At 39.2% G+C, this 243793-nt stretch overlaps 9 protein-coding genes across 17 annotated transcripts in view; 7 read left to right on the forward strand and 2 right to left on the reverse strand.

Moving 5' to 3' along the window:
* atp6v0b (ATPase H+ transporting V0 subunit b) overlaps positions 1-6660 on the forward strand; it is a 7979-nt gene extending 1319 nt beyond the window's left edge. Inside the window, exons 3-8 of the mRNA XM_041055934.1 lie at positions 1221-1304; positions 2926-3003; positions 3553-3622; positions 3836-3887; positions 4050-4240; positions 4476-6660. Of these exons, the coding sequence (XP_040911868.1) occupies positions 1221-1304; positions 2926-3003; positions 3553-3622; positions 3836-3887; positions 4050-4240; positions 4476-4502 (502 nt within the window). The 3' untranslated portion in view covers positions 4503-6660. The remainder of the gene's footprint in view (positions 1-1220; positions 1305-2925; positions 3004-3552; positions 3623-3835; positions 3888-4049; positions 4241-4475) is intronic.
* A 20440-nt stretch (positions 6661-27100) lies between these two features.
* b4galt2 (UDP-Gal:betaGlcNAc beta 1,4- galactosyltransferase, polypeptide 2) lies at positions 27101-150588 on the forward strand. The gene is made up of 7 exons (XM_041055354.1): positions 27101-27449; positions 77458-77576; positions 78599-78715; positions 121602-121789; positions 126762-126884; positions 141677-141781; positions 150431-150588. Exons 1-7 carry the CDS (start codon positions 27101-27103, stop codon positions 150579-150581), a joined length of 1152 nt encoding a protein of 383 aa, XP_040911288.1. The 3' UTR covers positions 150582-150588.
* A 5252-nt stretch (positions 150589-155840) lies between these two features.
* zgc:113531 (uncharacterized protein LOC541359 homolog) lies at positions 155841-159276 on the reverse strand. Its single transcript, XM_041056198.1, has 3 exons — positions 158726-159276; positions 157612-157741; positions 155841-157355 (listed from the first exon to the last, which is right to left on the reverse strand). Exons 1-3 carry the CDS (start codon positions 159080-159082, stop codon positions 157165-157167), a joined length of 678 nt encoding a protein of 225 aa, XP_040912132.1. The 5' UTR covers positions 159083-159276; the 3' UTR covers positions 155841-157164.
* A 282-nt stretch (positions 159277-159558) lies between these two features.
* ccdc24 (coiled-coil domain containing 24) lies at positions 159559-177878 on the forward strand. Of its 2 annotated transcripts, XM_041055608.1 has the most exons (9): positions 159559-159672; positions 160232-160393; positions 164773-164954; positions 168407-168523; positions 168651-168755; positions 170391-170445; positions 175254-175317; positions 175681-175795; positions 176664-177878. In XM_041055608.1, exons 2-9 carry the CDS (start codon positions 160244-160246, stop codon positions 177715-177717), a joined length of 1842 nt encoding a protein of 613 aa, XP_040911542.1. In that variant the 5' UTR covers positions 159559-159672; positions 160232-160243; the 3' UTR covers positions 177718-177878. The 2 variants fall into 2 exon arrangements, with proteins under 2 accessions (XP_040911542.1, XP_040911543.1); XM_041055609.1 differs by lacking the exons at positions 159559-159672; positions 160232-160393 and adding an exon at positions 162756-162865.
* A 782-nt stretch (positions 177879-178660) lies between these two features.
* LOC121192597 (protein THEM6-like) lies at positions 178661-180749 on the forward strand. Its single transcript, XM_041054338.1, has 3 exons — positions 178661-178746; positions 179584-180089; positions 180195-180749. Exons 2-3 carry the CDS (start codon positions 179586-179588, stop codon positions 180300-180302), a joined length of 612 nt encoding a protein of 203 aa, XP_040910272.1. The 5' UTR covers positions 178661-178746; positions 179584-179585; the 3' UTR covers positions 180303-180749.
* A 583-nt stretch (positions 180750-181332) lies between these two features.
* LOC121192700 (protein THEM6-like) lies at positions 181333-185105 on the forward strand. 2 transcript variants are annotated; one of them, XM_041054504.1, is made up of 3 exons: positions 181333-181391; positions 182861-183365; positions 183762-185105. In XM_041054504.1, exons 2-3 carry the CDS (start codon positions 182865-182867, stop codon positions 183867-183869), a joined length of 609 nt encoding a protein of 202 aa, XP_040910438.1. In that variant the 5' UTR covers positions 181333-181391; positions 182861-182864; the 3' UTR covers positions 183870-185105. The 2 variants fall into 2 exon arrangements, with proteins under 2 accessions (XP_040910438.1, XP_040910437.1); XM_041054503.1 differs by lacking the exon at positions 181333-181391 and having other exon boundaries at positions 181402-183365.
* Positions 185106-185557: 452 nt separating this feature from the next.
* Positions 185558-196667, forward strand: LOC121192697 (E3 ubiquitin/ISG15 ligase TRIM25-like). 3 transcript variants are annotated; one of them, XM_041054495.1, is made up of 7 exons: positions 185558-186234; positions 186977-187072; positions 192882-193115; positions 194556-194715; positions 194814-194864; positions 194952-195011; positions 195801-196667. In XM_041054495.1, the coding sequence occupies exons 1-7, from the start codon at positions 185644-185646 to the stop codon at positions 196325-196327; spliced, it is 1719 nt and encodes a 572-aa protein (XP_040910429.1). In that variant the 5' UTR covers positions 185558-185643; the 3' UTR covers positions 196328-196667. The 3 variants fall into 3 exon arrangements, with proteins under 3 accessions (XP_040910429.1, XP_040910428.1, XP_040910427.1); XM_041054494.1 differs by lacking the exons at positions 192882-193115; positions 194556-194715; positions 194814-194864; positions 194952-195011; positions 195801-196667 and adding exons at positions 187275-187508; positions 187624-187783; positions 187867-187971; positions 188503-188601; positions 189570-190119; XM_041054493.1 differs by lacking the exons at positions 185558-186234; positions 186977-187072 and adding exons at positions 190416-191004; positions 192679-192765.
* Positions 196430-206416, reverse strand: LOC121192698 (elongation factor 1-delta-like). 5 transcript variants are annotated; one of them, XM_041054496.1, is made up of 10 exons: positions 206316-206408; positions 205846-205867; positions 203657-204280; positions 202411-202534; positions 200052-200108; positions 198842-198923; positions 198644-198738; positions 197948-198151; positions 197521-197715; positions 196430-196557 (listed from the first exon to the last, which is right to left on the reverse strand). In XM_041054496.1, exons 3-10 carry the CDS (start codon positions 204247-204249, stop codon positions 196519-196521), a joined length of 1389 nt encoding a protein of 462 aa, XP_040910430.1. In that variant the 5' UTR covers positions 204250-204280; positions 205846-205867; positions 206316-206408; the 3' UTR covers positions 196430-196518. The 5 variants fall into 5 exon arrangements, with proteins under 5 accessions (XP_040910430.1, XP_040910432.1, XP_040910431.1 ...); XM_041054498.1 differs by lacking the exon at positions 203657-204280 and adding an exon at positions 205021-205056 and having other exon boundaries at positions 206316-206398; XM_041054497.1 differs by lacking the exon at positions 200052-200108.
* A 6770-nt stretch (positions 206417-213186) lies between these two features.
* On the forward strand, positions 213187-238373 carry LOC121192699 (pituitary adenylate cyclase-activating polypeptide type I receptor-like). The gene is made up of 13 exons (XM_041054502.1): positions 213187-213267; positions 214091-214199; positions 225741-225848; positions 228749-228849; positions 229380-229477; positions 230767-230899; positions 231826-231979; positions 234572-234632; positions 234807-234876; positions 235153-235247; positions 237486-237615; positions 237886-237927; positions 238227-238373. The coding sequence occupies exons 1-13, from the start codon at positions 213187-213189 to the stop codon at positions 238371-238373; spliced, it is 1329 nt and encodes a 442-aa protein (XP_040910436.1).
* The last annotated feature ends 5420 nt before the right edge of the window (positions 238374-243793 follow it).

Here is a 243793-nt window from a genome sequence, read left to right on the forward strand (position 1 = left end):
GTTAGATGGTCTACCAGGAGTGCCCACACTGAAACAAACAACTAAATTTACTTTTTGTCAGTGTGCAGACTTTTGATTTTGGCCACATGCACGTGACAGCATCATTTGAAAAGCCTAGGCTCAGGAGTGCAAACCCTGTAACAAACTTTTACAAAGCTACTATCTGCAGGTTAACAACAAGTAGTAGCTTTTTGGACAAAATAATACAAAATTCTGGACTCAAACACTGGCTGAAACAAGACTACTCATGCTAAAAGAAATTTTACTTTGTTACTGTGCAGCCTAAAAGTGTGAGTTTGTGTTGGAATTTTTGTTTTATTTCATAGGCAGGCCACCTTTTCATCAGAATGGTATCAACCATCCTGATTTGTCCCTACAAGAGAAGAAAAAACATATATGCTCGGGCAGTTTAGAAATTGTAGTAACTATTAAACACACATTGTGGCAGTGGCAAAACAGCACAGACTTTTCCCAGATTGCACAATTGCAAGACAACAGTGTAAGGCAGCTCAGCAGTAGTGCTATCAGCAAATAGTAGTTTATGTTCAAGTAATGCCTTTGCATTGCTGTGACAGATTCAGGGCCCTATTTGGTAGTTTGGTAGGGTGGCACTAAACTGTTTTCATATGACAGTTCAAAGTCAGCTTTTTTTTTTATTGTACTGGAAGTATAAAAAGATTAGGAAAGTGTAGCTTTGCTTTCAGAGACTCATCTCAACTTTGGGTTCTTAACATGGTTTCTATGATCATAACTAATGACTACATTTTTGAGGCCAAATGTAAATTTATACTACATTTACATATATTTATGTACTCATTACAGTTAATACCGATACAGTATAACCATTTTAGGGTGAATCTAGTAACCTGATGTTGCCCTGGTTTCCACTACAGAAAGCATACCAGTGGCTTGCCCATTACTAGAATGTCTGGCATTCAGTTTTCTATTAACAACATTGCGATTGCTTTTTAAGATAAAGGGTTGTACTGTACTTGAAAATAAACGTGCAGAATTGTTTCTTAAACTGTCAGTCAAAGCAAATATGGCTTATATAATGTTATCCATAGCTTGACTTTCTGCTGCTTGAGCTGTAGTTATTTAACACTGGTAAACAGTCTTCCTAAAAAGTTTGAAGTTGAGATAAATGCTACAGTAATAATACATTGATAGTGTTTCTTCATAAAGTAGAGTCTTTATCAGCTGTGCTTCTTTACTCATAGGTTCCTGACAGAGACTTCTCCTTTCATGTGGGCCAATCTGGGGATTGGCTTGGCCATCTCTCTGTCCGTGGTGGGAGCTGCCTGGTGAGTACCTAACAAGGAGCACAGTTTAAGTGTACAGCCTTCTGTCAGATATCCTGTGTAAGGTAGTGGTGGTGGTACTTGAAAGACTGAAATGCACCACTAATTCATCTAATAATTTCCTCTTTCTTGAAACACTTGGGAAACAACATTTATGTGTAAATGTGGAACTGGAAAATCTTAAACCTAGTAATACAGGAAGACTCTTGAGTGCCCTTTGGAATGAGCTGTGTTCCCTTTAAGTTCCAAATTTAATTTGTGAATCATACGCCATAATGTCAGTGACCCTCATATTACATTATACAAAAACATACAATATTGATGAGCTTAGCAGGCATTATTTTATTTGAAATGTGCTGGAGCACAGAGCCTGAAGAACAGACCTCTGTGAACAGAACAGACAAGAAATGTGTGTAACTGTCCGAATACTTATGGAATGACAATCACAGGACGCTTTGCATCTTCTGTGGTGAGCTTCACTGCACCCATGTTCAGCTTTTGCTTGTTGGGGGGGTCTCTCTGACTTTAGTCTGATCTTCAGCAAGTGGAATGTAGCTCAGTCGGACTGAGATCAGGAGATTGACTTGGCCAGTGAAGGATATTCTTCCTCTTTTAGAACGTAGTCATCTGTTGATTTTGGTAAATGACCCTATCTTTGGTATATGTCTGTTAGATTTGTGCATTTTTTTTGCCTCCTAATTATCTGCTTCACCCGCATGTTCACCTCTTTACTTCTCTTGTTGGGAGGCAACTCCACCTCAATCTGAACGGCAGCTCTCAACTCTCAGTCAGCCCTGAGTCACATGTCAGCTCTTACATTCATGAGCTAGCCTGCAGACAGCTGAGATACATATACGCTACTCCAAAGAACATTTCAGAGAGACGAACAAAAACTATCCAACATTTTTCACACCGTTGTGAATCTGATTAAGCAGTCTCATTATATGGTATACTTGGGAAAAAGTTTTGCCTCGTTTTGGACTGCTGTCAGCCCGTTCCTGCTGCCTGTGGAGGGAGATAAGTCAGAAATGAAAAAAAAAATGGAAAAACTGCACTAAATAAGTGAAATCATTGATTTGCTTGATTGAACAGCCAAAGAGCTCTTTCACAGACTTCCTCTGATGCAGATTCAACAAGCAGAAAGGGCTGAACAGCAGCTGATAAGGGCCAACGGGAGCCAGTGGTGCGGGACACGCATCAACAGCGACAGGCAGCTGTTGGCCACACATGGTTCACAGTGCCGTTCCAGATGTTGTGGGCTGGTGTGCCAGGGCTTGAACATATTGTATCCATACTTGAGTTGAATGTGATCTGGTTGGATCACAGATTTACTCCAGACATTAATTTTGTTTCTCTGATTGACACATTCAGTCACTAATCTCTTTTAATTCTTGGTTTTATATTACCTTCTGAGCTTCTTGCTTGTTTTGCCTCCTGTTTGAATCTGCATTTGGAATTTTATGTTCATTAACTTTCAGTTCTTTTTAGGGTTGCTGCTCCTCCTGATAATTTGTGTTAAAATGATGTGTAAATGGGGTCTTTTATAGTTAAGTTTCAATTTCCTGGTTTTTTTCCAGAGCAGTAGCGGAAGAATAAATGATTTCTGCTTCTTGTTGTTTTTCAGGGGAATCTACATCACTGGCTCAAGCATCATTGGTGGTGGTGTCAAGGCTCCACGAATCAAGACCAAGAATTTGGTCAGGTAGGTTCACTGATCAACAAATCAGTTCAGTCCCATTCTGTCTACTTCTCATGCAGTTTGTTGTGTTTTATATGTTATTGTCTTTATTTTAGTGACATACATACATGCTCAGCTGCACATTATTATTTACTTGAATGTAAGAAGGGGTCTGCTCTTTACTGAAATAAAAAATTGTTGGTATTTGCATTCTTCATGGGGAAATGTATTAGCCATTTAATACCAGAACATTTGTAAGTACTTTTCAAATTATGACTGCAGCTTTAATGTTCCCTAATCTGTTAAGTGCATCCCAAACAACAGCATTTTCACTCAGATTTACAAAAATAAAATCCAAATCAGCAAAAATCCTGAGTCCTGCTTTCATCAGCAAAACCAACACTTTGCATCCATGAGTGCCTGTCAGGGCAGCCAGTGAATTACAGTTCCACCAATTATCCATGATCACAGTTTGTTACTGTTAGTCCACAGCAGTGTATTGTATAGACGTGGAAGAACCAGCTGGATGTTAAAAGCCTAATAATTTTCACTTTTTCTAATGTCTCTCTCCAGCATCATCTTTTGTGAAGCTGTTGCGATCTATGGGATCATCATGGCCATTGTAATAAGCAACATGGCTGAGGTAAGCAATGAGCATTTTCATTGCTAATGTTCCAATAACACAGTGTAGCTATCCATTTTGTTTTTAGAGGGACTTTCAGACAGCTGTACCGTACAGGAGAAAGCACCAGCCATAGATTAAAGTGTTATACATAAGGGACATGAATGAAGCTTAATATGATTTTGACACCAGAACAATGATGGTTGGTTCTAAAAATAATCTTTCATCTTACAGAGCTTCAGTGGAACAACCCCGGAGACCATCGGAGCAAGGAACTACCAAGCTGGTAAAAAAAAAAAAAAAAAAAAAAGCAGATATAAAGCTACTGAATCCAAATAAAAGAAATATTCACTCACAATTTTAACATAATTTTTGTTATATTTGCACTTGGCATTTAACTTTGGGATTAGTCATAAATATCTGACTCATTTGATATCTGTCCTACTAGGTTACTCCATGTTTGGAGCCGGTCTGACTGTGGGCTTTTCCAACCTCTTCTGTGGCATCTGTGTTGGCATCGTGGGCAGCGGAGCAGCTTTGGCAGACGCCCAGAACGCCAGCCTCTTCGTGAAGATTCTCATTGTGGAAATCTTTGGCAGCGCAATTGGCCTGTTTGGTGTTATTGTAGCCATTCTGCAGGTGAGTGATACAGGCTGCCTTTTTTTTTTTTTAATGTCTTCACAGTCGTTCTGTTTTCCTTAGAGGGAGGAATCTATCCATGGTGTGTTGACAGATTTTTGAAAGGTGTCAGTGCAAAGACAGTAATTATTTCCACAAAGGTTTAGATAGACGTATTTTTCCAGACACATTGATTCTAGAACTGTTTGCATTTAAAATTCTGTAATAATGGGCTTCTTTTTTTACCCTCCCACAGACGTCGAAAGTAAAGATGGGTGACTAGAAGATGCGTTCACTCTGGGAAGATAAAAAGATATTGCTGGAAAATAAGATGGATTATTGTGTAAATACATCGTAAATTATTTAAATGTCTCTATTTGCCTGGTATTGTTTTTAACCATCATTCATGCAAGAGTTGTTGGTCTGTCCTTTTGTCTCATAAGAACCATGAAGGTTGAGTAAGAAATCGCCATGTGACACATGATGCAGCTGTTATCGCTTGAATCGAATTGTTTACCGGTTGGCAATTCATGGCAATGTTTTTTTTTTTTTTCTGACCACTCTTGGATGAATGATGAGTTAAAAATTACGCTAGAGTGTTTGAAAATATTTGTGTGTGCGTGCGTGTGTGTGTGTGTATACTCTGAATACGTGATCTTTTTTCTTTCTTTCTTTTTTCCTGTGAAGCATGAGGGTGTTTACCATTGTGTTTGTAGCCTGGTCTGTCAGTTTTTGTTTTCGCGTCTGTTCTTTGCTGATAAGCAAGTGGTCCTTAATCCACACAGTGGCCCAAATACGGTGTTTGTCAAGCCTCCCGCAGTAGAAGTCACAGAGAATCTATGTAGTTTTGAAATGGAGTACAGAGCTGCAATCATTAGTAATGTAACAGGACAGTTGGACATACTTTTGGGACGCCAAACAGTCAGACACACAACACAGCATCATTTGATTAGTTCCTGAAAATCTTATGGCACTAGGATTTTTATATTTGAAACCCATGATCCTCAAGAACATAACTGTCAGCCAGAACTCCCAGCTTTTCCCCAGAGTCTCCTCTGATTTTTGAGTTTAGTTTAAACCACATTATGAACCTTTTCAGTAGTTTTTACAAGGATAAATTGGATATAGGAAGAGAGGGAAGCTAAGTGATTCTGGGTAACAGAAATACTACCAGAAAAAGATTTTGTCCAAAGTGTTACGCACAGAGACCTTTAACAATCTTGCAAGGAAACAACAGTGACCTTAGCTCGAAGCTGGTTTTAGGAAACTCAATGTGTCAGCTTACATATGAATGAAGTCAAAACTGCAATACATTGTTCAGCCTTATATGTGGTTGGACAGGAAAGGGGGTTTATTTTAAAGGGCATCACCCTAGTATTACCTTGCACTGGATAGTAACTGATATTATTTCCTGTAACATCACCATTGTTGAACTGTGCAGATGCAGTGGTCAACTGTCTTGTATTTTAAGCAGTCTCAGGTGGTCTGGTGCCAAAAACTGTGGACTCCATTACATAATCAACTTCATGGATACAGATTTTAAATATCCGTATTTTGCATAAAAAAATAATTCTACAAATCTTCATATGACTTTTTTTTATTCGAATGTCTTGTTTTGAATGTTAACATGTTAACAGATGTTTGACAATATTGTATCAAATGTTAACTGTTCATGTCTGTGTTCCCAAATTATTTTCTAACATTCCTGAAGAGTCATGTATGTAAGGTAGCAGCAGACAATAGTAGACTCCTGCTACATCACAACAAAGCCACCATGAAAGCTTTATAATCTTAGTTTGTACAGATTTTCTCATCAGCCAGTTGCTATACAGTGAGCTGTATCCCATTTAAGTTAGAAATCTGGGTAAACTGATTATTTTTATTTTCTTTTTTAACTTGAGTTTTCTGAACCTTTGGCTGCCAGGGCACAGAGTGCAAAATGCTGCGATACTATAGAGTGTAACGTTTGCTGGTGATATGTATGGAAACACATTTTGTTCTTGATGCATCATTCCACAGAGATGACAGACCACGGCTTACTGTAAATTGTCTGAATTTTTTTCCTTGTAATTTTTCCTTGACCCTTCTTGTGATGTTCTGAAAGAGAGTATAAACATTGAATCTTATATGGGGAAACTGAATAGTCTTAAGTATATGTAGACCTGGCCCTCCCAAAGGTGTCTTAGCTGCAAGATCATCTTTACCGTTATGATGGTTTTATAATTAAACCTAGATTGAACTACAAGATGCCTTTGGTAAACCAGGCTCTGTACCAAACCCCTGGCTTTCAGTGACTGTAGATGGTACTGTGTGTGCTTTATGTTGATGTGATGGTGATCAGAAAATAACTCATTGTTTTTGACATTGTGTATAATAAGAAAAACAGATCTTCCTTCTGGCTTCATAAATGTCCTTGAGAAAATAAAATGGTCCAATCAATATCTTCTGAGTTTCTGACTGCATCCATCTTCATTTCCTGTTTGTTTTTTTTTCTTTTCTTCTCTTTTTGTTTTAATTATATCCAAGGGTCCAGTTGTCTTCAGCCGTGGTTTGCACTTCTCTTTGAACTGAACCACTAAACTGACCCAGGCCACAGACACTGATCCATTTACTACTGAGTCGCTTTTATGTGATCAACCTGCAGTTTTTTCTCTTTTCCACTAGATGGAGCAGAAAACCACGACATATATACAGTGTTTCTGACCAAACTGGTACTGTACATACAAATCACTCATGTCTTCTATTACTTCTCAAAACAAAAGATTTACTTAAACATTTCCCTTCAATGTGTATAATCTAAAGTGTGATAAATATAAAAACATAGTTTAAAAGAAGTTTTTTACGTTCTTTATTTAGCCTTTCTTGTTTTTACTCCCTTCTGAAACACATCGTCACATCCGTTTTTAAAAAGGTGCTACATAAACTCGTGTTCACCCTATTTTGTCTAAATATACTTCGATATTGTTTAGATACTTTAAGGTAAAGACCACGGCATACCTCTAAGACGATATTACTGTGATGCCAAAATAAACAAATAGAGTTAAAATGTTTAAGCCGACCAAGCCCATGATTATTAACTGTTCGACTGAGTATTCATACAAAAGTAAAGCTACAAAAGTAAAGAAAAAACAAAACAAAAACAAAACTAATATAGAAATGTTACTCCTTTCACTGCCTTTCTAAGATCTGTTACGAAGCCCAGTGTAAACAAGTAAAAAAGTGGGTTATCAAATCACCAGCTCCTCTTGTATCAGACGAGCAGAATAAAAAGCAAACGAATTTCTGCACCATCCGGGCTTCCGTAGGCAGCAGGAGCGGAGGGACCTGCTCGCTTCCACAGCCTGTGAGCATCCTTGTCTTTGCTTTCTTATCAGCCTCACCAAAACACAGCGGGATGATGGAAAATCGTGAGGATAGCGTCTCTTTACTCCCCGGTTTGCGGTAGATTATCGTTACGCGTTATGTTAGCCGCTTGGCTAGCGTAACACGAGGCTTTTTTCATGATGAAGAGCAGACATAATAGCCTGCCTCTGGGAACGAAAAGAATATAGTTATCATGAGCAGAGTCGAGCTTGACTGACCCCCCCCTCCCCACCCCTAGCTTTTAGTGTTTTTATTTTCGTTTTTGACACATTTGATACAACATTTTTGGCAATTAAATGCCTTTGGCAGTTTTTCTCTGACACGTTTTTTCTCGGCTCGTGAATAAAATCAGTGGTGCTCCAGTAAAGAAGATGCACAGATAGAAGTGTCCGCCTGACAACATCAAGGTATGTGCTCTCTCTGCTTCTCTGGTAATGCATTGTTTCATTCAGCATCGCATCCACGCTTTTCTTTGTTTCCATCCAGCCTTCATACATTTGTCTTGCCATCCGGCACCCTTCTGCTCCCGCTGAAGCTTAGAGTATTATGAAAATGCGATCGCGTTCACTGCCCCCTGCCCCTCTTTTGTTATCATGCACATTACCACCAACTAGCAGCATCTTTACAAACGCCATACTAGGCTTCGCTCAGCCTCCCTGCACTGTTCTTCTACAGTAAACGTACCATCTCAGTATACAGGCTGCTGAGTGGACTGTTCAAGCAGTGGGGTTTTACTTAAAGCGCTTAAAATCCACTTTCACTACATCTGTCTACATTTGCCGACACTATTTTTTTCCCCCATTTTTAAGAAAGAGTGCAAAGTCTGAGAACTACAGCATCTCAGGTCTAATGATTCAGTAAGAGTACAGTAAGAGCACACTAAGAGCAAAGAGTACCAGAATGCACAGCCAGCGTTACACTGGGGAAATGAGAGAGAAAAAGAAGGAGAGGAGGAGGAGGAGGGGGCTTTTTTTTTTTTTTTTATCATGAAGCTTAACCTAACCAGGCGTTTACACAGAAGCTCTGTACCTAGACCGTAATCCAATTTGACATCTCTCTCATTTATGACACAGTATCTCTTTAGGGCTACAGCTATAGAGGCTACAGTAGCAAGTGGACTGGAACTACCTCGCTCTGAGCACAAAGTAAGTTGTCCTCTTGCAGAGCGGGCTTCAGTGGAGTGGGTTTTTCTTTTCTTTTTTTTTATTTTGCCTTTGATGCTGTATTGTAGAAAGGATTTTCTTGTCATGTGTAGGCCATAATTTTATATTGGAGCGCTATTTGGACAGTTCTTAACTGGAATTCGTTGTAAGCACCGTGTCTGTATTCATATTTTTGGTTGAAGAGTAGAAGGAGCAAAGCTGCAACTAATCATTTTTTCATTAGTGATTAATCTGCTGATTATTTTTTTCTATTAATCATTCTATGAAGAGAACAGTGAGGAATGTCTGTTAGAGTTTCTTCAAGCCCAAGATGATGTTATGATGAGTGATGCTCATCATTCACAAATATCTGCTGCCTTACGTGAATACAGCCCAAAAGAAAGTTTCTCGGCAGGCAGAAGATCCAATTGCTTAATTTTTGTGGTGTGTTTGACTGTATCACACAGTCCTCATCCACAGATTTGGTCAATGGATTGATAGGGCTTTTTTTTCACAGATGAAACCAGGTATAAATGATAAAAATAATGATTACTGCTGAATTCGATTCCATTTAACTGCTTTAGTTTCAGTGTTCACTGGTATTGTTCATGCTGCTCCACTGTAACTCAGTCTTACAGGGTCACTTGAAATGAACATAGTCATCATTAATGTTATTAGTAAGTGGACCCTGAGTTGAGATTCTCTCATCAGCTGTTGTTTAGAGCTGTAGCTTCTCCTTGCTGTTTGGAGAAACCGTTTCAGCACGTCGAAGCACACACATCTCAGTCCAGTTAAGTTCACTCATGTGCAGCGATAATGCAGAGGCATCTTTTGACCATCTGCTGTGAAAACCTGTGTTATCTGTGACTTAACTCGAGGCTTATCAGATAGCAGAAAGATGGTTATGGCATAAGGCTGTGAAATTACAGGTGGCAGTGTGGTGTCTGTGGTTAATCAGGCTGATCTGGAACCAGAAGGTCATAGTTTCACTCACGGGGAAGGCTGAATTGGGTTGCATGAGTTTATCATGTTTATCTCATATATGCAACAGTCACATTTAGCAGTTACAGGGTGTAAATATTTAACAAAAACTAACCGCTAAGTGACCACTCACATTTTAACTCATCTAAATTTGAAGTTACAAACATCCAGTGTGAACGGCTCCTTGCAGAAATGTCTTCAGGACTTTTATTTGACTGTGTCTCTGTTTCAGTGGTACACAGTGAAAACAGCTTCTAAGCAGAAATTTGTCCGAGTGTTCCTTTTTTTTTTTTTTTTTCATAAACCTCAATCTACTCTACTGTGCTGAACTGTGAGTTCTGGCTGAGGGTTTATATCTAGAGATATAAGAAGGAATAACTGTGGGCACCCTGTAAAAATGTTGTCAGAGCTTTCTTTTCAGCCTCTTGTGAGCTGCAGCTTGGTTGACCAGTGCATGTTATGCCACTGTTGTCACTGAGTGTTTGGATCAGCTTTGTGTAAATACTGTGATCAGGTTCTCCACTGTGAACATGTGTCATGAGGAGGGTAACACTGTAGATAAACTGCTCTCCGTCTTTCATGAAGCTCGTACACCAGCAAAGAGCATGTTTGACATTGGTTTCTGCAGGTTCACTCACTTTCCTCACCGTGCCGAGCCTGACTGTCAGAGCAGCAGCAGTTGCAACAGATACTTCTGATCGCTGTTTCATGTTGGGATATGTCGTCATGGGAACTAAGCAGGACTTCCTTGAGTAACCAAGGGGGCGAGTTCAGAGAAGGACACCTTTGTGTGTTCTGTACATGTCTTTCTATGGTTGTGTGGAAAATGTTTTGTTCGATACCATTGTTGTGAGGACAGTTTGGCCTGGCCTTCACGACTTCAGAGGGTTGTTTGAGGGTTAAGCTTGAGTATTTAACTGTTGGGCAAACAAACAAAAAAAAAAAAAAGACTTTTTAAAGACTTAACTTGGGGCTCTGTGAAATTATGATATTCATTTTTCACTATTTTACAGAATAAACAACTAATCATTTAATCGAGAAAATAATCACGAGGTTAATTGGTCGTGAAAATAAGCATTTGTTGCATTCCTAAACTCAGGGTCTTCTCTTTAGTTTTTTTCCTTGGAGCCTTCAATCACATCTCTGGGTCTTCCTCAGCATTTGAGACTTGTAAGATCAAAGATAAAGATTTAACCCACTTTTGTGGAGTAGGAACTTTTCTTTACCCTCATAAGAAAAATACACATACTGCCCACATTTTGTATTCTTCATTGAGATAACACACACAGGCTGACAGGGACTACCCAAATGGCTTCTTGCCAGTGGCTGTGTTATTAGATACTTTGCAATCAGCCCTTTTGTCTTTTGGGTTAATCAAACTGTAAAACCTCTGAATGACCACCAACTTTACTGGGTTTTAAACACACTGTATGTCAGAGGTTAAAATGCACAGGGGATGCATTATAATTGCAATAATATTAGTTTGGCCAGACCACTTTGGAAGCAATATGGTAGTTATCTTTTTGGACATTTTGGCCTTTATTATGACAGTGAGAAAGGAAAGAGGAAAGTTGGGGGGAGAAATAGTCAGGCACATAACATGAGATATAACGTGTTAAGTTAGTGAGCTTTAGAGGTGCTGGACAAAGTCAGACCAGCTGTTTCCACTTCTTTTCAGAGTCTGTGCCAACTTAAGCTAACCTGCTGCTGGCTGGAGCTTCGTCCTCGGTAAGAAAGTGAATAAGCCCAAAATGTCAAAATCGGTATTGCAGGTTGTCTTATTGCAGACAGTTGTCAAAGACAGTGCCTCCCCTGGCAAAGTAGCAATAAGTAAAGCCCATGTAACAGGGTGTACCAGGTGTAAAAGGGGAAATAGAGTGCAGCTGACCAGCCCACTAGTCAGTAATAAGAAATTTCTTTTCTCTGTTTTCATTATAGGCCAGTTAAAATCCTCGGTATTAAAATTGGAAGGAGGGGAGCTGCCCTTCAGTCTCATCATTTTAGGTTTATCTTCAGTTTACCCAAAAGTCTACTTTTCTTTTCAACATGACTACAGATACCGGGCCACGTGTCATTTTCTTTTAAACTTAAAAGGAATAAACGGTGCTTTTCAGACCACATTCATTTAGCTGACAACCATTGAAAGCGTAATTGGACAGTAGTGGCCTTAAGCCTAATGTCCCTCAAGCCAAAAAAGAAGTCACTCATTTAAATAAACTATCTTTAAAGCCCCTCACCAAATCCTCATCGCACTCCCTCTACCCACAATCCCTCTTCCAGTGAAGCCTTCCTTCCGCTGAAGCACTTCATTTATTTCTTTGCTCCTTTGCCAAATGAGCAGCTGGATCAGAGAGAGAGGGAGAGAGACAGAGAGAAAGAGGACAGAGATGATGATGATGATGATGTTTCCACTGTAGTCTATGGATTGTGGCTCCAGACGGGACTTTGTTGTATTTGCATAACTCGGTGCGCAGTCTGCATTCTGAGAAACAGCAGATGTAACAGCGGAGAGGAATTCCTTGAATGGCTTTCAGCTTCTGACTTAGCATGATAATGCTTTTCCAGTGTCGGGCGTTCCATCAAATACCTTTACACGCTGCGACATCTCATTGATTTCTCTGTGTCATGTCGATTTCATATGAAAAACAAATTTACAAAACCGTGAGAAAGTGTGGACCTTAGAAACAAAGCAGGGCACTTGCTCTTCAATAAGAGAAAGTAGAGAGAAGAGCAGAGAGGCAATGCGATATCAGACTTTTAAACAGACCAACCTCCTTCAGATCAGAGACAGCTGAGAGGCAATTTAAACTCTGCATGGGCAGAGCTGAGTAGAGAAGGGCTGAGCACAGAGAACACTGGAGTTTTGTTCTGATTTGGTCGGCTTTTACTCTCTTCTCTTCTGTTCTGCCTCCCTCCACTCAGCTCTTTTCATCTCAGCTCTTTCCCTTTTCTGCTCGGTTCTGATTTTATCTTGTTGTCTTTGTTGTTCTAGTGGCACGTGCAAGGATACTGTAGAGAGATAGTTATATACAATTGACTGAACTTTTTGAGTTAAGAATTATCACTATTTTTTCCTGATTAATGTTGAGGTTGCAGCTTAAATTTCTATTATTTTCTATAAACTGGGGCTGTATTAATAAGCACTCCCTCATTCCCTGTTCATTACATAATACACACTATAAAACAAAACAAAAAAAAAACAAAAAAAAACAAACAAACCTGCTGATAGAGCGCCATCTTGACTTCAAATGAGGCATGGCAAAGCAGCCATCTTGTCTGAAGTCAAGATGGCTGCTTTGCCTTGTCTCTGAGAATCTGGCCTGTCTGAATTTCACAAGAATCTATATTTCACAAGAATCTATATAATCTATATAATCTATTTCATAAGAATCTATATGGACCTGTATTTTCTCTCAACACTGCGGACAATATTGCGTCAACGTTTGAGTTTGTGCCTGTAGTCCAGCTTGGTGAACTTCTGGCTCCAGTCCTGACACATGGATATCAACTGGACATCTCCTACAACTCCTAGTAAGACAGATCAACACACTAAAACATCCCCTTGCTGCGATGATTCAGTGGTTACCGTGAGTTTTCTCTCCCAGTTACTGGAACAGCAGAGAGAGTTTTACAAAGAGGTGCAGGAAAAAACAGTTTAAATGCTTAATTCAGCTGATCATCAGTGGAACTAACAAAAGCCTGGATGGCATTATTAGAGGTGTAGAGGAGCGGAGGACCAGCTTGGAATTCTCCCAAGATAAGTTTAAAGAGACAAGAAGAGGATACAAGGAGATTGAAACAAAGCTAAAGGCATTTGAAAACAACATATTAAACTCTGAACAGGAAATTGTTGGAATATTTACCAACACGTACTACACTGAAAATCAGTGCAGGAGGACAAATATTTTAACTGATGGGATTGCAAACACGAAATGAGAGAGCTGGAGTGAATCAGAGAAGTAGATTTGACAAATGGTGACCTGGGACTAGATGCATAAATATGGATATTGTGCGTGCCCAGAGAATTGGCCTGTAAAATTGTAGTGAAACTTTTACACTTTAAAGACAGAGTTATCCTTTCTTCTGCCAAGACATTCAAGGGCACAAAAATCTGTATAAATAAAGACTTCTGAGAAGCTGTGCAACTGAGGAGGAAAGAGCTGCTGCACAAGTTGAAAGCCCCCTGAGAAAGAGGTGATAAAGCCAGCCTGATGTATGATAAGTTGGTCATTATGCCCAAGGGTGGACAAACTCAGTCATCGGCTTAAGGTTATATTTGGCTACAGATTCGCCTTCCATACTGTAAGTCTATTCTAGTTGGCTGTTGTTAGCAGCTGCCAAGTTCTAATGTGAAGTATTTGGATAGAATATGTGAGAATACAGATATAGTGATAGATGAAAGTAAGGATATCTTTCTTCTTGGTGACCTGAATATTGACCGGTTTTCTAAATATTGTCCATTATGTAAGAAGTTGATTTCAATGGCGGATGCTTGCAGTCTTACACAGGTTGTGACTCATCCTACAAGACTTTCTACAACCATTAGTGGTGTTAATAATTCAACCTGTATTAATCATATTTTCAGAAACATACAAGAGCTGTGTTCACAGGCAGGATCAGTGGCAGTGACCATGGTTGGATTGCTTTAACAAGAAAGATTAAACAGCCAAAGTCTGGGGCCATTGTTTACCGCAGCTCATTTAAAAGATTGAATTCTGACTCATTTGTTAATGATGTTAATGATTTATGGTGGTCTGATGCTTGTCAGGGAAATTATGTAAACATTGCTTTGAAAAATTTCATGGACAGATTAGTGAGGTTGGCGTTTGAGCATGCTCCACTCAGAGGAAAGTCTGCAAGGAGTGGCTATGCTTCATGGACTGATGATGAGTTGAGATCTTTAATGTTTTAAAGCCAAGGCAGAATAAGAATATTTTAAACAAAAGTTCCAGCTCTGTCTAATGACAGGAAAAAGTTATGGAAAACTCTAAATTTAATTATATGCAAGACTCTCAAAAGTATGTGGAACTTGCCGGTCGGCTCATCATCAGGTCATATAATGCAGCTAATCACTTTAACAATTCCTTTATCGACAGAATAAAACAGTTTAAGATCTTGCATGCAATTAGGTATCAGTTTAACATGTAGTGTTGTTAACACTATTATGAGGGATAAAACATGTTGTTTCACATTTAATGAGGTTAACCAAGATGCACTTGAAGAGATGTTGCTATCTGCTGCAGTTAGGCAGCTTTCCAAACCAGTATGTCATATTTTTAATAGATGTCTGCTCAGTTGGAGCTATGGAAAGTCTAAAATTATACCCTAACCCAAAGATAGTAAAGCAGGTTTTACTGGCTCAAATTGTATACCCATTAGTATACTTCCTGTGCTGAGTAAAATACTCAAAAAGATAATTGTAAATTAAATGTTAAATTTGTACACTTATAGATCAGGGCACTCTACTTGAACTGCATTAGTACAAATGACTGATCAATGGTTAAAATATATGGACGACAGGAAGCTATTTGGAGCTGTGCTCTTGGATTTTACTGCAGCTTTTGTTGTTAGTTGACCACAGTATTAGTAATGCTGAGCTCATTATGGTTTTCCACTTTAAGCTCTCATTTCAATGAAGAGTTACATCTTACAACACACACGCACACACAAATATTTTTCAATGGCAGTTTTCCTCATAACAAAATAACATCTTGTGGTGTTCCATTGGGGACATTGGGTCCACTTTTATTTTCAAGTCTCATAAATGATCAGATGATGTTATAAATGCCAATGTAGTTATCTATGCTGATGACTCAGCTTTGTTCTGTGCGTCACCTACTTCAGTTGAGCTGAGAGAGAATCCACATGTTGAGTTGTATAGCACAACTAAATGACTGAGAATCAAAGGTCAGAGTTGCTCATTTACCTCTTCTCTCCTGGACTCATTTCTCTTCTTATCCACAATCATCCACAGTTCTTCTCTTCACCCTCTTTCTCTCAGCTGCAAACTCTGCTCTTTGCTTGTCTCTCTCTCTTATTTTATATTCAAATATAAAAATATGGGCCTATATATCACATCTTGGAACAATAAAGATTTATCAGAATCGCATGCACATTGCAAATCTTGTGGAAATGTCACTGTAAGCCTGGGTCAGTGTAGACATAGTGTCGTCTCCGTCGCACCTTCAGGCAAGTTAGCAGCATGGGTTAGGTGTTCACCTCTGACAGTAGGGATACTTGTTATCGATCATGTAATCTACACTTTGGCCTTGAGTTATCATTTATCTGGTGGGACAAATCAAAGGTTATCATGGGACAACTTTCTGCTGCAGGCTCCACTGTGGGATTCCTCGGTCTAAGATTTTCTGCAGATAAACGTTTAGCAAATGAAGCAGCATGGCTAAGGTTTTACATGGTCTCACACTGTATAGAGCTACAGCCAATTATTATTTCAGTGTCATTTCATCTATTGGTAAACGTATCAGTAAAATAAATAGTGAAAAATGTCCCACAGCACAAAGTAACATCTTCAGATGTCTCTTTTTGTCTGACCAGTACCCAAAGATATTTATATCTTTACAATAGAATATATTTACAGTAAAACGGCTTTTCCTTTCTCACTGTATATGTTCTTATCACTCTGGCCATGTCTATATCATTTATTTCCTTTTGTTTGATTACATGAGGGGTGAACTCTGTAACCTGTTAAAGAACACTGAAAGGTCAGTGTTGTTGTGGAGAGGACTGGTGTGACGTGGGTGATTCATTCATGACGTGCCATCATGTGCCTCCAGCACAGCAAGGCCGAAGGTCTCTCAGTTGAGGTGATAGTGGGTAATTTTCACTTACTGCGTCGGTGAGAACTCTAAGATTTCTTGCTTAGAGTTAGATGGCTGGTGGACCACTGGTTACCTGGCCTCTGGAACTTATTTCATTTAAGTAAGTAGTTGATATCCTGAAGTCTCCAAAAATGGTAATTAATGTTGTGCTTAGCTTCATGGAAATGTGAAAATGAAACACAGGATCATTCTTATGATTATATTTATATGTATGGTATTTGGGCCTGAGTACAGTGTTATTTATTCTGGGTTCAAGCTGAAATATATAAAAGACCTTTCACTGTGTACATTGTGTACATATTTCATGATCAGACAACGGTAGCGTATGACAGTAGGTCATTTTCTTAGCTCTGGCACAGTACGTTGTATCGTTACCATCAGTGCCCTGCTTCTTAGTGACGTGACCCAGATCCTTCATAATGACAGTGTGTAGTGTGCTCTGTCTCTGTCTCTCTCTATTTCCATCCTTTCTCCCCCACTACCCTCCCTCTTCATTTTTATGATATCACTCACTGGTTCGTGCATTCAGCAGGAGAATATAATCTTTAACGGAGACCCAGCTAGACCATAGCTTTCTTTGAAAATGTATTTGTAGTGTTGAAAAATGAATTTTTGTAGACTTTAGGTAGACTGCTCCTAATTAAATTAGAAAATTATAGAGATAAATCAGTCCAAAACAAAGTGTGTTTTTATAAGACAGACTCTTTTTAACTTACCACTTTTTGTGTATAGTGAATGTACATTTTGCTGCTTTTCCTAATACATTGGACTCGCAGTTGAGGCTGGCTGTGCCAAGCCAAAGATAACTTCTGTCTGTCCCACTGTGCACCGGTTGGTTTGTGGGAGATGAACTTGCCTACAGCAAGATTTGCTGGAGCCATGAGAAAGCTCTGAGGCTCCATATGATCAAGTGTAGCATGGCTAATGCATTTTTGATAAGACTTGGAGGGCTGGCTTGTAGGTTAAAATACAAGAGACCCGGGGGGGGAGAGAGTGAAGGAGGGACAAGAGAGAAAGAGACAGTTGCTCTGGCTGTGATCTCCATCCAGCTAGATTTTGTATTCATACTCAGACTCATATTTACACAGAAAATGCATCTCTTATTTACTGTTTAGCAAGTCTGGCTACACCATGGAGTCAAAATATGAAGAAATATTATTTTAACATTGTTTAGTCCCACAGTGGCTGATTTTTTTGGCCACTTGGGGGCAACACAAACAAGCTGTGCATGCAGCACTTAATTATTGACATGGCAAACTCGTTAGTAAACCTATATTGCCTTATTTACACATCCAGCAGATACAGAGCAACATTACCATACATTTATTGACTCTCTTTTAGCTTTTGGTCTCTAACAACCTCTGAGAGAAAATCAGTATCTGTCTCAATGGAAGGTAAGGTCCGGCTATATGCTCACGAGCTAGTCGCTAACTTTGTCTTTCTGCTGTTTGCTACAGGGGGTTTTTAGAGCTTTTTTTTTTTTTTTTTCAACTGAAAGCAGCTGCCTGCTCTGGCCATAAACGCTGTTATGACAGCAGTGAGAGCAAACCAATGCTGTAAAGTTATGGCCTGGAAAGCCAAAACAATACGCTGAAAGTCACCAAGCTGAAGCTGACAGAAAGCAGAGCAGAAAGAAAACAGAGAATCAGGTGGTCATTTCCTGTTGGTTAATCAGCACAAGTGACATTCATGTCGTTCATATATTCACATACAAGCTGCAAGACAAAACAAACTTTCACATAAGGCTGAAAGTGGGAGTCAGATATCTGCTGTCTTCCACATCAATTGGTAAAGATGAGTATATAAAATAAACAAAACAAGGCTTGTAGCCTGAGGGCTCTGTGGAGAACATCTGCTAAAGAAACACATAGAGCTAGAAACTCAGGGTGTAGCAGGGAGTGTATGTATATGTGTGTGTGTGTAGTGCTGAAGCATCTCTCGTTGCTGCTGGGAAAGGACGGCCTTCTGCTCTGTTGCATTAAACCTTATTATAAATGATCAATGATGATGTTACTGACAGGAAAATCAAGGCAGTGTACAGTCTCATATTCTCAATTTGACATGCTCTGGTCTCTGATGCCAACTGGATAGAAGTGTAGTATGTGGAAGAGTGGGCCCCAGTCAATACAATGCAATGCAACTGTCTTACTTTACATTCAAACAACCAATATGCAGTTCGTCTCTTTGTAGTTACAGGTTCATGTTTTCAGTTTTTGCATCTGCACCCGATTCACTGTAACATATCCGGTTTTCACTCATCTTAATGATCCACTCCCCCTCCCTTCATCCCTCTTTGATCTTCTGCCATGTGCTTCAGAACGATGACCTGAGTGAAAGCCACATGCGTCCTTGAGTGTTCGCCCTGCCGAGGTGCCTGTAAGCACAACACCGATCTCCTAACAGCTCCACGGGTGCTATTCTGTACCTGAAGCAAAACTAGAACTTAATTTCAGAAATTGTCACACAAAAAAGTGTCACATTTTTTTTAGCACATAACCTGATTGTGAAAGTAGTTCTGAGTTAAAATGGTGTAGTGTGGGATAGTGTGCTGCTGTGGTATCTGTGAAGTGTTGTGTTACCTGGTAGGAAGGCAGCCTGAGGCGATTAATGGTGTGAGAAAGACTTGGTGAGTAGAAGCTGTAGGAAAAGAAACAGTGGTGAAATGAATATGAAGATGAGAACAGCAGAGGCGTTTTTGCTGTGCTTATGCAAATATCAGAATGTGGTAATGTATAAGCCCATAATTGGAGTAGATAGCAGTCACAGTGGCACTGTGGCTCGCTCTGCACTGGCTTTAAAAGTTTACATCAATATAGTGAGGAAGTTTTGGTTAAAGAAAAGAAAAATAAAAGCCCCAGGTGGTTGCTGTTAATTTAGCTGGCCCATAGACCAAGCGTACTGATGCGTTTCCTTTTACATAACTAATCTAATGCGTCTCTGGTGCACTGCAGGCAGCAGAGTTGCAGCATTGCCAGCAGCAATAGATCTAGTAATGTCACTGTATGCCTGCAATAGATAATGTCCCTAATTCTCTTTTCTAGAGCTGAAATGATAAATTGATTTGTCGTCCAACAGAAAATTAATCAGCAAAAACTGATTAATCGTTTGTCACTTTTGTTTTTCAGCAAAAATACCAAGAATTCTCTGGTTCCAGCTTCTCATTTGTGAATATGTGCTAATTTTCTTTCTCTTCTGTGACAATAAACTTAGTATTTGGGTGTTTCAGACTTCAAGTTGGTGAAAACAAGCCATCTGAATACATCATCTTCAGTTTTAGGAAATCTGGATGAGCATTCAGCATTCAGCAGCTGCATGTGGGGATCACATATTTGGACAGCAGTCATACATTTGTTCTGTACATCTGTGATACTTGTCAAAATTTTGGTCTGTTCTTGTTGATAAGAATGTCATGATTATACACAAACATTTTTTAGTTTCAGAATACATCATCAGTGGCTGTTTTTCCAGACGCACATACGCACTGTAAAGATGCACAGTTGTTGATGATGATGATGCTTCAGAACCAAACAAAGTTCAAACTGCACAGACATGCAACTCGCATCTCTGGTTGAAGTGATTGATGTCAGAAAATGTGTTCTGGTGATTCCCTTTGTGTTCCTGTCTTTGTGGAGAATGTGAAGCATGGCTGCGTTTTTGAATATTTGACAAGTCAGGTAGCTTAGTTGGAATGAAAAGTGAAGTGGAACTGCACAGCGAAAGGAGAGGACGAATACAGAAATCTTTTCCTTTGCATTTAGAGATTCCTGGACCTCACACGCAGACATTTACTGAATCTGAGCAGTGCCGAAGACTGGCTGGACTGAACTCGAGAACTTGCTAAAAGGTCCAGAGACTCATTTTTGACCCTGTGACCCTGCATATACAGCAGCTAAAACTGAACTCGCCGCAAAAATGTTCCATTGGAGTTGATTAGTGTTTAACAGTGGAGGATAAAAAGTGTCCAGAGCAGCTCTGCACTTAATGCAGTCGACTTTGAATAAAATCGCAGGGAAATTGTGAATATTGGGATTTCTAACACAAAGCCCAACTTTTCTAATTTTTGGATGAAATCATTAATATGGCATGGTTTGTTTTGGGTTGTCCTTTCACATTAAAAGCCCTCAGCTCAGTCACAGACCATCTCTCCTTCCGGCATATGCTTGGCCTTGCCTCGATGAATTATGTACCCTCACAAATTAGCAGTCTGGCCACCCGTCTGGCATCCAATTAAAATTTTAAGATACAGATGTTGTAGACATTCGGGGAGGTTTAGCTGGCGCTTCATCTGAACATACTTTTTGATATGTGTGTGTAAGTGTGTGTGTTCCATCTGAGAGTGAGGCATCCATTACATTTATGTGACAAGTCCAGACATTATTAAACAAGTGCAGTGTCTCACAGAGTTCCTTTAAGGCCTGCAAGTGTTCATGTAGCCACACAGAAATGTTTACTCTTGTTTTATATACTGCAATTTAATGTCTTGATTTAACTGGCTACACTTTGTGACTGATTGGCTTAGTGCTGGGCGGTATACCCAGCGGGCGGTTCACCGAAAACCGTTTTTTATTTTTGTTATGATATTAATTTTTCATATACCTGCAACACCGGTTTAAATGGCCTAAACATGTCCAGAACGGTACGTGGTGGTAAATTGTTTCACGGGGGACATTTTTCATTGCTGCGCCGCTAAACACACATGGAACAGAGTATTAGTGGAGTTGTTGAGCGTGGTAAATATGGACAGGGGAAGTTCTGAACCAGAAGTTGTTCCAGACAAACTTTTGCCGAAAAAAGGAGCCGCGTCTGTTGTCTGGAGGTACTTCGGCTTTTAAAAGGTCGGACGTGGACCAGACAACCACGTACTGCAAATGCTGTCGGGCTAAAGTTGTCGCCGGAGGTGGTAACAAGCAATTTGCTTCACCACCTTAGCCGTCTTATCCTCTGTAGTCTTATCCTCTGTAGTGTTTCCATGCTAAAATGACATACAATTCCATTCAGTTTAAGAATTCATATACTGTATTTTATTACTCTGGTCTTTAAGAGTCACATCTGTAATTGTGTACATGAACAACTCTCTATCAAAGGCAGAAACCACGGCACTACGACTAAGCCCTGCAGTGTTATTAAAATGTAAATTTCAGAGCTGCATCTTTAAAGAATGAACTTGTGTAAAAGAAATAAAAGTTTAATTCTCAGGAGAACATCCTTATTCTTAAATAAAAACTTATCACTCACATATTTGTTTTTTTTTAATTTCATGCAGAAGTAAACAAAAGCAGCTTCTTATTTCTAGGTGATGACTGTCTTTCTTTTTTTTTTTTCTTGGCTGAAATGACAGCTGATACCAGCAGAGTTTGTTTCTTCCTTGCCCCTTTGGAAATAATGTGGGGTTGCTACTGTAAGTAATAAGCTAATTTAGTTAGCAGGTCATGTTAAAGAGCATAACTTAAATTAGGTCAGGTAGAGGTAGTTTGTTCATCAAGTGGAATGTGCAGTCTGCTGTCCTTATGCCCACTGTTTTGCACTAATAGCTACAGTATGTCCCTCCACTGACTGATGCTTCCTTAGCATTTTTTTTTTTATCTGGTGACAAATATAGTACAGTACGAGGAGAATGTTTTGGGAAATGTACATTCATTCTGCCTGCTGTCACAGATAATGTCAACAAACCTGAAACGGTATTTAAACAGTTTCCACTGACAGCACATTTCAAAATAAAAATCCAAAATCGCACAAAGAGGCGTCAGTACCCAGGTGAAAGAGGAAAAAAACATCCCCAAAATGCTTGCTACATCTCTCACTTACAGATGCATCTGTCAAGGCGTCTCTCATCTTCCTCTCTGTGTGTTAGCATGAGTGTTTATACTGTGTATTGTGATAAATGCAGCACTGAACCAACAGAAAGCCAAAGTGCTGCATTTGTATGTACGTGTGCGCAGTGTATGTGTTTGTGTTTGAAAATGTTTCTTGAGGGAAATCAGTTCTTCTTTGAATATCAAGTTGAAGGAGCTCATTTGGCTTGTTGCCTGTCAAGTACTAAGACATTAGACGATCAAAACAACACAGGAAATAAGAAAGTGACATTAACATTAAAATATATTCACCCTACCTTTGCAAAAATGAAAACAAAATGACAGTGTTAAGTTACATGGTTTTCTCTGCCAGTCTTGTCTGGCTCTGTTTTTTTGCTTCCTCTCTTTCTGGGGTCAGTTAGTCTCATATATTTTAATATTCTATTAAAGGCTTTAGTTTTGGTGAGCTAGCATCTGAAATTCTGGTTGAAGTAATGCTTGAAACATCTTCTCTTTTTCCCTTTTATTTTGTACCCGGCGCTTAAATTGAAACTTTGCACTAACTCAAGATTTACAGTTTTTTTCACTTGTATGTGTATGTGAAAACTGGAATTTGAGGAATCACAGCATTTAAGACAAGTATGACAAGATTAATTTCTGTATTAATTTATTTATGATAGCGTTTTAAAAATGGGTAATTTTTATCAATTGATTTTATATTAACCAAATGCCCATATTGACATCCAAGCACAATGTGAGTGGTTTTCCATGTAGCGTGAATGGCATTGTAAAAGGTGTTGCTTACCTTAGTGAGGTGTCCCCCGTCACTGTGGCTACACCCCCTTTCACAGTTTCTCCCTTTATGTATTATAATTAATCCACTACCCACTGAACAATGCGTTAGCATGGTTGTTAACCTCTGTGACTAAAGCTGCACCTTCTGTAGCTTTGCATAGAGATTATGAGCCCACTAATCTCTGTGGAAGGAGACACGCTGGAATGTGCTACACAAATCCCCACAAATTACAAAGATTGGCCACACTGGGACATACCTCCAGTCTAATGTTTATGAAAGTAGGAGTCGGCATACAGTATTATGTTCTTCATTGGTTTAGAGACAGTGATTAAGACCAATTCGCTTGTGCCTTGCAAGGACGTACATGTTCACCTGTCCATATGTACAGTATATGGCGCGTTATTTTATTATCCATCATTAGTTGTGACCCATCCCCTCTGCCCTTTGCCTATAACTTGCTATTTCTCAGTGGTGATGATGCTGATGGCCATCTCTTCCTCTGGACATCTGGACTGACCAGTCTGTGGTCTCTTTGTTTAGAATTCAACCTTGAGACTGAGAGATGAAAACAAGCAGTAATATTCCACTTCATATATTTCCATAGCCTTTCTCTGTTGGATCCTTGGCAGACGCAGTATGATCAGGGACCATTACAAAATTTATTGCTGTTGTTATAAAGGGATTTACAGGGATCCTTGAATAAACTGGTTACATAAAGGGTATATTTCTCTGTGTCGCTGTGACCATCTTTGTCTTTTCACTCCTCAGTCTTTCTCTGACTTGCAATCTTCTAAGTTTTCAGACTATTCAGTCTTTAGACTCGTTCCGGGCTTTGTTGTCTCTCCCACGGTGACATTTACATATAAAGTTGAAAGTGAACACCCTGCACTGTCATGTAAACAATCCCTGTGAGATGTCGCAGAGAGAGTAAGAAAATAAAGGGTGGAGGGGAAGAGACGGGGACAAGAGAGCAACCAGAAGACAGATTTCCCCTGCACCATTTTATCGTCTTTTGTTTCGGTCTGCTGACCTTTTTCAAGCCAAAAAAATAAAATAAAAACCCAAGATAGTACTTGTTGTCTGGAGAAAAGTCAGTTGAGCAAAATGTCAGCAAATAAAGAGGCAGAGCTGCAGATGGATTTAGTCCTCATGGGCTTTGTTTTCGTACGCCCCATGAGAGAAAAAGCATTGATGTGTGTTGTATCTACATTGATATCTGATAAGTCCTGTGAGGCTGGTCGTCCATGGGCAAAATAAGCTCTCAATCCTGTCTGTGGATTTGTTTCTTCTGTTTTCTTGCTGCTGATTTTCAGCACTTCCACACTTCACTCTCACACGATTCAACACCTGTTGGACACAGAGTGCAACCCACTTGCCCCTAAGCTCTGAAATCTGAAGCAGAAAATGGGGCGAGACTCCACTGTCTGTCTGACTGATCATCTGTCTGACTGCATGTTTGAAAAATTTTGACCTGATGCATCACATGCCAGCCTGTTTAGTCGCTGAAGAGCAGCATAGCTGGAAAATAAATCCTGACCTGCACAATCATGATGGTGTGATTGGCGTGTGACTGGGTCCGTTCGGTCAGCAGAAACCCATCTCATTAGCTGACAAGTTGCACACACATTCACGTACACACACGCATGCACACACCCCCCTCGAGGTTCAGTCTTGGCAGTCTCGACTTTGCTGCCTGCAGACAAAAGACAGACGCAGCGAGAGGCAGCCAACTATCTGGACAGGCAGCAGCCATCAGCTCAGTCACCCAGCATATGTTTCAATTTGCTGCATTTTGCCTCTACCTGCCTCAAGAAACAGCACAGATGCCAGTTTATGTTGTATTTCCCCTAAATGAATTATGCCATTATTCAACAGTTGGGCTAAATGTAATTTAATTGTTTTATACCTGTTGCAGTACAACTGGGATTTTGGTACAGATATCAAATTAAAACATTTGGAGCAGCAACGATTAGTCGACGAATCATTTAACTATTTTAATAACCGCACAGTTGTTTTAGTCATTTTATTCATGCCAAACGTTCGCTGGTTCTAGCTTCTCAAATGTGAAGGTTTGATGCTTTTCTTATCATATATGATGGCAAACTGAATATCTCTGTTTTGGCTTGTTGGTCAAATAAAATATTTGAATACATCTCCTTGGGCCGTGGTAAACTATAACGAGCATTTTTCACTATTTTCTCACATTTTATAGACAAAAGGAGTAATCGAGAAGAAAACTGCTAAATCACTCAACAGTAAAAATAATTGTTAGTTGCAGCCCTAGACAGCTTTTTCGGTACCATACTTTGAAAAATTGAGAAACATAAACTTGTTTTTCTACAAAATCCATTTTTCTTTTAATTTTTCAACAATTGCTAACGTTCTGAAATAATAAATGCCGTCTAAACACGAGCAGCCGGAGGCTTAAGATTCAAGATAGACCTAAAACAATTTGTCAATTTATTGATTAGTCACTTGACAGAAAATGAATCAATAATTGATTCGTTCATCAGAATTTCAACATCTATCACTCCTTCTCTCTCTTCCTCTGTAACTCGGTTGGTCTTTTTTGTCAGGAAATCTGATGTCATTCAGGGTTTTTATCATCTACTTCAACCTCATCTTCCTCTTTTCTCTCACTGATTGGAAAAACCATAAAGCTACAGTAAGCACTGCCTGTGGGGAAAGCTCTAAGTGCCCCCTCTTTCTCTCCTTTGCTCATATGTTCACTGCATTGTGTATTCCCACTTGCCGTCTCATTCCATCATAAATGCTTTTTAAACCACTTGGCTGGAAAATTGACTTGGCATGTCAATTCGACTGAACAGCCCCAGTCAAGGCTCCTTATTTGTTTGCGTCTGTAGATGCTTTTGTTGTCAATTTTGTTTCTGTCAAATTCTCAAACGCGTGCTTCTTTTTCTGCTGAGAGTAAACTTCTGCATTTATTTCACTGCTGTTCAACCATGCATATCAAATAAGAACAAGGTCACTGAATACTCTTAAAATGCCAGAAGAAGATCGATGATGTTTGGTGGGATTTTATACAGCGAATAATGCAACAAGTCACCGCACTGAGAGAAAATTCACAGCTGTAATTAATAGCACTTCACCTGCACCGGTTTAAGTAAGCGGTCAAAACATTAACAGTATTTAACAGCACAGAGCCATCCTTATAGTTAAACATTTGATAAATTAGTGTAATTAAATAGCATTTAACATTGATTAGGCTTCATCCTAAATAATTTTTCTCTTATCTTTGTCTTTTATTTTCCTTCAGGTGCCTGAGACTTTCCTGGTTTAAGCCCACCAACAAAGAGGCCAACATTTTGGAGATCACCAGTCAACAAACTTCGTATCTGACTGATCTGATGCCATAAGAAGAGGACATCGCACCTGACATATCAGTGGACCCTCTACTCAGCAAACTTGTGAATGTTTCTCAGCAGCAGCCGGTTGTGTGCCGCCACTGGGATCAGTTATTGCTTGGAAGTTTTGAGCGCTAGTTCTTGGAGTCATTGGACTGTCTTTTAACTTTGGGACACCATATGGCTGCAGCAGCAACGTGACACTTGGATAGTGTCTAACTCAGTGTACGATCAAATGTCCATATCAGCTTAATGCTATCTGCCCGGGGCCTTAGATTACACTGAACTTGTTAGCAGTACACATTTGCCATATTTATATTAAAGGAATATACGAAGGAACTTCTGGGATCAAGCCTGATGAAGACATATTAGTACTTTTGTCATGCAGGGAAGCTGATGACGGTGTGGCCTCTCTGTCTTAATTAATGAGCCCATGACCCCCTGTAGTCAGATAGTTGGGTATCAGCTAACCACATGTTCTTAACAGGCGTCTAACAGCAGCTCATACTACCCATATGACCGCTGGTATGAGCGCATGCCCGTAGCCGCGCCACGCCTGCGTTGTCGTGGCTGGCCGTCGCAGGACGGTCACTTCCCTCGGCCATGACCCGGCTGATGTTGGGTCGGACTCTGGAGCGCATCTGTAAAGGCGTCCTGCTGCTCTGCCTGCTCCACTTCCTCATCATGATGATCCTGTACTTCGATGTCTACTCCCAGCGCTTCGACCTCTTCAGCCGCTTCAACAACGGGCGCAACGGATCCAGGAATAACGTCAGCGGAGCAGCGGGGAGCGGACATCATTATTACTATTACAACCTCTCCAGGCCAAATGCAACGTTAGCCAGCTACCTGGCCGCGGGCGAGCAGCTGATGCCGAGCGTGCAGCCTGAGACCAATCAGACGCCTTCCCCCAAGCCGCTGCCGCCTTGCCCGGAGAACCCACCCGGCCTCGGTGAGTACTAATCTTACAGAGTACTCCATTTACAAGTGTTATTAAGACCGAGTTGTGTATAAAATTCATTTGATTAATTTGAATTTTTGTTTTTGCGTGATGCGTAAAATGTCTACACCATGAGATTTGTGTTATTACAACACAACACAGTTATTTATTTAAGTCAGAAAGCAATGTAGGTGACAGCTGGCCACATTAGTGACACTATATGAGCACCTGCTGCAGTTAACAGAACAGTCGCTATGTCAGACGTCTCCCACTTTAAGGTTAGCTGGCTGTGGCTATCTGGCAGTGAATTTAAACAGTCTCATCCATAAGAGTGACGAGATAGAGAGAGAGAGAGAAGCTCTATCTGTGCTGAAACTGATTATTAAAGTAGACATGTGTGCTCTGCTTGAAGCATGTAGCACTGACAGTCCGCAGGCATGCAGGCGTTTCAGGTCTTTTAGTATTCTTGCTCAGGTGTCATAAAAAATATGATGTTTCAATCATGATTTAGCTTTTCTTTTTAGAATTGTGAATCATCTCAGACCCTGAAAAAAAAAAATCATTTTTTGGCCGTATTGCCCAGACCTAATACATTCTTCCATTCACAAACAAAGAGGGCTTTCCTTTGTGTTTCATGCTTTGAGTACAGCATGTTTGGGCTAGAGTGTCATTTTAAACAGATACCGCAGTTATCCTGCTTCCATTCTGTGCTGTAAACTCCTATTATAGTTCATTACAGCTCATAAAGTCATGTTTAAGTTTTTAATGTGCATGAATGAGCTTGGATGGGATTTTTCTCTTTTAATCACTTTCTGTCTTGCTGAATCACCTTATCCAATGTCCTATTTGCTTTATTTGTTTATCCTCTTGGCTTGTTATATCCAGAACATACTGTACGCCCGATAACGTAAACCAGGAGGATTTGCACATCATTGATTAGTGTAATGAATGGGGGAGATGAGACCTTGATCGGAGCTCGATGCTAGAGGGTATTATTTTATATTCAGTAAATAAATGCATCTCCAGTCTTTTTCCAATTAGTGGGAGAGCAAATGTAGCCGTAACTTTGTTTTTCCGGATCAGCCCGCAACATAAAACGGATTTAATGTCAACGATTTACACGGTGGTATTTCAACCTTATAGATTCACAGTGGAGCTATTAGCAGAGATTCATGCAGCCGGACAAGTAAGCACACATTTACAAAAAATACACAGAGCAGCACAGGTACACACCAAAGCTTTAGGGAGATTACTTTTGTATTTTCATCTCTTGAAAGAACATAGAAGTTGGAAAGCAGAGTTGACCCGTTTTTTTTTGTTTTGTTTGTTTTTTTGTTGTTGTTGTTGTTGTGGTGACGCCATGGCTGGCAGTTTTTCTTCCAGTGTTTTACGGCTTTTAACAATGTGCATTGCCTGCGTGAGCCAGCACTGTGCTTGATAAAGTACATCATACAAAAAGTAAGAATTTAAGTAAAGAAAGAAAAAGGAGGCAATGTTGGGCAGTTGTGAAAATGTTGCACACTTTTGCAGCACATTTTCAAACAAATTCCATGATCCTCTTTGTGTATTCATTGAAAAAAAGTCTATAAATCATCGCTCTAAATGCACCACAGGACTGTACAGCATCTGGACTTGCTATGAATTGCCTTCATTAGTGAAAAGGTTTTTAATGAACTAGCAGCAACGTGGAACAGATGCAGTAACAGTCACCTACACTGGTTGTACGTACCTTTGGGAAAAAAGTATAGGGCGCGCCGTGTACATATATGTGTGTTACACTCATGAGCACACACACCTCATTATCTTCAGGATCCATCCACCCAACAAATCAGAGGTTGATTGAGTCACACTAAGCCTGGGGTTTACTAAATCTATAATTACACAGTGGACACACACTCTCTTTCCCTCTCTCTCGCTCTGCTCTCTGTCATGAATACTCACTGATAATAGAGCTCAGAAAGGAGGAACTAACTACTGTCATTATTTCACATTAGCTAAAGTAGGCCGGACCTGCGTCCTCTTTATCCCAGCATCGTTATGCTCATCAGCTGATCCTGATCAGGCCCAAAAAAAAAAGCCTCTAAACTGAATAAACTCTGCTTTAACATTAAGATATGTCCTTATTCATAAAGGGAGAACGAGTAGATGAGCTTTTAGAAATATTTTAACTAGTCATCTACACCTTTTTTTTTTTTTTCAATTGCAGTGGCAGAAGTCTGTCTTTGTCAATGAAAGTCAAGCAGCACATTAGGACTCACTTAATATATAGATGACCATGCAAATACATGAACATCTTTTTCTCAGATGATTTCAGGCTTACTTAGTAAACTCAAATAAATGTACATCATGCTACATTTTTGTAATAGCTTTTTTTGTGATGACTAATTTCTTCATAATTTCCAAGATGTTTCCTTGGAACAGAACTATGTAATTTGGCATTGATCATAGGGAAAATAGATCATTTTCAATCGAGACATTTCCAATTAATTGCTATTGTAACACAGCAAGTCTTTTAGTCAGTATCCAACAGCTGAAAATATGTGTCTACAAATCAAATTTGTTTAACTTTAGAAATCTAAGTATGAAAAATAGAGTTTCCAAAAATAATTGAACAATGAAAGAATATTTATAAGGCAGTTCTTTCAAGGAAATTCCCCTGTAATTACCAGATCACAAAGTTCTTTCTTGGAAACGTCCCAGGAAATTATTCAGCAGAAAGCATTCCCACCATCCAGGAATTTCACATTCTTGGGATTCTTTGGGAATTTGTTCCCTTTATTCAGGGTGAGACTATACTTGTCCTTGGTTGGCAGCTGCTGATATTAAAATTCTGCATGTGACATGCTTATTTCATAATACATGGATTAATATCCACCTGACAGAGTCTTTCACTCTCTTCTTCTTTCAGCCATTAATTGAGAATGTTTGCTTTGTTATTCAAATATATTCACGTAGATTAATACTGTGTGCTTGTTAATATAACCGATTTATATTTATTTTGTCAAATAACACTCACCAGCACTTTGCCGATGAAATGAAAACATGTTTCTTATTTTCTTCCACCTGCTCTGTCTGTAAATGAGCTTCGTAAACTTAATCCCTTGCGAGCGGCATTGTGGCAGTGTCAACGTTTCGCTCTCTCTCTCTCTCTCTTTCTTTTTTTCTTTACTGATTGCTTTTCTCATTTGATAATGAGATTTGTAACGTGCTTTGAAATTGGGAGTGGGAGATAAAGCTGTCAGGTTGATTTGTCTGAAGCTCAGGTTCGCTGATTCCATTATTTGGCCTGGAATTGGCTGTCACCGACTCTGGATTTGGCATTCATACCAGGCACAGGTGTACTCTTGTAGCTTATCTCTGCCTTTTCTCTGTGATGGAGTGGCTGCCTGGGGCCTGTAATGAGCAGGAAGACAGAGGAAGACTGAGCGAGCCTGCTTTTCAGTCACAGGTGCAGAGAAAGAGAGGGAGAGAGAGAGGGAGATCTAATGGATGGTGGTATGATGTTTTGGTATGAAGTGAGACAGACAGAGAGGCGGGATGGAGTGAAGGAAGGAACAGCAGGTGGAGAGGTGAGGGGGTGTTGAGGGAAAAAGAGAGAGACCTTGAACGGAGGTACACACACATAGAAAGAGAGAGAGAGAGCGAGAGAGATGGAGGGAGACACAAACAAACAAGCCCTTGGCTGTCCCAGAACACCAGCTGACAGGTGCTGCCTGTATGAGTGGCTAGCATCCACAGTTTATATCCCGGCTGCATGTGTGTGTCTGTGTGTGTGTGTGTGTGTGTGTGTGTGTGTGTGTGTGTGTGTATTTGTATTTGTGTGTTTGCATGTGTTAGTGTGAGCTGGCATGTGGGTTATGCAAACTGGCTGTTCATCCAAAAAAAAAACTAACCTAGGTATCGACAAATATTGCCAAAAGAAATTATCTTCTTTGTTGCTGAAAAGTTTTACGGTTTTACAACGACATTAATTCTGTTTTTACCTGTTTTTTTTATGGGTCACTTCAACTCTGTGTCTTAGGAATTATGGTTAAATGCCTCTGATCTGTTTTCCCGACCTCCCATCTGCGGTAAGGTTTAGGTAACAAAAGGTTTTTCAGCATGTAGCCCATGTGCCCTCAGCGTGTGCCCTCTCTGAAAATCCTTTTTCCAGTTTTTCGGACCAGTCTCAGATTAAAATCAGGTGTTGCTTCTGGTCTGCACTGGATGGTTACACAAGCTTTAATGTGTTTGGTTTTGATCTGTGAGTTTTTAATAAGCAATTTTCCACTGGTAGCCAGTGGATGCTCAGACGTTTGTGTGTGCGTGAGTGTGTGATGTCTTCTGAAGCCATTATTTATTCTTGCTATTAATCACTTCCTCCTACACAAATGACATGTGGACGCTTGAACGCACGCACACACACACACGCTACTCAGTGGGAGGTTAAAAGCTATTTTCCAGGCCTTGTTTTAATTGGATTCTCTACAGGGTTTTCCCATTCAAATGTAATTAGCGAGAATTAACTGTCTTCTTATATTGTATAAAACTGTGGAGGCTGGATGCAGAACAGGATGCACCTGAGTCACCCTTATCAAGGCAGACACGAATATAATAGGTGAACAGAGAAAAACTTCATCCTTTTATAACAACAAGTATACTCAGAAATATTTCACAGTGCTTCTCTGCATTATCTGTATGGCATGCCATGTCGTAGTGCACTTCACCTCCTCTGAGTTCTTAAATTCTCTCCTCTATGTTCTATCTTGACATCTTACTCACTGTATGTCTTCTGCTCTATTATGCTCTCATGAGTTTTATTGTCAAAGGATGGAACTCAGAAGCTGCACATTTTTCATCCTTTTTTAATTACTTTCTTTGTCTTGACATTGTAATTTTCTTTTCCCTCCTTTTCCACTACTGTACCTCAGCCTCTGCCACCTCCCTGTCCCTGCAGGATTTTAATTTCATAGCCTGCTCTCACCCAACCTGTTCACTTTTCAAATAATCCAAAATAATATTCTGTTTTTGAGTTTCTTATCCTCGTCGCGGTGGCTACAGTGCGGACAGAGCAGCCCCAAACCCCCACCCCCACCCCCAAGGGTTTACCAGTTGGAAAGTGTAATTCCTTCCCTGTAACGTCCACAGTGAGAAGCCTCTGTAGCCTCTGTCCCATATGTAAGAGATATTGCGAGGAAACAGTGACTCAATACTGAAATCCTGCTGTATCTCAGAGCTGCTATCTATCATCTATCATGTAGTGTGAGACCACTCAGTCTCAGACCTCACTCCAGAGATCTCATCTTTGCTGTTAGTGTCTCATTCATTCAATCACTGTCAAACGAATGCAGCATCCCGGAGCATTGGAACAAAGGCTGGCCACTTAATTCAGAGCTTTGCTTCATGCTGTAGCTATTGATTTATACCTTCTCTTATAATTTCTTTCATAAATATCTCTCCATGTGTTCAGTTGAGAGACGGGTCTGGGATGTGTTAGCTTGGTATTGAGGCGAGAGATAGAGATGAAGCGGCTAGCTTCTGCCAAAAGTGGAGCAATGCACCTTCTGGTAACTCCAGAGTTGTCTTATTTACACGTTGTGTTTTCTAAATTAGCTATAGTAAATACCACTAGTAAGCCCAGCTGGGTTTATTTCGGAGTTTGGAGGGTGTGTGATCCTTTACTGAAGCTTTACCACAGCATGGGAGTGCTTACTGGGTAATATATGTATGGTATTAGTGTGGCTTTGGTACTTTAGAGTTGTTGGATGATGCACTGGATGGAGCTGGGCTGAATAACAGAAAGTAATATAACAAATAATGTTTTTTTTTAATGAATAATGGGTAATTGATTAAAATGTTTAAGTAAATTGACTAACAATGATATGCTCTTGCACACACTTACAAAACATGCACAAATACACATTCTAGTAAATTTATAATTGCTCACATTCACACACAGTTTGTGGACACAGAAGACATTTGTACATTTTGCAAACCACTTTTTCACCTCTGGACCACAGAGGTGGACTCTTGATTTATTCATAGCCGGAGAGCCATTTGAATGAAATGACACGTCCCCTGTAACACTGAACCTTACATGTGTGTCCCCCGTGGGGAAAACCATTAAGACAGCCTGAATCATTTGCACCTTCTCTCCTGGCAAAAATAAAACCCCTTTTAAATCCGGGTTGGGTCCAGGAAGGTGCAGGCCCTCTTCCCCGTGTTATACCCTCACATTCCCAGTGCTCAGCGAATGAGTTTGTGGCACAGCATGTTTTATGACCTTTCTCTTACATATTTAATGAAGGGTTTGAATAGGACTGCTAAGGTTTAGAACAATGCCCTTTGTTAGCTCAGTCAGTGGAGCTCCAGACACATACATTAAAATGTAGACTGGGAACATTTCTACAAATCTGAATGTAACTGTAGAGACTTGGGATTTGCAATCGGTACTTTTTTGTTTTGGCCTTCTTGTTTGCTGTAGTAAGGTTCAGCGTGTATTTGAATAAAGTTTGACTTCCACACTCTCCTAATGACAGCCACCTGTTGCTAGTCGGACAACAGCTTTTATGCTTTTATGCTGTCAGAGTTAATTACAGACACTATTCCAGGTGTATTTATAAACTACAAACAGGGAATCAGTGAAAAATTAGTATGAAGGTTGATGTTGTGTTAGAACATCAATAGAACATCAACCTCAGAATGTTGTATTGATTGCTTGCCTCTGAATCATATTTGTTACATAGAAAGAGTGTTTTTTTTCAGCAGTGTAGACAAGTCGGTGTTGTGATGTAAAGGATACAGTGCATGTTTTTTTGTTTTGTGTGTTTTTTTTCTTCCAGATGGGGAAAAATGTGATGTTGTTGCCTTTTAGTTTAGCCTTGTTTCGTATTCACACTGACTAATGAAGAGGTTTAAACATTATGTCATACAGACTGACAGCGAACTGATTCGTTGGACAGTGTTGGTGATGTCGTCATTGTGGATAATCAGCAGTGACTGACAGCGAGTAATGCAGCACTTTACTGAATCTTGTGTGTTTATCTTCTCTGGTGTCCCAAGGAGCTCACAAAGAAATAATAGATTTTAATCATTATTTGAGACTAGAGCTGGACCATAACAAGTAGAAAAAGGATAATTAGGAGTTAACGTTCTATCGCATTATCTGTCTTTCCGAGTGTTTTTGTTGCCTAATCTTCCATAACCATGCTTTATTTGCCGCAACCATGGTCTTTCCTTAGATAAAACAAGGTGGTTCAAAGGTTTCATCAGGTTCCCCTACCTTTGTATGGAATAACCATGAACTATTCATGTATTGTCTTTAAACTTTATTTCCAGAAACTGCTGTTAGTTCAGTATATTCACACATTACTGTGCAGCATACAATCTGCAAGTGCTCAAAATAAAATGGTAAAACATGCTGGGAATTAATTAAGTCATGTAAACTATGTAAATAAGATTAGAAAAACCACCTCAAGATAAACTGAAGTAAAATAGCCCAGGATTCATCTCTTGCTCCAGCGTTTTTGTTTTTTTTTCACCTATCACTGTGTTTATTAGGCAAGGAAATAACATCAGTCCGGTGAGAAAGGAAAACAGCCTATTTTCCTCACAGCTTTCAATCAAGCCAATAAACAAGGCCGTTCCCTTCAGAAACACATTGCCTTGCACTCCCACACAAAGAGGAAACCGACACAGCCATGGCCATGGAGGCAAAGGGCTCTTGACAACATAATGGCTGCCATAACTTCATTAAAATGGCCCTGCTTCCTTTCTTCGGTGTCATTCACTTGTTTCTACAGGACCTCTTTGTTGTATATGTGAGTTCCCATCCATATGTGGATGCCTAATTTATTTATTTATTTAATTTATTTATTTATTTTTTTGCCTTGCTTTGATTGCTGTCTCTTTTTGAATGCGTGCTCTCTCCTCCTCTGAAAACTCTTTGCAAATCATTACCTTCTCCACAAAGTATTTCTTGTCTTCAAACTGAATATAAACGAGCTATTGTGCAACATTAGCAATGTCTGTGCTTTCATCCAGCGAAATACGAGCTGGAACTCGCCCGCTCCAGAAGATAGAACAGTGCGTCCCAGGTTGTCTCAGTGTGTCTCGTCTCTGCCTCTGTGTTGTTGCACAGTGATACTGTATCATCTGTCCCAGCAGCTTCATCACCCCTACTGATCTGTTTGGCACAAGGCAGAATTGCTCCTTCACAAACACTGTGTGGATTCACGAAATGTGATGCGATGCTCGAAAGGACACCTTCAGGGCTTGCTCAGGAACGGTCACCTGATGCTTGAATTGGATTGAATGTTGGTGTTTCAAGTATGTGTGTGTGTCTATGGACAGTGACGAATGGCTGAAGATTGACACAATCAGCACAGAACAAAAATTATTAAAATTGTTTGTTTGTTGATTGTTTGTTTTTTACCTTCAACCTTAGCTGAGTTTTATTTTTTAATTGTAAGCATGACAGCAACAACACTCCATTAACCTCAAGTAATCATTTTAAACCCAAACCAGGGTGTTCACTGAACAATGCTTTGGTGTGTTGCTTGGAGAATTACTCAAACGATTAAGATCGATTTTCCAAAAAGTTGCTGATTCATTTTCTGTAAATCGATGAATTGAATAATTGTTTCAGCTCCTAATACAGTGCTACAGTATAGTGCAGCATATTCATATTGCTGTTTATTGTTTATGTGTTTGTGTTTGCCCTCTGGAGGATGTGTTCACATCTGTTCCTGCGTGCCTGTGTATGTATCCTAAATGTGTTGCTGGCACTGTATGTCTGGCTGTCACATTACACAGTTGCACTGCATGCTGTGTGTGTGTGTTTGTAGTCTTGACGGGGTAATAAAATGCCTCCTCTCATCTCGGTTCTCCTGGTTCAGAGTGACTATTAAGATGTGTGTGCTCTAACAAGCAAGCTCTTGAAATGATAAATGACAAAACACACTGCCCGACACTGCTGTCATCTGGCAAAACACTGCCCATTTCTTTCTCATGCACAAACACACACACACACACACACATGCTGCTCCCTCTTTCACTCACTTATTTCAAGTTCATTTCCTCTCTCAGATCTTGGATTGTTTCTGTCTCACACACATCCAATCAATGCAGACAGTAAGAAAATAGGATGGGAAAAAAAAACCTAAAAACACAACAACACTGGAGGAAACAAATAAATAAAACATTTCACTAAACAAATAAACAGAACAGAAAACGCAGCGGCAGTGAATACAGGAGGAGAATGTTTTTCCAACTATAGCAACTGTATGGCGGCTTAAGGCTCTAACAGACAACATATACACTGTTTATGTATATACAGCTTTTCCAAGCTAAAGTTGCACTTTAAAATTATTTAAAAATATTGTCTAAATCAAAGTAATTATAAACATACAACCTACACCGTCACGCCCCTGCCGCAGGTTCTGTGTCAGCCACACAAATTCAGGTGTCGACTCATCAGCCCAGTTTACTTAATGTTTTCTTCCCCCTCATTTTTATTGACCTTCGTTGCGTTTTCTTTTTTGTAACGCTCTTAATGCATAAATGTTTGAAGAAGAAAAGTTGTGGCTTCAGGAGCTGTGAAAAATTAGGTGTCCTGCTTCACAGCAACGTGTCATAAAGGGTTAGTGTAGGTGGTCTGTCAGTGTGTAGGGAACTGGGCAAGTCTGCATGAATAAATAAAAAAAAAACAAGGTTTAGCATTTTTTTGTATAAATCCCTGAGGGTTTGTGAGTGGAACCAAGTTAGCGCCTATAAACACACGTCAGTATGGGGTTCACACAAGAAAAATGAACACTCCCTATTTTCTGTTTCTACTGAAACAGCTAGTTATCTTTGAGTAACATCTGTTATATGCAGTCAGGTATCTTGTTAAATGCGTTTTCTAATCATTTTTTACATTTTTATTTGCATAATTTGCTTTAATGTGTCTTGTGTTTTTTTGTTTGTTTGCTTTAGTTGGGTCTGAAATTTTTTTTCTATCATTTCTGTTTTCTTAACTGGTTTTCTGGTTTTCTTTGTTGTTTTCTCACCTCAGGGCCACCGTGAAACACAAACTGCTTTGCGCATTTCTTCACCTGAAGAAATGTTTGAGTTTGTTTTCCTGCAAGGATTTGTAAATGTGTGGCTTTATTTGCAAATATATCTGTGTAATTGTGTGTCTGTGTAATACGGTACTGTATGTGTGTGTTTATGTCCAGCTTAGAATGGATGGCTTGAAAAGATCAGAGGGATTTGCTGACATCTAGATGGGATAATCCTTCAACCTGTTAAAACAGTAGGTTTATCTGATTAGCCATGAAGAGAGAAGAATGGGACCAGTATCTGATGGCGTGATCATGACCTGCAGTACAGCACTGCGGCGCTACAGCAGTAGTCCAGGTGTGTTTGACTCGATGTCTTGAAAAGGAAAAGTGGCAGGAAAGCAACCTGAACCTGGTGAATTAACAATAGGCAGGTGAGCAAGGTCAGCTGTCTTTCAGTACAAGTACTAAGTAATAAGTTTTATGTTGTGTTGTCTTCTCTTAATCATACAAAACCATGACTCCAAACTTGGTTCATATCAAGCCATTGATTTTGTATACACCTAGGCTTGTTTCTTAGTTTCCGTAGGTGAATTGTGTATGATATACTGATTTCCATAGTGGAACGACTGTCTTTTTAAAGTGTCAACACTGTTTTCCAGTGTCTGCCTGTGTCTGTTTAAGAGTATTATCCATAGTATTTTCTGCAGTGTTCCCCAGCTCTAAAAAGAGAACAGTGTTCCCCAGCTCTAAAAAGAGAACAGAGTCACACTGTTCTCTTTTTAGAGCTGGGGAACACTGCAGAAAAGAGAACAGAGTCACACTGTTCTCTTTTCTGCAGTGTTCCCCAGCTCTAAAAAGAGAACAGTGTGACTCTGGGGGGTGTGCCTAACATTATTCCCTGTTTGCTAACTGGTGCACTATATTTACTCTCAACCTTTTTCTTTGAGTGTCCTAAATATGCCCTATATTGTGTAGTGCCCTCAATATTGAATTTTATTACAGTTTGCAGGAGATAGTGAGTGAGTGAAAAAGAGAGTGATTTTGGACAGTTTGAAATTGGTGTGGTTGGAAAGTCTGGACCGATTATGGGGTGTTTGCCTGAGTACATAGTGGAAATAACCACTGTTTACTTGGTGTTTTATTGAGTTTCAGTTCATCCAAATGTGACGAGAGAGGAGAGGCAAAAGCTGCACTAGAATATTTTTTAATGTAGTCGTGTTGTCACAGACATTAAACTTTTATTATGTTTGTGGCTACAATTGCTGCATTTTCCAGTATTGTAATGGTTTGCATTATGATTACAAAAAGTAAATTAGCTGACCTTTAGCTGCCGTGATTAGTCCACAAAGTTGGTGTTGATGTTTAAGAGCTTTTTGAGTTGATGTTGGAGCTGGCTGTTTCTGACTTCATTAATTAGACTACTACTTAGGGATGAGCATAATCACTGGTACCAGGCAAAGCGTCCTCTGGAAGTTATGTGATGGACACATATGGGCAATTAACTATGAAGCTGTGAAGGTTTTCAACACAAATTTTATCTTTAACACTTAAATGTCACTGATATACTGCAGTATTCAAAGTCATATTGTTAACTATTAACCATGAAGCTCATTTCCTTTTTTGGACAATTGTGTTTACAGGCTGTAATCAGAAATTTATCATAGAAATGAAACCATGTAAATATTCTGTTATCGGTCCTCCTACTGTCTGTCATGTTCTGATGAAGCTTCCCCAAATCCATAACAACACTTTTGTTACTATGAGTGGGTGGTGGGAGAGGATTAGTATATTAGGTTTGTTATTAACAGCCGATGAGTCTATTCAGAAAAAAGAAAAAAAATAATAGATGACATAACTTGTTAGTCACCCAACAGCTGCAACACGCACACCATGAAATTTCAGCAAGCTTTATACGTAGATAATGTCATATTCACTTTCTTCTGAGTCAACTAATAAAAGAAAAAGAAGTGTATTTTATGTCTGCTTATTTCTATGTGCTTAGAAAATTCTCATGGATAATAAAATATTGTGGGTGAAACATATAACTAATTGATTTTTAGCCACGCTAGTGGTAGAGCTCTGTGGGTGGCAGTGTCAGTTCACCACTTTGGTCCAGACTTAAATATCTCAGCGTTTATTGGATCGATTGTCATGACATTTTTAAATTTTTTGAACTTGCTTACCCTTGGTATGTTACTTCTGTCATTGTTAGCATATTAGCATTGCCATACCTAAATACAGCCTCACAGGGCAGCTCCCATGGCTCCAGAGTCTTAGCCTTGTTAAATTAATTATTGCTGGCTAAAGCCTTTATAATATGAGGTTTGTTTAATGCTTTGACATGGAAATATGAAGTACAAACCCATCACGTCAAAGTATAGCTGCAGGCATTGTGTGATGACTGGTAATCGGCATAAAACATGAAAAACATGCCACTACTCTGTGGAACATTTTGCAGAACACACCTACACATAAATGCACTGACCTCTACCTGGTTTCATTAGCTTGATCTTAAAGCGCAGGTGCACTATCAGAGCACCTGCAGGGGAGGAGCAACAGTTACAAAAGTCAAAACTTGTGTTCAGATCAATCATATCACGTTGCAGAGTCCCCCGTGCTTTCCTGTAGTTACTGGAGTTTAGAGAGACAATGAAGGCACGAGTGGGCTGACGTTTTGTCATATTCACGGCCCTGCGAGGCTAGTTTTTACTGTGTCTAAGTAGGTGGATCTCTGTGTTTTCAACGAGGGAATTGCTGTGCCTCGATACAAGCGTTCAAGGTATGCTTTGTGCATATATTCATAGAACACAGTAACATCTGCCTGGTTGTGTTTCGTGCAAAAAATGTCTATCTATGGTAAGAAAAACTGCAGTGCATTAGTTATGGAACCTTGAATAGGCAAACGGGATTTATCAATATTTCTATCTGTAGGTCTGTAACATGATATAGACCTAAGCCTGTGAGACGGTTACATCACCACATTAAAGGTCTCACGACCTTTTATTGGAGGAATGAGGTCAGACAGAGCGGAGCAGCATCAGCTGATATGGGTGTCAGGGCAGACACACATCGTTTTGTGTTTATTTCAAGCTTGACAAAATGCATTGTTTAATTTAATGTGATTCACTGGAGTCATGATTTAATACATTTTCATTACCCTTTTCGGCTTAATAGGATGTTTAGTTATTTTCAATCAATATTCAGCTTTGCTTATTTGAGACTCCAAAATAAAACAGTGAAGCCTGCATGAGCCATTCAGAGTGGTGTCTTACAGAAGAACAGAAAACAAGCTGTGCTTAACAATATGACAAAAACAAAACATTCACATATGAGCTGACCTTTAGCTGTCTTCATTAGTCGACAAACTCTGTGTTGACGTTGGAGAGCTTTTTAAGATGATGTTGCTGCTGGCCTTTGTTGACATGCATTTTCATTAATAAGGCCACACGATGAGAAATCAGAGAGCTGCTGGTTCACCAGATGAAGACCGTTGGCACCAAGCTACAAATTAAAGGAAATGTGAACATAAGCTAGGTAGATAAGGTGTTGTGCCACTGCGAGCCTCCAGTACAGCTTCAGTGCTCTTTGATGTACTGTATATTCTCCAGTCTCTGAAGTCTACTGGGGTGTATGAACACCATTCTTCTAAAAAGATATGCCATCTTTGGTATACTGATAATGTTTGGGAAGAGTGCTGTCCAATACTTCAATCCAAAATCTAATTCGTTTAACTGGGTTGATGAATTGAGTGATGCAACAGAATGTGTCAAGAAAAGAAAATAAGTTGGAGGCAGAGCATGTGCTGAACTATGTCTTGGGTGGGACAACTAAGTTCAGTAAGCCTCTGCTGCAGGTAGCAACTAGCAACTAGCCCTGGTCCCTAACCATCTAAGTAGCATCTATTGTATCTGTTTAGGTTAATGTATGTTTCATTCAAGTGTTTTGCACACTGAAAGAGACTTCTTTAATTTGGCACGCTATGATTTTATATGTCCCTCATTCACGTCATACTTGTCTTCTACATAATGCACAACTGCACCATGTCCCACCCCATTATGTAAAAGTGTGAACCCCCAATGCATAAATAGTTAAGCTGTTGGCAAACCCAGCAATACAACAAATTGCCATCACAATTTAATTATGCATGCAAGAGCACAGTTAGAAGTGTTTACAGATGAATGGCTGCCGTGGACCTTCATGCCTAACGGATTAGCATTGTGAGAGATTTGATGTGGATTAGTTAAAAGGATTATTACTAGTTGTGGTGCACCAGTGGACTACAAATAAGGGGGCTGGATATATTTGGAATTTGAATGAATGGGATGAGCACTTGCTGCTGTATCACAGAGAAAAGGATCAACTAAAGAATTCAGATTTGAATAGAAATGTCACTTCGCCCTACTTACTCTATTTCTGTCAGATGTGATGTGGTGTTTCATTGTGTTATTGCCACCTACTGCAAACACTGTAGCTCTCCAGACATTTATTATTTTCTCGATCAGCTTTTTCAAAACTGACTAGCATACCTGTAGACTCTTAGTCTCGTTAAAGGATCATGATGGTTTGCTGTCTCCTGCTGTCTGGTTTACCTGTTTGATTGTCTTACTACTTGTTTTTTGGCCCCTTAAAATTTGTTATAGCGGTGTCACGGTGCTCAGAAACAATTTTGATGAGGATTCAACCATAGCCTCTATGAACTACCGCATGACAAAAAAAAAGTAATAAGTGGGGATATTTCCAAATACTTTTCATGAGACCAAGACTCCCAAAAACTGACTGAGACTGTAACAGATACAAAAAAGTCATAACATGAGAAAACAAAGACTGTAGTTGTGACTTTTTTGCACTTTAGTGACCATGTTGTGTGTGATGAGCATGATGTGGTGTAGCTGTCTTTAGTGTGTGCGCAGTTCTGAGCTTTCTGTGCTGATTTTCCACAATAACTGGACCTGATGTATGCGATCAGATAATATATTGTATCTTTTGGTGGTGCTTCATGTTTCATGTTAGATGGAAGGTAGACCTCCAGGTTAATAATTCACCGTAGAGGAATAGGTGATAGAGGAGGAAGAGACAAAACAAATGAGAGCGGGGAGCACAAAATGAGCGGGAAAAGGAAAAGATAAGTAGAGGGGGGCTGGAGGAGAGAGATGAGCTGATGATGAACAGATTAAAGATAAATAGAGGAGGTGGGGTGGAGGAAGAGGGGAGGGGGCATCGTGAGAAGAAGGTGGAAAAATGAAGGAGGGTGGATTGAAGAGGATTTTAGTATGCCAGAGGCAGCATCACTGAGGTGTCTGCGGGGAGAAGCCACATCCTCTACGGGATGAATAGATGCATTTAGAGGGTCAGGAGGACACACGCGCTCACATGCACACACCCACAGAAATAGCTAAGTGAATATTTGTTTTAATTGATAACTTCTATGCCTTAATATTCACAGGCAGCTTCTTTCTGCTGTAATGAGAAGCTGTAATACATACCAAAATTAGCATGCTCTGGAGTCCTCCAGTGTCAAGAAAAGTTTTAATTGGACCTTTGTCGCAGTAATATCTACAACATTAGAGTAAAGATAACATTCTGAGGGTTTAGAATTGATTTTGCGGAACGCCTAATCTGCTTCTGCATCGGTTTTTAGATTTAAAGTTATGGTTACTTCTTTCCCAATTCGGAATAGTTGAATGTTTTACTTTCCCTCCTGTGATGCTATCTGGTGATTCATCTTAATGGAGCAGGCTAATGCATCAGCTAAAACCTCTATTCACACTATTAGGTGACTCACACAAACGCCCAGGTTTAGCTCTGCAAATATTTGGACAGACAGGCCATCCTTTGATGTGTCATCTCCACACGCTTTGAAGATTTGAGATTTACTCAACAAGTCAAGAGACGTCTGGCAAATTAGTTGGATATCAGTCAAAGTTGTCGTATGAGTGAAAGATGGTGCAAAAAGCAAGGAGGACGCTGATAACTGAGTTTAGTCACTAGCAAGACAGTGGGCACATGGAACAGGAAGAGGAGGATGATGGTTAGAAACTAGAGATGGAACTTGTTCTAGTTGTATTCATGTCAGGTTTAGGTATCATTTAGACTTCATCGGTTCTGATTCTTCTTATCAGTTGCAGTTCTTTGAGAAATGTTTGATTAAGAAGGGAAACCAAAATATATCAGAGTGAAAATCAGTTTATTTTTTAATATTTGCTCCTTTACACCTGAATTTACTTCAACCTGAGCACAGGTATTACCTGATTCTAGGGATTTGTACTGCATCTGTAACTGGTGACATACAAGGAAGAAAAAAACCCTTCCAGTCTCATTAGAGGTCTTCACAAGTCTGAAGACTCAAGCTGGGACCTGAATCAGGCAGACTATCCAAATAATACTCAGTCTAATCAGATTGAGCATGCACCGTAAAGTGCAGTTTTTTGACTGTCTCTGCTTGTAATTTAAGGGTGTTATTTAGTGTCAATACGCCTAATAACCAAGTTGATACTAGAGGGTATGTTATCAGCTCTGATCTTGTGCTGTACCAGTCATCACAAGAAGAAGAATGTGATCTTTGAGGTTAAATCTATGAAGTGCATTACAGTAATTCTTAAGTTATTGCTTCTCATTTTGTCTGTGGCTGCTCATTAACTGGGGTGCATCCTGCTGCTTTGTAACGTCAGATCCCCTTTCTTACTGCATAGACCTTCTTTTTTATGTCAAGTGAGTCAATTCTCATATTTCTCTTCTGTCTTTTGAGATTCTTAGTTAGCACCTGTCCACCAGGCTGACACCAGCTTGGTAGACGGAAGTGCAATGTTTTTAATGAATCCCCTGTTCTTATTAATTTGGAAATGCTTCTCATCAGACTCAAATTCTGGTACATATACAAATATATGTACAGCAACACGTATTTGTGAAGATCAGTGCTGCAATGGATGATTATTTTCCAGTATTGATTAATCTGCAGATTATTTTCTCGATTAACTGATGAATTATTTTGTGAATAAAATGTCAGAACAGAGAAAAATGCCTTTGCTAATTTCTCAGACCCAAAATGACAGATTCAAATGCCAGAAAATCTTCAAATAATTGCATTTGAGAAGCTGCACCCAGCAGATTTTTATATTAAAAATGCTGAAAATTTTTATTCGATTTTAAAAATAGTTTCTGACTAATTTTCTGACCTTTTAAGAGGTTTGCATACTTACCAGACATCCACATTAAATACAGTATTTCTGTTATCAGTTACATTCTTAAAGGCTGCCGGCTCAGTTTTTAGTGTCGCAGTGATCCCTGGCCTCATGTTACCTTACTTAAAAAGAAGATCAGCTGTGAAGTATACATTTTTAAATAAGAAGAATTAGAGAGAAAAGGTTGGATCTGTACATTCGTAATCAGAAGCAGTTCTAGCATTTTCACTCTACTGGAAGTACATTCAGTTTTAGCATGGTGTATACGGTATGGATTTATGTGTTACTGTCAGTGTAAAAACAAATGACACATTGGCAGGAAGTAGGCAATACCACAGATTGATAATAAATAGTTATGCAGTGATGATAAAACTGACAAACAGTGAGTTGTGTAAAGTTAATGACACATTTTATTCCTCATTTGAAATGATACAGCACTGTTGAAGTACACGTTTTCAGTTAAAGGATGGTATTTTAATGCTGTATAACCCTTTTTACTCATAGGCCTTCAGTCAGTGACAGCCAAATGTGTTTAGATGAGACGGAAATTCCACTCAGATATAAATTATTAAAATGTAGTAAAAATTCTTGCTCTGCAGTGACTTGTACACAAGCGATAAACACCACTTCCCTCTTGATACCTCCGCTTATCTATCAAGTTCTTTTCCCAGCCTTTTTATGTCGGAGTATATCTTTATGAGGATTTAGCTGTGACTCCCTGGGGTGCTAAATTACTGTTAGGCAGAGCGGTGTACATGATTAGCTGTAGGAATGTAAGTACATGAGGGTGTGATTCATCAAACCTGCTTCCAGTCTCCGTGCTGCTGCCCGAGAGCCTAAAGGAAGACATGTAACGGTTCATCTGCTGTGGGTGAAATTACCATTCATCTCAGAAACAGCAGACTTTAACACTGTCTGCAATTTATTGTTTAACATTTACAACAATCAAACATGAGGACACCTGCTTCTGTTTTTAAATTGGTCAAAAATGTAATCAGAAATGGATTAGTGCTGAAATGATTAGCACATTAGTCTGTCAACAGAAAATCCATCATTTTAATAATTTGTAAAAACAAAACAAAACAAAAAACTCTCTCAAACTCTCAAACTTGGTTGGTTTAAACTTCTGAATTTGAGGACTTGCAATATTTTTTCTTCTCATATCATTATGCACTGAATATTTTTGGGTATTTTAACTGTTCTGAGACGAGAAATAGGAAAATGACACCTTGTGTTGAACATTTATTCTTAATTTGTGACATTTTATTGACACAGTTCCAAATTTTAAAAAAAGGTTTATAGATGACAATGGCATTAATTGTTTTCCAGCAAATAATCAGTCAAAAAATGTCCACATTTTCCCACAGTGGAGGGACTCTGCATGTCAGAACACATTTTATAAAATTTTAAATTAAGCTTATTTAATGTCTTCTGAGTGAGGCGACTGTTTAAACCATCATCTAGTAACTATGCCATTTTTCCAAATATCTCTCTTCCTCTCTCTCTGCACTTCTTTGCCTCTGGTGTGTTTGTTTGTGTCAGTGTGTGTGAGCCGCCGCTCCCGTACTTGCTTGCTCGCACAGAAAGAAATGTCAGGCTGCCGTGTACAACGCTGCATTTGCAGTCCTCTGAAAATGCAGTGTATCATTAAATATGCTGATGGAACCAAAAGCTTCACTACTCATATAAGAAAGTAATGTCAGCACATGGTATTAACAGCAGCAATCAACACAAGGCAAGCTATGCTAGCTTTGGCAGCTAATGCTACTTCTAACTAGCCTCAATTCCTCCGGGCTACTGAGGCCGTGTGCTGTGTGCCTCCTGTTAACCAGTTTTCACTCAGTTACTTGCCAGGTTTAAGTCACATGGTTCATGTACGTCAGGATTTATTCACTAAGTCTCCGTTCCACTTTGTTGTATTTTGTTTTTTTTTCAATGCACCAATTTTTCCACCTCAGCCAAGTGTAAAACTTTATTGTGCATGACTGCTACTTCAGTTTTCTGCGGCGTACTTTAAGCGTCCATGATCAGAGAATGTGATGCAGGTGCAGCTCAAATGGGTTTTCGATCCAACAGAAACAGCAATGTAAAAAATGCCACTCACCTTGATGATCTGTTAAAGGTTTGATGTGACTGAAACTGAAGTGAGCACCTGTCACCTGCAGTTGTTCACGTAACAAGTTCATTGTGGCTGCCACTTTTTACACCTTTGCCCCCTTTAAATATTTAAAACGCTTGTGTACTTAACTGATCTGATGCGATCTTTATTGCATATCAAGCATTTCATAGTCAACAGCAATCACTGTCAGTGAAAGACTAATGCACAGAAAGGCTACTGCACACTTTCCACAAAGCAGCACTTTATATAAGAGCACAGTCTCTGCTTCCTCTAGAGACAGGCTCATTGACCGCACTGTCAGTCACGCAAAGGTACACACACACACACACACACACACACTCTCACACACTCACAAAGATGAGGATGTACTGTAGCTGCAGATACCCTGACATACTGTATTTTGTTGCATAGAGGCACAAAAATCACATGCATGCAGACACACTGATATTTACACACGCACTGTATGCATGCACAGATGTGGTTGATCACACTGACACACACACACACAGACTTATGTCAGTTCACTTAAATTTAGAGGAGACATATTTGGAGCTGTTCAATTTCCATAAAAAAGCAATAGCTCTGAGCATAGACCCTGAGACTGTTACCCTCTCACCTCACTGGTCCCAGTATGTGTGTGTGTGTGTGTATGTGCGTGTGTGTATGTGCGTGTGTGTAAGCTTCAGACACTAAGTTCCAATTACAACTCCTCAATCTCTCTTCAATTACCTGTGAGGAGTTCATGTTATCCGTTAGTGAGACACAGCCTTCTTTGTCTCCCCAGACACACACACACACACACACACATTGACTCACTCACTCACAGTGAGAAATCAATGCACTGAACAATCCATGTAGTTCCCTTGAGTTACTGTAGGCTGTCAGTTCGGGTAGATGTTATTTAAAAGTTTGGCCTCTTGATCATAAAACTCATCATGTTTTCCTTTTCGCTCATTCATTCATTCATTCAGTCATTCATTTAGTTTCCTTCAGCTATGGTTATTTTGGGTCTTTTCTCTGGTTCTTCTCATATTTACAGGTCAAGGTGTGCTCCATTGATTCATGCTGCCTAAACGTGTGTAAGAATTTTTCTACACTCATGAGACTCTCACTTGTCTCATTTTCCTAATAACTGAGTATTTGCGTCAAAGATTGAACCCCCCCCCCCCCCCCGGCATCAAATGCCACACAAACATAAACAGTCCGTTGTCAAACTTAGTAATTTTCTTTCTTTTAGCTGCTGGCATCCTGGCGAGTGGCACTGCTGCCCGCTGGTGTTTATTATCACTGCCAGTGGGTGGCGGCTCCGACTATATCGTCCCCGTTATTGATGTTGTTTTATGTTGCCCGAGCCTTTGCTTCAGCTCTGGCTCGTACCAGTGTGCTTTGATCGTGGCGTAGTGATGAGTTATAACATACTGTACATTTCAACATTTCTGTAACCATTTTTCAAGAATGAGAATTGAAATTATTGAAGCCTACAAATTGTGACATTGACAGTGATTTTCTTCGTCTGATGTGACTGTGTCTTTGGTGTTTGGGCTGTTTATTTTGATTTCGTCAGGATACGTTCTCAACAGCATTTTTCAGGATGTTCTGATATTTTATTAAACAATTAAAGGTTCCCTGTGTGGTTTTCTTGTAAACAAACAAAAACTGCTTTTCCATTTAGTATTTTCTAACTAAAACACATTGTATCTCCATCAAGCCTTTCTTAATGAAGCATCTGAAAAGCTAATTTAAAAAAAATAAAATTTAAATCCTGCAGTGCACTTTTTCTTTTTTAGATAATCCAGTGGACTTTATTTTATATGTGATTTTATTAAGTGTAAAAGACACAAATGCACCTTTTCCATCAGGTATATTTGACAGCATTTCTGCATGTGTTACAAAAATTGGAATTAAATAATTAGCCCAGCGGCACTGCAACAACACATGCTCTCATTTCTTCTCACCTTATCACGTCTTATGATCTCCTAACAGAGGAAATTAAAACTGCCTTTGCCCTTCACGCCTCGGTTTGGAAAGACGATTTGCATTAGGTGCATTTCATCATAATGGCATCATCTGACCAAGCTTTGTATCAGTGTGTCAGAGTCAATTAAAGCTCGCATAACCAACCACTGATCTCAGATATACAATCAGGAGTAAAGACAGTTTAGTGTGGCACATACTAGTCCTGAAATCTTTGATCACCGCCCTGTCAGAGCTTGTAGCCATCATGTGGACATGTTTTGCCATGAAATTTAATGTTTCATCTAATCTCTTTACATTCATGATACCATTGCTGTGCATGCAAATTACCTCAGTTGTACCTCATGCTTTAGAATTTTCCATTGTTGTGACTGTACTGTAGTCTGGCTGCCAGCTTCCAGTCCTCTGCCAGCTGTCAGAAAATGACTAGCTAGAGAGATTTTATCCCAACTGTCTCCTAAACCTCGTATGCCTTCTGTCCCCCAGCCGTTAAAATTCAGTTTCTCTCCCGCTGTGCCTCATTTTTTTATTTTTTATTTTTGGTAAAGCCTTCATGTTTCCTGTGGATGATTAGCCAGTGTTGCTTGACAGTTGCCTCTGACATGTGCAGCATAGTTTAATCTGAAATTAGCAGGTCCTGTGTTTGACAGCCGGGGGTTGTTGTTGTGGTTTTAAAATGTACATCATCAGGAGCAACGCAGGCTGGTGTACGAGGCAGCAGGTCTGGTCAGTCTGCCATTGAGCTGATTGGAACTGATGAAGCTTAAAGTATGCAACGTTGAAATAACTTCCTGAAACAGTGGATGACAGAAAAGATTTTACTTATTTTGGATTTGATTTATTAAGTACGCAAAAAATTATTAATGGACAAATAGTTGTTGACTGATCAGACACAGAGCAATCCACGTTTATGTTTCGATTTTATGATAGAATCTTTCCGATCTTGGGTTTAGTCTACAGGTTTGGTGAAAGAAAATCACAAGAATGGGCTCAGTGAAAAGCCAATGAATTAGATAAAAACTCATTCACAGGAGTGCTACTGTGTCAGTGACTGCACTCTGACCTTCCAAGAAAGAAGGCGTGAAAGATACTTTCCATTAAGGCAGCAAATAATCAATTTTCCTTGATTAAAATGTCAGAAAAAAAGTGAAAAATGGCCACCTCAACTTGCCAGATTATTTGTTTTGTCCGACCAGCATCTGGAAATGCAAAGACTTAAACAAAATATGATGAATTGAATATCAAAATAGTTGTTGATTCATATTCTGTGTAACAACAAATTGCTTTGCTTAATGCAACACAAATGAATTGACATCAATATGATGTAAATGTGACAGATTTAGCCTAAAGGCTCATTTTCATCTGCAGCCCTTGGACAATTTGATGTTTTACATGAAAAGAAACAAACAAGACATGCAAAAGGCAGAAAAAACAACAGAAAAACACATTGAATATTAATAAATTGTTTTGTTTGTTTATTTATTTGTAGGGACAGTGTCGATTAATTAAATTCAACTGGGCATAGCATTTTATTTGCATGATGAAAGTCAACAGCTTGATCTATCTGTTACCGCAGCTGAAACCTATGGACTGTATTTCTGAAGTGTGTCTGCTGAGGCACTGACCCTAATTCAGTTTTGATAAGGTTGCGATGCCACAGTGGAAATCAGTGGTTATCCCCATAAGCAGATTAACCTCCTAAGGTGCCTCCACCATACATTACAGTTTTCATTTTTGCCTTAGTTGCCGAGAAACCAACTTGTACCGGCAACAATGGCAACAATTTTGATAATTAATTTTTTAAGACTTCTTCTAGGCAAAAACTTCACTGGTACCACCCTCTCAAATGTGAATATTTGCCACTTTTCTTCTTTCTTTTATGATAGTGAACTTCATAAAGGAAAGAAACATTTTGGGGGTTTTGGTCACGCTAAACAAAGCAATTTTAATACTTTAACTTGGGTTTCAGGGAATTATGATGAATACTTTTCATTATTTTCTGACATTTTCTACACTGAACAGTCAGTCCATTAGTAAAGAAAATAACGAAATAATAAAGATGATGGAATAATACAATCTTGCCTGAGGTTTTCTGTGTGTTGATTAGTTGACACACAGAAGCATGAAAGCAATTTGATATAACACTTTACAGCAAACAGCCACAATATAAACTAAAACAAGTTGAAGTTGACAGAGCTACAAGATGGAGGCTGGAACACCTGACATCACTGATACTGTATTTCAGTGGTGCAAATTTCTAACAAACGTATGATAAATTACTTAGACAGAATAAGAGAAGTAAACCCGGGGCTTTTGGGGCCCACAAGGGCCGGGGGCTCCAGGGCTGTGGCCCACTTTGCCTGTTTGGTAATCACTCCTCGGTTATCTCACGTCATGTTTAGATCATTGCAAGGATTACAAATCTCTCTCTTCACATCATCCCTCCACAGTCGGCAGAACCCATTGATTAAGACCTTTATTATATATTAAGGCTGCAGATTCAGTAGGCATCTGTTAAACTAAGCACATTTAAAAGGATTTGTTGGCACCCTCCAGGCATCCTGTTAGGGCCGTCTCTTTTCATGAGCCCTTTAAAATTCAGCTGACTTGTGGTTGAGATGAGTGTGTGTCAGTGTGGGTCAGAGGACTAAAGTGGTGAGGAAACTGCTCTCTACACGATCCATCAGAGATTTGGTGGAGAAATCGTACAATCATTCAGATTTTATATTCTCATCCTGATATCTTTGGTGTTTATTTATGGGGTTTCGTTCTTACTGAACAACCACTTTTAGCTTACTTCTTTTTAAAGGACACCAAAACATCCAAAAACTGTAGACTGGTCGTATTATCATAAAAGTGGCATGGAATTCACAAACAAAAAAATATGAGAACTGTCATTTTCAGACGTCTCGTTTAGATTTTTTTGTTTTTCATTCCTTCTGTTTGTTTTATGCAAACGCTCCTCACAAAGTCCAGGAGTGTTTGTGTTTTTGGGGTTTTTTTTCCCACATTTGTTTGAGAGCTGAATGCTACAAAACAATGTTTGGGGTAAACATTTCTTTTCCCATTACTTTCATCCAATTCAAAGTGGAGAAGGGATTTAAAAAGACACACACACACACACACACACACGGATGATGTGCTGTGCCTGGTAGCAGTGTATTGCCAGAGCTTGTTAGTTTCATCTACAGCTCAGCAGTCATGAGGTAATTATATTTAAAGGGCTCTACTTGTGAGAATAATTTTTTTTGAGCAGTCTTTTATTTTTTACTATACTCTTGCTACTAGTTATTCTTCTGCTTCTACTTAAATAAAAGTTTAGTTTTTAAAAGTTAATCGCCCTTCTACTTGTGTGAGTGTGTGTCTGTTCAATGTGTATGTGCTGTTGTACTGCTTCACAAAAGAGGCTGAGGTAATTATTTGACTGGAAAACATCCGTAGAAAGTATTTCAATAACCTGTTGTCTTCTTTTCAAGTAAGCGATTGCTTTTAGTGACTAAATAAATCGTCTTTGCAGTTTCTTTTCTTTGATATTTTGGATTGGAATGCTGTTACTGTAATCCCAGTGGCAAAGTTTGTAAGTTTGTAGTTGTCAGCGTAGCTGCCATTTGTCAGGATTTTAAATTCTTCCCATGAGTAAATTTTAATAAGTACCTAAAAAGAAACGGCTCCCAGCATGGCAATTATTGAGGTCAGTCATTGTGGTAATGCTGTCCTGCAGCAGTGTTATAAAAACACTGAATGTTCCACTCACACATGAAATTCAAACATTCTCAACAATCAGATATTTTAATGTGAGCTGTTCTCTACACTTTGTTGTTTATCACAACACAACTCTGTACAAGTTTTTTTTTTTTTTTTTGGAGAAACTTGTAAAATGAAGTAAATCACTGTTGGAAAAATATTATGATAACACTGCTGTGGTTAAGATTTGACTGAATTTAGATGCAAAAATGGCTTGGTTGGGGTTAAGGAAACATGATCATGGTGCAGAGTTTGATTTTTTGTTAACCCATCTGTCCACCTTGAAATTCTCTCTTTGCAGACATTGTGGCTCTAGGAAATATTCTACATTAGAACATTTCCTCTGGTGATAAATTCTGTGTCTGCTATTTGTCGCATAAACGTGTTGTTTTTGGGAATTAAAATGACTGTTCTTGGGAAGACAGGCTCAGCAAATTTGCTTAATGGTCAAAATTGGAAAATGGTTTAGATACGCTTTGCTTTCCTTTAATATCTTGCAGGAATGAGTGAATGAATTCACTGTCTCCGTGAGATATTCTTAATTTATATTTAATATGCTTGGCAGCAGTTTTAAAGGCACTGTATTTTCCCACTGTTGTCATGGTGTTCAGTGATTTTTCACATATGGCCTGGTCTGCATTGTTCTGCAGTGTAGGCAGGCAGAAGAAGCTTAAGTGGTGGTTTGTCACCTCGTCCTACGTCTCTCATTGTGCTCTATATCTCTGTCTATCGACACAGGGGCTGGCAGATGTAGCTTCACACATAATTCAGGCCTGATAAACAACATGTTGTAATTCTTCTGTATTTAATTCTTGGCTATAGTTTTTACCTACAGACATGTTTTGTTTGTTTTTTTTTTTTAATCATTTGCATGCACACATCTTGTGGCATTGTATTTATGTGGTATTTCTCTGCTCTCATCTCTAAATAGAAATTGCTGCAAAGTCTAAAACATTGCACACTAAAGTGTTTGGCGAACAGGCTGCCACTGCAAAATACACTGAACACTGAAGAGGGCTGGATGGAAAGGAAATGGCTCCAAATTTGGTTTATTTCAATAGCTGTTTTTCAGGCTATTGAGAGAAGATCCAGTGTGGTACATTACCATGGTACCTGAATTTAGGTCACTGCTTTGAACTGTAGAATGCCTTTATCGTTTTCTCTCTCTCTCTCTCTCTCTCTCTCTCTCTCTCTCTCTCTCTCTCTCTCTCTCTCTCTCTCTCTCTCTCTCTCTCTCTCTCACACACACACACACACACACACACACACACACATACACTCATGCACACATATGCTGCACAAATGCAAAGTATCCATACACTTCCACATGTATTGGGTCCATGCCACAGGGGAAAAAACTCCCATGAAACTGTCCTGAACAATCAGCATTTACTGCAATCAGTAATGGCAGAGTTGAAGGGGAAGGCTGTATGAAACTGTAGAAGTGTCTCAATCACAGTTCACAACCTGCAGCAGCATCCAGCTACGACTTCCTCTTTAGCGTTCTGCTGTTAGTCCCTGTCAAACTACTATAGTTTTACTATTAAAAACAACTATGTACTATAGTTGATCTTAAAGGGTGAGTATATAGTTTTCTTATCGTCCACAAATTCCAGACTAAAAGACTAAAACTATCAATGACATGATCCAACTAACAAGTAGCTCCATTGTTATCCAGAAAGTATTAAAACCACAGTAATAAGCCACGTTGCTGCGCTGGGTGACATGTTCTTTTGTTATGGTGAGCATGGTCACTGTAGTTTGTCTAGTGTCAATCTCCTTATACCATTCTGCTGCTGTAAATACCAGTTAGAAAACACAGTGCGTATTAATCTGCATCTGAAAACAGTCTCCAAAAAATGCAGTTTACTCCTGCTTGAATAATGTTTGCTAAAACTACAGTGTCCGGCTGTTTTAGGAAATAACAGCTTCAGTAGGATAGGAAAGTCAGAGAACACAGACAGACAGGATAACCCATTTATAGTGTATATAGTTTTTGTTGACAGTAAGACATACAGAATAATACCAGTCTTGTTTTTTAAGATCACCAGCCTTTCTGTCATTTCTTTGCCTCTCCATCAAACCGAAAAACTCTGCACAAGCGGTCCAATGAACCTATTTGAAGAAGAGATTAACACAAGGAGCAATTCAGTTCTAACTCAATTTAATTTATTTTAATTTATGATATTTAACTGATGATGCAAAGAGACCGAGGACCCAGACCTTTGCGTTTGGGACTTGTCCACACTCGGGCAAAAATCGTCTGGTTTGGAAGTGATCCTTCTTTCCTCTGCCCCAATTAGGCAGAGATACTGGATCAGCCTCACAGCATTTGGACTGGGACTTAGCCATCTGTGTGTTCAGCTCTGTTGTTCCTGTGCCACGACTTTTCTATCCGAGGCTGCATATTGTCAGCTCTGCTGTATTGTGTTCTGGTGTTTTGTGTTTCCTTGTGTTCTCTTGCAATCCAGCACATACAGAGCTTTAATTCTTAAGTTCTTACTAGTTTTCTTCTTCCATCACTTACCATATTTAGTCATATTATTAAGATCAAATTTCCTGCACCAGTACTTTGTTTGCATAGACTTCATTTAAGTAAGTGCTACAACATTCTGAAGTAATGAAGTAGAGCTGCAAGAATTAGTCGATCAAAAGAAAATTAGTCAGCATTTATTTTGATTTCTGTCATTTTGCAAGTTCTTTGTCATAAATGACAGTAAACTGAATATCTTAAGATTTTGGACTGTTGGTTGGACAAAATGAACCTAGTGAAGACATCACCTTGGGCTCTGGGAAATTGTGCAAATAACTGTCAGTTGTAGAGCTGCAACATTTAATCTTTTTAATTTTAAGCAAAAATATTTCTGGTTTTCTTTGTCTACTGAGTTTTGGACCGCTGGTAAGACAAATATGTGTTTTTCAAAACTATATCAAATCTATATTTTCTGTAGCAAGTGGCTTTATGGAGCAATGTTTTTAAGTCCCTGTTTCATTTGTTTTGTTTGCACTAAGCCTATGTATGCGTGTCAGCCCATTCTGCTGATTGACAGTTGGTGACAGTAATGCACAAGTTTGCCTTCAAAGGCAGTGAAGAAGAAGAAGATCGTTATCTAGTAAACATGGATGGGAACAATACAGGCCATAAAATATTTTAAAAATCGGCCTTGCAAATGTTTTATGAAAACAGAAATGCATTCAACAGGTTTTGTAGACCTCGAGGACACGCACAGTGTGTTTTAGTGAGAAACACTGAATGTAAACAGTAAGTTTTGTTTGTTTGTAAGAAAAGTCCACAGGGCAGCTTTAAGTTGTAGTTGCACGTAAAACATAGAAATCAAACTGTGAAAGTTTCCAGCGATTTTGGTTTACATTCCAGAAGCAAACGGGCTTTGCCTTCCTCTGCTTTCCTTTTCTGTTTTTAAAGCAGGGCAGCCAACGAGTCTGACTCATGTTTATTTATTAATTAATTTGATCCGAGAAAACAGGAATCTATTTTAAACTTTTCGAACTTTGCTAAGATATCTCACTAATTATTAATCAGGTTTGGCCTCTTGCTCCCAGGCTTGAGTGGTCTTGAAATGCCTTGCTAGTGAGGGAGGAAGGAATGAATGGGTGAAGATACAAGGAAAGACGGACAGTAGACAAAGATGGAAGAATGGAAAAAGGGATTAAGTAGTAGTGCTAACCAGGGAGGGGTGAGTATAAGGAAAGGAAGGAAAGTGAGGTTGGAGGATAAGAAAGGGAGGGTGAAAGAACAAATGGGAGAAAAATGAGAATACAGGGATACATAAATTAAGGAAGGAACAAAGGACTGAACCAAGTACAATGGAAGACAGAAACTGTGCTTTATTGTGACTTTCGTATTTCTGTCTCACCTTTGAATCTTTTACTTAATTTACACTGTCTCTGCCCTTTTGTGTCCTGTTACAGATATGTGCGTTTGTGTTGAGTTTATTTTATTTGTGGTCATAATGCTGTTGTTATGCTGCCTTGTTGCCATTTCTCTTTTGAGAAAGAGATGTGCAATGTCTGTGAGACGTTTATTAGTCACATAAAGGAAGAAGACAGAAAATCTCAGTAAGCCTAAAATGTACTCAGAATACATTTGGGTTTACTTACTTTTCCACAGATTTTTACATCTTTTTAACATTTGAGAAATATTTAATTTGATCGATGTAACTGGTGGTTACACAATCTTTAAGTGCTGGTCTTTACTGACGAAAACAAATCTGTGAGTTGAAATAAAGGTTTGTCTCTTGGTGAAGAAACGTCAGGGGATTTTATATATATATATATACACACACACACACACACACACACACACACACATCGGCACAATTTCACACTTTGTTTCAACAAGAAGTCAATTTGACATCAGACAGAGAAACAGACGAACCCCTGTTGGTCTCGAAGACAGCTCTTTTTTTTTCCATCAACGCCCCTGTGTAATCTTGTCTGACTTCCACATCACAGGCACAGTCAGGATTGTTATTAAGCAGTATATTTTAACAGCAATAGCTACTGTAGCTCACTTTACTCACTTATTCCTATAGTATCCATGACAGCTGTGTATGTGTGAGATGTGAGATATGTTGTCACAAAGCAACTACAAAGCATTTTACTCTTAATTAAATTTTAATCCAAATGCATGAAAATAAGGCTGAAGTAAAATATGCTTAAAAGATTGAAAGTGATGCACAATTGTAACCTCATATTATCATTCTGTTTCTCCAGCTTTACCATTCTTGTTTCTCTCTACTCTGTAAACACAACAATCAAACAAAGAGTCCAGAGGGTGTTTGGTGCTGTATAGACTGTAAATCTCCTTGTGGCAAATTTGTGATTTGTGATGAGCTAAATAGAGAAGAATTACTTGACTTGACCCAGAAATAACAATCTGACAGACTGTCAGATTGCTGCACCTGAAAATGATGCCATGAGGGCACCGACAGTGCAAACGGTAAAGTTGTGGTGATGTTGTGCTTGGTAGGTGACTGAAATGAACAGAAGTCTGAAAAAGTTTGCAAAAGAAAGTCATTCTTTCTTTATCAGCGGCTGACTATTTCAATACAGTACCACACATCCTGCTGAAGAATTATGCATGAATGAACGAATTACAGTAAGGGCTGAAGCACTGTGGCTTTCCATTCCTGTCAAGAAAAGGAATTTATTTATGACCTCGTAATAATTAAAGTTTAAATAAGCTCAAAAACTGAATCCATCCAGGATATTGTCTTACATTTCTGTTCATTTCCCTGTGAGGTAAAAAAAGAAAAAAAAAGTAGCCGTGCTCATGGTGAATTCTCCTCCTGGGCTCTCTGCGTGTTGACATCCTGCTATTGTACAAGGATGGGTATCTGCCATGTGATCTTGGCTTTATGCAAAATTATTATCTTCTCAAAACGATCCATCTCCATGGAAAACTCTTCAGCGTGTACACCACTGAGAGGACATGGTGTGTTAACTCGAGCATGGAAAGCAGAGAACAAAAAAGATGCAACCAGCGAGTTCAACTGTATTTATTCTCAAAACTGCAGGAATTTTTACCCAAGTCAATTTGAAAACCATGAGGCACAGACTGAGCTTTTATTCATGGACAGTGTTTATTTAAAATATCACAAGCCCAGATTTTCATTCATGCCAGCTTACAATCCAAATGCAACAGAAAGCTAGACAGAAATGTCTTTCTCAGTGGAATGGTTTTGATATTGAAATAAAACTTGACCTCTGGAGAACAGCTCTGCCATCAGTGATCTGCAGAAAGAGAGAAAAAATAAAGCAGCAGAACATATAAATACTTGAACATTGTTTTTTTTCTGTTTTTGACTGAAGTAGCATAACAAATAGAAATGATCTTCACTATGACGAAACCGTCACTTCTGTCGGCATCTTTGGCAGAAAAGTAGCCGGTTGAATGCAGTTCTGAAATGTGATTTAGTTACTTGCAAAAAAGTTGTTAAAATGTTGAGTTAAGAAGCCACAAGGGGCTGTCGACGCAAAATATATATATATATATATACATATTTTTTAAACTGCTGTAATTGCTTGCCCATCATAATGACAGTACATGATAATAATAGCTGTATTATCATGTCAACAATGTGCCGCTGTAGGATGTTTTTTAACCACCACTGAAAGAAATGATGTTGCCTATACTTCACTGTGCTGTTTTCTCACAAAAAATGTTTGTTTTTTATCTTGTTAGGCCTTTGAATCACCTTGAAATGAAACAGCCCTTTGGTTAAACTATTTGTGTCCACGTTAAGTCCATGACCTGAGACGATGGGAATCTGTTGATTGATCTGCCTGTTATTTTCTTGAATAATCACTTGTTTCGTTTGCAAAATGGTGAAAAAAGAACACGAATATTATAATTTCCCAGAGCCCAAAGTGCTCTTTGAACATTGTGAGTTATTTTATCATAGTTTACTATAGTGGCAAATGTAGTTGACTTTGGTGTAACTGGTCAGCTTAAAAAAAATAGCTGCCTCATAGTGGGCTGTGCAAAGCCATGACCACAGCCACCCTGAGTAGGAGTAGAGGAAATATCGATCTACATAAGGAGACATGAGAGGATTACTAAAGTGAGAAATAAGATAAAGGATAAATTCTGCTGCAGAAAATGATGTGTATTTCTCAGGCTTCTCTGAATACCTCGTCATGCCTTCAGTTATTCATATAAAATTATGAAATCTTTCTTTGAACTGCTCACAACCCAGACATACTTGGGTCACTAGTTCTGTTTTGTAAAATGAGTTTTTAAAAGAAAAACTTGGGGACCACAGACATAGTTGGTGATTTAGAAGTTTTCATGTATTGTTCTCAGCTGACAGTTTCTGTCGCTGTGTTCATTTTGTTTTCAGTCTGTCTCTTTTTCTGTGTTCCTACATTTTCTTTTCCTTTCTAATCACCTTTTGCCTTTATTTCCATGCCTGTCAGTCTCATTTTTCATCCATCCATTCATCCATCCATCATTTGTGATGCAGCCAGCGTCTGCCACATAGCTTATCAAGTGTCACAGAGCTCGAGCTATGCTAATGTGGTGCTTGTGCTGACATAAACAGTCTGTGTTCCCTGTTTGCATGGCTTAGCAGACAAAGAGTGATGCCCCTTTACCAAGCCCTGCACATGTCTGGCATCTGTTTTCCTCAAACCTCCAGCTCTGGTTTTGTAGTTTGTTTTCGCATCTGTGGTTACATTTCCAACCCATATGCAGATGTTTCACTGCTGATTGTTTCTGAAGTGATGAAATCCTCTGTGGTGTTTTTGTTGTGCTTTTCCAGCAGCCACATAAATTTCGTATCTGTGTCCAAATCAATTGTCTTGCAACAATCAAGATCTCAATGTGTTTTTGAAGTATTCTGCTTTAACCGTCAGTGGCGCAAAACCACACTGTTTCAAAAATCTGTCTCTACAAGATTTTGTAGCATGATGTATTCCAGCAGCAGCAGGTTGTGGCTGGCTTGCTGGCATTTGAATATCAGCCCCAAAACACCTGCATCAGCAAAGGTCTGGCAATGCATCACATTCAAATTTTCCTTCTTACTCAAATTGCGTTGATGTAGCTGCCTGACATATTTCATACAATAGATTTTTTTTTTCTTTCAAACTTCAGCTGATCACTCCTGAGCCAGCATAATGAACATAAAATGCTTCAACACAAAAAATATAATCCTTTCAGAATTACACTTGCTTCTGTTTTTAGTTTTGATATTCTTCAGTCAGTGGTGTGTTGTTGGTCGTCCATAGATTAATGACTCTCTCAGAAATCAGGCCTGAGTTTAATCTGAAAGTTTCACGTGAAATTTTGCAGCAGTGTTTTCAGCAGCAAATACTGCATTATATTGCCTCAAACTGCTGTACGCATTTCCTGAGAAAAAAAAAAAAGTATTACATAGAAGAAAGTACAAGAAACAATATTAATAATTCATCAAAATCATGAGAGGAGAAAAGAAGAAACAAGAGGAGTAAAGTCCCAGATAAACAAACCCTCACGCTGTGTATCAGAATGCAGTTTTTGTGCAAACAAGAGAAGCCCGAGACCTGCAGGCTTTTGTAGTCGATGAGAGGAGCAACTGTAGCTCGCAGCATAGGGTGCAGAAAGATCAGTTTACCCCAAGATGTGCTGGTAGTTGGATCGCCCTCCTCTCCTCTCCTCTCTTAACTATTTCTCACTTTCTCTCATCTCTTCTCTTTGCCCTGCCTTCCTTCTCACTTTTACATATGTGTAGATTCTCAGTGATTTCTTGCTTGGTACAGTTTTGGTCATTTTATTTTTGTACATTGCTGAAAGCCACGAGGGGCAGGATTCCTTATGCAGAAATAAACCCCATTTATCAGCCTGAATCACAAAGTCAGCGCAGAAGAGCTAATTAAGACCCCACAGGTTTAGTGATTTGTGGACATGAATATCTGGCATTGTCTGCATACAACAAAGGCCAATGAATATACTGTATGTCCATGACCGTGACTACATAATGTTAGCAAGCGTCTGCATGGCAAGCTAATCTATCGCCTTTACTGGCCAATTAATGCTACATTCTAATAGCATTATCATGTTTACTTGATACTGGGAGTCTAAGTTTCAATAGTTACTAAAAAAGCTGGAGAAAAAAACATAAAGACTTTACAAACCTAAATGAATTAAACATGCTTTCGTTAGAAAGCATCAAGCAACTACTACTTCACCTACTCAGTATGTTCCTTCAAATTCGATGATGAATTTTTAAAAGCCTGCATCACAAAGGGACACAAAGACGGAATCAGAATCTCCATGAATCATTTTAGACACAGTTGTGTCAAGTAGCTCTTCTAAATAGGGCCTTTGGTGGCTCCAGCTCGGTGGTGGCCCCTCCCAAATCTGTTTTGGGTGTGTTATCACCAACCGGCTAGTGCTGCTTCTCCATCCATCCTGTGTCTGCATGTGCATTTTCTAACCACCAAATGTTCCAACATAGCATGTGCGAATACAAAGAATACAGGAAGACTGGGTACATGTGCTTTACTTACATGTTGAGTATGTTTGATGGGTTTATTAGATTAGTTACATCTTACCATCATGGTAGCTGTAGCAAAACATGCCCAGGTTTCCACAGGAAAGAGAGAATAAAGGCGGCAGAGAGAAAGGAGAAAGATCAAATTACTTTGAGAGATGCTGATGATGAGAGCATGGTCCTCCTCTCCTCTCCTCTCCTCTCTCCTCTGTTTCCCTCTCTCTTTATCTCTGCATGGCTGGAGATGAAAGAGCATGTTGAACAGGGAGGAAAGGACAGCTGCTGATGAAGAGGAAACAAAAGAAGCCTTCTGTCCTTCCTCTGTCCTTCCTCTCTCCTCCTCCATGCATTCTCTGTCTCCCTCTATCACTTTCTCCCCATCCTCCCTTTTTCCTGTCCATTCATTTTTCTCTCTCTCTCTCTCTCTTTCTCTCTGCCCCCCTGTACTTTACTTTGTCCCTCTCATTCACTTGATATCTTTCCCCCAGTTCATTATTCTCTCCCACTTTCTGCAGCTCTCTGTTTCTCCTCCTTTCACCTATTCCTCCTCCTCCCTGCAGCCTTCTCCTCATCCCTCTCTTCTTTCAGGTCTTTCAGAGCACACTGTTGAAATCAGATCTGTCACTGTGTCTTTGGAGACAGATAGAGTTGGGTTGCCAGGGGTTTCAGCCCAGCAGAAAAGCAAAACTGCGGTTACATCAGTTAAATCGGCGCCCATTTGAGCCACAGCCAAAGCCTGAACATTGTGTGTGTGTGTGTGTGTGTGTGTGTGTGTGTGTGTGTGTGTGTTGTGTGTGTGTGTGTGTGTGTGTGTGTGTGTGTGTGTGTGGCCAGTGGGTGATTTTGTGAATGTGCTTCTGAGAGACTTTCTGCCTGTCCGTAGATGGGTTTACATCCAAGTATTATACTTTTTTTTTTTTTTTTTAGATCTACAGTTGAGGTCAGTCTCATGGTGGCACTAGGGGGAAAGTCAGGGAATCACCAAAAGTCAGTAGGATTCATCCACTGAGGACCAAGAATATCTGGTGAAAATTACATAAATTTTTGTCCAAAATCATTGCAGGAATCTAACACTCAAAAATGTTCCATTAGTTTTAATTTTCAAAGGAACTGGCTGGCAGTCATAGGGTTTATCTTGAGATATAAAAATAGCATGAAATGTGGCCAATATTAGTTGACACAGTACAACAGTTTGCCTACTAATAATCAGTCACTCGGTATCATAATGGCTAAATAATTAGTTCTTGAAAGACTTTATATTTTCCATTAATTGAGGAAGACAATTTATTCACTTCGGAGCTGTGAATAATTTTGTGAAATTAATGAAATGTGGCTTTCGCATTTTAAATTTTGTGATACTCCAAATGTTGGTGCACAATTATACTTGTCTCTTGGTGAACATAAAACACTCTCCTGCCTTCATTTGCATTTATACCTTCTTGTACATTCATTATCTCTTTATTGCAGTATTTTTCTCTTATGTTGCTTGAGAAACAATGTACAGTGCAGTCCTTTTAGATCACGCTGCCATGTTTTCATTACTGTATTTTGTTCTTGAAGCAGTGATTGCTGTTGTTTGGGGCACAACATACAAGAACGAGAGGTGAAAAGAGCTGATTTGTTATGAAGGCTGTGATTTATTGTTATTGAGCGATTCGCTGTGTTTGTATGTGTGTGTGTGTGAGTGTGTGTGTGTGTATTTGTGATTCAATTGGCTAAGGTGTGTGTTTTGCCAAAACTGAAAGGAATCACAGCTCGCTGTCTGTTCTCATTCCTACAGATAGATATCATTGTCAGCTGCAGACGTGTACACCCAAACACACACACACACGCACACACTCACCCACACACATATCACGGTTGGTGTGTGTGTACTTGTATTACTCATGTTGTGGGGACATAAGTCTGTTTACACAGTCACGCTATGGGGACTCAACCTCCTTTTGGGGACCAAAAAAAAAAAAAAAAACAAGCCCCTGTGATGTAAATCATTCATTTTTGGCTGTTAATGTTGGTACTTATGTATTATTGTTCTGTGACCATCATATCTCTCTGTACCAGAGTAAACAAAACTCTAAAGTCCACCTTCTCTCCTCCTTGGTGTGTTTATGTGTGTGTATACACTGTATTGGTTATTAGATTCTGGTTAGACTCATTTTTCATTGTTCATTTGCAGGACACAGAGGCAGCTGCTAAAGCCATGAAGATTGTGATTTCCAGAATTCCAAAAATGTTTTGGAGGAGAAAAGGTTTTAGAAATATATTCACTTTATTTCCTTTTTTCTTTATTTACATTTCAACCACACAGCAGAAGATTTTACAGTAACATTTGAATATGAATGCAGAGCCACTGCAACAAACAAAGACTGCAAATGTGCTGTCAGGCTGAATGCAAACAGCTTTTAACAGCAGCTGCTGAGTGCTGATTTAAGCTGCTGCTCAAAGCATAAATTATTAAAGTATGCAGGTATGCTGCAGCTGAGCTTACTGAATAAGAGAAATGTATTTTTTGTATTTTTTTTCTGGACTTCAGACTATGTTTTATCTTAGAAGTCAGGTTTATAAAAGGAGAGAGAAGAGCAAGAGAGACCCCAGGTGTGGGGAAAGTCTGTACCAGCCTGTCAAGGCTTCTGGCTGCGCAAACACCACCAGCTGGAGAGATTGAAAGCATTACCTCCTCTGTTTCGCTCTGTCTCTGTCTCTCGAACAGTTTGCCTTTTCCTCCGTACCTGAGGGTGTTTTCAGCCTGTAGATCTCTCTCTGGCCCCTTTCACACCTGGCATTAACATGCGTCTCAGGTGATCCAATCACAAGTGGACAGCTCCAAGTACAGGTGTGAATGCATCGGGGACTCATTGAGATCTGAACGCTCAGAGCACATTCTGAAGAGGTCTGGGTCACATATGGCCACATTCTTTTGGCAGTGTGTACTTGACCTTGTCCTGGATCACGCTGAAGGACCCCCTGTTCAACTGACATGGTCTGCGTAAGAGGAAGCACGTACTCATTCGTGTTCTCAAATCGTATAAGCTGACTCTGTCTACAACTTCTGAAAATTTTGAAAAGCCCATAGAGATTTTGTTCGGTTTGGTTTGGAAAAGACCAGGTGCACTGCTGCTACTCGCCGGTTAAAAACAACAACAACGTATTTGGTCTTTTCTAGGGAGTGAGATCCGATCACAAGTGGTCACTCGAGACGCGTGTGGAGACGCATACTTAGACATACTGTCCACTTGCAGTCGGATCACCCAAGACATGTTTTAATGCCAGGTCTGAACAGGACCTCTGTGTCTTCCTCTGTGTCTCACCTGCAAGAAACGTCAGTGTAGACAACTTGTTGGCCTACAATACACATTGCTCTATAGACACTTTAGCTTTTTGTAGGTTACTAGCACAAAACCAGCATTTGGAAAGAGAGGGAGACATGGCATTAATTTCTTATTTCTTCTTCTCAGGGTTTTTTTTCCCACTGGGGCTGTTGCTAAACCACTAGTGCCTGTTCTACACCTTTAAACCAGTTTTTCCATAACCACGGAGCCTTTACTGTGGTGTAGGAAATGCTGTCATCATCACAAGATACATTAATATGTTCCCCTGGCAACCTGAGCGTTTAGAAGAGAACACGAGCATGAACAATAGAGAAATTCAAGAGGGTCCAAATAAAAAAGGCACCTTGACAGTTCCTGATTCCTTAAGACATCATACTGCGTATGTGATTTTTTAAAACTACTTTTCTTGTGCAGAAATAATGGACCTGGCGTGACAAGACCCTGACACAGTTTGTACCAAAACACTGAAATCAGCTGACATCAAATTACACTTGCAGTGTTATAGAAACTGATTCTCAGTTGCTACTTTAACGCTTTTAAGCTTCAGTTTCTACTACTAACCATGTAATAATAGTAATAACAATAATAATGTGAAACTTGCACAGCACATTTTAAATCATATGTTTTCAGAAACTATTTTTTCCATTTTTGCTATTTTCTGTGAGGATTCATCCGTGACTCTGTGTGACTCCTAATTATGCTGATGCACAGTGGAGTAAACGAGGGTCTGACTTATCAGGCTGCTTTTGATTCATTGTGCTGCTGTTGCTACAGTTGCTACGAGTTTCAAGACAGGCATGGATGACTTCAGTTGTAGTTTTTCTTTGCTTGTTTCGCTAATTGAGCAAAGTAAGAAAAAGAAAGGGAAGAAGCCATATGGTGCAGAGTTAAAAAAAAAAAACAAAAAAAGAAAACACAGTAGTTGTTCTGCTCATATATTGTAGCTGCAAGGCGCTCAAATTGAAACATATAGCCTGCACTTTATCCTCACAGTCATTAAGTCATTTTTACACCCAATGTAATTACAATAGACTATAAAATCATTAAACAATGAGCCACAGTGCAAACACTGTTAGAGGTCAAATTAAGCTATTTGCTACAGTGAAAAAGAATTAAGGAGACTTTTTTTGTGTTTCAGTGACAATTTAATGGAGGATTACTCTCAATTTAGCTGCATTTTTAATGAGGATCTAATCGGTTTTCGAGACAAACTTTTTAATTTCTTCCACAATTCATGTTCTTTCAAAGTACAGTACAGCTGAGACAGTCATCCATGCCTTTCTCCTTGATTGCTGTAGCTCCTTGTGTTTTTGTATCACTCATCCTGCTCTGTCTTGTCTCCAGCTTGTTCAGAAAGCTGTTGCAAGGCTTTTAATAAGATCAAAATGAGAAACCATATTAGTCTGGTTCTTGCTTGCCTCCACTGGCACCCTGTGGGCTCTTTAATTTTTTGTTTCCTGTCCACAAATCACTAAATGTGCTCCTCGCATTTCTGAACTCCTGCCCTCACCATTAAAAACTTGAAATCCTCTGACCAAAAGCTCTTCTCTGTTTCCAGATCTTAGACTTTCTCAGTAGCTGCTGGAAATTACCGAAGCCTCATCCTCATATGAATTCAATCCTCTCACTCTTTTGACACTTACGATTCAAAAAAATTAGTTTTTGTGTTTTTTCCCACTGTGTCTGTCTGCCGCCTTCTTTGCACGCTGGAAAAACTGCTTTGAATTAATTTCTGAGCAAGCTTTTTTCCAAGACGTCAGGTTCACCAGGGTGTGTGTTTTATGTCCATGTGTGCGCGCAGTTGGACGCATGTAGATGGCCTTTAATGGTGACGAACAGAAGAAAGAAATTCCAGGGAGAAAAGGAGGAAAGGAGATTAAAGCAGAGGAAGATCAAGACAGACGCGAACAGAGGGACACTGATACACTCAGATGGATTTATGTGCGTCTGTGCATAAGTGTCTATGTGTTTGCAGACACATGCAAATACACACATGCATGCAAGATGTGTCAAAGTACAGCCTTCAGAAATGTCAAATGTCAGATTCCGTTCAGCTAGGAGCCTGTGCTCGACATGAACTGCTCTCTGAAAGAGTATTTTTCTTTCTGCATTTGAACCACTGCTGAATAATATCCTTGTGGGTCAGGCAAAGATGATACACTCGCCGGTGAATTCATGTTTGCAGTATATTAAATTCATCCAGTCGTCCAGATTGACATTCAAGCAGCCACGTGTAAGTCTTGTTAGGATTTCGAATCCTGATCCTGAGGTTTTATAAGATTAAATCACTGTTTGTGTGACTGAAAAGAGCTTGTGTGTATTGAACATGAGTGGACCATTTTTTCTGTAGCCATTCTCCTACAGATGTGCAGTGAATATGGGTTGAAGGTGTATTTTCGTCTTGGAACTTGAGAGTGTTGAATGTCAAAGGATTTCTTGTGCATTCATACTATTGTTGCAGTGGTTTTTCACCACAAACAGCTTCTATGAGCAACAAACTAAAACTAAGCTTAATAGTTGCCTTTATGGCAACAAAGCAGCTAACATTGACATTGTCTTATATTATCCTAGCATTAGCCTTTCTAAGCATCAAAGTTCTTTCTTTCTTTCTGTTGGACTGGCTTGCAGATTTACAAAACAATGATCTATTATATTTTAATTTCGCTCAAGCTTATTGACTTTGTTTACTCTTCGAATGGGACTTTAACTCAGTACTGGAGCAACGATGACTTTATTTTTGCAGTGTTATTCTTGGCTGAAGTGTCCTGGTAGCATGAAAAGTTGTAATCTTCTGGCAGCGTGAAACCAGCTTTCTGCACCATTTCATGTCTGACCACAACAAGCCGCGGCGTGCTCTGACAGCATCATGACCTTGGAGTCTTCATGCGCTTGGCTACGGTTATTTCAGGATACTGATTCTTCTGAGAATAGTGTTTGTAGCATGTGTGTATGTATGTGTGTGTGTGTCTGCATCAGCATATGTGCCAGCTACTACATCAGTATGCCAGCTGGACAGTGGCAGTGAGACCTGTAGCTGTACTGCCAAACACACGCGCACACACACACACACACGCTTGCACACACACTGACATGCGCACACAGACACATCCTGGCATGCTAGTGTCCTTTCATCTGCCAGTCATGCAGATTTGATATCATGTAATGGGGAGAACAGTCCAAATCATGCCAAAAACAGCATCTAGGGAAATGCACACAAAAACACACAACTTTGTATGGTTGGTAGAGCCAGTACAAAACTCAGCTTCACTGTGGCTGCTGTCCCTAGATTACTTGGAATAGGTTAATTCCAGATTAATAGGATGATGATAATCAAGGATTACGTCCACATAATTGTCTGTTTGTTTTTTTAAGAGGCAACTGAATAACAGTCTGTGTGATTAAAAACAATACAGGATTTTCTTCTTTTCCTTTGATTGAGGAGGATTTCTGCTCAGTTTGTGACAGGTTATGGAAACCCCCATTATTTTTATTGTTGCTATAAGGTAAATCATAAAAGCTGCCTGTATTTATGGAACAAAAATCTTTCAGATACACCCAGTGTTGCCGCACATAATCATATTTCTTCATACTCCATACTAAAAACATACTCTATGTACTATTTATACTAATAATTTTTATGGTGTACAGCATTTATATTAAGTTTGCAAAAAGCTTGATCATTCGTCTTGCATTGTCTGACCAACAGTCCAAATTCCAAAGAAATTAGGTTTTGGATGCTGCGTGTGACAGAGAAAACATAAAACTCTTGCATTTGAAAAGGTGGAAACAGCAAATATTTAACAAAAGAATTAATGTGATGATTTGGTCATAAAATTCCTACTAAGTAATTTTCTGTCAATCAGGTCATCAATTAATGGACTAATCATTGCAGCTCTAATCAAAGCCTGGCTTTGGAACTGCATTAGCTATTGCTAATAGCCTGAATAGACTGAAAAATAGAATGTTGTCCTAACACATAGACTGCTGCACTTTTCTCAATGCACATGCACTTTTAAGTTTTAAAAGCTCTTGAGTCCAGTTTCCACAACGTAAGGCCTCAGAAAATATTAAAAAGTCCAAATTAAATTTAGAGAAGTCATATACAAATATTTTCTCTTTGCCTGCTGTAGGCAGTAATGTAAGTTGTAAAATGTTTTTGTATGTGATTGTTGGCTATTGGGCAAAGTTGCACACTTGCAAACCAAAAGTGGGATTATTTTGACAGTGGATGTGTGTGTAAAAGGCTGTTTAGTCCTTATCTGTGGAGTTTCAGTCAGCACCATCAGATTTGTAGTTATACACAGCTAAAGAACAGAAAAAGCTGAATTTAATAATAAATCATATTGCGTCTTATTGTCCCTGCAGGTTTTCCATCATACTTTTGCACTTTGGCCCGTGTGACTGTGATACAGGTATTAAATTGCATTCTATGTGCAGTTAAAGAAGTCTAATACTTAAAACTAATAAGTAGTTTGATGACACAGTAAATTAAGGGCTGATGAGAACGTGTTAAATTCGTGCAGTAATTGAGCCTTTATCATTTGCTCTGCACTGGTTTATGTGCTATCTGTAACCTCAACATAACTTCTGTGGATATTTACATGGATCACAGCCTATAATACAAAGAAAATTCGAAAACAGTGACAACCCTGCAGTGTAGTGAAACCGCTACTTTCATTTCAGTGGTGTTATGTTGCCATGGAATTTGGCTCACAACCTCACACTAGCTGTCACAGCCCCCTTCACTTTGTGTTTCCATTGTTACCTTCCTGTGTGTCTTCAGCTTTTTCATTCTCTCTTTTTGTGTTTTTGTTTGTATTTACTCTCCCGCTGCCGTCTGTCTATATCTCCAATCTATAACTCACTCTCCTTCCTTTCTTTAATGCTCTTTGCTTTATTCTCTCTGATGTTGTCTTTGTCCACCTCTCTTGCTCTGGTTTCCTGTGCCAGGATACATTGTTGTGTTACATGCATTCTCCATCTGTTTCATGCCCCCTACTTCCAGTCTCTTCTGTCTCAGAACAAAAACACATCAGTGAACATACTGTGCACATGGATTGGAGCCATTAAGTGCTTTTTGCCTTGCTTGTTTGGGTAATGATCCACAACACTGGTATTGAATAGACCATTGGTAGTACTTCAACAAATGCTGATAAAACTACTGTTACTTGATGCGAGAAACAGCACTATCAAAGACTTTTTCCAGAATATCTGAAGCTTTTCACACTATAATTACTTTTCATGAGGCTGCTTAAAATTCACACTCATTAATGCAATTTCTTGTTAAGGCTTGTTTGTGTACGCATGCATTGTTTGTCGTACATTATGCCAGAAAATAAAAAAAATATTTTTTTAATGAAACAATGGGCCCCTGGGCACAGACATAGAGAAGTACCCCCCCCCCCCCTCGCTCCCCTTTTACTGGAGCAAGACATCCACACTGAAGGAGACACAAAATAACACAAAAGAGTAACAACTGTTTTTTTGTCTTTTGTGTTCTACATCTCTTTGTGGTTTCTCTCTGTAGTTGTTTTGAGTCTTTGTTGTTGTTTTGTGTCTCTTTGAAGTTGTTTTGAGTCTTTGTTGTTTTGTGTCTCTTTGAAGTTGTTTTGAGTCTTTGTTGTTTTGTGCCTCTTTGTAGTTGTCTTACATCTCTTTGTAGTTGTGTTGCATCTCTTTGTAGTTGTTTTGTGTCTCTTTGTAGTTATTTTGCATCTCTTTGTGGTCATTTTACATCTCCTTTTTAGCCCCTTTTCATATATTTCTGGTCTCTTTGTAGTCATTTGATTGACTTTCCAACAAGAAATGTTAACTTTGAAGTAGCTTCAAACAGAGGTCCATGCCCAGGGTGTGAGGGGCCCCTGGACCCAGTAGGCATGAGCATTAATCCGTCCATGACTGCGATTAAAAGACTGTATGAAGCATTTCTTGCAGAGCACTAAAGTTATCAACAAGTCAGCTGATCAGTGTCAGTCTAGTCTTCACCAGTCCCATTCAAACAAGACATAGAGTTGGTCTAAATAATCTGACAAGCTCTCACTCATAAACTGCTGCTGCTTGTTGTACTTTTGCTTCCTGTTAAAGGCCATTGTCACTGGCTGTGTTATTAAGAGGGATTAAAAGTAGCCCCTGGTTCTAGAAGTGACACCCTTGACGTTTCTTGACGCCAAATTACCTCAGTCTTTTGTGTGATATAACAATATTTGTTACTCATATTTTGTCCATCAATTGTAGAATAAGTATTTCATCTTATTTTTTGTAAGTTTGGTATGGCGAATGGCTGTAAACACTACAATACCCGTGAGCCTTAATCTCCATATCTGTGGAGAGGAAGGCAGAAATCAGAGCAGATTTCAAAAGTGAATTGATTTAAACTGCTGCATATATTATCAAGTACAAACTGATAGTTGTGAAAGTTGTAGCTTAGCTGCTCAGCATTAGTGGAACATTTCATGCTCTTTGATTGCATGGTGCTTACAGAAATGCACCTTGGGAGTCGTAGTTGATTTTTCTCCTTTCATATGTATATACACAAGTTTGTGTCTTTGACTTTTTATCAAAGAACCAGATATTTTCAGATGTAGTCGCTGTTCTTTTATACTAATGATTCAGCTGAGGAGAGTTTCATGCCCATCCAAGTTCTCCAACTGCTCTTCACCTAACGCCATCCATTTAGAAAATTAAAGCAAGTGTCTCTGATAAAACCTTGTATTTGCCTGTTAAAGCTCTTTAACTTCAAACTGTGTGCATTTTCCATTGTATCCAACCATTTTTGTCAAAGTTGTGTCGCTATCGCTTAAAAATTCAATCAACATGGGACTATTTTCGAATGTTTGCTCTGTTGTACTCTCAAGGAAACACACAGGGCACATGGTGTTTGAAAGATGGCTGCAGACCAGTAACTGAGAACAGACCAGTTTCACATTATCCTTTTCCTAAAATTCATGTTTCCTTTTTGTTGTCTGGATTTTATTTTCCAGTAACATGGCTTGCAACAACAAAGCTATCAGTCTGCGGATGTCGCCTCATTCTCTGCAACCTTTTGTGCTTGCTGTGGATACACCACTGTTAACCCTTCATCTCTTCTTTTCTGGCACACACACACGCACACACACACGCACACAGAGTTACACACTGGGTGTTGTGCATAAATACACACCCACATGAACAGATGACTGGATGTTTTGCATGTCAAGGAGATTCTTAGATTCCAATAATCCTCTGATCCAGTAAATTCACACAAACTCACACACTTACATGCAGACACAGAAACACACAGACACACACAAAAAGGGTTTCGTAGTCTAACACAGTTGTTGTTACTAGTGGTTTTTAGAGGATAGATTCACACTGAGGACTCTTGGAAAGACATGACAAGAGAAGAGAAGAATAACAACATAAGGAGAAAAAGAGAAGGAGATAAAATGTGAAGATACTGTAGAAGGAGAAGTTTTCAAATAGTTTTCTACAAGTCGTTGCTTCTCATGAAGTCTTTGTTCTTCCGTTCTTTCCATTTCTCCCTGTCTGTCACGCTCATTTCTCCCCCTCTTGTTCCCTCATGCCATCACATCTCTTTTTCTCCCCACTCTTCTCTTATTTTTCTACCTCCATCTCTTTTTCTCTCTTTCTCCCCATCTCTGGAAGAATAGCAATTACGGCCTGCAGTTGGTAGAGGCACTTGTAAATGATTGAAAGAGAGAGAAAGAGAAGAGGAGAGAGTAGACAGGCTAATAAGATTCAGAGAGCTGAAAGTCTGTGGGAGGCAGGAGAAGAGGAACAATCTCTCCCTCCCTCTTTCGCCGTCCTTTCACTCGCCAGTCTCTTACTTTTTTCTTTCCATTTATTCACTTTCTCTGACTCTCATTTCTGCCCTCATCCTGAGGCTAAAGAACCAAACTCAATTATGAGCTCAGAAGTTCTCCCTGAAATCTGACCCTGGCACTGCTTCACTTGTCACTTAAGTAACATGAAGGCACAGAATGTCTCAGAACAGGACTGCTGATTAACAACCAGCCTGTCGTGTAGTTTGCGTGGTCAGATGGCCTGACCAGTGACTCTGCAAGGACACAGCAAGTCATGGTGTTATGTGCCTGGACCTAGACTTCAATGGAATTAGAAAGTTATTATTCCATAGACGGACAAAAAAAAGAAAAGAAAAGAAAAGACAAAAAGTAAATTAAACAACGTGTTATTTATTTTTATTCAGATTTGATCCCTAGATCTTGTGCAGGAAGATGTTTTGTTGGTGTTAATTTGGCATTCGGTTATATAACTGTGCACTGAGCGTGGCGATGTGATAGTGGTGAGAAATCATACATTTGATTGCAATCACTGAACAAAGACATCATTTTAAAGTTTGCCCTTTTTGTTTTACATAGACCAGTATCAGACGAAGCAGTAAATATCTTACAGACCTTCACAGTTCACACTCTCGATCGCTCGTCAAAACAAGTAATTCTCCTGAAGTGATTGACACACAAAGCTGATAGACGTATTGGCACTCATACCCCATATGACCCTATTTACGTCTTGGGTCAAGTCTTAGTTACAAGGAGCCAGGTTAAAACCGTTAAAACCTCTACCCACGGATCCCATGTTCAGAACCACTGGCTTAGGGGAGAGAGTGATAGTGACAGGGAGGGCAGGAGAGGTGTGAAGCTGTCTTTCAGCTCTGATATATGAGTTATGTGGTGAGAAGGGCAACAACATGAGACAGGAAAAGAGAGAAACAGAAGCAAAGAGCGCCCACGATCTGTGAATGGATGCCGCGTCACACAAAACCCTCAGAACCAACAAAACACTCGAGTGCTCCAATTTTTATCCTATTTCTGTTTCCTTGTTATCAAGTCTGACCCGGGCTGAATCACAGCCTCAAATAGGCCGACTTGCTCTGTGTGTGTGTGTGTGTGTGTGTGTGTGTGTGTGTGTGTGTGTGTGTGTTTAGAGTGCTTACAGCCTCGGGTCTGCTCTCAGTGTATTGTGTCTGTACATGTGCTGCTAACCTAATAGCTTAGAGATTTGGTTCATTATTGTGGGGGGAAATTTGGTGTGTATATCGTGTGTGTGTGTGTGTGTGTGTGTGTGTGTGTGTGTGTGTGTGTGTGTGTATCGTGTGTGTATCGTGTGTATGTGTGTGTGTGGACAACTGTGTACAGTGTATTTGCAGACAAAGCAGTCATGTATCCCCCATAGTGCAGTGGGTGTCCCAGATAGAACAATCCAGCAGCGTGATTATAATATATAACTCTGATATCACCACATAGATAAGCATGAGATATTACATGTATGTGTGTGTGTGTGTGTATAAATGTCTCTCTGTGGTTATATGGACACATTTTGGTTTGGTCTCTATGGTTTGGGACACTTTTTATTGTGTGTGTGTTGTTTTATTCTTGTCCTGGGTGTCTGCTCACATCACTGGACTATTTGGACCTGACCTGACCTCTACCTGTCAGCATCTTTTCTAATCAAAACAACAACATGTGTAAAATGAGTTATTCTCCACCAATGAAACAACAGCAGTGAAGTGCATCACTTCCCGTACATGGTTATGTAAGCTGGTATCAACCAAATCTAGCTCCTAGTTTCTATTCCTTGAGACAGAGGATTTCTGAGTCTGCTGCCAAACAGCAGTCTATTGACGAGGTGGACGTGGACATCACTGAAAGGACAAAATGAATGCGTTAGCTTTTTGACATATTGGGAAATGCTTATTTGGCTTGTTGCCTAGAGTTAGATGAGAAGATCAATACCACTCCCATGTCTGTGTGATTAGCAGCCTTTGGAGCTACAGCCAGGAGGTGGTAAGCTTAGACTAACACAAAGACTGGAAACAGGGAGAAACAGTAAGTGAACAGTCAGATCTCATAGTTAATATGTTGGATGTGGGAGAAATGGGCAGGTGTAAAGACCTGATAACAATCATTGGGCCAGATGACCGGGTTGACCGGTCCTGGTCAACAGTGCTGTGTACCTCCAGTCTGTGTCAAAACACTGTGGAGGAATGTGTCACAACGCTGCCATGCCATGATTCATCAGTTTGAAATGAAATTTTACCATGTTAGATTTTAATGCACTTCTGCTGCTGTATAAATTTTTTTTGGATAGATGTTTCCCTGCAAGCTAACTATTAAAACCTGAATGCAGGCCTTTGTGATTCCAGAAAACCTAGTGCATACTACACTGCTACCAAGAGAACACATAGCAACATTATAGTACAGATAGGGATCCTTATCTGTTTCAGAGACACAGTGCACTAAAAGCACTCAATGCTCTCATTTCATTGTGCTAGATTTAAGACTTGCCCTAAATAAAGCATACAGGTCTCTGAAGTGGGTTTATGTTTTTAAATTTTGCAGAGATGGTGGGTGGAAATGTGTATTTAATGTGTGGCTTTAATAGGACATCGCTGCATCATCTACCTGGTGCTCAAAGGTTCCTGCGCCAATCGATTGCAGAAATTTTAATGTCGTAAAACAACGCAACCTGTGCTGTAAAAATAACATATTTTTTCCTGCTTTTTGTGCCTTTCATTTGTTGCCTGAGAGCTAACTAACAGCTCACTGAAACGAAATGAAAACACCATGTTCCACTCATTGTCTCATTAGTGCGAGACCCGAAGGAGAGTGAAGAAAGAGAGATATGAGTGTGGAGAGGATGGACGATGATGGGCAGAAGTGGTCAAGGATATAGCTGTTGGGACTATTTCATTCAGCCCTTGTGGTATGATAAAGAGGTGTGTTATGAACATGTAACCTTGTTGGCATTGATCACGCTACTTGCCTGCGCATTGTTGATTGGAGGAGACCTCTCAACACAAAAATAATGTCAATACTAAGTGGATTATCAGTTCATATACCTGTGTGCCCCTCATCTCTATCTTTCTTTCTCCCCTCTGCTCTTCAGTGCAGTGAATACTGAGCATTCATATTCACCACAAGGCCTGTAAAGTATTTGCAATTTTGATCAGTGGAAACAGAATCATTGCTCTTGTAGTTGTGACAATCTAATGTCTTTGAGGCTAAGGCAGATGTTATTATACATTTTTTCTTATTGTCAGCAATATTGTGTGGAGCTGAGAAAGTCAGCAGGGTTTGAACATCTATTTTAAGCTCTGTTTCATTCTTCACACAGCTACTTGAGTCGCTTTTCGTGCTTGAAAACACCATGAATGTCTTGCTCCTTTCTGTATTGGCAGGCTTTTCATTTTGCAGTTGTATCTGGTCATTTGAACTCTTTTACCTTTTTTATTACCTTCATTCTTTAAATCTTTTTTCCGAGCACATTGTATTGTCCTTATGTTGAAAGGTGCTATACAGACACGCTTGCCTTGGCGTACCTTGCCATTAGACAATGTCAGAAGAAACTTTGTGCAAACTGGAGCCTTTAGTGCTCAGCCCATTCATTTCTTCTGAGGATGTACATCTTTGAAGTCAGGCCAGAAATACAACATACAGTTTCTTTTATGTAAAAAAAAAAAAAAAAAAGCTGAATAATTTCTCACCACAGCTGGGTGATGTAGTATTTAGCAAATATTACTGAAACAAGATTAAATTGTGCATTTTTGGGGACTGTTTTCAGTCACAGATTGATACACATTTGATGCCCTTGTGAGTATTTCCAGCATCAGGATGGTGATTGAGAGATTTTTACTGAAGATAAATCACAGTGTCCATGTTCATTATAATGAAGGAACATTATAACTCACTGATGTGTTTTTGACCTTGGAGCTGTACAACAATGAGGATTAAGCTGTGTTAGGCTTTGGAAACACAGGCAGTACTTGTTAGTCAGATCAATTCCTTGCTGGTTTTGGACTTTTCATGAAATATAGAATATCAGCAGTGTTATGCTTTAAAAATATATGTACACTTTCACAGACATGATCCTCTATACTTCAATGAGTTTTGAATTATAAATTTCATGTTGTATGTTTTTTTTTCTTTGAAAACTAACTAATGAGTTCTCAGTCTGACACTGACATTGCAGAAGAACATGCACTAATGAGTGGCATTTTGCATTTTTCTACAGCATTAACACACTAAGTCTGGTTTGTTTAAATAAGTGTTATGGTTGCAGGGCTTTGGTTGGAGCCCAAACAGCAAAGCTTGCTCTTATATTTCAATGATCCTGACTCCCAGGGCGACAGGGGCTGTAGTTATCGTCTGGGCCAGCGATTTAAAACCAGCCCTTCTTTTAAATTAGTCTGAACCCACAATCTCATGCACACAAACACACACGCGTTTAGATAGCATTTGATCCGTTGGTACTCAAAGGAGTGATTGATAGATTTGAGTTGATATAACATATGGCGTGGCTTCATCACTGAGCAGCATAATTACCTTTCATGTTGTGTTTACGCCGACTGACTTCAAAGTCTTTGTTTATTTTTTTCAGGAATATATGTTTTCCAGAGCCCGTGCATCTTATTAAATGCTGCATTATGCAGAGCATATCCCTTGAAACCATTATTTCTGCACACATTACTTTGATACATGTACAGTATTGCTTTGAAGCTAAAAACTCTTTCTCTCTCTCCCTCACGCCCAACATCCCTTGTTCCCAATCATCTGCTTTTTTCTTCAACTTCTTTTTTAATCCCCTGTTTGCTCTGTTATCCTCTTCATCTTTCTAACTCTTCCCTCGTTACTTCTTTCCTCAGTGGGGCGTTTGTTGATCGAATTCAGCTCCCAGATGACGATGGAGCGAGTGCAGAAAGAAAACCCCAATGTGACGGAGGGAGGGCGCTACACCCCTCCCGACTGTCGGCCTAGATGGAAGGTCTGTCACTGTCTTTCTAACTGCATCACACATCATACATATTCTTTTGCAAGCCAGTTTCAACCTGCATAACCAAAAAAGAGCTGAAATTATGAAACGCTAAGTCAAAATTTTAACTTGCATAATTTTAGACTAGGTAATTTTCTGTCACATCTAATTTTTCATCTATTTGTTCCATTTCCTGGCAGCAATTGACTTCCATATTTCCTCTCAGTATCTGGCAAAGTGTCTATATAAGATAGCCGTGTGGACGTTAGCTTTCCACACAATATGGGGCGTCATATTTGGTTCTTTAAAAGAAGGTTGCTGTACTTAAGTGTTTCACTTTCTCCTCTATGACACTTCACTGAGGTCAGGGTGCTTTCATCAGCGTTGAAGATTACACCAAAGTAGGTGCACTCATTGCAATGCTTAACTATACAGAAACAAAGGTCAGTATGAGGCCGGTCTTCATCAGAGCACAAAATCACCATGAACTTACAATTACAGACTCGCTCAAAACACTGAGAGACAGAACAGCCTGGAATCTGTATCAGATCTGTGATGCCACTGAGAGTTGCTTCCTTGGGCTGCCTCATTCATAATGAATGAAACCAACTTTATGCACACAGTGACATTAACCAGGTGGATTTTCTACGATCTCAGTGATTTTTCCGGTGCAGATCAGTTCACCGCATGAAGAAACGAAGCCCATTTAAGCATAATTAGTCGAACAAACACTTTTTGGCGCTCTGACAGAGAAACGCTCTCATTCTCTTTGTCCACATCAATGGAGAAGTTTCAGATACAGTATCTTTGATAAATCAGTTAATCAGTTAATGTATGTAACTTCTTAGATAAAATGAAAAATACTTGTGAATGCCAAAATAGTGGCCAATTATTTTGTTGCCAATATAGTTGCCAGTTATTAGATCAGCAAATTAATTCACTGCCTGATCCTTGCAGCTCTTAGGTCCTGCAACTTATAGAACAGAGGTATACTGTGTTTTATCATAAATGTTCCATGTATTTCTGTTGTTTAGGTGGCCATCATCATCCCGTTCCGTCACAGAGAAAACCACCTGAAGTACTGGCTCCACTACCTCCACCCCATCCTCAGACGGCAGAGGATTGACTATGGAATCTACATCATCAACCAGGTAGGTCAGCTGAGAGCCAGACTGCTGATATGCAGCTGATAAACCTGGGGAATATTTTTCCAGTCTTTATTCTTTATTAGCGACTAGGATATGGTAACTCTTAGCGTGTACGTGTGTGAAAGAAAAAAAAATACTAATAAGAAGAAATTGAAGGCTGAGCCTTCAATTTCATCGAAGATGAATACCACTGAGCTAGCCCTGTGTGACACTCGTGTTCATTTTACAATAAAAAAAACTCAGAAAAGCAGCAACTATTAACACTTGAAAATCTGGAATTGCTTTAGTTTGACAAATTACATCACCGATTTATCAGTTATCAAAACTGATGGCATTTTTAATCTTCTGTGAACTGACTAATCAATTAACTGACTAATCCAATCAGCACTACTGGGATCTTCTCCCCAGTTCAGATAGAATTTAAGTAATCACATCGCCTCCATCAAAAGTAAAAACCCTCAAGAAATCAAGAATCTCAAACTCCAGTATGAGTTGGGATGCTAAGTGGGTAAAGAATATTCATATTTGTTACTGGCACAGACCTCAGTTTTACGATGAACTGTATCACAGGCCAAGTAACAAGCTGTAGGAATATCTTGTTCCAACCTCAAAATGTGACAAGACTCAGACATGAACTGGATCTGACAGCTTTTGTTACATTATGAGCTTCGTGAGGGAATAATTAGGACACTGAGGCGATCATCATGTATTCATTAATATGGTGGAAAAAGTCTATTACTACATGCTGTAATTGAGAACAAGTCCATTTACAGGTATTTAATGCGCTGACAGCTGCTGTCCCTCCCCTCCCGTCCCTTGCTGGCCTTCTTCGTTGACTGTGTTTTTGGGTCTCTTTTTCTGACAATGAACCATCTGCAGTATAAATCAACAAAATATTTACTGCTCTTAGTTCAGCAGAAACACAAGGAGCTTGATTTTCTAAACATTGTTGTGAGAAAGTGTGAGTCTTCCATGCTGCGCCGGGTGAGAGTTTGTCTTCTTCTACATTATGGGTAATGAGCTCTCCTCTCTGCCCTTTCTCTCCCCTGTGGGCCTTGAGCAACACCTTAATCACTCCCCCTGTGGAACGGACCTTCGGTTCCGCCTGCCCTGCTGTGCTCTGCTCTTGAAATGGCGATGTTCCAGTGTCTTACTCTCGCGCTCTCTCCCTCACACTTAAACACAGTTACACACACACATAAACACATATTCTCTCTGTGCATCTCTGAATCTTTCTTATCTCAAATGTAAAGCTGTTAGTGAGGGTAAGGCTGTAGAGCTATTAGAGCGGGCACAACATTCAGAGCGCTTTTTAACCTAACCATCCCTCTTCTTTTCATTTATTTTAAGAATGGGTAATGTAGCTTGCTAAGAGGTCTTGGCACAAGTAGTTTTAATATCGTAGACTTATGACTAGAGCTACACTCGTCTCCCTTTCTGTTTTCCACTTTTCCACAGACTTTACAATCAACAATGCTCCCAACAGACCACTCACACCAAAACTGACATGTTCTCTCATGTGCGGTATCAATGAATACTAAACTCTGCAATATCAATATTTCCTAGGTGCAGTCATATAAACTCAGCCACTGAGACTATTTACTTATTTATTATACTTGTTTATTGCATTTTGCTTTTTTCCCGATGCTTCTTGCTATTGTGCAATCCCCTTTGCTGCTGTAACACTGCAGTTTCCCTGCTGTGAGATAAATAAAGGATTATCTTGTCTTAAATTGGAGAAATACAACTTTGGACTGACATGGACTTGTTAAATAAAATTGTTTTGTGAATTGATTCGAAAGATGCCACTTTCTGAAGACTAAAAGTCTTCATGTACCAAAAGATCGGGTTTAGCAAGAAAGCATAAACCATGAAGCAAAAACGGATTTAGTGCCTTGCACAGTGCAGACTGTTGGCACAGGAAGTTAAACCGTCAGTCCTCTAGCTGAAGGACAAGTTATCTACCCCACACTGTGAGTCCTGTGTCATATTTCTACCACTAAAAGGCCACATGTAACATCACACTACAACATAATATGATTTCACAGTTGACAGCGTCGTCAGTAGAGCTCCAGTTGCATCTTCATCTCTTTCACCTGCACTTCAAACAGACACTCACCGACTGCCTGGATTGTAATTATCTGCAAAACCATCAAATTTTGCAGCACCCTGTGATTTAGAGGTTCAGGGAGGGCTTTGTTTGAAGTGGAAATCACTCTCATGTATTTTTAAAAATGAATTTGAACTTTTTGAGAGACTGTATAGAACTTGTGCAGCCAGCTGTGCGGATGCATTGTGTTGTGGGGTTAGTTCCTGCCTCTTGTTTTTGAATTTGCTTTAAAGTCGTTAAAAGATCACCAGTGTTTTGATGGCTGGGAAGTGAATGTCACCTCCACTACAAGTAATGATGGCTGCTGAGTTAGCCCCTCTTTAAAACTTTCTCTTTCCAGAAAGGACTGACTCATCCCCAGCTGCTTAGGGGTAAAACACTTTTGGTTTTTCTTCTTCTTTCTTTTTTTTTTAAAATTTAAATTGTACATAATTGGTAAGGGAGGGTATCTTGAGGTTGTACATTTTTTATTCAGCAGTTGCTCATTTCAAGGCTGTACTTTTGAAATTATCTCCAAGTTTTCAGCATCATCAATGGTTCCCCAAAGAACTTAAAAATAGGTACTACGTAAATAACCATTTTCAAGAGAGTTCCTTCTGGAGCCAGCTTATTCAGTAAAGAACTTTTTTTTTTTTTTTAATGGTTCTACAACAAAGTTTCAAATATAAATGGTTATTTGGAAATGTCAGATTAAAATACTACATGCAGTGTGTAAAACAAGTGCATGTACGTAGCTGTTTTTCCATTTTTATTAAATGATCTTTGCATTTTGTTAAGACTTTGTTCACTTTTAATTTGTTTCAAATCCTCAAACCTCTCTGGATTTCCTTAACAGAGGTCAGTCAGGACATGTGAACGTTTGGCTTGCCAGACAAGCCAAGTCAAGTCCCAAAAACAGACAGTGAAGCAGGTGGACACACAAGCAGAACAGACAGGCAGGCAGTTTGGGAGAAACCGAATCAAAGCGACAGAGGTGGGATTTTGACGACAAGAAGTCCTGATGTATCCGACACGATGGGCGATTAAACCTTTACACCCGGCACCGCTTTCTGAGAGGATGGTGGAGAGCACTTTTTTTTTTTTTTTTGTGCTCGCTCGAGTGTTAAATGAGTGGAAGTCTGGAACCTTTTAACACAGAGCCACTGGAGGGAGATGGAGGTGGGGGGGGGGGGGGGGGGGAGCTGTGATAATTTTCCCCCTACAGTCTCATCCTTGCTAACAGATAATGGCTGTCGTGTCCTTAAAGTCAAAACAGGCGTTTTGTGGAAAGAAGGGCCCCTTGGAGATTCGAAAAAAAAAATGGCCTTAGTACACCTGCACTTCAGACATATGCACGTAAGGACACGCATATGTGTGAACACTCACAAAAATATGCAAGTGAACGTCAGTGTTTCCCACTCATAGACTTCTGTATTCATGGATATAGAGGTAGTGGTATATTGACTAGAAGTGTAGTCAATATAACACTAAAATTACAGCTAAACGATATGTGTTGGATACCCGATACAATAAGAATCAGAGATACAGCCACATCCATACACAACCAAAGATTGATCTAAACCCTTTAAACCCAACTCCTCTCACTGACAACCAAGTATACGTAAAATCTGAGAGACACACCAAATGTTGTGGTGTTTGTTTCCCTAAAGAACTTGAGCATGAAATAGAGCCCGACCAGTACATTTACATTTCAGTCACGAGCTGTGAGTGTGACTGAAATTAAATCTGACCTTCTTGACCTTAATCTATTCTTTAACTGAAACAGGGTCTATGTATCTTATTTCTTACTTTGTCTCATAATTTTTCTAGAGTTCTTGACCTAACTTATTTTTTAGTGAACAACCAAAACAAAAATTATTGAAAAATATCTCAAAAACACATCACAAAGCTTTATCCTCCAAATTATAATCTAGCCATCCTATTGTTGCCAGGTTATGGTAGTGGTAAGATAGCAATAATTTGCTTGTCATTTACAGTTAAAACTGGCTGAGGGCATTACTTCAGGTTGAAGTCTGGTTTATCTGCTCGCTGCAGCATCCTGCTGCCCTTGTTTTGCCTCAGCCGGACATTTTTAAGCAGCTATCATCTCGCTCTGAAAAGTGGTGTTGCTGCTGATGAGGTACGGTGAGTAGGCGTTGCAGAGGCATCATGCGGAAAGTGATATAGCAACCTTGCTGTTCTGCCCTGCTGCTCTGTGTCCTCTCTGCCTGCCGAGGACTGGGGCCAATGTTTGTTTGTTGGCCATCAGCTCATCGTGTAAACTGGAGAAAAGCCCAGAGAGAGAGGGGGAAAGAGAGGGGGAGAGAGAGGGGGAGAGAGAGAGACAGAACAAAAAGAAAAGCAGGTGAGAGAGAGAAAGAGAGACGGAGTGGGGGAGGTAGGTAAGTGACAGAAGTGATGAAGGAAGAAGAGCCATCTGCTGTTATGATTTTAATGGGAGCTTTAGGTCGATCCAAGCTGGATATCAATATTAATTTATACCATCTAACACTGTGCAGCCATAAGGGAAGTTTATAAGGCAAAAGTCACATAACGTTCTGCCATTTCTGCCCAGATATCTGCAGTGGAGGAGCGAAGATTATGATTCTTTACCCAACTATAAGTACCAGTGCAACAGTGTAAAAATACTTATTTACAGCATCAATACTTATTTACAACTTATCTACAAGTCTATAATTCAAAAATGAAAAATACAGCAAATGAAATTAGATACTGTTAATACTGATGCAGCAGAGTGTAAACAGCATTTTACTGCTGCAGTTGTTCAAGTACAGTTAATGGGGCAAAAAAATAAAATAAGCAAAACCAATTTGTTTTCACTTTTTTGGATTTTTCTCTGATCTTAACCCCTTTTTGTGAAATATTAGATAATTACCTCTTTAGACCTTGAATAGTGAGTTAAATGAAAAAACTCAGAGAAGCTTTGAGGGGAAAGGTCTCCTTAATGGAGCTGCTAACAACTCATTAACATGTACAACATGGCAAGTGGCACCAACACTGAAAGAGATCAAAAGTCAAAAAGGTTTAGAGCAACTGGTTCAATCTTGAACAACACTTTGTATTTTATATGTTTATAAAAAAATTTTTTTTTTCCTTGTGCAAATTCTGTCTAGTAACTGCACTTCTCATATAAATGTAGTGGAATATGAAGTACAGTATTTTCCTCATGTTGCAGAGTAGGAGTATAAAGTAATGATGAAAAATAAAACTACTATGCAAAGTGGATATCTCAGAATTTTACAGTACTTGAGTAAATACACTTAAACTTTCGACCAGTGGATATCTGGTGGTCTCGGGTATATTTGATGTTTTTTTTAGAAGCGCCCAAACCCCCTTTCCTCTTGTGTTTTTCTAAGTTGCTTAAGAAAAATATACTCCTTAGGCTGTAACTCAAATGTTCTGAGGTACTTTTGCGTCTAGAGAAGTCTTAATCTGTATTTTCGTGGCATTTTAGCACCAGTAGAAAATCGAGAGGACAAAAAGGAAAGCAGGATAAAATGCAACATGCTGACATCTGGTTTCAACACACACAACACTATCCTAAGCTTCTGCCGGGTGCCTTGCTCCACTAATCCACCAAGATATGTCCCGCTGCCTCCTTCCTCCTTCTGCCACCCCCACAAACACGCACTCCCCGAGACTTTCCAGTGACTCCTCTGCATCTGTCCAGAGTCTCAGGTTGTTTTGTAGAGGAAGGGGAATTCAGTCAGCCTTCACACTGTTTGCACCTCTTATTCATGTCAGCACTTCTGCTCCAGCAGTGTCCGGCACTGAGTGGACACCAAAGGATCAGGAGGGATTAAGCTCTGTGTGTTTCTGTCTGTATTTGTTTGGGCTTTGTGGTGAAGGTCACATTAAGGGGGACCAGGCAGTTCATTGGTCTACAAATGTCCAGGCAGGCCGCCACACAATGTCTGTGAGTGTGTGTGTGTGAGTGAGAGAGAGAGAGAGAGAGAGAGAGAGAGAGAGAGAAAACACTTCTAGAAATGCCGGCTCCCACCTCTGCACTTCACTGGTTGACCTTTCTTTTTGTGATGTGTTTGTAGTGTTGCTGATGTGTGTCCCTGAAAATTTCAAGAGATGAGGCAACAAACCAAAACACTAAAAATACTACAGACTTTATTTTATTCTTTATCCAGACTGTGAACAGGGGCCTATCTTCACAAGCAAAATCAGTTGTCATCCTCATCTAATTCCAAAGATTGCTTTTAAAAACATTTATTAAAATATTCAGAATGACAAAGTAGCCACAAAAGTTTTTGTTATTATTAGAATTTGTTTAAAATATGGCTGAGTTATATAATTAAAATCAATATCATATTATGTCATAATTTTTGAGGAAAATTGGTACAGTTGATCAGTTGTGAAATTCTGAAACATACAAACATATCTAGACTATGTGGATCTGTTTAGCAGCACTAGTTAGAGTGAAGAAGCCTCTGGAGATTAATTGAAGAGCATAAGGACGTCCCACTGCTGTGGGTCATAAAATGAATGACTCTATAGGAAAAGCACTGTATGTCTTTGTAAATATGATAATGAGTTACAGGCTGATTTATAGAAATCGAGGCACCAGTATAGAATATTCAATCCATTCTTCTCTTTATCTATCGTTAGAATTAGCAATTTTTATGCGGGTGATAGACACAACAAATCCTATTTAATTATAGCTTTCATTATTTTCTTATGTACTTAGAAAAGGCCTGGGTAAGATATTTAGACATAAAGCTCTTAGAATGAAGTAAAGGCTATGCCAGACCTTCAGGGTTTTTTTTCTTCTCTCTCTTTCACTTTTACCGCCACTCCACCTCATGCATGGTTAATGTACTTTCTATCTTCCTCTACTAGAAACCGAAAATTGTTCAAAAAGAAAAAGAAATTGAGGGACTTCTTGTGCAGTTGACCATGGAATAGGATATTGATCTGATGAGCAACAATTCTGTTTCCTTCCTCCTCCTTCTCCTCCTCTGCAACCCTGTGTTTTAGCTTAGTTTGCTGGAGCATTGTTACTGTTTTGTCGAGGAAATGTGCAGTAAAATAATGTTCTCATTCGTTCCATACCCTTGGACCCCATTGAGTCCCAGGTGCAGAGTGCTTGATGTGATTGCACTGGCCTGTGCTGTGATGAATTATAGATTTAGCTGCAAACTCCTCCTCTCCTTTCCTCTCCTATCCTTTCCTCTCCTCTCCTCTCCTCTCCTCTCCTCTCCTCTCCCAATAAGACAGACCTCTGCTCCTTAAGGTTACTGCATGCTTCTTCAAATTACATGGTACTAAATTCAGTAACTGTTAGGAGAGATTATTGTCAAAGGTAAAAGTTGTCACATGACTTAAGGTCTTCATATCCATTTACACCACCCACAGTGGATCGTAGTGAGATAAATAACAGTGTGACCTTTTCAGTCCAAAAAACTTTTTTTTTCTATTCTCTCTCTCTCTCTCTTTTTTTTTATAAATTAGCTGGGCAGGCACTGCACAGATTAATCCCAATTTTAACCAACCATTTCAGGCCCCAAAGAATTCAGTTTAAAGAAGGTCATGTTGCCTGAGCAATCAAAAATCTGCCATTAAGATTATCAGATGGATTTCTAACATGTCTGAAAAGATCTGTTACAAAAATGATAATGCACTTGTTTTAATAATACTGGAGCAGCAGTTTACATTTTATGGATAAAACTGTAATCTAGGCTTAACTGAGACTTTTGTAATAGTATAAAACTGAATTTAACGAACCATTATTGTCTGCATCTTCAAAGGCAGATTAAAAAGTGTAGTGTGAATTAACATTAGCCAGTTTCTACTTCTTTTCCAGGCTTTTGAGTCAAACTTCACATCAAAATTAAGAGACATATCTATACACCAGAATATTTCAGGTTTTTTTTTTTTTTAGCTTTTTTTCATGGAAAATGAAAACTACCTGTTCTCCTTCTGAATATTTTTGTATCTTCCAACCTCAACAGCCAAAGGAAGAATACCTGTTAATATTTAGCAAGTGTTCCTTCCTCTCATTATTCATTATTTTTAATTTAAAATTAAAAACAATAGCTTAAACTCAGCCAATTTAGCAGCTGATCAACAACAATAATGATTAGTGAACCAGAGAGGACCTGTCAGACACAGTACACACATGCATCATTTTAAAGAGCTGCAGTTCCTTGCATTAAAAATACAGAACATAAGCTGCCTGTTTAGTGCGGATAAAGTACACCAATACAATCTGGAGCGTGGTGCAGCAGTGAATTGACATTTCAGCATTTTAGTGATGCATAATTTAACGTGCCTTTCTTCCCTCAGCTTCCTTTTCAATCAAGCGTCCATTAAGACCGAGCTGTTGAGACAGCAGAAGACAGCGAGAGAAAAGACAAACATGGTCCCTGTTCACATACTAGACTACTCCACAATGCTGTGCGCCTGTTATTTTACTTTTGTCTCACTTCTATACGCTTCTATACGCAGTTCAAGTTCTAGTCAACTTTATTGTCCAGCATGGGACACAGGAGCTGCAGCATGCATAAAAAAATATGCAACTTATGCATTTTCATGTTCTTTTTTGCTGTAAAGATTCTCTGTCAAGTCCCAGCTGAATCATTTTAAATTAGCATAAAATTTTTGAAAAATAAAAATAGTGATCAGTGAACATGTTATTACAGACTTTTGTCTCAATATTGTGTTTGACTTTTTCCTGAGGTTTTAAGTTTTTAGGGGTGACTTAACTACAGTCTGTGAAATTACCCATCATCATGTTTGTGTCTATAAGTCTATCTGGGGGTATGTGTAATACCTCATGTTATCTGTAATAATATGTTGTTGGGGGTTTTTAGTCCTTCCTACTCTGTAATTATCCCCTTTTTTCTTTCCTTTTCACCTCCACTCGGGGCCACAGTGCTGTGATATTTGGACAGTGGCCCTTCACTGTTCACACTTTCTTCTTGTGCTTTCAGCCAAACATCCAAACCTGACGACCTTGCTATTCAGAGAGCTGAGAACAACTGTATGAGACCTTCTAAACACCTTGACAACCTCTCATTAAAACGGCCTGGAAATGTCACTCTGATTCAAACCCATTTGTTCCTTGACTACCCCCCCCAACCCTCACCCCACCCACCACCACCCAGCTTCACCTCCAGTCTAGCACTGAAGCTGTTTGGCTGTAGCTCTGCTCTGTTTCCCTCCTGCACACTTATTTGGCAGAAAAGGCCAGACAAATAAATCTTTTCTTTCCGTCTTGCTCATAAAGATTACAAGAGAAGATTAATTGTGAGTGTACTCTCCTGCTTTATTGGTCATTGAATAGATTTTATTTTGCCTGTAGGTGGCTTCAGTGGCTGGCTGGGTATTGCTGATGATCAGCAGAAAATATTGTTTGCACAATTGCTGGTAATTGGAGATATTGCAAATATTTTTAAAAAATATTTTCTCTTTCATATTTGAACCATTGTATTGTTGACAGGTTCAAGGATGTTGGATTTTCTCACAATATGCACCTTATTTTGAAGTTGTAGTGGTTTGATAGGATGTTGCAGTGGTTCAGTGCAGAAAGATGGTTGTTGGTTCGAACCCAGAAGCCAGCAGGGCCCTCTCTGTTTTTGCATGTTGTCCAAGGACATGCAGGTTGTGTTAATTAGCTCTAACTTGCCTGTAGTAGTGAATGTCTGTATGTGTCAACCCTGCAATAGACTGGGAAACCATGGTGAATCCCTCCTTTTGCCCAGTGTGTGCTGGGATGGGCCTCCAATCACACATAAGCAGATATAGATGAGGAATGGAGACATGGATGAATGAATGATGGGTGGAGTCCTTGATATCGTCATATGTTAATTTTATACTTGGTGTTACAAAAATGTGATGCAAGATTAAAACAACATATTTTTTATATTGTAAATGAAACTCTAATTATGTTATTTTTCCAACCTGTGGTTTTATTTTAAAAACATGAGAATATGAAATATGTTGAAATTCAGTCAGTGGCTTCTGGGGTGATTTGGCTACTAATTAGATGTTTAAACTAAATACTAGCCCTGCAATGAAAAAGTGTCTTCAGCTATTGGTGGGACAATGAAATGCGATCCAAGGAGGCAGCTTTGAAAAACAGATCCACTGAAACACACATAATCATTTTTTTAATACTCTTTCAGGAGGGTTGCAAGGTAAGCAGAAGACTTACCCCATTCAGACAAAGTTGCTAATCTCTCAAAAATATGCACTTGCATGTATTTGATCTGCCCTGCTAGATTTTGTTGCAACAAAAGTCAGGATTAACCTTTTTGCTGATGATCTTCTGCTTTTTTTGTCCAATCCATTTGCACTGGCACCTCCACTGCTTCAGCACAGTGGCCTCATTGAATGAGTGAATGAGGTTGTGTCAGTGTCTGTCTGAACACAGCCTGAATTTTAAAAGCTATTGTTTGTTTCATTGTGCCTTTAACAATAACATCCTGCATTAATCTGCTTTGTCACTGACTATGTTTTATGTTCTGTATATAACAGCTCCATTTCCTGAGTGCAGCCCATCTCTGTAAAGGATTTAAACGATACTTTTATTGTTGAGGAGACACGAGTAGCAATCTGATTTGAGCCTGGACACAGGAAGTCAATATTAATGTGGAGTATAAATGTAATAATAGCTTGACGTACTGTGGATATGCCACACGTGCTAAACTAGGTAGGCGTCTTTTGATGGAGAGATAGAACTGAACAGATGGAAAAAGAGAAAACCTTTCAGTGAGGGTCATGCTTTACATGTCTAAAGAGAGACACATAACAGACAAACCACGTTTTTAATATTCTGCAACCTGCATGCCTCCCAATACGTTTTGTTATAAAGGCAAGCGTCCCTTCTTTTAGTTATCTCTCTGTCTACGTGTTTTGTTTCATTCTGTCCTGCTTCCACATTTCATCCTTTGAGCCTACTACTGGCAAGACAAAAAGAGCCTGCACTGACAATAGGTTATAATAATGTCAGCAGTATTAGAGATTACCAGCGGGGACAAGATCATTGTGCAGAACATACTGCGGTGAGCTTTAAAGTGCAAAATTGGAATAGGAAAAAAATACTGTTAGTCGTAATTGTTGAGAAAATTGCCCCAAATTGCTTCCCATTTATTGTCGTTTCCTCCTAATGGCTGCGGAGTGTGATTCCAAAGCAAGATAGGAATAAGTGAGACATCCTGTAACTTTCAATTCTCTCTGTTATTAGACAAGCGCTTTGTTTTTTCTCATGTTTCTAGACAAACTTTTGTCAGCACTGTCTCTCTTTTTGAGAGGCTATACTATGTGTGTGTATGTGTGTGTGTGTGTGTGTGTGTGTGTGTGTGTGTGTTCTGCTGCACATTAAGTTCTGCAAATCACAGCATCTCATCTGTGCGATAGTGTTGTGCTTCAGCATGCCAGATGAGGCTTTTAAGAACAACAGAATAATGAGGAAGTGCAGTTTTTCCCATGATTCATTTGTACTGATAACATATGTGGCTATTTATCATAAATATATTTACATTACTTGATGGAAATCTGCCTCCTCTACTAAGAAGCATAGTTCATGATGTATTACATAAACACATTAAAGCAATGTGTATTTATGCAGTGTGTTTTACTATGTAATGTTTGTTTGATTGTGTGATACTGAGATAAACTCCAATAACAATCTGATATTAATCACTATACTCTCATTTATAGTGTTTACACAGTAAAAACCCATTGGTTTAGAGTAATCAAAAACAAAACAGTATTATGTCTCATATAACTGAGTGTAAGACAGATCTGCTGTTTTAGTTCTGGCAACAACAAGATGTGGCATGAATAATGTGTGGAAACATCATTACATATTAACATCACTTTTTTAGTTGAACTTTTTCTGTTTTCTGAGGAAAAACCGAAACTGAAAGACAGCTTTAGTCACCAGGTGAGTGTCAAAATGAGCACAACCACGATGCGGTCATCATAAATGACTTGCATTTTCATTTGTCAGAGAGCTTTAAATTTCCTGAAGTCATGGTCATCCCTCCTTCACCTCAGTGACCTGCTGCTGCATGGGGAAGAAGAAAGTTAGAAGTTTCATTATCAAGGACAGGGCTGTTTCCACTGTTGATGATGGATGTCTAAGTGGTCAGTAGTGTAGCGTCTGCATGATGGGCCATGGGATGTAGCGCGATAGCGGGTGTTATGCTGGGATATGTAGAACCATTCGGCTGAGAAGACTGACCTTCAGCTTGTTTATCTTTGCCTGCGTGTCGGCCGCCCAGCAGTCAGTGAGTCTCTATGAAATGAGAAAAGGTATTCAATGTCTTGATGAGGAAACCCAGGAGGGTATGAGCAGGGATAAAGCACCATATTAAATCTGTGAGGATTGTCAGTAACAGCGAACACATCTTTGAAAATAATGCATATTGATTTGGCAAAATGGATCTGATATTGTTCTTCTCAAGGTCTCAGTGGGAGAAGCCTATTGTACTCTGAGCTGTGGCACAGCGAATGCTTCCTTTTGAAAAATTAAACAAAGAGAGGGATTGTACAGTGTGTTGGGAGAGGAGAGCGTGCTGTCAAGATATCTGACATGACCTTCGCTCTGTGAAAGACGCCATTCTGTTTTTTTAAATGCTATTCTGCATCCTTCTGCATCTCATTGGTATGGTTTTGAATACACACAGTTGAAATAGAAGAGTTAGAAAGAAAGACTGACTTTGACTTGCACTAGGCATGGAAAGCAGAGAAAGAGGAATCAAGGAATGCCAAGTAAAGATAAAAAACGTGTTTATTCAAGATGGATGTTTTTCTGCTTAAGTTGGTGTGTGAAGAAATATGTTGTGTAACTGCATTTCTAGTTGTGGTTTAATCACCTTAGAGTGCAAACAGGGACGTGGTTCATCTGAGGTTTTAAAGAATAACTCTGACAAGAAACAGATGTTATGATGACACCGATTTCACAATATTGGAGAATAAAGAAGTATATTTTATGTTTCTTTGACCGACTAAATGTAACACTACTCTCCAATCCTACCAGGACTTGGCAGATAATGGAGAGCATGGGGGCAACAAGTTAGAAAATTGATATTGTGCTCATTTACTTTTAATGTAGTCCGCAGAATCCGAGTTAGCAGCTTTGTAGGATTGGAATGCTTTAAATAATGCTCTTCATCCTAACCTCTGCCTCACACAAACCTTTCAGACTTACACAATCGGTGTGAACCAAATGGGTAATGCGGCAAACGTATGAAAACAGAGAGTGTGTGTTGTGATGTCTTAGGATAGAAAATCACACTTCAGTTTAAGAGTCATAAATCTATATTAAAATCTTTCACACCAAAGTCACTATGCCATTACTACTGTGTGTGTGTGTGTGTAGGTGCAGAAGTGAAGTAAACACATTTAGTTGCTCTGTCCTTAATGCCAAGAGGAAGTACCGCCTCTGAAATTCAATATGAAATCAACAAAGTTAGTACAACACAATAATGAATCTAGTAAACATACCAGCAGAGTCCAAAAGAGTGAGCAGTTACAACAGATAGAAAACAGATTACCTACAGATAATGCTCCAACAAGGACATATGGGGAGAAGATAAAAGGATGTTTGTCAATATTTGCTTGGTCACAGATCAGACAAAATGGTGGACTTGCTGTGGAACTGTACCAGTAGTGGTTGCTGTAGCAACAGACGGTTCAACTGAAACCAGCGGCTGGTGACCGAGCAGCGTCCAAACTGACTTTATCAGAAAAAGGCACAACAAGACTGAAAAGCAGAGCAAAGAGGCAAAGATAATCGTCTTATCACTGGGTGAGAATTAGGAAGACCAGGAACTTTTTTGGGAACAGGCCCAACTGGGCCTCAGACTAATCGACTGGTTAGCCTTTTACTGAACCCACCGGCTGTTGAATAATCCTGATTGTCGGCCGCTGCGATGAGATATTGTTTTAGGATAGGCTGACTAATGATTCAGATTTTTATTTTCTTTTACCTTGGGGAGTTTACCACTTACCTTTGTTTTATGTCCGGTTCAACGGATCCGGACATTTGCAAAGGAAAGTACAGAGTTGCAGTGTATGTGAGAAAGCAGCTTCTTTCAGACCTTGCATTCTACTCTTCCTCCTGCCTTTCATCTTTGTTTTTATATCCCCATTGCCTGTTTCTGACTTTCTGTACATTACTTTCCGTACACACTCTCCCTGTTTTCCACCCCTCATTTTTCGTCTCACTCTCCACCACCTGGCATCTCCCAGAGAGAGTGTGGTTGCTGCTGATGACTCAGGGGAGTGTGTGCGTGTGTGTGTGTGTGTGTGTGTGTGTGTGTGTGTGTGTGTGTGTGTGTGTGTGTGTGTGTGTGTGTGTGTGTGTGTGTGTGTGTATGTGCTGGAGGGGAGGTAATTCAGGGAATCATGGCTGTTCTGCCTTGTCCTCCTGTGTGATGGTGAATTACCAGGCTGGGAGGAGACCTCACAAAGCCTGAAGAGCCACCTTACACCTCAACGTCGTGTGTAAAGCTCTGTATAAGCCTGTGTATATACAGTATGTATATATCCGACTGCATGCCTTGGATCGTTCATTTGTTAACTAGTGACTAGTGTATGAGCTCAGTATATTATGTGATTTAACTGTTGCATTATCCCACAGAAATAAGAACACTGATACAAATCATCCTGTTCTCTGGACTACTGTCGTGTTAGCAGAATTTTTAAGTAGCTGTCAAGCAAAAATAATAGATTTATTTTTCATGCATGGGCTTTTTTCTGGTTGTAACACTGTGGTCAGCATAACCCTGGGTCACATAGGTCCTTTGTAGTGATTACCACTGGGACAACCTGTACTTACAGTAACTGTAACAGACTTCGCTTTCACTAGCATTAATGAGAAAACACCTACCAGTCTCCTGGGTTATATTATTTATTCCATCCATCATATAAGAATTATACAAACATTGAGGGTGCTGAAATAGATTTATTATTTTCTGTAGTTTAGGAAGACACAATTTTTGTAGGCAAGGAAGAGGGGAGAAATTTTTGAAAAGTTTTTAATGATTTTATTGGTTGGACTTCTCAGTTAAACTCACTATTGCCACTGAAGGTGCCCTGTTTAGTTATCTGTATCAATTTATGGTATCTTAAAGGCCCTGATATACTGATTTACTGACACATGAATCCATGTGACTAGAAGGAGATGAGAAGGATCATTTGGGTCATACTTCTGAAATCTGGAGTATCACGAGCTGTCGAAATCCACAGTTTATCAAGGAAGGGTGCTTGTGTGTATTTCCTGGGGACTTTCAGAGAGGTCACTTCTGGTGCTGTTTTCACCAGATGTCTTTCAGAAAATTACTCAATAATTCATAGTCATATGTTGCTAGCCTTTTTGTCACCACTGAAAATACAGTATTACATCCTGCAGCACACTATTGTCCTGTTTTTTCTAATACAGCCTCTTTTTTTTTTTAACTTGGGCAGTTTACCTCTGACCTTTGTACCATTTAGGTTATTCACTGAACTTGAGCTGCTTAAATTTCAATAAAAAAACTGGAAAAATAGGGACGTTCTCAAACTTTTGACCGGTAGTGTAGATCTCGGTGACATACTGTTGTCTAGACATATACATGAATGATTTAGCTCTTGGGAGGAAAATTTTATACTGCACATGATTTCAGTGGTTGCATAAAAGAAAAACAGCGCTCAAGGTGAAGCTCAAATGGAACTTTAATAATTAATTGGTCATATAAAGCAGCTTAAGAAAAACCTTATATAAAAACTTTAAAAAGCTAACGTTACATCCAAACTGCTCTGCATACTTCTTTAGCCATTTCAAGCAAGGTTTTAATTTCTTAGCTTGTAATATTTTCAATAATGTATTTCATCAATCTTTTGAAAAATATTATGTGAGGATTAAAAAATTCAAACTGCAGTCAAAATTGAGATCGGTAACAAACATTAATTTACGGAAAAAAAAACTGCATCATGTTGCCTTACAGTACTCCCGCTTCCCTGAGTTATCACTGCCACGTGCTGTAAATTCCTCTGAAAGATCTTAATTCATGGTAAATATGCACTGGAGAGAAGGAGGTCACAGGCTGTGTGAGCCTGCTCAGTGGGATATTGCCATTTTTTTCCACCATCTTTCCTTTTTTTTTTTTTTACCCACCCCCCTACCCCCCCAAATCATATGTATGACCTTTAAAACGCTGCAGAATGGAGGGCAGCTTCTGTTGGGGTTAATTATAAACTGACCCGAGGTCATTTCATATCACAGAGGACCCTTGCATATTATTCAAGGATTTTTAGACCAATGACGCCCTGTTGCCCGGTTACTGTGAACGGACAGATGATGAAGCAGAGCAGCACAACAAAGAGGAAAAAGAGGAGTAACATACAATTTATCAAAAGTGCTTCAATTCAGGCCAGTATAAAAAATGTGATATTGTGTGTTGGTCTCAAACCGGTGCCCAATATTAAAATCCATAGACATTCTCGGCATGTGGCTAAAAGAAGGTTCTACTACAAAGATGAACTAATTCACTCTAATCCTCTTATGATCAAACCAATTCTGATCCTCTAAATCCAAAACAAAGATATTAAATCAAATCCATTATAATCCACTGTAGCAAACTTTCTGCAACCGAAACATCAGCGTCAGGTTTAAAAGGGGTTTTAACTCAGTTTTTGATTAAATTTCTTCTGGAGATTGGGTTTCATTATAATTCCATGGTTAAAGCTAATTGGATTTTTAATTAGAAGTTTCAGAAGTGTCTGCAGCTATAAAACACCTTGTACCCTTAACTCCTCTGTTTTTTACGATGCTCTTTAATTTAGAAGTAGTCATTTGTGCACAGTTTAGACAGTACTTAGCATAAATGAAATTAATCTCTTTGAATATCATCACCTGAGTCTGCAACAGATGGCAAGTATATTTGACCAATGTGAGTCAATTCTCTATTTGAAAGATAATCTTGAAAATGTTTGTGGTGTTCTTAATATACCACTCTCTCTACTACTATTACTCCCTGCATGCAGCAGCGTTCTAGCTGCTGCATTCAGATCTCCAGAGTAGAGCTCTTCACAGCTTGACAAAAAAAACTAATTACTTGTGTTTCTCGGTTTCCAGAACTGTACAATAACAATTTGGCTTCATGTCAAGGTGATATTCACCTTGGTTAAATATTACCATGCTGATGCTGCTACCAGATTTGTTCCAAAACACAGTTTGAATCTCCAAAATGTAGTGATATCCTGCAAGAAACACCAGCATAAGTTGGAGATCTTTAGTACAGTGTAAATACTGCACCAACCAATGTGGAACATTGTCAGCTAAAGTGGCGGTTGTCAAGAGGGAATTTTAGTTCCCTCTTGACAACACTAGCTGATATTAATCACTGGCTGAATATTAATCACTGGTTGAAAACTCTGTCTACAGCAGACTTCTTAAGGTTTCTAGCTTATTCACTTTAAAAATGTGATCATAATGACTTCACACACAATATCATGTTCCAAGACCAAGGCTAAAGCTAAATGCCTTAGGCAAAAACTCTGCGTTCTCTTGAATAGATGATCTGTGAAAACATGGAAAGGAGCACCTTTTCTGTCTTGTAAGGTAGAGGTAGTTATAGCCTTATAACATAGTGTTACTTAGAAAAATTAAGATTAATAAATAAGATGTTATTTTTCAAACAGCATGTCAAACTTACATGTTCAAACTGAGGTTTTTGGCAAATTTAACACTAGAACTAAAGTTCAGCTGGGGTTGCCGAAGCAAAAACTGCTCGTTACTCTAAACTCTGATATAGAGGCACGTTGTTTTACCCAGAGTGGATGTTCCGGTCTCAGATGAGAGTTTCGTAATGTAACCCATTAGCTAATGATATGGCCCCTGGTTTTTAAAGTAATCCTCAGTGACTATTGTAAGTCCTAAGCTAGTTAGCTCAGCACACCAATTCTAGGAGCTTACGTTAGAGCAGATAAATGTTAGAGCTCCTCTGTTTTTGATTTTGATAAGGCTAGAAAAAAAAGACTCCATCCTCCAAACCCTTTATGTATTTTCTGTTCTTTTAATTTTCTTACAAACTATGAAATGTCTGAGACTGAGTGATATTCTGCTATTGAGTTTATAATTCTCACTTTGAGATGTTAGAGCCATCAGTGTGTTAATGTTTGGAATTTCTTTGGCCATGAACGAGTATAATTTCCTCTTTGCACATTTTTGAACATGTTGAGACGGGAGCGGGCAGATGGTTGCAAACTAATTTCTCATGGTGTCCTGATCATATTCCAAGACTTCAACCCTACTGGGACCAGTGCTCTAATTTCCTACATCGAGCTTAATAACACGAGCTTCCTCATCAACCACTTACCAGGTGTAAAACTGCTTGGAAAACATAGGGTTGATTGACCTTAATGACATGCTTGTGAATTATTAATTGAATCACATTTGGTGCATTTACATATCAAACTGCAAAGCACAGGAATGTATAGCTGATTGTGGGCCAACGAGGAGAAAGAAGCGAAGTTCATATTTTTCAATTAGAGCCTGTTTTCTTTGTATTGATTAGCTTCAAAATTAAATTCTAAACCAGTTATCTCATTTGTGTTCCAATTAATGCTTCTCTGCTGGATACTAACAACAAAATATTAAAGCTCTGTTAGTACTGAATATTTGTGATGCACTATGAGAACTGCCTGCCTTTCTCTTTTTAGTGCTATAAGACAGGAAATTTGAACCAGAAGTCTACTACCGACAGGGAGTAGTGACATTTATTTTAAAATAACCTTTAGTCAAATGGCCTTCAGTATCTCACAGCGGTGGCTCAGCCCTATTTGGCTTATCATATAGAGAGGGTATAATGAGGACAGCAGATAGGTGGAGGCTTAAAGAGGCACCTTAAAAAAACCACAAAGCACCAGTGGCGCTGAAGCAGCCGCTCTCTATTTATAACAAAGGGAAAGCAGGGTGGGTTACTAAAAATAACAAAATTAAATAACGTTTTGGTATAAATGTGAGCTTATATTATATTATATTATATTATATTATATTATATTATATTATATTATATTATATTATTATATTGTTATATTTCAGTGCCAGTGTTTGGGTTTGAAAGGTGTTCATTTGATTCACTCACTCAGAGAACTGCTGTTGTCTCTGAGGCACCTATTCAAACTAGACACTAACAAAGCTAAAACTAACATTTTAGCTTTGTCATTATTCCAGGGAGGGTACTGTTTGTCTTAGTTGACAAGATATCCCTAAACCATTATTCCATATTTGAAGTTAAATAATGTGGTTTAAAATATGGTTTAAAAATAAATAATTGTCCAAGGTTGTTCAATTGGACCACCACGCTGCTCCAAGCTTTCAAATGGATAACCATGAAATTTGGTACAGACATTCATGGTCCATAGAAGATGAATCCTACTGACTTGATGGTGGTAGTTCCCTGACCCTTTAGTTCTCTTTTCAGCTGTTTTGTTTGTCTGTTAGTTGGAAAAATGTCTAAAAAATGGTGGCTGGCGAAAAGTTTCATAATTGACCAAGGAACAGGTTATAGATTTTGGCGTGTATTCAAATCCAGGAGTTAAAGCTTTTGTTTTTTCTACTCAAATCTTTATTGGCAAGAGATTTGCTGCATTAAATAACAGCAACAACACAACAAAACACTCCTGGATTTCAGAAACCCCTTGACATTATTTATTTAAATAATTGTCCAAGGTTGTTCAATTGGACCACCACGCTGCTCCAAGCTTTCAAATGGATAACCATGAAATTTGGTACAGACATTCATGGTCCATAGAAGATGAATCCTACTGACTTGATGGTGGTAGTTCCCTGACCCTTTAGTTCTCTTTTCAGCTGTTTTGTTTGTCTGTTAGTTGGAAAAATGTCTAAAAAATGGTGGCTGGCGAAAAGTTTCATAATTGACCAAGGAACAGGTTATAGATTTTGGCGTGTATTCAAATCCAGGAGTTAAAGCTTTTGTTTTTTCTACTCAAATCTTTATTGGCAAGAGATTTGCTGCATTAAATAACAGCAACAACACAACAAAACACTCCTGGATTTCAGAAACCCCTTGACATTATTTCTATTATTCATCCATTGCTGTTGGTGGATTTATTTATTGCTCCATCCTAATATCACCATTTTGAGTCTCTAATGTTAATTTTTCCCATTTTCCTTGACTTGTGATTACTTTTGTCTCAGGATTAATGGCTTTGCCATTAAGGAGATTTCTTCAAAAATTTCCAGCCATTGGTCCTGAGACAGAGGAGGCATTTTCTCCAGTTCCTTGCATTTCTATTTTTATTGGCTATTCAAAGAATTTTAACCAGTACTTTCTAATCCAACTTCTTTATAGAAAATACAGAAATAAAGACCAATACAAATGTATATGTAATATATTCTAGTATTTGTTGTAGTATCTTATAAACCATTTCTCAAACACAATTAATTTTTGATATCAGCTAATTTGGAACATTTTTGCTTTTTTCCATGAACTTCTCATACCTTTCATTTTTTTTATATCCCTGTTTGCCTTTAACTATTCAGAGGAATATCCTCAATTAAAAACTGTAAAATAACTCTAAACGTTTGTTATTTTATGAATAATCAGCTGTGCTCTCTTAATGCTTTCCACCTCATTCATTAATTTCTCCTTCCCTGCCTCCTTTGGTCATGCTTTCTTTTCATCCTAAATCCCCTCCTACCTTCAGCTAAGATTTTTGTTCTTCCCTGCATGGATAACATTTGCTTCCACCACAGTTTCCTCCACTGGGTTGGTAAACTGGTGCTGACAGCTGGAGTTCAAACTCCAACCGAGGCACTTGACTGAACAATCCTCCAGGAGTGTTTCAGCAGCCAGCCGAAACAATTCCATCATCTCATGAGCAGTTGTAGCTGAAATACAAAACATTACAGTACAGTAAGCTCCTCATATGAATCGGATCAGAAGGGGGCACTCCCTTTAGAGCAGCAGCACGTCAATCCAAGACAGAGGAGATGTGCTCACCTGTCAGGGACTGAAATACGTCCGGCCCTGCCTGTGTGCAGTATGGACAGGGTGTACGAAGTGGTTTATGGTTCAGAGGACATATTTGAGATTAAACACTCCAGTGGGTTGATTATCTTTCCATGAGTGAAGGTGAAGCTCGAACAGCAGCCCACGCTGCTGCCAACATGCTGGATGACTTTCCCTGTGCTTTATTCCATCTGCGGGGGGTGGACACAACGACACAAACACCTGCACAATAACACAGTCCGAGACAGTAACCCCGCAATAGTTACGTGTTGAGACAGTGGCAGAGAGATGTTGATTGATCGAATACATTTGTTCCTTCTTCCTGATTCTCTCTTTGTTTTCTTGTCTCTCACAGAAATGATCAAACAAAGACACAGTTTGCTCAGTTCTTTCTTGATATATTTTCATCATACACCAGAAGTAAAGTAGATAATGTTGTTGCTGTTCTTTAATCTGGACAGACCTCATGGGGTGCAAATTGATTTCGTCTGTAAAATAAAAATGATGGTATCCTTTTTTCTTTCTTTTTTCGATTAATCTGCAAACACACTAGCAGACTAACATTTAGTCTTAAAATACCCAGTGAAAGCTGTGGTTGTCATAATAGCATTTGCTATTGTGCTGTATAGCTCCTGTGAGTGTCTTTCTTTTAGAACATAATGTTGTGTCTCTGCTGCATTTTAGGCATAAATTATCAGTCTATCATTATAGACTTTGTAATCAAGTCTTAGCGCTCCAGTGTTGAAGCAAATGCGACTGACGAGCAATTTGTTCCTATGTAATTATGTTCCATAGAATGTGTGTTTACCCTCAAAACCCAAGGAATTTAAGAAACAAAAGACTTTATCTGACAATAGTTCTCACATACGAAATGTGCAGTGTGAGAACATGAAGAACATGATGAGATAAGGTGATAAATAATGTGCGAATGCGGTAGCTGTATCAACCGCATTGGAAAGATAAAGTGGGAAAAATATACTGTGGCCAATTTCTTTGCTTTTTCTCAGGAAACAGAGAGGGAAAAAAATGGCTTGAAACTGTTTGGTAAGATTTACGGGGAAGTAAGTTGTGGAACAGTTTGAAGGTAAGGTTTTATAGAGTAAAAAAGGTTTATAGTTGAAAATAAATGTGGGTCTGAGTACAGAGTTAAAGCATAAAGAAAGCTGGTTCAGCAGACCTGAGGTGCACAGAGGTAACATAATTTTCCTCGAGAGCAAGACATCATCTTAGAAACTCTTCATTTTAGACCGCTCACACCTTTCTCAGATTTTTCTCCTCAGCTGTCACTTGTTCTGCCTTTTCATAACTTACTACATCTTGATCTTGTACCTCATGGGTCAGTATGATGATCTGACAGAACTGACACAACCAGCCTTAATGAAAGAACTTGTTAAATCGGTTAAATCTGTAAATTGCTGTTGAAACTTGCCTCCTTGTTTTAGGTGTACAGAATCATAATTATAAGGTCAGAATCCTACTGATAAACCCTCTAAATATGGGCCATTTACTCTAAAGAAAACAAGCCAAGTTTAACTAGAAACGGATTTCAGTTTGGTATCTTGATTAAAACTATGTAGATCAGAAATACAGCCCAACGTTTAATTTATAGAAAAAAAATATCATAGTTAAAATGACAATTGCATTTAGATATTTTCTTCAAATTATTCAGCTAACCAGACGTGTCACTGTGAGCTGATCACCTAAGTGTAATATTATACAGTAACAGTGGGGATAGGCAGCTGTTCCTGCGTAGACTTAATAACATAAGGTCCTCTTGGAAGTACTGGCTTGTGACAACAGCTACCAGCACATATGGAAGATCTGCATAATGTATAATACCAAAAACGTAATAAAAACATAACATTATATGCAACACATTTCGAACCATCTGATTGACATGGTTCCTCATCACAGATATTGTTGTCCCAGAACAAACTCTCCTCTGTCAATCTTTGCATCACTACCCTGTCAGCTCTGAGTCGAGTATATTTGCCTTCAATCGTGTTTTCTAGTCTCTGCTGGAGTGTGTTTTAACTTCACTGATGTCTTTAAACCATCAAAACATCTTTGAAGAATTGCATTCGTCCCTCTGCTTCCTTGAACATCTGCCGTCCCGCATAAAAACATCTTTAGGAAAATGTGGTCAATATTCTGTGATCAGTAGGGCTAAATGATCTTAAGAACATACCAATTAATTTAACATCCACCAGTTATTTGCATTTCACAGCATGTGAAGTCTAATCTTCTCTCTCTCTCTCTCTCTCTCTCTCTCTCTCTCTCTCTCTCTCTCTCTCTCTCTCTCTCTCTCATCTTTACTTGCTTGATCACGTGCCAATCGTAAAAGCTGATTTCCATCATCTCCATCATTAAATCACCGCTGTTTAAATTGGCTGATGATATGAGCTGATTATATAAGGTGCAAAAGAAAAAAATGTGTTGCACCGACAGCTTAGCAAGTGTATAAACTGTAGTGGGTGTTTTGACGTGAGAAGTGAGAGTCTGCGTACTTATTAAGTGCATTAAGGTACTTCAAAGGGAGCTGAGTGGAATTCAGTTTCTTCATGTGTCTGTACAAGATGTGAAGAGAGAGAGAGGATTATGGAACAGTTAGTCCACCGTACAAATAAGATTCTTGCTGACAGAAACCGATGTAGTTCTAAGACTGATGCACGAATGATACTTATGTTGTTGCCGTGATATTGCATATTGCATGAGTGGATTGCTGTGGTTACATATTCTGCAGAAAATATTCCGCAAGGCAGCTGTAATTTGAAATGTCTGCTCGGTTCTGCAGAAGAAAAGGAAAGTATTACCTGTTAGTATCACCAGAGACACACTGCGTTACAATGTGCTTTGATATTTCTGTATTTACTCTCAGGTTGCGTCAGTAGAGACTTCATATTTGCCAAAGTTATTCCTCCAGCATAAGTTCCAAGCATTATGCCAGGTATAAAAAATAAGGAGGCTCAGGGGAAAGTATTATGAATTAAACGGCTTAATGAAAGTTTTTAGTGCTGCCAGCGACATTTATCTCAGTCACACTTTCTCTCTACTCTCTTTGTTTCATTGTTGGAGCAAGTGTTTGTATTTCTTGTAGTGGTGGTATTCCTAAAAGCAGAGCTAATTTCTAAACTAGAAAGCACCTTGTACCTGTGTTCAGAGAGCAGACGCTGAAAATGTTTATTTTGCATGTGGATCTGGAAATTACACAGAAACTTTGTCCTGGTTGAGTTTAAGGCTGTGACTGCTGATATCAGACGTTTGTTGCATGTCATTCCCTATCTCCTTCTCCCCTCAAACAAAAGCAGATGATGCCCAAAAGTACAATGTAAAAGAACATGGCCTGATGGCTGCCATAGGATCGGGGCAGTGGTTTGCACTGTCTCGTCACACATATCCTACAAGAAGCAACTTAAGTTTAATTGCAAAAGCTATTAATGTGACCAGCTTCCTGTTCATTTGGCTTTTTTTCCCCTGATGTTTCTGGTTTAGGTTTTGTGGTTTCTGATGTGCTGTTACTCTGTGATGATGGAAGCCCCTCTTCTTATTTTCACTGCATCATTACACCAAATACACATACACACACCCACATTCAACCACAAACACACCCCACTCCTGCTGTGCAGTAAGCTGACTGGCCACATTCTGGGCTTATGTGCCCCATGGGGCACTATATCCTTGCAGTGTTCAGTCTGAAAACTCCTTATCTCCACTCTGTTTCCTATCTCAGCCTTGTGCTCACCTATGGCAAGGGAAAATTGTGGGCATATTATTTAATTGGATGACAGAACAGTGTGCCTCCATCCAGTTATGAGTCAAAGGTTATGGCCTGTGATTCACTACAGAACACATCAAAACAGATTATTCTTCTCCCTCTGATCGCCTTCTTTTCACTTCAAATCCAACAACAAATGAAACCCTCTTAGTGTTTTCTGCAAAAGTGAACAGCGGGTTATTTGTTAACCTCACTGTTAATAAAGAAGCAGCTTTGTGCAGTGCAAAGCCACATGCATGGCCCCAAAGTATCTGTAATCACTGGAGAGACATCAGTGTCATCAGTGAGATTTTATACACCCAGAGCTGGGTGTTGAACCTCAAAACCTTATGAGTGCTGAGAATTTTGTACCACCAAGAAGGTTTAAGATTGAAAAGCTAAAAAAGCTTTTTTAGCCACAACAGCAGCATGGCTCTATGGCAGTATTCACCACTTTAGTCCAGACTGAAATAACAAGGTTTTGGTACTGGTTGCAAAACCCAGCGATTGGGATACTGAAACAATTTCAAGCAGCTTTCCCAGTGGAGAATTACTCTGTGGACAGTACATTAAAGAATAAAATGTAAGAGAAGGACAAAGATCTCATTGTACAGTAGCTTCTTCATACCCTCAAGAGTTAGCAAAGCAGTCAAGAAAGTACAGTTTTCTGGTGGAAAGCAACTTTGACCAATCAGATTATTCAGTCAAACCCATTTTGTTTATAAAATTTTATCATCCAGCTTGCATGCTCCATATCATACACAGTATTCAGCTAAGCTGTGTCCTCCGGCTAGGGTAAGAGATCCATACCAAAGAGTTACGTTATGACTGAAGGCTATAAAATTTATCTTGAATGATCTGGTGCTTATAGACCTCTCACTCTCAGAGTGGCCATGTTGTTGACCCCAGATATACATGATTATGAATGATATGGAGCAGCTTTAACATCTCAATAGATCACACTGCTGATCTCTTCTGAGTACATCCACTGCACATTTGTTTTAAAAGTCTGATTTATGTTTCTTCATTTCTTGAGGAGCTTATCTCCATCCAATGACATGCTGATAGTAAGGGAAGTAAATGGATTTCTAATCAGTGGAAAGAGAGAGAGAGAAAGAAAGAAGAAAAAAGACATATGAGGAAGCTCCTGATGACTTAAATTATTTTAATTAGAGCTGATTGGTATTCATAAGGTATTACAGTGCCGTCGTGTTACCAAAAACCTTGACAACTCCCAGGCTCTCCATGCATCACTCCTTTCACACCAACATACTAATTAATAACTCCTCCTTGGACAGCCATCGGCTCTGATTAGATCCTCATACTTGTCCTTACACCCTCATGATGGCAAGAGCAGCCGATGTAAGCTTAATTTAATTGTCTATAAGTGCTGCAGCTTGCACCATATTAAAGTTAAAAAAAAACAAAAAAACCCTAAACTTAATTGTTTTTGAAAGATGTCACAGGTTGGATGTCAAATGTTAGCTGGGAAACCGACGGGAATGACAAACAGTTTTACTCTTTCTAAGACTGAAAACTGCAGCAAGGGACAATGCCTGTTAATGACTGCAAGTTAAAAAAAAATGATATGCAAATATGTGCCATCTAACTAATGAAGCAGAGGACAAAATCTAATTGTCTGATGAAGCATCCCCATCATTAAAGATTCAGTGGCATGAATTGTTTTCACCCAGGACAGTGTTAGCCTGAAGTTAGGAAAGGCAGGCTTTAGAGAGAAAGAAGCAAATAAAGAAAAAGTAAGAAAGAAAGAAAAGCAAATGTTAAGTAGATTTCACTTGGCCCTATCCTCATCTTTATGAGATAATATAATTTTCATTCACTGTGTCTCTGCCTGTAGATCATCTGTTTTTGTTGTTTATGTGTCAGAGTTTCTTCACAGTGGGGGCTCTCAATGGAAAATGGGATTTCTCAGTGTTGGGTCACCCTCCTCTCTGACAACAGTAAATTTTCATGGAACAGAATCCCACAGGCTCACAACCAAAAGAGCTCCAAAGCTCAAGTCTTGGGGCAAGACTACATTTCTAATGTTGGGTCCCCTGACTGACAAAAATGAGGAGGTCCCTGCTTCACAGGGTTTCGTCTCACTGGATGGGTTTTCATTATGTGGCTTTGTTAAAAAAAAAAAAAAATGACAACAGACATTTGAGAAGCATGTGGAGAAAAGCCCCAAGGTAAACATTTTTTTTCTGAAGTCAGATGAGAAATGTAGTCTCGCTGTGTAGGCTCAGGCTCAAGAAATGTGGTCTCCCTTCATGACACAAGTTCAATCAATAAATAAAACATCTAATTACAAAGCACCATGTTGGGATACATTTAGAAGCACTCCACATGGCCACTGTTAGGTCCCCAACTAAGCTCAAAGCTGAAACCAATTAATATTTTTACAGCAACAGTAGTTCAGATGACAATGTGTAATGTGAAAAGGTTCATTTGCAGTGACAAACCCACGGCTCTGTATGAGCATGAGCATTTTAGCATCTTTCAGCTCGTTGTCTTGGTTTTACAGCTCTAAATTTTGTTGTTTCGTCCTCTCTGCTCTCATCAGCCTCGTTTCCAAGGGTTTTCATTATGTGACAAAGTGAGCAACTAGCTTGTGAAGATAATGGAGCATTTAGCAGCTAAAGAGCCGGATGTTTTTCTCAGGATTTGGGTGAGAGAGAAACACATATTGTGACTCTGTAGGTGGTGAGGCCAAAGCAGTGAGGTAATAGAGGCTAAAATGCTCCATCGAGTTGAGGGGAGCAGCGGGGTCTGGTGATAATTCTTTAACATTACACACAGTCATTTAATTGTTCATAATATAGAAATATTGATGGAGAAGCAGTCTTCTTACAGTGGCTTTCTCTCACAGAAAAAAGTGTCAGGGAAAGAATCATGATATCATTAATAGCTTGTCATATTTCTCTCTTTTAGTTCATACACACCATACATGAGGAATGCTTCCAGATTCTTCCAGCGAGATTGGAGTATAACTCATTCTTCATTTGCTTAAGCTCAGACTTACACACACTCTTTAACACACACATACACAGGCTGAGCAATATCTCAAAGTGATGGGGAAATTGGAGAAGACTCTGTCATTATTAGGGCGAGGCAGATGGTGTCCCATATTGGTCCTGATGGGAAATGGGGAAGGATGAATCATCTGACTGTATCGAGCTGTAGGTTTGAGGGGCGTACAGCATGTAACCCAGCCTTTTGTTTTTGTTCTTTGTGCATCTTGCCTGACACAAAGAAGAGGTGGAAACAGCAGAGGGAAAGACTCCACAGCAGGAGAACAGAGGCATGATGTGAGAGTAAAAAGGTTTCTGCATCACTCAAGTTTTAAGCAAACTTCAGTTCAGGTTTCAGAGAAATGAAAAATGAATCGGTGCATATTTCTATCAGCTACCTTCAAACAAATATCACATAATCAGTTAAGTAGGAGGTACTCATCATGTCATGGCCTTTCATTTGGTGTCACATTTTTGTCAACCATATAGAAGACCAAGGCCCACATCTAGGCTCAGGACGTTGATGTTACATACACACCTGACAACCACTGAACGTGACACGATGCAACATGTTGCAAGCTGCCGCCATTTTTATTGTCTATGAGATGAATTTTTGGGACCTCAGGCACCGTAGCACTGACTAGCACAACAAAAAAAAGGGAGAGGTTGAATATTTAAAACATTTATGCAACTGAGGCGGTTCACAGTGACAAAAAACTGAAGTAGTGGTGGAACATAAAGTTTTGTCTATTTGTAATGGATATATGTCTGTTGAGAAAAAGACCATTGTTGTTGTTTTTCTTTCATATCCTTTGCCTTAAAGATTATAGATGCAAGCAAAGATTTTTATTTGAAGTCGTGCTGCTTGGCACAAAGTTACATAAATTGTTGGAGGACCTCATAGGTTGCTTATTTGCCAACAAGCAAGCTACTGTATTGAAATTCACACAGCGAGAAGTGATGGAGGCACGTTGCATTTGTTTGCTTGCAGTGAGTTTTCAGCAGCAGTCGGTCAGTTGTTTAGAAGAACAACAGTAATTTAACCACCAGCAATTTTGATGAATCACTTTAGCCATTCAACAAGCAAAAAGGCTAAATATATTCTGGTTCTAACTTCATAAATTCAAAAATCATGAATGTCCCTAGCTGCTGCCTGATGCCCAACACTGCAACAGAGGTGGTTTGCCATGAATATAGTTTCCAGCTGAAAGTGTTCGAGTTTTTGTGTATTGTGTGCCCTTGATGCAGGAGAGGTTAGATGAGGCACGCTATGGCTGTGATGTCTGAGAGAGAGAGAGAGAGAGAGAGAGAGAGAGAGAGAGAGAGAGAGAGAGAGAGAGAGAGAGAGAGAGAGAGAGATTCCTGTCCCTCTTGAGAGCACCACCCTTTTGGTTTTTACAGCATCACAGTTGTTTTTGTCACATCCAGAGCCGCATATGTCTGTGAGAGCAGGTCAGGTCAAAGCAACAAGCCTCAACAACCATCTGGTCCCAAAATGTCAGGTGGGTTTGATTCTCTGCCCTTCACCTCCCTGCCGAGCCGTCAGGTGCCAGCTCCTAAGTACAATCTGTGTGTGTGTGTGTTTTCTGTATGAGTCTGCTTTTTCTCTGAGTGACACATGTCGACCAGTTCCTACAGGCCAGCTCTAACCTTTGCTGTCATTTCATTTCTGGCAGCGACTCTGTCATTATCATCATCATCAGTTTTTTTTTTCTTTCTCCATCTCCCTTTATTTTTGTCCATCAGTCTTTTGTTCGGCCTGTCTGTTTTTCTTCCTCTCTCTGACCCTCTTCCTCTTTGGCTAATGCTGTCGTGTTGATATATGCAGTTCAGTCTTTTCTTTTCTCTTGCTCTCTCTGACTTATCCTGTCATGTCAGGGTGCTGCTAACTGTACTCTGGTTTGTCACTCTCTGGTCCATCACCACACAGTAGTCTCTCTGTGTCTCTCTGTCTGTTTCATACATCAGTTATATCCAGCTCTGGTGATCCACATGCTGTCGGACTTTGCAGCTTATTGTCTTGGCTTTGTCGCAGCAAAATAAATCCAGCCTTTGAGGCCAAAGTATATTGAATTTTTGAATATAGTGGGACCTTGGAGGCTAATGTTAACGTAACAGAGACACTGTTATCATGAAAAGATAGCAGTGTTTCAGCAGAAACCGTAAACATCAATGGGTGAGTCATAACCTTCATTTATCAAACCCACATAACTGTATTTTAATTTCTTTTGAGGCCCCAAAAAATTCTAAATATGTGAATCTGAACTGTGGTGAAATGTACATAAAAGGATTTGTGTAGTATAATGCAGCTATAAAAAAAAAAAAAAAAAACTAAAAAAACATAGCCTTGGATGTGACTATTTTACACAGTGTAAACACTGAATGAATTAGTGTTTACACTGAGTAAACATCCTGTAGCCTGAATGAAGAGCTGGAACACACTGATGCAGTGAATGTGATGCCTTCAGACAAGGGTGAATAAGATGATTTTGGTGGTGCAAAATATAATTTGTGCAATTGTTCAAACATTGTAGGAATGAGATCGTAACACATGGAATAAAATGTATTCAAAAAGCATTTAATTTTTTTTCTGCTGGTTTAGTCCATGTAAATTAAGGCTGCACAATGAATCATACTGTACGCTGAAAGTTTAATTTCCAGTGTTATTTCAGCTTTGGCCTGGAGAATATTGGAGAGTATTTGGCCTTTTCAGCCAACCTTTTGGATCATTATAACCTTTATAATTAGGAATAAAACTATTACATTTACTGTGCTTGTCAGTGTATCATATAGGAGGGCAGAATAATTGTGATTTCCCCATCTCCCTTTGCACATAGCATTGAAAAAACAGAAGCGCACCATATATTCTTTTCTAACATTTTAATTCAGTGCTGAATCCTCCACATGATATGCCAGAGATAGAGAACATAGTGAACTGGTCTGCAGTTTTACTTGTTATTTCCATACGGACGTCTTGGCTCAGATTCCTGCAATAAAACAAAAGTTTCTGTACAGTTTATATTGTTGTGCTATCCTGTGCTTATTTACTCACAACAAATTACTTGCCTCATTGTTGCAGCGGAGCAGACTAGGTGATCATCACAGGTTGTTGTGTTGATGTTGCCCTGATCTGCGGCTAGCAACTACAGTGAGGCGGAATAGTAATTGAATTGCCCGTCGTGGCCTGGCCTTTCGCTTTATGTGGGAGCTCCTCTGTGTCCGGACTGCCAGAAAGTCATTACAGCAAATTAGTTATTCTGGCCCCACGCCAGCTCTGTCACGCTCTTCTCTCCTCACTCTTTGTGTTCGGTGCCAAGCTCTCATAAAGCAGGATACAAGCTGCTGCGGATATGATTGAAGAGTATAAGGTTATGAATTACATATACATAGCCCGGTGTGTGTTTGTGTTTGTGTGTGCATGGTTGACTGCAGTATCTAATCAAGCTTTGATGAGCCTCCTGTTTCCCAGGTGGTGAGGGAATGAAGGGATCATCATCTTTTATTAAGAACGCATGGCCGAGTACATTTAGTCACAAATGTTCATACGGACTCTAATGAACTCAGTACGTCTCTTTCTCCTTTTCTGTCTTACTTTTCTTACTCCTCCTTTAGTTACCGTTGCTGATCTTGTCAAGCTTTCTTTCAACATATTCAGTTTACAGTAATAATGATGGCAGATCTACCACTCTAAATTCACAGAGGGTCCCTGATTTCAGAGAGAGGTTGACAAAAGCAGGCTTCTTATTTCTAACAAAAACACTGTCAACAGCTGACTTTTTAGCATTTTGTGACTTGTTTTAAAACAAAAATGTTGAAAATAAACAAACATTGCAGTGTAGAGTGAGTCAGTCCTTGTATTGATGGATGGATTAACTTCCTAGGGAGTCTTGGGGCAGACATTTATTGTTGGGTCCTTATTGACTGCCACTGTACATGGCTGTTTCATTATTTCCCTTGGCACACAGAAACCAACCAGAACACTGCAACTCAAATGATTAGTTCATCAGAATCAGAAGATTTGCCAGTTTTCCCAGTCTTCTAATGAAAATAATTGTTAGTTGCAGCCGTACTTCTGTGATGGGATAATACAGCCTTGTCTGATGTGTTCTGTGTGTTAATTACCTGACACACTGAAAACATGGTTGCACTGTGATAAAACAACCAAACAACAAATGATTTCAGTATAAACTAAAACAATAAAGATTAACTACTACGTCACTCTACAAAACCAGGGCCGCGAGGTGGAGGATGGAGGTCCAGTCAGAGTGGGAGTAAACATGGGGTTTTGTTGGTAATCCAGCCTTCCTTGTATTATAAGTATGATAAGGAAAACCGAAAGATAAGATTGTCCCAACATGATCCTGTTTAGCTGCTAAGCTTACATACTTGTTTTTCTGGTGCAAATTTCCCCATATACATGAAAAAATACTACACACTGGAGGTGTTAGTCACAAATAGGGCCTTTTTTTCACGTTACCTGTGACACTACAAACTCCACAACATGTAATTGGTTACAGATATGCCCCCTTACCTTTAAAGTAATTCGTACTCAATCACTATTGTAGGTAGTTAGATAGCTTGCTGGACATTTGCAGCTAAATGTTAGAGCAGATAAACACAGTTTATTCAGTTCCGTCCACTTTTTGGTCTTGGTTTCAAAGGACTAAGACAAAAGACGCCCTCTTCCAAACTCTTTAAACCACAGAGCATCGCTCTGACCACAGCCTCATGCACGCTGCTTCAGCACGTAGAGAAAGGCAAAGGTTGATAGACCGGCCATGTCTAGTTACAGTTTCTAAGCTATGACAAGACAGTCACTGTTTGGGGGGTGTCAGTTCATTTTTCTTCCTAACACATATGCTCATACGCACACACACAGGAAACCATGCACACGCTCGCACACACTCGACTCAATCTCCTTTGAGTGAGATAAGGTGGAATCTCTCGACGTCTCCTGTGGTCTCTCTTTCCCTGCACTGACAGACTGGCCAAATGACAGGATGAGAACCCCCACCTCCTCCTATCTGCAGGAGACTGATAAATCCTGTCACACACACATGGACACTCAAAACTTGCGCACGGACATACACACATTGCATTCAAATGGACACACTGACTCGCTGTCTGGTGACAATCATTCAGGCACAGCACTGGCTGGGCCTTAATCCGTCTCCATGGCAACAGTCCAGGTATGTTGTGAGGGTGTCTGTACGTTGGCCAGACCTGGGAGAAAGTTATATACTGGGGTTCATCACACAAACACACACACATGCTCACACACACTCACAGAGGGAGCAGCAATGGATTTATCTGGTGATACTCAGATATGGCTGATAGGGTTAATTGGTTTTCAGAGGGCATGTAGAGGGAGAGAGACTGACACTGACCAGATTACTGCAGAGACGCCAGGGAAGAACTGCCAGACATAGAAAGAGCAAGAGGCATGAGAGGAGCAGAGGGAAAATATATGTAGGTGATGACAGGAAGTGCAGGTAGGAGGGGAGGTGGAAGAAGATTTACCTTTCACCTTAGGAGCTGAGCAGAAGTCATAGAGTGAAAAGAAAAGGCAATGAAAGACACGAAGAGAGCAGGAAGTTTGAGGGTGAAGAGAAGGTACATTAAATTGGACATAGCAAATGTTTACTTCCCTAATTTCTTTCTTTGCTTTTGTGTTACTGTTCTATATTGTAGATTTTTTTTTTTAAATGAAGTGCCTGAAGGTCTATCAAACTAATTTTCCTTCCACTTAATCTGACACAATGCGTTGAATCGAGTTTGGATGAAAAGGGTTTGAATTTGAGCCCTCAAGCCAGAATATTTTCATTTTGTTTAACTTTTTCTTTGTTTGTATGGTTGTTCTAAGTCGTATTTTTTAACAAATGTTTAACAAATGTGAGAGGCAGTCATGTGAGATATCACTGATAATACACAGGATGATATTGTAGCCTATACAGTAAGCAATGCTAAGAGGCAGCTGAATTTTCTTAACAATTACTGAACTATTTAAGTTGTTGTGCCAAACTGCTTTATGGCAATAACTAAATTGCTAAGCTATGATGATATGCAGAACAGAATGTTAATTTTGTATTAAGTTTCTCTTAGTTATACATTTTATTTTAGTTCATTCTGTTATAATATTTAACCTTGTAAAATACACTGTCCCACCAATAGGATGCCTTGGCCTTGGCAAATTATACATGGTTTGAAAGCTCGAGATCTCCTGATTATATCTGTGAAAATGATTTTAGGATTCCCACATTACTGCAAAAGCTGTTTTTCAGTTTGCAGCAGGTCAACACACACAATGGAAAAGTCAGTCCTTACCTTTTCGGTCATATGTGAACCTAAGACCCACGTCCAAGTGCTAAAAACGCCAAATCATTTTTACTATAAGATTCCAATCAACAAAATGAAATACCCAGGCTTTTGTTCAGTAAACATGTTGTTGTGGAGAAAAAAAATCCCAAAACTTGAGTTTTGTTTTGCGATTGCTTGATTGCTTGATTGATTAAGACCAGCATCACGACTGTAATCAAAAGGGTTGAAACCGTTTTGTTTTGGGTACATTATTTTCAGGCTTGTGCACAAAATTGTGAATATCTGGTAACAGATTAAACTCAGACTGTCTTGTATATGACTCAGGCGATGTATGCTCTGCTTTCCCACTCTTCAAAAAAAAAAAACAAAAAACTATTATATCCAACATTTAGAATGAAGCTTGTAACGCTTGTTTGTGAGAATTTAAAAACAGTACCACCAATACATATTTTGTCCTCACAGAGTACTGAGAAGTTTATTTTTTATTCAAGAATAAAATGTTAAAAGTACATTTCTTGGTCACAGTTCTTTACAAATCTAGTTTAGGGTAAGAAAAAATATTTGTTTATACCCAATAACAGTCACAGTAACAGGTGTGAAATAGCAGAGTTTAAAGAAGCACTAAGCTGCAGGAGTTATCCTTTTACTTCCTCATTGTCTCATCACATACTAACAGCTCCATATCTAAATGCCAGTGGCCAGAGGGGTTACAGACAGAGGGGTTTGCAAAGGATTTAAAACAAATAAATAAAATAACAAAGTTTCTTTGTTCAAGAAAACTACATTGCCCCAGTGTTATTGTTGTTTACTTACGTATACTGTATATAACTTGTGATCCAGCAAGGTACAAAGATCCTGATGCGTAAAGATGCACTGCTTCAATCGATCATTCAATCATCTTTACTGACTTGAAAAGTCTTTTGAAGCTTCAACTTCACAAACTTTACTTGAATTTTTAAAGTAACAAAATGGCACTTTGGATGGCAGTGGAGATTCCCCCAAGGGTGGGCAACAAGGGCAGGTCAATGAGGGGCATGTACAATGGAATGCTGAATAAAAGTGTAAAAAATTTCCCTTGTGTCTTTCATCCACCCAGATAAAAGTGGTTAAGTGTGCACGGGTTTGAAAATCAATGTTACCTCCCACAGAACACCCTTACTCTTTCTAACAGAACATTAAATTCTGATGGTACCTTCCTTTAAAAAATGGAATGGCACAAACATGACCCATATTGTGTTTTAAGCTCACCAACAATGTCACTTTTTCTAGATTGTGTCTGTCTTCTCCCATGGGAATCCCCAGCTTCCTTCGAAATAGCAGTGAGAACGTTGGGAGGTGATGTTTCAGATCTGTGCCTCTATTTCCATGTGCATAAATGAGCAACAGGTTTTCCCAACAATGTCACCAAAATTTGCACATCTTTCCTTTGCTGTGAAAATGCAGGAAGTAGACACTTTCCATCACAGCTGACAGGTGTTTGCACAGGGATTTCTAAGGCTGTTTGAAAAAGTTTCAAGAGCACATTGAGCTTTCAAGACTGCTGAAATACTGATGGTATGAATATTTCAGAAGAACTGTCAAAGTCTGATGGCAGTTTTTTTTTTGTCTTTTTCCTAGTTTTATCTGAGATTGTTAATTATCAATTTCACAGTTTCATCTGGAGATATTAACCATCTCCAGCTGGTTCAGATCTCATCACTAAAGGGTTTGATACACAGAAACTTTAAGCAGCAGTTTTACATATCCTTGGAATATTTATCACTGTTTGTGTCATTTCACATTTTTCCTTGTGGCCTATTTTTCCCGTCAGGATTGACTAAACACACATTTCTTTCCATGGTGCCCTCCCTCACACACACTGTTGCACACATTACAGGGAGCTGCCAACAACCACAACAGGGAGCATTACAACCACAGTTTCCTGCTGTCAGTCACTGAGCTGCTGCAGTAGAGCAACTGGACACCTTGATGGCAGATGATGAGTGTTTTCCATTCAATTACCCCACCCATATTTTCCCAGGCAGCCAGTCATTTACCCCAGCGGTTTTCCAGTCAGAGGTCAGCTTTCCCGGCTGGGAACTGTATCTGAGTTATCAACCATCCATGATGTATTCAGCATCTGTGCTGATGCAAAATCTTTTATCTTGTGTATCAGCACATCTTTTTTAAAGCAGCTCTGATCCACGTTTTTATATCAGCAGTGGCAAGGGTTTGCACATGATGAAACACAGAATTATCTGCTCTGTGGAGCCCTTTCGGTGTCTTTCAGCTCATTGTTTTGGCTTAATGGCCTGCAACCTTACTGTTTTGGTTCACTGCTCTCATAGCAACCTTTTGTGGCTGAAGTAGTCAGCCTTTTTTTAGCAAAAAAATATGGACACTGACAGAAATACAAAGTTAGCTGGTGACCATAGTGGAGCATTTAGCAGTGAAAAAGCCAGATATTTCAGTAAACAGTTGGATGAGACCAAAACCGAGCTAAAACAGAGTAAATATTGGACTTACATTTGTCTAGAGCAAGAAATGTAACACCAACACGTCAGTGATGTTTGCAGTTGTAGATGAGGGACACACTTAAAGTTTTTGAACATTTTTATATTGATATAATTTATTTTCCAATTAATGATTGCACTTATCATAAGTCACTTTGGACAAAAATGTCAGCACTATTATTTGTAAATGCCAGTCACAGCACAATGAACTAATGAAGGCCTGCACTTTGTAGACTGTTGTCTGAATCAAATCAGTCGTGGCCTACATTAAATTTAAAGAGAATCCCTGCAGGGAGAGGCAGCTCGGAGACCAAAATCTGTCATTGTGATGGGTACCTGTTCAGCTTTTAAGTGAATTATGAGACAAATGCAGGGAAGTTTCAGAAAGGAAGAACTCATACTACACACTTATATGACAGCTGATGGATGTTTTCAAACACATAGTGTCAGTGCAGGTTAAATGTCTGTCAGGATCTTAGTTTTTTTTTTTTTTTTTTTTGGATGATAGTTTCTCTTGATACCTGTGAGCTTGAAGAGGCAGAGGTCTTGGCTGACTGAAGAAGGCCATGTTTGTGGCACACACATACTTGTCACACTTGTCAATACACTCATTTACACAAGGCTGAGGCCGCATGCTCACATGCATATGCACACTGCATTAAGTGCAGCCCGATCAAAAATTAATGGAGCAGAAATGTCCTTGAAAGCTAAAAGAGGCCTGTGAAATTGCAAATGAGGAGACAAAAACTGCCTGCTGCAAAACTGAAGTACTCTTTCTGCATTTCACCCTGTCAACATGTAATTTGTTGATTTGTCAAGTATTTACACTTGAGCGGTTTTACTGTCCCCTGTGGGCCACTGTAGGCAAATTGTGCCTGAGCAGTTTGTTCCAGTGCATTCCGGGTGAGAAAAAACTGAGACAGGTTTTTGGTCAGGAAACATCAGCCTGAAGTGGTTGAAAAAAAAAAAGGAAAATGCAGCTGGCAGCAAGGGAAAATGAAGAGTCCACAGAAAACACTGTGCCAACAAAATAACATAACCAATATTGAGAAAAAAAAAAACCCAGATCAATAGATTTGAAATGAACTGGAGGAAGAATGCATTGTCCTCTTCTTTTGGTTCTTATTGTTAGATAAAACGTTTTTGACAGTTTGTATATTTAAATTTGAAATACAGAACCTCACAAAATGAACATACCTATGTCAATATTCAGTTAAATAAGAAAATTACTCACTAAAACATCAATGTGGCATCACAATTAGGGAGTTCACCCTCCCACAAGCACCTAAAAGCCTGAAAACCACTGTATCTAATCAATCCCTATTGCCTCTGTATATCTACACCACGTAAATGGCCTGTCCAAGATAATGGGTGTCAGTTTACCTTCATGTCTTGAAAGTGATGTGAACTCGTTTGTGGCAGGAAATGATTAGGAAAGATGTAGAGTGCCATAAAGCCGAGATGCTGTGAGGTTCACACACAGATGTCTTCTTAAAATAATAAACAATCACCCCAGTGATGCTTGATGGGGTTCGTAGCACAAAAAGAGGACTTGGTTTTTGTGAAGATACATGATCTCATCTGCAGCAAGCTGGCAGCACAGAAGAGAATCTCTTTTCTTTCTATCTCCTGCACTCTCTCACTCTTTGGTTCTCAGTCTGTCTCAAGCACAGACACACAAATGTAATTATTGTAAAGAAAAGCATCTGTGTACATAATGATTGTAGACTGCATCACAGGAAAATACTTTTGGGAGCAAACTTTTTGCAAAAAAATGAGGTAGTTATAGTGGAAGGTAGGAAAACTTCACACTTACAAATTAAATAAATAATGTGAGAGCCATAATAAAAGAGACTGCTGAAGTACACTGAACTCATTGTCATGTTCATGAAATCAGTTTGAATTTTGCTTTGTAACATGGTGCATTAATATGCTGGAAGTAGCCATTAGAAGATGGTAAGCTGTGGCCATAAAGGGACGCACATGGTCAGCAACAATACTGAGATAGGCTGTGGCATTAAAACCATGATTGACTGGCATTAAGGGGCCAAGAAAGCATTCCCCACACCATTACACCATCACCACCAGCCTGGACTGTTGACATAAGGCAGGTTGGATCCATGTATTCATGCTATTGATGCCAAATTCTGACCCTACCATCTGTGCGCCTCATCAGAGATCCAGATTCATCAGACCAGGCTACTTTTTTGCCCATTGCAGTCTCCGATTACTGCTCTTGGCTGACAGGAGTGGAACCCAATGTCATCTTTTGCTGTTGTAGCCCATCCACCTCAAGGTTCCGACAAGACTGGCCATCTGAGTTACTGTAGCCTTTCTGTCAGCCAGTCTGGCTGTTCTCTCCTGACCTCTCTCATCAACAAGGTGTTTCCATCTGTAGAACTGCCGCTCACTGGGTGGTTTTTGTTTTTCACACCACTCTGAGTAAAATCGAGAGACAGTTGTGCATGAAAATCCCAGGAGATCAGCAGTTTCAGAAACACTCAGAACAGCCCGTCTGGCACCAACAATCATGCCACGGTCAAAGTCACTGAGATCACATTTTATCCACATTCTGATTTTACACATTGCACTCCTGCCGCATGACTGGATGATTGGATAATTGCATGATAAGCAGGTGTGCAGGTGTTCCTGTAGATTGAAATGTGTTTTGAATAGTCTTACCCCTCCTGTTTGTGAATGGGGTGGGGAAACATTAGGAACACCTCTGAAGACCTTAAGTGTGTCTGATTGAACTGTTGTATTGCATTATGCTTTGTATGTGGTGATACAGTATAATATGTAAATGTAACTTTATTATTAGGTGATGAGATTATGCATTTGGAAAATTGAGTATTCAATCGTTTTTGTTAACGTTAGTTGTTTTAGTTGTTGAAATATTCGTTTTTGAAATATTTCTTTACTTCTATTGTCATCATGACTGGTAGCTGTCATTTGGAGTTAATTAGTATGTGGAGCAAAGCAAAAATTTGACAGAGTGAAGTCAAAACATAACGAATGGATCTTATAACGTTTCATTTTTCCCATTAAAACTTTGAAACTGAGTTAGCAGCTTCTGAAGACAAATTTTAACTCACTACTGGTGCAATAATTTGGAAAACAGGGGAGAGAGCAGCTACAAACCATGTTAAATCTCAGTACACAACGTTGTAATATTTGTTATAAAATGCTCTTGTTTTTGAAGATTTATTTCACTGACATCAGTCGTGATTTGCTCTCCTAACCTCACATGATGTTGTTCCAACCTACTGAACCGAATGTTGTTTAAAAACAGGCAGACGACCACTTTAGCTGATATTTGGAGGCCCAGTGGATTTGTGACAATAGATTTTTTTGTTACCTGTACAGGGGATTATACTCTCAAATCTCAGGTTTTAGTGGGTTTACCAGAGGGATTACACATTCTACTTGATTCACGGTCAGTCCGAACAGATAATGCACCAGTATGGAATCAAATGTACCTCCAATAAAAGACCCCCCCTAAAAAAAGGAAAAAGAAATTGTATCCTGAACAGAAGTAAGGACAAGCAGCAAATGCATTAATCATCTTGGAGGTTCTCTGTGCTGTCAAGAGTGGGTGGTTTTCCCTAATGGCCTAAGAATATGTGACTGCGGCAAATTTGTAACTCTGGTTCATTGTTCTGCTACATGCTGTAGATACTGAGGTATTCTCCCAACTGTGGAGTCCTTTTTTATGATGTGAGACATGAAGCTTCACACTGGGACCCAGTGCCATTAACATAAACATGTAATCTTGTCATGTGGGGCCCCTCCACATCTTGCAGTCCTTGCATGAGGACTTAACAGTGCTACACTAGTCATATTTGCATGAAACTATTATAGCCATGATAACTCAAAGAGCTCATTATCCAGAGTAAACATGGTAGGTTTCTTTGTAGAGAACCAAGTGTTACTGTAACTGTACACCAGGAACAGTAAATTGCACATATTACAAGGAATGACTGTTATGTTGATCTACTGCAAATATTCATCAGCTGCTGTATAATAATATATACTTCTGTTATTTATTGGCTGAATTTCAACCCCTGCTGGATATTTCATCAAATATCCTGAAATAACGGAATTAAAACATAGCAGTCTTTGGCCGCAAGTATTAATTAACTGTGTTTTTGTTTCCTCTAAATGACGCAATTCTTGTGTTTACATGTGACAAAGGATGCAACTCACAAATACACTTATTCAATTAAATCTCAGAAGATGGTGACAAATATCAATCACAGTTTGCCTTCACATTTTAGAACTAGGAAAAGTCAATGTTTGACATTTTTGCTCATTAAGTGTCTTAAGTGATTAACTCATTATCAAAATGCTTGCTGACAAATTTTCTGCTTATCAACTACTGGATTAATCAACGAATCATTTTTGCTCTAATGTGAAGGTTCATACCTGGTTGTGTTGGCTCTCGCTGTAACTTAGTTGAGTTTTCGGTGGTTTCCTGTCCTTTTCCTGCTGAAGATCCTGTTTGTACCTGCTAAGGGACTTGAGGCGAGCTGTAGTAAAATAAATGAACTAGTTGTAACATAAGTGAGTTAAAGGATTTTCTGAGCAGACATCGTCTCGATGACTGTCTGTTAATGCATGTACCAGGTACTGACAGTACAAAGGGTTTGAATTTTTATCTCCGCCCTGGACAGCATATCACTTTCTTTCTTTCCACTTCCAGGCCTACTTTAGTGTGCGTCTCATGAGAAGTAGAATAAATTCAGAAGATGTTCAAGGAGAATGAACTGTCAACGTGCTACAGAAAAGTGTCTGCCAAAGAGTGTCGGGTTGCACTGTAGCTTCACGTCTTGCTTGCTGACCTCTCTATGGCTTGACAAGGACTTGGACTTTAACCAAGCCAAGCTGTTGCTCAAGGGCTCCACAAAAAGAGATACACAGTACCCTGTACATTATTGAATTTCTATTTGTCAAATATATTAACCTCAACTATTTTATGCCGCTGTGATACCTGGCAAGAAGACATTTATTTCAGGCAAAGTGTTGAACTTGGGCCATGCAGAGACCGAAAAAAAAGACACAATTAACTGCAGCAGTAGCCCCTCCTGAGGCCAATACATACATCAGTTCATACTGCGTGCAGAAATAAATACAGACCAGCACTGCAGACACTAAATACTGATGTTCAGTGATGCTCTGAACAGCATTAATTAAGCTGGTGACTACACGTTAGGCTGGAAGGAAAATTCAGATTTTTTTTTCAAACTGGACCTGGTTACAACAGCTGTTTAGAAATTAAAATTTAGCCTAGATGTAATTTAAGTGTTTGCTAAGTGGAAGTTTACACATCACTAAATAAAAGCACGTTGCACCACACAAACTATTTCTTACAGGGATTAGTTGTTACTAAATATTTACACGCATTAACACTGACAGATGTAACTGCTGCGTAGCAACTGAAGCAACTGACAAAGCTAACATTTACTCAGTATGATTTGGCAGTTGAGTAAAAGAGGAAATACAAAATATGGTCTTTGTACTTGACCTGACAGTGCTGAAAATGCTGTTTATAAGGAGTTTATAAATTACATTTAGCAGAATAAGTGTCCAAAGCAGATGTGTTTCACTTTTTTGTGAATCTGATCTTTTTTGGGGGTCAGTAAACTCATCAGTTCACATTGAATTGATACAGAATAAACAGCTTTAATTTGAGTGTGACCTTATTTAGCATGGTCTGACTCATTTTCTCTTTGTTTATGGTAACAGTGCCTGTGGCAGTTGAGCACCCGGCTGTTCTTTAATAAACATGTGAAAAGTCCTGATTCATAATTGCGGTTGACTTATACAACACTCTAACCCTCTTTGATTGCATTTTTACTGTTACAATATAATGAAAGCAGAATGTTTCATAGATTTTGACACTTACCATTCTCTGTTTTTTATTTAGTGCCCTTTCACCTCCCTATTTCACTCTTGTGTTATGCATTTAACTTTACAGCATGGCAAGCTATTGAATGTTGTACATGCTGTACAGTATAGAAACAGAGCAAGAACATTTAGTCTATTTAATTGGACATGCTACTAGCATCACACATTCTGATTTGTCTGTCAGCTGAGGACATGTTCCAAGCTATTAAATATTTTTTCACTCAAGAAGATGACAAACATTAATGAAGCTGTTATATCTGCCCTCCTCATCTGAATGTAAACTGAATTAATGATCTTTCTTGTCTTTTTTCTTGCAGTTGGGTGAGGACACTTTCAACCGTGCCAAGCTGTTGAACGTTGGCTACACAGAGGCTCTGAAGGACGCAGAGTACGACTGCTTCATCTTCAGCGACGTGGACCTGATCCCAATGGACGACCGCAACCTCTACCACTGCTATGACCAGCCAAGACACTTCGCCATTGCTATGGACAAGTTTGGCTTCAGGTAGAGTAATGATGTTTGAAGAAGTGTCCAATCTAGTTTTATTTGAACTCATTTTGATGCATTGATGATCTCAGTTGGCCAAATAAATGAAGCCACAAACACACACATGCACACTGATGACACCTTAAGAGGTAATTATACTTTGAAGGCTAGTTTTCAGGTTGGCTCTGTATCTGCCTCTCTCTTCAAATTAGTACTTTAGATCACTTTCACAGTTTGTTATGCTTACTTTGTAAAATGTCTAACAAAAAATGTAAGAAATTGGCCGAGAGCCTGTGTGACAGACAATTGACAGAGCAGTTTTAATTTAACTAAGTCTTATTTTTCGAGTTCTTTGCCACAAGCAGGTCTCAAAGGACTTAACAGAGAAAGAAAAAAATACAAGTTAAAGAGGAACAAAATACATTTTTAACTAGGTCTAACTAATCAATAATCAGAGTGGCAGGGCATGTTTACAGACCCCAAAGTCTTCACCTTCTAATAAAGCCTTACCCAGCATTGTGAACTTTAGACTGTGATCACAGGAGGAAAAACTGCCAAGAAAACCTGAATAGTAAATGCTGTAAATAGCATTTATTTTCACTGTCTATTGATCTGTCTGCTGTATCTTTTTTCCATTAATCAATTAGTAATTTAATCTATAAACGTCAAAACATAGTGAAAAGTGAAAAGGAAGTTCCCAGAGCCCAAGGTGTTTTTTTTTTTTTTTTTTGACTCACAGTCCAAAGCCCAAAGGTGTTGAATTAATAATTATATAAAACAGAGAAAAGCAGAAAAACCCCACATTTTAGATGCTGGACCCAAAAAATGTTGAATATTTCTGCTTTACAAATCACTTCTGTGGTTACTCAAATATCAAAATGTTATGATTTACTAAATAATTAATTGACCAATCATCTCAGTTCCATATGGAAGAAGCCTTGGTCAGGACAGATCAGAGTTGGACAATCCATCTTGATGGTATCTGAGTGGGAAAAACAAGCCAAGTTTCCTTCCAAATGTACAATTTCCTGAAAATTTGTAAAAGAAAATGCTTCTTAATACAAGTTTGCATCCACCACTGTTATGTGAATATTGGGAGTGGGTTCATCTGGATTTGCTGGTGGTGGCACAAATTCTTAAACCGCTGTGGAAGAAGAGGACATAACGAGAGGTGTAATGTGTATGTAAAACAGGTTGATAGAGACACACATACAGTGCCTATAAGAATACAGGCCTTTATTTAGGTATCATTATTTTTATTTTTTATGTATTTTATATAGCAATGAATTAGTAACGTCACTGAATCTACTTTAATTCAATGCTGTGAAACAAAACTTGTGTAGAATGTTTTTTATGGGCACAGTAGATGTGCATTACAAAACTAAGTATTAGCCGGCATCTACAGGATATAATGGCCTTTGGTCAAATGTCCAGCCTGTTATCAGGAGAGCCTCTTAGTTTACTGTTTCCCCGCAGCTGACTCTGAATGGTTGGGTCCTGTTTTAGTTCTGTCTTTTGCATAATGACACCACACCTGCCCTCAATTACCTAAAAGCACTGGAAGCATTGATTAATGGCCTAAACATGGCCAGTGAATGTGACCTGCCCATCCAGGAGCTGTCAGTCCACAAGAGTTATCCTGCCGAAAACCCACAGGGGCCACAACAACTCCCTGATATAGTGTTCAATAAGCTAATGCTATCTGGCAACAAATACGATACCAGGTGGTAAGCAGGCTTGTTGTTCTTATTTGCAATGAATCAGTTAGGATTTAAAAAAATTTCACCAGACTTTTTTTTTTTGCTCCCAGAAAATCGAGAAAAGGGGATAAAAGTAAAAGCTTGATGGTTAGAGTGAGTAGAAGGTCACAGAATTGATTGTAGTTAATTGCTTATGTAAAAATCAGATCATTGTAGAGAATTGGTTCCCAAGGTTAAAGTGGTCTGAGTCAGCCTGCCAAACTTTTACCCAGCTTTTTTTTTTATTGTCAGCCTTTCCAGTTTCCAGCTTTTAGGAAGCTTCCACAGTAAAAGGAAAAAGTCAGCAACCACGCTAAAAACAAATAAACAAAAACCTAATATAATATTTGGTTGAGACATCATGCATCTGTCTCTACGGAGTAAATGTTTTGTATTTTGGCTCTGTCATTCCAGGAAGCCACAGCTGCTTCCAAATGTAAAAGCATGAAGTGTTTTGATAAATGGTGAAAACGTTGGCAGTGAAAGTCAGGTCACATTAAGTGCTACTCCATTACCTTAGCACCTCACAACACCTAACAGCTCTCTGAGCAGAAAGGGTCACCTTGAAGTCTATTTCACAACACAGCTCTTTCACACATATTCCACAAAAGATAGCCCCTCATGCAATGTGTTAAATTATGCTTCCATTATACTGCACATAATGATGGTGTTGCTGTTTAAGTACTTGTTGCCTGGGTATGAATGTGTGCAGCCCATTTTAGTCTCTGACGGAGAGCACATTTATGCTAGGTCATGACCTAAACCTTGCACTGTTACCAAACTATTCAGTGATTTACATGCATCAACATGGACTGTCAATTTGAAATAAATAAGATATGCAAAATATAACTATTCACCATTTAAAGAAGAGAAGAAGACCACAAGTTGATGCAGTAAATGTGTTCAGCTTGTTTGATGGAGTTAAAGGGCAGATGTTAATGTAAGAAAAAAAAGTTTCTTCACAGTGAAGCTTCACAGGTTAAAGTGTGAAATCTTTCACACCTCGAGTATTTCTTTGTAGAATCAAATATTCATGACTAGGTAAGGGACAATCAATGTTAAAGTTTGAAAAACAAAAACTTGACTATTAAACACAATTTAATGGTCAGAAATTCACCTAAAAAATGATGTGCAAACAAAATTAAAAAAAAAAAACATTTAAAGGGAACCATTTTACAGAATAAATCAGCTTTTATAGGTATTCTTCCGAAACTCATCACACCATTGTCAAATTTCTGTCAGGCCTACATTGTATCAGAGTAGTGTTTGAGAGTTAAATCACACACATTTCCCAGGAAATAATCAGACCAGTATGAAGTTTATGGAGCCACAACTGTTGGAGATATTATATAAGAGTTGTTTATCTTCTTCGTAGCAAGACTTAATAAAAAATTTAAACTCACTCCTCAAAGTTGATCAAATTTCCCGTCTCCCTCTCACTCTTCTTGTTCTTCTCCTCCTCCTTCTCCCCTAGCATGTGTCCTTTTTAAGCACTCGATCTCTCTCTCTCTCTTTCTCTATCTCTGTCACATGCACACACACACACGCACACGCACACACACACACACACATACGTTCTTCACCACATTGTTGCTGGGAGAACTTGTGCAGAAACATACGGTCTCATTAATTTCTGCTTGTCATCTTTCAACAGGGAGCTGTCACACATTTGACAACTCATACTGTACAGAATATCCACACATGCACGCACCGACATGCACATACGCATCACCCTCTGGTGAGTCTCCAGGCGGCTGTCATGACACTCCCAGCTGACGTCCGTCCCACTCCACTAGTCTCACAAGTTTTGTGAAAAAAAAAAAACCCTTTGTCTGCCTTATTTTGTCCAGTGTCTAGACACACACACACAGACACACACTTCTCTTTGTTTCCTCTGTTCTAATCTTCTCTTGTCCTCTCTTTTCCTCTTTCATTCCCTCTAATCGTTACTCTAATGTTTTTTCAACTCTTCCATCAAGGGATCGTACAGTAGGATTCCTGTTGGGGTACTTATATTTATTTGTGGTTCATGTAACATGTGTTTGTCACCATTTTTGTGACTTATTTATCTCCATACTGGTAAAGCAGAACATGGATGGAGCATGTTGCTGCATTACTGTACAACCATAAGAGGTATTTTGCATAAATACTATAGCCCCTATTTATACCCGGTCATTTCATGTGTTTTCAGGGGATTATGTATGGATATAGTTTATCCACTTACTGTGAAAAGGCACCCATAAATTATCCTCTTAAAAACACATCAGAGACAAGGCATATTGGGAAAAGATCTGATTGTCGAAAAAAGATTTCAAGAGGTTATTCAAATGCAAATAGCGATCCATCTCTTCAAGCTGCATATGAAAACCAAAACTCCTGTTAATGTGTCACATCATGTGATGCTGCTGTCCAGGAATCTTAATAACCTCAGATTAACAAGGACTGGACACATCAATATGTACAAGCAATCCCAGCTTCCTTTGTTGTTGTACTGGATGTATGATAGGTCATTTTCAAACCTATAGTTAAATTATTGGATGAGTTGCTCGTCCAGGTCAGACCTTGATTCATTCTCCCACCTAAACAGCTAGAATCCATTAATTTTGTTCATCAGTATCCCAGTATGCAAAGTGCACCCAGCTATGGGAGCCTTTTAGCTCCAACTTGCTATGTACATCTTGTCATTGGGTGAGATGGAGGTCAGATCACTTTCCCACCACAGACGAACTGCTGCAAATTTCATTTGTGACTGAACCAAGACCACCACTTCCCCTAAGGGGTGTCAGTGCGGTTGTTTTCGTTCATACCCGAGTACGATAGCTGTGTTCAGATCTGCCTAAGGAAATGGTACCAACAGGGAACCGATGTCCAAATGAGCTAGACTAAACAACACAGGTTTTAAAAAGCTTTTAAATGTATGGTAAATTTGCTCAATCTAGTATTTTGCAGTACTTTTTTTAAACCAAAAAGCAAATATCCCTATGTGTTAAAAAAAACAACACAGCAAAACGTTTGTAGAATATTTGTAGTTTGTAGCAAATAGTTGAGGCTGCAAATGAAACCTGTTGTTTGTTTTTGCAATTATAATTTCTTTTGTAATAATATACTCATAGGAAATGCTGCATGTAGTTCCTTTGAAATGTAATTTCTTCTTCTCGCCTGTCTTCAACTGCTCCCTTATAACATCTCTTCCCTCTCACCTTCTTTCCCTCCCGCAACTATCCCATCTCGTCCTTTCCCCTCCCCTGCAGGCTGCCCTATGCAGGATACTTTGGAGGAGTTTCAGGCCTCAGTAAAAAACAGTTTCTGAAGATCAATGGCTTCCCCAATGAGTACTGGGGCTGGGGAGGGGAGGATGACGACATCTACAACAGGTAAGTGTGGAAACAAATTCCATGAGCTTTTTAAATTTTTTATAAAGGCAATAAAGTTTGAATAAAAAAACTAAAACTAAATTACTTGTCAAGAGGAGCAGTTTACAACCAATACAGCACACAGAACATACCATCTGTCAGGGTTATGTTCGGTAGTCTGTTTGGAATTAAGTCCTTGTCAGGCCACCAGCTGCAGCACATCCACACATACACACAGTCACACACATTCATACAAATATGCACATTATTTCACCCTCTACTGGAGGCTATAGCAGTGAAATCAAGTCTCTGAACTGAAAGTGACACTGAAGTTCTTCATGGAGTGGGTGATTTATTATAATTGTTCAGAGAAGGAGAATAACTAGCAAATAAATTAACCTTTTGAAGCTCTTCAGTCAGCTTTAAATGACTTGCTCAAGTTCACTAATGATTTTACTGTGGAAGTGTGCTGAAATCAAACCTGGGAGCAGACTCATCCGTTTGACAGAAAGATGACTTAAGACTGTTTAGATGTGTTGGACCACTTACAGGGCCATTAGGTCAATTCATCATCTACTAGGAGAGTTGTTTGGACTGAATATTGTTTAATTTTCTTGTGAACTGATGATCTGAGTATTAAACAAATGATGACTGCACACAACACACACTCATGCATCTGTACTACAGGAACACAGTACATAAGGGTTTACTTTGATTGCATGTAAATACCTTAATGAAACTTTTAATGGAGTTTTCTGTGTATTCCCTGCTCAGTTACACCTATTAGCTCCACCGCTCACATCAACAAAGAGGAAATGTCAGCTTCGTATCCCTGTAATAAACTGAAATAAACATTTAAGGTTGCGTAAAGATTTTCACAATTGAAGAAATTGTCAGTTGTCATGTCAGATTAGCTTCAAAAGAAAATGTATTTCAGTCACATGAACAGATGCATTTGTATTCAGAGATTGAGGCTTGAGTGCACTAATTATAAACACACGCACGCACAGCTACACACTCTCACACAGCAGGGCAGTTCTCCACAGACAAAATGCGACCTACAACTTTATTATATCTCTATTCTTCACTATCTGTTTTTCTTTCTCTCTGTCGGTGTCCTGCTGTCACTCTCACACTGTGAAGCTTATCTTTCTCCTCTCAGTGTTATAGCATTATAAGAAAAAGTGAAACTATAGAATATAAAAATAACATTTGAAAATTGGTGTTTTTGAGAATGGACTGTGTCTGTCAACACAGTATTCAGGAGATTACAGAAGTTTGTCAACATCTGGGAAGATATAATAAAAGAGATCTATGTGTGGTTCACTGAATAGCCATGTTGTGCGTGCATGAGTGTGCGCGTGCAATTATGTGCCTAAGGATGACAGATAAAGATAAACCTCTAACTTTTTATTGGATGATGGCTGCACTAGGTCATTAGATGCTGTAGATTTCCCTCAAGATATTTTCTGCTCTCCAACTGAGCAGCTTCAGCTGCTATGAAATGTGAAGTGACATGCAGGAACATCATTAAAATCCCAGTCAAAAAAAAAAGGAAGTTCAGAGTTCTGCTATTCAAATTTACCTCAATTTTCAAATTTCATCCTCAGATAGAAATTGTAGATCTCAGAGGAGACACTTTAACCATGTAAACACTGATTTGGTTTTTCTATATTTCTTTGGATAAGGTATAAACTGTACACAAAATGACATCTGGCATGAGACATGAAGAAGAGAGCAAGTTTTTTTGTGGTGTTTCCATCCTTTGCCATCTTATGTAATTATAGTGAGACTATATAATGTAACTTTTGCAGAACAGTGGCCACAAGTGGCAGTTCAGTTACAGGATAATGGCTAATTCAATTACCTTCATTTTCCAAGATTGTCTGGGGTCAGTCGCTTTAATGATATCATATCCCAGTGGCGTAGAGGTTTAAGACGCCATCCACATAATCACCACATAGTATGTCCCTAGATTGAGTCCATCCAGGGACCTCTGTTGGATGTCATCCCCCATTACTCTCTCTCCCTCATGTTCTGTCAGCTCCTCACTGAGTACCAGAGGTCTTCAAACTGTAATACACATTTTTTCTTCGATTCAGCATCATTTACACGCTAAACAGATGTTCCTTATAGCTGAAAAACTTGCTTGAGTATCATCATATTTTTATATCAAAGTATCAAAGTGATCCAGTAATAGTTGTCTGTACATCCATGAGTATTCTGCAAACTGCTAATAGTTGTTTTGGTATACTTTTTATAAAATCTAAACAATTATAGGCTAAAGAATAGGTCTCAAGTCTCAAGTTTGAATGCAAGATCACACACCATGGCATAACACTTATGTTGTGTCATGCTGGGAAGGGGCAGAAAATCATTAATCAAAGATACTTTGGTGCAACAAAGGTGAACAGCTGACTGTGCTGGAGAATGTTCAACATATTGCAAATACAAATGGACAGTGGAGAAGAGGGTTACGCTGCAGGAGTTGTTTGAGAAGTTTCTTTGGATATTTTGACACTTTTTTTTCCAGCATGTATCTGGACTCAGTTGAGGTTGTGAATCCAAGCAGACTACATTATAACTGCTGTCTGTCTCTAGCTAGAAACTTTTAAAGCCCACAGGCAGAGAGTGTTTGAACATAAAAGTTTCAATCTGCATTATATTGGAATCACATCCAATAATTTGGTAACATTTGAAAGGATTGAGTGGTAGCACTTAGCCTTAAGATGATTAACATTAAAACTTTTGGTACAATGTTTCCCAGCCCAAACATATGAATGACCCATACAGCTATGATCAACCCTTCTCCATGGAACTGTAGACGGCTGCCCACAAGCTCAGGTGAGCCACGTGTACAGTACCTGCCCTGCATGAAACCCCTGAGAGCTGAAATAAACAAATATCTGGAGATTTTTTTTCCAAGACTCGGTGGAGACCAATCTGGAGCTAAAAGTCCCATAAATATTGGACATACATTCATCAGGTGGCTGTAAACATACCCAATGGGATGTTATACGTTGCTCTTTGTCAGGTGGAGGTTGTTTGCTCACATTTGCTCACTTGAGGTCAAAAATTGCTGGCGGCAGAAATTAAGTTTCTGTTGGCAGTGACATTTTTATAACAAGAAGAGAAAAGTGATTCCTATACAGAGCTTATACAGTATTGCACAGGGATTTGTCAGAAATATATTGACAGGTATAATATCTCAGTGTCACGCTCTATATGGTGTGCTCTTTATCTTATTTCTTCATTTGTTTTTATACAGCTCCAGTGGTGCAATCAAAGACATATCTTGAGATACACTGACTTATACAGGGTTCCAAAGTCAATCTTGTAGTAACTTCAAGGGGAAAAAATTGGCAGAAACAAACAACTGCCCTTGAAAACATACTGGGACAAGCTGTTGGAAGAAGACACTGTGTGGACAGGGTTGTGTGTGATTGTAGCTGAGGTTATGAAAGCACTCAAAAAAGTCTCCTACTTAGTTTTCTCATGTAAAATCTTGAGATTTAAATTTCTGTCTGTCAGTCCAGGCTGTTATATTTAAACAACTATTGAATGGATTGCCATGAAATTTTACTACAGACATTCATGGTACCCAGAGGATGAATCCTAATGACTTGTGATCCCCTGATTTTTTCCTCTAGCACCATGAGATTTGAATCTGTGGTTAAGAGTGGAATGCCTTAATGACCGTTGGATGGATTGCCATAAAATTTGATACAGACATTCATGTCCCCCTCAGGATGAATTGTAATGACTTCGATTATATCTTCAGTTCCCGTACAGATCCATTATCGGGTCCAGTACTTTGGATTTTGACCAAATACTTGCAGAACTATGATATAACAGTCCCATCAGGCTTTTTGCAGAAGGGAGAATGGAGTCCTGTGTAGCTGAGTGAACTAACAGGCAAGCTGTCTCTGTCTCTCAGGACCCAGTAAACCAGAAGAGAAGGGTAGAGGGATGGAGAGGTAAAAGAGCAGCGGTATAGAAGTGAGTGTTTGGCGCTCATGAAATCTGCCCCTTGTTTTTCCTCTGTTGTTAAAAGGTTGCAGGGTTCAGGGGTGTGAACCCTGCAAGCAGCCAATGTGCCCGTCAGCCTGGTGTCCAGTCGAAGTGTCCTTGAATGTGACACTGAACCTCCATCTGCTCATTTTTTGATAGCAGCTCTGGAAAAAGGGGGCATCAACTAAATGACAAAAATTGCTGTTTCACACTCTACTTCAGCACCCCTCTTCACGCCTCTCTAACCTTCCAACTCTCTGTGCCTCTTTGCCTGTCTCCCTCTCTTCCTTCCCTCCAGCAGTTTCCTTTTTATGCCTCCACGCTGGTGACAGCCATGGCCGGAGGCATTATGTTTTCGGGTTGTCCGTCTGTCCCATCCTCATGAACATGGTATCTCAGGAACACCCTGAGGGAATTTCTTCAAATTTGGTACAAACATTCACTTGGACTCAACAATGTACTGATTAAAGTTTGGTAGTCAAAGGTGGAAGGTCAGTGTTACTGTGACCTCACAAAACAAAGGCTTGGCTATTTTTTTTTGTATATCTGTAAATTCCTTCAAATTTTTTTACTGCATATATTATATGAGTCTGGACAAACATGGCTTTAAACTGCAACGTGAGTGGTTGCTGGAGGCATACAACTGCAAGGCACTCTAGTTTATTCTGGTTTTGATGCCACAGACCATGGCGTGGCCACTGCCTGAAATGGGTCCTGCTAGCTTTATGCCAGCCTGGGGGAACTAGCTGTTCCTGCTGCTCAGTGCAGCCAGAGCCTGTAGGACACATGCCACTTACACAGCTACCAATGCCACTTGCCCACCTCCCACCCTGTCTACAGAGTTAGTGGATATTACAGAGAGAGAAGAAGAGAGAGGAAGGGTTTTCTTCCTCACCATCCTCTCACCCTCTCTGAACATGCAATTGTAGCTTCGGGTAAAGACTGTACCTCTCCCCAGGGCTTCCCTGGCAGGCAAGCCTTCAACACACACACTCACTTCTTTGCTTGCCCTTTCCCCTTCCTCCCTCCCAGCAGTGGCTTTCAGCAGAGCCTGAGCCTGAGCCAGCATCATGTACACATGCAGCCACAGCAGCACAAGGACTGCACGTGTTTCTGTGAAGCCTTGACAGTGGCCTTTTGGGCCTTTGATAAGTTCAACCACACTTTGGGTTTTTTGAAGTCTCCACCCTCAGGTCAGGTCAGCAAATACGTCAAGTGCTTTAAATCTCAACTTTTGACCTATTTTTTTCTCTCTTGCATTTTATCACTAGTGCTTGAACCCTCAGATCTGGGTGTCAAAATGTCTAAAATCTGAATGGATCTAAATGGATCAGCACATGCTCGCTATCAGCTCAGATCACAAGGGATATCATAATGTCTGTAGGATTATTTTAGGAAGTCAGTAGCCTATGTAAAAAGAGGATGCTATAAATTGTCAGTTTTTAAAGATTTAATCCGCAGATATCAAATTGGTTTGAAAATGTTCTTTTTTTCTATATATCCCTATTTTTTTATTTTTGATGCAGGAGGTGTTGGTGCTGCCGGTGTTGGTGTTAGATTGTGTTAGGGTCTGTTCCGGTCAACCGCTTTTGTATCAGGTGTAATTATCCTTGGGTATATTTGGACCAGGTGTGACTGTGCTCAGGTCCCCTTTGCATCAGGTCTTTTTTTTTTTTTTTTTTTTTGAAAACTAATTTATGCATAAGCCTTTGGGTTGGTTTGGTTTTCTGAGAGTGAGTCACCTGCGTTATAGCAGCGCTCAGAGACCAATACACAATCATTGTAGTTCCATACGAAAAACAGAATTTAAAAATATGATCTGGAATGTGTTTACACAGGTTTAGCATGAGTAAAACGTAAAGCCATTACACTGGTTTTATTAACAGGATTGGTAGGAGTGCATCTGTTCTTTCACATGCAGGACTGAAAAACACAGCAGAAATATACTGAAGTTCTATCAGTAGTATTCTTTCTTTCTTTGAATCAAAAGAATTTGCAATTGATTTAATCTGCTTGAAATAACAAAGGGGCAAGGTCTGCCACACCAGGGAATTCCAGTTCAGTCACTCATGCTGCTCTGATTCAGTCATTTAATTGAATTAAGTGGTAATTTAGTCATATCTGTTGTTAAATTTTTTTCGAACGTGCTCCCTGGACAAATACAAGCAAGCACCCACAAAGTTTGGCATAGAGAACAAACAAGTCCCCCGGGGCAAACAGAGCAAGCAGGCATGTTTTCTTCATGATATGAAACTTTCAATATGACAGTAACAGAAAAGAAGTCAGGCTAACACAGTAGAGAGCACCTACTTCACATCGGAGTAGAATCAATGTGAGGTGAAGACGAGGTGATGGAGGGAAGCAGCAGCAGCGAACACAAACAGCAGCGCAAATGTGCAGAACGTGGAAATTCACTGCTCTCTATCCCATTTAGGTTCAGAAACACTTGAAGCCAAAAAAGCATCTCCTCTGGTTATCTGGTGATTGTAGAATTGATTTTAAGAGTTTGCTCCTGGTCTATAAAGCACTTAAACATCTGGCCCCAGAATATATTTCTGACATGGTTCCAGTTTATCAACCCAGCAGGTCCCTCAAGGTCACGACTGTTTTTTTCAACAACTCAACTACTCAACAACAACTCAAGACATTTTTGTTTTGTTGTCTGTATGTTCGTATGTATGCATGCACTCTTCCGGCTGAGAAACAGGAATGGGTTGCAACAAAGGTCCCCCAGCTGGAATCCAATGGGTTCTTTGATAAAAAGTCAAAGGTACAAGCCGAAAAATGTGAGGCAAGAAGTTAAGTATGGCTCCCAACGTGAATTTCAGCAATAAAGATCCAATTACAGAGTCTATAATTCTGTTAAGTGCACCGTTAACGGTGGGCTGAAGCAAGAAATTACACTGCTGAGAAAACTGACAATACAATCTGCAGCTTAAATCAATTTACTTCTGGAATCCAGGTCAATTTGGGAATCAGTTTGGGAATTCATGACCTGTGGTGCCATACTTTGTTCACAAATTCAACGACGAAGCATTTTTCAATTTGCTACAGCTCTGATTCGTGGCCTCGGTTCTTCTCCAACACAACAGCAGCTGAAGCTCAGGGGTATGTTAGTATTTAGAGCTGTGCACCATGCCAATATGACAGCTATAAACTGATTTCTTAATTAGCACTGGTTGTCATATCAAAAACCTCCTCACACTGATATTCTGTATAAATTCTGGGTCAAAATCAGGTTTGTGTAATGTTGGATATCGTCTTTAGAAATGGCATGTCAAGCGAGTGATGGAGTCTGCAATGCTGCCTGCTAAATAATGTAGTGGACTGTGAATAATGCTACTGTTTTGTTAATGAACCCCAACCAGCCTGTTTCATGAAGGCAAGGTGTGGAGCTGTGGAGTCTCAATGACTTTTGTAGGACAAATGTCAGCCCCTAAATCAGTGGCAGTGGCATATGCCAGATGTTGAGTGGATTAACAATTATATATTTTCCTACATGACACAAACAGCTCTTATGTATTTACGTATATGTGATGCCAATTTCGTATATTTAAAAATTAGTTTCTGAGAACACTGTACATGTGTTACTAAGAAATAAGAACAGATTTAAGCCTCTGTGAGATCCTTAAATTTGTATTGCAACTGCATGTAATCAAACCAGTGATCCGAGATGTGTACTGTTACAGTATGTGACCCTCCAAGTGAAGTGAAGTTTTAAAACTGGATACGTCCCATATCCCCCACCCACCCATATTGGAGAACTATTGAATACAGGGTTAGTGAATGCTAAAAAAAAAATGGGAACATGCACAAAAAAATGTGAAGCAAGAGTAGGGAGTGGAGTTGTGGAAGGAGGAGAAGAAAGGAGCGGAGGGTAAAGGAGGAGGGAGAGAAATGAAGCATTGAGTGGAAGGTATGGTCCGACAGAACAGGCACAGTCAGCAGCTGCTGGTACAGGAAATCTACATGCAATGAAGCGCTGGAGCACAAACTGACCAAAACTCAGCTCTGCCCCCTTTTTATTAGCAGAAAAACAAGCCTACCTTTGTATTCAGACATAAACCTTTCTTTCTAGTAATTTTATATGATTAATTTCCTAGTTTTTTTTTTTTTTTTTTTAAAACATGAATATAATAAGATGACCTTCATTATTCCGGGGAGGGGGGGGGGGGGGCGATTTGAGCTATTTTGCTAGTACAGAGTAGCTGTAGCACCTAACACATCCTCCATTTCCCTTACAATTAGTTCTAAATTGCGTAGATTTTTCTTGGAAATATCCTTGTAATTTACAGCTGAATACCAGCAATTTTTTTTTTGAAATCATGAGGAAAATTTCCAGGAAATTTGCTGGAATTACTAGAACCATAAAATGGAAGCATTAACCTTTATTCTTGCAAGAGAAAATAAGATTAGGTCTTAGGTTTTTTCTGATGGTACAATTTTTTAAAACATTTACTTTATTTTTATTTTATTTTTATTGGCTGATTCGGAGGTCATAGTTTATACACCCCTATTCACATCCCACACATACTAATATTTTTTTGGTTCAAACATTTTGATTGGCTACATTCTCATTAAGCAGCCCCATTTTAAAAAGTGTACAATTTTTTTAGTTTATGTATGAAAAGGACAACAAGCTGAAGGCTGAAGGTTTTTCGCTCTCTCGCTCTCTCTTTCGCTCTCTCTTTCGCTCTCTCTCTCGGTCTTTCGATCCCTCCATATATACCAGATGTGTTCCCACTGAGAGAAAAATCCTTCCTCCTATTCACACCCACACACCTCATTTTTCTATTACTTCCTCTCTCTCTGTGCTGTGCATCTTCCAACCCACCACCACAATCACCACCGCCACCACCTACTTGGCCTCCTCCTCCTCGGCCTCCTCCTCCTCTCCCATCTCATTTCTGAAGGAGGAGGGAACTGAGGCAGGACATCGGACTTAGCTCCCAATTCTCCTCCACTCCATTGCGCTAATGCAATTAACTCCACTGGTGGGAATAAGAGAGGAGAGCTGGAGAAATTCATGATTAATCCAATCAAATAGGTCCACGGTCTGTCAGTGTGTGTGTGTGTGTGTGTGTGTGTGTGTGTGTGTGTGTGTGTGTGTGTGTGTGTGTGTGTGTGTGTGTGTGTGTGTTGAGACCACTGTCCAGACTTCTGTGATAATGTCCTCAAATGCACACACATACACACACACATGCACAGTCCTCCTCCTCCTCCTCTGCCTTAGGCTGCAAATGAAACTTTTCACGGTAGATCATATTAGCAGGCAGATATTTTTCTAAGGCGAGAGAAGTGCTGGACAGTCCACTCTGCTTCACAAAATGAGGAGCTTTTTAAATGGACAAGGTGCCTCTGTTGGTTAAGCAGACTTATACAATTTAATGGATTCACTCGGGGAGTCCAACTGTAGCTGCATTTATATGGAAAATTTTATTCCACTAATAACCAACAGTAACAGTTCAAACCGAATAAATCTGCCTTATTTAAAAATTTAACTCTCAAGATTTCAGCCCTGACAAATACACAGCGTTCTCTGTGACTGCTTCATAATAAAAGGCATCCTATGTTGCGAATGTGAAGAGACAGAAGTAACACTAGCTTACATGCTGCACTGTTCCCTGTAAATCTCTTGTGTATTGTGTAGATAATTTGAATCTAGAACTAAAAAAAGTACCATATAGAGAGATACAGTCAGTTGCAAGTTTAATCAGTACATCTAGCTCAAGTTGTTGCAGTGTAAAGCAACAGTCATGCTATAAATCCTTTTGTTTAAACTGTCTTAGAGAGGTGCTGACAGGAGTTTCAATTATTTTGTCCACCCTATATGTATTAACGAGGATAGACTGAGTAATGTTCACAACTGAACGATATTCTTCGACACAACAGATTTCATCAGTTTTTCTTCATATCATCCAGTTTTCCTACTTTCTAATGTGTCATACTGCGATACATCGAATGCCGGTGTCCATCGTAATAAAGGTTTCTGGACTGTGTAAACACCAGGGACAACAATTGAAATTGTATTTTTTTTTGTTTCACAAATATATTACAGTCAGAGGCTGTTGCTTTACTCATATCATGGTACAACTTTGCGATACCGTCCCAGTCTTTGAGAAACAGTGGTGTCCTTCTGTCTCCATTTTACTGTCTCCTTCACAGCTCCCAGTCATTTTCACTTGACTCCCTATAAAAGTGCTTAAAGGACCCCCACCGTGGGGAATTTTACAGCAGCCACCCACCTGCTGTGTTTCGGTGGAGAGGCGTCAGTTCTGGATTATATACATCACACAGGGGACACTGACAAATTCTATCCTGCAACTCCACTGTGTCCTCAGTGTCCTGTCCGTTACATAATATTCACACTACACTGTCACGCTATGTTACTGCCTACCACTGTCAGAGCAGTGAAAACTAATGACTGTACCGATGTGTTGTTGGAGTGTGTGTGAATGTGTGCGCACATTAGTGCTCCAGCCGAAGTTTTGTTTTTGTGAAGGACACAAATCTCTGCTGTCTACAAGAATGAAGAGGAACTAGTTGATTAGTTACAATGCAGCACATTACAACATACACATAAACATCCACACATGAACACACAACCCTACAAGGTCACAGCTGGAGTGGATGTTTCTTTCAGATATTTTTTGCACCAGCTGCACACTGTTCCTCTGAAGCCACATGAAGCCGAACACTGAGCGACATATTTGTTTTGTGCCTGTGTGTGTGTGTGTGTGTGCGTGTGTGTGTGTGTGTCTTTTCTCATCAAGCATCTTTGACCAGCACTTAATCATCATGCAAAGATTTGCTATTGGCAGATAATGTGACAGAGAGTCGACCCACTCTCAGGGAGCTCTTCATGAGACTCGAGGGTTTTGAGCAGAAAGCAGGCAGAGAAGTTAACAGGTAGAGATACAAGGATGCGGCAAAAGATAAAGATCTCGAGGAACACTGATTATATTTGCATGATTACCAACGTTTGACAACAATGGGAATAGTCGAAGATGCAACAGTCCAGTCGACTGTTGCCTCCAAAGCTTTAACATTTCCCACAGCAAAGAGGTGAAGCTGCTTCTAATCATTTCAGCACACAAACAGATGATTGATTTGGGGCATTCCTTCTGTTCCTTCCTCTGCATGTTTGTATTAGTAGTCCGATGCTCATCTATGCTTTGACCAAACTTACAGCTCAAGTAGATCCAGTGCTATTTGACTTTTATGTATTAAGCAACAGACTAATTCTTCTCAGTGAAACCTGCTTAGCCAGTGAATGTGCGAAAATGTTGGGGTTCATATGACTTTGGTTTGCTTTTAAATTTGTGTTGGGCCTACTGGCTAAAACCTGCATTACTGTATTTGTATTTGAGGGACATTGTCAATCATTTGAAGTAATTTTTTTCTCTACCTGATGAAAGCTGCCTGCTGCTGCTCCAAGGAGAGGTGGATGAGAGCTGTGAGATTAAATCAAAACATTAAAGATGTGGACCAAAAAAATTTGTATTCACAATGGAGAACAAACCAACCAAATGTTCATCTGCTCTAAAGTATCTTTCATGAATTAAATCTCAGAATATAAAAATCATATTTAGGAATTTAGACTGAATTAGGTGAAGAAAGAAGGAGTCATTTCTAGCTGATATCACCAAGGCTCAGTCAAGCCTCACACACTCTGCAGGGCAACGGGCACAAAGAAGATTATTTTAAAGATGCAGAACTGTGCATAATGTATAACTAAGCTCACTGAGAAGCTGAGGAGGCGAAGGAGAGGGGCTGTCTCACGCACGTTCTTTCACTCTCACATTATTTGCACCATAATAAATCTTTAAATTATGCAAATTCATGCATTTTCACACGTGCATGCACAGACACACCAACAAAGGCAGTCATCCGTGCATGTGTGCCACATCAGCAAAGTCACTGAGACTTTGAAAGAGACAGAGAGAGGGAAAAAGAAAAAAAGATTTGTTATTTAGTTTTTCAGTGAATTTATTTATGGGTTGTTTTGATGGAGTTTGGGTTTTGCCTCTTCTGGGTTGCTGTTCTTTTGATGGCACAGGGCTGCATTCTGGGTTATTTACATTTTGCTGGTCTGTAAAGAAGATGAGAGGAGAGACAAGTGGGGAGATAAGAGAAGGAGAGGAGGAGAAGGAAGGTGAAACAAGCAAGTTGTGAAGGGAAAAGGATGTAGCGGAGTGAGGAGGTGAAAAGAACAGAAAAGAGGATGGCAGGAAGGGGAAAACAGGAAGATGCTCAGAGATGAAAAGCGATAGAGGGGAAGAGCAGATTAGAAAGGACAGTGCAGCGGAAGAGTTGGACCAATAAACCAATAGAGCCCAGTTTAATATAAATACTAGAGGCAGGAGGAAACAGCTAGCATTGGTGGCTCTGCCAAAAGTTAAATAGTATTAAAAAATTAAAAGTTACATGTGGGTGCTATTTCTTAAAGCAAAGAATGGGGCATTGCTTTCATTATCGCTAGATCTGCCCCCCTTTTTCCAGTCTTTATGCCAAGCTAAGCTAAACACGTACATCCTGACTTCAGCTCCATATAACACACAAACATTAAACTGACATCAATCTTCTCATCTGATTCTCAGTAAGAAAACAAGCAAGTTAAATACAGAGGCTCTTCACCATGCCAGAAAAAAAACTGTTGGAAAAGACGAATACTTGTCATGTTATGCCAGCACATAGAACTGGATATTAACCTTCAATATTCTGTACAAACGTGCTATCAGTCTTCACAAACCCATAGCTGGAAAAGAGAGATGAGACAAAAGTGGGAGAAAGGGGAAAAAGATGGGGAATAAAAGGGGAAATAGATAAGGAAATGAAGAGACATGGGCAAATGGGCAAGAAGGGGAAAGGATGATGTGAAAAGAAGAGAGGAGGGAAAAGAAAGCAGAAGAGGTTGAGGAGTTACGAGACAAGAGGAGGAATTTGAAGCGTAGAGTAGACTGAGAGGTTGTTGAGGAGCAATATCAGGCATGAATGCTTTTTAAGACGGAGAGACTGCACGAATCAGAGCGTTGCAGCAAATAAGAATTGCTCATTCAGTACACATATACACAATCCTTTATATGATCGCAGGTATGAATATCAATGTTTCCGTCAACCTCTGGGTTTAAGCTGGGCTTTATGTGGAACAGATCTGTTGTTTGTGTTGCCTACACTCCATTTGTTGTTGCATTAGATAGAAATCTCTGTGCAGATTTGCCCTTGTATTGCATCTTAGTGGTAATACAATGTAACTACTGTCTCAAAGTCCTGATCCTATGCTTTGTTTTAACTGAAACACACTGTAAATCCTTGTCTTTTTTTCCCAGCTGGTGTAAAGTAAAGTTCACAGCTCCCAGAGTCAAGCAATTTGTTTTCTCAGTGTTATAAAAGTGTCTGGCCAGAGTTTTGTCCTCTCTTTTTAGGTTTTTCAGGAGATCTCTGCTTGGTAGTTTTTTTATGTGTGTCTGTGCGCGTGTGTGTGTGTGACACTATTTGCAGTGTGCTGTGTTTAGGGCAGATATGATATGCACTCTTTGGGCTAAACACAGCCCCAAGAGCCCTGTATGTAAGACTGCAGACTGATGCTCGTACACCAAGTCAGCAATAGAAGTCAAATGAGCATCTTTTTGATGTGAACTGAGGGATTGGTTTGGATTTATCTCACTGTAATATGTCTGTGTTCAAACTATATTCACATATGCACATTGGAAGAGTTATTGTTTGCTGTAATCATTCCTCCAGGCCTGTATTAGCGGTTAAGTGATTCTCTCCCACTGCAAATACGCTGCAAAAGGGTGGTTTCAGAACAAAAGCGCAAGAGCGAATAGTTTCTGCAAGATAGAGCACAAAATGAAGAGCAGAATGTAATCCTACAAAGCAGCTAATTAGGATGCTACAGACTTCGACAGAGAGTAAACAATCACATTAATTTTCTAACCTCGTATCCTTGTCCTTTCTTATTTATTCTGCAGTGCTTCACTCAAATCCCAGTAGGACTGGAGAGTAGAATTACATAACTTTGGGACATTAGAGAAACAAAATTAATTTTTTTGAGCGACTGCAGCCACTCTGTTCTGGGGGGCAATAATGGCTTTGGTCTGCACAGAGTTGAACTTTTGGTGTGAAAGCACTGGAAAGTAGATGGCGAACTTCTTGTTCCAAGCAAAAATATGTTCCAAAGTTCAGCTAAGAAAAGCCTTCACAGTCTTGGTTAAACAAATCAAATGGATGTCTGTCCTGGGTGTCATCCGTAGTTTTATTGCCCGTGTCCTGTGACTTCCATGAAGTTTCCGTCCACTGCCACAAGCAAAATCTGTCTGCACTAAAAGTCGGTAACTTCCCACTTAAAACTAAGTGCACTTTGTTTAGACATTGAGCAAGTGAATATTCATCTCATCTTCTTTGTGCCTTGATATTCTTAATAATCTGATATTCAGATTTTCAGTTACGGCTGACGAGCATTTTATAGACCAAACACTTATTTAATTTATTTAAAAAAACATAATTTAAAACTTGTCAAACCTGGGAACTTGTCATGACATCTGATACACTCAAAGATTAAGCAGTTGATTTTATAAAACAACTGAGAAACAGTGGAATAAATAAAATAAATTGTTGCAGCATTTCTACTGCATTTCTCCATGAAACCTCAACGTGTACTCCCTCTCCTCTTCTTTCTCAGTTTGTATTTTTTTTCTCTTATAATCCGCCTCTCTGTCTTCCACCTCTTTGTCTTTGTGTTTGTTTCCCTCTCTCTCTCTCTCTCTCTCTAATAGATATTGTTTCTGTATGTGTTACAGGATCACTCTGAATGGGATGAAGGTGTCCAGGCCAGACGTTCGCATCGGCCGCTACAGAATGATTAAACACGAGCGAGACAAACACAACGAGCCCAACCCACAGAGGTACTGCATCATTGTCCAAACTCATTCTCTGGCTTTACATTTGGATCGATCGCACTCCTTTTGTTTCACAGCTACATACTCCAGATGTTTCTTTCCAACATTTTCATCTCCATTTGAGAAAATTATGATTATGTGGTGCAAAGGGCACACTATCAGTAACATGTCCCTGTAATTGGTGTTAGCTACAGAGCAATATACTGCTTTTGAACATCCAATATAAGTGCAGCAGTGAGACACAACAACTATCATGATACTTCTATTCACTGTCATCCACATTATCTGTTTTCATTCTGTCCACTTTTGATTTAATTGCATGCTAAAGATAGTAGTTAACCTTTAACCAGACATGGTTAAATAGAAGGTCTTTGCCTTTTTTGCCCTTTTTCTTCTTTCACATTCACATTTATGTCTGAGAGCTGCCGACTGTTTGTACAGCTCTCCTGCTGTTGCCCACTGAGCAGCTCCTCATAAAACACTGCAAGTGAAAGGGAAATCCTCCCTATAATACATCTTAAAAGTGTTGAAGTAAATTATTATAGACTTATTTTGCAAACTGCTTCATTAGCTGACAGATTCATATGCTTAAATGCCCACTTTTTGGTCAAAGCAACATGTCGACACTGAATGTGAGGAGTGGATGGTGCAGATGTGACTTACTGAGAGAATTTTTTAATTTGCAAGAGATAATTAGAGTGCTTTTCAGTTAATTTTGGTTTCTGTAAATTTTATTTCCCCAAAGGAAAATGGTATTTCTCCACACTGCCAGGAATTTCAGTTTGATCTGGTGGAAAAAAAAAATACTGAATTGTTTTATATTTAATTTTTGGCCTCTAAACTTCACATACAAACATACAAACACTATCATTTGTAAGTTGTTTCTTTTTTTTTTTTACTAAAAAAATATAAATTCCACAAAAGGTTGCTTAAACCACAAAACTGCCCACCAAAAATACAGAGGCCTTAGGATCCTCAGTTGTTGCTTTACCTCTGAATGCTCGTCACCTCAATAACACTCCTGCTGCTACTGCTATATATTTCTATAACCTGTACAAATAAGATGGGAGCTTGATGCTGGAAAAAAGCAATAAAACTGGGCTTCAGTCAGACACTTTTTAATGCTTGAGGAGTTGCAGACCATCCTGCAGAGAGACAGACACATTCTTCCTGTAACTGATAAAACATTTCATTCATAACAGGATGTTAAAAGATTCATGCAAGAAGCCACTGAAATGCATGGAGACATTAGGACATGCTGAATAAATAACATACATGGATTTCAAAGATTTCTGGTCCTTTAAATTCAGTTTCTGCTAATAGATGCAAGTTGCATGAATTCAAATAATCTTATTTGGCTGTAAAGTCAGTGCAGAGTTGCCGGATACAGTTGCAACACTGGATGGGGCCTTCATGTATACAAGTATCAAATGACTAAGCAAAATAAAAATAAAAACAGTCCTCTGAGGACTACAGTTTGGCCTCTCTGGTCACTGAGAGCCTGGAAGATTTTAAAATGCAGACTACAAAACATTTTCAATATAACAAAATTTGCTTCTCAGAGATACAGCCCAGGGGTTTAAATGTTGCTCTTTTGGCTACACCCATATAAACTGCTTTTCAGACAAATGTGTAAAAATGCTTCCTGTATAAATGTGTTATTTTATGGTTTGATGAATGAGACCCAGTATGCAGAGATGAGCCCTTCTAGACACATTAATCACCAGGAGTATAGCACCTCACATTAAGCTGCTTAAATGTGGATTATCACTGTTTATTCTCCTCTAAGAGCGCCCGTTTTCATGCCTGGATAGGCTGGGCAGTGATGCCGCTCAACACAAAATCGATAGCTGCTGTAGCTGGGGTAGAATGAAGATATAGTGAATGTTGTTCCCTCTTCCAATATTATTTTAGTTTGATGTCTTATGACATTATTATGTCACAGCATTTTGACAGGACTATGCTGCCTCGTGGTTCACAGTGGGGTCTAGTTTAGTTGTAGCTCCTAAATTGGTTTATAAGAAGATTACAAATTGCTGGCAAAGAGAGTTGTGTGAAGAGGAGTGACATTTTTTTGCTGCACTTAATGTGCGTCCGGCCAAACAAATTGTGACATGTTTGATTTGAATTTTATATATAGCCTCCAAACCTTGCATCATTAGAATCATCTTTATTTAATCAGGTAGTGTCATTTATATATCTCTTTTGCAAGAGAGACTTGAGTTCAGCAGTTCAGCATCCTGTAGTAAGTAGTTAGTGACATATTTATCTGAAAATGTGTTTGGAACAAAAGATGTGTACTAGCTTAATGAGAGAAAACCTTACCTTACTCACTCACCTTCTCTTAATTGGTATTTTATAGTTTCAGCATGGCCCCTTATTTGGTCAAGTCTGTATGTATCATCCCATTCTCCATGCTAACAGTTACAGATAAAACCCACCCATGATAAATGTCAGGGAGGACTTGAAATTAGCCAAAAGGTGAGGTTGTGACATCAACTCAAGAACTCAAGAAAAGACAGAGACATTATTTTCACCTGCAACAAGCACCTGCTGAAACAATTGAGATGTCAGACTTCCATCTAGAAGTGGTTTAACTTTAACACTCTATACTGTAAAATGGCAGCAATAACTTAAATGTGAAGATGTCTAAAATAACCAAGCCTACATAATATGTCATCCATCATTGTTTTGTAACTGTGTGAGTGGGTGTGTGTGTGTGTGTCAGAGAGAGAGAGAAAGATTCAACGATCCCTCAGTAATTGCTTGCTGAAATGACACCAATAGAGATGGGAGCCAGCTAGGTCAGACTAGTCTAGTTGCCTTCATCAAAGTCAATAAATCAGCCACTAGACTGAAGTGTGTGTGTGTGTGTGTGTGTCTGTGTGTGTGTGTGTGTGTGTGTGTGTGTGTGTGCGTGTGCGTGTGTGTGTATGTGTGTGTGTGTGTGTCCCTGCTTGATACTCAGTTCCCGTTTTCCTTCTCCTCTTGCTTGTCGCTCTGCACCCCTTTTCTGGTCCATGGACCAGACTTCCTCAATAAGAGGTGACACCAACAGGGACGCTATTTATTTGGAGCCAATACATTATTCATAACTGTAGCGAGGGGCAGAAAATAGCGAGCCTATTAGTCGGCGCAAACTTCATTTTTACAGCCCTTCTGGACACTCATTATAATGTCTCGGAAATTTCGGCTTAAAGGGTATTTTAAAAAGAAGTGGGATTTAGACTTAAATAAAGCGTGGTGGCTCAGAATAATCAGGAGGTTGTGAAAGGAGGAATGACCACCTTGTGGCAGTATTCAGGCAGTGTGGATGGAGGGGAGAGGGTTTTTTTTCATTACTCTTCCTGCATCTCTCTTTGGACCTGAAATTTAATCTATCCGTTTTCATCTTCATAAGGAATTTTTTTTTTCATTTATTTCAGTGCTGTTTTTAGGGCTTTTTGATTTATCTGCAAGTGTTAAACCCGCAGTCTATCACGTGCTGTCACAGTATTTTCTGTGGTTGACAGAGTTGTTGGGAAATGGGGGAAACTGGGTGACAAGACTTAGACTTGGTTACCAGAGGAAACTTGGTTACCAGAGGAAACTTGGTTTAGTAAGAACTGAGTGAGCTATCCCAAAATGGGCGGCAATAATCAGTCTAACATCTGCATTCTAACATTTTCACAATGACAGTGCTATCATGCTAATGCTTAGCAGGTGTGATGTACAAAGCATAGCTAAGGCTGGTGGGAGTGCCATCGGTTTTGCAGGTATTTGGTTATATCCCAAATTCTGCCTGATGACAGCATTAGATTAAAGTTAGAAGTTCATCAAAGTTATTACAGTTAATCCTCTGGGGGACAAGAATGTCTGTACCAGCTTTCATAGCAATCCACCTAAGAGTTGTTGAGACATTTTGCTTCAACCCACAAAACTGAATCTCATGGTGGCACTTGAGAAAAAAGTCAGGGAATCACTAAAGTCAGTAGGATTCATCCTCTGGCAACCATGAACATCTGTACAAAATTTCAAATAGTTGAATTGCTACTTACTGGTAAGTGTGAAAGAGTAAGGTTGTTTATATCTCTTTCAGGACTTTTTGAGCTTTTATTAGAATTCCAAGATTTCTGACAAGTTGGATTTACAACAAGAAAACATTGACTCACACAACTACAGCAACAACCAACAACATCAATTTGTCTTTCCGAAATGCCTTAACAACCCTGTTTTACTTCTCAGGCTGTACACGCAGAGGCTGTCACTCAGTTATACAGATAAACTAAGCTTCTGTTTCTGCTCCTTGTCTTGAGGTGCAGGCTTGCTTTTCTGTTTAGATTCAGATTAATGATTAAGCCTTTTGGGAGAGTTTTTCCAGAGTACCAGCGTAATGTCCAGCATTTACCAAGGGAAGCAATGTCTCGACTGTGTGATTAATGTTTGCCATCTCCCCTGCATTCACACCTGCACACACACTCACACACAGACAGACATACACATATTCACACACACATGCACACACAAATACTGTACATATGTATACACATTCACTCAAACATACACGCTCTCTCACACAGGAGTCCGTTCTCTCAGCTCTTTTAGAGATGCTGGTTAGGCATAGCAATGAGATACTGGGCCAGCGGAAGTAAGAAAGAGACACATTCATCACCAGCCACGAGTCTCAGTTAGCAGCACACACACACACACACACACACACACACATTCTGTCTAGCAAACACAGCTTCGTGCATTGCAGATGAATGAGTTGCACAGTTACACTGTTCAATATTCCATTCATATGTTATCATCTTGGGGCAGTACGGAAACAGGGTGTGTTTGTGTGGATATGTGTGTGTGTGTGGAAGTGTGTGATACTGGCTTCTGTAAAATTGCATTTAGCATGCAGATGACTTAAAGTGTGCTGTCCCATTTAGAATGCCTTAAAGGAATAGTTTGACATTTGGGGAAATGTGCTTATTCACCCGCAGATGACAAGATTGATACCGCTCCCGTGTCTATATGCTAATAAATATGAAGCTACAGCCAGGAGACTATTAGCTTAGCTTAGCATCAAGAATGGAAACAAGGGGAAACAGCTAGCCTGGCTCTGTCCACCTGTCTACCCTATATATTTTTGCTTACAGTTAATACTCACCTATAATATGCTAGAACTGAACAACAGTTTAAAAGTAAGATTGAAGTTTTTAGTAAACATTATCCATCATAAAGTATCAGGTGTTGAATGGAAAAAGTAATTTTGAATAGGGATACAGTACAGAGGTTTACATTCATTCAGTCAGTCATTTTTTTGTTATGCTACCATTATTATGAAAAACACAAGAACCACATTCCACCCATATCCCACCCACAAACAAATTTTAATTTTTGTTAATTAACAAGCTGTATGCACTGGTAGGTGGATTTTATCACCTTTGGACAAAGCCAGGGTAGCTGTTTCTACACACCATAGCTTCCTTTCTGGCATACGGATATATCGACCTTCTCATCTAACTCTTGGTAAGAAAGCCAATAAGCATATTTCCTAAAATTCTGAACAAATCCCCTCACACATTTTTCTGCAACAGTGTCAAGTGGGCCAACTCAAAATATATGACACTAGAGCAAAATACTCCTCTATTGCTGGCATGACCAGTTATTGTTGAGACCCTAAAACAGAAATGTTTTCCTGTGAGACCCTCAGTAGTATTAAAATAGTGCTTTGCATAACCTGGTTAGGACTTAAACTGGAAATCAGACTAATGAATATGTATGGAGGCCTGTCTTTGTCATACCCTCTAACTCTATAAAATAAAAGTAAGATAAGTGGGACTAATAGATTTTAAATGATAGTGCACATACAGTAGTTTACATATTGAGTGCACATGCATTTGATATTCCCTATATGTATGTGGGGATTAGTTTATTCCATATAATCTCCCCTGTTTGATAGATTCATCCAAAGATTTCTATTTTTTCCCTCAGATTCTCATTCACTTTATTTTTAATATCACTATATCTTGCTCCCTCCATCTGTCACTCTCTTTCTCAGATATATATTTATCTCTCTGCCCATCTATCCTCTGTTTTTTTCCCCTGTCATCCAGCCCTCGTTTCAGTTTAAACCGCCTGCTTTTTCTCATCTCCTTCCCTTCTTCTCTTTGCACTCTCGCTCTTAAACTAATTCCCTCTCCTTTTGAGATAGAGGTACCAATCCTTGGTAGACATCAGAACACGTAATTCTATTTATATTTTATTGTATTATATTGTTCAAGGGAAGGATGCTTGACAACATTTTTCCAACTTCCATTCATGCCGGTAAAGCTTTTTTTGATTTGATTTGAGAATGACAGAAGGAAAAGGCGATGCAGAAAGAGGAGAGAGATGTTCACTAGTCAGTTCTGACAAGGATCTGTAGACTCAGTGGTCTATGTTGGACTGAAGTGTCAACTCCAGTTGTAAATCCAAGCATGTCATTACGAAGACGTCTTATGTTGGAGACAGTCACTGCTGTCCTCTGAAAAGTGAATGCACACGGCTGTGTGTTCACACACATCAGCTCTTTCTCTGTTCACAGACAACAGAAAGACACTTTTAGACAAGAGTGTTGTAAACACGCTGTTAGACACTTGCACACTGTGGCCTCATTTCCATTCTGACTGCTACTACTACGAGGGTAACAGGAGGGTTTGCCTTATGAATCAGGTTCAGTGCCAGAAGTTGCATCACACACTGAACTGAAGCGCAGCAGCATTTCGGTGTGTGTTTCTGTCTGACACATTGTGTGAATTATTTCCCCATCTTTAACACTAAAATCAGAGCAGATTCCAACGTAAGAGCAGATTCTGATGTAACTGCTGAAGCACAGCCAATCGGGAAGGATACAACAGCATAATTCAAACAAACCAAGGCGGATATAATAGATAATACCGTTCACAGTGCAATGCCATAGCACCACCTGTTGGTCAAGATCAGCACTGTAAAGGATAATCGATATACAGTATACCGGTAGTTCATTTTAAACAATCCAGCTGAACAGTCTGTAAATGGAGTTGTAGGTACAGCTTTGTCATGATTTTCCCCATGTTTGTGCACTTATTTCCTCTCTCTCTTATTATTTCCAATATGTATTTGCATTATTTCAATTCCCCGACTGCGTTCTGTATCAGTTTATTCTCAGGTATCTTTATGTTTTGTGTTTTTGTCCTGTGAGAGTCTCTTTAGTACAGTGACTCCATGATGTTGAGACCAGGGCTCCATGGGGGGCAGACCATCTGTTGCTGGACTCCTTGTTCCTCTTGTTGTTGAAAATAGTTGTTTATTTCTCTGGCAGATAAGAATCTAAATGTCTAAAGTGCTTAAACCTTTTACACTGGGTTGATTTCTGTATTGATTTATTATCACGTTTTGTGATGCGTTGTGTTTGTTTTATACAAAAGTCTCTTCTGTAGTTAAACCTTGGGACCTACAACCGTTAATTCAATTTCCCATGTGTAACCGCATGAATAAGCAAGTGTGCTCTAATTTAGTTGTTGAGAAGTTGGTGTGTTCATCAGTCTATACACAAGGCAAACTCACTATTCCTTGCTCTATGGCTGTTTGCAAGTCTAATGTCTTCAGGAGTAAAACCAAATCTCCTTCCATTTGTTGTACATGCAAGCAACTGAAAACACATTCCTGATGATTCAAAGCAGTCAGAGAAGACATGTGTGGGGTTGTCGATAATCTTAAATGCCTTTTTGAGGACTTGTATTAAGCTGTGGTGGGGATCTGTGTTTTACCAATAATTTTAGAACTGAGATTAAGAAAGACTTTGCAACTGATTCTTGTGCTTTTAAGAAAGGGAAACCAGCAAATTGATGAAAAGGTTAAAATGCTTTGGATAAATGAGGAATAAAATGTTTTATTCATCGAAAGTTTTTGCGGGGGTCACAAAATGATTAACAAAAGAAGGAAACAGAAAAGCAAGGGAAAAATATTTATAGGCTGCGTAAAGTTGGGTTTTTTTCTTTAATCTTTTTTTTCTAAATTATTGAATACTTTTACTTCTTTGGGATGTCTTATTGTTGTAAAACAAGGTAAAAAAAAATCTTTAGTTGAACAGGTCACAACTGGTAGACAAACGCAACAGATGTCAAAAAATTTGTAGACAATGTTTTGTTTTAAGGCATTTAAGGCAAGTTTAACAGGTTGGGAACCACTATTCTATTTGATGTTGTTATATGTCAAAGGATGTCAAAGACTTGCCCCAGTGGAAGCTGAGTGACAGAAAACTCAGCTTTGTCATAAAATAATTTGTACCTAAAAATGAAAAGCCCTCCTTTTCTCCATATTTCATTATTTTTACTGTTCTTTCATCTTGGCATTGTGGTTTTGTCTCTGAAGTAAAAGAAAAAAAAGCATGGTTAATGATGAATTTTTTTTTTTTTTTTTTTTTGGTTCCCAGTCCACAGTGCAGTCCTATACTTATCTGCATTTCCAGAAGCATAATGTGCATACATAACAACCAAAACCGTGTTCTAGCAATCTAACAAAATTTCATGTAAATACACTGAAATTATACCTTGAAGTTCTGGCACTATTGTTTCTTTTCACTTGTACTGAATTATCTAATTTTCTTCATTGTCTCCCCATTTCCCTTTTTGTCTCGCTCTTTTTCTGTCTTCCTCTCGTTAGATTCAATAAAATACAGAACACAAAGAACACGATGAAGAAGGATGGCATCAGCTCTCTGACCTACAGACTGGTTCAGGTCAAGAGATATCCTCTGTACACAAATATCTCTGTGGAGATCGGCAAGCCACCACCCCGGCCCATTAAGGGCTAGAGAGAGACAGAGAGGAAGATGAGTGGGTTGATGCACATTAACTGGAGGGAAAAGATGGAAAGAGGAGAGTTTAAATGAAAGGACATAAGGAGAAAACATATCTGGTGAGATAATGGAGGGGTGAGGGGAGAAGTAGTCACAAGCACATCATGGTCTCTTTCTCTCTCTCTCATTACCCCTCTCTGTGTTTTTTGAGATTTCAGTTTGCCATTTCTGTATCCGGGACTCAGGCTCTTTCCACCTACAACTTTTTTTCAAGCAGCCAATGGCTTCACACCTCCTACTTTCACCAATCAGTGACTTCAGAATTAGAGTGTGGACCAAAGCTCGAGTATCGGTGGCAAGTTTGGCATCAAACTTGGGGCTAAAGCTTGGAGTCTTTCCGTTAACTATCCTTTGTATACTGGTGGGCATCCAATGGCATATCAGCGGAGGACACTGACAGGAAAGTTTTCATGGCATATTCTGGAAATGATGGACATCATCCTGAGGGATTTCTTGGAATATTTTGATCGAGATGATATAATGAAAATGACCCTAGCCATGAGAAACATGGGCTGTTTACACAGATACTAAGACAGTGTGAGAGAATGATAGATACAAGATGTGGTACCTGCTGGTTGGGAATTTAAGTATCAGGAAAATAACAAGCCTTGTGGATAACAGACTTTACAAGGGCCATCAAAGAATTCACTTCCCAAGCATTTATGGTGATGGTCAGTAGAGCGAGGATTGCCATTGGAGGCAAGCATGATATAAAGAAGTGCAGTGTTGATCCATGGAACTTAACCAGATGATTTGCATATCAGAGATATCAGCTGGCGCTTATCTTGACATACGAATATTGACATTTTTTCGTCAGGGAGTCACCTGTTTGGATCTAATTACTCAATCAATTCCTCCGCTATCAATTAATGAATGTGTATTGTGCCTGCATCTACAGCAGAAGACTCAGAACAGTGCTGGGACACGCTGATAAAACATGTTCGTCAGCAGCAACAGACACCCGGGAACTCTCTTTTTGTTCTCTTTTTTTAATATATATATATAAAATCAAAGTTTGGAATCAGACACTTGACTTATTGGAAGTTTTGCAACAAAAGTCAACGCACTGAAGATGTGGAAAGTTTTCTTTTGTGCTGAATGCAACGTGGTGGAACTACTGTGGGAATGCATTTTGAAATCTAATCAAGGAACTGAAGACAACAGGGCAGATATATATACTGACAGCTCAGTTATGATTTTAACCCCTTGTGGCACATATTGGAGATTAGGCTTTTAGAACCTTTGTTCTTTTTTTCAATCAACGTGAAAAAAAGATGGAGGTTTATTTTGGTAATTTGCGATTTAAAGGTACATTTTTGTCTCTATAAGTAGTCACTGGTTTGAGGCACATCAACATTCCTTAAATTTCTACTGATTCAATATGCATTTCTTTTAATATATTTTCTGAGCATACTGTTTACAGGTTGCAAACATCAGAAATGAGTTGTCAGGACAGAGTCATGACTCATGTTCTGCAACTTTTACTCTGGCTCCACAGACAAGAAGAATTGCAATTCATTAAAACTCTGCCAATATTATTACTATTCCATTTTCTCTCTCTGTTATCTTTTTCTTTCGGTCTTTAAGAAAAAGAGTATCATATCCGGAAAGAGGAAATTATAAGGTGATAGTCTTCTGCTGGTGGAAATTGTGAATTTTAAAGCAGTAATGAGAAGTTATCGTTTGAGCAGTTTGACTGACATCTCTAATGCTACTTCAGATTTTATCATCGTCAGCTGTCAGTTCTGTATTGCAATCTGTTTTATCACACTTTCAGGTTTCATAAGTGATGGGCTAAATTAATCAAACTTTTAGACATAAAAATTTTCTATTGAAACTGTTTTAATTTAATTTTTTTTGTCTTATTGGAGTCTTTGGGTTTCTTTCCCTTTGTGAGAGATGAACAAAAATCTGGCACAAACATCTACTTTGATGCATCGTTCCTCATCTCTACTCTTGATGCTGTTACTGTTGACGCCTAAACACCAAACTGATGCCTTCAGAAGTTACACAAAGGGGCAAGGAAGGTTTTTTTTATTTCAAAGGTTACTCTTTTTTGGGGAAATATCACTTAAAGAAAATGTGTTGATAATGCTGAAGTGAACACATACTTGTGTTACTTAAAAAAGCAGGAAAAACATATATATATGGAAGGTAAAATTGAGTGTCTCTTCGACACACCACGGTCCCAAACACAACAAGCATTCACAGTCTACCCTTTTTCTCTGTGCATTAGCTCCTCTGTCATTGCCGTGTCTTTCTTCCTCTGCCAGTCCAGGCTGTATGTGTCAATGGCACACTGTTGTGCTTTGTGATGGGCCCACTCCGAGCACAGCTGTGTCTCACAAGAGTTCTTCTTCTTTCAATAGATATCGACAGGGCCTCTCTTTGTGTCTCTGAATCTGTGCCACTTACTGTATCTTTATTTTTCTATCTATTCTATCCCTCTCTTTGTGAATCCCTCTGTCTCCCGCCTTTTCTGATTCTTTCCCCGAATTTAACAAACTGTCCTTTGCCTTTTCATTCTCCCTCTTTTCTGTGTTTTGCTCTTTTTTTTGTCTGAGTGCAGTACTCTCCTGGTGAGTTTTAGTGTCCTCAGTAGACAAGCTACACATGGAGAGGTCAATACAGTCCCTTCTGTATACTGTTTACAGCTTACCCTGTGCAATATTAGGAATTAATTCACCACTACCCCATATCCTGCTTTGAAGTCATTGGTTTTATGTGGGATATGATTTTTATGGTTTTGGTTTCTCCATCTTTTGCCTCTAATTTACCTATTGATTTGAAATCCTTTTAATCTGTACACAACAGATAGAGTCACAGCTATTTGCTTTAATGATTTTCAGGTTCTTACAGTGTCAGAGGGGCACTCCAACGATTTAATGTTTTCCTTCATAAAGTTGGGATATTTTTGAGAGACATGAGGCATGAGAGACAAAAATATGTGGTCAGAATTGAAGCAACAGAGGCCAAGATATCTTGAATTTTAGTCCCTTGGATTGGTCAAGTTCCAAAGACGCCGGATACTACATTTCCCATAATGTGTCTCTCTTTGAGGCACAGAGCAGGAGGAAGTATTCCGGGCAACCCTGGTTCTGTTCTTTCATCTTTCCCATAAACAACATTACATGATTCACAGTTGGAGAACTTTTACAGATCGATGTGAAACTCTGTTTTAGTAGAAAATATCTGGTCTGACACGACCATTTTGGCATCATCAGTGCTATTTTTTTCAGACTTTGGAACGCTCCACTAGAGCCAAAGACGACATTATCCAGCTTTTTTTCACAAGCTAAGCAGTGACAAATAAACTGAACTTCATGTATAAAATTGGTGGGGTGTACCAAGCTTCATCAAGGCTACTCAGATAAATTACTGGAAACTCTTTATGAGGTCAGTTGCACAAAGAAAGTATAAGCTGAGGAGTGACAGTTGATGGAAAAAATGAAGGATGTAATGAAGGATGTAGCAAGAGAGACATGGCCCCAGTGTGTATAAACAGTAACATGGGTTATAGATGTAAGGATCAGCAACAGAAACTTCAGCAAAAATAGTATTTGAAATGTTTCCCTTGCTTGAGAATAAGAACAACCATGAGGAGTGCTTGATGTTTCTTAATGGACTTTTGACTTGTTCCAGTTGTCAAGCACACCTCAGGTGTTTAAGTATTCGAAGTGCTTTTTCAAATACATTTTTTGCACGTCTGCTGCTGAGAGCAGACAGGACTTTCAGGCCTGTTGGCGTTTTTAAAAATTTACTGTATCTCTAGCTATGTTTTTTTTTGTACATTGAATGTTGAAAATGTTATATCTTATATAGAATGCATTATGTCATATCAAACCTACTTTTTCTATACAATCAATAAATCTGATGTTAAAGATTGTATGATGGTCTTTTTAATGTGTGGGCATGCGTGTGTGTGTATGCATGTGTTACTATGCTTGTTTTTCTCATGTTACTGAAGAAGGTTACATTCAGACTCAGACTGGTGGATTGATATTAGTCTCCACCTGCAGACTAAGGTGATCCCAGACCTGCGATATCAGCAGTTTTTCAGCAACCGTGTTTCCAGTTGCTATGACAACCTACATAAACCTGTTATTGTTATTTGTGTGTGGTCCCGCTGACTCTTTGGGCTAAAATTCTGTACCACTTTGTGAATTACATCTGGCTTGACTTTTGTAGTCTTTCTCTTTTCTCTTCCATCCAAATTGTATAAACATGTCTTCAATGCTACAAAGTAGCATGCTACTGTCTTTCTCTCTTCTACTTTCTACTGCTTTTCACATTCTTCCATTGTTTTCAGGGAGCACTGGTCTCCAACTAAGCTCTGCAGGGAAATCATCATTGTATCCTCTCAAACAGAAGCCAAACTGTTCACAAAACTGCTAATTGTTCTTGTAAAATAGAAATAACCATCTGAAGAAAAAACACAAAATGGGACATAATTAATGGGCTTGAAAAGGTGTTTTAATTAGGAATATTACCAGCATGACACAGGTGTGATTTACATCAGTTCCCTTTGGTTTCAGGCAGCAAAACTGCACTTAAAGGAAAGAGTCGACATGATGGGAAATACACTTTCTAACTAACTTTCAGTTAGATGAGAAGGTTGATACCACTCTAATGTCTGTACACTAAATTATGTAACTAGAGCCTTTTAGCTTAGCCTAGCATAAAGCTAAGCGGCGTGTCTAACCCTCGGCAAGAAAGCAGATAAGTGAATTTTCCAAGATGTCAGACTATTCCTTTAACCACGGTCCTCTCTGATAATTCATGAATTAACATGATAGCTATGGAAGAACAGCTCTCAGATCTTATTCTCATTCTTACCCTGTTTAGACTCAGTGTCTTCCTTCATGAAACTATGATTTACAAGGTGTTCATAACCCTAAAAATCTACACTTAATCCCAAACCTTGAGTAAGAAAAAGCTTTTCAGGAAGATTTAACACTGTGAAACGTGTCAGTTGTATCAGTATACGTCAAGCAGAAGCAGCTTGGGCATCTTAAATGTAAAGTAAAAGTTATAGTAGGCTTCAACACTGCACATAAACATATAACAAGATTATTTTTGGTTTTCATTCAAAGGTCCCTCATGATTAAAGTAATAGATGATAACAAATTACGGAAAAAAGATCTGCTGCATATAAACCTATATAAAATGACAATATACTTCATGCTACATTTCATCATACACTTTGATTCTGAACACAGTAAATGATAATTTTATACTTTGGCAGTGGAAATAACAGGGAAAGGTGTTTCTATGAAACAATACACATAATTTCTTGTGAAAAAAATAATAAAGCAGTAAATTACATATTGTTTTTTTTCAGCTCTACAGTGTACATGCACAAATGACAGTCCATTAAATGAAACCCTGTTTTCAAATTTGCCCGTGTCTAGAACTACTGTACAGTCATATGTTAGACCACAGTCTTATTCATTATATTTCAATTAGCATGGAAATTGAACTTCAAAATTTATAGAACAGTTACAAATTGTTTATTGCTTTGGCAAGCCATTTCCTAGGCTAAATTGCATCACAGCTGTGCATATATTTTGGTACTGCATCAACCCGTGACAGGTCAATTACAGTTTCTTATCATCCAATAATCTCATTGGCTTTGTTATATGGCTTGTTGTCTCCCAAAGCAGATGTCTGGAAAAAAAATATATCTTCTGGGTTTTTAAGGTGTATAAATGCCCACTACTCTCTAAAATCATGCTGATCTGCTAACTATTCAACCTTTTTAAAGTAACTGTCTATGGGCAGATGAAATATAAAAAGGAAAATACCTAGAGCAGGATCGCCTATTAAGGATAAACTTTGATTTCTAGTTCCTATCAGATTTGTTTAATTATGGATTTTACAGATGCAGTTACAGAAGCAAAAGGGGTTGCTGGTGTTTGAAATTTCATCAAAACAAACATTATTTTCACAACACTGCACCATGTCTTTAAACGAGAAGATAGCATTGCATTTACTTTGGTTTTCAAGAAACAATACACCTTCTTGGCTAGCAAGAGGAAGTCTTATCTGTTTTTCTTTACATAAGCTTGTCATGGCGGGATGAACCTGTTATAGGGCCATGGAGTGAAATAATTTGCTGCTGGGCCCCTATTGATCTTCCACCAACCACCCTCTGTGCATGTACCAACCAGTATTTCTCTGATGGCCCCAAGGTTTCTGTGTGTCGCTTAGTTTGTGGTAATGAAATGTTTGTGATATACAGAACAGATAAGGCAAGATGATGGTCCAGCATTGCCTACCAAAAGTGATAATTTCAGTGGGTCTTATCAATGTTATAAAAATGTTGGATGGATTATCCTTGTGGAATGGCAGCTCAGCTTAAAGTCTTTGGCTGCTATTCCTAGACATTTTTGTAGTTGCAGATGATCCGGTAAGTTTGGCATTTAAGCTGACATTTTCAGCTGCAGAGAAGGGTTCAGCATGTTCTTAGATGTAGAAGGTGTACAGATGATCAGCCATCAAGCAATGAAGACAGCTGGTGCTCTGCTGACAGGGTGAGTCAGTTTTGCTGGGTGGACGGTTGTTCAGGAGTACAGTTTTTGAGGCGGGAACAGGTGGCGAGACGGTTTCCCTCCCAGTAGCCAGCATCCTGGCCATCGTGACAGCGACACTTGGTGCAGGAGTCGACCCAGATGGGCTCTCCTGCAGGAATCACCTGACTGCGTGAGGCATCAACGTAGCAGTTGGGACCTTGACGGAGACGAGCGACAGTGGTAAGTGTAACTGCAGCTGAACAGATACTACAAACATATGTGCCCACCTCTGCATGCAAAAGATAAAATATGCTACAAGCTACAAAGATCATTAACAAAGCAAGATCACAGGCCTAAATTACTACATTTGCAAAATCTACATTTGGGAAGATAAATGTTCTGTTCCACCTATGAGAGTGTTTTTCAGCTTAGTAATACTTTCTATTTGCTGTCACTTTTATTTTTCAACTCACCCTCCTTGCATTCAGGGCAGCATTTTCCCGGCTCGTAGACAGGGTTGACACATGGTGGAGGGGCACAATCTGCAACTAGACAGCGGGCGATGCCATCACTGTCACAAGTGCACTGCTCACATTCTGAAGGCTGAAAAAGACACAGTGAGACTCAGCATGGATCATTTTATAATCTCTTCATGATGTAAATGGGAGTTAATCACTGAAAGTAAGAAGACAAAAAGCATTTTACTGCATCATATTTCTAACTAGAACAGTTCACCAAGCCCACCTCCTGCCACCTCAAAAGGGGGCGCCATTTACCTCTGCTTCCCTGCTCTATACTCAAATTACATAACATACAATCATGTGGTTGTAAGTTTTGCAAGGAAATACACCTACCTATCATTTATGCTGTCTTATCCTCATTTATATATATTCATATATTGTATCCTCATATATTTGTCATAAATATAAGTTTAATTTTAAAAACATTCTTGTACATAGTTAGAATGACAAGGAGCAGTGGCTGCAGAACAGGGTGGAATCTGCATGAAACAGACCAAGAAATCCATTGTAAGCATCAAGAAGACTGAGTTTGTGCTCACCTTTGATTTTGTGATGTTTGTGTGATACAGTATTTCTTCACAATTAGTGACTAATACAGAACGACTGAAGCTCTGTTTTGAAAAGAAAAAAAAAAACTAATATTGATTCCTCTGAAAAATTCAACATAGCTATAACGGCCATGTTGTTCTTACTAATAATTCGTGATATTTCTTTGGCTTTCCTGTTGGACATTTTTCCCATACTGCACATATAATCTGTCCAACTATAGTTTATAGCTTTGCAGTGACATTTAAAATATTTCTGAAGGTCATTACTGACAGAAGTACCTTAAAATGCTGCGGTTTTTAAAATCTGAGGTAGTGCAGATGGACGGTTTGAGGCTTGGTGGCAGTGCAGGGTATTAGGCCATGTCTAAATTCTGGTTCCATGTGAGAAGAGACAAGTAGTCTCAGCACATTTTACGGCCCCTTTGACACAATATCTGCAGTCCCCACCTATCTCTGGAGGCCATCACTGGCCACTCCAATATTTGCAGGCAATCATGTGTCATCATTTTCAGTCTTACCTGGAAGTTCTGCCCCAGCTCGTACACCACTCCCCGGTACTCACACCCGATCTTCTCGCACCTGGGACAACAGTCGGTGGGGTAGTGGCTGACATGGATGCATGCAGCCGGGAGAGAGGTGCACTCAGTGCGGGCACACGCGGATCCCTCAGCGGTACACTCACACTGGGTGCAGTGATCAGAGTCCAGAAAATACCATTCCCCGACGTAGTATATGCTGCCGTTGGCCTCGCAGGTGCTCTCCTGCTGTCCGGCGACTGAGAGGCCAAATCCGGCCTGTGCGCAAAGCAGGAGCGCCAAAACGGCCGTGCGTATCCTGCGCTCCAAGGAGAGGCGCTCACTGGAATTATTTGCCATGATATATCTGATGATTCACCTCGTCCAAAACAAAAAAAGTTAACAGTGAAACGAAGTGAAACATCCACTCTAGTCCAGTTGTGATTTGTTTAACAAAAGTTTTTAGTTTCTTACATTGTTACTGAGCCCAAAATCCTTAACATTACCTCCGTACTCCTTCCGCAGGGGTCTGCTGGGGCTGCGAACACTTCTGCGAAAAGCCCGGAAGGGGGTGGAGGTTGGGGTAATAAAGAAAGAGAGTTATATTCACTGCCTCTCTGAGACTTCACTCTCCAGTTTCAGATGGAGTCTGACCCTCCCCTAGTTTAACATCTTTAAGAATATTTGACTTTTACGAGAGCACAGGTGTGTTCGTAATGACTTGGTAAAAAGGTTTAAAAATATATTCGGCTTAATTTGCTGCATTTTATACATTTGTGTTAGTTTTAATAAAACTCACGCTTAAACCATTAATCACTGAGAAAAATATACTTTGAAATAGACTTTAAAAAAAACCTTCCGATCTCGCGATATCTCCCCTTAGCAACTGGAATGTTTTCCTCGGATACCACTGCCTTCCTCACAGACCGTAGAACAAGACACCCATTAAGGTGAGCGTTTTTGTTTGTTTGTTTGTTTTTTGTCTGTAGCACCAACTCAAGCAGTTTTATAGTTTCAAGAGTTAAAACACTTGAACACTTCTCGTTAGTTGAATAGCATACTAGCTTTCCTGAGAAGACGTTGTTAACCTCTCAATTAGCCAAAGTTAGCTACCAGCAGACAGTTGTGGACAGAGCAGATTAAGTTAGAAAAAAGAATGCGGTATATTACAGTATATTAACGGTCACAAGTGCTGGAGGAAGCATTCAGATCCGTTACTTGTGTGTAAAAAACATAGGTATACTCCCACTACAACTAAAATCCTGTATTACAAGATTTGTGCTGTAATTTAAATATAGTTGTTTCAAGTGCTTATATGGTCCTGGGTAGTTTTATGCATGGCGAGGAATAATATTTTACAGGCTGACAACATGATTTGTAAGTAAAATCTTAATCTGCTAGCACTTACAACTGTCAGTAAAGTTCCTCTAAACTGTACTTAAATACAGTACAGTTTCAGTAACTGCACTACATTTTACCATATGTTACTTTCCATTCCTTCATGCTTAGATTGCCATTCAGATGCATTCTCCTGAAGAAAGTCAGCTTTGGTGCCGTGGCCCGTCCTTGTGGTGCGTGATCACTGAACATGTTCCTGGGTCAGAGGTGTCAAAGATCCGTACAGCACTGGGCCACTTTCTGGTTGACATGTACACAGAGCTGCACACCGAGGTGAGAGATTTCTTCTGCCTGAATGTAGCTCCGTACAGCACTTGGCTTTTTATCTCAAACATTTCTCTTCAGCTGTTTCATCATTTTTCACACTTATTGTTTAATTCCTTAAAAGAATCCAGACGCTGGGTCTGTTTCTAATAGAATTCCACAAGAATACCACCACAACATCTACAAGAATTTCCTTTTGAGCAGGGTGAATCAAAGAATTTGCTCAGCTAAGCATTCCTGGCCAAAAAATTTAAGAACAGTGGTTTAAGGATTTGTAAGTGGGTTAGTTTGGCTGCATACATTTATTAATTACAATTCCCAGACTGCCTTATAAAAGTGAAATGTGGGTTAACTGGCACTGTGCCGCAGTTAAGTCCAAATGTGAGCCAGGCAGACATCAATATTTACTCAGGGCCAACTAAACTCTCAGCCCCAAAGCCCTTAGCACTCACTTCTGGCAAAGTGACCGCACTGAAGACAGGCTTACAGAGTCAATGAGAAAAAATTCCCAGCTAAGGTGGAATGGTACAGAACTCACTAAATAGGCCAAGTCAAGGTCAAGTCTAAGGTGTTAAATTGAATTTGGAGAGAAAAGCATTTTTAGGGATAGCTCATTGATGTAAATAAAAAAAAGAAAAGTCTGAAAGTGTCACAAATTATGAAAGAACACAAAACAGGACTTCAGTAAGTGCTGCAACTTGCCTAATTCAATGCTATACTAACACATAACCAACTGTGTTAACTGCAACTAGGGCTGCAGCTAATGTTTATTTTCCTTCTAGAGTAATTTTAAATTATTTTTCTTGATTAAATTCTATAAAGGTATGTTTTTTTTTTACCATAAAAGAAGTGAAAAATACCCAAGTTCCAAGAGCCAAAAGTCATGTCATCAAATGTCTTGTTTTTCTCACACAGCGCATACATCCCACATCCGGACTTCTAACACCAATCTCTTTTTCACTTCTGCCACCCTCTCTCTTTTTCTCCTGTTGTGCGTTTGTTTGGAATTTAAATCTCTCCATCTGTAGATGCTATCAGCTCTCTCCCTGCAGTGCACCAACCGACCAGAAAACACTTGCACATAGTCTGTCTCAGCTCTCAAGCCATTCCATGTATACAATGACCACATAGTATTTTTGTAACAATTAACATGTGAAAACCACATGTGACAGCTACACAACATGTTAAGACTATTTTTCACATGCAAACATGCAAGACTCACACTGACATGCACATACTCCCTACAACTGAGACATTTAATTCACAACTGAATAATTGTGTCTTTTTACATAACAAAAACTGAGTTTAAAGCAAAGTTCAAAGAAGCATTTAATGCAAATGTAAACCTGAGATCAACTCACACACTCCTTTTTGCACACACATACACACACACACACACATACACACACAGAAAGAGGCCCGGTAAGCTTAGTGAGTCAGGGGGTCGGAATAACAGGGTTAAAGAGGCTAACCCTCGACTGTTGATAAGACCATTAGCAACACATATTCTCTGACTTGATTGCGTGTGTGTATCAGTTAGTGGGAGAAAATGTGTATGTACATGTGTGCATGTGTTTGTGTATTTGTTTTTGTATGTAATATGTATGTGTATGTGTGTGTGTGTGTTTGACTTTGAGTACTGCTCTGATATTTATTCACCTACAGTTGAGTGTATGCACTGGCTGAGTGTAAAGCCCCCAGACGGAAAGAAAGACTTAGGCTGAGAGCTTTGAGAAATTTCCAGGGGTAAAAAACAAAGCACAGAGCACCTTATTCAACTCTTAGACTAGTGCATGCAGGTTTCCTTCAGTTCATACACTCACCGAGCACTTTATTAGGAACACCATACCAATACTGGGTTGTTCCTCCCTCCCTTTGCTTCACTTCTTCGTGGCATGGATTCCACAAGATGTCGGAAACTTTCCTTTGAGATTCTGGTTCATGTTGAAATGATTGCATTGTATAATGCAGATTTGTCAGCTGCACATTTATGCTGCGAATCTCCCGTTCTCACATCCCAAATGTGTTTTATTGGATTCAGATCTGGTGACTGTGGAAGCCACTGAAGTACACTGATCTCATTGTCATGTTCATGAAACCAGTTTGAGTTTTACTTTATGACATGGTGCATTATCATGCTGGAAGTAGGCATTAAAATGTCATAAATTGTGGTCACAAAAGGGTGCATACATTTCTGCCACTCACTGGATGTTTTTGTCTTTCACACCATTCTGAGTAAACTCTAGAGACTGAAAATCCCAGGAAATCAGCAGTTTAGAAACAAACCAGCCCATCTGGCTCCAGCAATCATGCCACAGTCAAAGTCAATGAGACCATAATTTTTCCCCTCACTCTGATGTTTTCTGTGAATGTTAACTGAAGCTCCTGTGCATTGTATGTGTTGCACTGCTGCCGTATGATTGGCTGTTTGGATTATTGCAGGAATAAGCAGGTGTACGGGTGTTCCTAATACTGTGGCGGGTGAGTGTACCTTCACTGTGCAGTGCATTACTTGCTCTTTTCTTTTTTTTCTCTCTGTGTCTGCTTATCTCCACGTCTTTCTTGTTCTTTTTTTTCCTCTCCTCTGTCCCAAGTAATGAATTCCATCCCTCAATAAGCCACTGTGAAAAGTAATAGATCTGCAGGCAACTCCTCCATTCCTCAGTACCGCCATTCCTCCCTCCATCAAGGTCACCATTGTCTACGGCTGTTAGATCAGAGGGAATATTAGCCTCTCTTTTCAAGCCTCCCTACAAGGCCAATCTCTCTGTACCTCCCTCTAAACTCTCACTCGTTCTGTGTATGCTGAATGAAAATGAGCTGTTCAGGTTAAATGTATTCTAAAATCCAGCTTAAATAATGCTGCGTAATAGCTCCTAGTAGGTTTTTAACTGACAGGTTTCAACAGCGCTCCCTTAAAATAGCTGCTGGATGAGGTCAACAGTCTCACAGCAGAGGGAGGGGGGCTGGGACCAGGAACAACTCGTTAGCTAGTGGGCCTTGAATCCTGTAACATAAACACCTCAACACCCAAATACAGGCAGAGGAAGCCGTGTGAGTGAAAAGAGCTGTGCATGTGTGTGTGTGTGTGTGTACAATATGCATTGTAAATGGTATGGTAGTATGGGATGTGAGTGGACACACACACACACACACACATTAAGACATATGGAAAGACCAGAAGCGGTGTGCAGTATCCTCAAGTGTGTTCCTTTGAAGTGAAGTTGACTTGACAGAAATGACTGGCAGGCAACAGGTGTGGGGATGTTAATGGTATCCAGACTTGTAGATGCCCACAAGCCTTCTCACATAGTTTTTCACTTTTTTTCGTTTTTTTTTTTTTTTTTTATCCATAATTTCCTTTTTTTTTATTTCCCTTTGACTGTTACATTATGGTTAAATTATGATGATTCAGTCAAAAATTGACTGAATCCCTAGTGCCCTATCTCTGCCTAATATTACCATTAATGTTCCTCAGCTGCAGCCATAATATAGTGTGAAAGTTTCACCAAGATTTTATGTCCCTGTGCATCCAAAGGTTCTATTCCTTCCTGTTCCAAGAGGACAATGTTGACAGGAGTTTACAGTAAACAAGGTCTTCTTCCAACAAGGACAGCCCTGAAAATGTTCTCACTAATAATATATAAAGTGAAGAGATACAGCACAGTACCTGAACTGACTGAAAACCAAAAGGTTAAATTACAGTGGGTGTTATTAACATTTCCTTTTTTTTTTTTTTTTTTGCTATTGATACATTGGTCTCATTTTTTAACATACATTTTTAAAAGATACATTTCTGGATTTTTTTGATAAAAGCATAAAATATATACTCTCTATATATATCACATTTTGATAGTACAAGTACTAGTACAATAAGTGCAAACAGTGTGGTGTTGCTCTGATATGAATCCTGCACCTACATTTCTTGCGCTACTGAGTATGCATTGTTACACTGCCAGTATAATTGCTTTTTCACAGATTATAGTCATATTTTGGACTCACGGAGACCAGAAAGAAATAAGGTAATCCTCCACCGGCTTCCCTGAGACATGAAAAGACCTGATACCATCCTCAGTCACGGGGGCTGTCAGTGGTGTCACTGGATGATGGATGTCTGGATCACTGTTTGCAGCATATTGCAAGTGGACTGTCCACTCCGCTTCAAAAGAGTAGTTCACTAAATCAATTTGTGCCATGAAAATGTTTTCTTTTATCGATAAAATCATACGGTGCAGCATCATGAGCTGCCAGCTGTGGATATATCGCCTGGACTGTGTATACAACATCAGCATTCAGGCAAAAAATCTCCTGAGTCTGTAAAATACATGTTGGAAAGCTGTTTGTGTATAACCTCTGGTTGTCTTCACTAACTGTGGTAACTTTTGCAGGCGGAGATGTGGCAAAAGATGTGGCAGGAGAGCCAGCTAGGTAGAAACCATGGCAGCAGGGCAGGGACCCCACATCAACAGAACTCCCCCCTGGCTGACCCCCCTGCAGTCAAAGAGCTGGTGAGAGCTGAGGTCAAGATGTTACTACAGACTCTCAGAGAGAGAATCAGCAAGGGGGCAAGGTAGGTGTAAGATCAGTCACACACTAAAATCCACTCTACTGTACATTCTCAGTGAATTACTGAGAGGTTTTTCTTTGAACAGATTAGCCAAAAACATAAAGGTTTGATTTATTTCTACTTGTAAAGCAGTGCTACTAATGCCAGTAATAATAATAGGATTTTTATATAAATCAGAAGAAACACAACACAAACATAGACAGACATTACAGTTTGATGGCTATTGACAAGGAATATTGTTTTGATAATGTTAGCCATCTTAGAAGTACACCAGAGAGTGTATAGTATCCTGCATCTATCCCTGTTTTAGTGCACGGTATATACTTTCGCAAAAACTTCACATTGTCAGATGTTAAAGCTGTTTATATATCTATTTACATGATTATTCTCTGTTGATCTAATTTGTTAGTGTGAGGGAATTTTCAGTTCTCTAAACTGAGCACAACACTACTCTATGACTTTTTCACAAGCCAAGAGATGGGATGGGCAAGTGGGTTAAGACCCTGCTCTCACACTCTGTCATTTTTGCCCTAACAAAGAGTGTCGTAAAATGCTGTATTGTGTTCCCATGTCATTTACAAATGGGCTGGGAAAGCAGTACAACAAAGCTTTTTAGCGTTTAGCGTTAAACTGATTTGGAAACTGTGGAACAATAGAACAAATATAGGAGGCAGACATTCATGCATTCCACACCAAATGCCAATAAACTCTAGTGGAGATTTTAAAGCCATTGCCAGCTTCTTTGGATTAAAGATGTTTTAACCTTAAATGGGCAGCTTAATGCTCATCTTAAAATTGTAAAGAGTTTGTGTTCAAAAATATAGAGAAAAAGTTTGTCAATGAAGAGCTCACAGTGCGAAAACAATGAAGCTTGGTACTCTGTATCTGTTTTTTATGAAGCCCAGTCATCAGGGAGTTATAAGCCCCTGAAGAAGTGGTAATAAAACTTTCTAATTGCTGTTTGGCTTTTAATTTCTGCAGCTAATCATACAGCTCAGGTCAGAGATGAGCTTGTAGCAATTTGCAATTTAATGACGTATTAAAATATTCTGAAGAATGTCATAAAAAACTGTTGTTGGCATAATATCGGTTAGTAACACTGCCCATTCTTACAAATACTTACATTGCAGTTTAATAGCCTAATTTGTGTATCAAAATGTGTATGTGTGAGAGTCTGCATATGTATGAGCTAGTAACTATCCCAGCAACTAGCTCGCTGCTGCCAGGAATGTTGCCCCATGTCACCTCTCTGGTTTCTCTGAGGCCTTTTAGGAGAAGCACAACATAAGATGGATTGTTCTCTGTTTTTGTGACAAACCATTTATTGCCTGTCAATTTGTCGACTTCCTTTTTATTGCAATTTTCTTTTTTTCTGTGTCCATTTATGTTGTGTTGTTAAGCAAAAGACTGCATCAGTGGCTTGGTTTTTGTTGTGTGTGTATGTGTGCACTTGTTATTCCCTGTCCTCTATTTGTAACCACTGGTCTTAACAGATTTGTGCCTTATTGACCTATTGTGTTGCATCTACATGTGTCTTTCCAAAATTACTAATTTTTTCCATTGTCAGTAATTCTGCAGGTATTTGGTCATAAACCAAAGTATTGAACAAGTTTATCCTGAGGGTAACTTAAATGTCTGTAAAAAATTTCATGGCAATCAATCTGATAATTGTTGAAACATTTCCTTCAAAACTACAAACATGGACCTTATGGTGGTGCTGTGGGAAAAGTCAGGGGATCCCCAGAGTTTTTATAATACACCCTCTGGGGACCATGAATGCCTGTACAAAATGTTATGGCGGTCTCTCTAATAGCTGCCAAAGTGTTGGACTGACAGACCTACACTTTGAGCCACATGGCAAAAAAAACTGTCAGCACCAATGGCACTAATAGTTGCCATATTCGTTTTTTTTTTTTTTTAGATAACTTCAAAATTGAAGCAGAATCAACAGAAATCTAGAATTTATACTTTAACACTGGTGCTTTTTATGACAGCTCAGTTGACAGGGATTTTTGAAGACAGGACAGCAGCAAGGCCTGATCTTTAAGCTGACAGTCCAATATCCATATGGCCATAGGCCTGAAGCCCACAACAGCACTGTATCTTATTAAAGCGCCACTGAGCAAGACACGAACTGAAGCCTTACTTGCACGCACATCCTAAGTCACTCTTGCAGAGTGCTCCAGCTCGGATGCAAATGGATTACAGAAAGTCCCATTCAGAGGGAGAAATGTAGCCCTTTGTTATTGGCTGCATGGGAACAATGCCAAAAAAGTATTGGTGCCACACAAGCTGTGCCAGCACAAATCGCTTTTTCTCTTTGAAGTTGGCTTCAGTATACTTGTTGATCTAGATGCATGGTATTGTGTGTGTATGTGTGTGTGTGTGTGTGAGAGAGAGAGAGAGAGAATTTCAGGCCTTTGATCTTTCAATTAGGCTAAGTCCCAAGTGTATATCAGCTAAATGGCTTTTAGGACTAAAACCGAACACACTTCCCTGTAATAGAGCTTTCACTTAATAATGCTCCTCAACCCACTGTTTGTGAATTTAGATCAATTTAATATGCATTGTTGGCATGGAAATTGAGAAAATATTGCCAAAGCATCAACAGAGACGGGAATCTTTCTCTCTCTCTCATGCCCTCCGCCGGAAATTAGGATTTGTGTGTGTGCTCGATTTGTGTGCGTATACGTGTGTGTGTGCGCTATTTATTATATTGTAACCTAATTTACCAGACCTGTTAGCCAAGAGCACTTTCCCGTATTTGCAGCAACGGCCTAATGCAACTGATTTGCGTAAAGCCACATCAACAGGAGTAGCTGAGTGCTGAGGAGGACACCAATACTTCTCATCCCCAAACCAGATTTTCCCTATGATTTGTACCATTTGTATGAGGGTGTGGGGTGGGTGTGTACCTTGTAAAAGTCAGCTGATTTATCTTATTGGCCTCCTCCTGTGTGGTCCTGATGTCCCAGCTATCCACCCACACCCACCCACACATGCACACGCCTCCATGCCATTGTCTGAGTTGCCAGAAATTGCGCATTTCCCCTCATGCAAAGATTGTAAAATTAAGCAAGAAGTGCCCAGGCTGTCACCCCTCCTGCAGCTGCATACACCAGAAGATGGTTTCTCTTTCTCCCAGAAATCATTCAGAAAATTCATGTCTTTTATTATAAGACAAATATACAGTAAAATCTACAATATGCAAATATGCAATGAAAATGAACAATAAAAATGATTAAAGTGAAATAATAAAATTGATGAAAGGTAAGAAAAACAAAATTAAAAAATGCAAATAAAATGTAAAGTTTTAAGTCACCAGAACACCTCAGCTGCTCTCAGGTTATGCATCACAGCAGAAAATTCATTCCTATGAATACTGAAAGAGCTGCAGATACAGTAAACTGACTTGTGTAAAGATTCGATCTTTGTCTGTGCCGTTGTTGCTATAGAGATGGTGAGGAGCTCCTGTTTCGGTACAAACCTGAGATTGTAAACTACGCCCTCTGTCACCTTGACAGCTGCTACAGTAACTGTACCAACCTTGGAGAGATTGACAATGGAAGCAGGTTAGTAATACTGGTAAAACAGAAACTGAATATTTCACTGACATGATACAGTGCTTTTCAACATGCATAACATTTTGTGTAAACTTCAGTTTTCTACTCTTTTCTTATATTTGTCGTCTCCTCTCAGACCGAGCTCTCACTGTTCAGTCCAGTCCAGTGCTGAAGATGAGATTGAGGCAGTGAGAGACAAGTTGAATGTCACTGACATTGACCAAGTGGTGGACCGCCTCAGGTAAGTTGCATACAGCAATGGTTTCCCAAACTATTTGGCTTGTGACCCTTTAAAACCTTGTCACTGGTTATGTGACACAAGTTGTGAGCAATTCAGTCAGCAGGCAGCTGTTGTCTGTGAAAAATCTTTAAAAACCCACTGTACTACCTGGTCAGCACCTACTGTTTACTACCTGCTGGTAAGAGCTAAAAACATGACCAAATGGAAGGGTGGAAGGGTCTCTGGTTTGAATCCCTGGACCTGCAGAAAGAAAGATGGGAGGGGGAGTGAATGAACAGTGCTGTCCCCTCCCCTTGAGCGAGGCCCTTTGTGTTGTGTTTGTATGCTCACTTTTCCTAGTGTGTATGTGAGATGTCAAAATTCTTGTGTGTATAAAAAATATCCTTTGGCAATGAAGAATTCTTTTTATACTTGAATGAAAATGCTGCTCGCTGCTTGTATGTGTAAATGAGCAACAAATTTGCCATGCCACATTTAAAAGGTGATATGTCAGTGTTGTGTTCTTTAGACCCCTCGCGGGGATCCCGTCCCATAGGTTGCAAACCATGGGCATAGAGGGTCCATCCATGACAAATTGTAAACATCACATATCACACTGGCATCTTAGACTTGTGATTCTAACCAGTAGAGACACATGATGCGTATTGTGTTTGTGTTTTTTTCTTTGTGGTGTAGTTGAATTTGTTGTAAATGGCATTCACATGTGCTTTCTAAGTGAGTTCTTCTGAGCCCTCTCCTTTTCCCCATTTATTCCCTTAATTCCCCCTCAGCTCTCCTCTTTGGCGCTGCCCAGCCTCCTTAACACTCCATCCCTCCTTTCCTTCCTCTACATCCCTTGCATTGAGGCCCACAGGGCAAAGCAGTCACTGGGGCTACCTTGGACGGGAGCTTCCCTCCCTCCCTCCCTCCCTCCCTCCCTCTTTCTTTCTCTCCTCCCCTGCCTCTCCCTCTTTTTCTCTTCCTCTTTCTCCCATTTCCTGACTCAACCAGAACAAAAGGCCCCATTGTCAGAAAATGGATCTGAGACAGGACCAGAGCGGGCAGAAGAATCCTTTTGAAAGAAGTGAATAAAGTCTCCTATGGTTATGTAACCAGAGAAGGAGAAAGTGTGGGGGATAGAGAAAGGGAAAAGAAAAATAGGACACTGTTTCCTTAGCACCTTATGAAAACTACCGAGGATAAACTCTGAGCAGATGCAAAATCCACCTTGTTGTCACTGCCTCAGTTGTGTGATTGTATGCTTTTACTAATAAAAACGACCACTGTCTTTACAGCATTTTGAAAATGCTACAGTATTATGTAGTGTAGTGTACACTTACCACTGATTTAACCACTGCATGCAACCTATAACATATAACTTTTTAAAGTTTCACATGCTACTGTTCGAATTACTCATATTCATAAAATTAGGATATGAAATGTGAAATATGTGGATGCAATGTTACTGCATTTAGCAGCTTTTAACTAAGGTGTTAGGCTGTCCATGCATGTTGTAACAGTTAAAAGCATAGTTTCCACTTTGACCTAGATTTGAGTTTTGGGCTGTGTTTTTTTAATGAAAGACAACTGGAGTTCTAATGATAAACATCAAGGCTGTTTCTATCTATCTATCTATCTATCTATCTATCTATCTAGGTCTGTCCTAATGGAGGAATGTGAAGTGTTGAAGAGACTGGTAAAGCACTTAAAGGTAAGAAGAACAGGATGGAAAACAGCCAGATACCAAATGAATTTTTAATCTCCTTTGTTTTTCAGCTGCCAGCGTGATAATGATCTGATTCCTAAAATTATTTATGGGAAACCAGGCCAAAATCAGTATCAGTAACCAAAAGTACTGATTTGGTGTATTGATGTGCAGCTCTTAGATGATTCTACAATCAGAATCCATACAACCTTGTAAGGATACTGTGTTCTGAAGCTATGCTTGTAATTGTAGCTTGTAGCTGTAAAGGTACACCAAATGGAATGTAAAATTACATTTTCATTATTTGAACCATGGGTTCCACTCGCAGGTTTTTCAATGATTAGTTTATACATCAATTAAAAATTGTTAAGAGATGGTGATTATTTCAGTTAAAATGATACTGGCTTCCTCAACCAGGGGCACTCTTTTTCCCAACCAACAGCCATTTTCTTTTCTTCTAACTCCCACAGGTAGATCTGCTAACTTTCTATTGGCACTGAAACCCTGCCAAGGCATCCATTTACACACATTCATGCACGCACAAGCACAAATGTGCGCGCACACACACAGGAAGCATGCAAGGGCTCAGTATAAGCTTGTTTTTCCATCTGTCTGGCCAAGGGCTTTGCAGTGCTGAGTAAGATCAATCTCCTTCCAATCACTCAAATGGCTTACTACATTCATACACATACATTTAGACACACACACTCACACATAGACAAAGAAACACACATGCATGCCTACAATCTGGTTACACTGTCATGCTTGTCTGGCATTATGAGCGAAACAGAGAGTGAGTTAGTTAGAGGCCAGATGTAGGACTTTTCTGCAGACCAGATGTGGGAGTTATCTCTCTGTACCCTGTGTGTGTGTGTGTATGTGTGTAACTGTCTGGAAGTGTTACATTGCCAGTTGGTCTGGAAACAAAAAAAAGCTGAAAAATGCAAATTTGTGGTCTTTCTCTCTTAGATATTTATGTATCTCAGATATTTATGTATAAAAACCTACTTATACTACTTAAAAAACTAGTAGTAGTGACTTAAAGACCCCATTGGAAAGATAAACCAGGCAGCACAGGTACTGTCTGTGGAAAACCTCTTCAGGTATTTTTACCATAAGCTAAATAAAACTGGGTGTAGGTGAGGAAGAGTCGCTATTTGTTTCCAGAACCAAGGGTGTGTTATTCCAACATTTAAGACCAGAGGGTGTGAAGCTAATTGCAGAGACACCTTTCTTAGTCGTCATGAGGCATTTACTGTAAAGCCAGTTAGTGTCTTTCTGAAAAGGATCCTGCAGTAAAGCAGAAATGTGGCACTTCCCCTATAAAGAAATTTTCTCCTCAAGCAAGTGGTTGCTGTCTGGTGTGTGAGCAGGTGGAATGAAGCCGTGTCTCAGGGGCTGATGCCAACCTGTGCTCTTATGTCTTGAGCTTATTGTGCACAACCTTTAGTCGCTGCAGTGGTGGATGATGTTGATGCTATGCAGTGTGAGGCATCACTGCTGCACTGACTGTCATAACTCATCAGTCCTTATAGGGGAGGACAGTGGAAACAGCCCTGAGGATCCTCTGATCTGATTTTTTGTTTTTAACACAAATCTTAAGAAAGTCCACAGATACGTTCATTTATGTTATGGTTGCAGTTCACAGCTTCATCTAGCTACATCTGTAAAGACAATTATACTATACTATATATATTTATATACTATAGAGGAGGCTTAATAGAGGTGGTGGTTTGCATTTCCCACCTTTTTCTATTTAATGACCAATGCTTTACCTCTTTTTCTCCTGCCAAACACAAGGCAAAGAAGAAGCAAATGAGACACATATACACTGAACATAAATGTCAAGGATATGCCTTTAGTCACACATCCACTGCTTCAAATTCCCAGTACTCAAATGTGTTTTAAGCAGAAAAGGAACTTGGATCCAAATTTGAAGATTTTAGTGTGAAGAGTGAAGAGCTACACAGGAACATTTTTGAACTTTCCAACTCTAATCACATTTTTAAACCATGATCGCTAACATCTGTTTTGTATTTTTCAAGGCCTGTCATAATTATCTAAATCTTTTGCAGTTTTTATTGCCTGTGCTGGTAATTAACAGGAAAATTAGAAGAAAATGTGTTAAATGTCAAGCATTACTGCGTCAGTGTTGGCCCGTAAGCTGCAAACAAAGCACTTGTTTAAAGAAAAGATAGATGCCCTGCCTGAGCTTCGCATACACCATCATGAGCTTCTCATCCACCATCATGCTTGACGCAGCTGAGATTGCTATTGATTTAGTGTTATTCCATGCAGTTAAATTATCTAGTTTTTAAACCACTATTAACCGGAGCCAAATTAGGCTTTTAGAGGTTGATACAGTTATGATTAAATTGCCTTTTTAGTGCATCACGTAGCAGCCAATCAATTGCTCCTAAACACAACTGTAATGACTCATTGTCTCTTAGCAGGAGGGAGGTTGAGCGCCGTGAAAAATGGTGGTACTTAAGAGCAGCTCACACGGACTGTTGTTTGTGTTTGTAGTGTTTGTTGAGCATAAAGTCAGTAAATTGAGAAAATTTAAGTCTCCCATCACCCACAAGCTACGGAAACTATGCAAATGCCCTTTTTTGAATGTCCTGGCCTCTAAAGTATGGGCTGCACTCTTACAGCAGCTTCACGGTACAGTAACTGTTAATAAGTAAATACTCTCCAAACCAGTTGACTGGACGCTGCTGGGTGGGTTAGAACCTTGGGGGCTGTCATCTCTGTTTAGTGACTTGATCCTAAGGCCACACATTAAGCTCTCTCCATCGTTCTCTGTCCTTGCCAACATGCCGAGCCTATTCCCAAGTTAAGGTAATTTTGGCTAGCTTGTCCCTCAGGCCCTTTTTCATCTTCCAGATTTTTTTTGCCTGCAGGAGTCAGTGTTAGTGCAACCTTTGAGATGCTACCTGCCTCCATTCAGAGCACATAGCACAGTCACCCCTGATTTATTTCAGTGATGATGCTCTTGCTTTTTTTTTCTGTATAATTCCAAGGTTGTGATCTTGTTGAACAGGAGGACTTATCTCTGCGGGCGAGTGTTATCCTGTGTATGCTCTGTAACTGAATGTGTTGCTGCAGGTTCTCATTCTGTATTTTCCATTTAAGGTTACTTCAGTACGCTTACTGCCAATATCCAGATGGACTTCTGGAATTGTTTTACATGAATGCATAAGAAGTTGCTTTCTCGGTTGCTTTTCTTAAAAATAGCACAGATGATGTCAATCCATGGGTTTGTCCCTTGGAAGCTTCCTGTGTGCTTTCCTTAACACTTCATTTAGAGCTATAGACACTGTCTATGCTGGGAAAGAAGGTGTCTAGTTAGCGATAATCTTGCTAGCTGGGCTTTGTCTATCTACAAGTGAACATCACAGCTTTCCTCATGCTGTGATGTTCACTGTAGGTGAGGATTTTACTGGACTAATGCTTGCCAAGGCCATGTGGCAAAAGGGCGGCAGGAGGGTGCAACCCCAAAGCTGTGACACCCAGATACCCCTGGTCCTACCAACCTGCACACCAGAAGCTGCAGCTGATGACCCAGTAAACTCATCATGCACCCAAACAGACTGGTGTTGTAGTTGAAAGTCACAGTGAAACAGCAGTTAGAGCATTGTTTGCTTCTGTATTGTGATACATTTCTATCATTTAACACGTTCACCATTAAGCCCGTCTTAATAGTCACAGATCTGCAGAAGCTGGCCCGACAGAACAAAATGTCTGAACAATCATATTCCGGTCAAGCTGGTAAAGCTTGTTTGACCAGCTGATGAAACCAGCTTATAGAAGGTTTTCAGCTTGTTTACAGTATACAGCAGAGCCTACGTCACCTAAGATGACAAAAAGATGGCAGCCATCAGTAGCTGGCATCAGCTGGGTTTTGTAGCAGAAGTGGTGATCCTTGTGCTTCTGTTTCTGGTTTTGCACCAGTTGAGGGAGATGTTTTGTATGTACGCTATGTCGTGGGTGGATTTGAGTTCTAGAGACTCACGTATAAGAATAATGGCAATAACATATAAGCTTTCCTAAAATATCAGCAAGTTTGCGCCATGGTAATGGGTTCAAACCCTACATAGACCACAAAGCCTATTTTCAGAGTGTGTGTGCTTTACAGTTGTTTAGGATTTCAGTCACTTCGCTGTCAGAGACACCACACTTACTTCATCTGCAGCTCTGAAAGACAACACCGGGAGGTTTGGGTTTGAATCCCACTGGGAAAATATACCAAAAATATATGTTTTAACTGTCAGTCTCCAGGCCCATGGGTATGTTTGGTGGTATGTGTGTGTGTGTGCTTGCGTACTTGTGTGTTAGTGTAATGTACTATATAGTCTCCCTAAGACTCTCTATTAGCATTTGTGCTGGTGTAAAATGAGTAAAGGAGGCTGCCAGTCATTCATAACAAACACACACACGGAGACACACTTTTCAGTCAGGTCTTTGGTTTTGTGAGCTATGGACACACACACACGCACGCACTCACACACACACACACAATCACACAGAGTGCTATGGTTTTCATTGCCCTGGATGTAGATGTTTGAGGCCAAATTATGATGGAACACTGCTGCTCAATCGTTTAGTGGTCTCACGCACACACACTCATGCACACACATTCCTTTCCTCTTTCTCTCTCTCTGTTATTTTTATCCTTTTTTCCTTGTTCCTTTGGTATTTCCAAAGGCTAGTGCTTTCTTGAACATGTTTAGTACATTTACATTGTACACTAGAACTGCTAGAACTAACACAAGCGCTTTCTCTCTCTCTTCTGTAATTTGTATTTCTTGCAGAGTAATATTAAAGAAAGGTGCAGAAGTCAATGTGAATTTGTTAAATCGGAACCTACACTTGCAGGTGAGTCCATATGCTGACATTTTGGCATTTGGTGCCATCTGGTGGCACAGTATTATTATTTATGTGGTGTGTGAGGAGATTTCTCTACTTTATCGCTCACGTCTCATTTAATCTTTAGCCCAGTCAATAAATTTGCTAATGAAATACAAATGCTGACAATTTTACTCACCCTCCATTAGCTGGTAAAACCCATTCTCAAACATTTGAGTAATCTGAGAACATGAGGGAGCAGTCTGGGTGAAACAGCAACTGAGTTCACTTTCAGTACTGAACAAGTAGTTCTTTTTAACTTGTTTGTTTCAATCAAACTTGGATAATAGATAATTTCAGTATTTCTGTTATGTTGTGTTTGTGTATGTGTAGAGTTGAAAGAGCTTAGAGGAGCTATACAAATGGACTTAGAACTTTACCCCTCTTCGTTTGATGCTTCACCCCAGGCCTCGTCCCTTCTCCTGAAGGAACTGAAAAGCGGGTTCAGGTTTGTATGTTTGGTTGGTACTTATTGCTGCCCCCTCCTTTATTAACCATAACATTTAGCACTTTTCTTATCATGTATTTACAAATTTGACATAGGACATGAGAATACAGTGACGCAATTTTAATAAATAAATAAATTAATAAAATCACACTAATGACATGAAGATAATAAATATAATATTGTCCAAGAGACAGAAAAACCATAAAACTCCTTAAAAATCCAGTTTAAAAATATTCTCCTTTAACTGATTAAAAAAAAAGCAGGACTGAATAAGTTCTTGTACTTACTTTTCAAACTTCAGATCTTTTACAAGGGCAATAACATTATTCACAGACAGCAGAAAAACAATTGAAAATGAAATAAAAAGGCAATTATAGGCCGGCCAAACCTAACAAAAGAAAGGCAAGCCACCCAGGCCAACCACACAATGGGTCGTAACCTAAACCAAAATTAGAACAGAAACAAAGCCACAAAAACACCAGATCCATCACCCCAAACAAACAAATAACTATAAAAGTCAGAAACTCAGGTGGCTACTATGGCTGAGGACAGAGAGAACCTGACCAGATACACCTGAAGGAAAACACACATTAGAAATAAAAGAGATGGATTATGATTTTTTGACCAGCAGGGGAAGTGCACTTACATTTACACTGCACAGTTGATGCCTCAAATAGATGCTTCACATTTGCTTGTGATTTGTGCCTTTTCCTTCCATTCAAGCTTTCTGAGTTTAAGCACAATGTTGCTGTTGATGAATAAAACACTATCTCAGTAAATAAATCCAGTGCATTTTCCTATTCTTCTTTTTCTGTCTTCATGAAAAAAGAAAGATTCCTGATTCCTGATTCTGATTCCTCTCCTCCAGGTTGTCAGCAGGACAAAAGGACTCTGATGAGACTCTACAAGCTTTGAACGCTACATCAGTCCTAAAACCACATCCACCTCTTCCTCCTTTCGGCAGTCTTAAACCTAGGCCACCAGTTGGACATCCACTCACTAAGACCATTCGTTCTTCCTCATTGTCCAGGACTCATGGTCAGCATAGAAGTACATCAGCCTCCAATAAATCAAGCAAAACGCCTATCTGCAGCAATATTACCACTTCAGGGCGTGTAAACAGTCAGTTCACTACTGACCAGATCATGGTTCAGAGCGAATACCACTGCAGTCCAGAGCAAGATAGAGCTGGTCTCCACTGCAGGACCCTGACTTCTGGTCCTAGTTTCCGAAAAAAAACTCAAAGAAACTCACCTGTCCATGAAGCCCATCTATCATCCCATCGCAGTATTCACAGCTTGAGCAGGGAGTATGATTTGTCACCACAGAGGGAGAGAAAAAATAGCTCTACCTGGAGGTCAAGAAACAGTAATTTTACACCGTCACCCATTCCAGCTCTCAGTCCTCTCAGCGATGCAGGCACATACAGCAACAGTAGTACTGACCATTCTGGGTCCACAATAGGGAAATCAGAGACACAAAATGGGCAAAGAATAAGTACCTATGGAAGTGGTTTAGAGTCAGCAACAGTGGAGACAGATAACAACAGAAGGAAGAGCACTCCTGAGAGCTTTAATTCTTCTGTCCTGTCTGAAACTGGGAGACCTGTAAAAAAGGGTGGCAGCAGAATTGATAGGAAGGAAAATGGTCACCTTGAGAAGGATGTCACCCAACAGCAAAGCTTTACTGGTCATTGTTTTACAGATAACTCCTCACATCATTCAGAAAGCAGTGGTGAACAGGGACAGTCCAAATGCATTCAGCCAGCATCTATACAGTTAAATGGACAATTTTTTACTTCCCGCAGAAGACCACTTGGGGGCACCACAAGCCAGTCAAAAAGTGTCCATGAGGCACAGACAGAGCCTCAGTTTGTCAACAAGTTTTACCAGCCAGTACCTCCTACAAGAGTGTCAACATGAAGTCATCCCCAGATAAAACAAAGTGCTTGGCGTTGTCTTTTCTAATATATATGTTTGAGAGCACGATTAATTGGTGTTGAACTGCCTAAATGTTTTCATTCAGTGTATGTGGAGAAAAAGAAATGGAATAATTTCACAGCTATGCCTGGAGAACCTGGAACCTTGCAACAATTAGATTGTGATTATTTGATTAACTCAGCAGAACTAATATGAAGTGAAATAAATGCGGCCTCAGGGTGCCTTTCTCATTTATATTTTATCTTTTTGTTTAATATCTTACCGTGTCAAAATGTAGTTTTAATCTGTTTAATGTTCCAGATGATTTAAGGCTTACATGGTGTTTATTTTTGAATATTTTTTTCAGTAGGAGCCTACTTGTGGGGTTATCCGGCCCTGCTACTATAAACTGACCTTGGATGATGAACTGAAATAATTAAAAAACTTTTGATTTTTATAATGGTAATACATTTGGGCTACGATCAAATTTGAGGCAGAGAAACGTGCACTTGTAAAATATACAATACAATACACACTAGCATTAAAGTTAACTCCAGTAACTCTGGTATATAGACTGTTAAATGTCAAGACGGAGATATCACTGACATGACTTTATTAGTAGTTTACAATGGGTAACTGAACAACCAATAATCCCTGCCCATTCTGCCTACGCCACGTTCGGATGACAGGAAGTATATCATTCACCTTCAAATTAAATTCCCTTATAGTTGAAAAAACCTGAAATGAGCTCAGACCTACCCGTGATCTTAAATGATAATTTTAAGATGAAAGAAAACCCTGAATGCTTAAAGATTAATCCTTCCATTTCAAGTTTGTACACTTTTAATCGTGATTCAATGTTGAACATCAAAAACGCCCGCTCCGTCGATGCTTTTATTTTGACGGCCGTTGCCGGAAGTAATTTAATGTACTTAGTTACATTTTGTGCTTTACTCGCGTTGAACGGACGGCATGGAGTGAGACCTGTCGACTCTGCAGATTTGAGTAGGAACGTCAGGACTCAGACAACAGGTGTGTGTTTCTGGATTCCCCTTAAGACGTTTTAGAAGTATTTTACGTTTCCCAGTTTGTTTACATTCGCCGTAAAGTCAGACTGGAAACTATGGTTAACTACTTCAACAGGTAGTCTGATTTCAGACCTGCCAGTGTTAACGCTAACTTACATGTTACATTACTCTAAACTCCAGTGAATGACATTTCTGACACAGCATTGTTTTATTCTGAAATAACCATGTACGCTGAAGAAATGCGATTTTTGCAGAGAGGTTTAACCAGTACCTGCCTTTCCTGCAAAACCTGTTTACACCTTCACGTTTCGTTAAATCAGTTCACAGGTATTCTGAAAAGTGGAGACGCTGAGCGACACTGGGTCTTTTATCCGTAGTTTAACACACACAAAGAGGAACAGGTTTCATCCTGCATCTTCACTTTTATAATAAACATTAAATTAAATACACGAGAAAGATATACCTGCATAAAAATGTTTGGTATGACTGGCATTTGTGAAACAGCTAAACTAGAAGCACAAATCACTGTTGTTACTGTCACCGTCCCATAGGTTTTCAGGTGAGTTACGGATAGATACAGATCAGAACTTGCCTTGGTGTACTACACCATTTAGAAGAATGTGTGTAAATGTGCCACATATGTGTTTGAGGCAGTAATTATTTTGGGTTGATTTGATTTCTTTCCAACTCTTGAAGTGTACCAAATTACCTCAGGCTACACCACCAATATTAAGCTAACAAAAATAAGAGAATATCACAAGAATTCTCCTTTTAATGATTTTGCATTTACACATCATTGTAACCCCACTGCTTCTTCTGCTTTTGTATCCTTTTCCTATAGAGATGTGGTGGGTGCTGTGGGGGCTTGGCGCTTTGCTGGCTCTCTTCTGCAGTCTGGATGTGTGGTACTTCCTGCGGGCAGCAGTGGTGATCCTCCGGGCCTGGTTCCAGCCTCCCATCTGGGATGTTACAGCAGAGCAGGTCTTAACAGGCCGGGTCACTCCCCATGACATCGATATGTGTCACATGAACAATGCTCGTTACCTCCGGGAGTGTGACTTTGCCCGCTTCTCTCTCTACACGCGTAACGGTGTGTTCAAGGCCTTGCGAGCCCTCGGAGCTTCAATGGTAGTGGGGGCCACCACCATTCGTTACCGAAGAGCTCTGTGTATAGGTGAGGGGTACGAGCTGCGGAGTCGGATTGTCACTTGGGATGACAAAGCCTTTTTCCTGGAGCAGAGATTTGTGTCAACAAAAGACGGGTTGGTGTGTGCTGTCATGTACTGTAAGCAGAGTGTCATACGAAGTAGCCCAGACAAGATCATGCAGCACCTGTGTAAAAGGAAGGTAGGAAAGGAAATCTCAATACAAATACAAATTGCATATTGGCAAGATCTCAATAAATCCTTTGTTCACTGTAGGACACTGACACTGAAGGTTTGCTTCTTTCAGGTGGAGTGCCCTGAGTTTCCAGAGGACCTTCAGCACTGGCTCAACTTCATTTCTGCCAGCAGCCAGGCCCTCAGGGCAGAGAGTGGACTAGAGGAGAAGAACAAATAAGGCATTGCATGGGCAGCTATTAAGACTGGCTTTTTGTGAGCCAGCTAATATACCAGCCCAAGTTTCAAAGTATCCTTAGAAATATGGTTGTCTTCTGTTGGCTGTTGACATCCAATCCGTTTGACTTGAACTTGCTTGTGCCTACTTTATTCTTTTGGTACTGAGAGCTTAGACCTCAATACTTCAGTGAAACAGCAGAAAAAAAAACAACATACGTCATTGTTTTTAGAGGCTGCAAATAGCAATGAATAATCCTTTCTTACATACTAATAGAAAAGTGTATACAAAGTGTATGTTCACATATCACAGAAGCACTAAAACAAACAAATTTTTGAACTCCTATTGATGTACTTTTATGTCTTCACTATGCATTTAGGTGCACGTGTGCAGAGAGCCTCACATATTTTCAATGAAAGTCAAGACAGGAGATCAATGATAGTGGTTACAATTCAGAAAAAATATGCCACAACAAATGAGAATTTGACCGAAAGTACTGTAAAACAACAATAAAATTGCTGTGTCAAATCAGTCGTATTGTCTTTCTGCATTGGAATAGTTTATCCAGTAAACAGATTCCACATTAACAGTGGCCCACAAGTAAATTAACAGTGAGCTATAATGCTCTATTTGCAACTCATTAGACAATAGATGTCTGTTAATGTTTTCTTGGTCACAGGTAAGAAAAAAGGCTGGATGTAATTCCGTCAGTAGCGGTTGCTATAGCAACAGGATGTTCAATTGACACCAACAGCTGCTGGCAGGACGTGCAGACTGTTAGCTGAGCTCATATGTTACAGGACACGTATTATGTTTAACTCTATTTTCTCAAACCTTAATAAAAGTTAAACATCCCCTGATGGGCCGTGGAGATGTAATGCGCACGGGCAATATTTATTTATTTTCTTTTTACGTTTTCTTGAGGTTTATTAATCATAATTGAATATGAAAACATAACCGCGTAACCATGCCGACAAGGCGGCGAATGGAATTACGCGTCGTCACAGGCCACCCGGAAGTCATGTTCATTCATTCTACCGGTATCTTCAAGTTGCATCGCATCCCATGGTAGCACTGTGTTCAGGACGCACGGTAAGTTTTACAGTCAGAAAAGGACACATCTTCCGTCTGTATTTCTAATGCTTGAATTTCGACATTAAGAAAACTTTAGAATAGCGGCTTTGCTCGTACGAGTACGGTCTCCATTCTGCCAAGGCCACCAGCTGCTGGTAGCTAGCAGCTAAGCTAACAGATTTGGCTGTCACAGCAGGTTGGATGGAGCAGCGTTAGCCCCACAGTCCTCTCAAGGTTGAAGTGGGTGATTACAGGAGTATGCTGCTTTTTTATTTTTAGCCGTAATATTATGCCAAGGAGTGAAAAAGCACTGACCTCTTGTTTTCCTACACGTCTGCGCTGTCATTGATGAGGTCAAAGGTGGATTCAGTTTAATATTTAATTGTGAGCGTGGTCATGAAGTAAGAAAACACTAACTCCCCTAAGTATAGAGTTTTTGTGGCAAGGCAAGGTGAACTGGATAACAACAAAGGCAATACATGCTTAAGTGCTTCACATAACACATAAAAGACAGTAAAACTATAGATGGATTACTGAACAGGCCGCCTGGGCACAGGCCCAGAGACTGGAGGGGCAAGGGGGGCCCAGAGCTAGAGATTCTGTTTTTAGAGACACAAAATGACCACAAACATACTGAATACAGCTATAGAGAGACACAAAATGATTACAGAGTGATGCAAATTGACCACAAAGAGATGTAAAACAGCTACAGAAAGATGCAAAATTACTACAGAGAGGCAACCCATAAAGAGATACAAAACTTCTGCAGAACAATTATGAAGAGATTTAATCCAACAAAAACCCCAGTGAGACACAAAACAGCTACAAACTACATAACATGGCTGCCTGATGTCTGATAGGTCTGGATGTTTCATAATATAGCAGCAGATCAGAAATGTATTTCGACACTAAAGCATTCAGTGCAGAAAGCCAGTGCAAAGATCTGGGAGCTTGACTGATGTGATCCACCTTCTTCATCTTAGTGAGGACTGTAGCAACAGTGTTTTGAATCAGCAGCAGCTGCCTCGTCGACTATTTAGAGAAATCTGTAAAGCCAGCGTTACAGTAATCGAGCCTACTCAAGAGAAATGCATTTACAAAAACGCTGTTTTTTTCTAAATCCTGCTGAGACATGTCCTTTAATTCTTGACTTATTCTTAATGCTGATTGTGTATTTGTCTTAATGTGTATGTTAAGATGTAGGACCAATGGTAGCAGCTGAAGCTGAGCACTGATTTTTACTCGTTCTTGTCTGACTCCAAAAACAATTATTGGACTAACCTGGAGAAATTTTAGCACATTTAGTAATTGATGTGTTCTCAGTGCTGGTGTGGCACCTGTATAATTATGGTACGATAATCTGTTGTTTTCCATAATCTGAGTTAATGGGAGATGTTAAAGGAAAACTTAAGTCACAAGGAGATGTTTTAAATAAGTGTATAATTCAAGTTAAGTGCTGTTTTATAAATTATGTACTGTTGTTCCAGAGAGATGTTGCTGCTGGTGTTGGGAGTTCTCCTCCTTCTCTTCTGCAGTCTGGATGTGTGGTACTTCTTACGTGGTGCCCAGGTGTTTATCGAGGCGTGGTTCCAACCCAGAATATGGGACATTCTAGCTGAGCAAAGTATTGATGGCATGGTCCTCCCCCATGATTTGGACTACATGGGCCACATGAACAACTCTCGATACCTGAGGGAGTGTGACTTTGCTCGCTTCCACCATTACATGCGAAATGGCCTGTTCTTGGCCTCACGCAAACTGGGGGCCAAAATGGTGGTAGGGGCTTCCACAATTCGGTACCGGCGCTCCTTAGCCTTCCGTGAGGCTTTTGAGATTCGGACCAAAATAGTAGGATGGGATGAGAAGGCATTTTACTTGGAGCAGCGCTTTGTATCCAAGAAAGATGGCTTCGTATCGGCAGTCATGCTCTGCAGGCAGAATGTGGTACACTGCAGCCCAGAGAGGATTATCGAATTTGTCTGCAAAAGGAAGGTATGTAAAAGTAGAAGTAAAGGTGGAAAGAATGGGTACAACTGTTGGAGGCCTGCAGCTAACAATTATTTTCCTTATCAGTTAGTCTACTGATTATTTTGTAGATTGATTGTTTCATTTGGTCTGTAACATTTCAGAAAACAAAAAAATACCCATTACAATTTCTTAAAGCCCAAGGTGATGATATCAACTCATTGGGTTTCCCCAAACAACACTCCCAAAACATAAAACTATGCTGTTTACTACTAAATAAAACAATGAAAAAAATAATTCCAAAAAGTTTAGAAGCTGGATCACAAGGTGATGCCATTGATTGACTGACCAGTTTGTTTGCTATTCAGACTGTGGCTTTATTCCACCACAGCATTCTGCTAACATTTCTGTTTGTGTGCGCAGATCGAATGCCCTGAGTTTCCTGAGGACCTCAAACACTGGATCAGCTTCATTTCAGCCAGCAGTCAGGCCCTGAGAGCGGAGAGTGGACTGGAAGAGAAGAACAAGTGAAACCACACCATGACACTCATGAGTGTAGATACATATCATTTACATTGCACGCACACATACAGTATACAGTCATACATACACGCACACAAACAGCTAAACATCATAGAGAGTTTTAGTTGACTTACAAGATTCCACTTATCTGTTTTGGGTCAATCCTACCTGCAGTGTATTTTTGTATGATGTGAACTGAAGTACTGAACTTACAGCAGCTGAATATTAAAACTTGAACTGTAAGGTATTCCATATTTTAAAATGCACTTGTGCACTGGGATCATAATGAAAGTTGTTCTCTCAGAAGAAAGGGAAACAAAAACGTAGCTTTATCCTTGCAACTTATTCAGTAGTTAACTGTGAATAAACATTTTCATTCTCATTTAGCAAAATCCTCTAACTTCAGATACGCATGTAGAGCAAACGTTAATCTTCCACTGACATCAGTGCATGTTTTGAAACACGGAATATTTTTTGTGCCTGTTTCTCTTGATTAGCCGTAGTTTACAGTTAGATTTCAGAGAATTATAACTTTTTATGAAAAAAGAACAAACAGTAGGTGTGATGAAATGCTTGAGTGGACATTATGGACATGTAATGACAATTAGTTTTAATGTTCCCATCAGCATTTTGCACAAGGTAACCCAAATGAGTTAACAAATTGTTAAAAATCTGATCGGGAATATTTCTTTTTGAGGGATCCTTTTATCAGTATAGTATTGTTCTTTTACCAAATTTATTATTCTTGCATTCAAAGGGTGGGCTTCTTGATTGCAGTTGCATGTGATTTTAGGAGAATGTGCTCAAATCCAAATTGACAGGCATGATAAGCAAATGCTAATACTGTATGAGGTTGCTGGCAACTTTTCAAAACTTGCAATGCACGATAAACACTGAATGTTTGGATGATGCTTGGTTTTTATCGAGACAGCCTTTTGAAATCTGGAACCTTCCCTTTGATGCACCAAAGCTTTAGTTTGTGACCAAAGTAATGTATTGTTGTGTATGAAGAGGAAACAAAGTCAGTTTTTAAAGAAGATGTATGTCTAACCTGTTGTTTATGTTGTTAATGCACAAAATCCTTTAAGTTTAAAGATATGTGTTGTCCTTTTTATTTTCCACTTATATTATTTAAGATTTATTGAAATGGATTCCTGTAACACACTTCATGTATTGTGTTTGTTAATTATTTAATGGCATTTTAAATTAAAAATGCACTGGACTCTATGTGTGGTATATGTTCTTGTTATTCAATAATAACCTGAGCCTCTGATGTACTGTGGCTTGTGGTCCTGTATTGAATATAGATCTGCAACTAAATAACTATTTTGACAACCAGTTAAGTCATTTGTAAAGCAGGAATGCCAATCAATGTTGTTTTTCTCTCAAATATAAAGATATCCCACACAGCCCCGTTTAATATTATTATAAATTAAATATTTTGTCAGATAAAACAAGACATTTGAAGACGTAACCCTGGACTCTGACAATTTTGAATGGATAATTTTTTTTTACCATTTTCTGATATTTTATAGACTAAACGATTAATCGAGAAAATAATCGCAACCATCATTAGATACAGACCAGAATTTGTGCGTCGATTAAATATCAAAATTACATTTAAATTACATTATTTTTGAAATTTGGTGTCTTTTAAAAATTAAAGCACCCTGCTTCCGTTTCCGGTGACGCCCCCTTCTATTCACTTCCTGTAAACAAAGCAGCAGCTGTCATTTTGTTGTGTTTTCGCTCATTTTCTGCCTTCACACTAGCGTTTTCGACGATGGCCCAGGCCGGAGTGGTCCTGGACAAGGACCAGTTCAACTGCTCGATATGTCTGGACGTGCTGAAGGACCCGGTGACCATTCCCTGCGGACACAGCTACTGCTCTGTCTGTATCCAGAACTACTGGGACCAGGACGACTACCTGGGGATCTTCGTCTGCCCGCAGTGTCGGCAGAACTTCAACCCGAGGCCGGTGCTCGCCAGAAACACCATGCTGGCAGACGTGGTGGAGAAATTCAAAAAGACGGGACTCCAGGAGGTCACGACGCCCGCCCGTTTTGCCGAGGCCGACGACGTGGAGTGCGACGTCTGCACCGGGAGGAAAAACAAGGCAGTAAAGTCCTGTCTGGTGTGTTTGGCCTCCTACTGCGACGTCCACGTCCAGCCTCACTACGAGTCCGCGGCCTTCAAGAAACACAAGCTGGTTTCGGCCTCCAAAAAGCTCCAGGAGACGATTTGTCCCCGACACGACAAGCTGCTGGAGGTGTACTGCCGCACCGACAAACTATGCATCTGTTACCTGTGTCTGACAGATGAACACAAAGGGCACGACACGGTGCTGGCTGAGGCGGAGGTACAGCAGAAGCAGGTAAGCGCATCAGCTGATTGAATCAATACAAGGTGATCAGCTGCAGCACTGTAACATGATAAAGGAGATATTTGCTTTTATATCACCCTGGGCCCATATTATGACTATTAAAACCTTGAGGATAAAACTGCTGATACCACTTTATGATAAGGCACAGTTTGTAAAGCTTTTATAAGCTCCAATTAATGACTTTATTAATGGTTTATACATCATTTAGTAATATTTTATAGATCAGTAACGAGAACAACTTTTGGGTTGCTAGATTATGGAAAGCCCTTCTTCAGCATGACACTTACATTGTGAGTTTAACTCTTTATTTCTGTAGGGACACCCCCTCAAAGGACTGTTTGACAACCCACCTCATGAACTGCTAAGTGCTAAGTACATATTAGTGGTGTACTGACATTCATAACCTCATTATTACTGACAAGAAACACACAGCCAGGTTATTACCAAAATAGTTGGTTTAAACAAGGCACACTCATACAAAAGAGACATAAAGCAGGGCATTTGCATTTATGGTATGGTAGATAAGTCACATACAAGGAACATTTAGTAAATTAGGAACTTCAAATATAATCACATACACATGGACAAAATATCATGAACAGGTTCATAATATAATGCAAGCAGAAGTCTTTGTATGTGGTAATCCTGTACAGAGTGATATAATCACTAAGATACTTAAATATCTATTAAGTTAAAGTGACTCATTTTTTATTTTCGCAACCTTTTTCCTCAGAGGCAGCTCGATGATATGAAGCAGAGCTCTCAGATGAGAATTCAGCTCAGAGAAAAGGAGACCCAGGAGCTGAGACAAGCCATTTTCTCTCTCACGGTAAGTGTAAACATTCAGTTTGGTCTAATAAGTAGATGGTAAACTTCACTTCTACTATATTGCTGTAAACAGTTCATAATTTAACATCTTATTGATATTACCACTGCCATACTCTGTCAATTACAATCGTTCTCTTGGAGCACTGAGATGTTTTGTGACAGCGAAACGTGAGAATCTGTGTTTGCTTTGTGTCTCTGTCCAGCGCTCTGCTCGGGCAGCAGCTGAAGAAAGCGACACTGTCTTCACCGAAATGATTCGGTCGATCGAGCTGAAGCGTTTTGAAGTGAGAGAGCTAATCAAAGCCCAGGAAAAGACGGCCATCAGTCAGGCCGAGCATCTGCTGGACAAGATCCAGAAGGAGATCACTGAGCTGAAGAAGAGCGAGGCTGAACTAGAGAAACTTTCCCACACTGAGGACCACGTCAATTTCCTTCATGTAATACCACTCTGATTTTTTTTTTTTTTTTTTCTGATCTCAGGACAGAAAGTCAGCTACTTCAATACACATGTCAAATTTCATTCCCACTTAGTATCTGTGTTTGTTATTCCAGAGCTGCCAGTCTCTCCATGCTCCACCTGTGCCGTCAGCTTTGCCTTCAGTCATCGTTGACCCCAACATCACCTTTGCCCCAGTGATGACAGCTGTGCTAGATTTTAAAGAACTTTTTCAGGAGGTCTGCCAGGGAGGATTTGTCAGCATCTACGAGAAAGGTAGGCACAAAGGGTTGTGTTTTTATCCAAAAGAAGTTATTCTGTTATCACTGTTTACGTGATTTTTGTTTCTTTCTTTGTAGTGAGAAACATAGTGATTGTAAGTTCTTCAGATCCTGTTGCACAAATAGACACAACACAGTCTGGTGATACTGGGTCAACAAATGTACAAATGGAAGCAACACCAGGTGAGTCTGTAAACCTGTTCATGCTCATCTTTAAAACACATTTTGGACAAAAAGATGTTTTTTTTTATCTGTTGTTATAAAACATTTTTATATGTGATTTTAGCAAAAAGTGTCTGGAAAATCCCCAGTACTGTTGTTCCAGATCTCTGGTGTATAAGTAAAATCTGTATTCGGACCTTAAATTAGTAATATTTATCCATCCATTTTCTGCTGTTTTGTGTTTAATGATTAATTACTGATATTGTTGCAATATACAGCTGGGAAGTACTGACAAAAATGTGATAGAAATATCAATAAAATCATGCACTAGGTAAACATCCTTATGAGTTTTTATTAATATTTTTCATACTCTGACTGATATGACAGTGAAACAGTATGAACCTGCATCCTATGGGGTGTTGAAAAGGTCTTCAGTTTAACTTTGTGAACCCTATAGAAACCTTGTTTGTGTAGTCCTGCTAGCAGCTCTCTGACACTTTGGACAGCTGAGACTCTGCAGTAACAGTGTTTATTCTTTTTTTGTGCTTTCAGTGATCCCTCCACTTGGCCTAGACCAAAGTCCTGTGAGTCCTCTCAACCCCTTCCTCACTCTGGGACCTGCTGCACCCACGTTTAGCTTCTCACCATTTGGTAATAACAGAAATTATCAAAAATAACTATTTCAAAGTGCTAGTGTGCAGAGTTTATTTTATACAACAAAACCCAATGCAAATCATATCACAGATGTTATCATTTTAGAGGCAGAAAGAAGTAAACAAATTTAGTATATAACATAACATACCACACTAGTCTAAAAGTAGTACTGTATCAAAAGTAAAAGTACTCATGAGGCCACAGAACGAGTCCTGTCATAGTGTTTTATATTATACAGCTGAAATATATTCACTGATGAATTAATGAAAAAGAAGCATTTTAATCTTGTACCTGGTTTATGTAATGCAGGGTAGTTTAATCTATAACAAGGAATCGCATAGGTTGTTCTGTATCTGCAAAGAAATTAGTTACTATATCAGAAAAATTACAAGATTTGCATCTAAAATATTGTGAAGAAAAGGATAAAGTACAAGTACCTCAGAATTGTACTGTAAGCTGGTAAATGCACTTAGTTATTATTTTACACTTATTTTATGGAAATGACAGTTTTTTCTATCAGTCATCTTAGAAAGTCACATTTACCTTTAGACTTTTATTCTGGCTCTAGAGAACTCTCAATGACTTCCTGAAGATCTTCAAATTTTCGGATTTATATTTTCAAACTATGGCCGTGTGTGTGTAATAAATCAGAAGATCTGAGATGATACTAAACTCAAGTTGAGGATACTGTACATGTTACATGCATATGTTACGTTACTAAAACACCTGCACAGAGTGACTGTCTTACCTTGTCAAAACATTATATAAACAATGAAACTGAAATGCAACTTATCACATTACTAGAAAAGTGGTTGCGTATACCATCTGTCTTTACCGTCCAGTACTGTCCAGTTCATGTACAGGAACGTATTTTTGTGAGCTCTCCTCTAACGTGTCGTCTTAGTCCTAACGTTTCCGTTGCCTCAGCATGCTGTAGACTAATAATTCGTCTTCTGTCTGCTCAGGCGGCAAACTCTCCACAGGATCCAGACAAAGGCACCTTCAGCGACGCGCCCACCCCAGAAGGAAATAGACTTCCAACGGGCATCAAAATCAGCATTTCACATGCACCTACACGGCCTGAATGTCATTGTACTTGACTGCTTTCCTCTCCTTTTCCTCTCACAGAAATGTACTCGTACGCATGAATTGTACATTTCATTATTCATCTTTTGGCAGCAGTTTGTTTTGTTTTCACCTATCGGCTATACTTGAATCTTGCATTATAATGCAGGGTGGAAAGAGATGAGGAAAGCATGTGTAAGTGCCACTGAAGACCACACTGACAGTGTATTTACTTTAAGTACTAACCAGCACAAAGCAGGACTGGACTCATTACATATTGTGTCAGTATTTGCAAGGACATTGCCTTGACATTTAGTATGGTTTTAGTTTTTATTAAGCTATGATTTTATAAGTATTTTTCTTTTTGTATTTTAACCAAAACTCTGTTAATCATATTGCTTTACAGACGTGTGTAATAATATATTGTGACATTAAAAAGCAAACACACTTGTAAAATTGGGATGTTTTTTGTTTATTTGCTTGGGGGCTGGATTACATTTCACTGTTTTCTGAGCATATACGGGCGTCAGGTGTTTGGTGTAGAAGTGGAAGTGGGATAACAGGTTGATAGCACACACACAAAAATACTGCAGCTCTGTTTGCCTTATCTGGGACAGCCTATGTCCTGGTTTGCAGGCTGTGATTGGAGCCTTCAGGGTGCAGTGGGTGAAACCTGAGAAGCTGTTACCAACATACCTGTGAGCCACGCCCATCTTTGTCCCTTCCAGTTTCTGTTGGAGTGTGTTGGAAATGGCAGCAGCAACTATTTCTATTGAGCAAGACCAGTTTTGTTGCCCGGTGTGTTTGGAGGTTTTGAGAGACCCGGTGACAATCCCCTGTGGACACAGTTATTGTTTGGACTGTATTGAAGACTACTGGAACAGAGCCAAGCAGAAAGGCCAGTACAGCTGCCCTCAGTGCAGGCAGGTGTTTAATCCGAGACCTCTGCTGAGTAGGAACACGGTTCTGGGTGAAGTGGTGGAAAAGTTTCAGCGAACCGGATTTCAAGCTGCAGCTCAGCCCTTTGCCAAACCTGAGGAAGTGAAATGCAGTGTTTGCACAGGGAGAAAGAGCAAAGCTGCTAAATCCTGCCTTGTGTGCTTGGAGTCTTACTGTGTGCCTCACCTGAGAGTCCACGAAGAGCGCTTTCGTGGAAGGGCCCATAAACTGATCCCAGCTTTAGATCAGCTGAGAGAGAAGCTGTGTCCACAGCACGACAAATTAATGAGGCTGTACTGTCGCACCGACCAGCAGTGTGTGTGCACTCAGTGTGTTAAAGAAAGACACAAGGGCCATGATGCAGTCTCAGTGGTGGATGAGAGAACAACACAACAGGTGCGTTTGAACATCTCTTAAGATGCAGAAATGATTACTTAATTGTATTCATTTAAATTCTGGGGAGAACACATATGCTTATGAACAGCTAAGAATAATAAAGTGACAACAAATCAGATTAGAATTTACTTTTTAATTCTAGTACTTTAAAATAACATTAAGTAAATTTGTGCAGCAAAATTGAGACAGAGTCATGGTTGGTGCCCCTCAGCTTGTGAAAACAGTTGTATAATTTTCTTAAACTTGTTATAAAGCTTCGTCAAGTTTGGGAAAATAACCCATCAGAGTTATCTCAGCCTGAGCTTTGCTGCCATATGTGTTTTGGTAGAAATGGGAAGTGGCCGCTGACAGTAGCTTCATATTTACAGACACTGAGAGCGATATTGATCCTCTAACTCTCTGACAGAAAGCGAAGCAACAAGATGGATATATATCAGAGCGTTCAGGGGGATAAAACAAGTTTTCAGGTCATTATTGTGGCTCAGATGTTGACATTATCTATTAGTCAGAAACTCATATTTACAATAACTTCCAAATGGCATCAACACAACTTTGGATGCTGCACATTCCTAACGGAAAACCTGCCACAGAAACTGAGTTACACAGACTGAGAGGTGATGTCCAGGTACGGAAGGTTTAAGTAAACACAATGCTGCATTGTGGGAAATGTAGTTTTTTTCCTCTTAGATCTTAAGCGTTTAGAACTACCTTTCCCTTGATGCTTTGGTGATTTAAACTGGAAATGTGTACGCGTTAGTTAGCTGTTAGCTAAGACGTGAGCCGCGTTTATTTGTCTTTATATGTTTAAAAAAAAAATGGCGCCATTAAAAACAGGCCGGATGCGACATTAGCAGGCACGTACAAGGTGCAGATTTCTGAGCGGATTTGTGGACGTTCATTCACGATGGACATCGGACCTTATGACATCCTCAGAAAGCGTAAGTAACGCTGAATCTAAAAATTTGAGGATCATTTCTATTTGCTCTGGTTTGATTGAGTTATGTAGCTCTCACAGAGTGTTCGGCATTAGGCCGCTAAAGGGGTTTTAAAGAGCCTAAACATTTGTGTCGCAGTCGCTGCTGCTGCTCCAACTGTTGAGCATGTTGATAAACGGATCAAATCCATAACCATATCTAACTTCCTGTTATGTTTCATAGTAAAGCCGTGAACGTTTCCTTTGCACCTCATGCAATAACTCTGCCTCACATCTCTCCCCTCCTTCGTGTCCGTAATGTGCTAAAAGGCGGGATATCTTTACCAAAACTGCGCCAAGCACTTTTAGCACCAAAAATCTCTCTTGAAATTCAAGCAGCCATTTGGAAGTGAAATTGGAAATAAAACTCGCTGTGTAGAAAAGACAGCAGGGTGACTCAGTAGACTCTTAATTTGTAAATCTGGTGTCTAAAAATGAAGCACATGTCTTTTATAGCCTGATGTAAAGGTTTCAGCTTTTAAAATATTCAGCACAGGGAGTGTAAAATGTGCCCTGGTCCTGCAGCCATATCTTGTGTGTCAAAAGTGTAGGTTGATAGACCAAAGGCTTTGCAGTGCAATCCAATCCTTTGATTGTAAAATCAAAACTTTCCATCTTGAAAGTCAACCGTGGAAAATGTATTCGACTGAGAAGCCTAAGGGACCGCGCTGTGGTGATATTCATCTTTTGTATTCTCTTAGAAAAAACTCCAGGAAACCTCTTTGAAGTCTGCGCAGAAATTGAAGGACACGGAGAAGGAACTTAGATATACAATCAGATACATCAAGGTGAGTGTATTTCTAATACGGGAGCTTTAAATATGTTGTTGACATACTGTGTAGAATCAAAAGTGGGGTGTGCATGATTCCTGGAGACCAAAAAGAGAAAACTTTGTCCCCCACAGCACTCCACAGAGGCAGCCGTGGAGGAGAGTGAGAGGATTTTCTCCAAGCTGATCCGCTCCATAGAGAAACAAAGCTGTGAGGTGAGGGAGCTGATCCGAGTCCAGGAGAGAGCAGCTGTCAGTCAGGCTGAGGAGCTGCTGGAGAAGATGCAGAGGGAGATAGCCGAGCTGAGGAGGACGGATGCTGAGCTGGAGAAGCTCTGTCACACTGAGGATCACATCCACTTCCTCCAGGTATGGAACAAACGCCAACTCGGGCATAGGCTTGTCCGACCTGGTCTTTATCACCTTTTAGAAATAATTCAGAAATAAGGTTTAGTCTGACTTTTTAGAGACACATGGACAGTCTTGCATGCTTCAACACAACTCCCGGTATGTTTTACATTTGATTTTTAAATTCTTTTTGATTACCTTTAAGGCCCTTTGGTGTATTTCTGAGCCCATATTTGTCAAACTTTTAAGGTTTACTCTTAGCAGTGCACTTCAGAGTCAGCTTAGGGTGAGTGTGAAGAATAGGATGCATCTATCAAGCGACTTATTCCTACGTATGGCAAAGCCTAAGAGTAACCTTCAGGGAAAACTCTCCACTGACCACACGATACATTACATGTATGGTCAGAGCGGGAATTGTCAGTCAGTAACAGTGATTTATACCTTACAACCAACATTTTAAAAAAAGTTAATTTTATTTGTTTGTAATATTTAAATCTCTGGGAATAATTAACACAGGAATTTAACAACAATCTAATCTATTTATGATGTATAAGTCTATAAATAGGAGTTTAGCACTACACTAACAAGTGCAGACAATGAAGATGCTTAGACAGTGACTGCAAGTAAAATTCACATTTATTCTTGTTTTGTTTGCACCCCTGGTAAGTGCATTAAAAAGTGGTGTAACATCCTATCAAATGTTATTAGACCAAACATATTGGGGTGCTCGGCTCTGTCTGTACTCCAGTCATGTATGATCTGCTGTTAATCAACTTAGGAGACCTCTGAGCTCTCTTACTTTTAAGAGCAATTTTAAGTTAACAGGAGTTTGACTGTTCAGTCTAACTGTTCTCAGTAGGCATAAAATTGGACAATTTTTACTTTTATCTTTCATTTATGTCCAAGATTTCACCTTTTAGAAGTTTGATAAATACGGGCCCAGGTCTCTGGAAGGGCTTGCCAAGGGAAATAAGGCTGCCTGAATCAGTATCATCATCAGAATTAAAATAACCAATAAGTCAAAATAATTGACATCCCAGTTTTGTGAAAGTGTAAGAGCTCAGACATATTTATCAAATACCTTATCCCAGTCATTCAGAACTCTGGAGCTAAACATGCTATTATTCTGCTGTAGTTAGTCTTTTATTTTACTGTTGAGCTTTTACATTGCTTTTTAATTTGTTGCCTTTTGAAGCAACAAATTAACGTGGTTTGTAAAAAGTGCTCTAAAAATATGATCATTATTCTTCACTTGCTTTTACTGTGCCAATTTTATTAAGGTTAAAAATAAGTAGTGAAATCAAACACAAGCGTAATTTAATCTGATATCCACCACACTTCTTGATAGATCCAGTTAATATGATTTTATCAAGAACTTTAGCGGGAAATGATTCCTCCCTGGTTTGTCAGGCTTGTTGGGTTTGCATTCCTCTAATTTGGTTGTGTTGTGTGTCACTGCAGAAGTGCAAGTCTCTTCATTTCCCTACGAAGATTGTGGAGATGCCCAGCGTGGACACACTCCCATATTTAATGTACAAAACTGTGAGAGGAGCCCTGGCTGATCTGAAGGACAGTATGGACGAAACACTCAAAAGAGAATTCAACAGAATCTCCGAAAAGGGTAGGTCTCTCTTTCATCTGATTACCTTAAGGATGATTATTTTTAGATATTATGAAGGGTAAATTGTCACCACATTATCTTTTTTTCTACATTTGTAGTGATTTCACTGAAGGAAACCAGCGATCAGAGTACCTCTGAGAAGACTAAAGGTATGTAAACTTTTTTTTAGCAATAAAAATAAGTTTAACAATAGTTCTTCCATTAATTTAATGTCGGTCAACTCTGATATCCAACAGCAAAAGATGCCGAAATACCATACAACTCAGAACCGAAGACAAGAGCTGATTTTCTACACTGTGAGTAGAACTATTAAACCTATAAACCGTATAACAAGACCAACATGTCCCAGATTGATACTTACTGATTCTCAGCAGGTGTTTAGTTTTCAGAGTGAAATAGAAAGTGACACAAAATATGCTCAGAATTCATACTATTGATTCATTCATTACTATTGACTGATTATTTGAGCTCGCTGTTTGATGCACACTATCCTCCCACAATGCAGTGCACAAGGTAAACCAATTAACTCCAAAAACATCTTGGAAAACCTAAGTGTTAAATCTTATGAAAAACATTTTGATGTGTCTTTGTAAACTGCTGCCAATTAAACTTCACACAGTATTACTATGTAGCACATACTGTGTATAATTGGTATGTTTTATGGATTTGGGACATGTCTTAGTTTAGCACAGTAGTATGCTAACATTTGATCACAGATGTGTAAGACTGCATTAGTTCTAGCTCCGGCTCACGAGATGCGTCTCTGTGCCTCAAGAGTTCTGAACCGTTCAAATAGTCAAAATGACTTTTGAGCCTTTTGAATGTTTTCATAAAAGAAAGCCAAAACCATGTTACAGGTTTTACTGTTACTAATGTGTTGAATTCATATTTTCCAAGAAGTAATAGTTCTTTAGGCTGTAAAAGAACCTTGCTGTTAGGCAAGTAAAATGATAGAAACCAATTAGGAAAATTAAGTTTTCCATTTTATTCATATTATAGTAATATTACTGTTATCTACAAAGTTAGCCCTTCTTCTTTATGGCGACATAATTTAGCGTCTGACAATGTCCATCTTCTCTGTCCAGATTACAATGATATAACCCTGGATCTAAACACAGCCAATCCCTATTTATGCTTCACTGATGGTCGGAGAGGTGTGACCACAGGATTGGAGCCGCAGCCCTACCCAGACCACCCGGATCGCTTCACCAGTTGGGCCCAGGTACTGTGCAAAGCCGGGATGGCCGGGCGATGCTACTGGGAGGTAGAGTGGGCTGGAAACGGAGGGGTTTCTATCGGCATCTGCTACAAAGGCATGAGCAGAAGTGGGGGAGGGAGCGACAGCAAACTGGGACACAACTCCAAATCCTGGAGCCTGGACTGTTCCCACTCGGTGTGTTCATTTCAGCACAATAAGGAGAGCGTGACCATCGCAGCTCCCCTCTGCAGCAGAATAGGAGTGTATCTGGACCTCAGGGGTGGGACTTTGTCTTTCTACAGTGTTTCTGATACAATGGCTTTACTTCATAAAGTTAAGACTACGTTCACCCAGCCTGTATACCCTGGATTCTGGGTGGGATTAGGTTCTACTTTGAAGCTGTGTTCTCTTTAAACTGTCTGCACTCCATCATCAGCAGTTCTCAAGTAACCTTGTAAATTTGGGGTTCAAAATATTAATTATTCACTGAGAATAATAATGAAACTGAGACAGATGTTTGTGCTCAAAGCTTAGCTTTTTAATAACCGTGAAAGCCGGGAGCAGCAGCAACACTTTGGTGGAGCAGGCTAAAGAGCTGGTGGAGCTTAGATCTTATTGAAGGCAGCAACATCTACACTCTGGACCTGTATGGGAGGAAAAAAGTAAATAAGTCAATGTGTGTATTTATTTGAACATATTTATTGTACATCAAAGCTATTTTCTTTAAAATCATATATAAAGCTTTTATGTCGGATACAGTGTGACAGACTGAAAATTTTTATAATTCAATTCTCATATCTACACATGTAATACAGCCAACAGCAGCTTAGCTTAGCACAATAGCTGGAAAAGGTGAAACAGCCCATCTGGCAGATTAAACAATCCCAGGATATTAATTGTTAATTAATGAGCTTTAGAGGTTCTTGCTGTTCCCTGTTTCCAGGTTTTGTGTTAAGCTAACTAGCCGCTGGCTTTAGCCTTAAATTTACCATTTTTTTTTCTCAGAGGATAGTTTTGGTTTTTGGTCATTTAATGGTTTGTTCACCCAAATACAAAAAACTTACTCTAGTGGCTCCTTACAATACAGATATAGTTTTGTTTTTATTTGGCCAAGTTTCATCTGTGGTGCACAATGCATTGGAAAATTACTTTTTTAAAAATTCAGCAACACTCTGTTAACATTAATAAGTGGGTTTCTAATCAGCTTTTTATATGTACACGACAGGAAGCAGCGTCTTCTCAGACCACTACAGTTACAAATCAGTAAGATGCGCTTCCAAAATAAGGTCTGGGTGTAGAGGAGAAATCTTATACTGCCCTGCTGTGTATATTACTACAGTGCATGTAAACAAACCCTGATTACCTACATAACCTTTCTGTTTCTTGTGTGCATGTTAACATGCTGACTGACACTGATTCTGGACAGAGATGTTGCTGTTGAATTGAATAAATGTAAAATTTCAATGCAGTGACCACCACAAATGGAATTCCAAGTCAAAACAATCTACTTGGATTAAAGCGGGAAACATGTCTGTGTTTAGAGTAGCCAGGCCTTTGACATCAGCACTTAAAAGGTAGACACACAAATGAAAGGGACTGTTACTTACAAAGTCCTCAAACTTGGTGATCTCCTCCTCCAGGATGTCAGTGCCGACTTTGTCGTCCTCGACCACACAGCTGATCTGCAGCTTCTTGATGCCGTAGCCCACTGGCACCAGTTTGGATGCTCCCCACAGGAGCCCATCCATCTGCACGGAGCGTACGCACTCCTCCAGTTTCACCATATCTGTCTCGTCGTCCCACTAAGGGAAAATTGAGGAGAGGGAGAGACAGGAACAATAATTTGACACAGGCTCCATCAGTAACAACAAAACAGCTTCTTCAGATGTTTGCAGTCAGATGAATAACAGCATAGATTTACCTAACTTTCACTACATGCAAGTTGAACTTTTATCTTTTTTTGGTTTGGGTTTACTTAAATGCACTGGGTTTTATTTTAGCTGAATGATGTAAAAGCTTAGGTGGTATACATACAGGCTTAACGTCCAACAGGATTGATGACTTGGCAATGATGGCAGGTTTCTTGGCCTTCTTGGCTGCATAGGCATCAAGGCGCTCCTGCTTGAGGCGTTCTGCCTCCTCATCTTCTTCATCACTGCCGAACAAGTCGATGTCGTCATCGTCATCGCCATTTTCCACCTTCACCTGTTTGACAGGGGCAGCCTGGACAGGTGCAGCCTGTATAATATAATAGTTGTAAAAGTGAGCTGTTGAGAGGGCAGGTTCATTTTTCCAATAAGGTTATTTCTTCTTTTTATTCTCTTTTTGTTTTAAATAGTCATCAGGGTAAAAACATACAGTAATAGAACATCAATAGATATGTGCAGGTGAGGAAGGAAGCTTCCTTGCTTTTCAATCCAAGTTTAATCATAAACATGAAACAAGAAAACAAATAAAAGCAGGAAAATATAAAATTAGGAACATCACAAATAAGAAAAGATTATTTGGCAGTGTAAATAAGATGGTTTTTTTTCAATTGGCTTTTTTTTTTTTTAATAATTGACTTTATATTCAGTTTCAAATTGTTCCAGAAGAAACCAGACTGTGTTGTGTCTTTAGGCATTAGTTTTAGCTGTGTGTACCTAACAGACTGTCCACTGAGTGTATGTCTAATCAGTACAGTGGACATGCGTATATAACATATGTACTATGTAATTCTTAGACATCTACCTTAGCACATGGGATAGCTGCTGGTGCAGGCGTCTTTTCCAGCACAGCCACTCTGGTCTCCAGCTTCAGCAGGGCTGCTCTCATCTCCTCCACCACTAACAAGAAAAACACAACAGGAAAGTTAAGCATTAATACTGTAACACCATAACAACTGAGCAAAATCTCAGACGTGGAGCAACTCAACGCACAGACACATACCTTTGTGCAGAGTCTGGTTCTCCAGTTCCAGGCTCTTCATGCGTGAAACCAGCTCCTGGTCTCCTCCTGCATGTGAGGATGACTGTGGAAAGATGAACACAAGTTAATTTTAAGTGTCATGATGCAGATCAGGGTTGAAATTGAAATGGTAGCAAAGCCATAGCACAATCATCCAGGCTGAGATCCAATCCAAGTCTGAAGTGAAGGAGCAAGCAACAATAACTAAAAAAAAAAAAAAAAGTCAAAGTGGTGAGGTTTAAAAAAAAAAAAAAAAAAAAGCCATGCAAGACCAAAATCTATTAAACCATGATTTGAATACACGCACAAAATTCAATCCCTCTATCCCCAAATACAATGAGAGGATTTAAAGTTTACAATGCCAGCATGCAGGTAAACTCCGCACAACAAGATATTTTAACAAACCTTCAAAGAGGCAACCATTCAGTGAGAACTTCTCATTTTTTGCCTCACACAATTTATTATTATGAAATATAATAGTAATAGTTCAACATTTGGGAAAATTTCCTTGCAGAGAATTAGATCAGAAGACTGATACCAATCTCATATTTGTCTTTTCAATATAACTACAGCCAGCCTTGCATAAAGACTGAAAGCTGGGGGACCAGCTTGCCTGGCTCTGCCCAAATGGAAAAACATTGAAAAGTATTGTAAAGCTGTTTCCCCATCTCCAGCCTTTGTGCTAAGCTAAGCAAGGACAGTTAAGACACTGATACTGATCTTCTGATGGCAACAGTGTGAATAATTATTTCCCATATGTAAAACTATTCCTTTAAGTTTTGTCAATTAATGAGAAGTTACATGAAATGACCTCTGTAAATGAATATTTGAGCTTTCAAGATGGAAACTTGGTGAGGAAATGTTTCACTTCTGAAAATGTTTAGCATTTTCTTTGTATTTGATAATCATGATCACAGTATCTCGCAAAATAATCAAGACTGTCATTTTCACCCCAAAACAATGCATGACAAGATTAGTTAATGGCAGTGTGGAGGAAAAAAAAAAAAAAGATGCAGGGTGATGGGTGAGATGGTGCTACAGGATGAGACATCTTAGTGGTAATAGTAACACTTAGAGGTAATAGTAACACACTCCACATTAGGCAGAAGATGCAGCGCCAACACACTCAGCTGTCTCAGCATTGCAGCGTTCCCAGGTCGGGCCACAACAAAGCTGAATGTGGACGACTTACATTTCTGTGCTGCCTTTTCTGCTGGCGCCCTTTGGCCTGCTGCAGGGTCGCTTTCACCTGCACCCGGTGACGTACAACAACATTTAAGGTGAGGGAGGAAACGCACAAAGACAAGAAGGAAAGTAAACCTAGTGGCTGTAGGTAGAAAGTCAGATGCTACCCAGGGATCACCAGAGTTGTCAGAAACATGATAGAAACCCTTGTGAACGAGTCTAGAGAAATGGGATGAATTATTATTTTAAAACTGTATTTACCCTATATACCCTGAAGCCTCAAATTAGCTTTGGCCGAGTGCATTTTTACACAACACGAGGACTGGATTTTGACTTTTAGTGACATCGCTTTAAGAAGGGATCTCACTGTGACCTGTGACCTGTACAGAGAGGAGGAACAATCACAGCTACCAATTCTTTTAATGTGCATATGTGCCTTTGAGTATTGTTTTAAGACAGACTCAAGGTAAAAATGACCACATTCATACTGCAAACAAAACAGTAAATGCCATTGAGGTAATAAACACAAGCATCTTACTGACAGTGAAAGTTTATGGGAGTAAGCAAGCAGAGGTAACAGGGATGAGAATCAAGTAACAGAACACAGCTGACATATAGCACTTTTCTTGTCACATGCAGGGTAAACGCCTTCTCAACTAGGGCTAAAATGTCCCCAAGAACTTGCTGTGTATACTTGAATCACCATTTCTCACTTTAACGACTATTCCCCCAAAATAGGGCTGGTATACAGACATTAGTTAGTACAGTCCAGCCACTACAGGGGGTAGGTCTGCAGCTAATTTGTAGTACAGTACTCACTCCAATTAGGGATTGCTGGATATTCTTTCGGGAATTAGCAATGTCCTGCAGGATGGCATTAGCATCTTCCATCTACAGGCATGTGTGGGTGAAGCAGTGATGAGAAGGGAGCAGTGAGAAAGGTAGAAAGCAGTGTGCAAAACAGACAAAAGCAGGATGGCCCATACACCGAACATGTAGGATGAAGCAGTTATTAAAAGATTTCAATAATTTGAAAATAAATGATGATATTAAAAAATCTGTATAGTTTTTTTTCCAAGAGAAAAAAAACTGAATTAATGCATCTGGGGACAAGCAGTCAATCAAAAGTAAATATCAGCCCTAGATTTATCTAGAGTTATCTAGTTTTTTGTGATATAAAAGTATTACACATTCTGGCAGCAGACCTGAGGGTATGTGACCCAACCTCAGCTTGCCATTCAGCTGCCATTTTCCCACTGCAGTACACTGACTCAAAGCTTGTGAATAATTCTGAGTAACTAGGACATTGTTTCTATGAAGACATATTTCATTCATCTCCATTGGCTTTTGGGCAGCAGCTACAGGTCAATCAATTAGTTGATTAATCGATTAGTCCACAGAAAATTGAGGTCTTCTCTGCTCACTCTACTATTTCTCATGCAAAAAATAGATTTTCTCTGTCATTTGGTTTTTTTGGTCAAACAAAACATTTGAAAACAACTTCAGCTCAGCAAAATTTTGACGAGATTCTGATGTTTCACAGACTAAATGATTAATCAACAAATCATTGGCAGATTAATCTATAACAAATGGATGCAGCAGATATTTCAGAGGCACTTTATCTCAAAAACTGGACTGTGTGTTTAATATTTTTGTATTTGTCTACTATAATCATAGTTTGCTCTTATTTTATAAAACATGGTGCTCTGGTGCCAGTAGAATTGTTTGGAATTGGCAATACGCTGCAAACGCTGCCCCTTTTGTGTGAACACGCTCGGGAAAGCCTGGGTTGACTTATCGAGTTCATAACCAACGTTGCGTGACCGTGGTTGTTAGGCTTAGTGAAGCCAGATAATTAAAAGATATCCTGGATATGTTGAACTTGCTTCGTAGTACAGGCCCCCGGACTGAGAAGCAGGGACAGCTGCCAAATCACCTGACCCCTCTCCCTAGGACGAGCCACTTCTAAATCGAGTGGCTTAACTCACATGCACGCAGCTGCTCTGTGCTGCCGAGCGCTGTGACTGACGATGATGTAACTATTGCTTAAACCAACAGGCTGGTGACTGATAGTGAGCTGTGCAGTCCTTGAGAAGGGAGCATAAGCTGAGGAGGTGTCAGGCAGGAGGAGGACAGGAGGATCTGACAGACACAGCAAATGCCACAGGTACAAAACTGAAAACAAAGGCTGGCTAAAACAAAAAGACCCAAATGTCCTTATTTCGACAATTTAGAGAATTAGGTTGAAACATAAAACTTTGACGATATAAAAACAAAGATCTTTTGCTCTGGGGCTGCAAATAAAAAGTCATCTTATCAGACAAAGGTGAAAATACACATTTTGGATTAAATTTTTTTTTCTTTACCTGTTGCTGCTGTGGGGAGGGGCCATTGATGCCCTCGTAGAAGCGCTTCTCCGCCTCATCGTAGCTGTGTTTGTCGAACCAGATGTTCTCTGAGGCGAGGCACTGCAGTCCACTCATGTTGGTACTGAGGAGGGAAAGTGAGGAATTCAGGATAAATTAGATAATGCAAAAACACTGTTCAGTGTTTGACAGTTTATCTACTAACGGTCATGACCAGGTGTTAAATTGCCAACACAATCAGTGACAGGAGATGAGTGACAGAACATGGCTTAATTAGATGCTTGACCATGACGCTGCTATGTTACATGTTACAACAGCATGCAGAGTGGGTGGAATTGGGGGGGGGGGGGGCAAATCAAAGCAAAACATTTTCCAATATTTAAAACCAGCAAGCTCACATAAGAATAACTGAAGCATCTTATTCTGTAAAACAACAGGTAACAAAAAAAAAAAAAAAGGGTTAAAACAACTTTGCATCTATGTTTCACCTCCCCTTCTAATTTTGCTGATGCGTTACTGCAGCAGACAGGAATCTACACATTCCTCAGTCAGTGAAACAGAGTTGCCTGGTCTGCAAAGTGTGGATTATAGAACAAAACATTGCTCACTGTCCAACCAATAACCCCTCCCCCTTAGTGATAGCAGAGGTCTACTTAACTGTTTAAACACAGACTCAGTTTACTGTACACAAGTGTACATAGCTGTAAGTTGTACAGTAATACTTGTGTAACATTGACACAAGGTCAGACTTGGTGCTTACAAAAAGAAATTGAAAGGGAATGCATCGGTGAGGTGTGTTATTTCCGTAATCTGTACAATTAAATCTGATACAGAAAGTCCAGTTTGAGTAGTATATCCACGTGTTTAAAGGAACAGTGCATAGCAATTAACAAAACTCAGGATTTTACAACTCCTCAAAGATATACTTTTTGTCTGTCCTCGTGATGATAGAGAGGTAAAGCAGCAGAAATACAGCAAATACAGTAGCTGGATGATGTTGCTGAAGCCACCTGCACTGAATGAGGGTGCTAGATTTTCTTTAAGTGCTTAAGTTGGTATGAATGCAGCTTTAACAAGAACCAAAGTTTCTATAAACCTGCATATCAAAAATACCATACACAACACATACAATAGCATTACTGAAAAAGGCCAAACAAAAATGCAGACAGACAACACACAAAAAAAATCATTATGGTTAAATAAACTGACAACACACATCATGTCTCTCCCATTCCCTGTGTCATACTTGTCCCATCTGGGCCTTTCCGTCTCAGAGGGGCCCCTCTTCCTCTGGTTTGGCCCCCTGCTGCCTTTGCCCCCGTGCTCAGTCTCAGAGGAGGTGCGATTGCGGCCTCTACTGTACTGACGGTGAGGGGTACCAGAGGCCTTCACTGTGGTGACAGGGTGTCCCTGATCCTGCTGCTGTTTGTTGGTGCGTCTTGAGTGGAAGGTCAAGGAACCTCTGTTTGAGCTCCGCGGAGAAGATGACAGTGGCCCGTTGTTATTAGAGGTCAGCCGGCGTTGGTAGTTGCTCTCGGCCTGCTCATAGGCATTGCGGTTGTACCAGATTCCCTCTGCCTGCATGCCCTGGAGGATGGGGCTTTGACCATAGGAGCCGCTTGCCTCAATGGAGGAGCTCAACCTCTCATCTTCAGCCCCAGAGCTTTGGCTCTCTGACTGGGACAAACTGGTGCGATGCCGCAGCCTCCCAAACTGGAGGTTGTCACCGCTGATGATGCCTCTCTCCAAAGGAGGAACATTACCCTGCCCAAAGGTCCCAACTGGTACGGCATCCTGAGGGGCTCCTCTTTGCTGATGGCTTGGTAAAGACTGATCCATTTCCCTATTAAAGTAGAGTCCTCTCTACTCACTTATGTGCCAGGTTTTTAAGGAGAGAAAAGAAGCAACAGGTGGAAGCTGGAGCCATTAGTTCAGTGGAACGTTAGCATCACAAAGGAACTCGTGGGTTAGAAAAAGCTCATAAACAGCTGGTGTCATGCCAATGTGGTCTTGGAGGCAAAGAGACACAGGATTGATCAAAAAGATTTTTCCCCCCTACAAAGAAATTTCAATCATCATATATTTCCCTTTGCCGGAGGAGTTCAGAGTGAATTTATCTTGTCCAAGAACAGACAAAAACTTTCCTGAGAATGGAAAGGGCTCCATTTATATGCTTTTAATATGTGGAATAATGCCACGAAAAGCTACAACAGTTCATTGATCAATCTCACATTGGACTTTAACAAAGCAAAGCCAAAACAAACAAGGCAGAAGGTAATGTGGGTAACACAAATGACAAAATGGTGAAAATGGCCATATTTAGTTTTAAGATGTGTTTGCAGTGTTTCCTCAATATGCTCTTCAAATCTAAAACCAGTGCAGTTCAATTTTTTTTTTTAAATAATGCCTCTATGATTATGAAACTGTTTTAGCAGAGCAATCTCAACTTGAAACACATCACCAATAATGATGGATGTGATGCAAAACTGGACAAAGGCTATTCCTTTGTGACACGCTAATGAGGAAACACTGTGTTTATGCATTAAATATGACAAGATGTTTCTTCTGAGACATCCAAAAACCCAACCTGTGCAGCCGCGTCTGGCTCACCTTTGTTTTGGCATGCTGGATGATAATGTACGCTACCTATTGTGGAATGGAATATTTAAATAATTCAAGGTATTTACTGTGTAAAATAAAACCAAACAAGTTTAATTATACTGAAAATCATATATGTTTCATCAAAGACAGTCCAAATGTCTAACAACAGCACTGCCTTTTACCAAGCAGGCAAACATCAACCCAGAGGCACTAATTTCATGCATGAAATAACACACAACTTCATAATTTGAATGTAAAAAAAGAAAAAAAATGTACACAATGAGCAACACACTGCTGAGAGCACTATTAATGCAGAAATACAAATCTCAGTTTACTAGGTTGATTCAATTTCATGGTCGTTGTGGAAGACAGGAGTTTGTGTTGCAGTTTAACTGCACTGTTTTAATCTGAGCAGTATTGGTCCTCCCAAGCAGAGCTAGGCCAATTATTCGACAACTAGGCAGATTAATCAATAATGAAAATAATTGTAAGTTGCAGTCCCAACTCTTTGCATAAGTTCTCAAGCATTTACTAACACAGAATTCTTAAACATAATGAGTATTTTCTGCACCTCTCTTTTATAACGTTGTGAAAAGAAACATTATTTAATTTTTGGCTTTTTTAAAATATATTTGTTTTATACATTTTAACCTTCATATTTATAAGGGTAGGATTTATTGCAGAGCTGTTGTATTAGACTGCATTAGTTTTAGCCAGGTGTACCTGTCATATAAACTGGTAGTGTAAAATACTTCCACTACACCATAAAACTGCAATAAACCAGGGCATGTGTTAGAGCATCAGCTTAAAAGCAGATTCACCATCAGCACTCACCTTTGATAACTGGAATGGGAAGCTAATGCCCAACACAGAAATAAGACAATGCACAATAATTCTCACAAACAGAATATACACTTACAGTCCTTTATGGAGGAAAAAATAACCACCGGACTGTAAATTATGTTACAGGAATGTACACCACAGTTCACTTAATGAAATGTCATAAATGTCAGACTGTACAATTTGAAGAATTTGCAACTAGAGGTTCACTGAAAAAAGCCTGCAATTAATGTATAATACCAGTCACAAAACAGTTAAAGTGATGGTAATGAAAGTACATATTCGTGTTGTATTCATCTGTTGCTTTCACACCCTGTAAAGTTTTTTGACAGCCCCCACCAACTTGTAGTTTAGTTGACCACGTGGCGCTTAAAAACTCTAACTTCAAAATAGTTTGTGGGTTTTACAAACAGGTACACTTTTTGTAATGTGTCAAATCGTTAATAAAACGTTAGTCTACCTACTCTTGGTTTTATTCGACGTTTTATTGCTCGGTAACCGTCCTGTGGCGTGCTGCCTCGGCTGTAATCCGACGGTGGAAGAGAACTTGCATTAGCCGGCCGCCTGTATTCTTCAGTGACAGAGGGGAGACCGATGTTAGCTTTTCGACGGCTTTATCGAGGACTTCCGCGTTTGTTTACCGTCTGTGAAAACTGTAGTAAAATAATAATACAGAGAAAAACAAGTTATCGCATATAAATCCTTAAGATAGAAAAAGGAACCCGTGTTTTCGTTACTTTTTGCGTCGTACCTCAAGATTGGTATGATCCGGTTCAGCAAAGACTTCATTTCCCATGATTCTAGGAGAACAGCAGTAAACGGACAGCTGTAAGCGGTGATAATCATGATGTTTTGACAGGCTACGGGGCCTGTCCTCAGACATTGACTGTGATTTTACATGTTCAGCTTGAATGGCTATGCAATGATGCTTTTGTTTTTTGTGTTTCCAGTTTGACAAATTAACCTCTGTCAAGACAGTTCTTAAAATAATAGCCTGGATAAATGTTAGTAAATTTAGGTTTGGCTCGGGTTTTAAGTTGTGGAGCCAAATTATCATTGGTTTCTTTTACCGCCCTTTTCCTGCAGGGGGCAGACTAGTCGAAACTATACGAGGCTACTGAGTATTTTGTAGAGACTAGAGGACACTAGAGGACACAGACTACTAAAACCCACAAAGACAACAGTCCATTGAAACCTAAGTCCAGCACCTTCACCATTTTGTCATACACAGAGAATCAGTGCTGTCAGCAGGCCTCACTTCACACTGGTTTACACTCAGATTTAGGACTCAACTCTTGTACATACTATTTGACCTCTTTCCTCAGAAATTTCAGTTCAAGAAGGAATCAAAACTGAAAAAAAAAATCTTTGAGTTAATGATCTTTTACAACTATTTCTACAATGTGAAAACTTTCAAAGGGACACTAATAGACAGTGCTTTCATGATCTCTCAAATCTTTCCTGTGGAATAGAGATTGTTCAGTTACTTCTGACTTCTGACAGCTTCAGAAATCTGAAATATATATGAAAGCTGTCAGACGTCAGACAGCTGGCCTCATCTAACCTTCTGTTAAAAGGAAAGGACAAAGTTTTATCATCTGTGAACTGAAGTGTAAATTATGAGTTTTTTGAAGCCATGAGGACATTACACATCCATTAAATCTCTAGCCCAACATCTTACTCAAAGTCAGCCTGTGTAACCAAACTTTTATCCAATCTTTTCAGAATTCAAATTGGGGAACCAGGAAAAACAGAAAAAAATTATATTGAGAAAGAGTTATTCTTTATTAGGTGCTCTTAAAAATCAAACCTAGGGCTTGTGCTTTTCAAGACATGCAGTTCATGATTTATCCTACATCATTAAAATCTGTACAACATCCTTCTTTGACCTTAGGTGTTCTTGGAAGGAGTTCAGCAACACTGATTGGTTGATTTATTCCTCTGTCATCCAGCCATTTCCTGCCTTCATTTCTTATTAGTCACATTACTTGTGATTGCATTTCTTGCTTGTTGCATTATGTACTGGGGTTGGGTTCTGCTCTGTAGTGTAGATTGCTTCAGGGGTTTTAATGTCCATATTATACTTACTACTTACTACTCTATAATTCATCTGGGGAGTCCTTTGAGTGAAGAGCCATCTCCACAAGTATTAGTGCACATCTGTCCATGATTCAGATTCAGAGAACTTTATTGTCGTTCACTTTTACGTTCAGGTCACAGATCACAGTAGTTTAGCAGTATGGAAAGAAAAACACAATAAGGTACAAAAAAATAAAGTAACATAGAACAAAATAAAATAAACTGCTGTAAAAATAAGGATAAAATAAATAAATAATAAAAGTACAAATTATTTAAAACGTAAGTTATTTAGAACGTAAGTAAGTCTTATTGCAGCAAAACTGTGCATACCTGGTAGGTTGGTAGTGAACATAGCTAGTGAAGTGTAGTAATATATATATATATATATATATATATATATATATATATATATATATATATATATATATATATATATATATATATATATATATATATACTATTACTATTACTATTTTCTATGGCATTATAATATAATCTACATAAATCTACATAAACAATTTTATATGATTTATATATTTATGTAATTATTATTTTAGTATAAAAGTATAGTTATTGTTACAATAACAATGAATGGTCTAAAATGCTTTGGTGTAAGTTTCTCTGATTTAACATCAAAGGTGAATGTACTATTATTGTAAGTATGCACATCACAGTTCAGTCAGTCTGTGCATTTTCAAAAGGGAGAAAACCTTGAAGTCTTTTGGCTCTAAAATTTGCTCCATTGCCTGTGGATGGGGCGCTCACTTTGTGAAACCATAACAAGCTTAGCCAAGTTGTCAAACCAAATAAACTCCATATTCTAGCATCGCTAACAGGTATGAACCAGGGTAAACACAATTTGACTTCAAGAACTGACACACAACACATATATAGGTCAGTGAAGTGAGTTCCTTCTTCATTTTTACATACAGTAGAGCAGAGCCAAATGTTATACCCCACTGACATACAAATTTAATGGCTGACGTTTTAGCTTTGGGGTTTTAGGAAAAGAGGGCACACACTTACAAGTATTGCCTGACCTGTGTCTCTGCATTAGGAATAATACATGCAGATTTTAAAACTGGGTGATGTTCCGCTTTAAGCAGAATCCTCGCTATGTCTTCATCCTGTAGCACTGATAAGGCATGTACTGAGCTTTTAGAGTGTGGAAAAGGCAAAGCCAGATTGACCAGCTATAACAGGCTCATAGTTATGAGCCACCAGTGGTTCCCAGCTTAGTTAAGAATATATAACCCTAACCCTTATTAGCACACAGTGCTGGGGCATGAAGGGCCATTGAAGTTATCCTAGTTGATAAGCCAGTTGTGGCATGAGGAAAGAAAAAAACAACAACCTGTGTCAAGCCAAAAATCTATTAGGGAAAATAATATGAATGTGAATACATGGTGACTCTATGAATCTCCCTGTGTAAATTGTAACAGATCACAGTTTGCGTCCAAACTAGTTTTAATGTTATAAAATCACAAGTTCATACACACACCTGTTCCACGCAGACTTGAGCCCCTGAGAAACTTTCCTCGGTCAGTAGATAAATGTGAAAAAAAGTCTTTTAAAGTCAAACTCTGCACATACATCATTCTGTACAGTGAAGATCAAACATCCAGGTGAAGTAACACGAAGCAGAAGACTTTAAGAATTACTAAAATAGTTTACAGTGAGCTTCATAAGTCATTCGTCTTTTCAGTTTAAATCACAACAGGTACTTCAAAAAAAAAAGAGGACTGTTCCATTCTACTAATTTGAGACCAAAAAGAAAATCTTATGTTCCATGTTTTCTCCTTTCTTTTGTGCTGTTTTTCTTTCTTTATGTTGTGTGTTAAGTGCTATATACACTAAATAAGGCTGAGGTGAATTGAGTTGGGAGGCCATGGCCACTGCAGCAGAGGAAGTGTTTTTTTTTTTTTAACACAGGGGAAATCATGAATGAAAACCTATCAACACCACCTATCTCTCTCCCCTTTTGTTTGCCTTTAATCGTGTAAAGCAATCACAGACCAGTGTGGGTTTGTAAACAAGAGCATCCTTGTGGCGTTTACTAATGTCATGCTATAAAACTTGGTATTGACATTCATAGTTAAAAAAAAGATGTCATTTTGCTTCCATTTAAGGCTCCCAAAAGGTAAAGATGCTGTGTGCAGATGTTGGAGAATCAAATCTCAAAAGTAACAAATGTAGGTATTTTTGTCTGTGGTCAAGAAATGAGTTCATCAGTTAACAATAACAATTGACCAGTTAACAGAAAATAGATCAAATAGATCAGTCGGTCAACAGAAAATTAATCTGCAATATTTTGATAATATTAATCTTTGAGTAATTTTTAAGCAACAATGGCAAAAAGCCAATAATGTCAGCATCTCAAATGTGAATATTTTTTGGTTTTCTGAGTTTTCTGTGATGATGAAACTGAATGTGTTTCCGTTCTAGACTGTGAATTAATTAACGTGGTGTTGCTGAACTTCTTGAAAGAACACCTAAGGTCAAAAAGGATTTCACAGATTTCAGTGATGAAGGGCAAATCATAAATTGTCTGTCTTGTGAAGCGCAAGCTTTAGTTTTTATATTAAAGCGTGCCCAACACAGAATAACTCTTTGAGAATTTGTCACACACTTGCCCTACTTGCCTTTTAAGAGAAAAGATAAGGTAAAGTTCATTCTATAAACAAAACCATTAATTGATTAATCAAGAAAATAAGAGTAGATATAGATTAATTGATAATGGTATGATATATATGATAATAATCAGTTGTAGAAGCTTATGAAAATACATGCTTGCATTTAATACATTGGCTATTCTGGTGATCAAACACTCAGTTGTTTTCAGCATTCTTACAACTGATAGATGGCCCTGCTTGCTCTGCAAAATTGAAACCAGTGATCAAACAGGCAATGCAAAGCCTTGTTTAAATGCAAACAACCAATATGTTTGAAAAAAATAAGCCATTAGCCAACAGGAGTCAGTCGTATCCCGAAAACCTTTTGTTAGCTCGTGTTTGTGAACAGGTAACGTGTTTTACAGTTAGCTTTATGGGAAGCCCCTACTGCAGTGACAACCTGATAACATGCCACCATTTACTAAGAGGTTTGTTTTTAATTATTTTCAAGACACAGGGACACAGATAAACACCCGGTGAATGACCAGCTCAATTGTAGTCTCCTGCTGTTTGCACCTGAACTGAAATGTTCCCGCAAATGAATCACTAATTAGCTTCAGAAAGGCAGTTGAAGGTTAAATCCTGTGTTCTTGTTCTCAGGAACTGATTCTGTAGGGAGCTGTTCGCCTTTTTTAGGACTGCCCTGCTCCACATTCACACCTGGAAACAGTCTGACATGACCCCATTTGTAAATGGCTAACTGCAAACCACCACCAGCGAAGCAACATAGAAATATATTCGCAGTCAGAGATGCCAAAATGGTAAGGTTTTTTTCAGTCAATTAAATCCTCCAATTAATTCTGGAGATTTTATCAGCTGTCCTTCAAGTCACAACCCCATCTGGTAACCTTCAGGCTGTTGTGTCCTCAGTGTACTCAGCTCATTGCAGACTACCCAGACTGCCTCTCTGGGATATTAAAAGAAAACTTTTAAAGCATCTGAACTGACCAGGCAGTGATGGTTACAGATATTTGGCAGCCACTCCTGAATGATGGCTAATTTCTGATTAAATAAATATCCATTACCAATTTGTAGTGTTTATTGTTATTATTCTCTCAAAAATGTGGATTTCTTTTTTCTTATCATGTTGCTATTTTAGTCGTGTGTGCAGCTGGAAGCATCCTCATCTGTTCCTGCAGTTTGTCATATTTATACTCTTAATTGCATATCATTATGTCCTTTTGAAAAAGGATGGTCAACAGTCACCTCTCTTTGCCTCTAATTCTTCACAATCACCGAACAGCTGGGCCCACTGAAGGATCACATCATGTCAATGAATATTTGCCAGACAAAATCATAGTTAATTAAAATACAACAAACCAATTGAGACACAATTAAACTGTGACTTTAGGGGTGTCTGCGGGCAGTTTCTCTCTATGCCTAGTTGGTAAGCCGAGTATAACAGACTTACAGTATTTTTACTGTGGCATCATGTAGGAGTTCATTTATATCTTAAAATAGAAATATAAACTTAATGTACTGGATGTGACTAAATATAAACCATCGACAGCTCTGACTTGGTTGCACTAATTAGACTGAAATAACACTGACAATATTAAATTAACAAGCACTCAAACTCTAAGGGATTGGCCATGGTGGAAAGCAAGTACATTTACTGAAGTACTGTACTTAAGTACAGTTTTGAGGCACTTGAGTATTTCCATGCTATGCTCATTTATATTTCTACCTTTCTACATTCTAGAGGCAAATGTACTTTTTACTACCCTTTATTTATCTGACAACTTTACTACCAGCTATGTTGCAGATTCAGACTATTAATGTAAAATATAATCAACAAATAAACTGTGATGTTTTATCATATATGAAGTTACCCAACAGTATGCAAAGTAGTTGAAATTGGCCCCGCCTTCACCCGCTGAAACATTAAACTGATGCTTTCACATTGATTCCTCAATAATTATATGGCCCATCTTTCATGATGAGTGCTTTTACTTTTAGTACTTAAAATGTATTTTTGATATTTTTGATGCTGATGAAAAATGTATTAATGATAATACAGTGTGGTATTAGTAGATTCACTAATACATGGTAATCCATCCTAGCTATGAACACTATATTGCACTATGTCCTCTGTTAAATATTAAATAATTTGCCTGCCAGCCAGTGTACTACCACAGGTTTTGTTTGAGGCACATACAGTAGGCGCCTGCCAGTCATTAACATTTGCAAAACAGCCTACATTTTGACTTCAAATTGGGCCACCGACTCTTTGTTTGTCTGCCATTTCTCTGAATGGAGCTATTCATTCACCTGATTTTGCTCTGCCCTGAGAGACGGAGGGAGAGAGAGAGAGAGAGAGGGGGAGAGAGAGGGGGGGGGGGAGAGAGAGAGAGGCAGATGTACGACAGCAGCAGCCATCCACTCCCGCAAGTTTACAGCTCGCAGGGAGGAATGGGGATTCATCTATTTTAGGTTGACAGAGTACATTTTCATACCGAGGCTGTAAAGAAGAAGAAGAAGAAGAAGAAGTCAGTCTAGGGGAAGCAGAGGAACGAATAACCTGGATTTGCACTCATATCACCATCCGATGGGGGATACAGCGAAGACAGATAAGAAAATGGAAATGTATTGTAAGAGACTGCCAGGTCGACAGGAGAAATTCATACTCCTCATCTTTTATCTTCATCTGTGGTACAGGCCTATGGTGAGTGGCATGTTGAATCCTTTGACATTCATACAGTCTCACTGCAAAAATATTCATATCTGGGCCAAAAGACTCTCATCCATGAAGTGACTAAAAGCAGCTCAAAGTGCATCAAAAGTTGCTCCTTTAACTGCTGCATTATACACGCGTAAAAAAAACCCCTCTAATTAGGAAACGGTCTACTTAATTATGCCCTAATGACATCTTTATTGCAACGCTATTACCGTTATTATCCAGTGCTTTTTGGAGCACACACCACACTTGGACAGCAAGCGTCTTCATTAAGCTGCAGGCGCTAATTTGCGGTTATCAAGACTGGAGAGCTGCATCCATCACCGCCATCCGTCTGCTATCAATCAGTGCTGTCATTGATTCATCAGGAGGGAAAATATGAATGGGAAATTAAAAAAAAATAAAATAAAAATTGGGTATGACTGGTCCAGATGTTGTCCTACACTCTGCAAGGGTTGAGCATGAATTTGCTAAAAGCACAACATTACTGTAATTTTAGCCACAAAATATCAACTTGAGTCATTTTAAATAGCTTCAGCTTCCAGGGAAAAAAACAACTTTATTTATTTTCGACTTTCGACTTTTTGGGTTTTTTTTTTTTTTTTTTTAATCTCTAAAGGGGACAGTTCTTGAAAAATACACCTGAAGGAGTGACCAAAAAGAAGGGCATCTATCTTAAGAGGTGTGTCTGTGGATGTTTGTTTAATAGACTGTTTGCTGCTGATAATTTTCACCATCGCTGCACACACTCGGCTTATGGTGTATATGTATCTGCGTTACTGTAGATAACTTGGTTGCCTCTTATTTTCAGGCTGAAGCAATTCATCCGGACTGCGCCATCATCTCCCAGCACCTGAGGGCTCGGGAGATTTGTAGGCAGACGAGGAGGAGCGAGGCGCAAAACCAGACCGACCACAGCGGTGGGTTCATGTGTGGTGCAGCAGCTGCTTCTGCTGCTGCTGCTGCTTTTACTTCTTCTTTGTGTTTCTGCGCACAAACACATACTTTTAAAGAGATAACTGAGAAATCTTGGCGCACTGCGATATGTTTTTAATAGACAGGAATGTGGGCTAAGCTTAAAAAAAAGAGAAAAAGAAAAAGCTGGGGAGTAAAAGACATAATACACAGGCGAAAATCAAGAGATGGAACTAAAAACAGCACATTATAAAAACCCATGGAGGCAAACGGTGTAGCTTAAACTCTCTATTTGACCTCTCAGGATGTTGTGCCTTCTTTCTATCTATTCACACAATCACAAGAAGTAGTTTTCAGCTCAGTTCATGTGACCCTCTGACCCTCTGATGACCCCTCTCATTATTGCGTGAGCACATGCAAGAAACATTAAGGCCAGACATGACCATAGAAACTCTCTTGTGACCTCAATCTATGAATGGATGACACGGGTAAAAATGTAGTCAAATGTTTAAGAGTCTTGAACAAAAAGTCCAATTGTCTTTGATTCACTAGACTGCGCTTCAGTTACAATGGTCCACTTGTATAATCTTCTGTATTATAAGCTGCAATAATTTATTGTATAATCTCTTTGTAAGAATTGTACAGGATGCAACTAAGGACATTTATTCAAGTACTGTTATTAAGTACAGTTTTGAGGTATTACAAGTTTAGTGTTTAAGCTTTGATTACTAGAAAGTTTTCAGATTAAAATTCAACATCTGTTAACATATGTTAAATATTTGACATTCTTATTTGAAAATTTTCTGAAAGTTATTGGATTATCAACGTAGCTGCAGATTAATTTTCTGTCCACAGACATATTGACTGATTGACTAATACTTTTAGCTCTGAAGAGGGCTTTCTGATTTCAATATGCTCACCAAGACAAGAGTCTGAATCTATAAATACACATAATAAATGTTTTTTTCATAATAGTAGCAGACAGTGCAGGTGTACTGGGGATAGAATGGTGAGTGGTAAAAGGTTAACTGTGTTCAACAGCAATAGAAGTAGCAGCAGAAAAGACCTGATGCATATAAAGAGACAATAATATACAGCACTTTACAGTACGGCCACAGTACAATACACATTTCTTAATATATGGCCAAGTTTTTTTTTAATCTCATCTTATCTTATTTTGAAAATGCAGAGAGAAGTCTGTGGTGTGCACCGACACAGTGACAGTACACCATGTTTTTTTCATCATACTGATCTTATACCCACACTGACACCTGTTCTTCCTCCTGGTGGTGGCCTCACCTGCCTGTCCTTCCAATCTGATTCATTGACCTCATTATATACTAATGAACCTGGCATCTCACAGAGGGCCTCCGTACCGGGCTGCATCACTGAAGCCGAGCTCTTTGCCACTTCATCAGAAACTGCCCCAGAATATCAACAATCTGGCAACTCCCCTGCGTGAGAGTGATGAACTTTAACATTTCCAGACTAATTTGATCTTAATTACCCCTGATGACTCTGAAAGCCAGAGCGACACAACACTTTGGTGCAAAGCTGTCATCCGGTGCTCATTACGCAGATAAATGTCTGCTGATGAATTTCACTGTCGAAGTAGGTGTGTTTGTGCGTCCATCAGTGTGATGCTAACCTTGCAGGTGACATGTAATCATGCAGAGTTGGAGAGTCATGCAGAGCTGAAATTTGGCCTTTGTGAAATAATAAGAGCCATCAGTGACTGATCCCTGGGGGTAAATGTCTCAAGTAGACCTCACATGCTGTATACTGATGCTAAAAGTGTTGCCATTGGCCAAAAACCAGTAAACAAGACTAGGTCTCTGTGTTCACATCAGCAGTAATTTAATACAACCAAATTCCCCCAGAGCTGTTCTCATTTGAGTCTTTCCCCATTCCTTTTGTCAGACAATGGAACGAGTATGAAACAGTGACTGAAATGCAGCACCATTAAGATGACATGTTAAGCAGCAGTCACTTCCAAGCCATTTCCAAGCTACGTTTTCCTCTAGTGCCATCATGAGGCTCACATTTTCATATTTTCAGTGGCCCAGTTGCCAAAAAATGTTTTTCTCCCTATAAAATAGTATTTTAATAGTTTAGGATAACATCTCAGTGGATAGGGATGGATATAACAGTGAGAGAAAGGCCATAGCGGCATTTGTTTGTGTGCACATGTTCACTCCAAGCTCCTTCTGTCTGCTTCCTCAAGCCACCTGTCCACTACAGGCATGGTGTTGAACTGCTCCATGTCTGGACCCTCCAGGCTAATGAAGAGCAGCCTTGTCAGTGTGTTTACACTGAGGTTGCTCCTCTAGTCTGTCTTAATATACTTCATGGCACTGATGCCCCACCCGACAGATGCTGTGGACAGAGGCAAGACCAGGATGATCTCCACTATGAGGGGGAGGGTTTTGTTTTTGTTTTTTCGATCAACATCCACAAAAAACAGTCACACAGACTCTCACACACACTCACACAACTTAATAAGCTTCTCCATCTGCTGGTGTCTCTCAGTATTTGCCTTTCTTGCCCAGATGTTAAGCGGGCATGATGATGGGCTGGACGCCATCTGCTTCGCAGCCCCTTTTTCTTTTGGTAACCTCCTGCATTTTTTTTTTTTGGTAGACATCTTTTTTTAGTAAGTGAAAGTGTGACTATGAACAGCATGTAACATATGATGGATGAATGATGATAGGGCAGGGAATACTGTGTATGACTCTGATTGGACAGGTCAATGACTGGTCAATGAACTTGCCCTGCATGAACCTTTACTGACCCTTGCCATTAGGCCATTGGTTATGTTAGACCACGTCATCACTGGTGTGATTATGTGGTTTTTAAGGTAAATGCTGCTATTTGAATGTTGAAGGTTTGAATGGATTTTGTGCAGCTAAACTGTTGAAAAGACTCTTCAAGTGCTTTTCCATCCAAGAAAAGCAAATTCCTCACAAATTCTCTCAAAGCACTGAGCAATTGTAAGTCATTGTCAGAGAAAAATTGATATAAAATAAAAATCATATCTAGCCAAAAAACATTTTTTTGTGAAAAAAAAAAGAAAAAAAAACCCACCCAGTACCTTAAACATCAAAAATTTTATCCCCTTAAAACATATGATCCCACTTAGAAAACTGAACGCATGCTGCTTAATAGATGAAAGCGTCCTCCAGCTCCTCCCTCAGTGTTGTTCTGGAAGCACTCACTTTGTGTCAAAAGCAATTTCAAACGTCACTCTTAATCCTAAATGAGGTGACATTCAGGTGGCTAAGGGTATAGCTTCCTCTTGAGCTGCCTTCTAATAAAGGCCTAAGAATAGAGCCCTGCTCAATGGGTGACTTTTCGTTGATCCGAAAGGAAATGTTTGAAATTAACCATCAACCTCTTGACATGACTGTTAATTGTGAACTCTGACAGTTAGACGCACCAGGGAATACAACATCATGGTTTTCCCCACGTGATAATTCAGACCTCTCCCTGTGAAGGGGGATGTCAGTCCCAGTGAAACAGCATAAGTTTCCATAATTCATGGTTTTCTCTGCACTCATTTTTTGTTTTATGGATGAATGAGGACAAATGTTTAACACAGATCATATAATTGTGCCTCTTTCTTTGGTGCCTTTAATCTCATACCAAGAGTGAAATCTTTTCATAATCAGCACATTACGGTTGTCACATCACTCTCACAGTGGTCTGTATGACTCAAATCTAGAGATCTGAATTTAAGCATCTAGAAGTATGAACTCCCTTATGGGAATATTATTCTACCACTTGACAGACAGTAACTTTCATTTGTACTTGGAAGCAATCTAATCTGTAAGAGCAATCTGACAAACAGCTTGAAGTAAACAACCTAGATAACTTATACCTTTGGTTCAGATGCAGTGCAAAGGACAGGACCTGAACACAAAACGAATTTTCAGAAAGTTCCGCCCATGACACACCAAAACAAATGGAAACAGGACGGAAAGTGTACAGTCATGCTAGCAGCTTTGTGAGGCTAAGTGTTGGGTTTTGCTGGAAAAGAAGTATTTCATAGGATAGTGTTGTTTGACCACGTCAGAAATCAAAAATGTTTATAGCAGAACAACCACAGGTAATTGTGGTGAAGTGAAAAGATGGCCGCTGTAGAGGCAACAGTGCACATTGTACAGTCTCTAATAAGACATTTGTAGTGTTGCACTGAAAAGTGACAGAAGTACTTGAGTGATGAACACAAATGCTACTGTATATATATACTGTACTGTATATATACATATATATATTTGTGAGTCTATGTATTTCTTGTTCTGCTTTGAAGTATCTATTTGACAAGGCCTGTCAACAATAAGTCAGATCAAAATGCAGCTCTGCAAACGAAATTCAGTGGGAGCTCTCAGTGTAGTGCAGCTGGTCTTTTGCCTTTTGTTTGTTTTTTGATCCAGCACCAGTGGAAGTTTTCTGGATGTGCCAGCTGTACACCCTATTTATAAAGTAATCTTTTTTAATATCTTTTCTAATAGCATCTAATGTGTGCTGTGGGTGTCAGCTAATAGCAAATAATGCGCCTTAACATTAAGTGTTTCTGTTGACGGTACATCCTCCTAACTTCTAATGAATTTATCTGTTTTATTGTTGCCCTCTTCTCCAACATGACTTAAATTCACCTCGACAACCTGCCAGATAAATTTTATAGAGAAACATCTGAACTTCAGTAATTAAATCAGGTGTACCTTCAGCTCTCCTGTTCGTTAGTGCCATTAATGCCGCAGCAGAGCCTGAGCAAATAAGACAGCTGTTTGGTTTTGTTTGTTCCTCCCACCAAAGTGCCCATAAACGTGCCACTGTCTCTGCTGTGAAAACTGAAATACTATTTGGAAGCTAATTCCTCCTTGAATAGATGCCTGTGTTTTTCTGTTAGGATTTTATTAGGATTAGAGCCATCTGTGAACCTCCCACATACAATATGCTGAGAAGATGTTTCCCCTCTCACCAAATCTAAAATTTAGAGACCAACATCCGATTCTGGCATTAACCACAGTGAAATAACCACAATATCGGAGAACAAAATCCCTTAATCCCTGATACCAATTACCTCAGCACAGCTATGTAATCCCTGTATAAAGATACTGTAAATTTTCCCTTCCCTCTATCTTTCCCAGCCAAACCCCATCAAATAGTTAACTGCAAGCTTGTAACTGCATCCTTTATTTCACTGCCAGTTTTAATTGTCTTACCCAGAATGGATTTCCTCCCCTCACAACAAGATGCACTTGACAGAGGGTGGTTTGAAAAGCATAATTTTTTGGGGTGTGATTATTCTGACTTAGTGTGAACTGAAGCCCACAACACACAGAGAAGACACATTTTTATAATTAGAAGGCTTATTGTGGACATGCAGGGTTTCAAGTTAGCTTTCAGGTGTCCCAGTAAGTCAGTGAGCATTGTCCTGGAACTGATTCACCTATACGTAATTCCGCCATTATTTATGTTACTCATTACATGTGTGCATGTCCTGATATAACATGCCTAAATGTCAGTTGTGAAAATTGTATCTAAGGATACAACTTTTCAGGGCCCCAGACTTGTTTTTGCTAAAATGTCTTGCGGTCTGCAAATATGAATCTGTAAATATTTTATACTTTAATTTCACACTGCTTTGGGTCCCCAAAGAAAAATTATTTATTTTTCTATATATGATGTAGTATCTGTGTTTTTTCTGCAACAAATCGGAAAAAGCAGAAAAACTAATTTTCAAGTTATTGTCTTGTGCAGACTGAAGCCAAGTTGTTCTCCCTTGATAGGTTTTGGACTACTGGTGATAGCACTACTATGGTTATCGAACAAAACCAAGAATTTAGATGAAAGATGAGTCCAATAACATAACATCCAGCTTTCACTTTATGGCCCCAAGGACAAATTTGTCTTGCAGCCAGTTAAACACACAAGACATGCAGACCTAAACAGAAGGCACATAAAATATAATAAAATAAAAAAGGTCTAAAATGAACTATGCAAGATCACATTACACAATTCACATCAAGTGATGGAATAACACAACATTCAGCCACCATCACCCAATCTTAAAACTACACTACCATGATCACCCACAATTTTTTTTCTTTTTTTAAAAAACTGTATACATAAAACTATATATATATATATATATATATGAATGTATACACAACAGTCACCGTTATGTACAGTCACTGAGCACTTTGTGAGGAATATCTGTACACTTGCCTATTTGTGCAATCAGCCAATCATATGGCAGCAGTGTGATGCATAAAATCATGGAGATACAGGTCAGGAACTCCAGTTAATGTTTACACCAAACACACTGCTTTAATTTGTGTTTAATTTAATTGTAATAATAATTTTATTAATTTAATTGTATTTCTGAAACTGTTGATCTCCAGGAAACATTCATTAGGATTCATCCTTTTTCTTTTTTTTTTTTTTTTTTTTGAGTTATTACAGTCTGGACTGAGGTGGTGGACAAAGACCACAATAACTCCTGTTGCCTATATGAGGGCGTGTAACTTAAAACCTGTGGTGGTAGCATGTTTGGTTGTGTGCTGGAGTCAACTGCTGTGTAAACCCCACAATTCATAGTGCCACCCCTGAGACAACACCTCCACCTCAGTGAGCAAACAGTCAGTAAAATGACAGACAATGTGAGAATGTATTTCAACACCATCCCTCTGCCCCTCCACAGTCCGCAGCTTCAGGAACATCAGTCTGAGTCAGCCTGACAGAAACAGAGGAGACGCTGACGTCAGTCATGCAACTCCCAGGTCCTTCTTGAATAATTGCACAGCACTGCCCCATTATCCTTTCCCAGGGTTACGTTAAACGTGACATCATTTCGGTCAGACCACCTGATTGGATGCACGTGCTTGGTTTTGTGAGATAGGGAAACACAGGAGAAGGAGAGGATAATGGATTAGATACACTGGCTTTGTATAAATGAAGTAAGGCAGTGAGAGAAAATGGATATTTCATCCAGACAGATTGCTGCCTGTAAGTTACTGCTCTGTCTCAGAAAAATGTCAGCAGCCACAGAGGATGGCTTACATTACCTGGAGTGCATGCCAAGGGGGGAGACTGTTTTTGTTTTGAGTTTTGATTTTAATTAATTTTTAAGGATAGGGTATTAAACAGGTACAATTTGAAATTACATGCATTTGACAAGTAAAACCTTTTAATATTATGTTTAGTTGAATTAAAAGATAACTGTAGAAAACGAGTCTTAGAAACCAAAACGTCTTCTTACATCTCACGACTTTTTGATTTTTAGCCACACTAATGATATGGCTGTAGGGATTGGAAAATTGGTTGTTCAGCGGGTCCATCACTTTGTCCTAGACTGAAATATTATAACAATTATTTGATTTGTTTCCACCAGCAGGTGCCACCAGCAGGTTCACACTGCTGGTTTTACAGACATTCAAGGTCTTTGTGAACTTAGGTGATCAATGACTAATGTATAGAGAAAACTTCTACAGCCATGCTGGCAGCTTGGTAGGAATGTCAATAGTTTAGGTATTTAGTGATAAATCAAAGTACTGGACAAACTGAAATTTGGACCTGATGATGGCTTTAGATGAAAAGAGAAGGGCGACAACAATTTCATCACAATTCATCCTGCAGGGAACATGAATGTGTGTGCCAAATCACATGACAATCCGAATAGTTGTTGAGACATTTCACTAAAAATCACAAATGTCAAGCTCATGGTGGTGCTACAGGAAATTTCAGGGGATCACAAATGTTGTTAGGATTCATTCTCAAGCCACCATGAATGTCTGAACATAATTTCGTGACAATCCATCCAGCAGTTATTGAGATATTTCATATTGGACCAACTGACCAACACTGCCATCCACATATCCAGCTAGTGTGGCTAAAAGTAGAGACTACGTGTCCAGTAGTTGAACCAAAATATCTCAATTAACTTTAAATGAAAATGGATTTAAATATCATAGTAAGGGACTTTATTTATTTTCTATCCCTAACGTGCCTTGATTACATCAGTATCTTCTTCTGAATCACACAGATTAAGAAAATGCTAAATATTAAATGTATGGCTTGATAAATGTGACAAAATGAATGTCAGCCTCAGCACAAAACGTCCGCTGAGATCGTGCTGAGTGAAGAGTAGGAGTCCTAATTTTCACATGCAGACAGGCTGTGCTGACGGTTTACTCAGACATCACTCCTGGCCTTTTGAAACATCTTCATGTTTCCTGGAAACTTACAGAGCCGAGGGACTTTCAACTTTTTTCATCGAAGAGATTTCCTGCCGAAAATGTATTTGACATTTATTTTGGTCTCACTTCAGCCTTGGGGATAAATGGGGGGAAAAAAACTCCTTGCATTGCTTTTTTCTTTTATTCGTCACTGCTGTTGACATTTACCCAACGTGGATGGAGACGGCTTCAGATATTTGCAGCACCCCACACCATGTTTATCACTATGAGTAATATGCACCAGAGGTTGCTCCTCTGAGGGAGTTACTCTGTTTGTTCATTTGTTTAGTGTCAAACCTGTCACCTTATCTCCTGAGACCTTGTCAGGGACAGAAAAGAACAACACTGATAAGTAAATTCACTAAATACTTGTAAATAATCCCAGGTTTATCCAGAATCTGGAAAATGTGGGACAGTAGATGTAAATATCTGGTGTGTGACATTAGGCAAAAGCTTTTACCGTAATCCTTTTACAGAAACAAGAGAAGGCGAGTGCAGTTCTGCTGGACTAGGGATAAAACCTGTCAGCTGATTTTAGGCACTCATATAGATTTATTAGGTCAGGATTAATAGAAATGTCCTCTTTTGGTCACACGAGAAGAACTATGTGATTAGGTAATGAGGTCACCTGTATGTACTGTAGCTTCTGTGGTTAGTGTGGATGGTATTTGAAGGCCTGCGGTTGGCAGAAATGCTCCTACCTCGTACTCAATAAATATAACAGCAGGAAGTGCGGGATGCTGTGAGAAATTCATCATTCTTTTGCTGGAGTTCCAGACATTTTGAAATTCATAGAGTCTGTCACAGATGTTGTCAGATGCTGAGGCATTTGATTGATGAATAAATAGCACTGGATCCTCTTTTCCTTAGAAACACATTTACAGGCACACGATAATGTTGCTACTATTCAGATACTGTAAGAAAAGCAATTGTCTGCTTAAGCTGCTTATGTTAATACATAAACTGGCTGTTCCCCTTTATGAGCAGAAAAGATTCCTTTGATCATCCAGGGGTTGTCCTGATGCGCAAAACACATTTCAACAAAAACACTTGCATTTCAGAAAACACATTTGCGGCCATGCTAGTGGCTCTGTGACGCTGCACTGAGGCACATCAGTACTTTCTCACTGCTAATTTCAGCAATGCTAACACGATCACAATGACAATGCAACATGTTCATGTTTATGATTTATTATTATTTGTTAGTTTAGTGTGTTACTTATTTGTATGTCCATTGCAATATTTGCTAAATAGCATGAAACAGATGAGACAGTCAGTGTGTTAGTTTTGAAAGTATTTGATAAATATTATTGGTGGCTTTGAAAAGTTAAGGGGTCACCAAAGCTATTACAAATCATCCTGAAGGGAACATGACTGTTCCAGTGTTCATGTATGTGCATCCAATGGTTGTTGAGACGTTTCACTCAAACCCACAAATGTGAACCTCATTTGTGGGTCTAAAGGAAAAGTCAGGAGATTGCCAAAATCATTAGGACTTAAGGCTGGTTCATGGTCTGTCAGAACTAATTCATAAGACATCAAAAGTGTTTAAACCTGATCCAAACAGCCACTCTCGAAGGTGAGTGAAAAGATGGAACACACAGTTTGGATGGAGTTTATCAGCTTTATCCTCTGGGTACATAAAATGTACAAAGTTTAAACTAATAGCAGTCAAGAGATCTGTGTCAGGGACCAAAGCAACAGACAGACTGACATTGCTAACCACAGAGCCATGCTGCTAACACAACATCATTTCAGAAATCAAGAAAGCATTTCAGAATCCAGAGCAGAGTACTTCCCTTTAAGTTTCACAATCTGGGCCCTGAAGAACCAACAGACTCAGATGATGTCTCACATTTCATGATGGCGTGCTGCCTTCTGAATTAATGTGTGTGACAGCTTCAGTCCAGCAGACAGAACTAATCAGCTGATGGCTCAGGACTGACAGAAAGCATGAATTCAGATTAAATATGAAATGAAGCCAAACACAAAAAAATATACAAACAGTAAACACAGTATGTACATAAACGTAATTTTTAATGCAACAAAACCCCCCTCTCTACCACTGAGGGGCAAAACAAACTTGCCATGGCTGTTATGAAAGGACAGAGCTGTCTAGAGGAAAACAGAAATATCTTCAAAAAGTAAAGGCCATCAGAATAACAAATGAGCTGAATGAGGACAGTGAGTGATATGGACACTGAAATGTGGTCAGAAATGGAGTTTCCTGATACTGTGGAAGTAATGATTTCTAAGATTATTTTCTGGACATTTTGCCCTTCAGTTTAAGGGCACACAGAAAATAAGGGAAGAAAGATATGGGGTATGACGTGCAACAGAAGTCCCAGCCTCCTGTAATGGGAGTAATGTCATACTAAGCAAATATAGATGATCTGGGTTCAACTTTCAAGGAAGATTTCTTTTTTCTTTTTATCGTTGCAATATAACAAAAGACATAAGAAAGACTTAAACAATGGTGGATGTGTGAGAATGTGTAGACATCAAGGCAAAACAACAAAGCAGCAAAACAGTTTGTGACATTGAATGACATAGTTACACTGATCATGTTCTTATTATCAGAATAATAAGAACAACTACTTATATTGTTATTATGTGGAGATGAGCTGGATCTTCTGAGGCTGCAATTTGTAAGGCAGGCTCAGGGGAAAGCAGGACAGCAGAGTCCCTCTAGAAGTATAATTAAAATTTAAATATTGTTTTTGTTGTTGCTGTTTTCCATAGCAGTATTGCCACTCTGTCTCCTAGAAATTATGTATATGTACAACAAAAGCGCAAATACGTTTTCTAGGAAATATAATTGTGACTGGATTAACATAAGATAATGAGGAAAATGATTTCTGTCAGATTAACCGATCTTGCAGCACAAAATTCACTTGTAGTGACTACAACATTATTCAGGCACTCACAGCACAGAGAGGTAGTTTGTTGTTGTGGTTTTGATCCAACCAGCCCAGTCTTTGTCCAGTCTTTAATTCCTTTTCCAACACTTTTCCCAGTATTCAGCCCCCCTCCATTTTCCGTCCTCTTCTGGATGGGGAAGCACTGTCAGCCCTGAAGCTGGATTTGCTTGCCTGGGCAGATCAAAATCAAGAGGAGTTCAAAGAATATATCTGTATTCTGTGGTAACAGATGCTGACTCTTGTGTGTTTGCCACCTCAGGGTTTGGAGGGGGGGGGGCAGCAACAACTTCTTATTACTGTGAAATTGTTCAAATATGGATGACAAGGAGATTGAGACATTTAATTGACTGATACTCCCTGCTCTTCCCTTTGTCTGTGATTGTAGGATGTAAAACAGAGTGGGACGAGATCAGATGTTGGCTGAGAGCTGAAGTCGGGCAGGTGGTCAACGTATCCTGTGCTGAAGTCTTTCAACATTTTTCCAGCAATCAAGGTTTGTCTGTTGGAACACACGTTGACATGCAAATGCAGAAAAGAACCTCTAATTTCCAACCATCTAATCAATGTGACTGAAAATACAGAAGGTAATGTACAAGTCCCGTTATGTAGTGGTGCACTGTCACTCCACTACCAAGTATGATAATCTGCACTGTAAAATCTGCAGCACTAATGCAGGCTGGAGTCACTCTGATGAAAGAGCACAGTATGAATTATTCATGTATGTTTGTTGGCAAGACTATATATATATATATATGATTACACCAAGTTCTCCAGTTTTAATGTAGACAAGAGGGTAAAAGGGTTTAAAACAGTTGCTTAGGGCAAACATGAACATTTTCATGTTTATTTACTCCATAACAAGTAATTTCCTTGTTTAAAATATAGTTTAAACTGTTATGAATTATGAATAATTTGTATGTGCAAACTAGTGTTTATAGGACATTAGTAAATTTTTAAAATATGGAAACCTTTCAGTCTTTCAGTTTTAAGGCATACAGACATTGTAAATAAAACAAAGTAAATGTTGGTCTATTTGTGCTGTATTGCCTTGATAGATTTGTCATTATGATGGATCATTAAGGGAGGTAAGGTCAGGATCATTAAGGAGTAATGTTCTTTCCTCCTTTACGTTGATAGAAATTATGGCTCATCATGATCTGAATTGCAGATCACCAGTGTCTTTGCTTTCATCGGTGCAATTGGCAGCATTTGAACTCTGCTGGTTCCTGTTTGCTCAGCTCAAAGGGAATAGAGAAAACACACTGCTGTGCATTTCTGTGATTCTTTGTTCAAACAGACGCACAACAGTCCTGCTAATGCCTGTGTGTGTGTTATCTGTGGCATTCACATTTCGATGTACAATCCCATAAACACAGCGGTGCAGGGAACGATCCAGCTGACAACCTTTTCCTGACACCTGCGGTTTCCAAATGGACGTTAACCAGGAGTGAATGTCAGCAGACGTGAACAAGGACATGAGCGCTTCAAATGTTTTCTGACTGAAAACACTAATGGAGTGAAATGGTCCAAGAGAGGAAATGTCAGTCTAGCGGTCCAAATGTGTTAACATTCAAGTGCAAGAATGACAAATTTCCATAACAATGTAGCCACAGTATGTTTTTTAGAAGAGGAGAGTGAAGTAAAAGTAGAAAAATCTGAGGCTACAGGGTTTCATGACAATATACATTTCAAGGTTTTGATGTGGTAAATTCAGTTAGTAAGACTCAGAATAAATGGAATTGTTAACTGGCGAATAAAGATTGTGAGCTTTAAGCTATAAGCATATCATATTTTTGCATAAGGCTGCAATACCAAAACAATAGTGATGGAGCAAATATTCATATCCTTCACATAAAGCAGCCATAATCAAGATGTGTATAATAACAATGCATCAAATGACAATGTGAAAATAATGTGACAGTGTGAAAGGAGTTGCTTGTAGTGGTGAACCTACAGAGAATTATCACCTTTAATCTGCTGCTCCCCTCGGCTTTATGAAGCTTTATAATGAGTTTCAGTTCATTGTTTAGCTGTCTGGCCCACAGCTGTACTGATTTGGTTCATTCTTATCGCTCACTTAGTGTCATTTTCGGCTGCAATAGGCAGCTGTTTTCAGGGAAAAAGCTCTATAAAAACCCACTGTACAAGAACCAAACAACAGACACAGTTAGCAACTAGATGGTGAACACAGTGGAGCATCTAGCAGCTAAAGAGCCAGATATTTCCCTCAGGAGCTGGTAGAGACCAAAGGCAGAACTAAGAGTGTCTTTTGGACTTACATATATCAGGCGACCAGAAATATAACTCAAAATGAATTTTAATGTTGCTGTGGATCTGCTGAATGTGGAAATAAACAACTGTTTGCTAATGAGGTCCCCATATCAATTTAAATGATGATGATGATGTCACAAACTGTTTAAAGCTTAATCTTTTTATAAGGTTTGGTAAAGAGGAAAGAGTTTTATGATTTGGTGTGTCAGAACAATTCAGAAACAGACAAGTTAAATGTTACGACTATAACTCCTGCTCCCTGAAGCAAAGGAACAAGGTACAACCAGGCCACACAGGGACATGATATGCTACAGCCAGTTAATTGACTGAAAGACTCACTGACCTTTTCCACTGAACAAACTTTTTCTAGAACACAGGAACCCTTTAGGAACTCAGCTGCGGCTTTGACTGAAGGCATTTTTTTTCCCTACTTAGTTGTTTCACACCAGGATTTTCAGCTGCATTTCACAGCACAGAGGAGTTTGAACACTTGTGGACTATAAGACAATGGGCCCCCAGGCACCGACATGTCAAAGGCTTCCCAACCCTCCTACACAGGGGCAAGGCATCCAGGCTGAAAGCAGGAGCGGCTTTTGTAGTCGTTTTGTGTCTTTTTGGTCACATCGTGTCTTTTTTGTTGTCATTTCACATCTCTTTGTAGTCATTTCATTAACTTTCCGAAATAAAATGGTAATGGCCTAAGCAGCTTTGGCCCATGGGCCCTCTAACCCTGTGGGCCCCTGAGCCTGTGTCTGGTAGGATTCCATTTCAGTAATCCTTTCATCTATCCAAACAGCATTTTTATGCAGTGTTTGGCTGGTCAGCCATGCTGGTTGTGTGGTAAAATACCGTATATGTGCATAAGCAAAAACTGAGACAGAAATGTACACACGTGAGAAAAAACAGATTCACAGAGGTTCTGAATAGACTTGGAAATGTTGGGTCTCTATAAATAATATAATGCAGAGTACAGTCAAGACCTGCTCTAAATGAAAAAAATGCCCTGAGATAATTTCTGTCATGATTTGGCGCTATATAAATAAATTTGACGTGCCTTGACTTGACTGTCTTTGCAGTGGTCAGATCACTTGAATTTCTCCTTGCTGTCTGCTCCCAAATCAGGGTATGTTTACAGGAACTGCACTGTTGACGGCTGGTCAGAAATGTATCCACCCTACCAGGAGGCCTGTGTTTTCAATGATGACAGCGAGTCTGAATCTGAGGTATACAGACATGCTGTTGTAATCATGCCAATCAGTTAAGCTTATTCATATTGTTTCTGCTTCCTCTCCACTCTTCCTCCCTCGCTGCTTCCTTTTCGGTTCAGCCCTATGTGTAGGTTTAGTGCAAGGACAAAAGAAAACAAATCAAAACAAAAAACAAAAACAGCAGTGATAGTTTTGTTCCAGTGATAACTGTAAACAATTTAGGGGAGGTTACAGATGTCAGATACCAAATTGTAAAGCAAATTACAGCAATTAAAAGTTGAAAGCTTTTCCTGAATTGTCATGTTTTGATATAACTGCTGTGAACCTTTCAGTATTTTATTATTTACACACGTAATAATGGAAGAGCACCTGTAGTTGAATTGAGCCCAGTCAGATCCACAATTTCTGACATTTTGTGTGACATCTCACGAACCGAGCCATTTCCCATTCATACATTTGACAGCATCACACCTTACTCACACTCTCTTTTTCTCTCTACCAAATTTTTTTTTTTTCCAACCGTCTGTCTGTTTCTCTGTCTCCAGACGAGTTACCTCTCGACGTTCAGACAGGTTTACACTGTAGGCTATGCCACGTCGCTCATCTCCCTCATTACAGCCATAGTGGTGTTCACAGCCTTCAGGTAAGAAGAACAGAACAGCACACAGTGTCCTAAATACACTCTTAGACAGAGGGCAATAAAAGCCAAAACAACCAGGAGGTTCACTCGCATGGTTTTTGTATAGATGTGATCCAAAATATGCCTGATTAGAATGTTTGAAACTTTGATTTTATAAGCTGTTTTAGAGACTAGTATCTCAACTGTGATTCTCAGAACAGTATCTTACCATCTGCTTTTAACATAAACATCCACGTGTTCAGTCTAAGGACTGCAGGATCAATAAAAGGCCTAGTGAAGTCTTTGTTTTACAGAGGCTTATGAATCACCTTTCACATGCAAATCCATGCAGTTGTTTGCCTTCTCCCTCTGACTGTCTAATGAAACACTGATTTACATATACATAAGTGTATGTGCATTGTTCAAGATGCTTTAATTCCTATGAAGCTGTGGCTGCAACCACAGAATTAGTGCACATCTCCAAACATTGTGTACATAATTTATCAGCCTCTCTCACTTTCTATGTATAATAAAGGAAATTAATGAAAACAGGACATTCTACAGTGTCGCGAGCCCTTGTGAAACAGAAACTTTAATTACTTATAGAACCAGTGGCCAAAGCTAAAAAAGAATAAAAGAATACTAATCTTGAAAAAAATAATCTAGTGGCAAGAATCACATTTCCTATGGGATGTTCAAGTTGCTCAGAGTCTGCTGTATTAGTAGTCAGTTGTTACTTAAGCATTGGTGTCTGAAGTCTTATAAGGTTTTTTTTTTTTTTTTTAGAGATTCTTTAAAAAAAAGTGATTTTTTTTTTTTTTTTTTTTTTTTTTAAAAGGTCACAATACATTTCTGGTATACAAATATTTGATCCATGCATTCACTCCAGTTGGATTGAGTGGACTCAGTTTTGCTCAGCCCAATAGAAACACTGCTGCACTGTTTGGAAGTGTACAAGTTATTATTTTAGCTTGTTTCTTCACCATTTTTAGAAAACTGTCCCACTTACAGACTACATACTGCAGCATATCTCTCATACAGTTTGTGATCACTCTGATCATTGTTTACTTATTACTGACATCAGAAACGCACAATTCAGCTGAAGTGATGCAGCAGTGGTATGAGAAGTTTAGTCTTTACCTAAACTGCATGAATGTGGAGGCGAAAATCGTTATTGTTGTTTCTAGGATACCTTTATTGTATGTCCCTTGCCTCAAAGATTACAAATACCAAAAAAATGTGCTGTTTGGCACAAAGACAGAATGTCATTGGATGCTAATTACCCCAGTGTCTGCTGCTTTTTTTTTTTCCAGAAAATTCCGTTGCACCAGAAATTACATCCACATAAACCTGTTCTCCTCCTTCGTCCTGAGAGCCAGCGCTGTTTTTATTAAAGACGCGGTGCTGTTTGCCGATGAGACGCTGGATCACTGCTCCATGTCCACGGTGAGGGCTGAATTGTTTGTTAATGTTTCCATCATAAAGCAGATTCCCACATCTGCTGTATGATGGAGTTTACAGTGGAAACAGACAGGAGTAGAGGAGTGAAAGAGAGGAACATTCACAAAGTGAATGTTTCTTCTTTTGATGCTGTTGATGAAATGTTTACAAGACTAACAGCTCACATCACACTGTAAATGTCAAGTCAGTGGTTTACTTTGATTTTTTTCCTAGCATACAGTAAATTTCTTTTCGCTTTCTTAGTGGTAGTGATTTTGTTGTTTTGGCTTGTTGAGGGGAGGCATCCATGTGGCCTGTAATTGCTATGGAAGGTGGAAGGGCTTTGACTCTCACAACTTATTTTTAATGTTTGTTTTGATGTTCAAATCATGGTTGATTTCATATACAAACTATACTACTTATTGTTTCTTTCTGCACTGCCTTAATCCTCCCAAATCAAACTAGTTCAGAAAGTTTATACCTGACATCAGGCTCAAATATATTCAAAACAGTTATGGTGAGTTAATGACCTCTATTTTTAGGCTGTAGGTTTATCTTTTATACTGTTTTATTTGAATTTACATGATCAATGATCAGTTTTCTGTTTTAGTCTTACTGTAAGAACACTAACACATGCTTAGCTACAACATGTCTAATGTGCCTAATGCTTCTTTGTCTGGAGTCTGAAAAGGATGTATTATATATAGTACATTATTATAGGATATTATAAATGCCTTTGATTTTAAACACTGTCAAAACTGCCTCTTTGTCCTCTTTGACACAAGAGAAAAAGTTACTTAATGAGTCATCTAGACCTGCCAGCTGCACTGCTTCCAGTGTTAGACCAATGTTAAGTAGTGACACACACACACACACCCAGTAGTTATTGTATGTCTGGTGTACTAACTTTGCTTATTTTGTGTCCTCTTTAGACAGCGTGCAAGTCAGCTGTGGCTTTCTTCCAGTTTAGCATCCTGGCCAATTACTTCTGGTTGCTGGTCGAGGGCATGTATCTGCAGACCCTGCTCGCCCTGACCTTTGTCTCTCAGAGGAAATATTTCTGGTGGTACATCCTGATTGGATGGGGTGAGTGAAGGGATGACTGGAGGGTTCGTCTGAGGATGGCAAGCCCCATAACAGATTGATTTTCAAGTGATGTTATTTTTTTTATAATATGTTGAGTGCTCCATGAAAAAAAAAGAACTAAAACACCTGAGAAACCTTTCCCTCAAAACCACAATAAATTCAAATTTGTCACTGGTGACATATTAAACTTTAACTGTGGAAACTGTGTCAAATGCAAATTTACAAGGAACGTATTAGTCCATAATTAGCCTCATCACCTGTGGGACAAAGAATGTAATACTGTTTATAAAATAAAGTGGAGGTCATGCATTCACTGTTGGATTTTTCTATACTAAAAGATTTCCCCACTTTATAAGTCAGTGCTGCTGAGTTTTTGGTTTTTTTTTTGTTATGTGAGCATCTAGTTGGCTGGCGACAGCTGGCTCTTCCTAATAAATAGCATGAAACAGATGATAATATGATGCAATCCAATACAACAGTCCTGTGTGAATCTTGTAAAAGACACTTGACTGTAATTTTTTAACCTGTTTGTGGTGTATTACGGTACATTGAATCATATTGTAAAGTGTTCCTGTTATGTTGTCTACCTGATCTTCAAACACAGTATATTCACATGTAGGTTGGAGATCTATTTCTAGACATTATTTTTAGTCCCAAAATTCCCCCAAATTTATACAGTTGACTGCCTCAGCAGGGAAAGCATCTGCTCTTGCTTCCTCGTCTCTTGCTTTGTTTTCTCTGTTATCTTTTGTTTCCCTCAGCTTTCTATGCATGCTTTAAGTGCCTTTCCTTTGTGTTATCCTGTGTTACTCAGTCAGCTGATTTCCACTGTCCTCCTATTCCCATCCCATTGTCTTTATTGTTTCCTGTTTGTTGCATGTTTTCCTGTTTGAGCCTGTATTCTCGAGTGCATCTAGTGAAGCTCCACACCCACTTTCTGTGCCATTTGGGTCCTATAATCAAAACTTCACTGTACAGTTTAGCCACTATAGGAGCCTCGAAGATATCTGTCAGTTCTGTTTAGTGCTGAAGTCTTAGTTCCTAAAACTTTTAGCCAATAGCTGAGACAGAACACACAGTTGACAAAGCTACAACATGACCTTTATTTGTATATACCTTTCTACAAATAAAGGTCATGCTGGGGTTTTTATACTCCAGTCCACTCACTGTAAGAGTCAGTAAGACTGGCCACTGCTGAGGCAAGTGCTGCATTCACTGGCAAAGTCAGAAACATTTATAATGAGGAGATAGATGGAACCTATGGCAGGATGTGGTGAAGTGTGACAGCAGGATGGCAGCTCAATCACCCAGTGTCTATCTGAGCAGACCCAGGAGAGCACAAATATTGGTTGTATCAGTTGACAGGAATCTCATTAAAGAATAGCTGGTTCCTCAGCATTCAGGCAGATATGGTCCTCTCAGTAAGGAGGGTTTGTAAGTTTAGTGCAGTTGTTGCTTGGACAGTCTACTCAGAGACAACATGCTGTGGATGAGGATACTGGAGTTGGCAACTGCAGGCTTTGGGGGGCCCAGTTTGTAATTGCCACCCTCTTCTTTGACAGGAGGGAGGGAAGCAAAGTGTTTCCCTTCTGTCCATCAATCCTGTTTGTGGATAACTATAGTCTGCATCACTGCAAGAACTGGACAGAGTTTTCGAGGAGATTTATATAGGACCCTAATAGAAGAAGAGTCCTCCTTAATTAAAAAAAAAAAAAAAAAAAAAAAAAGATTGAACAACAGGGTTGCCAGACATGTTGTAGTTTTGGTCAGAGAAAGGTGAAGCAGGTGGTCTCTTCACTTTTAGCCAAGCCAGCAATATGGCTCTTGGGATGGCAGTGTCAGTCAGACCACCACTTTGGCACAAACTGGAATATCTCAGCTACTGTTGGATGAACATTTTTAGGCATTCATGGTCCTCAGCAGATCACTCCTACTGACGTCTTTGATCCCTGACATTTCCTCTTTTACCACCAGCAGGTCAAAGTTTTCACTTATTCAGTGAAATGCAGACATCTACACGTCCTCTGGCACAATTTTCTTTATGACTAAATAAGTGAAAAAAATGCTAAACATCAGCATGCTGTCATTGTGATCATGTTAACATGCCATATGAAGAAACAAAACCCATTCCAACCTGACTGAAACATAAAACTACTCACTTGTTACTGAGGAAAATCTGAAAATAAATACCTCTGTGCTGAGTATCTCTGTTTTTACAAACTGTCAAGGAACCCGGGGTGTATGTTTGTGTATCTCTGTGTGTGTGTGTGTGTGTGTGTGTGTGTGTGTATATATTAGTGGTGCTCACTCAGTATCCTGAGTGGCTCTGATGTGTCTTATCAGTTTCTACAACGTTGCTCCCGCTCATGTCTCCTGCTTTCATCCTGTATCTGTTTATTCTTTTGGCATGGAGATGCAAGTGGGGCACAGATAAATTTGATACACAGAGTAAACACATTGTTTAATGTGCCTTACAGTGTTTTTCATAAAAACTGCAGCAAACGTGAGTTGGGGGCTTGAGTGTTGTTCACATTAAATTTACTTGACAGATACACAAAGCATGAATAATTAGTCTCTGCTCTTATGTTGTAGGGCTCCCGTCAACTGTCCTCATACTTTGGGTGCTGACCAGATTCTTCTATGATGACAGAGGGTAGGATATATTACATTATATGCAGCGAAGCAACCTCGATTTTCATATGATCAAGTTCCATATGATATGATGCTATAACATTTTGTGCCACTGCATGCAGTAGTAGTAGTAATTCTTCCACAGTTTGTACTTTGATTGGAACATTATTTTAGTTTTATCTGTCTTTAATTGCAGTTGCTGGGATGACACGGACAATGTTGGTATTTGGTGGATTATCAAAGGACCAATAACAGCCTCGTTGCTGGTGAGTGGACAGCTAACGATAGTCTTGTAAAAGGTGGTCTTAAAGGCTCACTTGATGGCTAAATACATGATTGCTTAAAGTCTGAGGCTAAAGCTAGCTTAGCAACTGGTCATGTGCTAAATTCATAAATTCCAATCAGTTTAAAACCCATGGTATCAAAGCTTGATTTGTCAGAGTGGGGTTGTGGCAAGTTTCAGTAGATTTGTTTGCATCAAAATATCTTGTGTTTTCTTTCTTTTGTAATTGTGCATATGTCTGGACATGTATCTCCACCAGGTCAACATAGTCATCTTCATCAATGTGATACGGATTCTGGTTCAAAAGCTGAAATCGTCGGCCATGGCTGGCAACAGTGACACTGGACATTTTATGTGAGTCAAAACTTACTGACTTGACAAACTGAACTACATATTCAAGTTTCCGCTCGTAAAAAAACAATATTTTGAGTCCAGCCAGAGACACTTCCGTAAAGGAATCGATTGTTTACAGCAAATGGTTGTTTGTTAGATTTGGAGGACAGGTCTCTGCTGTTTGAGGGAGCTCTTGAAGAATTCAAGCAGCAACAGTGATTCTGCTGGGAGAACTAATCCCTTTTTAACAAACACGTACATTCAGGAATATTGTATCACACTAAAGTCAGCAACACCAAAAGCTTCAACACAGTAAGAAGAGTTTGCGGTGGTAGGTGGAGCTGCAGCAGCAAATGGAATTGGCATGTGAGCATCAACAGAGCAACTACATGTGAAGTGTCAGGTTATAAAGGCTGCCGCACACCTGAAAATGAGGTTGGATGTTGCTGCTCAGCAGGCAGCCAAACAGCTGATGAATGAACCACTGATTGTGAGGGACAAAAGACACAGGTGATGCCAATCAGATAATGTAAGTTTGTGATTTCAGATGTGAACAACACGAAGTGCCCAAAAGTAAAACGACAATCTTTATAGTTAAAAAGTGCACTGAAATGGTAAGTGAAGGACTGACGGTAATGGAGAGGAAAGCCAAACGATGCTACAATCTCAAGTTTTTTCAAGATTTTATTCAAGTTATGAGTGTGCACCTTTCTGCTTCTTTCTTTGATGACTGAAGCACCTGATATAGTTTTGTAGCCGCTGGCACAGCTATAGACTGTTCACAATCACGCTCACAAAATAATAATGAGGTGAAAGAAGGTCAAAAAACAGCAGATGTACACAGGTCCAATGCAAGAATTAAAGGATATTAAATGAATTAGATGAGACCCTAATTTGGACAAATGACATTTGCACTGGATGTGGACAGAGTCCTCTTTTTTCCATAAAATACATTTGGTTCTTCTTTTAAACTATGCTGCAATTGTTCAATGTTCAGGTAAAACTGCTGAGTAAGAAATTAAGGTAAGAAATGGATGGCAGTTTCTTTTAAGAGTCTACTATGAACAGGGATAGGAAAGATAACTGATGAAAACCCCCTGACAAAACACTGAACTCTTTTTTTTACAGTTAAAGAGAGAAAATGCTGCGTACAAGAATTTGCTATGGGGAGCCCAGAAATCCTGCTCCACCTGAATGAAATCTTGCCTTCCTTTTGACGTGTGGTGCAGAAACCAGCTCGGCTGAATTAATTTACAATGAGGGGACATAAAAATAGCAGTTGATACCAGAAATAGATGTCTCTCCATAGCTGTGCGACAGAATTGTTCTGCCGGTTCAAGGAATGTTTCACTTTCAAAAGCTTCATCTCTGTCTTATGAACTTCAATCTGATTCAGACGGATCTGTGATGTTAACACAAAAGCTCAAATCCCAGGTGTGACAAAAGACAAGCACAATCCTATTATAGGCTTGAAAATAAGCCTATATCTTTTTTTTTCACTCTTTAATCTTTTAGCAGCCAAGGCTGTGATGTTATTTCTGATCAAAGTGATTATTTTGGTTAGTATATTGCTATATTGTATATAATATGCAGACATCTTTGTCAAGGGCGGGATTAACTGCAGTTTATTGACCTTTGATAGGCTGACTATCTTCTGAATTGCTTTTAATTTATGTAGATATGTACCCAGCTAGTTTAAAATCTCAGTGACGTAAAAGAAGACGCATGAGAAAAGGGAGATTAAGAAAGTAAATAAGGCTAATTATCTCAGGTTTCTGTGGATGGAGCACAGGTGCAGTTGCTCTTTCCAAACCACATGACTTATAGCAAGTTGGTGCAATAACAGAATGTCGCCAAAAATTAAATGGCAACATTTACATGATATTTAGACATCACTGATCTGATTTGAACCAAGCGTTGAGCACAATGCATCTGGGGTTTGTGTTCTGACATTTTAATCTCCTCCCCTGATTGGCCTGATGACGGCGCTGTGTTAAATGTCACTGTAATGAAGATTTGACACCGCCACTTTGGCCTTGATGAAACTTGGAGGTATGATGCATTTCACTGTGCTCTGTCTGCTTTTTGTCTGGCATTTAAAAGTTTATATCTAACTCTGATTAGACTGAAACTGATTGGCCTCAGTATTACTGTAATTAAAGGCAAATGTTTCAAATTTTTAAAAGCTCTTACATCATTATCTGGACTTAAGTCTAGTCTTTCTTCTTTCTTTCATTCTTCTACTTTTGTTTCTCTCAGGAGGCTGGCTAAATCCACCCTGTTCCTCATTCCTCTGTTTGGGATGCACTACACTGTATTTGCCTTCCTGCCTGAGAACACTGGTGTAGCAGCCAGACTCTACATTGAGCTTGGACTGGGCTCCTTTCAGGTATAAAAAAAAAATAGAGAAGGAGCAGAATAAAGAGCATTACTTATGGTTGAATGCTTCACAGCAGACATTTTCACTTGACATAGTAGGAGGAGCATGTGTTACAGATAATATCAACAACAGCTTCGTTCTATTCAGGTGTGACTCTGAGCCAGCACTCACATATTAAATTATATATACCTTTCTCACTGAAAAAAGGCCTATAACACGCTTTTATCTTAAGGCTAACTAAATGATTAGTAACAGTTACCACTGTCTCTTGTGTTGTAGGGGTTTGTGGTGGCACTGCTTTACTGTTTCATGAATGGAGAGGTAGGTGAACGTTTGTGATACAAAAATCTAACCAACATTTTTCGTAGATAGCTGCTCTGGAGGAAGACATGTTCTTATTATTTGAGTTCTGGCTACACATTCTGTAGCCAGAACAGCCCCCTTAGAAAATTTAAGTCCTTTGCAGCGCACAGTTTGACACTCTGTTTTCTCATCAGGTGGCACAATAGTAAGAAGTGTGTAAACTGGACATAAAGTGACTGTAACTAATTCTTTTTCTGCCTCCTGTACAACTCCATTTGTAACCCTTTTCTAATATTATTTTATGTGTTTGTCTTCAGGTCCAAACAGAGCTGCGAAGGTGGCTGTGGAAGTGTCACAATCAAAACCATCTCACCCCAGCCAAGAGAAGTATCACTCAGATCACAATCCGAGCCCGTGGGGGTCTTGGGCGGCCTCCTTCGAGCGGAAACATCTCCTCAGTATGATTTTAAAGACTATCTATGAGAAAAAAAAAGGCAGTCCTCAAAGCTGAACGTTGCTGATGACATTGATTCAACAACCCCTCTGTGAGAACACAAGACTATAACGAACGCTGCAGAGTGACTGAAGAAATGTGTCAGGAAGCATTTTTTCAGTGTGTGCAATAGCTGTCACTACAATGAAAGTACAGCAGACATTTCTTATCTGAATCACAGTGAACTCTGTCTTGTACCATCTACAACAACAACAAAACAAAAATCCAAAAAATAAAGGAACACTGGTGCTTGATTTGTAAGGATATCATGGTGACGCTGTGGAAAGACGAGACCACAGTGGAAATAGAGCTGGCCCTGAGATGTAGGAGGACGGTTTCATAACATGGTTGTGTTTACAGTTTGGACTACATGGGTACAAAAATCATTAAATAGAGACAGCTGTGGAAACAATGCATGTTTGAGCTTGGCTAAATTATGTGAAATGAGCTTGACTTGTCAAATTGTGACAGGAGCAGTTATGTTAATTTGGTGCAGACTGAAAATATGTGTAGGACTGATCTTCACTGAATGTGCTAATTGAGTTTTGTGCAGCAATTCATCTGCTGCCAGAGAGAAATGTTCAAACATGAAGGTCCACAGGAATTTGAGCAGGTGTATTTGAGTTTGTGTGTGTGTATGAAGCTACGGTTTATTGGTACATTGTGTCTTAAAAGACTTCTTACTTTGAGGAGTTGTATGCTTTAATGAGCCATCATTGAAACACAGTATTTGTGAAAATTTATGAGCTTGTATTCTCTTTATCTGTCAGTTTTCATGCTTTTGCATGTGATTGTGTGAGGGGTTTTTTTGTTTTGATTTTTTTTTTGTTTTGTGTTGTTTTTGTTTGGGTGCCAAGCATTTACATGTTAAAATGGCATCAAAATGGTACTATTTTATCTAGAGTGAACACTTCAACTAACACAGTGACAAAGTCTTAAGATACGTAATGTGTTTATATCAATGTTTAATGTGTTCACAAACTTATATCAAAAACAACATCTGTCTTATAATTCAAGGTCTATGAATACAGGCAGAGCTTTTTTAACACGTTTGTTTGATTTGTGGCAAGAAATGGCAGCAGTTCTGGTCTCTTGTCTTTTATTCCTTGTTTGCACATTGCAATTTACAAAAGCAGAAATTTGCTGAATTGAAAGAATTATACCTCAACTCTGACCTCAACTGACATTATTAGGCAGACTGACAACATGATGTAACAATCCACTCATAGTTTTATAGTTTTCTGTTGTGCTCTGTTCATTTGCAGTGCTTTTCACCACTTCACAACACAATTTCATAAACCGTATAAATATAGTTGCCACAAACCTCAACAGGATGTTTGACACATCTCCACCTAAAGTTAGGAAAGAATGTGGAGGTACAACCTCATGTTACCTTACACATAGAGGAATCTAATTATTCAGTTTGCCACAGAGTTTTACAATTTTACATTTTAGGAATAAAGATCAGATAACTATTTGGTATCTGCAGATTCTCTGTTCTGTGTCTGAATCAATATTTGTGGCTAAAAAGTCAGATTGGTGCATCCATAGATTTTTGTTTTTAAAGAAACCATGAATAATGCACTGTACTGTAACATTAAGCACTTTGACTGTCATTGTCAGTACACAATATGATTTAATGTTGCACTTTATTTTACATTAAATACATACTGTATTTTCATTGTTCTTGTGGATCTAGTGAGGGTTGGCATACTGTATGTAGGGAAATGCACAGTAATAAATGAGATGTTTGTGGTTTGACAAATGTCAACTGTTCTGTTCTTGTGGTTTGCTCTTGAGTTTTATCCATATATTCTAAACTTGGGTTTCAGAGGACAAAGTGTGACTGAGAAAGAATATGAAAAGTATATAAAAGTTCGTTTTATAAAAGTATATAAAAGTGGTTTGTATATAAAAGTATGTTTTATATGTATGTTGAGTTGGATTTTTGAATGCAAAAAAACTATGAAAGGATAAAAAATAGAAAAAGAGAGCAGCAAATTGTGTTTTGGTTTAAAGTGAATCCATTTTCAACTAATATAATATTTAGGGATGGGACTGATTCGATCTGGTATCTGTATCGGGCCCTGATACCAACATTTTTGCCCTATTTTGAAGCCTTACTATACTATGACCTTTATTATGACATATTGAGGCCATGCTAAAGGATGACTTTTTTTGGTTGATTTTGAAATCTTACTATGCTATGACCATTTTTATAAAATATGACTTTTTTGGCATTTTTTGACGCCTTACTATATTATGACGTTTTTTATGACATTTTGAGGTCTTAAAAAATATTCCTTTTTTTGGCCGATTTTGACGCCTTACTATACTATGACGTTTTTCATGACATTTTGAGGTCAAAAAAAATTGTGACTTTTTTTGTCCGATTTTGACGCCTTACTATACTATGACGTTTTTTATGACATTTTGAGGTCAAAAAAATTTTGACTTTTTTTGTCCGAAAAAAACGCCTTACTATACTATGATGTTTTTTATGACATTTTGAGGTCAAAAAATTTTTTGACTTTTTTTGGCCGAAAAAAACGCCTTACTATACTATGACGTTTTTTATGACATTTTGAGGTCAAAAAAAATTTTGACTTTTTTTGTCCGAAAAAAAACGCCTTACTATACTATGACGTTTTTTATGACATTTTGAGGTCAAAAAAATTTTTTGGCCGAAAAAAACGCCTTACTATACTATGACGTTTTTTATGACATTTTGAGGTCAAAAATTTTTTTGACTTTTTTTGGCCGAAAAAAACGCCTTACTATACTATGACGTTTTTTATGACATTTTGAGGTCAAAAATTTTTTTGACTTTTTTTGGCCGAAAAAAACGCCTTACTATACTATGACGTTTTTTATGACATTTTGAGGTCAAAAAATTTTTTGACTTTTTTTGGCCGAAAAAAACGCCTTACTATACTATGACGTTTTTTATGACATTTTTAGGTCAAAAAATGTTTGACTTTTTTTGTCCGATTTTGACGCCTTACTATACTATGACGTTTTTTATGACATTTTGAGGTCAAAAAAAATTTTGACTTTTTTTGTCCGATTTTGACGCCTTACTATACTATGACGTTTTTTTTTTTACATTTTGAGGTCAAAAAAAATTTTGACTTTTTTTGTCCGATTTTGACGCCTTACTATACTATGACGTTTTTTATGACATTTTTAGGTCAAAAACTTTTTTAACTTTTTTTGGCTGAAAAAAACGCCTTACTATACTATGACGTTTTTTATGACATTTTGAGGTCAAAAAAAATGTAGACTTTTTTTGGCCGAAAAAAACGCCTTACTATACTATGATGTTTTTTATGACATTTTGAGGTCCAAAAAAATTTTGACTTTTTTTGTCCGATTTTGACGCCTTACTATACTATGACGTTTTTTATGACATTTTGAGGTCCAAAAAAATTTTGACTTTTTTTGTCCGATTTTGACGCCTTACTATACTATGACGTTTTTTATGACATTTTGAGGTCAAAAAAAATGTAGACTTTTTTTGTCCGATTTTGACGCCTTACTATACTATGACGTTTTTTATGACATTTTGAGGTCCAAAAAAATTTTGACTTTTTTTGTCCGAAAAAAACGCCTTACTATACTATGACGTTTTTTATGACATTTTGAGGTCAAAAAAATTTTTGACTTTTTTTGGCCGAAAAAAACGCCTTACTATACTATGATGTTTTTTATGACATTTTGAGGTCAAAAAAAATTTTGACTTTTTTTGTCCGATTTTGACGCCTTACTATACTATGACGTTTTTTATGACATTTTGAGGTCAAAAAAAATTTTGACTTTTTTTGTCCGATTTTGACGCCTTACTATACTATGACGTTTTTTATGACATTTTGAGGTCAAAAAAAATTTTGACTTTTTTTGTCCGATTTTGACGCCTTACTATACTATGACGTTTTTTATGACATTTTGAGGTCCAAAAAAATTTTGACTTTTTTTGGCCGAAAAAGACGCCTTACTATACTATGACGTTTTTTATGACATTTTGAGGTCAAAAAATTTTTTGACTTTTTTTGTCCGATTTTGACGCCTTACTATACTATGACGTTTTTTATGACATTTTGAGGTCAAAAATTTTTTTGACTTTTTTTGTCCGATTTTGACGCCTTACTATACTATGACGTTTTTTATGACATTTTGAGGTCAAAAAAAATTTTGACTTTTTTTGGCCGAAAAAAACGCCTTACTATACTATGACGTTTTTTATGACATTTTGAGGTCAAAAAAATTTTTGACTTTTTTTGTCCGATTTTGACGCCTTACTATACTATGACGTTTTTTATGACATTTTGAGGTCAAAAAAAATTTTGACTTTTTTTGTCCGATTTTGACGCCTTACTATACTATGACGTTTTTTATGACATTTTGAGGTCAAAAAAAATTTTGACTTTTTTTGGCCGAAAAAAACGCCTTACTATACTATGACGTTTTTTATGACATTTTGAGGTCAAAAAAAATTTTGACTTTTTTTGGCCGAAAAAAACGCCTTACTATACTATGACGTTTTTTATGACATTTTGAGGTCAAAAAAAATTTTGACTTTTTTTGTCCGATTTTGACGCCTTACTATACTATGACGTTTTTTATGACATTTTGAGGTCAAAAAAAATTTTGACTTTTTTTGTCCGATTTTGACGCCTTACTATACTATGACGTTTTTTATGACATTTTGAGGTAAAAAAAAATTTTGACTTTTTTTGGCCGAAAAAAACGCCTTACTATACTATGACGTTTTTTATGACATTTTGAGGTCAAAAAAAATTTTGACTTTTTTTGGCCGAAAAAAACGCCTTACTATACTATGACGTTTTTTATGACATTTTGAGGTCAAAAAAATTTTTGACTTTTTTTGTCCGAAAAAAACGCCTTACTATACTATGACGTTTTTTATGACATTTTGAGGTCAAAAATTTTTTTGACTTTTTTTGTCCGATTTTGATGCCTTATTATACTATGACGTTTTTTATGACATTTTGAGGTCAAAAAAAATGTTGACTTTTTTTGTCCGATTTTGACGCCTTACTATACTATGACGTTTTTTATGACATTTTGAGGTCAAAAAAAATTTTGACTTTTTTTGGCCGATTTTGACGCCTTACTATACTATGACGTTTTTTATGACATTTTGAGGTCAAAAGAAATTTTGACTTTTTTTGGCCGAAAAAAACGCCTTACTATACTATGACGTTTTTTATGACATTTTGAGGTCAAAAAAAATTTTGACTTTTTTTGGCCGATTTTGACGCCTTACTATACTATGACGTTTTTTATGACATTTTGAGGTCAAAAAAAATTTTGACTTTTTTTGTCCGATTTTGACACCTTACTATACTATGACGTTTTTTATGACATTTT

Source organism: Toxotes jaculatrix, chromosome 14, assembly GCF_017976425.1.
Source record: "Toxotes jaculatrix isolate fToxJac2 chromosome 14, fToxJac2.pri, whole genome shotgun sequence".
Lineage (NCBI taxonomy): Eukaryota > Metazoa > Chordata > Actinopteri > Toxotidae > Toxotes > Toxotes jaculatrix.

Coding starts and splice junctions, on each gene's coding strand:
- zgc:113531 (XM_041056198.1), bottom strand. CDS start 159,082: ATGGCAAATAATTCCAGTGAGCGCCTCTCCTTGGAGCGCAGGATACGC. Junction 157,742..158,725: donor AGCTGGGGCAGAACTTCCAG/GTAAGACTGAAA, acceptor TGTCTTTTTCAG/CCTTCAGAATGTGAGCAGTG. Junction 157,356..157,611: donor CTGCCCTGAATGCAAGGAGG/GTGAGTTGAAAA, acceptor GTCTCCGTCAAG/GTCCCAACTGCTACGTTGAT.
- b4galt2 (XM_041055354.1), top strand. CDS start 27,101: ATGACCCGGCTGATGTTGGGTCGGACTCTGGAGCGCATCTGTAAAGGC. Junction 77,577..78,598: donor ACTGTCGGCCTAGATGGAAG/GTCTGTCACTGT, acceptor TCTGTTGTTTAG/GTGGCCATCATCATCCCGTT. Junction 121,790..126,761: donor ATGGACAAGTTTGGCTTCAG/GTAGAGTAATGA, acceptor CCTCCCCTGCAG/GCTGCCCTATGCAGGATACT.
- LOC121192699 (XM_041054502.1), top strand. CDS start 213,187: ATGTATTGTAAGAGACTGCCAGGTCGACAGGAGAAATTCATACTCCTC. Junction 229,478..230,766: donor GTGGTGTTCACAGCCTTCAG/GTAAGAAGAACA, acceptor TTTTTTTTCCAG/AAAATTCCGTTGCACCAGAA. Junction 237,616..237,885: donor TTGGACTGGGCTCCTTTCAG/GTATAAAAAAAA, acceptor CTTGTGTTGTAG/GGGTTTGTGGTGGCACTGCT.
- ccdc24 (XM_041055608.1), top strand. CDS start 160,244: ATGCATTCTCCTGAAGAAAGTCAGCTTTGGTGCCGTGGCCCGTCCTTG. Junction 168,524..168,650: donor GAGATTGACAATGGAAGCAG/GTTAGTAATACT, acceptor GTCTCCTCTCAG/ACCGAGCTCTCACTGTTCAG. Junction 168,756..170,390: donor CAAGTGGTGGACCGCCTCAG/GTAAGTTGCATA, acceptor CTATCTATCTAG/GTCTGTCCTAATGGAGGAAT.
- LOC121192697 (XM_041054495.1), top strand. CDS start 185,644: ATGGCCCAGGCCGGAGTGGTCCTGGACAAGGACCAGTTCAACTGCTCG. Junction 193,116..194,555: donor ATCACATCCACTTCCTCCAG/GTATGGAACAAA, acceptor GTGTCACTGCAG/AAGTGCAAGTCTCTTCATTT. Junction 195,012..195,800: donor AAGAGCTGATTTTCTACACT/GTGAGTAGAACT, acceptor TTCTCTGTCCAG/ATTACAATGATATAACCCTG.
- LOC121192698 (XM_041054496.1), bottom strand. CDS start 204,249: ATGGATCAGTCTTTACCAAGCCATCAGCAAAGAGGAGCCCCTCAGGAT. Junction 198,152..198,643: donor CAGCTATCCCATGTGCTAAG/GTAGATGTCTAA, acceptor TATATTATACAG/GCTGCACCTGTCCAGGCTGC. Junction 196,558..197,520: donor TCACCAAGTTTGAGGACTTT/GTAAGTAACAGT, acceptor CCTCCCATACAG/GTCCAGAGTGTAGATGTTGC.
- LOC121192700 (XM_041054503.1), top strand. CDS start 182,844: ATGTACTGTTGTTCCAGAGAGATGTTGCTGCTGGTGTTGGGAGTTCTC. Junction 183,366..183,761: donor AATTTGTCTGCAAAAGGAAG/GTATGTAAAAGT, acceptor TTGTGTGCGCAG/ATCGAATGCCCTGAGTTTCC.
- LOC121192597 (XM_041054338.1), top strand. CDS start 179,586: ATGTGGTGGGTGCTGTGGGGGCTTGGCGCTTTGCTGGCTCTCTTCTGC. Junction 180,090..180,194: donor AGCACCTGTGTAAAAGGAAG/GTAGGAAAGGAA, acceptor TGCTTCTTTCAG/GTGGAGTGCCCTGAGTTTCC.